We start from the raw sequence: 244,398 nt of genomic DNA on the forward strand, positions 1-244,398 counted from the left end.
TGCTTTGTACAAGGAGATCAGCTCTCTACTGATACAGGCTGTATCATAGGAGCAACAATCTGGCTGCGGGAGGACAGGTAAGAGACCTCCGCCACCATTATAACTAATCGGACCTCTGCAGCACAATCGAGGAATGAGGGAACAACCAACACTTGTCATGTCTTCTTTTAGATGTTGTGATTTACCCTGATGCCATCTAAAGAGGAATCACCAATGCCTGTCATTAGCAGTGAGTGCCCAGCTATTGATAGTACCCTTCACTTACTGCCTAAGAAGTGAGCGTTGCTCCTGCGCTTGCTTCATATGCAGTGAACACTGCAGGCATACAGATAGACCCTGATGCGATAAGTCCCAGATGGCAAGGGTATACAGGTATACTCTTTGTCGTCTAAAGGTAAACAATGTAATACAAGTGTTAGACCCCTTTGAGCCAATCTTTACAAGCATGGTGTAGTTTTCCCCTTACTGTAGCTGATACATTACCAATCACAGTATGACAATATTAGGTTGGGTTCATACCACATTGCCTTCCTTCCATTTGGCCTATACATCAGCAAATTTGTCAAAAAGGGATGCCGACGTATACTGCAGTGTTAGGACAGTGGGCTCATTAAGTGTTTAGCCCCTTTACCAGACGTATACCTTTTTTTGTGTGGGACAAAAAAAGCACAGACAGAAGCATCAGTGCAGCCCTATATACCAGATGGTAATACAGATCAGGAACTGCTTCACAGATTCCATTAAAAAATCGGAAAATTCAATGCATATATGAACACAGTATTCTACATCACCACTACGTTTAATGGGAATAAAAGAAGACACCTTATACACTTATGCATAGAATTTTAGATTGAGCACTCGGTCAGTTCAAGTGTTATGGCTTGGTTGTAGAGGTCATAGGTGTGGAAAAAACAGTTGTCTAATAAATAAAAAAATAAATAAATTCTATTGTAGTTAAGTACTGTAGGAATAATGTATAAAGTTAGTACTTTGAGCCTAATTTTAGATAATCATATACAATAGAGGAATCCCCAATATACTAACTGACCCAACGTGAAAGTAAGTCAATTTAACAAAAAAAAAAAAAAAACACATACGTTAACGGATCAAAGGATATTTTATTTTATTAGTACAAAAACAAGCATAAAAGCTGCAAAACATGTCAAAATGAGAGCAATCTATATATATATATATAAAACTCAACGTGTATGTGTGTGTGTGTGTGCATGTATGTGTGTATGTATGTATGTGTATGTTCCAGCATCACGTCCAAACCGCTAAAGATATTAACATGAAACTTGGCACACGTTACTTATATGTCAACACCAAACATAGGATAGGTGATTTAACCCTTACTCACCCCCATTTGCAAGGGGCGGGGTTTATGTTTAAAGTCCCATACAAGTCAATGGGAAATATATGTTACTGCATAACTTCCAAACGGCTGGAGATATTTTGATAATACTTGGTCACATGTTACTTATATGTCCAATATAGGATGTTAAAATATAGGATAGTTTATTTAACCCTTAAATACCCCCATTTGTGAGGGTCAGGGTTGTTGTTTAAAGTTCCATGCAAATCAATGGGTAATGTATGTTCCCACATAACTTCTGTACGGCTGGAGATATTTCAATACCTGTTACACATATTACGGGTCGGGATAGGAGGTCGGGATGGGAGGACGGGATAGGAGGACGGGATAGGAGGACTGGGATAGGAGGACGGGATAGGAGGACGGGATAGGAGGACGGGATAGGAGGACGGGATAGGAGGTCGGGATAGGAGGTCGGGATAGGAGGATGGGATGGTCGGGATAGGAGGTCGAGTTAGGAGGTCGGGATATGAGGACGGGATAGGAGGTGGAGATAGGAGGACGGGATGGTCGGGATAGGAGGACGGGATAGGAGGTCGGGATAGGAGGTTGAGATAGGAGGACGGGATAGGGGGTTGAGATAGGAGGACAGGATAGGAGGTAGGGATAGGAGGTAGGGATAGGAGGTAGGGATGGGAGGTAGGGATAGGAGGTCGAGATAGGAGGTCGAGATAGGAGGACGGGATAGGAGGTCGAGATAGGAGGACGGGATAGAAGGACGGGATAGGAGGTCGAGATAGGAGGACTGGATAGGAGGACGGGATAGGAGGACGGGATAGGAGGTCGGGATAGGAGGTCGAGATAGGAGGTCGAGATAGGAGGACAGGATATGGGTTTGGGATATGACAAAAATATATGAGGATGGGATATGAAGTCAAAAGCTTCCTCCCTTGTTGATTTTACTCCCCAACAAGGAATAGGAAGACAAAAACGGCAAAGCTGGGTATTCAGCTAGTAGTAGATAAAGATAATGTCAACAGTGGACAGGAACTACAGGCAGTGGCTAAAAGATTCACATAACACAGTGGTGTGTATAGGAAGTCATGTTATGATCCCCACACAGGTAATCTATCAAGACAAAAAGGTAACTGCAAGTGCTTAAAGGAAAACTGTCACTAACCCCCCCCCCCAATAACCAGTGGTACTGGCTGGTAGTGCGGGGGACACTGATCAGTATGATGCCTACCATGCCTGGAACTGTCCAGCCGTTCGCCCGTTATCTTCATTTTTCAATATATGCAAAACATCTTCTAACTGGAACGGGCGGGGTTACTGCCTTCATCTGGCACTGTGACGTAGCACTGCCCGGCTTCTGCATATTCATGCCCTCCCTCCACATCTCCCTCTCCTCCCTGCTCTGCATGTGACTCCACTGCCTATGTGCCGGCTTACTGCACCTTGACTTACTGCACCCTTACTGCTGTCAGGATCCGGGCTGGTAAGCGGGGAGGACACGGATGGTGGATCCTCTGTGTCATTGAGGTGATGACGTGGGCCATACCAGGGGAACGGAATCTAAGGGGTTACTGGTTTTCACCAGAGCCCGCCGCAAAGCGGGATGGACTTGCAGTGGCAGGTAACCCCCAGGTCGTTCCACCCGATAGCGACTCAACCTCACTGACAGCTGAGACAGGCGCGGTACAGAAGGACAAGGCAAGAGCAAGGTCAGACGTAGCAAAAGGTCTGGGCAGGCAGCAACGGTTTGTAGTCAGGGGCAACGGCAAGGGTCTGGATACACAGGCAATGGAACACACAGAAACGCGTTCTCAGGGCACAAGGCAACAAGATCCGGCAAGAACAGGAAGGGGAAGTGGGTTTAAATAGTGTAGGGAGTGCTTGGAACTAATTGGGCCAGGCACCAATTAATGGTGCACTGGCCCTTTAAATCTGAGAGACCCGGCACGCGCCTGCCCTGGAGAGCGGGGCCGCACGAGCCGGGACTGAGCAGAAGGAAGGGGCCGGTGAGTGATACGGGATGCGATCTGCGGGCGGGCACGTCCCGCCACGGGGATCGCATCCCCGCCGAGGGACACAGAGCAGCGCTCCCGGTCAGCGAGTCTGACCGGGGCGCTGCAGACAAGAGAGTAACGTCGTGAGCGCTCCGGAAGGGAAGCGGGGCCCGGAGCGCTCGGCGTTACAGTACCTCCCCCCTTTGTCGAGGATATTGTCCTCGGGCTCCCAAGACCTCTCTTTGGGGCCACAATTCTCCCAATCAATGAGAATTTTTTTTTTACCTCTGGACCCAGTGACAGGAGCAGGAACAGAACACAGAAACGCGTTCTCAGGGCACAAGGCAACAAGATCCGGCAAGAACAGGAAGGGGAAGTGGGTTTAAATAGTGTAGGGAGTGCTTGGAACTAATTGGGAAAAGTGGTTAAGAATGAGAGGTTTGAGAAGGGATACATGAAAGGAGTTAGGAATACGAAGAGAAGGAGGAAGATGGAGCTTGTAGGAGACAGAGTTGATTTGACTTTTGACTCTATATGGTCCGAGGTAACGAGGATCCAACTTGTAGCTAGGGACACGAAACCGAATATATTTGGCAGAGAGCCATACTTTGTCACCAGGGGCAAAGACAGGAGGAGTTCTTCTCTTCTTATCCACATGTTTCTTCATGCGAGAAGAGGCCAGTGAGAGCGATTTTTGAGTTTCCTTCCAGATAGAAGAGAAGTCCAGGGTCAAATCATCTACGGCAGGAACTCCAGATGAAGTGGGGATGGGGAGGGGGGAAGAGGGTGACGGCCGTACACCACAAAGAACGGAGACTTGGCGGATGACTCAGAGTTTTTGAAATTGTACGAGAATTCAGCCCAGGGTAACAGGTCGACCCAATCATCTTGGCGGGAGGAAACAAAATGTCGCAGGTAGTCACCAAGTATCTGGTTCACTCTCTCCACTTGTCCGTTGGACTGCGGGTGGTAGAAGGACGAGAAATTAAATTTGATCTTTAATTGATTGCAGAGAGCTCTCCAAAATTTTGACACAAATTGAACGCCACTATCCGAGACGATATGCAAGGCAAGCCCGTGAAGAGGAAAGATCTGCAGAAAAAATTGTTTCGACAACTGTAGCGCAGAAGGAAGGCCTGGAATCGGAGTAAAGTGAGCCATTTTGGAAAAACGATCAACGACCACCCAGATGACAGTGTTGCCATGGGATACAGGAAGATCAGTGATGAAGTCCATGGCTATGTGGGACCAAGGCTATGTGGCACCGGCAGCGGATGGAGAAGACTTGAAGGTTTCTGACGAGGGGTCTTGTGCACATACTGTACAGGCTTGTACGAAATCGGTCACATCTTTTTCCAAGGAGGACCACCAATAGTGTCTGGCAATCAACTGTAAAGTCTTTTTTATTCCAGCGTGACCAAGCCAGAAGGGAGGAATGGCCCCATTTGAGGATCCGGAGGCGAAGACGGGGAGGAACATAGGTCTTTCCTGGAGGGACAGGTACCAGAGAAGCAAGAGCAGAAGAGATTAGGCACTCAGGGGGAATGATGTGCTGAGGAAGGGTCTTGGCTTCAGAGGCATCGGTGGTACGAGATAGAGCATCCGCTCTGACATTCTTGTCTGCGGGACAAAAATGGATCTGAAAGTTGAAACGGGCAAAAAACAACGACCACCTAGCCTGGCGAGGATTTAGCCGCTGGGCGGATTGGAGATAAGACAAATTTTTGTGATCAGTATAAATGGTGATGGGGTGAAGGGATCCTTCCAGAAGATGTCTCCTCTCCTCAAGGGCCAACAGTTCACGGTCTCCGATGGAATAATTTTTTTCTGGAGGTGAAAAGGTTTTGGAGAAAAATCCGCAAGTGACATTTTTTCCTTTAGCGGATTTTTGTAGGAGAACAGCTCCGGCTCCAACAGAGGAGGCGTCAACCTCGAGGAAGAAGGGCTTCTGAGGATCAGGTCTGGACAAGACTGGTGCAGAGGAGAAGGCGGCTTTGTGATGGCTAAAGGCTTCCTCCGCCTGTGGCGGCCAGGATTTCGGATTAGCATTTTTCTTAGTCAGTGCTACAATAGGAGCAACGATGGTGGAGAAGTGGGGAATGAATTGACGATAGTAATTTGCAAATCCGAGAAATCTTTGGATTGCTCGCAGGCCAGTGGTACGAGGCCAATCCATTACCGCAGAAAGTTTATCAGGGTCCATTTGAAGACCTTGTCCGGACACAATGTAACCCAAGAATTGAAGACTGCTGCGTTCGAATAGACACTTCTCAATTTTGGCGTAAAGTTGATTTTGGCGTAGTCGCTGGAGCACTTGACGAACATGAAGGCGATGTTCCTCTAGGTTGGAGGAAAAAATGAGGATGTCGTCAAGATAGACTACCACACAAGAGTACAGCATATCCCGAAAAATGTCATTAACAAAATCCTTAAAGACTGCTGGGGCGTTGCATAGACAAAAAGGCATGACTAGGTATTCGAAGTGACCACCTCTGGTATTGAAGGCAGTCTTCCATTCATCACCTGCTCGAATACGGATGAGGTTATATGCGCCCCTTAGATCTAGTTTGGTGAAAATCTTAGCACCTCGCAGTCAGTCGAAGAGTTCGGAGATGAGAGGCAGAGGATGGCGATTTTTTACAGTAATTTTATTGAGACCGCGGTAATCAATACAAGGGCGGAGAGATCCATCTTTTTTAGCGACAAAGAAAAATCCAGCTCCAGCAGGGGAAGAAGACTTCCGGATAAAACCTCTTTTGAGGTTTTCTTGTATGTACTCAGACATAGCTTGGGTTTCCGTGGCAGAAAATGGATAAATCCTACCACGGGGCGGTGTGGTACCAGAGAGCAGGTCGATAGGACAGTCATAGGGTCTATGTGGTGATAAGACCGCTGCCTGCTTTTTACAAAAGACGTCCGAAAAGTCCTGATAGGCCTTAGGAAGACCTGGCAAAGGAGTAGCCATGGAGACTTGGCAGGAAGAAACTGGGTGAAGACATCGCTTGTGGCAAGAAGATCCCCAGCTCTTAATATCCCCGGTAACCCAGTCGAGGCTAGGCGAATGATGTTGGAGCCAGGCCAAGCCCAGAAGAATTTCAGAAGTGCAGTTGGGTAGCACAAAAAATTCAATATGTTCATGATGGTGAACTACAACAGTCATGAGTAGCGGTTGAGTGCGGTAACGCACGGTGCAGACCAGCCTCTCTCCATTGAATAAAGATGAAATAAATAGTGTTGCTCGCGAATTTTCGCAAAGGGAATTTTATTCGCGAATATCGCATATTCGTGAATTCGAGAATATTCGCGAATATAGCACTATATATTCGTAATATTCGTTTTTTTTTTTTTTTCACAGTACACATCACAGTAATCATCCCTCTCTCCTTCCAGCTTGTGTGGTGTAAAGAAGGCTCTAATTGTGTGAAACGGGCGTGCAAATTTTCGCATATGCAAAAATTTGCAAATGCGAAATTTCGCATATGCGAATTTTCGTTTATGCTAATTTTTATCAAATTTTCGCATACGCATGCGAAAATAAAATGAGGATATTACGAATATGCGAATATTCGCGAATATATGACGAATATTCGTCCATATATTCGCGAATATTCGCGAATTCGAATATGGCCTATGCTGCTCAACACTAGAAATTAAGAGAGGCTTGACAAGACGGGTAACTGGAATGTTGAATCTATTTACTAGGGAGGCTTCAATGAAACTTCCTGCTGAACCTGAGTCCAAGAAGGCCACAACGGAGAAAGAAGTAGCATTAGCGGGTATAGCAATCCGCACAGGTAAAGTCAATCGTGGAGAGGTAGAATTCACTCCTAGCAACGACTCTCCTACGTTAACTAGGTGAGTGGATGCGTTTCTCAGACACGGAGGGCGGATAGGACATTCTAATAGGAAATGTTTGGTGCTTGCACAGTATAGGCAAAGGTTTTCATTCCTACGGCGAGTCCTCTCTTGTTGGGTCAGGCGAGACCGATCCACTTGCATAACCTCCTCGGCAGGAGGCACTGGAACAGATTGCAAAGGACGTTGAAAGAGAGGAGCCTGGGAGGGAAGCCGTCTGGTGTGAACAAGATCCTTTTCCTGACTAAGCTCCTGGCGTCTTTCTGTGAAACGCATATCGAAGCGGGTGGCCAAATGGATGAGTTCAGACAGGTTAGCAGGAATTTCTCGTGCGGCCAGGACATCTTTGATGTGACTGGATAAGCCTTTCTTAAAGGTCGCGCAGAGGACCTCTTTATTCCAGGATAGCTCAGAGGTGAGGGTGCGGAACTGGATGGTGTATTTGCCCGCTGAAGAACTCCCTTGGACAAGATTCAGCAAAGCAGTCTCGGCTGAGGAAGCCCGGGCTGGCTCCTCAAAGACACTACGTACTTCTGAGAAGAAGGAGTGGACTGTAGCAGTGGCAGGATTGTTGCGGTCCCAAAGCGGAGTGGCCCATGACAAGGCCTTTCCAGACAGCAGGCTGACCACAAACGCCACCTTAGACCGTTCTGTAGGAAATTGGTCAGACATCATCTCCAGGTGTAGGGAACGCTGGGACAGGAACCCACGGCACTGTTTAGAGTCCCCATCAAATTTGTCTGGAAGAGACAGGCGGAATCTGGGAGCAGCCACTCGCTGTGGAGGAGATGCAGGAGCTGGCGGAGGAGATGGTTGCTGTTGTTGCGGCAGAAGCTGTTGCAGTATAGTGGTCAACTGAGTCAAGTGCTGTCCTTGTAGCGAGATCTGCTGTGATTGCTGGGTGACCACGGAGGTTAGGTCAGCGACACTGGGCAGCAGGACCTCAGCGGGATCCATGGCCGGATCTACTGTCAGGATCCGGGCTGGTAAGCGGGGAGGACACGGATGGTGGATCCTCTGTGTCAGTGAGGTGATGACGTGGGCCGTACCAGGTGAACGGAATCTAAGGGGATACTGGTTTTCACCAGAGCCCGCCGCAAAGCGGGATGGACTTGCAGCGGCAGGTAACCCCCAGGTCGTTCCACCCGATAGCGACTCAACCTCACTGACAGCTGAGACAGGCGCGGTACACAAGGACAAGGCAAGAGCAAGGTCGGACGTAGCAGAAGGTCTGGGCAGGAAGCAACAGTTCGTAGTCAGGGGCAACGGCAAGGGTCTGGATACACAGGCAATGGAACACACAGAAACGCTTTCTCAGGGCACAAGGCAACAAGATCCGGCAAGGACAGGAAGGGGAAGGGGGTTTAAATAGTGTAGGGAGTGCTTGGAACTAATTGGGCCAGGCACCAATTAATGGTGCACCGGCCCTTTAAATCTGAGAGACCCGGCGCGTGTGCGCCCTAGAGAGCGGGGCCGCGCGGGCCGGGACTGAGCAGAAGGACGGGGCCGGTGAGTGATACGGGATGCGATCCGCGGGCGGGCACATCCCGCCACGGGGATCGCATCCGTGCCGAGGGACACAGAGCAGCGCTTCCGGTCAGCGAGTCTGACCGGGGCGCTGCAGGCAAGAGAGTAACGCCGCGAGCGCTCCGGAGGGGAAGCTTCGCTGTAATGAAGCTGCGCTGAAGCCGCTTCCGGGTGTACATAGGAAGCCAGCACATGCGCAATGAAGATATCACTGTGTTATATAAATCTTTTAGCCACCGCCTGTAGTTCCTGTCCACTGTTGACATTATCTTTATCTACTATTGCTCTGATTTTAACATGTTGTGCAGCTTTTATGCTTATTTTTGTACTAATAAAATCAAATATCCTTTGATCTGTTAACGTATGTGTTTTTTTGTTTAATTAATTAAAATTTTTGAGTTTTTCCCCAATACACATATACATCAATGACCTGCTATAAATGTTTTTTTTTATAAAACATGGAATTAAAAATCTAATTTTCTGTCATTTCATAGTGCGTATTCTTCAGCTTTTGACACTGACAGAGCCGTTCAATAGATAAAACTGGTTTACTATGTATGCCTGTGACTGCAAGAAGTTATGTGTATTAAATGGGCACTGTCACCAACTTAATTATTTGATATGTCGTAGTACTTATGTACTACAACATATCTCTAATATACTTTTATTATTTTTTTTTTCATTAAAAAGGTTTAATTTACATTTAAAAACCGGCCACTGAAAAAGGACAGATTTTGGAGTGGCAATCAGTCCTTTTTCAGTTAGGCTGCACTTGCTCCCTGCCTGTCAATCAGACAGGCGGGAGCGAGTGCATTGGCCACTCCTCCCGCACATCACCGCCGCCTCGTTGCCGCCGCTGTCCCTGCACGCCCGCTGCCGGACTCTGCAGTAACTGCAAATGTAATGAGGGAGCGGGGTTTGCGAGGTGGGGTTGGGAGGAGGGAACGGGCTAGTGCCGTAGCGGGGGGGGGGGGGGGGGGGGGAGGAACGGGCTAGCAAAAAAAAAAGATAGGATGGTGGGAGCTACCCTTTAAGCTTATTAAAAAGAAAATACCCAGTTTACCATTTTTACTTGTATAAAAGTGTAACATTATTTTGAGGAGTATTCAGGCTGGAAACATTTCCACTGACAAGTTTAACTGAATTGCTGTGGTTGTGGGGTGAAAAATAGGGGGGAGTAGATCAATGTCTCTACCTAGCCCAACCTTTTAGGGCTAGCACAATGCCATTTTTGCTTGGAATGTAGCTAGATACTAGATGTAGTCGAGCATGGACCAAAACTAAGTGTAGATAAATAACCATTCACTGTGAGTTACACCAGCTGCAATTAAGAAGAGGGAGCATAGTCTGGGGGACCAGCAGTAGTGCAGTAAGCCTGTGCCACATTTAACTATAAACCTGTCTTAATGAAATTCTAATAGGTAAATGTGGCACTATCAATCATTCGTGTGGCTACCTGCAGCATTATATGAACAGCGACCAGAGGCCAAATGTCACTTCCCCTGCATGCGGGCACAGATGAATGATGTCATCTGTGCCTGCAGAGCAGAGGAGGAGAGGCCATGCTGTGGACTGCACAGGAACTGGAAGGGTAGATGAGTATGGATGTTTTTTTTAATCTTGACAATGGGACAACTTTCTAAAGGGGAGTTGCTACTTACAGGGGGATACTTCCTACAGGAGACCATCCTAAAGGGGTAAACAATCTGTGGTGTCGGACGGGGTAATCAGGCCCGGCGGAACCACCAGATGGACCAAGCGGCCGCTTAGGGGCGGGCAGGTCCGCAGCTGGGGGTGGGGCGGAAAAATGAACCTCTTTTTTTTTTTTGGACATCCCTGCAGGCTGCTGAGTTGCGGATCGGGGCCCCCCAATAGCCCGGCCGCAGCCACTTTAAAACAGTGACCAGCAGCAGCTCCTATGGGCCCGGACTGCTCCTGCTTTTTCTATTTTTCATATTTCCCTACCTGGCCGTTGCTCGGCAAGCTCAGGTGATGCTTCGGGTCTTGTGGGCTGTGACGAGTGACGTCTCCTGCGGCTCCTCTGCTCGGCGTCAGGGACGTCACTCGTCATTTCCTGCAGGGCACAGTTTTCTTCATTACACCCCAGCGCTGCAGGAAATGATGAGTGACACCCCTGATGCCGTGCAGAGGAGCCGCAGGAGACGTCACTCGTCAAAAGCCCAAAAGACCCGACGCATCACCTGAGCCTGCCGAGCGCGGCCAGGTAAGGAAATATGAAAAATAGAAAAAAGCAGGAGGAGGGGGAAGCAATGAGCAGGGGGGTAATAATGAGCAGGGGGGGGGGTAATGATGAGAAGGGGGGGTAATGATGAGCAGGGGAGTAATTATTGAGCAGGGGGGGTAATGATGAGCAGGGGGTAATAATGAGCAGGGGGGGTAATAATGAGCAGGGGGGTAATAATGAGCAGGGGGGGGTAATGATGAGAAGGGGGGGGTAATGATGAGGCAGGGGAGTAATTATGAGCAGGGGGGGGTAATGATGAGCAGGGGGTAATAATGAGCAGGGGGGTAATAATGAGCAGGGGGTAATAATGAGCAGGGGGGGTAATGATGAGCAGGGGAGTAATTATGAGCAAGGGGGGGGTAATGATGAGCAGGGGGTAATAATGAGCAGGGGGGGGTAATGATGAGCAGGGGGGTAATAATGAGCAGGGGAGTAATGATGAGCAGGGGGGGTAATGATGAGCAGGGGGGAGAATGATGAGCGGGGGGGGGGGGGTAATGATGAGTGGGGGGGTAATGATGAGCAGGAGGGAGAATGATGAGCAGCGGGGAGAATGAATAGCAGGGGGGTAATAATGAGCAGGGGGGGTAATGTTGAGCAGGGGGGGTAATGGTGTGCAGGGGGGAATGATGAGCAGGGGGGAGAATGATGAGCAGGGGGTGGGATGATGAGCAGGGGGGAATGATGAGCAGGGGGGAATGATGAGCAGGGGGGATGATGAGCAGGGGGGAATGATGAGCAGGGGGGAATGATGAGCAGGGGGGGTAATGATGAGCAGGGGGTAATGATGAGATGGGGGGGTAGTGATGAGCAGGGGGGTAATGATGAGCAGGGGGGGAATGATGAGCAGGGGGAGAATGATGAGCAGGGGGAGAATGATGAGCAGGGGGGAATGATGAGCAGGGGGGAATGATGAGGGGGGTAATGATGAGCAGGGGGGTAGTGATGAGTGGGGGGGGGGTAATGATGAGCAGGAGGGAGAATGATGAGTAGGGGGGAGAATAATGAGCAGGGGGAAGAATGATGAGCAGGGGGGTAATGATGAGCAGGGGGGGGTAATGATGTGCAGGGGGGGATGATGAGCAGGGGGGAGAATGATGAGCAGGGGGAATGATGAGCAGGGGGGGAATGATGAGCAGGAGGGGAATGATGAGCAGGGGGGGATGATGAGCAGGGGGGAATGATGAGCAGGGGGAGTAATGATGAGCAGGGGGGGTAATGATGAGCAGGGGGGAGAATGATGAGCAGGGGGGGGGTAATGATGAAGAGGGGGGTAGTGATGAGTGGGGGGGGTAATGATGAGTGGGGGGGGGTAATGATGAGCAGAAGGGAGAATGATGAGCAGGGGGGAGAATGATGAGCAGGGCGGAGAATGATGAGCAGGGGGGGTAATAATGAGCAGGGGGGTAATGATGAGCAGGGGGGTAATGATGTGCAGGGGGGAATGATGAGCAGGGGGAGAATGATGAGCAGGGGGGGGAGAATGATGAGCAGGGGGGGGATGATGAGCAGGGGGGAATGATGAGCAGGGGGGGGATGATGAGCAGGGGGGAATGATGAGCAGGGGGAGAATGATGAGCAGGGGGGATGATGAGCAGGGGGGGTAATGATGAGCAGGGGGGTAATGATGAGCAGGGGGGGTAATGATGAGCAGGGGGTAATGATGAGCAGGGGGTAATGATGAGCAGGGGGGAGAATGATGAGCAGGGGGGGAATGATGAGCAGGGGGAGAATGATAAGCAGGGGGAGAATGATGAGCAGGGGGGGAATGAGGAGCAGGGGGGAATGATGAGGGGGGTAATGATGAGCAGGGGGGTAGTGATGAGTGGGGGGGTAATGATGAGCAGGAGGGAGAATGATGAGCAGGGGGGAGAATAATGAGCAGGGGGGAGAATGATGAGCAGGGGGGGTAATAATGAGCAGGGGGGTAATGATGAGAAGGGGGGGTAATGATGTGCAGGGGGGAATGATGAGCAGGGGGAGAATGATGAGCAGGGGGGAATGATGAGCAGGGGGATGATGAGCAGGGGGGAATGATGAGCAGGGGGGGGGTGATGAGCAGGGGGGAATGATGAGCAGGGGGAGAATGATGAGCAGGGGGGAATGATGAGGAGGGGGGTAATGATGAGCAGGGGGAGAATGATGAGCGGGGGGGAATGATGAGCAGGGGGGTAATGATGAGCAGGGGGGTAATGATGAGCAGGGGGGGTAATGATGAGCAGGGGGGAGAATGATGAGCAGGGGGGGGAATGATGAGCAGGGGGAGAATGATGAGCAGGGGGGAGAATGATGAGCAGGGGGGAGAATGATGAGCAGGGGGGGGAATGATGAGCAGGGGGGAATGATGAGGGGGGAATGATGCGGGGGGAATGATGAGCGGGGAATGATGAGCAGGGGGGGGATGATGAGCAGGGGGGAATGATGAGGGGGGGAATGATGAGCAGGGGGGAGAATGATGAGCGGGGGGGGGGGGACAATGAGCAGGGGGGGAATGATGAGCAGAGGGAGAATGATGAGGGGGGGGGGGAATGATGAGCAGGGGGGGAGAATGATGAGCAGGGGAAAACACGGGAAAGGAGGCGGGGGGGGGGTAAATATGGCACAGGGGCTGATAAAAGGGGGAGGAAGAAGGGGGGGGGGGAAATGAGGATTAAGGGGAATCAAAGTGTGGGGGGATGATGAGGCATATAGTTCAGAGCTATAGTCATTTATTTTACATTTATTTTTTTCCCCTCAAATTTTCCTGTGAAAATGAGGGTGCGTGTTATATGCCAGTGTGTGTTATACGCAGATAAATACTGTAATTCCCCCCCCCCCCTCACATTCAGCAGGACATCCCTGTGTCCTGAAAGATCTTTTTGGGACACAAGGATGTCTCAGTTACCTTTCTGTGGCCACCCCCCCCCCCTCTCCCCCCAGTGCAATAAAAAAAAGTGTAAATAAACATGTGGTATTGCCACGTGTGGCAATGTCCAAATTATAAAAATAATATCTCTAATTAAACCGCACGGTCAATGGCATATGCACAAAAAAATTCCAAAGTACATAATAGCGTAATTTTGGTCACTTTTTATATCATGAAAAAATGATGACAAAATCGAGCTTCGCTTGTGTAGGCAGAAATCCTTGCACTGGCCCTGGGGTTAATGTATAATTACCTTTGCCTGACGCCAGGGCATGGTTGACCTATACACCACCCCAGGTAGGCCAGCTTCCCCTGTGCCAGGCACGGGGCAAATAGTCACTCCGATGCAAGGTTACGGTTAACTGGCTTGCTTTACTGAGGTTGGAAAGATGGTACAATCAGTTGCAGCTCATATTACTGTGAAGGAGTTGCAGGGTAAACTTAGGGAAGCTTATCAGCTTGTTGGGATTTATAGTTGATTGTGCTGTATTTGACTGACTTGAATTGTATGCAGCCCACGCTATACTGGAGTTGCTTGGACTTGACTAACTTGCTGGACTTGTACAATATACCCAAGTCTGTAGGCTTACCGCAAGGCTTTGACTTTCACCTGGGTAGTGGGGCCAACTAGTAGTAGATGCGTGGTTGCTGGACTAGGCCTCAGGCCTCCTTTCAGATCAACCTCACAGACTTCACTCCTCACCAAACTGTACCTTAGCATAGAACTGAACTCGGAACTCTAGCTACAGTATATAAAGGGACAATTTAGAGCCTTCCATTGACCGGATAAGTCACATGTTCACCTCTGCATACTCCCCTAACAACAAGGTTCATAGCAACAGGATTCTTAAGGTAACAGTGCATAGAAAACACAAATACATTACCATTGCATAATATTGCATTATATTGTGAATTATAGAGAGTTCTGAGGAGAGTGGACCCATGACAAACATTGAACAGCATCTGCCACACAGGATGGGCAGGAGTACAGAAGAACATGAGATTCTGCACTGGGTCACAACAAACTCCCCCTCTAGAGAAAAGCCGTCTCCAGCGTAATGTCCTGGAGGGCAGGTGTTGAGAAATTGCCTAATGGGCCAGGGTTAGAACAACAAAATAGTTCCTGGGGCATTAATGAAAGCGTCCTGCATAGGTCTATATAAATTTTTCCTTGGGCATTGGATGGAATGTCCTTCACAGGGATGCAAACAGTGGTAAGAGTTAATGTGGCATTTTTACGAATGTCCTTACATACTCGCATGAATAGAACAAAGTCAAGAAGGAAGTAATGGTTGTTGTAACGGCTTGTTGGATTGGGTCATTGATGAAACCATATACACACTAGACATATTTCAGATCGGTCTGCCAGAGGCTTTCTACCCAGATGCCTGTGCTACAGGGCCCATTGGCTTTTTGCTACTTCTCCCCGAAACATAGAAATTGTTGAGTATATGGATGTACGTGTAACGCCGAGTGCTCCGGGCCCCGCTTCCCCTCCGGAGCGCTCACGGCGTCACTTCCCTGCTTGCACCCCGGTCAGCGGGTTTGACCGGGAGCGCTGCTCTGTGTCCCTCGGCGGGGATGCGATCCCTGTGGTGGGACGTGCCCGCCCGCGGGTCGCATTCCGTGTCACTCACCGGCCCCGTCCTTCTGCTCAGTCCCGGCGTGCGCGGCCCCGCTCTCTAGGGCGCGCGCGCCGGGTCTCTCAGATTTAAAGGGCCAGTGCACCATTAATTGGTGCCTGGCCCAATTAGTTCCTAACACTATATAAACCCACTTCCCCTTCCTGTCCTTGCCGGATCTTGTTGCCTTGTGCCCAGTAAAAGCGTTTCTGTGTGTTCCATTGCCTGTGTACCCAGACCCTTGCCGTTGCCCCTGACTACGAACCGTTGCTGCCTGCCCAGACCTTCTGCTATGTCCGACCTTGCTCTTGCCTTGTCCTTGTGTACCGCGCCTGTCTCAGCTGTCAGTGAGGTTGAGTTGCTATCGGGTGGAACGACCTGGAGGTTACCTGCCGCTGCAAGTCCATCCCGCTTTGCGGCGGGCTCTGGTGAAAACCAGTAACCCCTTAGATTCCGTTCCCCTGGTACGGCCCACGCCATCTAATTGTCCCTAGACTAATTGTGCCTATTGCCCCTATAGTTCCTGATGTCACCCGACTGTTGTCATCAATCCCAGCACAGGCAACTCATTTTTCTGTCCTCGATCTAAAGAATGCTTTCTTCTCGATCCCAGTGGACAAAAAGACCAGACTCCTTTTTGCTTTTTCCTTTGAGGGACTACAGTTAACCTGGTGTAGAATGCCCCAGGGGTATGCTGATTCACCAGTTGTGTTCAGCATTGTCCTCCAAGCCTTTTTAAAATCATGGCACGCCCCCCAGGGTTCTGTTCTCCTCCAACATGTTGATGATCTGTTACTGTGTAGTTTCTCTGAGGAGGCCTGCCTTGAGGATGGTGTTGTGAACAGGTTGAATATCTGCTGCCAAAAGGGAAAAGGGAGTTGAGCACGTCTAGAGTTCAGTCTGTAGCGGGCCTGGTCACCCCGCATGCCCAGAAGGAAATGCAATCTTTCTTGGGTATGATTAACTACTGCAGGCAGTGGATTCCCGACTGCTGATATTATGACAAAATCTTGAGAGATGCTACCCTGTCGGACAAACCAGATCTAATCAAATGGTCCTCATAAATGTACAAAGCTTTTAATGACAAGTCCAGATTACAATTTGCCTTTCCACATGCATGCACGAGGCAATTGTAAAATCATGGCGGGTGTGCTTACAGTTTCACGGAGGTAAACTACGTCCTTGTGCCTTTTTTCTCAAAGGTGATGCCCGTCTCCATACAGGGGATGCCGGCATGTCTGCGAGCTCTTTCTACCTGTGCTGTGATTGTTGAACAAGCTACCATCCTCACTTTAGGACATGACACTACCTTGAACACTTCTCATGATGTTATCTCTCTCCTTAAAGGCCTACATACACAACACATGTCAGCACAACGGCTCTCTGGATATGAGGCAATTCTCCTCAGTAATCCATCCTTGAAAATGGTGTATACCTCCCCCACATCTTGCCCTGCTCCAATACTCAATGCACTAGTTGGCCTGAAAATTCCCGATGATGTAATGCCAGACATACATGACTGCTTCCAAGTCATCCACACTGACGCCTCACCCAGACCCGACCTCTCTTCAGTGCCCATACCAGATGCTCCAGAAGTCTTTGTAGATGGGTCATGCACCCGCCCCAATGACAATGTTTACCATGCCGGTTATGCTATTGTCCAATTAATTACCTGACATTGTCCTCAAGGCCCAGTCCATCCCCTATAAGTACGCACAAGCTGCAGAACTCATCGCCCTCACACGAGCCAGTACACTTTTTGCTAATAAACCTGTCATCATTTACATGCACTTACCCCACCATCACAATTAGTCATCATTCACTGCAGGACACACACACGTGGGACTGATCACATTTCAAAGGGCAATGCTCTAGCAGACCGCACCGCCAAACTGGCTGCTACACAACAACCTGCCTCACTGATGTTACCAGTTCTTACACCTCCTTCCCTCGAAGACACAAAACCTTCTTCTCTCTCTCCAGTCCTCTGTTCCCAAACAAGAGGAATATGATTGGTGTTATCCGGTATTGCAGAAAAATCCTGTAACAGGATTGATCTACAAAGAGGGGAAACCATACATACCCCAACACAGTGCCCCAGTCTTTATTGCTCATTTCCACGTAGTAGGCCACAACAGCATCTTCACCACACACACTCCTCTCCCAACATTTTTACATCATGAATTCAAAACAACTGGTAGCCGACTACATCAAACGTTGCCTCGTATGTCTCAGGAACAACCCCAATACACACCACTGTGTACAACACCATCACCTGCAGTACCCCACAACACCTTTCACTCACCTACAAATTGACTACATCCACATAACAAAAGGCAAAGGGAAACAAGAATATGCCCTGGTCATCGTAGACATGTTCTCCAGATGACCTCAAGTATTCCCTACCAGGAGAGAAGATGCAAAAACCACTACAGACATACTCACACAACACATCATCCCCCCATGGGGATTTTTACTTGTAATTGAGTCTGATCAGGGTCCAGCTTTCACCTCCAAACTAATTAGGGAAACCTCAAAGTTATTGAGAATAGACTGGAAGTTCCATGTCCCATATCATCCACAATCCTCAGGGATAGTAGAAAGAATGAATAGAACAGTCAAGGGCAAAATAAGAAAGGCCACAGGGGGCACCTTTGAGAAGTGGAAACAAGTCCTTCCCATCATACTCGCAGAAATTAGAATGACTCCCCCATAAGACTTTAAAACTCTCCCCTTTTGAGATTCTCATGGGTAGGCCTTTCCCGACTTCATGGGCCCAACGACCATTTATAACAGAAGAAAGGGACCTCAACCAGATAAGGGAACAATATGTCACAGACCTCATCCAAACCCTTGATAAAGTAGAACAAAAAGTTGTCTGTAATTCTCCTTCTCTCCCACAGGAACCAACACACCAGTTCCAGGAAGGCGACACTGTCCTGGTTAAGACACTGTCGAAAGGAAAGAAGCCCAGAGACTTCACTTTTGGACCCCTAACCACAGTTGTTGCCGTGACAAGGATGGCGGTCCTCACGGAAGACAGCCCTTCTTGGATCCACGCCTCTCGGATCAAACTCGTCCAAAATCACCCAAAGGAGGTGATAACGGGGGCAGACAGCCCTGACCTTGAAAGCCTACCGAAAGATATACCCGCTGATGCCCTGGCCTTGTTCTGGCAGATGGTCTAAGAAACTAATTCTCATGATGTTTGCATTAATGACTTTATTGACTTTGATTCACCCCACGGTGACTCTGCATAATGAATTAGGGAGACACCCAAACAATAAGTTCCTGAAACACCATATAATGTTAGCACAAAACCTCACTGCGAAGGATTGTTGGATATGCACCCATGCCCCTGTGTCTGCCCAAAGCATGCCCTACTTTGCTATCCCTGTGCCCTCATATGAATTATTTCAGGGAGACTGTTTTGACATGCTTGCTGACAACGAGACACGATATGCAAAGAACTGGAACACCTCAGTGGGAATTCCTATAGTAGGATGGGTGGGGCAGACATGGTGGCAGGGAAACTTAAGCAGCCCAGGCCTAGGACCACAACAAATATTGGCTTTCAAGGGGGGTTCCTGGGTAACTCGAGTAGTCACACATATACTAGACCTAGGAGCGATCCCCACAGAAGGAATAAAAGTTAGTTTTAACAGGATATCCGCAAGTACTGATCTTTTTAAACCCAGCCAGATAGAAAGGTACTTACATGACCCAAGGTGGCCAAATAACACCCTCTTTCCTCTGGCTACTCAAGACGAAGACTGCTATAATATAACAGGACACCAACCATGTAATGACACGTTAGAATACCATCTTACTGATCCAACATGTAATAACCCAGATGTGGGCTACTGCGGTAGATTAGGCCTCTTTTTGGGAGCTCCCATGAGACATCTATTGGGTATGTGGTAGACAAGCCTACAAGTGGTTGTCGGTAGGGGTCAAAGGCACATGCACCCTAGCTAGACTTACCCCCTCGACCTTTGTCATATCCAATGACGACATTGACATAAGAGCAGCTCCTAAACACATGTTATACCGAAGAGCAGCAGATAACAAAGAAAGGGAAAACAGTAGGCCACATGTTGTACAAATGGGAATAACCAACAAGCTTTTTAGCACCATTGTTATATGCCCAATGGTGATGCAAATGTGGGATAAGTTAGTCAAAGCCACTGACTACCTCGATGACCAAATATATGACATTTTAGAAATTACTAATACCTCTGTGTCCGTGCAAAACCAACTGATGATAGTGACTAACCAACACGCAATAGTCCTGGACTATCTCACAGCAGCCCAAGGAGGGATGTGTCAAATCATAGGTCCTACTTGTTGTCATTACATAGACACTTCAGGAACAATTCAGATGCACCACCAGCTTGAGAACATACAAAAATTGAGGGACAAATATGCCAAAGACAATGAAATCAACAAGGATAAGTGGTGGAGGGATACCTTTTCAATATTGAATCCTGCTACCTGGCTCAAGGGCATAGGAGGATGGATAGGGGGCGTTCTGCAGCTCATAATACACATTATTGTTATTGCCCTCATAGTATATGTATCAATAAAACGTATTTTCTTATGTATGAAACGCTGCAAGCCAAGACCTGCTGCAGATACTAAAATCCTCCTCTCCACCTCATCAGACACCCAATTCCCTCTACTTCACCGTCACTCAGCAGAGGGCTATACTGCCCACATAAAGACTTCTCAAAAGAAAATGGAAAACAAGAAAAACCAAGTTGTCTAAGTGACAACTGGTTTTAAGAGGGGATTGAAGGATGCAAGGATCCTGATAAATTTGTATTATTTATATACAGATCTTTAATTCCTTGTATGACATATAATAGTTCTGCTTTCTAGTAACCGCAAGGCATAAGTTACACCAATCCATATAAGGGTACAGACCTTAAGTCATGTACATCCTGTTATTCTGCATCGCTTGACTGCTGACGTATAACTATTGTACAATTTTGTTGTTTCCTCATGATATATAAATAAGAATTGGTAAAAGTAAAGCATATTGATCTTAGACGGTATCCTGTGTGCATGTATTCTTTCCACACCCGACAAGACGCTCTCCTGGCGCCAGTACAAGCCTTAAACCAAATTGGACCTGGTACCAGGGGTACTGAGTAGACAGAGAACCTTTCAGGGCCTACAACTATATGGGGGGCAATTATTAGCTACAAAAGGCCTACAAAAGCTAAATGGGGGCAACTTGTGCCCATATAGTTGTTGTAGGCCCCTCTCTGCTGCTAACTGTTCCCCCCATATAGTTGTAGGCCTTAGTCCTTGCCCCCCAGACTGCAGGCCCAACAACATAGTTCTGCCCCAGCTCCATAAAAATATTTTTTTCTCCTTTTTTTTTTCTTTACCTCTGCTCTGTGCCGGCCCGCTGTCCTCCTCAGGGCATGCTCATCCTTTGCGCTCTGTAGCCGGCAGTCAGACTGATGCTACACACCGCTGGCCTCCTCTTCCCGACTCTGCCACAACGCTACTGCGGTCAAGTGACATCGGGGCCGGCGTCAGCGTGCAGAGCGCAGCAGCGGACGTACCTCCCGGCGACCACTGCTGCTTTTTTAAAGAGACAGCGGCTGCCAGCCCGGAGGTACGAGGCACTGCCACTGCCGTGTGTGATCTGTGACTGATTGATTGACTGTACAGAGTACAGCCAGTCAGTCAGTCAGTCAGTGTACAAAAAAATTTGACGGAACCAGATGCACCCCCTGTGGGTCTGGGCCCCTTGCAGGGGTATCGGTTGTACCCCCCTGATGGCGGCCCTGCGGATAAGTCACATGTTCACCTCTGCATACTCCCCTACCAACAAGGTTCATAGCAACAGGATTTTTAAGGTAACAGTGCATAGAAAACACAAATACATTAACCATTGCATAACATTGCATTATACTGTGAATTATAACGAGTTCTGAGGAGAATGGACCCATGACGGACATTGAACAGCATCTGCCACACAGGATGGGCATGAGATTCTGTACTGAAATTCTATAGGGAACCCACCTACAGGAGACAACTATGTATACAGTAAACTACATATATAGGGGTAACTATGTACAAAGGGACCTACCTACAGGGAGTAACTCTACTATTTATAGAGGGCAACTATCTACAGTGGTATCTACCTACAGGGGGCTGGTAGCGGCTTCCAGTTTATGAGGTTCATTCAGCAGACCAGACTATGGGAATTTCCTTTCTTCTTTTCTCTATTTTTCTCTTATAGTATTGATGCCTGTTGAGATATTTGGTAACTACCGTACATTATTTATCTAGCAGTATATGTTACTACCGATAAATGCAGCTAAACATTACCTATGTTAAGGTTTAATGATATATTTACACCCACACTCTATTTGTGCAAGATAAGTTGTTCAGTGCTGTGTGCTTGCCCTCCCCTGGCTGCTACAATGACACAATAGCACTGCACTGAGCAAAGTGATGTAAGTAATGCAGTAACCCGCAAAGCCAGCAGATGGTGCTGTTTCTATGGAGGATACCAAGGAAAACAATGCAGACAGGACTGTAGATACAATTTGATGTAGATTCTTTTTTTATACTACAGCTCCTGTGTCTATATTAACAATTAAAGCTGTATCTGTGTATATTAAGCTCCATTCAAATACATTGCAAAGTGCTATATGTGCAGATTTTTTGTTAGTGGAATTTTTTGAACTATTACACTATTCAGTTTGTATGGGCTGTATGGGACTTCTACATACAAGAGGTCATTAATCAACTGTAATTTCAAATAACCTTCACAAGCAATAAAATCACCTTGACCACTCTGAATGGTAAATGTGTCAAAGTTGACATGCTGAATATTTTGACAAGTTGATTAAAATGATTCTGATTGCCAATCAATATATATTAATACTTATATATTTATATGCCATTTCTAATGCTGAAAAAAGATATTTACTATTTGCTTGTGTGGTGTCTAGGAGAGTAGCGGTAACTGGGGTGTTGCAGTGGTATTGCAGGGTCTGGTGGTATTAACCCTGCGGTTTCCTTAGTGTTAATAATCTGACCGCCAACCGTCCCACAAACGGCAGGGAGAATAAATGGAATGTCCACAGCAGATTTTATGAATAAACTGAAGAAACTTTACTTGCAGAGTGAACCGGGATACAGGTTCTTCACAGGTTTGCTGGGACTTGGAAGCAATGAGCTTTTGATGCTAGCCACTGTGCTACTAATTATAATATTTGAGCTTGTAGTAGTCCCACAGGATTTGATAGATGGAGCTTTTGGTAACTCACGGTTTAGTGGCTGCAGATGCTTAGGCTTTGGCCTAGCTGACTTGAATTGATGCTGATGAGATGCTTGTGCTTGCTTTGTAGTGCAGGAACTAAGAGAGTTGCTTGCTTTGTAGCCAGGAAATAAGAGAGGGAATTGATTGACTACAGCCCTTTATATAATAAGGGGCTGGACTAAGCTCATTGGCTGGCAAACCTGTAAGTCCTGACCCAGTGAACCCTGGGTAAATCACATGACCCTGTAAGGTCCTTAACCCCTTAAGGACGGCGGGCGTATCCATACGCCCCCGTTTTAAAGTCCTTAAGGACTGAGGGCGATAAATCGCCGTCATCAGGAGGTGTGGCAGATGACGGCGATTTATCGCTGAAACATGTAGAGGTGGCATTTAATGTTTTTAAGCACATGTACATATGACCTTTTTGTGGGTTCTTATACATAGATCCCAATATTAGGATACATAGAGAGTGGTGTTCCACCAATTAATATTGAATCTATGGGCACATAGTACATGAATTTTTAAATTCACTTCGAGCACTAATCGTTCTGGTTACATATTAACGTATACCAATAAAAGTTATGTTTTAAGGAATCCCCTTCTAATAGGGATATCTGTACCCCAGGCTATGTGCTCTGGGGTAATTGTGTCTAATTTAGTTCAGATCTCGGACTTCCTTTTTTTGGGGACGTTTGTGATCTCTTTGCAACAGCTAGAGACACATTGGTTGTGAAACCGAGTTTGTTACCTAACTCAGTGTTTTGCAACCAGTGTGCCTCCAGCTGTTGCAAAAATACAACTCCCAGCATGCACTGAGAGCCTGTACGTGCTGGGAGTTCTAGATTTGCAACAGCTGGAGGCACACTGGTTGCGAAACACTAAGTTCAGTAACAAACTCTGTGTTTTGCAACCAATGTGCCTCCAGCTGTTCTTGCATAACTACAACTCCCAGCATTTATGGTCTGTCAGTGCATGCTGGGAGTTGTAGCTTTGCAACAGCTGGAGGTTTGCCCCCCCCCCCCCATGTGAATGTACAGGAGAGAATAGGAAAAAAGCCCCCCAAAATGTGTAGCCCCATTTCTTCTGAGTAAGAACATACCCCATATGTGGATGTAAAGTGCTCTGGGGGTGAACTACAATGCTCAGAAGAGAAGGAATGCCATTGGGCTTCTGGAGAGAGAATGTGTCCAAAATGGAAGGCCTTGTGTGTTTACAAAGCCCCCATAGTGCCAGAACAGTGCCCCCCCCCATGTGGCCCCATTTTCGAAACTACACCCCTCAGGTATTGTAATAAGGGGTACAGTGAGCATTTACACCTTACAGGTGTCTGACAGATTTTTGGAACAGTGGTCCGTGAAAATGAAATATTTAATTTTTGATTTGCACAGCCCACTGTTCCAAAGATCTGTCAAACGCCAGTGGGGTGTGAATGTTCACTGCACCCCTTATTAAATTCTGTTAGGGGTGTAATTTCCAAAATAGGGTCACATGTGGGGGGGGGGGGGGTCCACTGTTCTGGCACCACTGGGGGCTTTGTAAACGCACATGGCCCCTCACTTCCATTCCAAACAAATTCTCTCGCCATAAGCTCAATGGCGCTCCTTCTCTTCTGAGCATTGTAGTCCGCCCGCAGAGCACTTTACATCCATATATGGGGTATTTCCATACTCAGAAGAAATGAGGTTACAAATTTTGGGAGGCTTTTTCTCCAATTACCCCTTGTGAAAATGAAAAATTTGGGGTAAAACCAGCATTTTAGTGAAAAAAATCTAATTTTTCATTTTCATGTCCAACTTTAGCGGAAATTTGTCAAGCACCTGTGGGGTGTTAAGGCTCACTGTACCCCTTGTTACGTTCCTTGAGGGGAGTAGTTTCCAAAATAGAATGCCATGTGTATGCCATTTTCTGTTCTGGCACCATAGGGGCTTCCTAAATGCGACATGCCCCCAAAAACCATTTCAGCAAAATTTGCTTTCCAAAAGCCAAATGTGACTACTTCTCTTCTGAGCATTGTAGTGCGCCCGCAGCGCACTTGACGTCCACACATGGGGTATTTCCATACTCAGAAGAGATGGGGTTACAAATTTTGGTGGGCATTTTCTCCAATAACCCCTTGTAAAAATGTAAAAGTTGGGGGAAAACCAGCATTTTAGTGTAAAAAAATAAAAATTCACTTACACATCCAACTTTAACAAAAAGTCGTCAAATACCTGTGGGGTGTTAAGGCTCACTGGACCCCTTGTTATGTGCCTTGCGGGGTGTAGTTACCAAAATGGTATGCCATGTGGGGTTTTCTGCTGTTCTGGCACCATAGGGGCTTCCCAAATGTTACATGCCCCCCCAAAACCATTTCAGCAAAATTCACTCTCCAAAATCCCATTGTTGATCCTTCCCTTCTGAGCCCTCTACTGCGCCCTCCGAACACTTGACATACACATATGAGGTATTTTTGTGAAACACCTAAAGGGTTAATACACTTTCTGAATGTCATTTTGAATACTTGGGGGTGCAGTTTTTATAATGGGGTCATTTATGGGGTATTTCTAATATGAAGAGCCCTCAAATCCACTTCGAAAATGAACTGGTCCCTGAAAAATTCAGATTTTGAAAACTTTGTGAAAAATTGGAAAATTGCTGCTGAACTTTGAACCCCTTTGATGTCTTCCAAAAGTAAAAACATGTCAACTTTATGATTCCAACATAAAGTAGACATACTGTATATGTGAATCAATATATTATTTATTTGGAATATCCATTTTCCTTACAAGCAGAGAGCTTCAAAGTTAGAAAAATGCAACATTTTCAAAATTTTGGGATTTTTCACCAAGAAAGGATGCAAGTAACGACGAAAATTTACCACTGTGTTAAAGTAGAATATGTCACAGAAAAACAATCTCGGGATCAGAATAATCGGTAAAAGCATCCCAGAATTATTAATGCATAAAGTGACATTGGTCAGTTTGTTTTTTCAATAGGAAGAGGGTCATGTGACACATCAAACTTATTGGAAATTTCACAAGAAAAACAATGATGTGCTTGGTTTTAACATAACTTTATTCTTTCATGAGTTATTTACAAGTTTCTGACCACTTTTAAAATGTGTTCAATGTGCTGCCCATTGTGTTGGATTGTCAATGCAACCCTCTGCTCCCACTCTTCACACACTGATAACACCGCAGGAGAAATGCTAGCACAGGCTTCCAGTATCCGTAGTTTCAGGTTCTGCAGAATGGGCAAAACAAAAATTGGAACAGGATGCTCAGTTTAAACAGAAGATTTTGTTCAGTGAAGAGGCAAACTTTTATGTGAATGGTGAAGTTAACAAACAAAACCACCGCTATTGGTCTGACACTAACCCACATTGGATAGATCCCTCCAAGACTGTTGGAACACAAAAATTGATGGTATGGTGTGGTATATGGGGTACAAAGATAGTGGGGCCATTCTTCATCAATGGAGATCTCAAAGCCACTGGATATGCGAAATTGCTACATGATGATGTGTTTCCCTCTTCATGCACTGGAGCTTGCACGTTCCCTTGGAGTTGGAGTTTATCCAGCAAGATGGTGCACCACCACATTATGGGTGTCAGGTCCGAGCATTCCTAGATGAACAATTTCCTGGAAAGTGGATTGTTCATCGTGGGCCAGTTGAATGGCCCCCAAGGTCTCCCAATCTGACCCCCTTAGACTTTTATCTTTGGGGTCATCTGAAGGCAATTGTCTATGCTGTGAAGATACGAGATGTGCAGCACCCGAAACTACGGATACTGGAAGCCTGTGCTAGCATTTCTCCTGCGGTGTTGCTATCAGTGTGTGAAGAGTGGGAGAAGAGGGTTGCATTGATAATCCAACACAATGGGCAGCACATTGAACACATTTTATAAGTGGTCAGAAACTTGTAAATAACTCTTGAAAGAATAAAGTTATGTTAAAACCAAGACCAACATCATTGTTTTTCTTGTGAAATTCCCAATAAGTTTGATGTGTCACATGACCCTCTTCCCATTGAAAAAACAAAAGTTGCATTCAAAATGGCCGACTTCAAAATGGCCACCATGGTCACCACCCGTCTTGAAAAGTTTCCCCCCTCATATATACTAATGTGCCACAAACAGGAAGTTAATATCACATACCATTCCCATTTTATTAAGGTGTAAACATATAAATGGCCCACCCTGTACATTAAATAACACATTTATATGAGGCGACTAGGGGTAAGCCCTACAGGAGAGCCCTATGAGAATGGAGGGACCCTGGCTGAGGGGACTTTAGACGGGGACAGGACCAAGTCCTGTACTGGGACACTACACTTGCAACTAAGGTGAAGACCTTCAAATGACGCCAGGAGGCCCAAGATGAGACGTCAGAAGACAAAAACATTTGAAGAAGATACAGATTGTATGGAAGGACAAAGATCTGGGTTTTTGCAGTTTCAGAGTAAAAGAGCTGCATAAGTGAACTTTGGCCAAGAAATAAATAAATGCTTAAATATACTAATATATACAGAGATAAAGCTCAAATAACCAATCAGAATATAACATGATGGTTTTGACATCATAACTAAACCTCCTTTTTTTTCAAATGTAAAAACACTGTACTTTCGTGCAATAAAGAGAACTCCTTGGGGCAGCTCCTTGGTCAGTATGCTGACGAGATATTATACCAACATTCTGTCTGGTGTGTATTCTTTGCGCCGGCACTCAGCAGAATACACCAGCAGTCACTCACATTTTAAGGCCTCATCCACACCCGTCCTTGACAATTTTATAGTATAAATGATGTGTGTAGCACACTATACAGATACACTTATTGGTAAACACCTCTTAACCATTAAATGCAGGTGTTTCTTTCTATTCTATTGCCACAGGTGTATAAAATACAGCACCTACCAATGCAGCGTGCCTTTACAAACATCTGTGAAATAAAGGGTAATTTTAAAGAGTTCACTTAACCCCTTAAGGACTTAGGACGTATGAGTACGTCCTAAGTCTGGTCCCTGTCTATAACACGGGGTCCCGGCCGCCGCGTGCGGAAATGTCCGAATTATAAAATATATCGTTATTTAAACCGGACGGTCAATGGCGTGCGCGCAAAAAAATTCAAAAGTCCAAAATAGTGTATTTTTGGTCACTATTTATATCAACAAGTCCAATCAATACAAAAAGGGTACTGCTAAAAACTTCAGATCACGGTGCAAAACATGAGCCCTAATACCGCCCCATACGTGGTAAAATAAAAAAGTTATAGGGGTCAGAAAATGACAATTTTAAACGTATAAATTTTCCTGCATGTAGTTATGATTTTTTTTCAGAAGTCCGACAAAATCAAACCTATATAAGTAGGGTATCATTTTAACCGTATGGACCTACAGAATAAAGAGAATGGCCTTGATTTACTAAGAGTGGAGTGTAGGTTTCTTTGTGGGTTTTAATTCCCAACAATGCTTTTTCCACGGTATTCAGTAAGGTTTTCCTACATTTTCCACTTTTCCTACATTTTGCTTTTCTTTGCACATGTTCAGATCTGTGGGGTTTTCATCAACTGAAATCCACCACATTTTCTGTGGAAGCCTTGGAAAATATGTTGTTTTTTTTTTTTAAATGTCGGAAACAAGCCCCACTTCGGTCACCATGCCCCCTTTTCCCGACAATCACTCCCCTTTTTCGGGTTTCTTAGTAAAATGTCGGGCTTTTTCTATTCTGGCACAAATTCTGGCACAGACAGAATTTCTGGCGCACAACACGACAAAACATGTCGGGTTTGCAATAGTAAATATGGGCCAATGTGTCATTTTTACTGAAATATGTACTGCGTAGAAACAGAAGCCCCCAAAACTTGTCTCAAAATGATTTTTTTCCCCATTTCGCCGTAGATTTTTGGGTAAAATGACTGATGTCATTACAAAGTAGAATTGGTGACGCAAAAAATAAGCCATCATATGGATTTTTAGGTGCAAAATTGAAAGGGTTATGATTTTTTAAAGGCAAGGAGGAAAAAACGAAAATGCAAAAACGTGAAATCGCTCAGTCCTTAAGGGGTTAAAGGAGTAGTCCAGTGGTGAACAACTTATCCCCTATCCTAAGGATAGGGGATAAGTTGCAGATTGCGGGCGGTCCGACCGCTGGGGCCCCTCGCGATCTCCTTCGGCAATCTCCGGCTCTGCCATAGCGTTGTATTGAGGGGGCGTGTTGGCCGCCACTTTGTGCGGTGTTCGACACCCGCTATCTGGCCGGAGAGCCTGGCCCCGTGACAGAGAGATCGCAGGGGCCCCAGTGGTCGGACCCCCCCTCCCCCCCCCCCCCCCCTGTGATCTCAAACTTATCCCCTATCCTTAGGATAGGGGATAAGTTTTTCACCACTGGACTACCCCTCAAATGTCTTCTCTCCTAGATATTTCATGATGAACTGTTAGTGGTATTATTGGAAAGTGGAAACTGTGAGATAGGAGCTTTATGGCATGAGTATCCATAGCTGAGCAGCTGCATGCAAGCAATACATGACAAAGCACAATGGAGCAGTGGAAACCTTTAATCGACAAGTCTGGGGAATACCATGATAACACACATTGGCCCTTATTTACTAAGAGTGTTGTGTAGGTTTCTTTGTGGGTTTTAATTCCCTACAAGTTTTTTCCACAGTATTTACTAAAGTTTCCCTACAGTTTCCACTTTCCCTACACTTTGCTTTATTTACACATGCTCTGACCTGTAGGGTTTTCCTCAGCTGAAATCCACCACATTTTCTGTGGAAACTTTAGTAAATATGTTGGGATTTTGTGAAAATGTCGGAAACACGCACCTTTTATATGACCACGCCCCTTCCCCCAACAGCCACGCCCCTTTTTGGGGTTTTCTTAGCAAAATGGAGAGTTAGTTGGGGTTTTTCAATTCAGGCACAATTTCAGGGAACATTCAGGCGCAGACAGAATTTCAGGTGCAAATTCTGGCGCAGACAGAATTTCAGGCGCAATGCGCTCAAAACTGGCGCACAACCCGACAAAACATGTTGGGTTGGCAATAGTAAATGAGGGCCAATCTCGAAGAAAAAGACAGGAACAGCCAGCACTGCTGCTCTATGCATCCAACACTTAAATTCAGCTTGGGAACTCAGGAACAGGTGTAGATGGCTGGGTGGCGCTACATGCAAGAAAGTCACAACATTCAGCACAATATCACACAACAAGAAGAGTAGCGGAGGGCTCACAGTTCGCGTAATGGCGGATCAACTGTGTACATTCATCTATGGACTTTAATCGGTCCTTGCAGGGAGGCGGCAGGTGGAACCGGGGGAAGCTCAGACCTGAACCCCCAGAATGTCTCCCCAGTCTGGGTGTTAGCGGGAAACTCGTTTGGGACCTTGTGAACCCATTGCTGGATAAGGGTTTCAACGTATACATGGATAACTTTTATACCAGCATCCCTCTGTTCAAATCCCTTTCCGCCAGATCCACGTCCGCTTGTGGGACCGTGCGGAAAAAAAAGAGAGGCTTCCCTCTAAATTTGGTCAAGACGCCTATTCCCAAGGGTGAGTCCTGTGCCCTGACCCATGATCACCTGTTGTTGGTGAAGTATAAGGATAATAGGGATATCCTTATACTCACCACTATTCATTGGAATGGCAGCACCCCTGTCCCTGTGCGAGGTACCGTGGGACTGGTCCTCAAACCCAATTGTATTCTGGACTACAATCTGTATATGGGGGGAGTTGATCTCTCAGATCAAGTCCTCAAGCCATACAACGCCATGCGGAAAACACGGGCATGGTACAAAAAAGTTGCGGTCTACTTGGTACAGGTTGCCATGTACAACGCTTTTGTACTATCCCAGTACGCTGGCAACACAGGGACATTCCTCCAGTACCAAGAAGAAGTCCTAAGGTTCCTGATCTTTGGCGACCGGGAAAGATCAGACCGGACTTCCCAAGGGTCTGGAGTTATAGGCGCCAGGATCTTCCTCGGCAAGCACTTTCCAGGTGTGATCCCCCCCCACTGGAAAGAAGGGACGAACCCAGAAAAAATGCAGAGTGTGTTTCAGGAAGGGGATGCGCAAGGACACCACATATCAATGCGACACTTACCCAGATAATCCGGGCCTCTGCATAGGCTGCTTCAGGGAGTATCACACTTCCATGGAGCACTAAATTTTCCCTTTTCATTTGAATTTTCCATAATTTGCCAATGAACAAAGTCCAGAGTACATTCCAAAATTTAACCCCCATAAAATCATAAAATTGCTCAAAAAAACCTGAAAAAAAATAATAATAATCTGATAAGACCTCTGGGGTGTTTTTTCAAAAATGGGTCATAGGTCACTGAGTCACTATCATCGGGGACTTTTTATGTTGCCTCAAATGCGCAGCGCTCTCTCTCCACCTGAGCGGGTGCGCTTTTGAGGCAACAGGTTAGGGACGGCCACACACATCCCATTCCCAGAATGATGATTCAGAGCATAGGGTTTGGGGCGGGCATATTTTTTTTTAGTTTTGGCTATGCTCCGGGTCATCATTCTGGGAGCATATCCTGTTTTATTATGTTTTATAATTTTCTGGCCCACTGTACCCCATGTTACGGGCCTCTGTACCCCACCTGTCTACCCCAGTTACGGCCCGTTGTCCCCCATAGTGTTCCCCTATTTTAGGGCTCAGTACTCCCCCCATTAGCGCACCTTGAGGAGGGGTCCCACATCCTGGCTCCATATCAAGCTCAAGGTCCCTGACTGCATTCCCACTCAAGCAAGACCTGCTGTGCACCCGCCAAGCCTAAATCATCAAAAAATAAGGTATGTCCTTACTCCAAAGAAATGTATTTACAAATTGTGGGGTGTCTTTTCTGCTATTAACCCTTGTAAAAATGTAAAATTTGGGGGGAAACACACACTTTAGTGGAAAAAAATATTTTTTTTTTACATATGCAAAAGTGGTGAAACCCCTGTGGGGTATTAAGGCTTACTTTACCCCTTGTTACATTCCTTAAGGGGGTCTAGTTTGCAAAATGGTATGGCATGTGGGGGGTATTTTGCTGTCCTGGCACCATAGGGGCTTCCTAAATGCGACATGTCCCCCCCATTTCAGCAAAGTTTGTAAATGTGACTCCTTCTCTTCTGAGCATTGTGGCGCTCCTGCAGTGCACTTCACGTCCACTTATGGGGTACCTCCATACTCAGAAGAGATGGGGTTACACATTTTTGGGGGTCTTTTCTACTATTAACTCTTGCAAAAATTTGAAATTTGTGGGGAAACCCACATTTTAGTGAATTATTTTTTTTTTTTTTACACATGCAAAAATCGTGAAATCCCTGTGGGGTATTAAGGTTCACTTTACCCCTTGTTACGTTCCCCAACGGGTCTAGTTTTCAGAATATAATGCCATGTGTTTTTTTTTTTTTGCTGTCCTGGCACCATAGGGGCTTCCTAAATACGGCATGCCCCCAGAGCAAAATTTGCTTCCAAAAAGCCAAATGTGACTACTCCTCTTCTGAGACCTGTAGTGCGCCAGCAGAGCACTTTTCACCCCCACATGGGGTGTTTTCTGAATCGGGAGAAATTGGGCTTCAAATTTCGGGGGGTATTTTCTGCTTTAACCCTTTGTAAAAATGTAACATTTTTGGGAACACAAGCATTTTAGGTAAATTATTATTTTTTTTTACATATGCAAAAGTCGTGAAACCCCTGTGGAGTATTAAGGTTCACTTTACCCCTTGTTACATTCCCTAAGGGGTCTAGTTTCCAAAATATAATGCCATGTGTTTTTTTTTTGCTGTCCTGGCACCATAGGGGCTTCCTAAATGCGGCATGCCCCCAGAGCAAAATTTGATTCCAAAAAGCCAAATGTGACTACTCCCCTTCTGAGACCTGTAGTGCACCAGCAGAGCACTTTTCACCCCCATATGGGATGTTTTCTGAATTGGGAGAAAATGGGCTTCAAATTTCGGGGGGTATTTTCTGCCTTAACCCTTTGTAAAAATGTAAAATTTTTGGGAAACCAAGCATTTTCAGTAAATTTTGTTTTTTTACATACGCAAAAGTCGTGAAACCCCTGTGGGGTATTAAGGTTCACTTTACCCCTTGTTAAGTTCCCCAAGGGGTCTAGTTTCCAAAATATAATGCCATGTGTTTTTGTTTTTGCTGTCCTGGCACCATAGGGGCTTCCTAAATGCGGCATGCCCCCAGAGCAAAATTTGCTTCCAAAAAGCCAAATGTGACTACTCCTCTTCTGAGACCTGTAGTGCGCCAGCAGAGCACTTTTCACCCCCACATGGGGTGTTTTCTGAATCGGGAGAAATTGGGCTTCACATTTTGGGTGGTATTTTCTGCTTTAACCCTTTGTAAAAATGTAACATTTTTGGGAAAACAAGCATTTTATGTAAAAAAAAAATTTTTTTACATTTGCAAAAGTCGTGAAACACCTGTGGGGTATTAAGGCTCACTTAATTCCTTGTTACGTTCCCCGAGGGGTCTAGTTTCCAAAATGGTATGCTATGTGTTTTGTTTTTTTTGCTGTTTTGGCACCCTAGGAGCTTCCTAAAGGTGACATGCCCCCCCAAAACCATTTCAGAAAAATGTTCTCTCCAAAATCCCCTTGTCGCTCCTTCCCTTCTGAGCCCTCTACTGCGCCCGCTGAACAATTTACAGAGACATATGAGGTATGTGCTTACTCGAGAGAAATTGGGCTACAAATACCAGTAAAAATTTTCTCCTTTTACCCCTTGCAAAAATTAAAAAATTGGGTCTACAAGAACATGCGAGTGTAAAAAAATGAAGATTTTGAATTTTCTCCTTCACTTTGCTGCTATTCCTGTGAAACACCTAAAGGGTTAAAACACTTACTGAATGTCATTTTGAATACTTTGGGGGGTGTAGTATTTATAATGGGGTCATTTATGGGGTATTTCTAATATGAAGACCCTTCAAATCCACTTCAAAACTGAACTGGTCACTGAAAAATAGTGAGTTTGAAAAATAGATGTTGTGAAAAATTTGAAAATTTCTGCTGAACTTTGAAGCCCTCTGGTGTCTTCCAAAAGTAAAAATTCATCAATTTTATGATGCAAACATTAAGTAGACATATTGTATATGTGATCCCAAATTTTTTTATTTTGAATATCCATATTCCTTACAAGCAGAGAGCTTCAAAGTTAGAAAAATGCAAAATTTTCATTTTCTTCATCAAATTTTGGGATTTTTCACCATGAAAGGATGCAAGTTGCCACAAAATTTTACCACTATGTTAAAGTAGAATATGTCACAAAAAAACTATCTCGGAATCAGAATGATAACTAAAAGCATTCCAGAGTTATTAATGTTTAAAGTGACAGTGGTCAGATGTGCAAAAAATGCTCTGGTCCTAAGGTGTAAAATGGCCTGGTCCTTAAGGGGTTAAAGAGTACCTGTCACCAAATAAACTTTTCTAAACTAACTCAAGCTATGTTCCTTAACTACTTCTAACACCCCTCCCACTGTAAAAAAAAAAATTATGAGCTTTAAAAAGCTGTTTATCTTACCGTTCTTCTTGCTCCCAGTTGGAGAAAGTGGATGTTTCCCAGCAGGCATGACATCACTGAAGCCTGCTGGGGGACCACTTCCACCCTCATATAGCTCTGTTCAGCTTTCAGTCTGTGCTTCTTTCAGTGAGGCTCTTTGCAGCTGTCAGTGAGGCTCTGTGCAGCTGTCAGTGAGGCTCTGTGCAGCTTTCAGTCTGTGCAGCTTTTAGTCTGTGCAGCTGCTTTCAGTGAGGCTCTTTGCAGTTGTCAATCAAGCTCAGTGCAGAGAAACTTTTCCTGAGTTTTAGAGATTTAGATCAGACAGAATGTGTTCTGGCCAAGAAGGGAGACCCCTGGTGGCCAGAAGTAATACAGCAGAAAAACTAACATAAAATGTTTTTTTTTTTTTTTTTTTTTTTTTTTGTAAGCCAATTACAAAAGTTATTTATTTGGCATAAGGAATCAGATATTAAAAATCATGTTTAATGACAGTGCCCATTTAAAGTGGATAAGCTTGTCTGTGGATTGTTGGATACTAATACACTGCACCAAAAAAAGAATAACTTTGAGACTAAACATGTCAAGTATTGGGTGAAAATCTCAGAAGCTTATGTTTATGTAAAGAACCTGATGTGAACAATGTTTATGTTTTTGTTATACTGCATGCTGGCTGGCAAAACTGTTTGAAGGGTCCTTTTCTACCACATACATTGGCATATGTTGGCCATTAATTCCTATTGAAAAAAAAAAGTATAATGTGTGCTATTTGTGACCCTCTGCATAGGAAAATGTAGCCCACTGTGCTTTCATAAATGGTTGAAAAAGACATGCCTATGAATACTGGCCCAGTGTGTACCAAAAGAGACCCTCAGTTTTCCAGCACACCTACCAAATGTGCAAAACACGATGTAAACTAAGTTTTAAAGGGAATCAGTTGAATTTGATGCTAAGCTGCAGGCATCATTAGATTTCTGTTAGGGATTAAAAACAAACCGTACCCTTCCTGGATGGGTGGTGGGGGTTGCCAAACCTTTAAAAATGCCTTTTTCTTTCTCAGCCAAGTGTCAGAAGCGGGGCCGACCTTCATTGACTGAAATGGTAGTCAGAGTGTGTATCTAATAAACCGCAACATACAAAACAGTTAGCAGCTACTGAAAGTATGGCTACAGTGATGGCGGACGGAATAAGTTAAATGTATGTATAGTATTTTTTCAACTTTTTTGTCTTTTTGGTACAATATTTTTAAATGAATTTAGAAAAAGTGAAGTTTTAGACTCTTATTGTGTATTCAGTGCCAAATATTTTAAACTTTGAGATTTATTGTTAGCAACAGTAAGGATACTATACGTGCAATATGACACATCAGTGCAGTATTACACAGAAAACAGCACAGACAGCATATGATCAGTGTAACTGCTCTCCACCAGTACTGTACAGTCAGAAGAGTTATTAGAAAATGGCAAGTACTTGCAGTGTTTAGAGAAGCTGAAATCATTTACTAACATCTTCTGAACATAATGGCATATTATGTGTGCTAGGAAATAACAAGTCCCTGCTGGGGAGGGAAACGTCTAAGTCATTTCCAATATAAGGGGAGGGTTCATGGGAAAGGAGAAATACATAGGAATCCTAGTTGTGAGACCGTGTTTATGTGAAGGAGAGAGGCTGGGAGCTTCCTTTTGTAGTACAAATACCATTTTCACATCTCCACTAACATCTGGAGTTCTGGCTGAACTTAGAAAAGGACATGAAGTTTGTGTGAAGCCTCCAGGATGCGGCTGCAGAACTGGTAAATCTGATTTTCTGTGACTTTTATGTTTTTGTGCACATTAGTTACGTTAGATTTCCCACTGTTTGCAGTTGTTTATATTCACATCTATGTTTCCTAACAGGTTCAGAATTCCAGTATTAATACTGGTCTTGGACTTATTACACGATCGAGCAATTGGTCAGGTGAGATGTGGTTAAAACCAAGATCTCATATATCCTTAGAACAAATAGAGGGAGCAACTCACACAGGTATTGAATGGCATATAGTGTAAGGTAATGGTCCCTGCAAGAAAAACCCTCCTGATCATCTATGCAGTAATGGATGAAAGAGGGAAAAAGAAATGGGTAGTGAGGAATGGGCTAAAGTTTGTTGGATCTAGAGTGTTACTTTTGGAAACACCAAAAGAAAATCATACCCTGTATATCCCCTGACTTGCAGGAAGGCAGTCTTGTTTTCTTCTTCAGAGCTTTGCATATTGGACCGGTACTTTTACATTATCCAGGAGTCATATAGTCATATGGTTATATATTTCATTTCTTCACATTTTATGTAGCCCTAAAGCAAACTGAAGTTCTACATCTCTTTACTCCGGGTCTAATATTTACTACTTCATACCTCTGAAATTTACACAGTTTAAAAGCAATTTAATAGAAAGCCAATTAACTAGAGCAAATGTTTAGATATACAGTGTATAAACTAGAAAAGAAGAAGAAGAAGAGAGCATGGACTTCTAGTGCAATTCCTGCCCTGAATGGATTTTAGTTCAGTAGACCCCAAGAAGTGTTGTCAATCGAACCCTATTACACTGGTCTCTATACATACTATACAATATTAAATGGTTCTGGTATGACCATAGTATGTTAAAACCAATATTAGTCAGGTCTAATACTGATGGTTTGGAAGTCCCTGAAATGTCAACCCAAAGTAATAAAAAGCACAGTATATACTGTATATATTGTGCTGTTTAATAGAACCCAATTAGTAAAAATATGCTGTTTTTGGCTTTTTTTTTGCCATTTTACATGTCAGGCCATGCTGGGACTTGTAGATTTCCAACACAGGGGAAGAGTGGATTGGTTGTATTGAATATATGTGAGATATGCTAAACTGTACAGTACCTATTTTAGACACGGTCATATTCTGCTACAAGTTACACTGCTGGGACACTAGCAGACTGTAGGGCTGTGCTGCATTGCTGGAACATAAGCAGCCTCTAGTGACTGTGACTTTTGTCACTAGGAAGTGAGCGGGTGGCTTAGCAGGACACAGCAAATGGATGCCTGCAACAGACGCGAAGCCCAGAGACACAGTGAGTAACTGTTGTTCCCTGTGTCTCCATTACACATTGGGGGGAGATTTATCAAAACCTTTGGAGAGGCAAAGTTGCCCAGTTGCCCATAGCAACCAATCAGGTCGCTTCTTTCATTTTTCATAGGCCTTGTTAAGAATATAAGAAGCAATCTCATTGGTTGCTATGGACAAATGGGCAACTTTGCCTCTCCACAGGTTTTGATAAATCTCCCCCATTATGTGCCGTAGCACATGACAATAGGGCACTCAAGCAGTATGTTGGGGGCATCATATGTTGGGGGTCAATTGTACAGCAAAGTAATATAGGTCTTGTAATCTGTATTCATCTACAGGGACAAGTTGAACTAATGTAAACTGGTCATACACATTAGATTATTGTTGGCTGAACAATTCCAACAGTACTGGCCAACCACTTACTATTCAACTGTCCCCTGACAGATGGGGTCACAAAAGAGAAGCATCAGACAGTTGGATTTCAACATGCCTAATCCTTACATTCACAGAGGAGAGACAGCTCTTTTGGGGATGTTTCAGATGAATGTAAAATGTATTAATGTGCTTGTCACTGTGAACATGCTTCTGTACCTGCAGGGTGCATGTTATAGAACAGGAGAAGATAAGCTGATTGATGTATGACTCTGTACAGAAATATTCAGTAACCAAGAATTTATCAACTTAAATCACTGGGCTACATTTCAGGTCTTCTCTGTGTGAGTGGACAAACAGCAATTACTGTCAATAACACAGTGAGACCACTCACTAAACCCATAAGCCATGCTTAAAGGGGTTGTGGTGTCCCGGTACTGCATCCTATACGGTACCTGTATATAGGTCCCCATAGCCAGAGTCCCTAGGACGTCGGGGTCCTTCTATAAATGTAATTGTACAAATGTATATAAGTGGTCAATTACCTGTACGGAGCGTAGCCAAGGTCCGCAACAACTGCCAGTCACTGAAGTGTATAGAGACTGTATTAATGAGACTGTTACTGTTCATTGGATGTACCGCAAGCCTTTAAGTAAAGTTTATCCAAGTTCAAGTTCAGCTACCTTGTGGACCTTCAGTCATTATTTGCATGCACCTATCGTTACTGGGAAGGGCGGCGATAGGCCGGAGAATTACCTCAGCATACTAGCCCTTAGCCTGGCGTCACAAACTATAGGGTTAACCTTAACCCCTGATATAATAAAGCAAAACCCTGACTACACTACCACTACCCCAGAGGCCTACCACAGGGTATTCCGGCTTTATACATCTTATCCCCTATCCAAAGGATAGGGAATAAGATGTATGATCGCACATCCCCTCCCATAGACATGAATGGAGGGGGCATGGTGTCACTAGGGGCCGGGCATTGACGTCACATCCCCGTCTCGGAGGCAGCGCCAGGCACAGAATGCCGGGGACTGCACTGAGATTGCGGGGTATAAGGCATAAGATGTATATAGCCAGAATACCCTTTTAAGCAAGAATTAAATAACATAACATTTTTTTAAAGAGTGTAGGTTTTGTCACTAGCAGTTGATCACACCACTTGCTCGCCCTTGAACGCCTTCTGTTTAATAAAATCATTTCTACAAACAAGATGGCATGTTTAACCCCTTAACAACACAGGACGTAAATGTACGTCCTGGTGCGGTGGTACTTAACACACAAGGACGTACATTTACGTCCTATACTTGACAGTGAGCATCGGAACAATGCTCGGGTCATGCGCGGCAGGTCCCAGCTGCTGATAGCAGCCAGGGACCCGCTCGTAATGGCCAACATCCGTAATGGTGAGTGCGCGGATATCCGCCATTAACCCCTTAGATGCCGTGATTGATACAGATCACGGCATCTGCGGCAGTGCGTTCACTAAAATGGATGATAGGATTGCCCACAGCGCTGCCCCGGCGAACGCGATCCTCCAGAATGGCAGACGGAGGTCCCCTGCCTTCCACGGGTCTTCTGCTCTGGTCTGAGCTCGTGCAGACCAGAGCAGAAGATGGCCGATAATACTGATCAGTGCTATGTCCTATGCATAGCACTGAACATTATTAGCAATCAAATGATTGCTATAGATAGTCCCCTATGGTGTAAAAATAAAAGTAAAAAAAGTAAAAAATAAAAGTAAAAAATCCCTTCCCCCAATAAAAATTTTAATTGTCCGTTTTTCCCCATTTTACCACCAAAAAGGGTTAAAAAGAAATTCAATAACCATATTTGGTATCGCCGCATGCCTAAATATTCAAACTATTAAAACATAATGTTAATTATCCCGTTCGGTGAACGGAGTAAACGTAAAAAAAAAAAGTCCAAAATTGCTGTTTTTTTATAACATTTTATTCCAAATAAAATTGATAAAAAATGCATTAAAAGTTTTATATATGCAAATGTGATATAAAAAAAATTACAGATCACAGCGCAAAAATTTTGCCCTCATACCACCGCTTATATGGAAAAATGAAAAAGTTATAGGTCAGCAAAATAGAAGGATTTTAAACGCACTAATTTGGTAAAAAAGTTTGCGATTTTTTTAAAGCGGTATAATAATAGAAAAGTATGTAATCATGGGTATCATTTTATTCACAGAATAAAGAAAACAGATCTATTGTACCGTAAAGTTTACAGCATGAAAATGAAACCTTCCCAAATTAGCAAAATTGCGGTTTTCTTATCAATTTCCCCACACAAATGGTAGTTTTTGGGTTGTGCCATACATTTTATGGTAAAGTGGGTGATGGCATTACAACGGACAACTGGTCGCGCAAAAAACAAGCCCTCATACTAGTCGGTGGATGAAAATATAAAAGAGTTATGATTTTTTGAAGGCGAGGAGGAAAAAACGAAAACGTAAAAATAAAATTGTCTGAGTCCTTAAGGGGTTAATATGAAAAGTTTTCTCTAAATTTACTTGAAATTTATAACCAACATATAAGGATTTGGCTGCATTTAAAATCTCAGCAACATCCACAGTTGTTGTATGTTGTACATTGGGGAAATATGGAGCAGAATCAGCCCTATATTCAGCAGGTGCCAGCTCTGGTACCGGCAAGGACAGCTTAACCCCCTAGATGTTGAATCATCTGGACAGTTGGACAAATAAGGGGTTCTTCCATCACCCAACTGCCACCCAAGATACAGTTGTCATGGCCAGAGACAGCATGTAATAAGAAACTGCTTGTACAGTACTCTGCTATACTAATGTAGCCACAGTACACTGTTTGCAAATCACTGATATATGGAACATAAATCCAATTTAGCTAATTACTAACTCAAGACCAACCAAAATAGCTAAAATTTAACAACTTTTATTAAATCCAGTTAAAACCTATAGTTACTATAAAATGGATACAGAGTCATCGGTCTACAATACATAAAGACTCAAAACAGGGTAGATTCCCTCCAGGGTCGATCCCTTATTTAACACCCTTATCAAACCCGACGCGTTTCCCCGTGGGTTAGATATGTCCACGGTTCATCAGGGGTTATACTTAAACCCCGGACACACAGTGGAGATGTATATCTTATAACTTATTCTATTCAATGTATAACAGGCAGGAAGAACACATAGAACACACAGCAAGCAGGGTTAATAAATGTACGATATAGTTTCTGTGGGATTCCTCTTCATGGATAGTCTCCAATAGTGTCCTTGATAACCAATAGACCCAAGGTCCTTGATATGACCTCCAGGTTTAGTTCCACTTCCTGAAAAGCAAAAAGCAAACAGGCAGGAAAGCGACAAAAAGACATATAGCCGTTAATAAATAAACAAACTCAGAGCAGACAGACTAAAAATAAAAAATAATAAATAATAATTAATAATAAATAGTAAACAAACATGTGGCTCAGGCACATTAAGCACATACAGCAAAAGAAACCAGATAGCAGAATGCAAATACAAAGACCATTACACACAGAGAATAGAATAATTTTGAAAAGTACCTGAATGTCAGAGTACATCAAAGAGCGCCCATATGATATGAAATAGGCTAATAAATACAATTATTTTCTTCCTCAGCAATGGCCCCTATTAGCTTAAGAAAATACAATAATATAATTTGATGAACTATAATTTATTAATTCAAATCGCATATAAACTCAAATGTGCCTTTACGTTCAAATTACCTCCGTGTGTGTATACTGATGATAACCAGGGTACTGTTGTAGCTCCCACAGAATCCACACTAGAGATAGATGGACCCCTCGTCAGTAAGACCCCATAATAATATACAATTAAGTACCAAGTAAAGTGACAATACAACATTACCTTTAAAGATAGGTTTCCTCCATGTGAGGGACTATGTAGCCAATAATAATTCCCACACTTCCTATCCTTCACTGCAGAGAGGCTAATGAAAAAAAAGGGGGGGGATACACAAACTGTATTATTACTAGGGATCTATAAAAAGAACCACAACATGGTGCCACAGAGATAGGCAAAGCTCACTCTTACCTCAATATATCCCTGACTGCCACAAATCCACACAGGTAAAACTCCCCTGCTTGGCAAGCTTTCTCACGGGGTCCGTAGATTTTAAAAAATGGACAGCGGATGCTGTGGACGTATTCTCTGAACAAGAGACAGATAATGAGGATGGCTCTGTTATATCATTGAAGGCCTTATTTAAAGAATTATATGAGGCCTACAAAGATAGCTTGAAGTCTTTTTGGGAGGTTCAATCCCTTGAGAATTATTTGAAAAATAACATAATACCTAAGGGTCTTAGAATCAATATTCTACCTGCTGAGAGGTCCCGGTCAGCGAATTTGCTTACAAAGTGGGAACAGGAGTCTATGATAGGCTCTTTTAGGTTTATGAATCTTCTGTTAGAAGAGGAAAAAATCACATTGGAAAAAAACAGTAAACGTCTGAGTGACCTGATTGAGGAGACTATTAAACATAAGTCAGATTCTGATTATATAAGGAGGGAGGCGATATTAGAATCATCAGTAGACAGATTCTACACTTCCTTAAAAATCCGTAAGCATAAACAATTTGTACGGGACCTAGCGGAGTTTAGGGAGAAAAGGGCCTTTCACTTCCAAGACAAACCAGTCAGAGAGGGAACAGCGGGGGAGGTCTCCACCTCGGACATTGAATCTTCGGATTCAGACAGAAGGGATCTCGGTCATCCATCTGTATCCCCACGGGACAGAAGGAACCGCGGTCGAGGTAGGGGCCGAGGAAGATGGGCAAATCGAAGGGGGAGGGGAGGTTATTCCTCCTTGCCCTCTTCTTCTTCAGTCCCGTCATCCTCTACATCTTTTTTAGAGGGGAGAGGAACCCCATACGGTTTACGGGAGAAACCGGATCCCACGGTCACACAGAAAACCAAGTCTTAAATCTATCTTCAAAGATTCTATCTTCCTCAGAGCTATCAGTCCTTACTAAAGGACTAGGATTTGTGCCTACCACACAATACAAAGCATTCGAGTGGATTAAGGATATCAACTTGTTCATTCGGAAGCTTAAATGGAAAAAGTTCCTCAGAAAGAATGATCGAGAAAAATGTGAGGAATATGGTATCTCTGAGGAAAATATGACGGAAGTGATGACATTGGTTGATTTATTAGAGGAAGGTGAGAGGGTGAGTGGACAAGGCCCGTTCACTGATTTAAAAGTTAAAAGTACAAGGACTCCACCTCAGATGGATACATCCAATTTGGATGTATTCCTTGACACAGTGACGAGTGAGCTGGAAAAAATACCCCCTTGGAATCACAAGGTGAAATCCAATCTGACAGAAGTTGAAATGCTTGCTTTACAAACCCTGGAAAAGGATTCTAGCATAACCATCAAGCCCTCCGACAAAGGAGGGAACTTGGTGGTTATGGATACATTAAGATATCGGGAGATGACTCTCTCCCTACTCAAGGATCGAGCCTCCTATAGGATTATTCCAAGAGACCCTACAGAGATATTTAAATCTAAATTGGTACATCTACTTGATTGGGGTCAAGACGAGGGACTGATCTCTTGTCACGAGCATAAATTTATGCTCCCAGTGGAACCACAAATTCCTACCTTCTACTCTCTGCCCACAAGTCCACAAGTGCATTTTTGGTCACTTTTTATATCATTTAAAAATGAATAAAAAGTGATCAATAAGTCCTATCAATGCAAAAATGGTACCGTTAAAAACTTCAGATCACGGCGCAAAAAAAAGAGTGCTCATACCGCCCCATACACGGAAAAATAAAAAAGTTATAGGGGTCAGAAGATGACAATTTTAAACGTATTAATTTTCCTGCATGTAGTTATGATTTTTTCCAGAAGTACGACAAAATCAAACCTATATAAGTAGGGTATCATTTTAATCGTATGGACCTACAGTATACATATCAGGTGTCATTTTTACCGAAAAATGTACTACGTAGAAACGGAAGCCCCCAAAAGTTACAAAACAGCGTTTTTTTTTCAATTTTGTCGCACAATGATTTTTTTTCCCGCTTCACCATAGATTTTTGGGCAAAATGACTGACGTCATTACAAAGTAGAATTGGTGGCGCAAAAAATAAGCCATCATATGGATTTTTAGGTGTAAATTTGAAAGAGTTATGATTTTTTAAAGGCAAGGAGCAAAAAACGAAAATGCAAAAACGGAAAAACCTCCGGTCCTTAAGGGGTTAAAAATACAAAAATGACAAGAATTTAAAACCTTTTTTTTCTTCCAATTTTTAAAATAAAAAGATACAAACCACAAAATAAATAAACATAATTAGTATAACTATGCCCAGAAATGTCTGGTTTCTGAAAATATAACTTTATTCAAGTGAACCTGTCTGAAAACACAAGATGGTAGAATTGTAGTTTTTTGTCACCTTCCCAAAAAACAAGGTTTAGAAAGCAATAATATTCCAAATGGTCACAGTTCATAGAAGAAAAGAAAATGAGGAGGCACTCACGTACAGGTTCGTGGGGATCGGTTTTCTTTATCATCGGTGCAGTATAAGACAGCAAGCGTGGGACGCCAGAGCGATGGACAGCGGACCGTGATGATTGTTTCACGCCCCTCTGGGCGTTTCTTCAGACAAGTCCACCTCCGGATCTTTCGTACAGGTAAGTACTCTCACCTTGCCTGACCTCACGGAGGGGAGGTAACTATTACATACATAAACAAATTAAAAACAAGATACCGCAGGTACGGACTAACTTCAATACATGGAATAAAACATGTTGTTATAGAAAAACACTAAGGTCTAGTCGGTCATTGAGCCCCAGGTTACCTTGGGCGTTCATTTCTAAAATAATCTTGGCTTCTCGTTGCAAGAGGGCTTTTTGACGGTTTATCCCCTCTCTGTGGTTAACCCTTTCTAAGCCTAAAAATGTTAAACAGGTTGCATCACCCTGGTGTTCTTCTATAAATATGGCTTATCAATTTGGGGCTTCCATGACCGGTTCTTAAAATGCTCCCTGAATCTGATGTTTAAGGCTCGTTTAGTACAGCCCACATAAAATCTTTTGCATGGACACAAAATAGCATAGATCACGAAACTGGTCCTACAACACATAGTATCTTTAAATTGTATACATTTCCCTCCAATATTGATGCCCTTATCTATACATAGGTAACAGCACCAATTACAAGTGTTGCATTTATAATTTCCTGGTAAAAGGGTCTTACTTAACCAGTTGCTGTTAGTTTTAGTTTCAAACTTACTTTGAACCAGCTCATCTTTAAGGCTTTTTGACTTCCTAAATGTTATAAGAGGTTTATTTTTAGTAAATTCCCTCAAACCAACATCATTCTGTACTAAAAACCAATTATCATGGATTACTTTTTTTTAATCCTATCTGCCATTGGGCTAAAACGGAATGAAAAGGCAAAAGATGGGGTCTCTTTTTTTGTTAAATTTTTTTTGTAAAAACTTCTTCCTTTTAGCGAATCTCCCCCTTTTTGTTTAGAGGCTCTGTCTAGAGCCTGATCCAGAACGTGTTCTGGATAGCGTCTAATAACCAGCCGCCTTTTTAAATCCAGTGCCTGCAACTTGAAATCCTCCTCATTGCTGTTTACTCTTCTTAACTGTAAGAGGAGGAGGGAGTAGCAGGCAGTGGGTTTCCTATACCCTTTAGTTTTCATACTATCTCCCTCCAGGCGGACAAGAACGTCAAGAAACTCTAGTTCTCTACCTCCGATTTTATGGGTGAACTTCAAATTCATATCATTCGTGTCATTTAGGTCAGACACGAAGTCCTCAAAGGAGGACTCCGTGTCTGTCCACACAATGAACACGTCATCAACAAAGCGTCTATAGCATGCTATTTACTTCAGATGCTTATTTTTCCCTGAAAAAATTAACCTTTTTTCAAATAACGCTACATACAGGATAGCCAGTGTACACGCCCCTGGCGTCCCCATAGCAACTCCTCCGATTTGGCTATACCATTGATCACCGAATTTAAAGGAGTTGTTAGTCAGGATCAGTTCCAGGGAATCGCAAATGAAGTCAATATAGGCCTCGCTTTTACCGGATGGTGTCAATAACTCACGCACTGCTCTCACAGCTTCCATCTGTAGGATACTGGTGTAAAGACTCTCGATGTCCACAGATGCCAAAATGCAATTTGCGGGCAGCGAGAGTCCCTCCAGTGTAACTAAAAACTCATTGGTATCCTTCACCAATGATGGGATTTCTCCCAACAGCGGGTGAAGGAGCCAGTCTACAAATTTGGAGATCGGCTCCGTTAGAGTCCCCACACCGGACACAATAGGGCGTCCGGGTGGGGACTCCAACTTTTTTGGACTTTCGGGAGAAAGTACCACTGGGCAGCTTTTGAAGTCTTGGGCAACAATTTTTCGGCCATTTTTTTTAGAAAGTATGTTCTTTTCCATATATGATCTTAAGAGGGACTGCAGTTTATTTTTAGTTTTTTTGGAGGGGGTTGGTGGTAACTTTTTGATAGAACCTACTGTCAGTGAGCTGTCTATTGGCTTCTGATTCATAATAGCTCTTTTCCATCAGGACAATGTTGCCCCTTTTGTCCGATTTCTTAATTACTATGTCTTCCCTTTTCTTAAATTTTTCTAAGGCAAGTTTTTCATTTCTATCAATATTCTCACCCACCTCTGGATAGTGGAGGGCTTTGATGTTCTCAAATACCAGGAAATTATAAATGCAACACTTGTAATTGGTGCCGTTACCTATGTATAGATAAGGGCATCAATATTGGAGGGAAATGTATACAATTTAAAGATACTATGTGTTGTAGGACCAGTTTCGTGATCTATGCTATTTTATGTCCATGCAAAAGATTTTATGTGGGCTGTACTAAACGAGCCTTAAACATCAGATTCAGGGAGCATCTGATGGGAGCATCAGAACTGGTCATGGAAGCCCACGATTGATAAGCCATATTTTAGAAGAACATCAGGGTGATGCAACCTGTTTAACATTTTTAGGCTTAGAAAGGGTTAACCACAGAGAGGGGATAGATCGTCAAAAAGCCCTCTTGCAACGGGAAGCCAAGATTATTTTAGAAATGAACGCCCAAGGTAACCTGGGGCTCAATGACTGACTAGACCTTAGTGTTTTTCTATAATAACATGTTTTATTCCATGTATTGAAGTTAGTCCGTACCTGCGGTATCTTTTTTTAAATTTGTTTATGTATGTAATAGTTACCTCCCCTCCGTGACGTCAGGCAAGGTGAGAGTACTTACCTGTAGGAAAGATCTGGAGGTGGACTTGTCTGAAGAAACGCCCAGAGGGGCGTGAAACAATTGTCACGGTCCGCTGTCCATCGCTCTGGCGTCCCACGCTTGCTGTCTTATGCTGCACAGATAATGAAGAAAAACGATCCCCACGAACCTGTACATGAGTGCATCTTCATTTTCTTTTCTTCTATGAACTGTGTTTATGCAATGCTGGGAGGATTGAGCCCCGCTTAAGGAGGTGGATGTTTTCGGGTGTCTGAATGCCGCACAGCCCTATAGCAGAGGTACACGTCTGACTCACCGACATAGCTATACACACAGCAGCAGTGCCGGTACTGTGTCTATTTGCTGGATTATATTCCAAATGGTATTTATAAAAACTACAGCTCACCCAACAAAAAATGAGCCCAGACACATCTGTTTATGGAAGAATAAAAAAGTTAATTCCTGTAGGTCAGAATACAAAAACATTTTATAAAAATAGTAAAACATAAAACAAGCACTATATACATTTGGTATCTCTGACTCACAGAATGATGCATATGTTATTAGAGCAAAATACTTCTTTCTCTGCATATGAAGCTACTCCCCACTATCTCAAACATTATTTCACCCTGAGAAAAACAGCTCCATTCCTTCTTACAAGATGGACCACCAGCATAAGGAGGTATTTGGTTTCACACTGCCCATACAAGCCTATGGAGAGCAGAAGGGTGAGGAAGGTAATGAAAGGGGGAGTAAATCAGAGCCAGAATAAAACTGCAAATATACTAGAGAAGAGCATATTGTACTATTAGATCTCACCCAGCACATGATTCACAGCTTAGACTGCTCAGTACTGTTCTATAATGGTATCCATGCAGATACTCCTGCTGATTTATGGGGTGTACTATGGAGATTGCCTCTGTGTGTGCACAGTGTATGAAAGATATCATAGACATTAGACTCCACCCACTAGCTGAGGGACAGCTGAAAATCACATACATTTCAAAAAATGTTGTGAAAAATGCCATATAAAAGTTAGAAAAATGGTCAAAAATATTGCTTAAATGTAAACATATGACAGGTATCATAAGTCGGAAGAAAAACAAGACATATCCGCACTCACCACCGGGTTTGGCGTAAAACGTTCCTACGTGGAGACCACCACGGGATCAGAGAGACAGCATCGCTTTGTGCGCTCAGAAGCGATAACCGGCTATTTTGCACACTTGCCCTTCATCCGGCCTAGGAACGTAAAATGTAGGAACGTTTTACGCCGAACCCGGTGGTGAGTGCGGATATGTCTTGTTTCTCTTCCGACTTATCATATTGCTAGCTATCCTTTCCATTTATCCTAGCACCTCTGCCCGGCGAGTTTCTGTTCAAATGACTCAGCTGTGTCTGTTACTTCGCTGGACACTTGTTCTCTAAGACTCGGTCATATTTGTTTGGTGCCGTCCACATTCCTTCTACCTACACGTATATATGGCAACAAGTACATTTCAACATGTCAATTAGAGATGAGAGAATTTACAGTAAATTCGATTCGTCACGAACTTCTCGGCTCGGCAGTTGATGACTTATCCTGCATAAATGAGTTCAGCTTTCAGGTGCTCCGGTGGCTGGAAAAGGTGGATACAGGCCAAGGAGACTCCTTCCGAGGACTGTATCCACCTTTTCCAGCCCACCGGAGCACCTGAAAGCTGAACTAATTTATGAGAAGTTCGTGACAAATCGAATTTAGTGCAAATTTGCTTATCTCTAATGTCAATATTACCACAAATTAAAGTTTTTATCCAACAATAAAAAAACAGAGCTAATTCCTTTCAAAAACAGCACCACCACTGGAACTGAGCTGCAAAACCACACTCAATCTGTAGACACATGTGGTGCAGTTTTTTTTTGTTTGTGTGAAGAAATTAGCTCTTTTTTTTTTTCTAATGCTGGTTAACCCCTTTAAATTCCATAAAAATGAAACATATAACATATCACAGAAATGTATTCTTTTCTCCTTCACCCCTCAAACAATTGTTGGTTTCTCAATTCACTATGTGGTAAAATGAAAGGTTCCATGAAAATTTTGCATAAATAACCTTTGAAAGGTACAACCTTTGCAAAATAACAGGCCCTCATACAGCTGTGTTGGTGAAAAATAAAAATAATTATGGCTCATAAAATTGTGTCTCCAAAGTGGTTAAATAGGTTTTCCGATTTGAGCAACCCAGGTCCGGATTAAGAGCATCATGGGCCTGGTGCTGAAGATTTTGATGGGCCTTTTTATCGTAATATATAAAATGAAAATGCAACACAAAGTAATTTTTCTTAACACAAATAAAGCGCATCTGTCACATGTTTTATGCACATTAAATTACCAGGATAGCTGAATACATGTTAGTTTCCAGAGGAAAAATTGCTGAGTTGACCATAGCAACCTTTTCAAAAATGAAAGAAGTGATCTGATTGGTTGCTATGGGCAACTCAGCAATTTTTATACTGGAAGAAAGGAGATTTTGTCTAAGGCAAAGGAAAGTTTTTTTTACACTATGAACAATAAGGATGTGGAATCCTCTGCCTGCAGATATGATCTTATTAGAGTTTGTAAAGACATTTAAACAGCAACTGGATGAATATTTGCAAAAGCATAACATTAAGGGATATAGGCCCTAATTTTTTTAGCATGTTGTGATGCCCGCGCTGTAGCATGTTGTGATGCCTGCGCTGTAGAATGTTGCAGAAAATTATTTTCAGTATAATAATCAAATATACCAATTGCCACAGAATGGGAAAGTGCTAAAAAAGTTGTTACCATTTAAAACTACAGCTCCCAGTATGACCTAAGCAGTGGTGAGGGTGATGCTGGGAGTTGTTGTTTCACCCATCATTACTGCAGAACTTACAAGTGACTACAGCTCTGACAGGACATAGTGAGGAGAATACACAATGATATCAGTAACTACAGGTGACGTCTTCTCTATAGTGAGGAGAATACACAATGATATCAGTGATTACAGGTGACGTCTTCTCTATAGTGAGGAGAATACACAATGATATCAGTGATTACAGGTGACGTCTTCTCTATAGTGAGGAGGATACACAGTGATATCAGTGATTACAGGTGACGTCTTCTCTATAGGGAGGAGAATACACAATGATATCAGTGACTACAGGTGACGTCTTCTCTATAGTGAGGAGAATGCACAATGATATCAGTGACTACAGGTGACGTCTTCTCTATAGTGAGGAGAATACACAATAATATCAGTGACTACAGGTGACGTCTTCTCTATAGTGAGGAGAATACACAATGATATCAGTGATTACAGGTGACGTCTTCTCTATAGTGAGGAGAATACACAATGATATCAGTGATTACAGGTGACAGCTTCTCTATAGTGAGGACAATACACAATAATATCAGTGACTACAGGTGACGTCTTCTCTATAGTGAGGAGAATACACAATGATATCAGTGATTACAGGTGACGTCTTCTCTATAGTGAGGAGAATACACAATGATATCAGTGATTACAGGTGACAGCTTCTCTATAGTGAGGACAATACACAATAATATCAGTGACTACAGGTGACGTCTTCTCTATAGTGAGGAGAATACACAATGATATCAGTGATTACAGGTGACGTCTTCTCTATAGTGAGGAGAATACACAATGATATCAGTGACTACAGGTGACGTCTTCTCTATAGTGAGGAGGATACACAGTGATATCAGTGATTACAGGTGACGTCTTCTCTATAGGGAGGAGAATACACAATGATATCAGTGACTACAGGTGACGTCTTCTCTATAGTGAGGAGAATGCACAATGATATCAGTGACTACAGGTGACGTCTTCTCTATAGTGAGGAGAATGCACAATGATATCAGTGATTACAGGTGACGTCTTCTCTATAGTCTTTTCTTATCTAATTCAGATGGTACATACCGCCAGGACTTGTTCCAGCTAAATGTTCACTCAGCAGAACTTGATACCCAGATGGCTCCTCACTATGTCAGCGGATTCTGATCCTCTATATGAAAACAATAATTATTATAATACTGCCAAACACCATATCCTTTGAATATAATGCTGGCACACACCGTACCCTCTGAATATGATACTACTACACACTGTACCCTCTGAATATAAAACCGCCACACACCGTAACCTCTGAATATATTACTACAACACACTGAACCCTTTGAATATAATACTGGCACACACTGTACCCTCTGAATATAATACTACTACACACTGTACCTTCTGAATATATATTATATGTGGGGGGCAAATGACAGGGGGGCATTATATGTGGGGACACATGACAGGGGGGCATTATATATGAGGGGCACAGGACAGGGGGTATTATAAGTAAGCTGCAAATGTCAGGGGGGCATTATATGTGCATTATATTGGCACATGACAGGGGGGCCCCTGTCATGTGCCCCCACATATAATGCCCCCCTGACATGTGTCCCTCACATATAATGCTCCCTGGATATGGGGTATTATATATGAGGGGCCTTATATATGAGGGGCACAGGACATGGGGTATTATATATGAGGGGCACAGGACATGGGGTATTATATATAAGGGGCACATAACAGGGGGCATTATATGGACACATGACAGGGGGGGGGTCCTGTCATGTGCCCCCACATATAATGTCCCCCTGTCATGTGCCCCTCATATATAATACCCCATGTCTTGTGCCACTCACATATAATGTCCCCCTGTCATGTTCCCCCTCATATATAATACCCCATGTCCTTTGCCCCTCACATATAATGCCCCCCTGACATGTGCCCCTCACATATAATGCCCCTGAGGGGGCAGGACAGCCAGGGGCATTATATGTGAGGGGCACATGTCAGGGGGGCATTATATGTGAGGGGCATATGTCAGGGGGGCATTATATGTGAGGGGCACATGTCAGGGGGGCATTATATGTGAGGGGCACAGGACATGGGGTATTATATATGAGGGGCACATGACAGGGGGCATTATATGGGCACATGACAGGGGGGCATTATTTGGGCACATGACAGGGGGGTTCTGTCATGTGCCCCCACATATAATGTCCCCCTCATATATAATACCCCATGTCTTGCAACCCATAATGCGGTTGCTGCCCCCCTGACATGTTAAATTGTGCCCCTCACAGTGCCTTACATTATAAATGGCCCCAAGGGCTGTCACCTTTCTCTCTGGGACCTGGTGACTCAGACTGACACGCTGCGGCAGCTGCTGCTCAGTCCTTGTGTCAGTGGGAGCCGCGGGGACGTGACTTCCTGGCGCCGCCGTGAAGTGGATGACGTCACTGCAGCTTTCACTGACAGCTGCCGCAGCGCGTGTGACTGACGGAGGTGACGACGGCCCGGGTGTTGTTAGATACAGGGGAGCAGGGGGGGGGGGTTGTGTCGGTGTTAGGTTAGGTGTTGGCGGCAGAACGGGAGGTGGGTCACCGATCTGGGCCGCCTATGCGGGCCGCCTGTGCAGGCCACTGGGCCTATTTTAATGTAAGGGTCTGGAGCGGCAGCTCCATCCGCCCCTACATTAATCCGGCCCTGGAGCAACCCCTGTCCATACACTCTTTTATGCTATATGGCCATAGTACAAATGCTTAGAGTTGTAGTATATGGTTGCCCATTCATTTTTGTATAACATTGTGGCCACTGCAGGAATATATGATAGTTATCAGAATTAGTATTGTTGTAAAGGGGTCCCATCTGCTCCATTACAGTATTACCTATCTCAGGGCTACATGCAGTTTTGCTAGAGATGCTGACTTCAGCCTTGAGTCATGGATGTGAAATGTGACATATTTTGGTAAAACAGTTCATTTCCATCCAGCACAATGCAAGGGCTGTAAAATGGGAGTCTATCGCATTTAAAGGGGTACTCCCGTGGAAAACTTTTTTTTTTAAATCAACTGGTGCCAGTAAGTTAAACAGATTTGTAAATTACTTCTATTTAAAAATCTTATTTCTTCCAGTACTTTTTAGGGGCTGTATACTACAGAGGAAATGCTTTACTTTTTGGATTTCTCTGGTGTCACGACCACAGTGCTCTCTGCTGACCTCTGCTGTCCATTTTAGGAACTGGACAGCAGAGGTCAGCAGAGAGCACTGTGGTCGTGACATCAGAGGAATCTAAAAAGTAAAGCATTTCCTCTGTAGTATACAGGCCATAAAAAGTACTGGAAAGATTAAGATTTTTTAATAGAAGTCATTTACAAATCTGTTTAACTTTCTGGCACCAGTTTATTTAAAAAAAAAAAAAGTTTTCCACGGGAGTACCCCTTTATTAAGGACTCAGGGTTTTTCAGTTTTTGCACTTTCGTTTTTTCCTCCTTACCTTTGAAAAATCATAACCCTTTCAATTTACCACCTAAAAATCCATATTATGGCTTATTTTTTTGCAGTGACATTAGTCATTTTACCCAAAAATGCACGGCAAAACGGGAAAAAAAATCATTGTGCGACAAAATCGAAGAAAAAATGCCATTTTGTAACTTTTGGGGGCTTCCGTTTCTACACAGTGCATATTTCGGTAAAAATTACACCTTATCACTATTCTGTATGTCCATACGGTTAAAATGATACCCTACTTATATAGGTTTGATTTTGTCGCACTGATTTTGTCGCACTTCTATACGCAATTTATACGTTTAAAAATGTAATCTTCTGACCCCTATAACTTTTTTATTTTTCCACGTACAGGGCGGTATGAGGACTCATTTTTTGCGCCGTGATCTGAAGTTTTTGTCGATATGATTTTTGTTTTGATCGGACTTTTTGATCACTTTTTATTCATTTTTTAATGGTATAAAAAGTGACCAAAAATGCGCTTTTTTTGACTTTGGAATTTTTTTGCGCGTACGCCACTATATTTTTATAGTTCGGACATTTACGCACGCGGCGATACCACATATGTTTATTTTTATTTTTTTACACTGCTTTATTTTTTTTATGGGAAAAGGGGGGTGATTCAAACTTTTATTAGGGAAGGGGTTAAATGACCTTTATTAACACTTTTTTTTTTTACTTTTTTTTTGCAGTGTTATAGGTCCCATAGGGACCTATAACACTGCACACACTGATCTTTTACACAGATCACAGGCGTGTATTAACACGCCTGTGATCAGTGTTATCGGCGCTTGACTGCTCCTGCCTGGATCTCAGGCATGGAGCAGTTATTCGCCAATCGGACACCGAGAAGGGAGGTAGGGGCCCTCCCGGTGTCCTGCAAGCTGTTCGGGACGCCGCGATTTCACCGCGGCGGTCCCGAACAGCCCGACTGAGCAGCCGGGTCACTTTCACTTTCACTTTAGAAGCGGCAGTCAGCTTTGACCGCCGCTTCTAAAGGGTTAATACCGCACATCGCAGCGATCGGCGATGTGTGGTATTAGCCGCGGGTCCCGGCCATTGATGAGCGCCGGGACCGACGCGATATGATGCGGGATCGCGGCGCGATCCCGCTTCATATCGCGGGAGCCGGCGCAGGATGTAAATATACGTCCTGCGTTGTTAAGGGGTTAAAGGGGTTGTGCGCTGCCCTGGCTTTCGGAGCTCCGCACGCAGCGTCCGGAAGTTCATTACTCCGAACGCTGTGTGCGGGCTTCGTGACATCACGCCTGCCCCCTCTACCAAAGTCTATGGGAAGGGGGCGTGACAGCGGTCGCGCCCCCTTCCCATAGAGTTTCGTTGAGGGGGCGGGCGTGACGTCACGAGGGGGCTGGGCGTGACATCACGCCCGGCGGCCGCGAACACGAAGCCCGCACACAGCGTTCGGAGTAATGAACTTCCGGATGCTGCGTGCGGAGCTCCGAAAGCCAGGGCAGCGCACAACCCCTTTAACAGCTGTGGGCTTCCCTTGCCCTTCTACATTTTCCTGGACACAGTAAGACTAGGTTTCCACACAGGTTTTTTTCTGGCGTTTTTTGGAGAACTTTTTGAGCCAAAGCCAGAAGTGTATTCAAAAGAAATGGGAAATATAAAGGAAGGACTTACACTTCTCCTTCCTATTGGATATACTTCTGATTTTGGCTTAAAAATTGCAGAGGTAGTTTTCAAAACAATGCCAGAAAAAAACCTGTGTGGACACCTAACATAATAGGGAGAATACTGTTAATCATCAGCATGAGGACTGTGTCAGGACACCTGTCAGGAAACAAGGAACCAATCTAATGCCTAATAATTCACTACTAGATTATATGTAAAGATTTCTAAAGATGACCCCTTTTACACATACTACACTAAACCATGTAGAACAAAAAGAACTTTGAGCAATTAACCTTTTATTGCTTTACCCTTTCACAACTCTTCTGCTAAAACAAACTGATCTCTCCATAACAGCATGCAGAAATAGAGAACTGCTCTTATCTGTTATATATTTATCCAAAGTGTCAATAGTGTACTTGACATATGGAAAATGGTCTAAGTACTTGCAACTTTCATCCCTGGTCTTATCATAGGAGAAAGGATATTCTCTGAAATTCCACTTATCCTTCCACTGTTCCTTGTCACCAGCTCCTAAGAGAGGGCCTGTCAGGGCACCTTTCAATACTCTAAGTACTGCCACTGTTCCCAGCTGCAGCAGATCATGAGGGAACATGTATTCAAAGGCATGTGAGCTATGACAACAATGTGTTTTCAACAAGCGTTGCTATTTTTCAGTTAGGTTTAATACTCTCAGATTATGCATACTTGGAACATTTGGTCTTTTAATATAATGCAATACACAGTTACAGTAAACAGACACTGTAAAAATGTTGCCATATTTCAGTAGTGCAAGCAGACTGAAACTCGGGGTTTACATCACATTTTTGCCATACTGTTTACAATCAGTTTTTCTAAAGAAAGCCGTATGGCAAAAAAAAAACGAATGTAACCGCATGGGGAAAAAGTAAACTGTATGGGTTTTTAAACCGTATACTGTTTTTAAAAGTGCATAAGGTTCCGTCCGTTTTTATAAAAACAAAAAAAAAAACAACATACATTTTTGAAAACTGTGCTCAACCATGGTTTTGACTCCGGTTTAAAAACCGTACTGCAAGCGCACACGTTTTTTTTTTTTTTTACATGGATGTCAATGGGAAAAGCACATGTATACGGTTCCATACAGGAAACCGTATACAGTTTTTACTTTGCACATGCGCATTTGCATCTTAAAGTCCCCACCCAATACCCCTCCCATTAAAAATTGACAACATTTTCAAAAAGGTATGTTTTTTTTTTTTATAAAAACGGACGGAACCTTATGAACTTTTAAAAACAGTATATACGGTTTAAAAAGGCATTCAGTTTACTTTTTCCCATACGGTTCCATCCGTTTTTTTGCCATACGGTTTTCTTTAGAAAAACTGATTGAAAACAGTATGGCAAAAACGTAGTGTGAACCCAGCCTATGGTTTATTAGGGCAACATTTTTCTTGCTTTACTTCTAGTATAAGCCACTTTTCCTCCCTCCTGGCTTCTGAAAAAGGCAACGTGTAGTAGTCCAATAATAATAGCGCAACTTACTACAACACAGAAGTATTGTATTGTGTAAAAAAAGACATGTTATGAAGTGATCAAATCAAAATCAAAGTCGTACAATATATTATGTGATACATTAAATTGTGTCACAAACAAATACAACTCTTCACACAAACAACAAGCCCTAACATGGCTTTGTCAAAGTGGAGGTGAGAGGGGAGGATGAAAACACAGAAAAAAAGGGGTTAATGTAATTTTTAATGTAAAGTGAAAAACCCATCAGATTAATACTGGTCATTTCTTTTTCTTTTTTTGGTAGGAGTCTTATCCACTTAACCCCTTAAGGACCAGGCCATTTTATACCTTAAGGACCGGAGCGTTTTTTGCAATTCTGACCACTGTCACTTTAAACATTAATAACTCTGGAATACTTTTAGTTATCATTCTGATTCCGAGATTGTTTTTTCGTGACATATTCTACTTTAACTTAGTGGTAAAATTTTATGGTAACTTGCATCCTTTCTTGGTGAAAAATCCCAAAATTTGATGAAAAAAATGAAAATTTAGCATTTTTCTAACTTTGAAGCTCTCTGCTTGTAAGGAAAATGGATATTCAAAATATATTTTTTTTGGGTTCACATATACAATATGTCTACTTTATGTTTGCATCATAAAATTTATGAGTTTTTACTTTTGGAAGACACCATAGGGCTTCAAAGTTCAGTAGCAATTTTGAAATTTTTCACAAAATTTTCAAACTCACTATTTTTCAGGGACCAGTTCAGTTTTGAAGTGGATTTGAAGGGTCTTCATATTAGAAATACCCCATAAAAGACCCCATTATAAAAACTACACCCCCTAAAGTATTCAAAAAAACATTCAGTAAGTGTATTAACCCTTTAGGTGTTTCACAGGAATAGCAGCAAAGTGAAGGAGAAAATTCAAAATCTTCATTTTTTACACTCGCATGTTCTTGTAGACCCAATTTTTGAATTTTTGCAAGGGATAAAAAGGAGAAAATTTTTACTTGTATTTGAAACCCAATTTCTCTCGAGTAAGCACATACCTCATATGTCTATGTTAATTGTTCGGCGGGCGCAGTAGAGGGCTCAGAAGGGAAGGAGCGACAAATGGTTTTTGGGGGGCATGCCGCATTTAGGAAGCCCCTATGGTGCCAGGACAGCAAAAAAAAAACACATGGCATACCATTTTGGAAACTAGACCCCTCAGGGAACGTAACAAGGGGTAAAGAGAACCTTAATACCCTACAGGTGATTCACGACTTTTGCATATGTAAAAAATATATATATTTTTTTTACCTAAAATGCTTGGTTTCCCAAAAATTTTACATTATTAAAAAGGGTAATAGCAGAAAATACCCCCCAAAATTTTAAGTCCAATTTCTCACGATACAGAAAACACCTCGCATGGGGGTGAAAAGTGCTCTGCTGGCGCACTACAGGTCTCAGAAGAGAAGGAGTCACATTTGGCTTTTTGAAAGCAAATTTTGCTCTGGGGGCATGCCGCATTTAGGAAGCCCCTATGGTGCCAGAACAGCAAAAAAAAAACACATGGCATACCATTTTGGAAACTAGACCCCTCGGGGAACGTAACAAGGGGTAATGTGAACCTTAATACCCTACAGGTGTTTCCCGACTTTTGCATATGTAAAAAAAAAAAATTATTTTTTACCTAAAATGCTTGTTTTCCCAAAATGTTTACATTTTTTAAAAGGGTAATAGCGGAAAATACCCCCCAAAATTTGAAGCCCAATTTCTCCCGATTCAGAAAACACCCCATATGGGGGTGAAAAGTGCTCTGCTGGCGCACTACAGGTCTCAGAAGAGAAGGAGTAACATTTGGCTTTTTGAAAGCAAATTTTGCTCTGGGGGCATGCCGCATTTAGGAAGCCCCTATGGTGCCAGAACAGCAAAAAAAAAACACATGGCATACCATTTTGGAAACTAGACCCCTCGGGGAACGTAACAAGGGGTAATGTGAACCTTAATACCGTACAGGTGTTTCACGACTTTTGCATATGTAAAAAAATATATATTTTTTTTACCTAAAATGCTTGGTTTCCCAAAATTTTTACAATTTTAAAAAGGGTAATAGCAGAAAATACCCCCCAAAATTTGAAGCCCAATTTCTCCCGATTCAGAAAACACCCCATATGGGTGTGAAAAGTGCTCTGCTGGCGCACTACAGGTCTCAGAAGAGAAGGAGTCACATTTGGCTTTTTGAAAGCGAATTTTGCTCTGGGGGCATGCCGCATTTAGGAAGCCCCTATGGTGCCAGGACAGCAAAAAAAAAACCACATGGCATACCATTTTGGAAACTAGACCCCTCGGGGAACGTAACAAGGGGTAATTTGAACCTTAATACCCTACAGGTGTTTCACGACTTTTGCATATGTAAAAAAATATATATTTTTTTTACCTAAAATGCTTGTTTTCCCAAAAATTTTACATTTTTTAAAAGGGTAATAGCAGAAAATACCCCCCAAAATTTGAAGCCCAATTTCTCCCGAGTACGGCGATACCCCATATGTGGCCCTTAACTGTTGCCTTGAAATACGACAGGGCTCCAAAGTGAGAGCGCCATGCGCATTTGAGGCCTAAATTAGGGACTTGCATAGGGGTGGACATAGGGGTATTCTACGCCAGTGATTCCCAAACAGGGTGCCTCCAGCTGTTGTAAAACTCCCAGCATGCCTGGACAGTCAACGGCTATCTGGCAATACTGGGAGTAGTTGTTTTGCAACAGCTGGAGGCTCCGTTTTGGAAACAGTGGCGTACCAGACGTTTTTCATTTTTATTGGGGAGGGGGGTTGTATAGGGGTATGTGTATATGTAGTGTTTTTTACTTTTTATTTTATTTTGTGTTAGTGTAGTGTAGTGTTTTTAGGGTACAGTCGCACGGGCGGGGGTTCACAGTAGTTTCTCGCTGGCAGTTTGAGCTACGGCAGAAAATTTGACGCAGCTCAAACTTGCAGCCGGATACTTACTGTAATCCTCCGCCCATGTGAGTGTACCCTGTACGTTCACATTGGGGGGGGGGGGGGGGAACATCCAGCTGTTGCAAAACTACAACTTCCAGCATGTACGGTCTATCAGTGCATGCTGGGAGTTGTAGTTTTGCAACCGCTGGAGGCTCCGTTTTGGAAACAGTGGCGTACCAGACGTTTTTCATTTTTATTGGGGAGGGGGCTGTGTAGGGGTATGTGTATATGTAGTGTTTTTTACTTTTTATTTTATTTTGTGGTAGTGTAGTGTAGTGTTTTTAGGGTACAGTCGCACGGGCGGGGGTTCACAGTAGTTTCTCGCTGGCAGTTTGAGCTGCGGCAGAAATTTTGCCGCACCTCAAACTTGCAGCCGGATACTAACTGTAATCCTCCGCCCATGTGAGTGTACCCTGTACGTTCACATTGGGGGGGGGAACATCCAGCTGTTGCAAAACTACAACTCCCAGCATGTACGGTCTATCAGTGCATGCTGGGAGTTGTAGTTTTGCAACAGCTGGAGGCACACTGGTTGTGAAACACCGAGTTTGGTAACAAACTCAGTGTTTTGCAACCAGTGTGCCTTCAGCTGTTGCAAAAGCTACAACCCCCAGCATGTACGGACAGCGGAAGGGCATGCTGGGTGTTGTAGTTATGCAACAGCTGGAGGCATACTACTTTGGCTGGGGATGCTGGGGATTGTAGTTATGCAACAGCTGGAGACACACTGGTTTGCTACTTAACTCAGTGTGCCTTCAGCTGTTGCAAAACTACAACTCTCAGCAGTCACCGACAGCCAACGGGCATGCTGGGAGTTGTAGTTATGCAACCACCAGATGCACCACTACAACTCCCAGCATGCACTTTAGCTGATTGTGCAAGCTGGGAGTTGTAGTTACACAACAGCTGAAGGTACACTTTTCCATAGAAAGAATGTGCCTCCAGCTGTTGCAAAACTACAAGTCCCAGCATGCCCATAAGGGCATGCTGGGAGTTGTGGTGGTCTGCCTCCTGCTGTTGCATAACTACAGCTCCCAGCATGCCCTTTTTGCATGCTGGGAGCTGTTGCTAAGCAACAGCAGGAGGCTGTCACTCACCTCCAACGATCCTCGCCGCACAGGTCAGTCCCTCGTCGTCTCCGCCGCGGCCGTCGCTCCTGGGGCCCCGATCCCAACAGGGGCGCCGGGGATCAGGGTCCCCAGCACCCGGGGTGCACGTCCCGCACCCGCTCACGTCCTCCGGAAGAGGGGCGGAGCGGGTTGCGGGAGTGACACCCGCAGCAGGCGCCCTGATTGGTCGGCCGGTAATCCGGCCGACGAATCAGGGCGATCGTGAGGTGGCACCAGTGCCACCTCACCCCTGCAGACTCTGGCTGTTCGGGGCCGTCTCTGACTGGAGACCCGACTGTCACTGGAGACCCGATTGACCCGGAATCCGCCGCAGATCGCTGGACTGAATTGTCCAGCGATCTGCGGCCATCGCCGACATGGGGGGTCATAATGACCCCCCTGGGCGATATGCCCCGATGCCTGCTGAACGATTTCAGCAGGCATCGGGGACCGGCTCCGCTCCAGATGGTTGCGGGGGGCCGGTAAAAGACATGACGTTCTCATACGTCATGTGTCCTTAAGGACTCGGAAATGGAGACGTATGAGAACGTCATGTGTCCTTAAGGGGTTAAGGGCATGGAAAACTTTTTTTTTTTTTTTTTAAATCATTGGAGCTAAAAAGTTAAGCAGATTTGTAAATTACTTCTATTAAAATTTTTTTTATTTTTTTCGGTACTTATCAGCTGCTGTATGCTCTAGAGGAAGTTGTATATTTCTTTTCTGTCTGTCCACAGTGCTCTCTGCTGACACCTTGGTCCATGTCAGGAACTGTCCAAAGTAGGAACAAATCCCCATAGTCATTTACAAATCTGTTTTACTTTCTTGCACTAGTTGATTAGAAAAAATAGCTTTTTACTGGAGTACCCCTTTACAGACATATATGCGTTTTCGTTTTTCCTCCTCCCTTTTAAAATCCATAACTTTTTTTCCCCACCTACAGATCCCTATAAGGGCTTGTTTTTTTATGCAACTAATTGTACTTTCTAATAAGGTCTTTCATTCTACCATAAAAATGTACTGCAGAACCCAAATTTTTTTTTATTTGTGAGCCGAAAATTGGTATGCATAAAATTGTAATTTTCTGACCCCATAACTTTATTTTTCCGGCATACAGGGATGTTTTGTACCGTGATCTGTATTTTTTTCGGTGCCATTTCTGTTTAAGTGGGACTTTTGAATCGTTTTTCATAAATTTTTTCTGATATATGATGTGATAAAAAAAATCTGTATTTTTGGAGTTTGGTATTTTTAACATTAACGCCGTATACTGTTCAGGCTCATAAACATAATATTTTAGTAGTTTGGACAATTATGCATATGATGATACCAAATATGTTTCTTTTTTAATTATTTTACTTTTTTGTCAAATCGGATAATAAGGGTAATTTGACTTTTTATTAGGGGAGGGAGTTTTAAATAATTTTACAAACTTTACACTTTTTAAATCCCCATCTGGGACTTTTATATGCAATCATTAGATTGCATTCACTGTATAATGGCATAGCATTACACAGTATGATCGGCGTGGCTGGCTAAGCCCAAGCTATATCATTGGATCAGCGATCGGTGGCAGGTAAGGGGACCCTCCTCCCATATTGGTGGGCTTCACTAAAGTACCGGCAACTTTCATTTTCACTATAGACGCTGTAGTGGCTGCAGGCAGCGTCAATAGAGGCTAAGAGCCCCTAGTGACTTTATATCTTAGTAGGTGTAAGGACACCTGCGGTGGTGCTAAGCCACAGGTGTTCTAGTGCGTCCTGTCAGCAACTTTCACAGTAGAGTGCACCCTGGTAGGAAACCACTTGTCTATGGACTTGGTGGGCCAGATCAGATGATATTGAAGGCCTTATATGGCCCTTGGGTTTCCCACCCCTAGTATAAAACAAAAAAAGTTACATATATATAAAAACATGTTGACATAGGTAAGGTTATTTTCCATGCATTATATAATCTACTTCTAAATAAGTACGTTTCTAAATAACACCATTAGATAAAGAGCAAGTATAATCACCATGCATATGAAGTATACCAAGGCCAATCTTAGTAATATTACCATTATGCAAGGAAAAAATAATACCATAACAACTCAGAACTAATAACAACTCAGAATTGATGGAAGTCTTCCTACAAATATTGGGCTTATTCAGCACCCGTCACTACATTTACTGCACTACAGAACTGTCTACTTTTTATGACAGTTTATGGGAGAAAACAACTGGTTGAAAACGCGTCACACCTACAGCATGCTAGATTACTGTCACAGTCTGGGAGGCAGAGCATAACATTGTTTTAGGGACCCTGCGGCTCCTGTTCACTACTGGCCAGTGTGAATTCCATGGTAAGCATGTCCTATGGATCTCTTTACAATTTAACACAGACACTTAGACAGGAAACTGGCATGGAGTGATTAGGGTGACCATGTACATCCTCCATCTGAAGGAGGCATCAAAAGGGCAGAAGCTTAAGTATTTAAGAAAACAGTCATGTCTGGGAGCAGACAAGATGGAGGTTAAATATCTCACACAAGCGTGTACACCCCTCACATTTTTACACTTGTGTAAATATTTAATTCTATCTTTTCATGTGGCACACTGAAGAATTACATTCTACTACAGTGTAAAGTAGTAAGTGCAAATCCTGTATAACAGTGTTTAATGTTGTTTCCTCTCAAAATAACTCAACACGCAGCCAATAATGTCTAAACCTTGGCAACAAAAGTGAGTACTGTACACCCCTAAGTGGAAATGTACATATTGGGCCCAATAAGCTATTTTCCTTCTCCAGTGTCATGTGACTCATTAGTGTTACAAGGTCTCAGGTATGTATAGTGTTATCACTCTCAAAGTCTCTAATACTGGTCACTGGAAGTTCAACATGACACCTCATGGCAAAGAATTCTGTGGAAAAAAAAAAGAATTGGTACTTTACATAAAGACAGCCTAGGCTATAAGAGGATTGTCAAGACCCTGAAACTGGTGGGAAGACCATACAGCAGGTTCACAAGGTAGGTTCCACTAAGAACAGGCCTCGCCATGATCGACAAAAGAAGTTGAATGTATGTGCTCAGTGTTATATTCAGAGGTTGTCTTTGGGAAATAGACTAATGAGTGCTGCCAGCATTGCTTCAGAGGTTGAAGGGGTGGGGTGGGGGTGGGGGTTTAGTCTGTCAGTGCTCAGACCATATGCCGCACACTGTATTAACTTGTTCTGCATGGCTATTGTCCCGGAAGAAAGCCTCTTCTTAAGATGATGCACAAGAACCTGTGGTCCTGTAGTTCAACGAGACCCAGATAAACTTATTTGGTTTATGTTAATGGTGGATTGTCATGTTCTGGGACTACATGAGTGCTGCTGGCATTGAGGAGTTACAGTTCATTGAGGGAACCTAGAAAACTAGCATGTACTGTGACATACTGAAGCAGAGCACAATCCCCTCCCTTTGAAGACTGGGATGCACGGCAGTATCCAAAATGATAGCGGCCGAACACACCTCCAAGATCACCTCTTCATCTCCAAGATGAAGCTGAGGGTACAGGTAAGGACTGGCCAAGCATGTCTCCAGACTTAAACCCTATCTGTGGGGCATCCTCATATGAAAGGTGGGGGAAAGTACAGGTCTCTAACATCCACCAGCTCTGTGATGTTGTCATGGAGGGGTGGAAGAGGACTCCAATGGCAACCTGTGGATCTCCAAGGCTAAAGGGGTACACCAGTGCTAAACATCTTATCCCCATGATCTTTCCTGCTGTCACGCCCCCTCTCATAGACTTGCATTAAGGGGGCGGGGTGTGATGTCACAAGGGGGTAGAGCCGTGATGTCACGATACTCCGTCCCCTGCATAGCCCGTCATCAGCCACAGAGCCATCCTTGCTCTGTGCAGCTGAAAAATGGGGGTGGCGGTAGGAGAGATTGCAGGGGTCTCCAGCGGTGGGATCCCCACAATCTAACATCTTATCCTCTATCCTTTTGATGGGGATAAGATATTTAGCACCGGAGTACCCCTTTAACTCCACTTTAGGTTAACAGTTTCCCCACATTAAGTAGCATAGTTTCCCCACATTAGGTAGCACAGTTTCTCCACATTAGGTTAACAGTTTCCCCACATTAAGTAGCATAGTTTCCCCACATTAGGTAGCACAGTTTCTTCACATTAAGTAGCATAGTTTCCCTACATTAGGTAGCAGTTTCCCCACATAAGGTATTAGGTAGCGCAGTTTGCCAACATCAGATAGCAGTTTCCCCTCATTAGGTAGTGCAGTTTTCCCACATTAGGTAGCATAATTCCCCCACATTAGGTAGCACAGTTTTCCCACATTAGGTAGCATAGTTTCCCCACATTAGGTAGCAGTTTCCCCACATTAAGTAGCAGTTTCCCCAACTTAGGTAGTATAGTTTCCCCACATTAGGTAGCAGTTTTCCCACATTAGGTAGCAGTTTCCTCACATTAGGTAACATAGATTCCCCACATGAGGTAGCCATTTCCCCACATTAGGCATCAGTTTCCCCACATATGGTAGCATAGTTTCCCCACATTAGGTAGCAGTTTCCCCACATTAGGTAGCAGTTTCCCAACATTAGGTAGCATAGTTTCCCCACATTAGGAAGCAGTTTTCCCACATTAGGCAGCAGTTTCCTCACATTAGGTAGCATAGATTCCACACATGAGGTAGCCGTTTCCCCACATTAGGTGGCAGTTTCCCCACATTTGGTAGCATAGTTTCCCCACATTAGGTAGCAGTTTCCCTACATTAGGTTGCATAGTTTCCCCAACTTAGGTAGCAGTTTCCTCAATTAGGAAGCATAGTTTCCCCCATTAGGTAGCATAGTTTCCCCACATTAGGTAGCAGTTTTCCCACATTAGGCAGCAGTTTCCTCACATTAGTTAGCATAGATTCCCCACATGAGGTAGCCGTTTCCCCACATTAGGCAGCAGTTTCCCCACAGTTGGTAGCATAGTTTCTCCCCATTAGGTAGCATAGTTTTGCCCTATTAGGTAGCATAGTTTCCCCCCATTAGGTAGCAGTTTCGACACATTAGGTAGCAGTTTCCCAACATTAGGTAGCACTGATTCCCCACATTAGGTAGCAGTTTCCCCACATTAGACAGCAGTTTCCAGTTTCCTCACATTAGGTAGCATAGATTCCCCACATGAGGTAGCAGTTTCCCCACATTAGGTAGCAAAGTCCCCCCCCCCCGACACAGACAGACACACACACACAGACAGGCAGGAACACTCACAGACACAGTCACCTGGTAGTGCTTCTTTCCTTCGTTGACGGCCTGACGAGTGATGTCACTGATGTCATTGCGCGGATCGGTGGAGAAACATCACTTGTGCGACATCCCTCGGCAGACCCGGGTCGGTCGGCAGGCTCACTGTCTTAAAGTGGCCACTTTACAACAGTGAGCAGTGGTGGCGCCGAGACCTGGGGCTATTGGGGTTACACCCGGGGCTATAGCCTTGTTAGCCCCCCCTGGTTAAGCCCATGCTAACAGCACCCTGCTGTGTGTTTCCTGCAAGGATCCTTCCCTCTCCCTCACAGCCACCCTGCTGTCTTTTGGGGAGAGTTCAGTCAGTGCTTCCTGGTCTAGCTAAATAAGCTCCCTCCCTGCTAATCAGCGACCAGGTGAGGGATTCTGCTAGTCCAGCTAAAGAACAGCACCCTTTACTGCCTCAGTGTCATATATATATATATATATATATATATATATATAGTGGTTGAATTGCTTATGTGTACCCTCAAATAGTTTTATAAAGAATATGACAAAAAAAACAAACCAACCCACATATGGCTCTTTCATCAGGAAATGTTAAGTAAATTTGCAATGAAATGTGCTATTATGTGCCAAATGTGCAAAGGTAGTAAAACAAAAATAAATATACATATTTGATATTGTCATAGTCGTACTGCAATTTACATTCAAGTAAAGTTTAATGTTGCTTGATCTTTTTATAAAAGTAGGTAACAGAAAACAGGATTCTCCAATTGACCTCTGGAGTTTGGGCAGCTTGGGGTCCTTGGACTAGCTGCTCCAGTTCATGTGGAGAGGGAGTGACACTAAGAACCCGCAATTGCCAAAGGTAAACAGAAATTTCTTTTAAACCTCTTCATGACCCAGCATTTTTTTTTTTTTGGCTCACATTTTTTTTTTTGCCTCCTCACATTTTAAGACACATATCTTTTTAATGTTTCCACTGACAATGTTGTATTATGGCTCATCTTTTGCCAGCACACACTTTATTTTATCATATAATGTATTATAGAGCCAGAAAAAAATATATATGTGAGGCAAAATTTAATTAAAATATGGAATTGTGCCATTTTTCGGAGTTCACAATACAGTAAATCTGACATGCTAACTTTATTCTATGGGTCAGTACAGTGGTGGCCCAGTACGGGATGGTGTTTCCCCGTACCTTCCTGCCCTGTCAGGCAGTGTCCCTCCGTGTCCCCAGGGCCCCATACAGTTGTATCCCCCATGTATATAAGTTGTATATTTTATTGTGTATTGTAGCTTTAATAAATTTACCATGTGATTGTTACCCAGGTGGTACTAGTGACCGGCTGACCCCAAAGGTGACCGATGGGCTCCCTGCTGGTGTCCCCCTTATAAGCCCTGGGTGGAGCTAGCTTCTTGCTCTTGCTCCTGAGATCCAGTGCAGTCAAGGCAACACAGAGTGTGTGTCCAGAGCATTGTAGGCCTCAAGTCAAGTGCTGCAGCCACAAGTCAAGTGTACAATAAGCTAAAGTTTTAGCCCTGTCAGTCAAGTCAAGTATGTTGTCTATCCAGTGTGGCCTGCACTAAATTTTCCTGTCCACTACAAGTCCCAGCAATCCTGAGAGGTCTCTGTGTCACTGGTCACCTCCTTGGGCCCTGGCTGTACTGCATAGACTGTAACAACTGTCTACCCTCAGTAAAGCTACCATTGTTCCATAACTTGGCATCGGTGTCTTCATTTCCCCCGTGCCTAGCCCAGGATCCAGTGGTATACCTTTGTGTGGTTAAGGCTAAACCACGTCCTGGCGTCAAGAACACAAGGGGTTAATACAATCTGCCCATAGGGCAACAACATTTGCCCTGCACCACACACCCTGCCATTACCACAGTACAATTCCAATAATACCAACCTTGTATGATTTTTTTGTTCCTTGTTTTATGGTAAAAAAAAATAGAAAACTTGAAAAAGAAATAAAAAGTTTGTTCAATGCCATGTTCTGACCTTTATAACTTTTTTTATTTTTACACCTACAGAGCTGTGTTAGTGTTTATTTCTTGCACAATGAGCTGTAGTTTTTAACAGTACCATATGTCATTTAATGTTTAAATGCTGTAATCTGTATAGATCATATAATTTAACCAATTAAATGACAGACATTGGAGCAATATTCGATGTCCGTCATTACCGGCAGATATCAGCTGCTGATAGCAGTGGGCATCTCCTCGTTATAGCTCGGACCATAGTCGCTGGGCTGCGTCATGTCCACTCACTGGACCCATGGAGTACATGTATGTCATGGGTTGGAAAGGGGTTAAAACAACAGTTACACTCCTAACAGTGCTTGTAAATGCTAGCATGAAAGTGATCACCACAAATTTAGACCTGTTTAGATTATACCCTTAAAGGGGTACTCTAGTGGAAAAAATTTTTGGGAAACTGTCCAGAGCAGGAGAAGTTTGCTATGGGGATTTGCTTCTACTCCGGACAGTTCCTGACATGGTTAGAGGTGTCAGCAGAGAGCACTGTGATCAGACTGGAAAGAACTACACAACTGTGTGAGCTGTGAACTGACAGCAGCAACAAAGAGAGGTAATCAGGGAAGATGAGACAACCCCTTTCATATTCATATCATTTGCATCATCATTCAATCATCCTTTTGATGGCCATTGTCTAGTTTAATTTCCCTGTTAGGCATTGTGTATTGCTGTCTCCACCTGGTCCTGATTGGAGTGGTATTTGTGCAATACTGTTCAACTTTTGGGGACTTCGAACTTCAGAAATCACTGTGAAACTTTTCGCACCCTGATAACCATGACCAAAACACTACCCACTGTTTTTGCCAGTGAAAAATCCATTTACGCTGGTGAAAGTCGCTTCATAAATGGATTTACCATTGTGTGCCTCAACTTCGGGAAAAAATACACCTACTGGCACATTCATAAATGACTCCCACAATGTATAATCAGACCACACCTGTAATTATTTACATAAGTGCTTGCTGAGTTTTGTAGCAATTTAACATTTCTATCTGGATGCATTTTTCTTGTCAATGAGTGAGAAATTTTGAAAATATATAAGACATTTATCTTAAGATTGATACTGATTTCTTCTTTAACAGGGATAATATAGCGGTAGCATGTGCAGGAGTACAGCGGCAGTATAAGTCATGCCAGCCTAAGGTAGGTTTCGGGGTTACAGGTTTCATAATTTCACCCTAAATGCCATATATACAGTGGGGATCAAAAGTTTGGGCACCCCAGGTAAAAATTTGTATTAATGTGCATAAAGAAGCCAAGGAAAGATGGAAAAATCTCCAAAAGGCATCAAATTACAGATTAGACATTCTTATAATATGTCAACAAAAGTTAGATTTTATTTCCATCATTTACACTTTCAAAATAACAGAAAACAAAAAAATGGTGTCTGCAAAAGTTTGGGCACCCTGCAGAGTTAACCCCTTAAGGACGCTGGGTTTTTCAGTTTTTAAACTTTTGTTTTTTCTTCCTCACCTTTTAAAAATCATAACCCTTTCATATTATGGCTTATTTTTTTGCATCACCAATTCTACTTTGCAGTGACATCAGTCATATTACCCAAACATTCACGGCAAAACGAAAAAAAAAATCATTGTGCGACAAAATCGAAGAAAAAAAACCATTTTGTAAATTTGAGTGCTTCTGTTTCTACGCAGTTCATATTTCAGTAAAAATGACACCTTCTCATTATTCTGTAGGTCCATACGGTTAAAATGATACCCTACTTATATAGGTTTGATTTTGTTGTACTTCTGGAAAAAATCATAACTACATACAGGAAAATTTATACGTTTAAAAATGTCCTTTTCTGACCCCTATAACTTTTTTATTTTTCCACGCACAGGGCGGTATGAGGAGGCATTTTTTGCGCCGTGATCTGAAGTTTTTATTGGTACCATTTTTGTTTTGATCAGACTTTTTGATCACTTTTTATTCATTTTTTAATGGTATAAAAAGTGACCACAAATACGCTTTTTTGGACTTTGGAATTTTTTTACGTGTATGCCATTGACCTTTATTAACCTTTTTTTAAACTTTTTTTTTGCAGTGTTATAGGTCCCATAGGGACCTATAACTCTGCACACACTGATCTCTCATGCTGATCACTGGCGTGTATTAACACGCCTGTGATCAGTGTTATCGGCGCTTGACTGCTCCTGCCTGGATCTCAGGCACGAAGCAGTCATTCGTCGATCGGACACCGAGGAGGCAGGTAAGGGCCCTCCCAGTGTCCTGTAAGCTGTCGGGCAGCCGGGTTACTTTCAATTTCACTTCAGACACGGCGGTCAGCTTTGATCGCCGCGTCTGAAGGGTTAATACAGGGCATCACCGCGATCGGTGATGTCCTGTATTAGCCATGGGTCCCGGCCGTTGATAGCCGCCAGCATCGACCTGATATTCCCCAGGGACACCGCGTGACCCCGCGGCATATCGCGGGAGCCGGCGGAGGACATACATATACGTTGTCACGATGCCGGCTGGCAGGAGGTGGATCCTCTGTGCCAGAGAGGGATGGCGAGGACCGTGCTAGTGGACCGGTTCTAAGACACTACTGGTTTTCACCAGAGCCCGCCGCAAAGCGGGATGGTCTTGCTGCGGCGGTAGTGACCAGGTCGTATCCACTAGCAACGGCTCACCTCTCTGGCTGCTGAAGATAGGCGAGGTACAAGGGAGTAGGCAGAAGCAAGGTCGGACGTAGCAGAAGGTCGGGGGCAGGCGGCAAGGTTCGTAGTCAGGGGAGATAGCAGAAGTTCAGGTACACAGGCTTTACACACACAAAACGCTTTCACTAGGCACAAGGGCAACAAGATCCGGCAAGGAAGTGCATGGGAGGAGGTTAGATATAGTCAGGGACCAGGTGGAAGCCAATTAAGCTAATTGGGCCAGGCACCAATCATTGGTGCACTGGCCCTTTAAGTCTCAGGGAGCTGGCGCGCGCGCGCCCTAGAGAGCGGAGCCGCGCGCGCCAGCACATGACAGCAGGGGACGGGAACGGGTAAGTGACCTGGGATGCGATTCGCGAGCGGGCGCGTCCCGCTGTGCGAATCGCATCCCCAACGGCCATGACAGAGCAGCGCTCCCGGTCAGCGGGACTGACCGGGGAGCTGCAGGGAGAAAGACGCCGTGAGCGCTCCGGGGAGGAGCGGGGGCCCGGAGCGCTAGGCGTAACAGTACCCCCCCCCTTAGGTCTCCCCTTCTCTTTGTCCGGTGACTGCCTCCCCTGGGATGAGGACACCGGGAAAGGATGGAGGGATTCCTCAACGGCAGGCAGAACAGCAGGAGTAGGAATGGGGAGAGAGGGCAGAGGGCGAGACCTGGCACGGGGCAGTGTGACACCAGGACGAGGGTCATGAGGGGACACAGAGGCTTGCCTGATGGGACTGGGAGGGGGGGAGAGGCATTTCCTGTGGCAGGCAGAGACCTTAATGACCTTAAGGGGACCGGATACAGGAGGAACCACAGGATCACGGCAGGGAGTACTGGGAACCGGTTGAAGGCAGTCCTTGGAACAAGAGGGACCCCAACTCTTGATCTCCCCAGTGGACCAATCCAGGGTTGGGGAATGGTGTTGAAGCCAGGGTAGTCCAAGGAGAACTTCAGAAGTGCAATTAGGAAGGACAAAAAATACAATTTCCTCGTGATGAGGTCCGATGCACATTAGGAGGGGTTCCGTGCGGTAACGCACGGTGCAATCCAACCTGGCTCCGTTGACCGCGGAAATGTGGAGTGGCTTGGCAAGACGGGTCACCGGAATGCGGAATTTATTCACTAAGGACTCCCGAATAAAATTCCCAGAAGCTCCAGAGTCCAGGCAGGCCACGGCTGAGAGGGGAGAGCTGGCTGAAGTAGAAATCCGAACAGGCACCGTGAGACGTGGAGAAGCCGACTTAGCATCAAGAGACGCCACACCCACGAGAGCTGGGTGCGAGCGTGCGTTTCCCAGACGTGGAGGACGGATTGGGCAATCCACCAAAAAATGTTCAGTACTGGCACAGTACAGACAAAGATTCTCTTCCTTACGGCGATTCCTCTCTTCCAGGGTCAGGCGAGACCGATCCACTTGCATGGCCTCCTCGGCGGGAGGCCTAGGCGCAGATTGCAGTGGAGACTGTGGGAGAGGTGTCCAGAGATCAAAGTCTTTTTCCTGGCGGAGTTCTTGATGCCTCTCAGAAAAACGCATGTCAATGCGAGTGGCTAGATGAATGAGTTCATGCAGGTTAGCAGGAGTCTCTCGTGCGGCCAGAACATCTTTAATGTTGCTGGATAGGCCTTTTTTAAAGGTCGCGCAGAGAGCCTCATTATTCCAGGATAGTTCAGAAGCAAGAGTACGGAATTGTATGGCGTACTCGCCAACGGAAGAATTACCCTGGACCAGGTTCAGCAGGGCAGTCTCAGCAGAAGAGGCTCGGGCAGGTTCCTCAAAGACACTTCGAATTTCCGAGAAGAAGGAGTGTACAGAGGCAGTGACGGGGTCATTGCGGTCCCAGAGCGGTGTGGCCCATGACAGAGCTTTTCCAGACAGAAGGCTGACTACGAAAGCCACCTTAGACCTTTCAGTAGGAAACTGGTCCGACATCATCTCCAAGTGCAGAGAACATTGCGAAAGGAAGCCACGGCAAAACTTAGAGTCCCCATTAAATTTGTCCGGCAAGGACAGGCGGAGGCTAGGAGGGGCCACTCGCTGCGGAAGGGGTGCAGGAGCTGGCGGAGGAGATGATTGCTGCTGAAGTTGCGACACAATGGTGAATACTTCCGACAGCTGGTGGGTTAGATGGGCGATCTGTCGGGATTGCTGGGCGACCACCGTGGTGATATCAGAGATGTAAGGCAGAGGGACGTCAGCGGGATCCATGGCCGGATCTACTGTCACGATGCCGGCTGGCAGGAGGTGGATCCTCTGTGCCAGAGAGGGATGGCGAGGACCGTGCTAGTGGACCGGTTCTAAGACACTACTGGTTTTCACCAGAGCCCGCCGCAAAGCGGGATGGTCTTGCTGCGGCGGTAGTGACCAGGTCGTATCCACTAGCAACGGCTCACCTCTCTGGCTGCTGAAGATAGGCGAGGTACAAGGGAGTAGGCAGAAGCAAGGTCGGACGTAGCAGAAGGTCGGGGGCAGGCGGCAAGGTTCGTAGTCAGGGGAGATAGCAGAAGTTCAGGTACACAGGCTTTACACACACAAAACGCTTTCACTAGGCACAAGGGCAACAAGATCCGGCAAGGAAGTGCATGGGAGGAGGTTAGATATAGTCAGGGACCAGGTGGAAGCCAATTAAGCTAATTGGGCCAGGCACCAATCATTGGTGCACTGGCCCTTTAAGTCTCAGGGAGCTGGCGCGCGCGCGCCCTAGAGAGCGGAGCCGCGCGCGCCAGCACATGACAGCAGGGGACGGGAACGGGTAAGTGACCTGGGATGCGATTCGCGAGCGGGCGCGTCCCGCTGTGCGAATCGCATCCCCAACGGCCATGACAGAGCAGCGCTCCCGGTCAGCGGGACTGACCGGGGAGCTGCAGGGAGAAAGACGCCGTGAGCGCTCCGGGGAGGAGCGGGGGCCCGGAGCGCTAGGCGTAACATACGTCCTTTGTCGTTAAGGGGTTAATATCTTGTACTGCCCGTCTTTGGCAAGTATCACAGTTTGTAAACGCTTTTTGTAGCCAGCCAAGAGTCTTTCAATTCTTGTCTGAGGTATCTTTGCCCATTCTTCCTCACAAAAGTCTTCCAGTTCTTTGAGATTTCTGGGCTGTCTGTCAAGCACTGCTCTTTTAAGGTCTATCCATAGATTTTCAATTATGTTGAGGTCAGAAGATTGTGAAGGCCATGGCAAAACCTTCAGTTTACGCCTCTTGATGTAATCTCCTGTGGATTTCGAGATGTGTTTAGGTTCATTATCCATTTGTAGAAGCCATCCTCTCTTTAACTTCAGCTTTTTCACAGATGGCATCAAGTTTGCATCCAAAATTTGCTGAAATGTTATTGAATCCATTTTTCCTTCTACTCGTGAGATGTTCCCTGTGCCACTGGCTGCAATACAACCCCAATGCATGATTGATCAACCCCCATGCTTAACAGTTGGACAGAGGTTCTTTTCATTAAATTCTCCAAACGTACCTTTGCTCATTCCGGCCAAAAACTTCAAGTTTAACCTCATTGGTCCACAGAACTTGTTTCTAAAATGCATCAGGCTTGTCTATATGTTCATTTGCAAAGTTCAAATGCTGATTTTTGTGGTGAGGACGTAGAAGAAGTTTTCTTCTGATGACTCTTGCATGAAGACCATATTTGTACAAGTATCTCTTTATAGTGGAATAGTGTACCACAACTCCAGTGTCTACCAGATCTTTCTGGAGGGATTGTGCAGTCAAACGTGGGTTTTTAATTGTTTTTCTAACAATCCTGCGAGCTGATATTTTTCTTGGTCTTCCAGATCTTGCTTTAACTTCCACTGTTCCTGATAACTGCCATTTCTTAATTACAGTCCGAACAGAGGATATTGAAAACATTTTGCTATCTTCTTATAGCCTTCTCCAGCTTTGTGAGCATCAACTATTTTCAGTTTCAGATTTCTAGACAACTGCTTAGAAGAACCCATGGTGCTGATTGTTGGGGCAAGGTCAGATGAGTCTGGGCATTTAAAACCTTTGAGATTGACATCACCTGGTCTTCCCAGATGATGACTGAGAACAATCCATGACACTGGCAGGTCTCAGCTTTGCAAAGGGGGCAGTGCATGCTATAAATTCTGCAGGGTGCCCAAACTTTTGCAGACGCCATGTTTTTGTTTTCTGTTATCTTGAAAGTGTAAATGATGGAAATAAAATCTAACTTTTATTAACATATTATAAGAATATCTAATCTGTAATTTGATGCCTTTTGGAGATTTTTCCATCTTTCCTTGGCTTTTTTATGCACATTAATACAAATTTTTACCTGGGGTGCCCAAACTTTTGATCCCCACTCTAAGTCATTGAAGATATAAATGTGAACAAGCCATAAGAGGTGCATGAGTGGTATTCGCAGTTAGACCCTGATGCCATGGTACACAAGCATTATAAATAGCACATAATAGATGGGTAATCAGTTACAGGATTTGCACTGGGGCTCAAGAGTTGTCTACAGTAAAGTAAAAGAAAATGTACTACACAATGGAAGAGATTTATGAAAACCTGTGTGGAGGAAGAGTGGTGCAGTTGCCAATAGCAAAAAGTCTGATTGCCTATTTCACGTTTCAGAGGCCTATGTAAAAATAAAAGAAGCACTATGGTTGCTATTGGTAACTACACCACTCTTTCTCTACAGATAGCTTCTATATTGCAACCATAATATTGTGGATATCTGGGTGACCATGGTGTTTTATTTGGGTGCTCTTTGGAAAAACGTACAAACAAACATACAGGTAATAAGACTGCTAGAGGCCATATACAACATAATATATTGCCACATACACTACAAAGAGAGAAATAGTACTTTTCAGTTGTTTGAACATCTCTATGTAATTTAACAGCTGTGTCCAGCAGATTCAGTGCCTTTTAGGAATATACAGTGTACCCTCTACAACAACAAACCCATCCCTGGCTCATCTCATCAAACATACATCTGGGTGCCATTTTATGGAGGTTAGTATAAAGACAAAAACGTTGCATACTGTTACGCCGAGCGCTCCGGGTCCCCGCTCCTCCCCGGAGCGCTCGCTACACTTCCCTCACTGCAGCGCCCCGGTCGGTTCCACGGACCCGGGGCGCTGCGTTACCACCTCCGGCCGGGATGCGATTCGCGATGCGGGTAGCGCCCGCTCGCGATGCGCACCCCGGCTCCCGTACCTTACTCGCTCCCCGTCAGTTCTGTCCCGGCGCGCGCGGCCCCGCTCCCTAGGGCGCGCGCGCGCCGGGTCTTTGCGATTTAAAGGGCCACTGCACCGCTGATTGGTGCAGTGGTTCCAATTAGTGTTTACACCTGTGCACTTCCCTATATCACCTCACTTCCCCTTCACTCCCTCGCCGGATCTTGTTGCCCTAGTGCCAGTGAAAGCGTTCCTTGTGTGTTCCTTGCCTGTGATTCCAGACCTTCTGCCGTTGCCCCTGACTACGATCCTTGCTGCCTGCCCCGACCTTCTGCTACGTCCGACCTTGCTTCTGTCTACTCCCTTGTACCGCGCCTATCTTCAGCAGCCAGAGAGGTTGAGCCGTTGCTAGGGGATACGACCTGGTCACTACCGCCGCAGCAAGACCATCCCGCTTTGCGGCGGGCTCTGGTGAAAACCAGTAGTGACTTAGAACCGATCCTCTAGCACGGTCCACGCCAATCCCTCTCTGGCACAGAGGATCCACTACCTGCCAGCCGGCATCGTGACACATACTATCGCATGATCCCAACTGTTTTGTGTACAGAACATTTAATGAACAGTTATTTATAGCTATATGTGACTTTATAAAAACGATCTCAATTGTTTGCATATTTTCAGGTCCCATTCCCTGTGATCTGAACTGCTTGGCTGTTGGATTCAACTTTTATTACAGTTTTGGAAGAGTGTTAGATGGAACTAGCTGTGGACCAGACTCTGATGGTACTTGCATCAATGGTCAATGTCAGGTAATTACTAAAGAAGGCCAGTAAGTAGAACACTGGAAGAATCAAATCTCTACAGGATCACTGACAATACACTGTACTTTCAAATGCTACAGAGTTTCAGAGAGAAAAACAGAGGGGGAACCGTCTAGGAGGTGGTTCTCCTGCTTGATTGACAGGTTTCTACTAGAGTTGAGTGAACTTCAGTTTGGTATTTTTTTTTTTATTTCACTAAAGAGATGGGTTCTCAGTGAATACATTCTTCCAGAACATGTAAATCAGCAATAGAAATAGAGCAAACCGAACCCATAGAACAAAAGTTTGGTAAGAATTTTGCTCAAAGTTTTGTTTGGCTATGATTTGAAATTGTAGTTTAGCAGAACCTTCTAAAATCATCTTCCACATGGCAGAAAGGAGAAAGAGGAAGGATCGCATGACCTCAGGGAATCCCATAATACCTTTCAAACTGTTTTCCCAGCCAATCAGGAGGAGGTTTAGGGGTAATGTCAAAGCCACTTTAACCCCTTAAGGACCAGGCCCATTTTGGCCTTATGGACCAGACCAATTTTATTTTTGCATTTTTGTTTTTTCCTCCTCGCCTTCTAAAAATCATAACTCTTTTATATTTCCATCCACAGACAGCTTGTTTTTTGTGTCACCATTTGTACTTTGTGATTACATCACTTATTTTACCATAAAATGTACGGCGCAACCAAACAAATATTATTTATGTGGGAAAGTTAATTTTGTGGGAAAGTAATGTGGGAAAGTTAAAAGCAAATTTTGGAAGGCTTTGTTTTCATGCTGTACACTTTCCGGTAAAAATGACATGTTTTCTTTATTCTGTGGGTCAATACGATTAAAATGATACCCATGTTATATGCTTTTCTATAATTGTTCCGCTTAAAAAATATCTCAAACCATTTTAACAAAATGAGTATGTTTGAAATTGCCCTATTTTGACCACATATAACTTTCTAATTTTTCCGTATATAGGGTGATAAGATGGCTCATTTTTTGCGCCATGATTTGTAGTTTTTATCAGTACCCCTTTTGCTTAGGTTTTACTTTTTATAAATTTTTTATAAATTTTTTGGGGAATAAAATGTGAAAAAAGCAGCAATTTTTTAAAACTTTTACGCCATTCACCGTACGGGATAATTAACAATATTCTTTAACAGTTCAGACTTTTACGCATGCGGCGATACCAAATATGTGTATTAATTATTTTTTTCACACTTTTTGGGGGGTACAATGGGAAAAACTGATGTTTTACTTTTTTTGGGGGGGGGGATTTTTCCAATTTTTTTACTTTTTTATTTAACATTTTTATACTTTTTTTTACACTTTAATAGTCCCCATAGGGGACTATTTGTAGCAATCATTTGATTGCTAATACTGTTCAGTGCTATGTATAGGACATAGCACTGATCAGTATTATCGGTGATCTTCTGCTCTGGTCTGCTCGATCTCAGACCAGAGCAGAAGACCCCGGGAGACAGCCGGAGCAAGGTGAGGGGATCTCCGGCTGCCATGCTGGGCACTCCGATCATCCATTCAAAGTACCGCACTGCCGCACATGCTGTGATCTGTATTGATCACGGCATCTGAGGGGTTAATGGCAGACATCCGCACGATCAAGGACATCCGCACGATCAAGAATACAAGGGGTTAATGCCATCTGCCCCTAGGGTAGCAACATCTGCCCTCATCACAACCCGCTACCAAAATAGGTGACCTAACAGTGTTTTAAATTACTTTAAGGGCTCTTTGACAGTGTTAAACGCACATTTTAGGCTATTGGTGAAGATCAGAACTAGTTTGGTAAGAACAAAAAGTGAACAGGCAGAACTGGACTTTAAGTGGTACTCCCCAGCAATAACCCTTTAAGCGGTACTCCCCTGGAAAATATATTTTTTAAATCAACTGGTGCCAGAAAATTAAACAAATTTGTAAATTACTTCTATTAAAAAAATCTTAATTCTTTCAGTACTTATTAGCTGCTATATGCTCCATAGGAAGGTCTTCTCTTTTTAATTTCCTTTCTGTCTGACCACAGTGATCCCCATAGCAAACCTTTCCTGCTCTGGACAGTTCCTGATATGACAGCAGAGAGCACTGTGAAACAGAAAGGAAATTTAAAAAGAAAATAACTTCTTGTGGAGCATACAGCAGCTGATAAGTACTGAAAGGATTAAGATTTTTAAATAGAAGTAATTTACAAATCTGTTTTGTTTTCTGGCATCAGTTGAATTAAAAAAAAATGTTTTCCAGTGGAGTACCCCTTTAACCCCTTAAGGACGCAGGGCGTAAATGTACGTCCTGGTGCGGTGGTACTTAGCGCACCAGGACGTACATTTACTTCCTGTGCATAACCGCAGGCATCGGAGCGATGCCCGTGTCATGCGCGGCTGATCCCGGCTGCTGATCTCGCGGGCGTCCGCCATTAACCCCTCAGGTGCCGGGATCAATACAGATCCCGGCATCTGCGGCAGTGCGCGATTTCAATGAATTCCGGCTCCCGGTGTCTCCTGCTCTGGTCTGAGATCGAGCAGACCAGAGCAGAAGATCGACGATAACACTGATCTGTTCTATGTCCTATACATAGAACAGATCAGTATTAGCAATCATGGTAATGCTATGAATAGTCCCCTATGGGGACTATTCAAGTGTAAAAAAAAATGTAAAAAAATTTAAAAGTTAAAGTAAAAAAACAGTGAAAAATCCCCTCCCCCAATAAAAAAGTAAAACGTCCGTTTTTTCCTATTTTACCCCCAAAAAGCGTAAAAAATTTATTTTATAGACATATTTGGTATCGCCGCGTGCGTAAATGTCCGAACTATTAAAATAAAATGTTAATGATCCCGTACGGTGAACTGCGTGAACGAAAAAAAAAAAGTCCAAAATTGCTACTTTTTTAATACATATTATTAAAAAAAATTATAAAAAATGTATTAAAAGTTTTATATATGCAAATGTGGTATCAAAAAAAAGTACAGATCATGGCACAAAAAATGAGCCCCCATACCGCCGCATATACGGAAAAATAAAAAAGTTAGAGGTCCTCAAAATAAAGGGATTATAAACGTACTAATTTGGTTAAAAAGTTTGTGATTTTTTTTAAGCACAACAATAATAGAAAAGTATGTAATAATGGGTATAATTTTAATCGTATTGACCCTCAGAATAAAGAACACATGTCATTTTTACCATAAATTTTACGGCGTGAAAACGAAACCTTCCAAAATAAGCAAAATTGCGTTTTTCTTTTTAATTTCCCCACAAAAATAGTGTTTTTTGGTTGCGCCATACATTTTATGATATAATGAGTTATGTCATTACAAAGGACAACTGGTTGCGCAAAAAACAAGCCCTCACACTAGTCTGTGGATGAAAATATAAAAGAGTTATGAATTTTAGAAGGCGAGGAGGAAAAAATGAAAACGTAAAAATTAAATTGTCTGAGTCCTTAAAGAATACCTGTCATCAACAAAAACTTTTAATATGTTGTTCATAATCATTAATGAAGAGATATTGTAATATATCTTCATTAAAAAATATTAATATTTATACCAGTTTTTTTCATTTTATACTTTTGGCCACTAGGGGTCTCTCTTCTATGCCTGGTCTGCAGGTAGCTTCCTATGCTTTTCATAGTAAGTGTACAGCTTTTAGGACTAATGCTGAAAGGGTTCTGGTCCTTCCACCGGAAGTTCAGTACTCTCAGCTCACTGTGAGCTACAAGCCTGCGAGCTGAGAGTACTGAACTTCCGGTGGAAGGACCAGAACCCTTTCAGCATTAGTCCTAACAGCTGTACACTTACTATGAAAAGCATAGGAAGCTACCTGCAGACCAGGCATAGAAGAGAGGCCCCTAGTGGCCAAAAGTATAAAATGAAAAAACTGGTATAAATATTAATATTTTTTAATGAAGATATATTACAATATCTCTTCATTAATGATTATGAACAACATATTAAAAGTTTTTGTTGATGACAGGTACTCTTTAAGGCCAAAATGGGCTGAGTCCTTAAGGGGTTAAACTCATGTATATCCCTATCTAAGAGTCCTAAAGCCCTGTATTACACTGCTAGGTCACCTCGGAGTGTATCCAAGTAATTTTTAAATGGTTGTTAAGTTAATATAAAAGGTAACAGCAACATGTGGTAACCTGTGGTAACTAACAGCTTGTTTAAAAAATAATTTCTTTATGTGGTTGGCTGCTGGTGTTAAAACACAAACGGAGGTATCAGAACAAGCAATGGCTTTTTCAAAGTGGTGCATAAATAATGCCTTTTTGGGAGTTGCAACAGGTTTTTTTGAAGAAGAAATGGCTTTTTTTGGGATCATCTGATTGTGTAGGCCTGGTAGTAGCAGCAGGGGTGGTGGTAGAAGAAGCTTCAGAAACAGCAGTACAGTGAAAAACAAAGTACTTGAATCTGTGCTTACGTAGGTCTGGTAGTAGTGAGCAGCAGCAGTGGTGGACCTGTGGAAGTAGTAGTCAGTAGACAGCAGGCGTAGTAGTAGTACAAGTGAGTCGACAGCAGGGGTGGTGGTTGTAGTAGCCTGTTGACAACAGCAGTGGCTTATCTTATCAGTGGCATCAGGCACAGCCATTTTCATTTCCTCATTGATCTATGCCTGATTTATTTTAACAAATGTAAGTTTTTTCATGTTGTTGGCAGATATCTTGTTCACTAAGGGGTGATGACACCTTCTGCGGCATGGAATACTCACTCTGATGCTGCACTGGAGGGTGGACAAGACAGAACAACAAACTGAGCAAGTTCTGTCTACAAGTCTAATCTGGTGACATGAGAGTCCATGGGGACATTTAAGATATCCTGCATAAGGAGGAGGATAGCAGATGTCAGAAGATTAACCAGATCGGCATCACCATTGAGGTGCCTGTCTTTGGTTCAGTGGAGCATCGTGCTGCAAGCTGTTGGGCCAGTGTACCATAAAACACAAGTATTGGCCCTGGCCATAACTACTATTCCAAGAATCTACTGTGCTGCACACTGACAACTGCATGTAGTAGCCCACATTCTACTCCACATGATTGTGCAAGGCCGGGAAAGGTCTATTTAGAGTTCTAATGACGCCTGAGTATGCTCCACCTTGGGTGGGCACACCCCCATTAGTTTCCTAATGGTGGTTGATTTAACCGGATGGTACGGTAGTTGCTGAACACCAACACATTGGCCAGGTGTGAATTTAGATACACGACAAGTGGAAAACTGAGTGCATACTATTGTTTACAGGATACAGATTTGGTTATGGATAACTGATTGAATGAAGGAGGAGGAACACTAGATGACAACACAGAGACTGTACTGTTTGTGGATGTGGCCTAGCTACTAGACAAATAACAATTATTTGACACAGAAACAGCAACAGAAAGGTTTTGTTCACATTGTGGGGCGTTTCGATTGTCCCATGTAGTCTTGTGATGCCGATCCATATGGTCAAAGTCCCTAAACTTTGGCCCAGGCCATGCTTTACTTTCTGCTTACAGATCTGGCATTGAGCCTTGTTTTCTTCCTCTGGGAAGGTACAGAAGAATTTCCAAACAGTCTGTTGCCGTGACCTGCTCCTGAGCTGACCATACCAGCAGTCCTACATCTGGGAAGTTTTGCAGGTCTTTATTGCTGACAGTGCCACCACTACCCTGTTGCTCCAATGATGTCGCCACCTTGTCAGCTGGTTCCCATGTCTAAATCCATTTATTCTTAGTACTCTGTATTGTCACAGCTATTATTCTCAGTCTGTTATTATGTATCATGGGCTTCTTTCCCTCACACATCATATCCACCTCTATGACTGACACTATCACTATGCTTTACAAAATTTCCACTAACACACCTATGCGCAGCCATTGCTTCCACCTCCACTTGCTTCTTCCTCCACCACTTCTGCAACACACTCTAAAAGCTGACTGTGCCATGTAACCGAAAAGGAATTGACTTACACCTGGTTCAACGTTATAGCATCTGGCTTGTTCTTAATTGTGGTGGACCACCCGGTGTAATGGCGGGACCATGGGTGTAGTGGTGTAGGTTGGTGGGATCAGAAGGTATTAACCCCGGGGGCTGGATGGTATTAACCCTTAGTGTTTGTGACGCCAGTGTGGTTTTCGGGTTCCGGAACACCACACGTCCGGATTCTCCGCTATCCCAATTGCTAGAAGTGAAATTAGAGTCCACAACCAGTTCTGGTAAAACGAAGGCTTTACCGAGTAGAAGACAGGTGTAATTATCTTCACAGCTAAGGCCAGAATTCCCAGAGAGGTTGCCAGGACCGAGAGGACCTTGCAGCTTGCTGGACCAATGTACTTGTAGTTAACTTGACTTGTAATTAGATTTGCCTTGACTATGTGAAGGACTTGACTAGTTTCAGTGACAGCAGACATAGACTTGAGACTGTAGCTTTTGTGGCCTTCCAGATGCTGATCACTTACACTGAGTTCTCTGGTGGTTGCTGTACTCAGCAAAGACTTGTTCTCAAAGAGAGTGAACTGTAACCTGACAGGGCCTAAATGTAGTACAGGACCATGTCATATCCTACAAAACAACAAATCCCCTGAAGGAGATAGATATCTCTGGCTTGTTGATGCTGCTACTACTAGCAGGCACATGGCAGCTGCTACTTATACCGGGCTTGCGCACATGGCTGCTTCTACTTGTAGTAGGCCTAGGCACATGGCTGCCTTCTAGTGGTCCTGGACCTTGGCACATGGCTGGTGCCCAGAGTGCTAGTACTGCCACCAACATGCTTACTGGCGTAGGACATGGCAAGGTTGTTCTTTCCTCCACCTGGTCTTTACCCAACCATTCCTTTACTGAACATATTTTATTGGAATTTCAGTATTGTTTGATACAAAATAAAAATGTAAAGGGATACATTTGAAACTTCTTTTATGCACTAGTACTTTATTGTTAATCTTGTACAGGAATCCTGAATATTGGCGTATCAATGCATAATGAGCATTATGGAATGAGACGCTTTTAGATGTGTATTGATTTGGTTGCCTAACTAACTATAACTCTTATGGTAGATATACCATTTAGGCTTGCTCTGTAATGTTGGTTCGGGAAAAGTGCAACCCTGAGCTCACCAGACCACTGTCCCTGCCTTTTGGGGGCCACCTCCTTAATAGGATGGCCCCAATCACAGTGCCGAATCCTACTCTACTACAGTGCAAGACAAATACAATAAATGTATAAAATGTATAGCACAGTAAAATAAAACACAGACACACAGTAAACAGTAATCAGACAGGCCGAAATCAAACCTAGAGAGCTCTCAGTACAAATACAGACGACAGAAGAATTCTTTGGTGATTTAGCAAGGGTCAAAATACACAGAATAGAGGAAGCAACTAGCAAGGAGTAATACAAGAGCTAGTTCAGAAAGAACTCAAACACAGGCAAAGTAACAGGCTAGTTGAATATTTATATCCCCCTTGAGAAGGGAATGGACACTGAGACCAGTTTTAATTGGCCTGTTGTCCAAGCCCCCTGATTGGCCTATACATTGTCACAGCAATGCAGGCTGCATTAGCCAATTAACACTTCTTTTAGAACCAGATCTACCCAAAAATAAGATTTTACTTTATTTTTTTGTTGTTGTTTTACTGTAGATTTTGTGGTACAATAAGTGATGTCATTACAAAGTACAATTGGTGGTGCACAAACCAAGTCTTAATATTGGTCTGTAGATGGAAAATTGAAAGTGTTATGGTTATTAGAAGGTGAGGAGGAAAAAACTAAAGTGCAAAAATAAAAATAAAACATCTGATGTCCTTTATGGGCTACAATTTGGGGGAGATTTTACAAAACCTGTGTGGGGAAAAAGTGGAGCAGTTGCCCATAGCAACCAGTTAGATGGTTTTTTTCATTTTACAATTTATTTTAAAAATAAAAAATCAATCTGATTGGTTGCTGTGGGCAAACTGCATCATGCTTCCTCCACAGAGGTTTGGATAAACCTCCCCCTATGTTATGTTTAGATTAATCTTATGGTAAATCATGCATTTTGTGCCTTCATTCTACAGACAACAGGCTGTGATGGCATTTTGGGCTCTGGGATGAAGAACGATTCATGTGGAAATTGTGGTGGCAAAAATGACTCTTGCGTTCACATTAAGGATGTATATCGGCTTCATTATCCATCTACAGGTTATTTTCAGCTGTCTATTCAATATGGGTAGATGTTAATTTATATCTTGCAGGTCATTGTAATACATTATCATTAATGGGTAGGGTCACACACAGCGCATCCACAACGTATTTGACGTTGCGGATGGGCTGCCGGCAGTCACAAAGCGTAGCATGGAGCTAGCTTTGCAGTTGCTCTGTGACTGCCGGCAGCGCATCCACAGCATTAAAGGGGTTTTCCAGGAAAAACGTTTTTTTTTATATATCAACTGGCTCCAGAAAGTTAAACAGATTTGTAAATTACTTCTATTAAAACATCTTCATTCCTTCAGTACTTATGAGCTTCTGAAGTTAAGTTGTTCTTTTCTGTGCTCTCTGATGACATGTGTCTCGGGAACCGCCCAGTTTAGAAGCAAATCCCCATAGCAAACCTATTCTTCTCTGTGCAGTTCCCGAGACAAACAGAGATGTCAGCAGAGAGCACTGTTGCCAGACAGAAAACAACTCAACTTCAGCAGCTGATAATTATAGAAAGGATTAAGATTTTTTAATAGAAGTAATTTACAAATCTGTTTAACTTTCTGGAGCCAGTTGATATAAAAATAAAAGTTTTTTTTTCCTGGAATACCCCTTTAAATAGGTGAATGTGTTTTTACTCCATTGATTTGTGTGGTGGAAACTGTGTACCTGCACCTAATTTATTACATCGTGCAGGGCATGTGATAAATCTGGTGCTGATTGCATTTCTTACTTCAGTACTCCACTTTGTATGATACTTCCTCTGCAACTTTTTAAGCAAATTTCACATGCAACAAATGTGCAACTTTTTATAATGCTGTCAGTCAGCACAGTTGCTTCAAATTATACAACAAACTGAAATGTCGCACATAATAAATTCCTGACCACTGCATGATTTCACTTAAAATCGTGACTTACAACGTCACTTTACAAACAATGGGGGACATGTATCATTGCATTTAGACCATTTTTCACGTCTACAAATTTTGCGCAATTGCGCTTTTTTTGCATAGAGCTGCGTTTTTTTTGGTGGACAGTTTTCTAAAGTTGTCACCAGTTTGGTCTACCGTACACAACCTAATCCAGTGGACTGGTATTTATCAATTGCGCAAAAAAAAGTAGATGGTTTTTTTTGCGCAATTGCGCTTTTTTGCAAGAAAAGTAGTCTAAACCTAAGAGTGCTAGCAAGGACTCGTAGAAAATGGCAGACGGTGGAAGATGCAGGTGGAGGATGCAGGAGCTGTCTCTCAGCACTGCAGTACTACAACTACTCCCATCTTGGGACAGAATCTGTCCCATAATGGGAGTAGTTGTAGTACCGGAGCGCTGAGAGACGCACATCCCCCATCTGCGGGACTCTATTGTGACTGTTAGGACTACTACTCCCATCATGGACAGACTCTGTCCATGATGGAAGTTGTAGTCCTGGGGCTGAAGGACAGATCGCAGCAGGTCATTCTCCAGAGACCCGCTGCGATCTGCATTTATTAACTTAAAAAGCCGGCGGTATATGCGGCTCCACTGCGCTGTCGCCGGCTCCCGTATGCAGATGTCACGATTCATAATCCCCGCCTTCGGGAGAGGGGAGCTCTGATTGGTGGAAAGCTATTCACCACTATTAGCCAATCAGAGCTCCTGTCTTCTGGTGGGGATTATGAATTGTGACAGGTCTATACAGGGGAGCGAGTGGAGCCGCTTCTACAGTATATAATTGTTATGTGTACTGTACCCCCCCCCCCACCCCAGACTAATACTGACCCCTTCTATAGTGAGCGCTGGGACCGCTGTGTGATTGACAGGTCCCCAGCGCAAGTGTCCGGCCCCACTGACCTTTATATGTTATAAATCTTTATGATACACACTGCCCGTCCTCCTCTTCATACTTCTGATACCGGAGTCGCGCGGCTTCTGCTTTCACTATAGTCAGAGCGCCCCCTGCCGTTGTCTGACCCCAGCCCTGTGCAGTGTGGAGGCAGGGAAGGGGCGCTCTGTCTATAGACTATGAAACAATCCGCTCGTCTCCGGCATCAGAAGAATGAAGAGGAGGACGGGCAGTGCGTATCATAAAGATTTATAACATATAAAGGTCAGTGGGGCCGGACACTTGCGCTGGGGATCTGTCAATCACACAGCGGTCCCAGCGCTCACTATAGAAGGGGTCAGTATTAGTCTGGGCGGGGGGGGGGGGGGGGGTACAGTACACATAACAATTATTTACTGTAGAAGCGGCTCCACTCGCTCCCCTGTATAGACCTGTCACAATTCATAATCCCCACCAGAAGACAGGAGCTCTGATTGGTGTATAGTGGTGAATAGCTTTCCACCAATCAGAGCTCCCCTCTCCCGGAGGCGGGGATTATGAATCGTGACATCTGTATACAGGAGGAGGGGGGGGAGGGGAGTGCAGTGTTGCCACTGGCTTTTTAAGTTAATAAATGCTGATCGCAGCTGGTCTCTGGAGAATGACCTGCTGCGATCTGTCCTTCAGCCCGAGGACTACAACTCCCATCATGGACAGAGTCTGTCCATGATGGGAGTAGTAGTCCTAACAGTCACAATAAAGTTTTGCAGTTGGGGGATGTGTAAGAGCCATTCCTCAGCACTGCGGTACTACAACTACTCCCATCATGGGACACAAAATTTCCCATGATGGGAGTAGTAGTCCAAGGGCAGACTGACGGATCTCAGGGGTCTCACTATTGAGACCCCTTGCAACTTCTCCGCCCCTGCCCCCTAGTGATGACATCATTAGGGGGCGGAGCTTCACAGTCCAGGCCTGAAGCCAGGGTGGTAAGTATGGCTCTGTTCTCATTATGCGTTTTTGTGTGTTCCCAAACAGGGAAACTCCAGCTGTTGTTTACCTACAGCCCCCATGATGGGAGTTGTAGTTTAGCAACAATTGGAGGCTCCCTCTTTAGGAACACACTGCATTATGTGCGCTCTACCCAGGGGAGAGCGCCAAAAATGTACTGACCCATTTTTCGTGTTTTTATTTTATTGTCATTTCAGATAAGTGAATGCAGAGGACTACCTGAGATTCGGTGGAGTGTGACGATGACTAGCATTTTTTTAATGTCAATAAAAGGGTTAACGAGGGCTGTGGGGGAGTGTTTTTTTAAATCCATTTTTTATTTCATGTGTTGTGTTTTTTATAATTGAAATTTCAGGCTTAGTAGTGGAAGCTGTCTTGTAGACGTAATCTATTACTAAGCTGGGCTTAGCGTTAGCCCCAAAAACAGCTAGCGCTAACCCCCAATTATTACCCCGGTACTCACCGCCACAGGGGTGCCGGGAAGAGCCGTTACCAACAGGCCCGGAGCATCAAAAATAGCGCTCCTTGGCCCAGGCGGTAACAGGCTGGGGTTATTTAGGCTGGGGAGGGCCAGTAACAATGGTCCTTGCCCATCCTGGTAATGTCAGGCTGTTGCTGATTGGTTGGTGTCTGATTGACACTGAAAATATGGGGAAGCCTATGTGTTGTTTTTTTTTGTAATAAAAAAAAGTGTGTGGTTCCCCATATTTTCAGTGTCAGTCAGATACCAACCAATCAGCAACAGCCTGACGTTACCAGGGTGGGCGAGGACCATTGTTACTGGCTCTCCCCAACCTAAATAACCCCAGCCAGGAGCGCTATTTTTGACACTCCCGGCCTGTTGGTACTGGCTCTTCCCGGCAACCCTGTGGCGGTGGGTAACGGGGTAATAATTGGGGGTTAGCGCTAGCTGTTTTTGTGGCTAACGCTAAGCCCGGCATTGAAAAAAAAAATTTATTTAAAAAAAAAAAAAAACACTCCCCACACAGCCCTCATTAAACCTTTTATTGACATTAAAAAAAAGCTGGTCATCATCGCAATACACTGAATCTGATGTAGTCCTCCCCATTCACGTATCTGAAATGAGAAAAAAAAAAGGTTAGGACATCATTTGCGATCTCACCTGGTGAGTGCGCCCATACTGCAGTGTGTAACAGGGAGCCTCCAATTGTTCTTGTCTGCCTACTGTATCCTGTATATACAGTCATCTATAGATGGCTGTATATACAGGAGAGCGCACAACTGCAGAGCTGCAGTGTGGGTTAACTCTTTCCTTGCTGGGCTCCTGTATAGTATACATGGATACACTATGCCCCCTGTATACTATACAGCGGGCGGAGGTAAGTGGTGATGCTCTGCACCCTGTATATGTATATGCTATACATCACTCCTTACCTCCTTACACTCCGTGGGGCGGGTGCTCTGCATCCGACCCATGGAGTAGTACTTGCAGTGAAAAAAATGCACACAGGGTACAAAAACGTTTGTTTCCGCACACCAGCAAAAATGCAAGAAAAAACACAAGGGGAGAGATTAATCAAAACCTATGTAGAGGAAGAGTGGTGCAGTTGCCCATAGCAACCTATCAGATTGCTCCTTTCATTTTTGTAAAGAAGCAATCTGATTGGTTGCTATGGGCAACTGCACTACTATTCCTCTGTACAGTTTTTGATAAATCTCCCCCAAGAAAAATTACCAAAATGCAGGAAAAGCTGGGACCGTTTTTCAGGCGTTTTTGCTGGTGGACAAAAAAAACCCTCAGTGGAATCCTGAAAAACAATAGAACAAAAGCCCAGCGTCCAGGATACACCACTATTCCTGTGAGGTGTAGAACAGGTCTACAAATAGAACTTTGTGGAGATTTAGACCATTGCACGAAATTTATCATGGGGCTTGCACAAGTTTGATAAATTTGGAGAAATTGCTCCAAATTTAGACCAACCAAAATGATCTACAAAAAACGTCTACCAACAACAACATTGATACATCTCCCCCAATGTTCTTTTTTGAATTATCGCTGAACTTTGTTGCAAAAAAACAACTGTTGCATAAAAAGCGACAAAACACAACCGAAATAATGGAGCAAAAAGGTTTTATAAATACCCCTCAATACCCCTGTAAATGTAGGTCCTGATGGGCTGGTGCTTAATGCACCAGGACATATAATTATGTCCTACACATGAAGCGAGTATAGGAGTTGCGCTCGATTCTTGCATGGCAGGTCTTGAATGCTATCATCAGCCAGAGACCTGGCAGTAATGACGGACATTAGCGATCGCGCTGATCTCTGCTATTAACCTCTCAGATGCCATGATTAATACTGATCACTGCATCTGCTGCATTAGCATTGTTGAGAGTGACTGATGGAACCACCCACAGTGAAATTGCAGATTCGATAAGTCAGTATAGCCGCGGGAGGTCCCCTTATCTGACTTCTGGCGGCCCCGGCGATCTGCTGCTCTGGTTTGACTTCTAGCAGACTACAGCAATAGATTGACAATATTACTGATCAGTATTATGCCTATGCATATCACCGAACAGTAATAGCAATCAAAGTATTGCTACTGTATGTATAGTCTCCTATGGGGACATAAAAAAAAGTAAAGTAAGACCCTCCCCCAATAAAATTAAAATCCCCCTTGTTTCCATTTTACAGAAAAAAAGTGTAAAAAATAAATTAAATAAGTATACTGTATGTGGTATCGTCTTGTGCGTAAATGTTCAAACTATTAAAATATAATGTAAATGATCCCGTGCGGTGAATGGAATAAACAAATTGCTGCATTTTGGTCACATCACTTCCCTGACAAATTAAATAAAAAGTGATCAAAAAGTCACATATATGCAAAAGTGGTTCCGATAAAAACTGCAGATCACGCCCTGTATATGAAAACATGAAAAAGTTAAAGGGGTCAGAATAGAGCCAATTTAAACATACACATTTTGTTTAAAAAAATGTTCATTTTTTTTTTTTAACAATCGTTTTTTTTTTAACAATTTTTTCCTCTTTACATTTTAAAATTCATAACCCTTGCCATTCTGCACCTAAACATATGATGGCTTATTTTTTGCACCACCATTCTACTTTGCAGTGACATCAGTCATTTTACCCAAAAATCTACGGCGAAACAAAAAAAAATCACTGCGCGACAAAATTGAAGAAAAAGCCCATTTTCTAACTTTTGGGGGCTTCCGTTTCTACACAGTAAATTTTTCGGAAAAATTACACCTCCTCTTTATTCTGTTGGTCCATACTATTAAAATGATACCCTACTTATATAGGTTTGATTTTGTCTTACTTCTGGAAAAAATCACAACTACATGCACGAAAATGTATATGTTTAAAATTGTCATCTTCTGACCTCTATAACTTTTTTATTTTTATGTGTACGGGATGGTATGAGGGCTAATTTTTTGCACCGCGATCTGCAGTTTTTAGCAGTACCATTTCTCTATTGATTGGACTTTTTGATCGCTTTTTATTCATTTTTTCATGATATAAAAAGTGACCAAAAATACGCTATATTGGACGTTGGAATTTTTTTGCGCATACGCCATTAACTGTGTGTTTTAATTAATGATATATTTTTAATAGTTTGGACATTTACGCACGCGGCGATACCACATATGTTTATTTTTATTATGGTTACATATTTTTTATATGGAATTTGGGAAAAGAGGACTTTTAGGAGAAATCATTAGATTCCTCATACAGATCAATGTGGTTTCATAGAACCACATTGATCTGTGTGGTAAAGCAGACGACAATGGTGGAGAGGTAAGCCCTCCGGCTACCTCAGAAGTTTCAAGCATGTGATGCTCCTTTAAACTCACCTGGGATTGCACTGCTGTGAACAAAGCAGGCTGGCAGCTCTGAGTGTTTAGGACTCCAGCATGAGTCAGAAATGCTTGCTGACAGGACTGATCGGGAAAAATACAATAGAAAGAAGCATATTTTTCATTTACATGCTATTGGAAAGTTTTTCAACATTCATTAATCTAAAATATATCAAAAGTTTATTTGATGAGAGGTACCCTTTAAGAGGTTAAAAAAGGGGTCACTTAGATCAGTCTGAGCAGTAGTTGCAAAGTTATTGCTCTTTAATGTTCTAACTGCATTGCGCATCTCTGCACAATAGAGGCGGGTACCTGTCTCGCCGTGCTTTCCTGCCTCCTCCATATTTTCCGCTCTGCCTGCCCCTGTCATGAATATGTAAATGCCTGCCAGGGTGGGTGCTCAGAGAGCAGAGTGGGGATTCTGAAGGAGGCAGGGGAGCGTGGGGTGCCAGCTCACTAATCTAATTGCGCAGAACTGTGCAATGCAACTGGAACATTAGTAGTGTTGAGCGGCATAGGCCATATTCGAATTCGCGAATATTCGCGAATATATGGACGAATATTCGTCATATATTCGCGAATATTCGCATATTCGTAATATTCTCGTTTTATTTTCGCATATGCGAATATTCTTGTATGCGAAAATTACCAGATGCGAAAATTAGCATATACAAAAATTTGCATATGCGAAAAGTAGCATATGCAAATTTTTGCATAGGCGAAAATTCGCACACTGGTCTCACACAGTAGTATTAGAGCCTTCTTTACACCACACAAGCTGGAAGCAGAGAGGGGTGATCACTGTGATGTTTACTGTGAAGAAAAACAAACAAACAAACAAACAAAAAACTAATATTCGTAATTACGAATATATAGTGCTATATTCGCGAATATTCGCGAATTCGCGAATATGCGATATTCGCGAATAAAATTCGCATTGCGAATATTCGCGAGCAACACTAAACATTAGAAAGCAATAACTCTGCAACAACGGCTCAGATGCAGTTGTTACAGATACAGTAGCATTTACATATTGCTCCTAATTTCTACAATACTCTGTTCATATAATGTTTCTCGGAAATTAATATGTTATCTGTTTTTTCAGTTGAAGCTTCCAGATGGAAACAGATGCCAGCATGACAATTGTGTTTGTTGATACAAATGCCAGAAGAAAACTCATTCAACATTTGTTAAACAGAGAGCAGAAAAAAAAACTGTCCAGTCTTAGGGTGCATTTACACCACGTTTTTGCAATACAGTTCCCGTATGCGTTTCAATGTGAAAACCGTATGGAACCGTATTGAAAACCATATGCATTGACTCTCCATTGAAAACCGTATGCCAAAAGATGCATCAGGTTGTGTCCGTTTTGTATCGTGTACGGTTTTGTCAGTTTTTTTTCCCGTACCCAAAACCGTATTCTACCATGGTTTTTGGTCCGGTGAAAAACTGTATTAAACCGTATATGTTTTTTTTTTTACATGGGAGTCAATGGGAACCGTACAGAACTGTATGTGCATACAGTTCCATCCGGTTTTCACCATACGTTTTTTTACTTTGCACAGTTTTTTTTCTTGGAATTTCAATCAAACAAGTGAATCTTTATTCATAATGGAGTGAAAAGTTAAAAACGTATACATTTTTTCTTAAAAAACTGATGCAACCGGACATTATTTTTCAAACCGTATACGGTTTTTAACTGTATACGGGTTGAAAGTTGTACACACGTTTTGATACAGTTTAGTCAGGTTTTGAGGAATCCGTTTTTTCATCAAAAACCTGACACGGGATCTGTATTGCAAAAACGTGGTGTGAATGCACCCTTAGGCTGCTTTCACACTATAAAGTTCTTCCATTTTAAAAAGCTGTTATAATGTTAAAAATGTTAAAGTGAATGTTAAACAAACTTGTTAATCACAGTCCCCTGCCCTATAAGCCCATTTAACCCAGACGGGTTAAATTCTTCTAGCCTGCTGACAGTTTCCAATGCTGCTTTCACACTATAAAGTTCTTCCATTTTAAAGAGCCGATATAATGTTCCGTTATGAAAACGCTTAAAAACGGCCACTAAACAGCCGTTACAAAATCCCATTAAAGTCTATGGGATTTTTACATTATCCGTTTTAACCCGTCATAGCCCGTTATTAATAACAAATGCACGTTATTTGTGATGGGAGAAAAAACGGTACATGCAGTATTTTTCTCCCATCACAAAATAACATCAGTTATTAATAACGGGCTATGACGGGTTAAAACAGATAATGTAAAAATCCCATAGACTGCAATGGGATTTTGTAACGGCCGTATGGGATTTTGTAACGGCTGTTTGGTGGCCCTTTTTAAGCATTTTCATAACGGAACATTATAACGGCTCTTTAAAACGCAAGAACTTTATAGTGTGAAAGCAGCCTTAAATGGAAACTGTCAGCAGGCTAGAAGAATTTAACCCGTCTGGGTTAAATGGGCTTATAGGGCAGGGGACTGTGATTAACAACGTACCTTTAGCAGCATCATTTTTGTTTGTTTAACACTCACTTTTATTGATATGCTAATGAGGGTGCTCAGTGCATTGGGGGTGTTCCTTTACCCATAGGTCCACCTGATCACTGCTGTAACAGTGCCTCCTTACGAATATTTATCCGCCCCTTTGCAGGGATTTAACTGCTCGCCACTTCAAAGGGCCAGATGAATATTCATGAGGAGGCGCTGTTACGAGGGTACTAGACTATTTTGTGCCCCAGGCAAGACCAGCTACTTGAAAACCGACAACCAATTCCCCCGCAAACAGACACTCCAATAGATATTGTCATCATACTGATACTGACCAAATCCTGTGCACTGGGAACAATACTGGGAACATAAGAGATGGAAATATTCCCCTTTCATAAAGTGACCAACATAATAGAAGATTTCAGCTCCACACAGGCTCTGCAGACCAGATAGGTTATAAACAATGCAGTTACATTTGGTGACTCACAGGTGACATCTTCTCTGATTCACTTTACTTGTTCTTCTCTATCCAGCCCATGACGATTTCTTCCAGCCATGAGTCATTTCTACAGAAGGTGCCAGACAATTAGTGAAATGAGACACTGCCAGAGAAAAACATTTTAGTCTCTGCACTTCTCAAGCACCTTTAGTGCCCCAAACAGTTCTGCCCACCTTGGTGTCACACAAAGTAGGGTTGGTAGAAAGGTAGGTTGAGGAAGAGAAGGTAGGTCCCTCCCCTTAGGTAGTTACATCACTTAAGTAGTTGACTTGTCCCTTCACTTATTTTCCCCAGTTATGTAGGTAGTAGGTAGGTGCCACCTGTAGGTAGGTCCTTTTGTAAATAGTTGTCCCCTGTAGGTGGGTATCCCTGTAAATAGTTTATGTAGGTAATTCGCTTATAGATAATAGCCTTCTGTAGGTAGCTACACCCTGTAGATAGTTTCTCCCTCTAGGTAAAAACTCCCCACATACTGCCCCTTCTGGCTCCTGTGCAGTCTGAAGCATGGCCGTTACTCATCCTACTCTGATCTGTAGTCATTGATGATGTCATTTATCTGTGTTGGAGCACAGAGGAAGAGACAATTAGCCTCTTGTGGCTGCACACATAATGCTGCGCGCGGTCACAAGCGTGATTGAGAGGCCAATGAACCAATAGCTCTTTGCTCTGTCAGTCTTACAACTGAGCTCATTTAACTATAAGTGCACTAAGAGGCATTTATGGTGAAACTAGGTACTGGCAGCCACAGCAGCGCTGCACTCCTCGGGGGACACCCTCCTGCCAAGCCAAACCCTGCTGGTGGAATCTAGGAAAGCCTAGTTTGCTTAGCAGCAGTGCCAGCCTTGGCTGTTACAGCAGCAGGCAGGCGGATCAGTGCACCTAGGGGTAAAGTAACACTTCCAGTGCACCGAAGACCCTCATTGCCATGGTAATAAAAATTTATGTTACACAAAAACAGGGGAGAGGGAAAATAATAATATTTGTTTAATCAGTGCCCCTTGCCCTATTAATCCACACCTGACAGTTTCCCTTAAAGGGGTACTCCGGTGCTTCAGCGTTCACGCTCGGGGTCATGATCGTTACGTAACGCCACGCCCCCCTCCATTCATGTCTATTTGATGTCATGACCACTGCCACAGAAACCCAGTCTTTGTTTAAAACTCCGGGTTTTGTGAGAGATTGCAGGAGGGCCCAGCAGCAGGACCCCCCACAATCAGACATCTTATCCCCTATCCTTTGGATGGGGATAAGATGTCTTCCAGCGGAGTACCCCTTTAACTACATGTTGTGGCTAACTACTGAATAATAAAAATTTCCAGAAATGTTTAAGGCTGTGTTGACAAGTTACGTCAACGTGTAGTGGTACCGCTGCATTTTTGCGAATGGCACAATTGCAGTAAAAATGCAAAAAAAACGATAGGATTGTGGAACATCTAAAATCCCATGGATTGCAAGATGAAAAACATCATGGGTTTACTTCAGGGAGATCATGTCAAACAAATCTTATTGATTTTTTGACTGGGTGACTTAAATAATAGATGGCGGAGGGGCAGTAAACATCGCATATCTAGATTTTGGTAAGGCTTTTGACACTGTCCTACATAGAAGACTTATAAATAAACTACAGTCATTGAGCTTGGACTCCCATATTGTTGAGTGGATTAGGCAGTGGCTGAGTAACAGACAACAGAGGGTTGTAGTCAATGGAGTATATTCAGAGCAAGGTCTTGTTACCAGTGGGGTACCTCAGGGATCTGTACTGAGACCAATTTTGTTTAATATCTTCATTAGTGATATTACAGAAGGTCTCGATGGTAAGGTATTGGTCTTTTTGCTGATTACACAAAGAAATGTAACAGGGTTGATGTTCCTGGAGGGATATGTGTCACGATGCCGGCTGGCAGGAGGTGGATCCTCTGTGCCAGAGAGGGATTGGCGTGGACCGTGCTAGTGGACCGGTTCTAAGTCACTACTGGTTTTCACCAGAGCCCGCCGCAAAGCGGGATGGTCTTGCTGCGGCGGTAGTGACCAGGTCGTATCCACTAGCAACGGCTCAACCTCTCTGACTGCTGAAGATAGGCGCGGTACAAGGGAGTAGACAGAAGCAAGGTCGGACGTAGCAGAAGGTCGGGGCAGGCAGCAAGGATCGTAGTCAGGGGCAACGGCAGGAGGTCTGGAACACAGGCTAGGAACACACAAGGAAACGCTTTCACTGGCACAATGGCAACAAGATCCGGCGAGGGAGTGCAGGGGAAGTGAGGTATACATAGGGAGTGCACAGGTGAACACACTAATTAGAACCACTTGCGCCAATCAGCGGCGCAGTGGCCCTTTAAATCGCAGAGACCCGGCGCGCGCGCGCCCTAGGGAGCGGGGCCGCGCGCGCCGGGACAGGACCGACGGAGAGCGAGTCAGGTACGGGAGCCGGGGTGCGCATCGCGAGCGGGCGCCACCCGCATCGCGAATCGCATCCCGGCTGGAGGCGGTATCGCAGCGCACCGGGTCAGTGGATCTGACCGGAGCGCTGCAGTAGCGAGAGTGTAGCGAGCGCTCCGGGGAGGAGCGGGGACCCGGAGCGCTCGGCGTAACAGTACCCCCCCCTTGGGTCTCCCCCTCTTCTTAGAGCCTGAGAACCTGAGGAGCAGACTTTTGTCTAGGATATTGTCCTCAGGTTCCCAGGATCTCTCTTCAGGACCACAACCCTCCCAATCGACCAAAAAAAAAGTTTTCCCTCTGACCTTCTTGGAGGCCAGTATCTCCTTTACGGAGAAGATGTCCGAGGAGCCGGAAACAGGAGTGGGAGAAACAAGTTTGGGAGAGAAACGGTTGATGATGAGTGGTTTAAGAAGAGAAACGTGAAAGGCATTAGGAATACGAAGAGAAGGAGGAAGAAGAAGTTTGTAAGAGACAGGATTAATCTGGCACAAAATTTTGAAAGGACCAAGATAGCGTGGTCCCAATTTGTAGCTAGGGACACGGAAGCGGACATATTTAGCGGAGAGCCATACCTTGTCTCCAGGAGAAAAAATGGGGGGAGCTCTTCTTTTCTTATCAGCAAACTTCTTCATGCGTGATGAAGCCTGTAAGAGAGAATTTTGGGTCTCTTTCCATATGGTGGAAAGATCACGAGATATTTCATCCACAGCGGGCAAACCAGAGGGCAAGGGAGTACTGGGAACCGGTTTAAGGCAGTCCTTGAAACAAGAGGAACCCCAACTCTTGATCTCCCCAGTGGACCAATCCAGGGTTGGGGAATGGTGTTGAAGCCAGGGTAGTCCGAGGAGAATTTCGGAAGTGCAATTGGGGAGGACCAAAAACTCAATTTTCTCGTGATGAGGTCCGATGCACATTAGGAGGGGCTCCGTGCGGAAACGTATGGTACAGTCCAATCTTTCATTGTTAACACAATTGATGTAGAGGGGTCTGGCGAGACTGGTCACCGGGATGTTGAACCTGTTGATGAGAGAGGCCAAAATAAAATTTCCTGCAGATCCGGAATCCAAGAAGGCCATAGTAGAGAAGGAGAAGGTAGAGGCAGATATCCGCACAGGCACAGTAAGACGTGGAGAAGCAGAGTTGACATCAAGGACTGTCTCACCTTTGTGCGGAGTCAGCGTACGTCTTTCCAGGCGGGGAGGACGGATAGGACAATCCTTCAGGAAGTGTTCGGTACCGGCACAGTACAGGCAGAGATTCTCCATGCGGCGTCGTGTCCTCTCTTGAGGTGTCAGGCGAGACCGGTCGACCTGCATAGCCTCCACGGCGGGAGGCACAGGAACGGATTGCAGGGGACCAGAGGAGAGAGGAGCCGGGGAGAAAAAACGCCTCGTGCGAACAAAGTCCATATCCTGGCGGAGCTCCTGACGCCTTTCGGAAAAACGCATGTCAATGCGAGTGGCTAGATGAATGAGTTCATGTAGGTTAGCAGGGATTTCTCGTGCGGCCAGAACATCTTTAATGTTGCTGGATAGGCCTTTTTTAAAGGTCACGCAGAGGGCCTCATTATTCCAGGATAGTTCAGAAGCAAGAGTACGGAATTGTACGGCGTACTCGCCAACGGAAGAATTACCCTGGACCAGGTTCAACAGGGCAGTCTCAGCAGAAGAGGCTCGGGCAGGTTCCTCAAAGACACTTCGAATTTCCGAGAAGAAGGAGTGTACAGAGGCAGTGACGGGGTCATTGCGGTCCCAGAGCGGTGTGGCCCATGACAGAGCTTTTCCAGACAGAAGGCTGACTACGAAAGCCACCTTAGACCTTTCAGTAGGAAACTGGTCCGACATCATCTCCAAGTGCAGGGAACATTGAGAAAGAAAGCCACGGCAAAATTTAGAGTCCCCATCAAATTTATCCGGCAAGGATAGTCGTAGGCCTGAAGCGGCCACTCGCTGCGGAGGAGGTGCAGGAGCTGGCGGAGGAGATGATTGCTGAAGCTGTGGTAGTAGCTGCTGTAGCATCACGGTCAGTTGAGACAGCTGGTGGCCTTGTTGCGCTATCTGTTGTGACTGCTGGGCGACCACCGTGGTGAGGTCGGCGACAACTGGCAGAGGGACTTCAGCGGGATCCATGGCCGGATCTACTGTCACGATGCCGGCTGGCAGGAGGTGGATCCTCTGTGCCAGAGAGGGATTGGCGTGGACCGTGCTAGTGGACCGGTTCTAAGTCACTACTGGTTTTCACCAGAGCCCGCCGCAAAGCGGGATGGTCTTGCTGCGGCGGTAGTGACCAGGTCGTATCCACTAGCAACGGCTCAACCTCTCTGACTGCTGAAGATAGGCGCGGTACAAGGGAGTAGACAGAAGCAAGGTCGGACGTAGCAGAAGGTCGGGGCAGGCAGCAAGGATCGTAGTCAGGGGCAACGGCAGGAGGTCTGGAACACAGGCTAGGAACACACAAGGAAACGCTTTCACTGGCACAATGGCAACAAGATCCGGCGAGGGAGTGCAGGGGAAGTGAGGTATACATAGGGAGTGCACAGGTGAACACACTAATTAGAACCACTTGCGCCAATCAGCGGCGCAGTGGCCCTTTAAATCGCAGAGACCCGGCGCGCGCGCGCCCTAGGGAGCGGGGCCGCGCGCGCCGGGACAGGACCGACGGAGAGCGAGTCAGGTACGGGAGCCGGGGTGCGCATCGCGAGCGGGCGCCACCCGCATCGCGAATCGCATCCCGGCTGGAGGCGGTATCGCAGCGCACCGGGTCAGTGGATCTGACCGGAGCGCTGCAGTAGCGAGAGTGTAGCGAGCGCTCCGGGGAGGAGCGGGGACCCGGAGCGCTCGGCGTAACAGTATGCCAAATGGAAAAGGATTAAGGCAAACTAGAAGAATGGTCAGAACTCTGGCAACTGAAATGTAATGTGGATATGTGCAAGATAATGCACATGGGACGTAAAAACCCTCGGGCAGAATATAGAATATTTGACACAGTCCTGACCTCAGTATCTGAGGAGAGGGATTTAGGAGTAATTATTTCAGAAGACTTAAAGGTAGGAAGACAATGCAATAGAGCAGCGGGAAACACTAGCAGAATGCTTGGATGAATAGGGAGAGGTATAAGCAGTAGAAAGAGAGGAGTGCTCATGCCCCTGTACAGGACACTGGTGAGACCTCACTTAGAAAATTGTACTGGAGACCGTATCTCCAGAAGGATATAGATACTCTAGAGCAGAGGTCTCAAACTCAAATTATCTGGGGGCCATTGGAGGTAGCGGCTAGGTACGGCTGGGTCGTATGCGCCCCTCATATATAATGCCCCCTTCATGCGCCCCTCATATATAATGCCCCCTTCATGCGCCCCTCACATATAATGCCCCCATAATACGCCCCTCACATATAATGCCACATCATACGCCCCTCACATGTAGTGCTCCAATCATGCGCCCCTCACATATAATGCCCCATCATGTGCCCCTCACATATAATGCCCCAATCATGCACCCCTCACATGTAATGCCCCATCATACGCCCCTCACATATAATGCCCCATCATACGCCCCTCACAAATAATCCCCCCATCACGCGCTCCTCACATATAATGCCCCCATCATGCACCCCTCATCATCCACCAGCAGTAGCACCCCCATAGTCCACCAGAAACCCCCCTCCCCATTCCCCCATTGGTAATAGCATGAGCTGATGGATGATGATGGGGGTGCAGTTTCCCCACATTAGGAAGGTAGCAGTTTCCCCGCATTAGGAAGGTAGCGGTTTCCCCACATAAGGTAGGTAGCAGTTTCCCCACATTAGGAAGGTAGCATTTTCTCCACATTAGTAAGGTAGCAGTTTTCCCACATTAGGAAGGTAGCGGTTTCTCCACATTAGGAAGGTAGCAGTTTCTCCACATTAGGAATGTAGCAGTTTCTCCACATTAGGAAGGTAGCAGTTTCCCCACATTAGGAAGGTAGCAGTTTCCCCACATTAGGAAGGTAGCATGTTCCCCACATTAGGAAGGTAACATGTTCCCCACATTAGGAAGGTAGCATATTCCCCACATTAAGAAGGTAGCATGTTCCCCACATTAGGAAGGTAGCATGTTCCCCACATTAGGAAGGTAGCAGTTTCCCTACATTAGGAAGGTAGCAGTTTCCCCACATTAGCAAGGTAGCAGTTTCCCCACATTAGGAAGGTAACAGTGTTCCCACATTAGGAAGGTAGCAGTTTCCCCACATTAGGAAGGTAGCAGTTTCCCCACATTAGGAACCTAGCAGTTTCCCCACATTAGGAAGGTAGCAGTTTCTCCACATTAGGAAGGTAGCAGTTTCCCCACATTAGGAAGGTAGCATGTTACCCACATTAGGAAGGTAGCAGTTTCCCCACATTAGGAAGGTAGCAGTTTCTGCACATTAGGAAGGTAGCAGTTTCTCCACATTAGGAAGGTAGCATGTTCCCCACATTAGGAAGGTAACATGTTCCCCACATTAGGAAGATAGCATGTTCCCCACATTAGGTAGCATTGTGTGTCCCCCCCTGACACAAACACACACAGGCACACACACAGAGACAGACAGACACACACACATACACATAGACAAACTTACCTGTCCTGTGCTGTGCTTCTCCTCTCCGGTGGCATCCTGATGAGTGACATCCCTGACGTCCTCCTGCGCGGGTCTGCGGAGGGACGTCACATGCGCGACGTCCATCATCAGACTCGGGCTGGCCGGCCAACCGGAGATGGGGGGGGGGAGGCAGGGTAAGTGAAGGTAATGGGCTCTATTGGGCGGGGTGGGGGTGAAGTCTTCCGGCATTTAGCGCTGCTTGCCCGAAGCAGGGCTGAATGCCTGAAGAAGTCACCTGCCCGGCGCCTGGAACTGCCCGGGCGTCGGGCAATACAAATTACACATCCCTGGTGTGGGCCGCAAAATTTTGTTCTGCGGGCCAGGAGTTTGAGACCCCTGCTCTAGAGAGAGTTCAGAGAAGAGCTACCAAACTAGTACATGGATTGCAGGATAAGGCTAAAAGGACCTTAACATGTATAGCTTGGAAGAAAGAAGAAACGGGATATGATAGAGACTTTTAAATACATAAAGGGAATTAACATGGTAAAGGAGGAGAGCATATTTAAAAAAATAAAAACTACCACAAGAGGACATAGTTTTAAATTAGAGGGGCAAAGAAGTATTTACAGAGCAGGAGGATGGGGGCTGCTGTCAGAGAAGGAGTTAGCTAACAGTAAGAACAGAGTTGCATTTGCTGCCTGAAAATGTAGTATTCATGCTGATGTTGGAGGGAAGGATGGCAAAGAATATCAAGCAGCCAGAGAAGACAACAGAGACCACAGGAGCCACATCCAGGTAGTGTGGTAGCTTTGGAGATTTCAAAAAACTATATATATATATATATATATATATATTTTTTTTTTTTTTTTTTTTTTTTTTTCCCTTGAGTATCCCTGGGGTGCTCTGGGGAAGTTAAGAAAAATAAAAATGCCCCAAAGCCACAGCCACCACAATACCTGTTCTGTGTCTCCTGTATTTTTCCATGTGGTTTTGTTAGCTCCTTTGGCCCCTGCTGTCTACTAAATATTATTTTTCCTTGTTTGCAGCACAGACTACAACTCCCAGAAGTGCAGCTCTGTGTAATGGCTGATTGCTTTCAATATCTGTGTGCATGCTGTAAACACACTGTACAGGTCTTTCAGACTATCTCCAGCAATAAATCATGCTATGCTCCAAATTGTAGCAGTCAGTGATTATATCTATACAGTAAAAGAGCATTTATGCTGAGGAAACTTAGAATCTTCACTGAGCTTTTCTCTCACGCAAACACAGGGAAAGGAGGGGTAGGGAGAGGGTGTGTGTGGCTGTGAAGCCAGAGCTCTAGACCAGACAGAAATCATCACGTGGTGTTGTCTTAAAGGGTGGGGCTAGTCTCAGTAAGGGGTTTACTCCAAGACAAAGTGGATCAGATAATGTGACAGCTGAAAGAGGGAAACTGCTCTATATAGCAAATGAATGATATTTAGACAATTACATAGGTTGGTGAGAGGGAAAGGATGGGCTATGGGTTTAGTTCCTCAGAGTACCCCTTTAATGGAAGCATTAAGAAAGCCCCAACCCACACACGCTGTGCATTGTAGAAAGCTGGGGCCAAGTTCTGTAGACGAGCAGGTTTTTTTTTTTTTTTTGCCCTTTGGGAGGTTGTTCACACAGTCCGTTTTGGAAAATCACTAAGGCAAAGTTTCCACTTGCCCCCATGGCATTTTTTCATTGAAAAACACTGGCCAGATGTTAGCTATAAATCAATAAAAAAATACAACTTTTTTTTTCCACTTTGCGTTTTTCAGTTTGGCGTTTTTTAATTTTTTTAAAATCCTTTTGGTCACTCTTTTTGGGCATTTTTCAGCTCCTTGGCGGTTTAGCAAAGTCGCAGCATGTTGAGCCCATGGCATTGTTTTTCCCCTGAAATCGTGGCATTTTTCTCCCATAAGAAAAATGCCATGTGGGTTTTAACTTTGTTGGACTTTAGCGATCCAAAAAGAGATACCTTTTTTAATAAAATTCCGTAGGGTACCATAAAAAAACTTTATGGTAATAAATAATAATAACAAGATAACGTAGTGATGGAAAAAATGTTATTTAACGAAAATTATATTTTTATAACAGAATTTATATAAATTTTTAAACAGGGATCAATTTATGTGTGCGGGCAGGGCACTAAAAATGTTTGATGGGAGTAGTAGTACCTGTACTAATTGACAGATCGCCCCGGGTTCTGTTGCGATCCTTCTGTATAATTTATCGATGCGGCCGGCTGCTCTTCTATGGTCCCCTGCACTGCCGTATATATACACCTATTCATATTCCCCGCAGAGAGCTGTGATTGGCCAGATGGTTACAGCCAATCACAGCTCTCTGCGGGAAATATGAATAGGTGTATATATACGGCAGTGCAGGGGACCATAGAAGAGCGGCTGCCCCCCCCCCCCCCCCCGCATCCATACATTATACAGGAGAATCACAGTGACTCTGCTTCATGCTGGGAGCTGTAGTACCTGCATTAATAGACAGATTGCAACAGGTGTCAGAAGTTACACTTGCTGCGATCTGTCTATTAATGCAGGTACTACAGCTCCCAGCATGGAGCAGAGTGTGCTCCATGTTGGGAGTAGTAGTACCTGCAGTTAAGGACAGATCACAGCGGGTGTCGCTCCTGACACCCGATGCGATCGTCCTATCTATTGCAGAGTTACGGAGCGGCTTTCTTCTGCGCTTCACATCTCTGCACTATACTCCGGCTGGCCACTCAATCATTCATATTTCCCTCTGAGAGCGGTGATTGGCTGCAACCATCCGGCCAATCCCCACTCTGGGTGGAAAATATGAATGAGTGATGTGAATTTCTATTCACATCACTGGCCGGCCCGGAGTATAGTGCAGAGATGCGAGCGCTGTACAGAGCCACTCCACATCTCCGCTATATTTTGGACGATCGCATCGAGTGTCAGGAGTGACACCTGGGGCGATCTGTCTAGTAGTACTACCCAAAAAATTTAAAAAATAGAGAAAAAAATGTTGTTACAAAAAATTTAAATTTTGTTAAAGGAATTTTTTCCCATACCTACTGCATCCTTTTATTTATTTATTTTTTTTTTTTTTTTACCCAACAAATTTTGAAAAAAATGCAAAAGGGGCCAAAAGGAGCCAAAAACGTCAGATGCAGGAAATTGCACTGGCTTTTTTCTGGTGGTTTTTTTCATTGAAAACAAGTGGAAACTTAGCATAAGGCAGGTTTTGATGCAGATCTTTTAGACAAAGCCAGGAGTTGATTTAATAGAAATGAGCCAAATAAAATAAGGATTTACTTCTTCCCTTTTTAGCCACTGCATTAAAAACTACAGTGGCCTTCTTTTAAACAATGGTACGTGTGACACCTGCTTTATGAATCTATTTCATGTAAAACACATAACACATTCATTCATACATACAACATATATTGTCTCAATATTCAATTTTTATTTTATTTTATAGAAATCTTTGGCTATAAAAATGTGACACGTATTCCAGCTGGTGCAATGCATATTAAGGTGGTTGATCAAAGTCGAAACATATTAGGTATGTAAAAGAACATTGCTTGTCTTATTGAAAATACCAATGTTTTTAAAATAAAAATATTTTCATATTTTACAACTGTTGTTCTTCACCTACTTTTTTTGTATTTTTGCTTGCAGAAATATAGATAGCAATGTACAATAAAAGATCATTAGATCTCCATCCGCACTATGTTTTGTTTGCTTCAGTTGTCTCCCAGAATTGTCAAGGCTCCCTTTAAGCATGTTGCATTTTTGTGTTTGCGACTCCATACAACAATACAGTCTGTATGGTTTTATAGGAGAGAGATATATGGACTTTTTGTGCTGTTGTGGAAGGCTTTAAAGAGTACCTGTCATCAAACTAAACTTAATATATTGTTCCACTATACACAGTACTATTTACTTGCTCTTAAAATTCTCAACCTTTATATGTTTTTAATGTGATTGAAAAAATGGCCACTAGGTGGCTCTGTTCTGTTCCCGGCCCCAAGTCAAACAGTTAGTTTGCTCTCCTTCCGACCTGACAGGAAACTCAGGAAGTGCGTGCGAGACATGGCGAGGCACAGCTCTCGCAGGCTTCAGTGACGTCGCCCCTGCTGGGGAACACCCACTTTTTCCTGCCGGGAGCTCACACAATGTGAACAAGGGGAAAGGTACAAAAATTTTGTAAGGGCAGGAGGGTTGTTAGTAGTAGTTAGGGAATATAATCTGAGTTAGTTTAGAAAATATGGTTAGATAAGGGGAATTTATTATTGGTCATTGTTTGTAGTTGCTTTTCTTTATGTTTTTGTTTTTTTAGGAGTTGAGCAACATTTACTGAAAGTTTTTAAAATGTGTAGTAACATTTGGCTATTGCGGTATTTGGGTGGTATCAACGTTTATGTGAACCAAATTTATTATTAAATGGTCCCATCGCATGTGTGGTCCCATCGCATGGGCTCTTCCCGAAGCCCTTGTGACGGTGGGTACCGAGGTAATAATCGGGGGTTAGCGCTAACTCTTTTTGGGGCTAATGCTAAGCCCCGGCTTAGTAATGGATTCCATCAATAAGACGGCTTCCATTACTAAGTCTGAAAATTCAATAATAAAAAAAAAACACAACACATTGGAAAAATTATTTAAAAAAAACACTTGCCCACAGCCCTCATTAGTCATTTTATTAAATGGGGAAAAAATCCAGTTCATCCGCAGTATTCGACCAAATCTTCCATAATCCTCTGCATACACGAATCTTAAATGAAAAGAGAAAAAAAAACCACAAAAAAATTGCTTAGGACATTTTTTAGCACTCTGCTGGGGAGAGCGCTCATATTGCAATGTCTTCCCAAACAAAGAGCCTTAAATTGTTGCAAAACTACAACTCCCAGTTGTAGTTTAGCAACAGCTGGAGTCTCAGTGTCTGGGAGGACACTGGCAGAAGGGTCTGTTCCCATTATACAAAACGTACAGCCTCACACCCTTAGTAGCCTTGCTCCCGTCTGTAGCTCCACCCCCTAATGACATCATCACTAAGGGCAGAGCTACACGGACCCAGCCGGGAGGGCGATAAGGGGACTTCTTCATCTTCTGTATACACTATATACAGCTATCTATAGATAGCTGTATACAGCATATACCGCCCAAAGGGTTGACCTACACTGTTCAGCAATGTAAGTTAACTCTGTCCTTGCTGGGCTGACACATAGCGTACAGCTCAGCAAGGGGCTAAGTGAGCCAGCAATGTGTAGACTGTATACACATTGCAGGCTCAATGTAAGTTCTTGCTGGGCAGTAGATATATGACGTATATCTACTGCCCAGCATCAGCTGTTCTCCCGGCTGAGCACAGCTGAGTCCCGATATTCACATCAGGATGATCGCAACAGGTGTCAGGAGTGACATTTGCTGGGATCTGTCCCTTACTGCAGGTAATACTGCTCCCAATATGGAGCACACTCTGCTCCATGCTGGGATCTGTAGTATCTGTACTAATAGACAGATGGCCCTGGTGTCACTTCTGACACCCGTTACGATCTGTCTATTAATGCACGTACTACAGCTCCCAGCATGGGGCATTTTGGGAGCAGTAGTACCTGCAGTTAAAAGGGTTCTCCACTGCACTGCCTTCCAGAGCTCCGCTCGCAGCGTCCGGAAGTTTATTACTCCGAACGCTGTGTGTGGGCTTCCGTGTTCGAGGCCGCCCCCTCGTGACGTCACGAGGTGGCGGCCTTGAAAACGAAAGCCCGCACACAGCGTTTGGAGTAATAAACTTCCGGACGCTGCGAGCGGAGCTCTGGAAGGCAGGGCAGTGGAGAAACCCTTTAAGGTCAGATGACAGTGGATGTCACTCCTGACACCCACTGCGATCCTCTGGTATAGGCTATAGAAGCGGAGGCCGCCGCACTTGTCTGGTCCCCTGGCCGCACTATACTCCGCTGTGATGTGAGGTTATCTTCACATCACAGATTCGTATATGCCGCTGGGAGCTGGGAGTGGCCTACACCATCTGGCCAATCCCAGCTCTCAGCAGGAAATATGAATCTGTGAAGTGAAGAGAACTTCACATCACAGCGGAGTATAATGTCGGGCACTGGAGCATAGAAGTGAGGCTGCCGCCCCCATCTATAGCTCATACCAGAGGATCTCAGTGGGTGTCAGAAGTGACATATGCGGTGATCTGTCTATTAGTACAGGTACTGCTACTCCTATCATGGAACAGTGTGTTCCATGCTGGGAGTAGTAGTACTACCTAAAAAATCTAAAACAAAAAGTTAAAAAAGTTTAAAAAAAAATACACATTTTTTAAAACACATAATAAAATACATTACTAATAAAAAGTTCTACAAAATTAATTATAAAAAATATATTATTTTTAGAATTAAATGGCTCCTTTCTACATAATTTTTATATTGCTGACTAGATTTTTAGTTTTCTGCCCGCCCACATAAATTGATCCCTGTTTAAAAATTAATAAAAAGGTTGTTTTAAAAAATAAAAAATTTTGTTAAATACAATTTTTTTCATCACTACTGTATCTTTTTTGAAATTTTTTAAAATAATACCCAAGAAATTTAACAAAAAAAAGGTATCTCCATCACTTTTTTGGATCGCTAAAGTCCAAAAAAAGAATAAAAGCCGCCTGCAAAAACGCCAAAGTTAAAACCCACATGGTGTTTTTTTTTGGTGTATTTTCACTCCCATACTCCTATGGGAGGAAAACTCCAAGATTTTCCCAAAAAATACGTTACACTCTGAATTTGAGGACGTTTTTGAAAACCAGCCTCTGAGCCCAAAAGAGCTGAAAAACGCCCAAAGGATAAAAAAAAAAACACCAAAATGAAAAACGCCAAGTCGATCTGGCATTTTGCAGTTCACTATTGACTTGCAGCTACCATCTGGCACTGCAAAATGGATGTTTTTATCAGCGTTTTTGCATGAAAAACCTCAGTGGCATTCTAGCCTAAAACTACAATGGGGGGAGATGCACACATATACAGAAGACTTCTTTTCTCACTATAGGAAATCATAAAATGTTGCAGTATCTTGTATTACCTTTTTTATTGGACTAACAGAATTTTGTAGAGACAAGCTTTTGGGATTCCTCCCTTTATCAAGTCCAATAAAAAAGGTATTACAAGATACTGCAACATTTTATGATTTGCATCACTGGACTAATACGGCTAATGAAATTTACCTCACTATAGAAGTAAAAACACCAAATATCAAACATTTATGGCGCTTACTGTTCACAAGCCACAACTGTCTGATATGGGAATATCTCTTACATTTAATTGTGGCCCTTCGGAATAGTTGAATTCTGACATTGTGGTACTTGAACAAAACATCATGAATACGTGGTATACACAGTGCCTGACCTTGGTCGTACACTTGACTGGACAGGTTGAAATTCATCCTATTAGATCCTTTTTAGCATGCAAAATACAGGGGCAAGGTCAGAACTAAGACTAAACAAGCAAATGAACTACAACTGACTTATAGAATACAGCTTGTATATAAATCCTTTATGCATACTTATGTGTTTCAAAAAAACTATAAGACAGTCATCTGTTTATTCCTCCTTTCTACCCCCTCTTCTACATTTTGGAAAAATGTGTGTAGTTTGTGGTCTGTAATAATAAAGACACAATGTTTTTTTTTTTTTTTTTAATCAACAATATTTGCTAAGTGTATTAGACTTTTGACTATGTAATGTTCACTAATGTTCTAATAATATTCACTTATTCCTATCATTAGCCCTGATGAGCTTGAGGACGGGCTACGTGATTAATGGGAACTGGGCAATGTCCAGGTCTGGAGTGTACAAAGTGGCAGCGACAGAAGTACACTATTCCCGTGCCACAGCCAGTCATGAAATCTTGGAGGCATCTGGGCCTACTGATGAGGATTTGTATGTTCTGGTAAGACACCCATTATTATTTCTATCTACTTAAAGGGAAACTGTCATCAGTGTCATCTCAATAATCTGCTGCTACAGACAGTGTGGGTGACACTGATATCCGTGCTCCCGTTCTCTCAGTATCTTCTTCTTTTTCCTCCGTTCGTCCGACAGGCTTGGGGCATGGGTAAAGCTTCATGACGTCACCGCTGCTGTTTCTCTGCTGGGCCCAGCTGCAAGCATGCTTAGGGAAACAGCAGCAATGACGTCACAAAGCTCCGATATGGCAGCTCAGTTTCATTGAAGTAAATGAAGCCAAGTTGTTATACCAAATATAACCTTAAAGGGGTACTCCACTGGCCATCGCTCAAAACATTTAGCTCCGAACACTTACATTGAGGGGGTGGGGCGTGATGTCACAAGGGGGCGTGGCCGACCCCCAAAGTGCAAACACAGCATTTGGAACTAAATGTTCCGAACAGTGGCCAGTGGACAGTGGCCAGTGGAGTACCCCTTTAAGACAGGTGTGTTGTGGTTTTTGAACAAAAATTTGCTCTGTTGTCTACTCCTGAAGTAGAGATCATAGCTTTGACTCCTCCCTGGCCTGGAAATTTTCCACTTTCTGTATGTATGTTTAAAAAGGTTAAATTCTTGCTGCCATTCAAGTATCAAAATATAGGGCAGGGCATGTCAGACATCCATTACCAGGCTCCACAGGGGTCCCACAGGGACATTCCACAAGCAAGAATGTATCTCTGTTCTAAGTTTAATTTTGTCTTTAATTATAATGGACAAAAAAATAATCAATAAATTGCACATTTTTGGAGCAGTTTACAGCCCCAAAAGAATATATTTTGTAAATTATATATTAGCGTTGCTGTAGCCTCAAAAAAGGGCAAAACATTTTTAAAAAATTTAAAATATGGCTTAAAACACGGTCCAAATGCAAAAATTGTCTCAAAATACTTTCTATATGTTGGATTAAATTTCTAAAAGGTTCAAAACTCATTTTGGCTGTAAAAGTGAGCCTGCAAAAACAGCATGTGCACGTAGTCTTATGAAATTCATAAGAATAACATTACATATGCTCAATAATGGACTGTATTCTGTCAGTATTATTGATCTGATCTACGGTGGGACCTAACAAATAATGTCAGTATTATCGGTAGGACCTACCGAAATCTGTCAGTATTATTGATCATACACCATGGTGACCCATGTGCGGACCTCCTTAATGTGTAGGAGGAGATTATGCACAGTGAGACCACTATTCATATGTAAATCATGCCTGTGGGCAACTCCCTGAACATAGGATTAGTTCCCCCGAATGAATGTTGTGTCTATCCCGCTATGACGGGCGGTCATTACATCATTGTGACATCATGACCTGAAGTCACCAGTAATTTAATATATGTGACTTTATGCCTGACTATTTACCCAGAATATTTAAAAGCTCATTGATTTACGCTATGGCGGTATGTTTTGCAATATCATGAAATAACACACAAGTATTATTAACTATGCAGATATTGGTTATGAGTAATAAATAACATGAGTATATAAAAACAAATTTTATACATGTGTGGTGACCCACGGTGTATGGCAGGACCACGGGGTGTAGGTGGAGGGGCAAGATGGTATTAACCCCCGGGGCAAGGTGTTGTTAACCTCTAATGTTCGTGACGCCAGAGTGGTTTTTGGGTACCGGAACCACACAAACGGTATCTCCGCTATTCCAATGGCTAGGCAGTGAAAGGAGAGTCCACAACCAGTTATGGTTTAACGGAGGCTTTACTGAGTTTAGATAGATGGTATTATCTTCACAGCAAGGCCAGATTCCCAGAGAGAAAGGCAGGAACATAGAAGGACCTCGCAGCTTGCTGGGATCAATAAGACTGGTAATAGACTTTAGATAATTATCTTGAGGCTTGACTTTAGTCTGGACTTGACTATGGGTAGTGACAGCAGACAGAGACTTTTGACTTACTGGAATAACTGTAGATTTGAGGCCTTCCAGGTGCTGGTCACTAGCACTGAGATCTCTGGTGTTAACTGTTCCTCAGAAAAATCATAAGAGAGAGAATTGTAATTGCCTCCCCCTTATATAGAGGGGGGCTGAGCCAAAGCCGATTGGTCAAGCTACGGGTCATAGGTTAAGCTGGTGCCCCCTGGGTAACATGTAAAACATAGACATAAAATGTGACATTTCACAGGTCATTTAGACAACTGCTGGAGTCCTCCAAAGGCCTTTTATACTAACTATACATTAGGACACTAACTATCCATAAAATAAAATAGATAACAGTACAGTAACAGCAGGGGAGACACTGCAGGAGAGCCCCCAGGTCACTAAAGGACTCAACCTGACAGGGCCTAAGGGTAGTACACATATATGTATCTTAAATCAAAATGAAACATATTGAACATTATTTAAACTTTTTTTTAATATATAAGCGCAATGACTACATACATGAAGCATGTAAAATAAGAAATGTATAGAACACATATATATAGAAGCACGCTAACCTTATTGTAATGTTGCTGAATGTGGATCCACTGACCTGTGTGGCTGATGATACAGGCCGTATCGGGCAGCAGAGTCTAAGGTGCTGCTGGTCTTCACCAGAGCCCGCCACAAGGCAGGATGGGCTTGATGCGGCAGGCGATACCCAGGTCGCTACCCCTGATACGATTCAACCACACAGGTAGCTGGGGGAGGCGAAGTACAGTAGGATGAGGCTGGGATGTAGTTGGACTTAGCAGAAGGTCAGGGCAGGCAGCAAAGGTGCATAGTCAATAACGTAGCAGAAGGGTCAGAACACTGGCTAGGCAACAGACAAAGGGTACGCTTAATCTCAGGCAAATGGCACTGAAGATCTGGCAGGGAAGAGTGGGAGGTGCAGGGACGATATAGACTAGTGTCAGGTGTTACACATAATTATGGGCATACTGGCCCTTTAAATTTCAGAGTTCTGGTGCACGCGTGCCGGAGCTGAGAGGCAGAGGAAGGGGCAGCGGAGGACTGAGGTAAGTGACGGGCTGGGATTCGCGTGGGGGCACGTCCCGCGATGCGAATCCCAGCCCTGCCGGCAGCAGGGGAGAATGGGACAATGCGCTCATGGCCAGTGCAAGTGGGCGGAGCGTGAAGTGTAACAGTACTCCACCCTTTGGTCTCCCCCTCCTTTTGCGAATCAGAAATTTACTGAGAAGGTTACGGTCCAGGATATTTTCTTCTGGCTCCCAAGATCTCTCCTCCGGAACGAATGCTTCCCAATCCACAAGAAAAAAGCGTTTTCCTCTGATAAACTTGGAGTCCAAAATCTGTTTAACAACATAAACATCAGAGGTACCAGAAATGGGAGTAGGTGAGATGTCTTTTTTAGAAAAGCAGTTGTGGATGACAGGTTTCAAGAGGGAGACATGGAAGAAATTTGGGATCCCGAGAGAGGACGGCAGATGAAGAGAGTAGGCCACAGGATTTAAACGGTTCTTGATTTTATAGGGACCAAGATAGTGAGGGCCCAGTTTATAACTGGGAACTTTGAAGGGTATATATATTTGGCTGACAACCAGACTTTGTCACCAGGAGAGAACTTGGGAGGAGAACATCTTTTCTTTTCTGCTTGAGACTTAATATGAGACGTAGCATGCAAAAGAGAGGAACGTGTTTTCTGCCAGATGATGGAAAGGTTCCGCATTTGCTCATCAACCGCAGGAACTCTGGAAGAAGAGGATAAAGGAAAGGGAAGGACGAGGATGAAGTCCATAAACCACGGAGAAAGGCGAAGTTCCAGTGGATTCAGAATCCTTATGATTGTATGAGAACTCTGCCCAAAGAAGTAAATCGTCCCAGTCGTCTTGATGAGCAGAAATTAAATGCCGAAGATAGTCTCCTAAAACCTGATTCCCCCTCTCGACCTGTCCATTGGATTGGGGGTGGTAGGCTGAAGAAAAATCCAGCTTGACTTGGAGACATGAGCAGAGGGCCCACCAGAATTTAGAGACGAACTGTGTGCAGAGGAGTAGAAGGAGACACCAACTTAGTCGAAAGAGTTTGAATACAGTGACCATTGCAATAAGATCCCCAATGGAGAACTTCTTCAGTTTTCCATTCCAGCTGCGGGGCATGGAGTTGCAATAAAGGAAGGCCAAGCAGGAGAGGGGAGGTACAGTGAGGAAGTACATAGAAGGACAAGTTCTCCTTATGCAAGACTCCGACCTGCACAGATAACGGTTATGTGCAGTATAGCACAGTACAGTACAGATTTTCTCCATTAACTGTAGAGATGTACAAAGGCCTCAACAGACGAGACACCAGCAGATGATACCTATGAACTAACATTTCCCGCAGAACCAGAATCCAGGAAGGCAAGAACGGAAATAATCTCTTTTGAGGGAAGAGAAAGCTGGACTGATAGGTGGTGCGTTTCCCTGAGACTGGGGACGTATAGGACAATCTTTGAGGAAATTATCTGCACTGTCGCAGTAGAGACATAGATTCTCCGCTCGTTGGCGAGTTCTATCCCCTGCAGTCAGGCGAGACGATCCACCTGCATAGCCTCCACTGCGGGAGGCAACATAGAAGGTTGAGGTGGTTGTTGGAAGACAGGTGCAAGGTGGCGAAAGCGCCAAGGTCGTGCAGACTCCCTTTCTTGACGTTGTTCCTCACGTTGCTCAGAGAAACGGATATCAATCTGGGAGGCCAGCTGTATAAGATCATTTAGGGTAGATGGATATTCCCAGGCAGCAAGGACATTCTTAATGTGGCTAGAGAGTCCTCTTTTGAAGGTGGCGTAAAGTGCTTCATTATTCCAGGATAACTCAGAAGCCAGTGTGCGAAAACGGATAGCGTACTCGCCCACAGAGGAATTACCCTGAGAAAGGCTCAACAAAGCTGTTTAAGCAGAAGAAGCTTTTGCAGGTTCTTCAAAAACACTCCGGAATTCCGTCAGGAAAGCTTGAAGGCTGGCTGTGATAGGGTCACTGCGATGCCATAACGAAGTTGCCCAGGCCAGAGCACTTCCAGTTAACAAACTGACGTCAAAGGCCACCTTTGTTCGTTTCGTAGGGAATTGTTCTGCCATAAGCTCTATGTGCATGGAGCACTGTGTCACAAATCCATGGCAGGACTTGGGATCCCTTTCATACTTCTCGGGAAGAGACAAACGGAGCGTGGATCCTGTGGTGACTGCAGGAGCAGGAGGCGTAACCGGAGCAGGAGGAGGCTGAGGCTGCTACAGTTGTTGCTGAGCAGTCAGCAACTGCTGCATCATGGCGGACAACTAATTTAACTGTTGCACCTGCTGGTCCAACTGCTGCGACTGGAGAGCCACTATAGTGGCGAGATCCAGATTCTCGGGCAGAGGTACCCCAGCGAGATCCATGACCGGATCTTGCTGTAGCGTTGCTGAATGTGGATCCACTGACCTGTGTGGCTGATGACACGGGCCATATCGGGGAGCAGAGTCTAAAGGTCTTCACCAGAGCCCGCTGAAAGGCAGGATGGGCTTCATGCGGCAGGCGACATCCAGGTTGCTACCCCTGATACGACTCGACCACACAAGTAGCTGGGCGAAGCGAAGTACAGTAGGATGAGGCTGGGAGGAAGTTGGACTTAGCAGAAGGTCAGGGCAGGTGGCTAAGGTGCGTAGTCAATAATGTAGCAGAAGGGTCAGGACACGGGCTAGGCAGCAGACAAAGGGTACACTTAATCTCAGGCAAATGGCACTGAAGATCTGGCAGGGAAGAGTGGGAGGTGCAGGGACGATATAAACTAGTGTCAGGTGTTACACATAATTATGGGCGTACTGGCCTTTTAGTTCAGAGCTCCGGTGCACGCATGCCGGAGCTGAGAGGCAGAGAAAGGGGCAGGGAAGGACTGAGGTAAGTGACTGGCTGGGATTTGCGCGTGGGTGCGTTCCATGATGCGAATCCCAGTCCTGCCAGCAGCAGGGGAGAACGGGACAACGCACTCACGGCTAGCGCAAATGGCCGGAGCATGAATTGTAACACTAATGCAGATAGTAGCTATATAGAGGCTACAGAATTACAGTAGCTACAAGTGACTGTGTTGTACACACATCAGTCACCACACGTTCAGCAAATCAAATTTATGGCATCACTCCCTGAGAGAATATTATACCAAGATGAATACAGAATGGCCATCCCCCCCTACTCTTTAGATATAGGAAATGCAAGTGACACAATCGTTAACACTATTTGGGGTTATAAGTGACACAAACGTTAACACAAGCCCATCTGTCTAACCACATACAACGGAATAACAATTTATATATATATATATATATATATATATACACACACACACAGACACATATACACAGTCATGGGCGTAAATGTTGGCACCCCTAAAATCTTTCTAGAAAATGAAGTATTTCTCACAGAAAAGGATTGCAGTAACACATGTTTTGCAATACACATGTTTATTCCCTTTGTGTGTATTGGAACTAAACCAAATAGGGAGGGAAAAAAGCAAATTGGACATAATGTAACACCAAACTCCAAAAATGGGCTGGACAAAATTATTGGCACCCTTAACTTAATATTTGGTTGCACATCCTTTGGAAAAAATAACTGAAATCAGTTGCTTCCTATAACCATCAATCAGCTTCTTACACCTCTCTGCCGGAATGTTGGGCCACTCTTCCTTTGCAAACTGCTCCAGGTCTCTCTTATGGGAAGGGTGCCATTTTTGCCAAGGGTGCTAGATGTCCCCTCTACTTATATGCTGTTTTGGTGTATAGGAGCCCCTATAGGATTCTTCTTGTATGGGGATTGAATCCTGTTAACACACACAGAAGGTCTCTCTTTCTAATGACTAACTGTCCCTATTTCCTCTTTCTTTGTAATCTGTATCTCAGTCTCTATATTTCTAAAAAAATAACTGTCCCTATGTCTGGCTCTTTCCCTCTCTCTGTCTACTCTTTGCAGAAGTCCCCAGTGCTCTGAACACTGTGCGCGACGTCGGTGCCCTTTTATCTGTGACCTATTGGCCTTTGTGCTTGATTGACACATTAAGCAGCAAATCACATGATAGACCTGGGTTATCATGTGATCTGCTGCTTTCCCTACATCATCTCACCACCCTCTGCCCGCCCTGCTTCTTCCATCCGCCAAAAAAACATGCTTTTAGGTTTTCCACACTATTTACCGGCTTGCGCAAGCCAAAACGGTTAAAGCTCAAATGTTCGCCGAGCTGGAAAAATCCTAAACCTCTGGTTTGGCCAATAATATTAGCTTCACAATTTATATCTTCACAGGTTCTATTTCAGGAACAGAACCCTGGCATTGAATATGAATACTGGCTACCAAAAGACAGTTACTACAACATACAAAGGGATTCACAAACTCCACAGCATCCAGGCGATTTTGCTTTGGAGACTTTGGTTCGTACACCTGTGTCCACTCATGAAGGAGACATAGCAGAGAAGGAAAAGAAAAATGACCATTTTGGTAACAAAACAGGTGTGTATATGAGGAGCTGTTTGTTAGTTCATTTATGCCATTCATATTAATTTTCCCATTGTCCTTATGCCTCAAAATGTAAACTTCAAGCTAAATATGTTTTCTGATTTGTGCAAATACAACATATTGTTTTATTAAATTCTACGACTTTCTAATACAGTATATAATTTGTGTTATAGTCTCTAAAGCTGCCCATACATGTACAATGGATGTCATTCCTCCCAATTTTCCCATAGACAGGCTTGCTGAGCTTCTCAAAGTTTATGTTTGTTTTTTTAGTGGGCAGAGAGAATTAAGACACTGGCAGACTCCTCTACATACGATGTACAGTGCCTTACATAAGTATTCAGTCCCTTAGACTTATGTACATTTTGTCACCACAGATTCAAAATTACTTTATTGAGATTTTATGGAATTGAGCAGCAAAAAATAGTCTTACAGTTGAAAGGGGGGGATATTACATGGATTTCAAAATTATTTACAAATAAGTGTTGAATGCGTACGTTTTCACCTTATTTACCGTGAAACCCCTAACAAAGATCTGGTGTGACCACTTGCCTTCACAAGTCACATTTGCAGGTCACATATTTGTGAATAGGGTCCACCTGTCCACAATTTCATCTCGGCACAAACATCTCAAGGAACACCAAAAATGCATCATCAGTAAATGGAGCCTACTAAGAAAACTGACAACCCAGGCAAGGGGCAAGGAATAGAACAATCAGAGAAACAACCAAGAGGCCCATGGTAACTCTGGAGGAGCTGCAAATATGAACAGTTTAGGTGGGAGAACCTGTCTAAAGGACAGCTATTAGCCATGTGCTCTACAAATCTGCCCTTTATGGAATGACTGGCAATGATTGGCAAGAAGAAAGCTGTTGTTGAAAGTGAACCACAAGAAATCCCATCTGAAGCCATGTGGGAGGCAAAACAAACATGTGGAAAAAGGTGCTTTGATCAGATGAGACCAAAACTCAACCTTATGGCCTTAGTGCCAAATGCTATGTGAGCATACCATTTCCATAGTGGTAGCATCATGCTGTGGGGATCAAAACAGACAACAAAAAGGCCCTCATTTACTATTCTAAACCCGACTTGTTTTGTCGGGTTTTTTTGGCGCATCTTTGTCTGCGACATGTCGCAGACATCTTGCGCCAGTCTGCGACACGATGCAACATTTTTTCCCAATGGACCCGATGTGGATTCTCCCAAACCCGAAAAAGGGGCGTAACACGACATTTCTGAGCTTTCCCACGTATTTATAAAGGTTTCCAACCTGAATATGTTGAATTGTGGATTTTTTCCCGACAACTCAAAGGAGTTGGAAACCAAAACCAACAAAATCCACGTGCGACAAACAGGATGCGACATATTAATACCATGGGAAAAAAGTAGTCGACCTGATTTTCTAAGTAAATGAGGGACAAAGAGTACAAAAATGTACGCACCAGCCTGTCATCATATCTACAATTGCTTGTATTCCCCACATAATATATATATATATATATATATATATATATATATATATATATATATAAATATATATCTCCAATACTTACCTCCTTGATGATCACATTTTTGTATTCACTAAATGTGTGGATTACAAGCAATTGTAGAAATGATGATAGCCGAGTAGGCTGGTGCGCACATTTTTGTATGGTCTTTATTTTTGATAACCAAAGAAGCGGTTGAAATAAGTACATGGTTTGTAGTCTCAGTAAAAGTCAGTACATTAACAGAAGATAAACAAGGCTCAATATCTTTGTTGGAGTACTAGTCATTGCTACTTATCAGGCTGTTGGGGTGCTTCTCTTCAGCAGATACAGGGAAACGGGTCAGAATTGATGGAAAGATGGATGGAGCCAAATACTGGGAAATCCTTGAGGAAAATCTGAAGCAGTCTGGAAATTACTTGACACTGGGACGGAGGTTTATCTTTTAGAAGAAATATGACCCTAAACATACAGCCAGAGGTACAATGAAATGGTATAGATCACAGCATGTTCATATCCTAAAATCATCCAGTCAATGCCCAGACCTAAGTCCAATTGAGAATCTATGGCAAGACTTGAAAATAGCTGCTTACAGTCTCCATCCAACCTGACTGAACTTCAGTTTTCTTCTCTAGATGTGCAAAGCTGGTAGACACATACCCATGTGCAAAGCTCGTGGAAACATACCCCAAAAGGACTTGCAATTGTAAGAGCTGCAAAAGGTGGTTCTACCAAGTATTGGCTGGTCTTTTCCTATTTCTGTTTATAACAGAAAAAAAATGAGCAAGGGGTAAATACATATGCAAGACACTTATATCTTCCACAAGAACAAATGATAGGCGGATTAAAATCCAACATGTCCCGTTCTTATTTTATGTAACATCTGCCATTGGGAAGGGTCGGCACACCCTCATAGGCTGGGTTTACACACAGAACTTTGGTCAGTAATTTAAAGGGGTACTTCGGTGAGAACCAATTTTTTCTAAATCAACTGGTGCCAGAAAGGTAAACAGATCTGTAAATTAAGGTAAGAGAGTATTGTCTGGCACTTCAATACTGGAATGCTCAACTCATTTGGGACGCCTGTCAGCAGTGTCAACTATGTCAGCAAAGTTGCTAGGCTAGTGGTGCAGATCTGTATACATACAAGTCCATATGCAGCAAAAATGAAAAAATGAAGTGATCGCACTCACCACTCTGTAGCAGCAATATTTATTCAGTCATATACAGCGGGTGCAGTCGTGCAGGGGCGCCTCCAAGGGACAGATCCGTTTCCTGTGAAAGGCACGCTTCATCTATTCAGCACTTGGAGCATTGGCTAGACGAAGCATGCCTGTCACGCGAAACGGATCTGTCCCTTGGAAGCGCCCCTGCACTACTGCACCCGCTGTAAATGACTGAATAAATATTGCTGCTAGAGGGTGGTAAGTGTGATCGCTTAATTTCTTCATTTTGTAAATTACTTCTATTAAAAAATCTTAATCCTTCCAGTACTTATCTACTTCTGCATACTACAGAGAAAGTTCATTTATTTTTTAATTTATTTTCTGTCTGGCCGCAGTGCTCTCTGCTGACACCTCTGTCCATGTCAGGAACTGTCCAGAGCAGGATAGGTTTGCTATGGGGATTTGCTCCTTCTCTGGACAGTTTGTAACGTGGACAGAGGTGTAAGCAGAGAGCACTGTGGTCAGACAGAAACGAAATTCAAAAAGAAAGAACTCCCTCTGGAGAATACAGAAACTGATAAGTACTGGAAGGATTAAGATGTTTATATTAAAGTAATTTACAAATCTGTTTAACTTTTCCAGTTGATTAAAATTTTTTTTTTTCCAACGGAGTACTCCTCCGTAATTTCCAAGGGAGCCCATTCCATACTCCCTGACCACGTATCTGCTTTACAGGTATGGTGAATGCTATCAAGTGGATAGTTGCTCTACAGCATCTCTGTATGCTGTATACATGATACTATATACTATGAAAGGGGAAGGTAGACATCTGACACACAGGGCAGCTGTAAAAATCACATCAGGCTGAGCTAAGCCTGACCACATAGGACAGTTTGGTATCATACACAGAGCCTGTACAGAGCTTCAGTACCAGATTATGGAAATAATATCACATTAATATGATATTCAGGGCCCCATACAGCCATATGTGCGAAGTATTATAGCTCCATAAAATGTACAGATTATACAGCATTGTAATTTAGTGAGGTGCATGAGTCATTTCAGAGAGAAAAATAACATTTGCAAAATGAAGAAACTCTGGCAATACTACATTTAGTATGTATATATATATATATATATATATATATATATATATATATATATATACAGCTGCCTAGGAGTGATAACACAAAGAATATATTCTGGAATTTAATGAACAGCTGTTCCCCAGTGTGAGCCTATTTTTGGAAAGGTTTCCTTTTTCTACATGTATTCCAACAATTTCAAGATGGGTAAACCAAATCCCAGATTACAAGCAATGTATAGCGAATATTGCTAAAAGTGTAAAGAAGGCGGAGAGGGGGTCTTGGTGGCAGAATCATTTATGGAAATGATGCTCATTCTGGGCTAAATAGTCATGTGGGCAGTCCTACTCAGAGGTTGACAGCTGTCTCTTTGTACATAAAGATGTCAATTCGTGAGTGAGTAGGACCGCCTACATGACTAGTTAGCCTAGAATGAGCAGAGGTTTACATGAAAGTAAATATCAATCTTACTCTATAATATGTAAACTGGACTTCATTTTCAGTGTTTTCAGAATTCACTAATAGGGTATTTAAAAATGGGGTTTCTAAACCAAGCAACATCTTTGAATAAATGCCTGAGATGGTATATATCTTTGGATTCTCTAGAAAGTATTGGTTGTATTCATAGACGTGCGCAGCTTATTGCATTAGGGTGTGCACCCTAAAGCACAAACTCACTCCGCGCACGCGTGTGTGTGTTTATGTATGTATATATATATATATATATATTGTGAGACAGTGACAGGCAGAGTTATTGAGGGAATGTATATTTCTCCTAGGATGCTCTCCTATGCTGCTTTAGGCAGCTTGTGGACAGATATGTGTCACCGAAATGCCTGGGTTTCGGTGAAGGAAAACCGAAGTTATGTGTGTCAGTGATACTATGTTACTGGCACATTCTAGTTGTAGTATAGCGGATCCAACCCGCTTAATCCGGGTCGGTTTTCCTGGAGTGACCAAGTGCCGGGTGGGAGGTCACATACCAGGTGAGGCTGATTGCAGGCTCCATAAAACCTGGGTCTGCAGGCCTGAGTGCGGCTACTGGAATGCTAAGAACCATGATGGAAGTGGCCGTGTTCTACTGTTTTGGTTCACGTTCGGGGGCACCTAGTGTGTCTCTAGTATAGTTAGGGTCGTACCTTGTTTAGTCAGAGCTCAGCCGAGCAGGTGTTTATTTTGTATGTTTGGCCTGATGTTAAGGCTGTATTGTTGTGTTGACACTTAAAATAAACCCAGGCACAGCCTGGACTTGGACTTTACCTACAGTGTCCCTGTCTCTACTTGTGAAGCCCAGGCTGCCAAGCGACATTTGATGCTGTCCCTCTCACAATATATATATATATATATATATATATACATACATACATATACACACACACACTCTTGCTTGCATAGTGTAGGAGGATTGGATCCAGGGCCGGTTTTAGACTTAGCGTGGCCCTGGGCAAAATCAGAAGTGGGGTCCCAAAAGTTGTAATAGTGCACTAATCAGATTAGCACATTTTTGGTCACTTCAAATACCATAAAAAATATCTAAAAAGCAAAAAAAAAAATGGTACCGATAAAAACTACAAATTACAGCGCTAAAAATTACCCTCATACATCCCCATATACAGAAAAATAAAAGTGCTATAGGGATCAGAATAGTACAATTTTATATTTTTGTATTCACATTAGGTTGGCAGCATAGTTCCCCCACATTAGGTTGGCAATATAAATCTCCCACATTAGGATGGAAATGTATTTCCCCCACATTAGGTTGGCAGTAAAATTCCCCCACATTAGGTTAGTAGTACAGTTCCCCCACATTAGGTTGGCAGTAAAGTTCCCCCACGTTAGGTTAGTAGTACAGTTCCCCCACATTAGGTTGGCAGTATAATTCCCCCCACATTAGGTTGGCAGTATAGTTCCCCCACTTTAGGTTGGCAGTATAGTTCCCCCACATTAGGTTGGCAGTATAGTTCCCCCACATTAGGTTAGTAGTACAGTTCCCCCACATTAGGTGCAGTATAGTTCCCCACATTAGGTGCAGTATAGTTCCCCCACATTAGGTGCAGTATAGTTCCCCCACATTAGGTTGGCAGTATAGTTCCCCCACATTAGTTGCAGTATAGTTCCCCAAATTAGGTGCAGTATAGTTCCCCCACATTAGGTTGGCAGTATAGTTTGCCCACATTAGGTGCAGTACAGTTCCCCCACATTAGGTGTAATATAGTTCCCCTACATTAGGTGCAGTACAGTTCCCCCACATTAGGTGCAATATAGTACCCCCACATTAGATGCAGTACAGTTCCCCCACATTAGGTGCAATACAGTTCCCCCACATTAGGTGCAATATAGTACCCCCACATTAGATGCAGTACAATTCCCCCACATTAGGTGCAGTACAGTTCCCCCACATTAGGTGCAGTATAGTTCTCCACATTAGGTGCAGAATAGTTATAATTGTAGGGAGGAGGACAAGTCTAGAATTTACCATGAGGCTTACGGGACTAATTCTACCCCTGATCTTATATTTGCCAAGGGGTTCAATGGGCGAAGCCAAAGGGTTGTCAAAATTAGGTTTTGCCTAGAGTGTCAAAAATCCATGCACCAGCCCTGTCTAGACCTCCCACTTGTGTGTATGTTTGCTGGTGTTTATAGGTTGATGTGGATTTGAAAAAAAATGATTTGTAAGTTGAATGGTAAAACTCATGTTTTTCTTTACTTGGCAAACAGAAGAAGGCTTTTACTATAAGATGGGGGCACAGAGGGGGGAATATTCCAAATTGAATTTTTTTTTGCACCAGATTGGTTGAAAAAGTGATGCGGCACCCAGCAAGCTTGGAGCAGCATGCAGGTTGTAGTTTTGGGTCTGCAGCTGACCCAAAACTAGGACTCCCAGCATATTACACCATAATCTAAATTGTACTCCTATATAGTGCAAGATGTGTGGAGTTGTAGTTTTGGTCATCATAGATTGTATCAGGGCATGCTGGGAATTGTAGTTTGCAACTGCACCTCCCAGCATTGCATTCCTTATATGGTGACCAAAACTACAACTCCCATTATGTTGCACTATAGTATAGGTTATATGGTGCTACATGCTGGGGGGAGCTGTAGTTTTGGGTCAGCTGCAGAGATATAGGCTGGAATCTGGATCAAGGAAATTTCTTGATCCAGATTCCAGCCTATATCTCTGCAACTGAACCGAAACTACAGCTCCCCCCAGCATGTAGCACCATATAACCTATACTATAGTATAGTGCAACATAATGGGAGTTGTAGTTTTGGGTCAGCTGCAAAACCATAAGCTGTATCAGGGCATGCTGGGCATTACAGATAGTAACTGCAACTCCCAGCATGCCCTGATACAATCTTGGTCTGCTCTGCAGCTGTCCCAAAATGAATGCTTTGCTTCCCCAGGACTCAGGAGTATAGTGCAACATAATGGGAGTTGTAGTTTTGGGTCAGCTGCAAAACCATACACTGTATCAGGCTGATACAGCCTATGGTTTTGCCTCTGACCCAAAACTAATTTTGGGACAGCTGCAGAGCAGACCGAGATTGTATCAGGGCATGCTGGGCATTACAGTAGTAACTGCAACTCACAGCATGCAACTCCCAGTGTGCCCTGACCATACCACACATGCCCAGGCTCACAGCTCAGGACTACATCCCCATCATGTATGATTGTGACTGTGTATGTAGCCTACATGTAATAGACAATCACACATGATGGGGATGTAGTCCTGAGCTGTGAGCCTACATATAATAGACAGTCGCAATCATACATGATGGGGATGTAGTCCTGAGCTGTGAGCCTACATATAATAGACAGTCGCAATCATACATGATGGGGATGTAGTCCTGAGTTGTGAGCCTACATAATGTAGGCTCATAGTTTAGGACTACATCCCCATCATGTATGGCAGCAGGCCAGCAGCCACTTACCGGCACTTGCTGCTGCTGCAGGCCTGTCTCTCCTTAGCCGCCCTCTCCAGCAGTCCAGACTCCAGAGCTGGGGGCCCGGGCTTCTCCTGTCCTGGAAGCGGGCCTCTTCTGTGCGGGCTCTCCAGACACAGTGCACGCCTGCGGGCTTCAGGCACTGCCATGAGTCACCTAGACGTCATGTGCAGCCGTGCGCACTGACGCCTAACCCATCAGCCCCCGCACTCTTAAAGCGGCCCCGGGCGGCATGTAAGGTCAGTCAGTGTAGGGACCACATTCCATAATGTGTGTACTAGCGGTTGCGGAGCCGACCGGGGGGGTGAGGGGTTCGGGGGATTCTTGGTTGGCGTTTGTCATGTCGGGCGGGTGATGTCGGGGATGTCCGGTGGGGCTGGGGTATAGTATTGAGAAAAAAAAAAAAAAATCCTGCAGGAGCGGACCACGGCCGCGGTGATTAGGGTGTGCCTGTGCACACCCGGCACACCCTGTGCGCACGCCTATGGTTGTATTTAATAAATATAGTCATATGATTCCATATACAGCGCTTCTTTCTGCATAGATTTTCTCTTTGCTTCTTTTACTTCCTGTGGATCTGTACTTTCAGGGTGCGTTCACACGGAGTAATTCAAGAGGAATTTACTCGAGTAATTCCTCTTGAATTCTCCGCTACAAACTATAAATCAATTGAAGCCAATGGTAAAAAAAAATTCCGCCCGACATCGTTTTCGTGTGGAATTTGCACGAAATTCATGGGCAATTTGCGCAGAATTCATGCGCAATTTGTGTGGAAATGGCTGAAAAACCCTTCACTTCTTTCTCCCCCATGTCCGCGCGCAATTCTGCATGCAATTCCGCGCAAATTGCGCGCAAATGTCCCGCAAATTTCGCACGAAAAAAAAAAACTTTTTTCCGCCCGTAAATTTTTCAGTGTGAATTACTCTTCATTTACTCCGCATGAACGCACCCTCAGAAAAAATTCCATATCTCTTGCATCTTATGGGAATTCAGATTTACAGAATTTCCTTTCCTTGTTCACATTCATGTTTTGGTTAAACATTTCTACGGCTTCTATATAATTGTGTGTTCTGTGCTCTATACATGCACCAGTTATCAGTGCACCCTTCACACATTTTCTTTTTAGGTTGCGTTTTTTTGGGCTTAATGGTTCATTTTGGAAATTTTTGGGGCTTTTTCGATTGCATTTTTCCCATTGCAAGTCATATGATCCTTAGATTTCTGTTGAAGATTGTGCAAAAGAAAATCGCAGAAAAAACAACACACATTTGCAAATGCATTTTTAATTTTTATTTTTTTAAACTATAGAGGTTTATGAGAGACAAATTTCATGAGCTGGATGAAAAAACAGACATACATATCATGCTGTGTTTTAGAAAAACTGCCCAGCTAACATCTGGCTACAACATCTTTGCACAAAAAAGCAATGTTTTTTAATTGTATTAGAGTACCCCTTTAAAACATTTAAAGTACCCCTTTAAAACAGGTAATAGGTGTCAGAAGAGGCCAACTTGTTCGTACTAATTTTTGTACAAAAAGTAGGAAAACAAAATAAAACCTTTGTAAATCAGGTATAATTGCAATCGTATGGACCTAAATAATAAAGGGAATGTGCAATTTTTCCCTGAAAAGTACACTTCGTAGAAACTTTTCAATTTTGACCCACAAATATATATTTTTTTGTTTAGCCATAGATTCTGTGGGGAAATGATTGATGTCATAACAAAGTACAATTGGTGGCGCAAAAAACAAACCCTCATTTAGATCTGTAGGAAGAAAACTAAAAGCATTATGAATATTAGAAGGTAAGAAGGAAATAACGAAAATGCAAAAATGAAAAAACCCTGCATCCTTAAAGGGGTACTCTGGTGGAATACTTATTTTTTTTAAAATCAACTGTTGTCAGAAATAGTTTACAGATTTGTAAATGACTTCTATTAAAAAATCTTAATCCTTCCAGTACTTATCAGCTGCTGCATGATCCACAGAAAGTTCTTTTCTTTTTGAATTTACTTTCTGTCTGACCACAGTGATCTTCTGTCTGACCACAGGTTCTTTTCTTTTTGAATTTCATTTCTGCCTGAGCACAGTGCTCTCTGTTGACACCTCTGTCCATGTCAGGAACTTTCCGGTGCGGGATTGGTTTGCTATGGGGATTTGCTGCTACTCTTGACAGTTCCTGACATGGCCAGAGGTGTCAGCAGAGAGCACTGTGGTCAGGCAGAAATGAAATTCAAAAAGAAAAGAACCTCCTGTGGATCAAACAGCAGCTGATAAGTAATTTAAAAATCTGTTTAAAATTCTGGCACCAGTTGATAACATTTTTTTTTTCCAGTGGAGCACCCCTTTAACCCCTTAAGGACATGCACCGTAAATGTACGATGCTGCATAGCATCACTTAGCGCACAGCGCCGTACATTTACGGTGCGGCTGTGATGCGAGTGCAGGAGATGCGCTCGCTTCATTCCCAGTGGGTTCAGGCGGCTGCCAGCAGCCGCGGACCCATCGGTAATGGTGGACATCAGCGATCGCGCTGATGTCTGCCATTAACCCCTCAGATGCCGTGATCAATACAGATCATGGCATCTGCGGCAGTGCGGCACTTATAATGGCTGATCTGACTGCCCACAGCACTGGCGCGGGGATCAGATCAGCCAAAATGGCGGACAGAGGTCCCCTCATCTGCCTACGTCCATCTCCTGGGGTCTTCTGCACTTATCTGCTTTTTAGCAGACCAGAGCTGAAGATCGCCGATAATACTGATCAGTGCTATGCCCTATGCATAGCACTGAACAGTATTGGCAATCTAATGATTGCTATAAATAGTCTCCTATGGGGACTAAAAAAGTGTAATATAAATGTAAAAAAAGTGATTTATTTTTTAAGCCCCTCCCCCAATAAAGTTTTAAATCTCCCTTTTTCCCCATATTAATACAAAAAAGCATACAAAAACGATAAATAATAAACATATTTGGTATCGTTGCATGCGTAAATGTCCGAAATATAAATATATAATATTAATGATCCTGTATGGCGAACGGCGTAAACGTAAAAAAAAAAAAAAAATGTCAGCTTTTTTGTCACATCAAACTGCAAACATTTTTTTTTTTTAAAAGCAGTGCAATAATAGAAATGTATGTAATCATGGGTATCATTTTAATCGTATTGACCAAGAGAATAAAGAAAGCATGTAATTGTTACCGCAAAGTGTACGGCGCGCAAACGAAAGCCCCCCCAATTTGCTAAATTATGATTTTCGCTTAAATTTCCCTACACAATTTTTTTTTTTTTGGGGGGGGGGGGGGGGGTGTTACCATACATTTTATGGTAAAATAAGTGATGTAAAACAAAGATTTTGGAGGGGGGGGGGTTTAACAAACATTTTATGGTAAAATAAGTGATTACAAAGTACATCTGGTCACACAAAAAACAAGCCCTCATATGGGTCTGGGAATGGAAATATAAAAGTTATGAATTTTAGAATGTGAGGAGGAAAAAATTATAACACAAAAATAAAATTGGCTGTATCCTTAAGTCAAAATGGGCTGTTTCCTTAAGGGGTTAAAGGGGTACTCCGGGGGAAAACAAATGTTTTCAAATCAACAGTTTATACAGATTTGTAAATTACTAAATTACTTCTATTAAAAAATCTTAATCCTTTAAGGAGGATTATGACATAGTGTGAGTAACAGAGACTTGGTTGGATGATAGCTGTGACTGGGCGATCAACATACAGGGTTATAGTCTATTCAGGAAGGATCGGGCAAAACGGAAAGGGGGAGGAGTTTGTCTTCATGTAAAGTCAAGTCTGAAGGCCGCACTGCGGGAGGATATATGGGAGGGAAACAATAATGTGGATTCATTATGGGTATAAATATATGGAGATAAAAATTATGATAGGGGTTTGCCATAAGCCACCAAATATAATGGAAGAGGCAGAAGATCAATTACTGAGGCAAATAAACAAGGCAGCAAATCAGAATGAGGTGATAATAATGGGGGACTTTATAACTATCCTGATATAAACTGGGAGACTGAGACCTGTGAATCTCATAAAGTAAACAGGTTTCTGACTAAAGACAATTATCTGTTCCAAATGATGCAGGGCCTGACCAAAGGGGGCGCCCTACTAGACTTAATATTAACCAACAGACCTGACAGAGTAACTAATGTGCAAGTAGAAGGACACCTAGGAAATAGTGATCATAATATAATACATTATAACTTGTTCTTCAATAAGGGAATCTCTTGAGGGGCTACAAAAACAATTAACTTTAGGAAGGCAAAGTTTGATCAACTCAGAGAAACCCTTAACAAGATAAAATGGGATAATGTTCTCATAAACTAGAATACTAACTCTAAATGGGAGACTTTTAAAAATATCTTAAATTCTCACTGTAAGATGTATATACCTTATGGGAATAAAAGGGTCAGGAATAAAAGAAAACCAATATGGATGAATAAAAAGGTTAAGGGGGCAATAAATGACAAAAATAAAGCATTTAAACTACTAAAACAGGACAACAATGAAGAAGCATTAAAAAGCTATAGAGAAAAAAAGTAAAATATGTAAAAAAAAACTGATTAAAGCCGCAAAAATTGAGAGAGAAAGACTCATTGCCCAAGAGAGTAAAACTAACCCCAAAATGTTCTTTAAAGGGGTTCTCCGGTGTTTAGACATCTTATCCCCTATCCAAAGTATAGGGGATAAGATGCCTGATCGCGGGAGTCCCACCGTTGTGGACCCCCGGGATCTTGCAAGCGGCACCCCGTTTGTAATCAGTCCCCGGAGCGTGTTCACTCCGGGTCTGATTACTGTCGATCACGGGGCCCGGCGGCGTGTGACATCACGCCTCTGCCCCCGTGTGATCTCACGCTCCGCCACTCAATGCAAGTCTATGGGAGGGGGCGTGACAGCTATCACGCCCCCTCCCGTAGGCTTGCATTGAGGGGAGGAGCGTGATGTCACACAGGGGCGGAGCCGTGACATCACACGCCGTCAGCCCTGTGATCGCCGGTAATCAGACCCAGAGTGAACACGCTCCGGGGACTGATTACAAACGGGGTGCCGCGTGCAAGTTCCCGGGGGTCCCCAGTAACGGGACTCCCCCGATCAGGCATCTTATCCCCTATCCTTTGGATAGGGGATAAGATGTCTAAGCACCGGAGAATCCCTTTAACTATATAAATAGCAAAAAGGTAAAAAATAAAAGTGTTGGCCCTTTAAAAAATAATGAGGAAGAAATTATAAACGGGGATCAGGAAAAAGCAAATATATTAAACCCTTAAGGACCCAGCCCCTTTTCATCATAAGGACCCGAAAATTTTTTGCACATCTGGCCACTGTCACTTTAAGCATTAATAACTCTAGAATGCTTTTACCTTTCATTCTGATTCTGAGATAGTTTTTTTCGTTACATATTCTACTTTATGTTAGTGGAAAAATTTCATCGATACGTGCATCATTTCTTGGTGAAAAATTCCAAAATTTGATGACATTTTTTTTTTTTTACTTTGAAGCTCTCTGCTTATACGGAAAATGGATATTCCAAATAAATTCTATATTGATTCACATATACAATATGTCTACTTTATGTTTGCATCATAAAGTTGCCATGTTTTTACTTTTGGAAGACCTCAGAGTTCAGCAGCAATTTACCATTTTTTCACAAAATTTTCAAAATCGAAATTTTTGAGTAAGGAAATACCTCATATGTGTGTGTAAAGTGCTCTGTGGACACAGTAGAGGGCTCAGAAGGAAAGGAGCGACAGTGGGACTTTGGAGAGTGAGTTTTTCTGAACTGGTTTTTGGGGTGCATGTCGTCCCATTTAGGAAGCCCCTATGGTGCCAGGACAGCAAAAAAAAAAAAACACATGACATACTATTTTGGAAACTACACCCCTCAAGGAACGTAACAAGGGGTACAGTGAGCTTTAACACCCCACAAGTGTTTGACGACTTTTCGGAAAATTTGGATGTGTAAATAATTTTTATTTTTTTTCACAAAAATCCATTTTTTTTCCCCAAATTTTACATTTTTACAAGGGGTAAAAGGAGAAAATGCCCCCTAAATGTGAACCCCATCTCTTCTGAGTATGGAAATACCCCATGTGTGGACGTCAAGTGCACTGCGGGCACACTACAATGCTCAGAAGAAAAGGAGTCACATTTGCAAATTTTGCTGAAATGGGGGGGGGGGGGGGCATATCGCATTTAGAAAGCCCCTATGGTGCCAGGACATAAAAAAAACACATGGCATAATATTTTGGAAACTACACCCATCAAGGAACGTAACAAGGGGTACAGTGAGCCTTAACACCCCACAGGTGTTTGGCGACTTTGGATGTGTAAATTATTTTTAAAAATTTTTTCACTAAAATGCTAGTTTTTCCCCAAATTGTAAATTTTTACAAGGGGTAATAGGAGAAAATGCCCCCAAAATGTGTAACCCCCATCCCTTCTGAGTATGGAAATACCCCATGTGTGGACATCAAGTGCATTGTGGGCGCAGTACAATGCTCAGAAGAGAAGGAGTCACATTTGCAAATTTTGCTGAAATGGGGGGGGGGGGGGGTATGTCGCATTTAGGAAGCCCCTTTGGTGCCAGAACAGCAAACCCCCCCCCCCACATGGCATACTATTTTGGAAACTACACCCCTCAAGGCAAGTTACAAGGGGTACAGTGAGCCTTAACACCCCACAGGTGTTTGATAAATGTTCATTATAGTGGGATGTGAAAAGGAAAAATAGATTTTTTACACTAAAATGCTGGGGTTACCCCAAATTTTTCATTTTCACAAGTGGTAATAGGAGAAAATGTCACCATAGATTTGTAAATACATTTCTTTGGAGTAAGGCCATACCTAATTTCTGGAGCAGTCAGGGGCCTTGAGCTTCTGCATAGCTGCCTATGGAGCCAGAACAGTGGGACCCCCCCCCCTCAAGGAGCATTACATGGGGTAAATAACTGGGGTACAGTGGGACATAAAATTATAAAACAGGTTATGTTCCCAGAATGATGACCCAGAGAATAGCCAAAATGTGATGTGTGTGGCTGTCCCTAACCTGTTGCCTCAAATGCGCACCCCGCTCAGGTGGAGAGAGAGCGCTGCATATTTGAGGCAACATAAAAAAAGTCCCTGATGATTGTGACTCAGTGACCCATGACCAGTAGAGGTACGTCCTGGGTCCTTAAGTACCAGAAAGCAAGGGGGGAATGGACGCCCTGGGTCCCTAAGTGGTTAAACAATTTCTTCTCCACTGTATTCACAGAGGAAAATGAAATGCCAGGTGAAATACAGCGGTAAATGTGAGAGTAAAAATTTACCAGGTTTTCGGCGCAATCCACCAAGGATGGGTTACGGTTTCTTCAAAAGAATTTTTATTTGCCAAAGAAACGACGCGCTTCAGAGCTTTGGAGCTCCTTCGTCAGGTAAACATTGCAGTATAACAGTACTGAGTGCAAGAGTGCTCTTTATGTTCAAAATTGGTGCCAAAGTGTAGTTAGCCCCGCCCCCTGGGCGTGGCCACCAACTCCAGGCCAGTGATAAACACAAGGGTTTAACATTGTCCTACTTAATAAACATTGAATAAAAACACATAAAAACTTCATGACATCAATATAGTTGAACACATGAATAAACTGAGTATACCTACTATGGGTTTTGAGTTGCGATAGTGGTTCATATAAGCCGCTGAACACTGGGTGTCTAGTGCGCATGTGTCCGCTGGTATAATACAGACACAAGGCGCACGCGTCCACTGGTCTATTGTGGGTGTAGTGAAGGATCATATTATGAATGGCGTGTGTCAGCACACGCGCACTAAGTGCTGGGGCTGCATTGAATGGATCTCGGATTGAGCGGCACCTGTGGACACGTGCGCAGTGAAAGAGGGGGGGGGGCCGGGCTGGTTGACATGTACGGGCGCGTGCATACTTGTTAATGGCCAAACGGTCTTTACTGCACATGCGCTAGCAGCAGCGGAACACAGGATACCAAACTGTCTCACATGGCGCATGCGTAGAAGACTAGTTGATGAAGGGAAACAGCCAAGGCTCTAAGCGGAGAGAATCCATTATTGGTACCACTAATTGATACAATATGTTGGACACTGTAGATTCTTATATTGAAAAAGGGGAACAAATAGTGATCGAGTACAATGATAGTTCTTGCATAAATGGATAAATAAATACATGCCTTGTACATCTAAAACAAGAATTAAATTTAAAATACATAATTAACATATGCTATATATATATTATCAGATATATAGTGAGCGAATTATAGTTGTATCAAAACTAATGAATAATGATAAGTTAGGGTAATTGTGTGAATACTTGGCATATGTCACATGCATGGGGAGCATATGACAGATGACTATAAAATATAAAATATCAATACATCATAAAAACACGTCATCTGACAATAGAAGAAACCTGAATAAATAGTAGGATCACACAGGGATGTATATGGTAGGTAGTGTTTGTGGTAGGTAAAGTATAGATACATGCTATAAGTGATATGCTGTGTATGATGTATATAACTAACGAATGCCGGATGTAGGCTGTTGAGCTTGTAAATCCAATATGATTCACTGCGTTGAAGTTTCTCAAATCTATTGTGAGTGTGACTGGGAATATGCTCGATTGCTAGTAACGAAAATGCTGTAAAATCACTGTTGTGATGTGATGCTGCATGTCTGGAAACACAATGTTGTAGGAATCCTCTAGTGACATTATACCTGTGACTGTTCATGCGGGTTCTAAGTTGTTAAGAGGTTCTGCCCACATACTGGAGTTTACATGAACATTCCAAAAGATAAATGACAAATGATGTTGAACAATCAATTTTGCTCTTGATGAAAAAAGTTTCTCCTGTTGTATTGCTTTTGTACTCTACCTTCCCATGTAAGATGTTAATACAGCATTTGCATGTTTTAACTCCGCATCTGAAGACCCCTTTAATAACTTCTTCCGTAGGTTTGGCTGGGCCTCTTTCTTTCAGGTGGCTGGGTGCTAGGGCATTCTTAAGGGTTCCTGCTCTCCTATATGTGATGGCAGGTTTTTCTGGAATACATTCTCTTAGGAAAGTGTCCTGGGTGAGAATACTCCAGTGTTTCTTTAGTATGGATAGTACTTCTTTGTGGGTGTCAGAATATGTAATGATGAAATTGTATTTGAAACTTTTTTCTGTGTTTCTAACTGATAAATCGGTGGGGTTTTTGTCCAATGCCTTTTTCCCATTTATTTCCAGTAGGGGTGTATTCTTTTTTAAGTTTCTTTGGTTGTGAAGTGCTCTCTGATAGGCTGATTTGATAATGTGAGATGGATAACCTTTCTCTTTTAATCTCTGAGAGATTATCTTGCTCTGTTGTTTATAACCTTGTGTTCTTGTACAATTCCGATGTAAATGATGGAACTGACCAAATGGTAAATTGGTTTTCCACTTTTTATAGTGGCAACTATCAAATGATAGTAGGCTATTGCAGTCTACCATTTTAAAGTAGGTTTTTGTAATGACTGACTCTTGTTTATTGGTTAACAATAAATCCAAATACTCCATTTTAGTTTTTTTGCACTTTCCACTTAGAGAGATGTTATAAGAATTATTATTCAGGTAGTCTGTAAATGCTAGAAAATCTGTCTCTGTGCCATTCCATACAAACAACAGATCGTCTATATAACATTTATACATTACTATATTCTGGGACCATGGGTGGTTGTTATAGATATATTTCTTTTAGTAGGCTCCCATGTAGATGTTAGTAAAAGCTGGGGCAAAATGCGTGCCCATTGCGGTCCCCTGGGTTTGCAGATAGATGGTGTTCCCAAAGCTGAAATAGTTATGTTTTAAAATGTGGTCAATGCATTTGCATATGAATGACTTCTGGGCCAGGGGCATAGTGTCATCTGTGTCCAGAGTTTCTTTAACTGTTTCCAAGCCTTTATTGTGAGGAATGTTTGAATATAAAGAGGAATCATCCAATGTACCCCACTGGTAACGGGATTTCCATGTGAATCCATCTAGTAAATTCATGAGAGAGGGAGTATCCTTTAGGTAGGAGTCCAAGGTTATGACATATTTTTGAAGTATAATGTCTACATATTGTGACATATTGCTTGTGATCGAAATAATGCCTGAAATAATAGCCCTACCTGGTGGGTTGGTTATGCACTTATGCACCTTGGGAAGGTGGTAGAAAAGTGCCATCTTGTTTTTTTTTATTAACATAAATTCTTTCTTATTTTTGTGTATAGTACCTTCTTCAAAAGCTTTAGAAATAAGGTTATGGCATATTTTGGAAAATTCTTCTGTAGGATTATGGGAAAGAATAGTATCGTACTGTTTGTCGCTCAGGATCCTATGTGCCTTTATCCGTTAGCCTGGAGATTCTTCATCTAACGACTGGACACCATCAGAAGTGCAAACCATTATGATGGATCCCTCTCCAATTACCACCTCTTTAAAACCAGTCTCCAATTTTTATTCCTTCCATCATAGGGGACATTTTGTTGAGACCTTTTTTGAAATGGTAGCAGCAGATTTTAGAAAACTTAATGGCAAACCAACTACCAAAACGAATCTCACCAGACAGGAGAAACTAGCCCTAAAGGCTCTATCCTCTAACCGCAATATCGTTATCTGCAATGCGGATAAAGGAGGGGGTATTGTAATCCAGGATTGTGACAAATATATTGAAGAGGCACATAGGATCCTGAGCGACAAACAGTACTATACTATTCTTTCTCATAATCCTACAGAAGAATTTTCCAAAATATGCCATAATCTTATTTCTAAAGCTTTCGAAGAAGGTACTATACACAAAAATGAGAAAGAATTTATGTTAATAAAAAAAACCAAGATGGCACTTTTCTACCACCTTCCCAAGGTGCATAAGTGCATAACCAACCCACCAGGTAGGCCTATTATTCCAGGCATTAATTCTATCACAAGCAATATGTCACAATATGTAGACATTATACTTCAAAAATATGTCATAAACTTGGACTCCTACCTAAAGGATACTCCCTCTCTCATTAATTTACTAGATGGATTCACATGGAAATCCAGTTACCAGTGGGCTACATTGGATGTTTCCTCTTTATATTCAAACATTCCTCATAATAAAGGCTTGGAAACAGTTAAAGAAACTCTGGACACAGATGACACTATGCCCCTGGCCCAGAAGTCATTCATATGCAAATGCATTGACCACATTTTAAAACATAACTATTTCAGCTTTGGGAACACCATCTATCTGCAAACCCAGGGGACCGCAATGGGCACGCATTTTGCCTCAGCTTTTGCTAGCATCTACATGGGAGCCTACGAAAAGAAATACATCTATAGCAACCACTCATGGTCCCAGTATATAGTAATGTATAAACGTTATATAGACGATCTGTTGTTTGTATGGAATGGCACAGAGACAGATTTTCTAGCATTTACAGACTACCTGAATAATAATTCTTATAACATCTCTCTAAGTGGAAAGTGCAAAAAAACAAATATGGAGTATTTGGATTTATTGTTAACCAATAAACAAGAGTCAGTCATTACAAAAACCTACTTTAAAATGGTAGACTGCGATAGCCTACTATCATTTGATACTATAAAAAGTGGAAAACCAATTTACCATTTGGTCAGTTCCATCGTTTATGTCAGAATTGTACAAGAACACAAGATTATAAACAACAGAGCAAGATAATCTCTCAGAGATTAAAAGAGAAAGGTTATCCATCTCACATTATCAAATCAGCCTGTCAGAGAGCACTCCACAACCAAAGAAACTTAAAAAAGAATACACCCCTACTGGAAATAAATGGGGAAAAGGCATTGGACAAAAACCCTACCGATTTATCAGTTAGAAACACAGAAAAAAGTTTCAAATACAATTTCATCACTACATATTCTGACACCCACAAAGAAGTACTATCCATACTAAAGAAACACTGGAGTATTCTCACCCAATGTTACGCCGAGCGCTCCGGGTCTCTCTCTGCAGCGCCCCGGTCAGACCCGCTGACCGGGAGCGCTGCACTGACATTGCCGGTGGCGATGCGATTCGCATAGCGGGACGTGCCCACTCGCGAATCGCATCCCAAGTCACTTACCCGTCCCGGTCCCCGGCTGTCATGTTCTGGCGTGCGCGGCTCCGCTCTCTCTAAGCGTGCGCCGCGCGCCAGCTCTCTGAGATTTAAAGGTCCAGTGCACCAATGATTGGTGCCTGGCCCAATCAGCCTAATTAGCTTCCACCTGCTCCCTGGCTATATTACCTCACTTCCCCTGCACTTCCTTGCCAGATCTTGTTGCCTTGTGCCAGTGAAAGCGTTTAGTGTTGTCCAAAGCCTGTGTTCCAGATCTCCTGCTATCCTTATTGACTACTAGTGTTGAGCGGCATAGGCCATATTCGAATTTGCGAATATTCGCGAATATATGGACGAATATTCGTCATATATTCGCGAATATTCGCATAATCGTTACATTCTCGTTTTATTTTCGCATATGCGAATATTCGCGTATGCGAAAATTAACATATGTGAATATTGACATATGCAAAATTAACATATGCAAATATTCGCATATGCGAACATTAGCATATGCTAATTTTCGCATATGCGAAACTTCGCACGCCAGTCTCACACAGTAGTATTACAGCCTTCTTTACACCACACAAGCTGGAAGTAGAGAGGGCTGATCACTGTGATGTGTACTGTGAAAAAAAAAAAAAAAAAAAAAAAAAAGAATATTCGTAATTACGAATATATAGCGCTATATTCGCGAAATTCGCGAATTCGCGAATATGCGATATTCGCGAATAAAATTCGAATTGCGAATATTCGCGAGCAACACTATTGACTACGAACCTTGCCGCCTGCCCCGACCTTCTGCTACGTCTGACCTTGCCTCTGCCTAGTCCTTCTGTCCCACGCCTTCTCAGCAGTCAGCGAGGTTGAGCCGTTGCGGGTGGATACGACCTGGTTGCTACCGCCGCAGCAAGTCCATCCCGCTTTGCGGCGGGCTCTGGTGAAAACCAGTAGCAACCTCAGAACCGGTCCACCGACACGGTCCACGCCAATCCCTCGCTGACACAGAGGATCCACATCCAGCCTGCCGAATCGTAACAGTAGATCCGGCCATGGATTCCGCTGAGGTGCCGCTGCCAAGTCTCACTGACCTATCCACGGTGGTCGCCCAGCAATCGCAGCAAATTGCCCAACAAGGACAGCAGCTGTCGCAGTTGACCGCCACGTTACAGCAACTTCTGCCACTGCTACAGCAGCAACCATCTCCTCCGCCAGCTCCTGCACCTCCTCCGCAGCGAATGGCCGCTCCTAGCCTCCGCTTGTCCCTGCCGGACAAATTTGATGGGGACTCCCGACTCTGCCTTGGCTTCTTGTCTCAATGTTCCCTACATATGGAGATGTTGTCGGACCAATTTCCTACAGAACGGTCTAAGGTGGCATTCGCAGTGAGTCTTCTTTCTGGAAAGGCCTTGTCTTGGGCCACACCGCTCTGGGACCGCAATGATTCTGCCACAGTCCAGTCCTTCTTCGCTGAAGTCCGTAGTGTCTTCGAAGAACCAGCCCGAGCTTCTTCTGCCGAGACTGCCCTGCTGAACCTGGTCCAGGGTAATTCTTCAGTAGGCGAGTACGCCATCCAATTTCGTACTCTCGCTTCTGAATTATCTTGGAATAACGAGGCTCTCTGCGCGACCTTTAAAAAAGGCCTATCCAGTAACATCAAGGATGTGCTGGCCGCACGAGAGATTCCTGCCAACCTGCAAGAACTTATCCATTTGGCCACCCGCATTGACATGCGTTTTTCTGAGAGACACCAGGAGCTCCGCCAGGAAAAAGACCTTGATCTCTGGGCACCTCTCTCACAGTATCCTTTGCAATCTACCCCTGTGCCTCCCGCCGAGGAGGCTATGCAAGTGGATCGGTCTCGCCTGACCCATGAAGAGAGGACTCGCCGTAGGGAAAAAAATATATATGTCTCTACTGCGCTAGTACCGAACATTTCTTGGTGGATTGCCCTATTCGTCCTCCACGTCTAGGAAACGCACGCACGCACCCAGCTCATGTGGGTGTGGCGTCCCTTGGTACGAAGTCTGCTTCTCCACGTCTCACTGTGCCCGTGCGGATTTCCCCTTCTGCCAACTCCTCCCTCTCAGCCGTGGCCTACTTGGACTCTGGTGCTTCTGGAAATTTTATTCTGGACTCTTTGGTGAATAAGTTCTGCATCCCGGTGACCCGTCTCGTCAAGCCGCTCTACATTTCTTCGGTCAACGGAGTGAAGTTGGACTGTACTGTGCGTTACCGCACAGAACCCCTCTTAATGTGCATTGGACCCCATTACGAAAAGATTGAATTTTTCGTCCTTACCAACTGCACCTCGTAAGTCCTCCTCGGTCTGCCATGGCTCCAGCATCATTCTCCCACCCTTGACTGGACCACCGGGGAGATCAAGAATTGGGGTTCTGCTTGCCGTAAGAAATGCCTCACATCTGCTACTAGTCCCGTCTGTCGGGCCTCAGTGTCTCCTCCTGTGCCTGGTCTCCCCAAGGCCTATCTGGACTGTGCCGTGCCTCCTCATAGCCCCCGTCCTGGTGACACTCTGTCCCGTGACAAGCTTCACCTTCTGCCCCCCTCCCCATTCCCACTTCTTCTGAACTACCTGCCGCTGGTATAGCTACCCAGGGCTTCTTTTTTCAGAAGGAGACTCAAGAGGCGTCCCCTAGGTTCTCGTCTCTTTTGAAGGGACAAGGAGACAAAAAGAGGGGGAGACCTAAGGGGGGGGGGTACTGTTACGCCGAGCGCTCCGGGTCCCTGCTCCTCCCCGGAGCGCTCGCGGCCTCTCTCTCTCTGCAGCGCCCCGGTCAGACCCGCTGACCGGGAGCGCTGCACTGACATTGCCGGCGGGGATGCGATGCGATAGCGGGACGCGCCCACTCGCGAATCGCATCCCAAGTCGCTTACCCGTCCCGGTTCCCCGCATGTCTTGTTCTGGCGCGCGCGGCTCCACTCTCTAGGGCGCACGCGCGCCAGCTCTCTGAGGTTTAAAGGGCCAGTGCACCAATGATTGGTGCCTGGCCCAATCAGCCTAATTAGCTTCCACCTGCTCCCTGGCTATATTACCTCACTTCCCCTGCACTTCCTTGCCGTATCTTGTTGCCTTGTGCCAGTGAAAGCGTTTAGTGTTGTCCAAAGCCTGTGTTCCAGATCTCCTGCTATCCTTATTGACTACGAATCTTGCCGCCTGCCCCGACCTTCTGCTACGTCTGACCTTGCCTCTGCCTAGTCCTTCTGTCCCACGCCTTCTCAGCAGTCAGCGAGGTTGAGCCGTTGCCGGTGGATACGACCTGGTTGCTACCGCCGCAGCAAGACCATCCCGCTTTGCGGCGGGCTCTGGTGAAAACCAGTAGCAACCCTAGAACCGGTCCACCGACACGGTCCACGTCAATCCCTCGCTGACACAGAGGATCCACATCCAGCCTGCCGAATCGTAACACCCAAGACACTTTCCTTAGAGAACGTATTCCATAAAAACCTGCCATCACATATAGGAGAGCAAGAACCCTTAATAATGCCCTAGCACCCAGCCGCCTGAAAGAAAGAGGCCCAACCAAACCTACGGAAGAAGTTATTAAAGGGGTCTTCAGATGCAGAGTTAAAACATGCAAATGCTGTATTAACATCTTACATGGGAAGGTATTGTACAAAAGCAATACAACAGGAGAAACTTTTTTCATCAAGAACAAACTTGATTGTTCAACATCATTTGTCATTTATCTTTTGGAATGTTCATGTAAACTCCAGTATGTGGGCAAAACCTCTCAACAACTTAGGACCCGCATGAACAGTCACAGGTATAATGTCACTAGAGGATTCCTACAACATTGTGTTTCCAGACATGCGGCATCACATCACAACAGTGATTTTACAGCATTTTCGTTACTAGCAATCGAGCATATTCCCAGTCACACTCACAATAGATTTGAGAAACTTCAACGCAGTGAATCATATTGGATTTACAAGCTCAACAGCCTACATCCGGCATTCGTTAGTTATATACATCATACACAGCATATCACTTATAGCATGTATCTATACTTTACCTACCACAAACACTACCTACCATATACATCCCTGTGTGATCCTACTATTTATTCAGGTTTCTTCTATTGTCAGATGACGTGTTTTTATGATGTATTGATATTTTATATTTTATAGTCATCTGTCATATGCTCCCCATGCATGTGACATATGCCAAGTATTCACACAATTACCCTAACTTATCATTATTCATTAGTTTTGATACAACTATAATCCATTCACTATATATCTGATAATATATAGTATATGTTAATTATGTATTTTAAATTTAATTCTTGTTTTTAGATGTACAAGGCATGTATTTATTTATCCATTTATGCAAGAACTATCATTGTACTCAATCACTATTTGTTCCCCTTTTTCAATATAAGAATCTACAGTGTCCAACATATTGTATCAATTAGTGGTACCAATAATGGATTCTCTCCGCTTAGAGCCTTGGCTTTTTCCCTTCATCAACTAGTCTTCTACGCATGCGCCATGTGAGACAGTTTGGTATCCTGTGTTCCTACACACACACATAGTTCTTTACACAGCGCTGCTAGCGCATGCGCAGTAAAGACCGTTTTGCCATTAACAAGTACGCACGCGCCCGTACATGTCAACCAGCCCAGCCCCCCCTCTTTTCACTGCGCACGCGTCCACAGGTGCCGCTCAATCCGAGATCCATTCAATGCAGCCCCAGCACTTAGTGCGCATGCGCCGACACACGCCATTCATAATATGATCCTTCACTACACCCACAATAGACCAGTGGACGCGTGCGCCTTGTGTCCTTATTATTCCAGCGGACACATGCGCACTAGACACCCAGTGTTCAGAGGCTTATATGAACCACTATCGCAACTCAAAACCCATAGTAGGTATACTAAGTTTATTCATGTGTTCAACTATCTTGATGTCATGAAGTTTTTATGGGTTTTTATTCAATGTTTAAGTAGGACAATGTTAAACTCTTGTGTTCATCACTGGCCTGGAGTTGGCGGCCACACCCAGGGGGCAGGGTCAACTACACTTTGGCACCAATTTTGAACATAAAGAGCACTCCTGCACTCAGTACTGTCATACTGGCATGTTTACCTGACGAAGGAGCTCCAAAGCTCTGAAATGCGTTGTTTCTTTGGCAAATAAAAATTCTTTTGAAGAAACCGTGACCCATCCTTGGTGGATTGCGCTGAAAACCGGGTAAATTTTTACTCTCACATTTACTGTACCTCTCATATTTACTGTACCTACCGGCCAGGAGCATTCCAAGATCCGGGACCAGGAGGCTGCACCACCTGCATGATCATCCAAGCGCATTTGTAGTTGTGTCAATATACACAACTAAGCAAGGTGAGTGGTTTACTAACACCCACTGCACATCACTTGCTTGACAACACACTGTGTATCAAACGATACTCGTCCCATGAGGAGCTCTGCTGTTTTTTCCTCTCCAGATTTGCGCCAGGTGAAATACAGCGAGATAAGTAAACTCCCCAGTACAGGTCACCTGTCTAACCCAGGAAGAAGTACAGTGCCACCTACAAAAAATCTAAATAGACAAATCACCAGGTCCAGATTGCATTCACCCCCGTTTTCTAAAGGAATTAAGTAATGTAATAGACAGACCCCTAAAAGGGGTTAAAAAGTGACCCCGGAAATTATAGACCTGTTAGTTTAACCTCTGTTGTATGTAAATTGTTTGAGGGTTTTCTAAGAGATGCTATTTAGGAATATCTTGATAAAATAAATGTATGACTCCATATCAGCATGGGTGTAACACTCACGTTTCAGAAGACAGGAACCCCGGTGGATGTGAATCCGCTGGACATGTGTGGCAGATGACTCAGACCGTACCAGGGAGCGGAGTCTAAGGTGCCGCTGCTTTTCACCAGAGCCCGCCGCAAAACGGGATGGAATCGCTGCGGCAGGTGGCACCCAGGTTGCTGCCCCTGGCACGGCTTGACCACACAGGCGGCTGAGGAGATGCGAGGCACAGGAGGGATAAGGCAGCTCGTAGTCTGGAAAGCAGAAGGTCAGGGCAGGTGGCACGGTTGATTAGTCAGGACGTAGCAGGAGGTCAATAGGCAGGCGGCAGAGAAGCAAGGTCGGGTCACAAAGCAAAGGATCAGATACACAGCAAGGCAGAAACAGGAATGCTTTCTCTCAGGCTCAAGGCAACAAAGATCCGGCAGGGGAGTGAGGAGGGTGGAGGAATATTTAAATGAGCCACAGGTGAATCACACTAATGAGCGCATTGGCCCTTTAAATCTTAAAGCTCCGGCACACGCGCTCTAGGGGACGGGGACACGCACGCCGGAGCAGGGAGGCATAGGCTGGGGCAGGAGAAGCACCAGGTGAGTGACGGACTGGGGCTCACATGCGGGCGTGTCCCGTGTTGCGAGTCCCAGCCCCGCCGGCAGGTAATGGGACCATGCGCTCACAGCCAGTATGTGTGGCCGGAGCGCATAACGTAACAATGGGTTTATGAGGGATCGGTCCTGTCAAACTAACGTGATTATCTTTTATGAGGAGGTCAGCTCCAGACTGGACCAGGGACAATCGCTGGATGTCGTATATCTGGATTTTTCCAAAGCATTTGATACGGTGCCACATAAAAGGTTGGTGCATAAAATGAGAAGGATTGGGCTTGGGGGAGAATGTGTGTAAGTGGGTAAGTAACTGACTCAGTGATAGGAAACAGAGGGTGGCTATTAATGGTACTTATTCTGATTGGGTGACTGTTACTAGTGGGGTACCACAGTGGTCAGTCTTGGGTCCTGTTCTATTTAAAACATTCATTAATGACCTTGTAGAGAAGTTAAATAGTAAAGTAGCTATCTTTGCAGATGATACTAAACTCTGTAAAGCGGTAAACACAGTGTACTGTTACAAATGGATCTGAATTGGTTGGAGGTTTGGGCTGGGAAATGGCAGATGAGGTTCAACACTGATAAATGTAAGGTAATGCACATGGGGAGGAAAATCTGGGCTGGGATTATGTATTAAATGGGAGCACTGTCATACTTATTGTAGGCCCCAAAAATGAATCATTATGTTTCATAGCATAATAGCATGATGTCTGCCATGTTGTATGTTCTAAATAGACCACAGTGTATTCTAAAGTTCTTCTATTCAAGGGCCAGTCTGAGAGAATACTTCTTATCTCTTTAGATATTTATGGCTGTTTATATAAGACTAGACACAGAGAGATTCACACGTCTGTGTGAAAGAGACCTCCATGATATTCTTATCTCTCCAATAAATTTGGATGTCTAGGTAGGCCCCAAGATGTCTATAATAATCCAGTTTTCAATTACTTATATATGTCAAAAATAATCCCTGAATTTTTTATTATGGTTCCATACGTCAAGTGTGGAATGTGGGTTTATGACCAGTTATTGACAGTTAACCCTTAATGGTAATGATGCTAATTGCTTATGCAATAGCACCCCCTAGCGTATGGGTAGTTGACATTATACCGACAGGAAAGGCACTATGGGTGATTTGCTCAATGCATTCTGGGTATTATAGTGATGTCATAGTCATTACCACATGTACTTGCCCAACCTACATTCATTGGGGAATTCCAATTTAGGAGGGTGTGTCTAACTAATTAAAAAGTCTGGCAAACCAGATGTTAGAGGCTGAGTGTAGGCTGTAGAGAGCACACAAAGACACAGGAAAAAGGTCCAACAAGATGGAAAAGCCATGTGAGATCCCAGCAAGACAGACTGATCACACGGTACAAGACCAATGGCTATCCATGACGATGAGATTGATCATTCAGTGTTCCTCAGAGCAGAAGCGAGGTTCTTACATAGACTTGGTAAGAGACACAAAAATGGTATTCCTTTTAATTAAGACTAATTGGGATCATGTGGATGGAATTATACCATTTAGATTGGCGAATAAATTAATTAAATAAAATAATTAATTATCTCCATATTGAGATTATAGTTTTAGGATATTGTGAGACTTCATTCTTCCTGCAGAAGAATTAAGACTCATAATCTATCAAAGCATTAAATAATTGCTTATACATATTGATAGAATTCCTACTCGCCAAACTAAGTGTTATAAGTATATTTCCCACATAGGAAACTTGTTTCAAGTTCTTCTTCCTAAAATATAGTCTAACAAGATCATAAAACTCTGCTGTTTGTCTTAATGTCTTACCAAGATCATGTATAGAAAATAGTCCAGAATTGGGTGGAAGTATATCATAGTTCTTCCATTTTTATATCCTTAGATGGATTTGCCCATTCATGGAGTCATGTGATTTGTAGTTGGTTAGAAGCGGCAGGGAATGTATTTAGCATTCCATATTGATATGTCTATGATTAGATATGCCCATCTTTTTATCATGAGGTTTCCTCTGGAAAGAGTGATATGTAACTTTTTCTTTTACTATATTCCTAACCTAGTAGTTCTTGTTTTATTGTAACAAGTTACTTACTACTCGCATGTATTGTTTTACTATCTGTAGCCAATTAACATGCTTGTAATGTTTACTAATATATCTAACTGATGTTCATTTGCATATATCTGTGTTTATTATTCATTTATGTTTATAATCTTATAACCAATAAATCTGCATACTTTTATAATACCTGTGTATTATTGTGGAACAAAGAAGCAGTAGATCCAGCACTATTCTTTGCAGCTTTATTGTAACACAGCACTCGGATAAAATCAGCCAATACATCAAACGCGTTTCGAGCGCATGCGCTCTTTTTCGGTGATGTCACAGGTAAATCCAGGTGAGGTTAAATACCTTTCCATCTTAGGGAGGGGGAAAGAACTTACTCCTAGCCCCACCTCTCACTGGAAACCTGTGACACAGTTCACATTAGTAAAAACAAACATTGATTTAAGATATATAAAATCTATAAAGAACATACATGCAATAAATATTGCCATATTGTTCATACAATTGTGGGATCAAAGAAATGGGAACAAGAGGTTTATAAGAATACTATAATTATAATTAGTAATGTTTTACCTAGCAATTTATGCTATATATAATGTTTAATATTAAATATTAATAGTGGAACAACAGTTCATGACGGACATTAAGTCCCATCGGGGAACGAGTCCCCAATGTGAACTGCCAATAAGCCTCACAATCTGCAAGTTTTTTTCTAATACAACCACCTCTTGTTCCCATTTTCACATGCTCAATGGCAAAGATTTTGAAAGAATTTAATTTACCAGCGTGTACAGAACGAGACTTCAACATACAGAAAACCGATATCGGGTAATACGGTCCTAAGAGCCAATAGCAATCATCCCAGACATACTGTACAAGCGATTCCAGTAGGAGAATTAACTAGGTTAAAACGGAACTGCACAGATCCCGTAGTGTACAATACTCAAGCTGGTGAGTTAAAACAAAGATTAAAACAGAGAGGATATTCCTCGTACACTATCAAGAAAGCAGAACAGAAAGTGTCTAAAAAAGAAAGAAGTAACTTATTAAATCCAACACGTCAGGCGGTAACCCAAAATAAAACACCCGTACTAGCCATTACCTACTCACCATATTTCGGCCAGATTAAAAACATAGTGCAGAGACACATGCAATATCTAAGGCAGGATGAAACCCTGGCTGAAATATTAGGTGTAGGATGTCAGATAGTTTCTAAGCGGGCACCCACACTTGGTGATAAGTTATCCCCCAGTGTGGTTGTTTCACACAAAATAAATAATCAAAATTGGATAGAGAGAAAAGGTTTTTTCAAATGTGGACATAAAGTATGCCGCACATGTCAGTATGTGAAACAGACCACCCAGTTTGAAAACTTTGATGGCACTAAAAAATATTCTATCTATAATTACATTAACTGTAATTACAGTAATGTGATTAATATGATAGAATGTACAGAGTGTAATTTAAAATATGTAGGATATACCACACGAAAACTGAAAATCAGAGCACTCGAACATCTAAATGATAGTACACTCACTGCGGTGAGACAACGATCTGCGGCATCTGTGCATTTTCGTTCTGTACACGCTGGTAAATTAAATTCTTTCAAAATCTTTGCCATTGAGCATGTGAAAATGGGAACAAGAGGTGGTTGCAGATCGTGAGGCTTATTGGCAGTTCACATTGGGGACTCGTTCCCCGATGGGACTTAATGTCCGTCATGAACTGTTGTTCCACTATTAATATTTAATATTTAACATTATATATATCATAAATTGCTAGGTAAAACATTAGTAATTATAATTATAGTATTCTTATAAACCTCTTGTTCCCATTTCTTTGATCCCACAATTGTATGAACAATATGGCAATATTTATTGCATGCATGTTCTTTATAGATTTTATATATCTTAAATCAATGTTTGTTTTTACTAATGTGAACTGTGTCACAGGTTTCCAGTGAGAGGTGGGGCTAGGAGTAAGTTCTTTCCCCCTCCCTAAGATGGAAAGGTATTTAACCTCACCTGGATTTACCTGTGACATCACCGAAAAAGAGCGCATGCACTCGAAACGTTGTATTGGCTGATTTTATCCGAGTGCTGTGTTACAATAAAGTTGCAAAGAATAGTGCTGGATCTACTGCTTCTTTGTTCCACTATTGGGTGTTGGCTGGACACCGATCCGTGCACATTGGAGGGGTTTTGGTGAGCTGGACAAGTGTCTGTGAATTTTGCTGTGTATTATTGTATATTGCAAAACTATATCCTTAAGAGTTAATGTCATCCCGTCATTAAAAGAACTTGTTGATATCTGAGGAAATAGTCGTACTCGGATGTGAATTGTAGTGATTGGCTCTGTCTACAATTCACTAGGTCATAATTTTGATATTTTTAATCATTTTCATAATTTTACATTTTTCATAATTAATATTTTTTATGATCATAATTGGGTTATTACTGCATAACAACACACTTGGGACGACTGATGTGGAAAAGGACTTGGGAGTCTTAGTTAACAGTAAATTTAGCTGTAGAGACCAGTGTCGGGCAGCTGCTGCCAAGGCAAATAAAATTATGGGGTGCATCAATAGGCGCATAGATGCCCACGACAAGGAAATAATTCTACCACTGTACAAATCACTAGTCAGACCACACATAGAATACTGTGTACAGTACTGGGCACCAGTGTACAAGAAAGATATAGTGGAGCTGAAGAGGGTTCAAAGACGGGCAACCAAGGTAATACGGGGAATGGGAGGACTACAGTACCCAGAAAGATTATCAGAATTAGGGTTATTTAGTTTAGAAAAAAGAAGGCTTAGGGGTGACCTAATAACTATGTATAAATATATCAGGGGGAAGTACAGAGATCTCTCCCATGATCTTTTTATACCCAGGACTGTATCTATAACAAGGGGGCACCCTCTACGTCTAGAGGAAAGAAAGTTTCTACAACAGCACAAACGGGGGTTCTTTACTGTAAGAGCAGTGAGACTGTGAAATTCTCTGCCTGAGGAGATGGTCATGGTGAACTCTGTAAAAGAGTTCAAAAGTGGTTTGGATGCATTTTTGGAGAATAATAACATCACCGCTTATGTATACTAGATTTATAGGGACAGAACATTGATCCAGGGATTTATTCTGACTGCCATATTTGGAGTTGGGAAGGAATTTTTACTTCAAGTATGAGGGTTTTTTGTCTTCCTCTGGATCAACTCAGTAGGGACTCATTAAGGTTATAGGTTGAACTTGATGGACTCTGGTCTTTTTTCAACCTTATGAACTATGTCACTATGTTACTATGTTATCAGCTGCTATATACTACAGAGGAAGTTGTATAGTTCTTTTCAGTCTGACCACAGTGCTCTCTGCTGACACCTCTGTCCATATCAGGAACTGTCCGGAGCAGGAGAAGTTTGCTATGGGGATTTGCGCCTACTCTTGACAGTTCCTGACATGAACAGAGAACACTGTCATGATCCCTAAATTTATACTAACAACCTGTTAGTTTTTGATATTATGCTGATAAGCAATCAGATCATTACACAAGATTGTAGATGTGCACCATGTCTGTTTTCTACCCGAATTCACACTGTGTTTTCTATCCCCCTCCTTTTTTTTTTGTTTGAACATGTGTCTGCACTCTTCTCCACCCCCTCAGCCCAACCCTATATAAGTAGTAGTTAGCTACACAAGGGCCATTTCTTTCCTGGCAGCCTCCCAGTCTGACTGGGAGAGCATGGTAAGTGTGCTATTACACCTTGTTCACACTGGTGTGGTGCTGTGCGGCGTCCGTTGCTGCCGTGGCGCCGTGTCTGTGGGGGGGGTGCGACCCATAGACTGGTTTGAGTGGCATTGGGGCCACTCTGCCAGTGGGTCATTCCCCCCTGTGGGCACTGGTGTCGCGGCGGTGGTGGTCGCCGCCCAGTGCTGCGCCATTTTATGCTAGGGACGTTAGGGACCCACTCTAAATAGGTGGCCTTGACGTGGCGAGTGGGCTTGTACTTTTTGATCAAAAATGTATACTAACAACCTGTTAGTTTTTTATATTATGCTGAGAAGCAATCAGATCATTATACAAGATTGTAGATGTGCACCATGTCTGTTTTCTACCAGAATTCATACATTTTTTTTTACTTTTCTAAATTTCAATGTTTACAAAAGTAATTTCTTCCCTATTTTGATATACTTGCAACGGAAAAAAAAAAGAATTTTAGATTTTTTCAACTTTCCTGTATTTCATTGCTTACAAAAGCAATTTCTTCTTCACTATGTTGAGACACACACCAATCCTGTTGTAACTCCCAACCCTCTTGAAAAAAGCAATTGCGTCTTCTGATACTTCTGTGTGCATTTTAACACCGGCAGGCATCTGTAGTATGTTTTTAAATAACCTGTTAGTTACCATAAGTTAATGCATGTTGCCGTAACTTTTACATTAAAGGGGTACTCCGCCACACCCCTCCCATAGACTTGTTTTAAAGGGGGCGTGGAGTGATGTCACGAGGGGGTGGGGCAGGATGCCACGATACTCCGGCCTCTGTATCGCCCGTCATCAGGCACGGGTGCTGCAGGAGAGATTCTCAGCAGCGGAACCCCTGCGATCAGACATCTTAACCCCTATCCTTTGGATAAGGGATAAGATGTCTAGGGGCGGAGTACCCCTTTAACTTAGCCTTAAAACCACTTTAAAACTACTTGAATTCATTCCTAGGTGACCCTAGCAGTGGTATACAGGGATTTAGAGCTCTTAGGCAGTTATACACATCTTTTGAGGATTATTTCACTGCCGGTTAGCATAAAAACATATTTGCCTTGAACCAAAAAGTTCTGCGAGTCCAACAAACCAAACTTCTGAAAAGCTCGCACAACTCTACTCATAATTAAGTAGACAGTTTTTCACTCTTTGTAAAGTAATTTTAGTCACCGATTTATCTCTGCATACACATCCTTCCTAACCAGCCAATGAGTCTGATATTAAAACATGTACAGTACAGACCAAAAGTTTGGACACACCTTCTCATTCAGAATTTTCTTTATTTTCATGACTATGAAAATTGTAGATTCACACTGAAAGCATCAAAACTATGTATTAACACATGTGGAATTATATACATAACAAAAAAAGTGTGAAACAACTGAAAATATGTCATATTCTAGGTTCTTCAAAGTAGCCACCTTTTGCTTTGATTACTGCTTTGCACACTCATTCTCTTGATGAGCTTCAAGAGGTAGTCACCTGAAATGGTCTTCCAACAGTCTTGAAGGAGTTCCCAGAGATGCTTAGCACTTGTTGGCCCTTTTTGCCTTTACTCTCCGGTCCAGCTCACCCCAAACCATCTCGATTGGGTTCAGGTCCGGTGACTGTGGAGGCCAGGTCATCTGGCACAGCACCCCATCGCTCTCCTTCTTGGTCAAATAGCCCTTACACAGCCTGGAGGTGTGTTTGGGGTCATTGTCCTGTTGAAAAATAAATGATGGTCCAACTAAACGCAAACCGGATGGAATAGCATGCCGCTGCAAGATGCTGTGGTAGCCATGCTGGTTCAGGATGCCTTCAATTTTGAATAAATCCCCAACAGTGTCACCAGCAAAGCACCCCCACACCATGACACCTCCTCCTCCACACCAGCACACCTGTGAAGTGAAAACCATTTCAGGTGACTACCTCTTGAAGCTCAACAAGAGAATGCCAACAAGAGAATGAGAGTGTGCAAAGCAGTAATCAAAGCAAAAGGTGGCTACTTTGAAGAACCTAGAATATGACATATTTTTAGTTGTTTCACACTTTTTTGTTTTGTATATAATTCCACATGTGTTAATTCATAGTTTTGATGCCTTTAGTGTGAATCTACAATTTTCATAGTCATGAAAATAAAGAAAACTCTGAATGAGAAGGTGTGTCCAAAACTTTTGGTCTGTACTGTATATACATACACAGTATTACCAGTCCATCAAACCATTTATTTCACAGCTGCTTAGTTTAAAGGAATCCACATGCAAAATGTGTCTAACTTATTATATCTGGTAATGAACATTCAGTTTCCTTAGAATATTATTGTTATGGATTTTTAAAATTTTTTTCCTTTCTTGGATGAGATTGCCAGAAGTGTATGCAGTTCAAGGGCAAATCCCAGAGGAAGAAACAATATTGTCAGAGTGATTTTGGTAAGCATGAGATTTGTTCAGTATTCTATTAGAAAGTTAAAGCTGCATGATGAGCCGGTCCATAATGTGTCTGAAAAACAACTAAACTCATGATTGTTATAATTATATCATACAACAGAGGTCTTACAATCTTATGTAAATAGAGTTTAATCATTGTATATTGAACGCTTTCTAATATAACATTGTGTTTTTATTTTTCACCATTTTCATGAACTTTGCTTATTGTTAACGAATGAAAACATTTCACATCACATCCTCAGGTTCATAACTTGGTACTTAGCTTAGTCCTAATTACACAAGTAAGGCTATGTTCACACAGCTTAAAATGGGGCCAAGTATTTTATTTTACAATTGCATTCTCAGCCATAGTTGGTAAAAATCCGCTGCAAATGTTTTTTACTGGCCAAAAATGTAAAATAAAATACACGCCCTAATTTAACTCTGTATGAACATAACCTAAAGGTTCAATAGTTAAGTCTTCTTCTTCTAATTACATGCTACTGAGTACATGCAATCCTATGATTGCATATAATAGTCCCCTATGGGGACTAAAAAGTGTAAAATAAATAATAAAAAAACCAACATACTTGGTATTTTCACATGCAGAAATGTCTGAATTATTAAAATATAATTACAATCCTGCACAGTGAATGGCATAATGTAAGTAAATGGAAATGGAAAAACCCTACCTATCATCCCAGACAGGAGTACAGTGAAAGGTAACACCAGTAGATGAATAAGACACCTTTTCCAACAGCTAATGTCAGAGGTCAGCCCCTTTAGAATGACCTCTGCACAGGTCACAGAGCATGCCTAGAAACCTGTTCTATGCAAATGAACAGGGTCCCCTACAGACTATTGTACCTTTCTCTAAATGCTGTTAAAAACAGCACAGGCAAGATGGCTACTCCCATAATTCTGTATAAAAATTAAATAAAAAAAATATATATATTCAGAAAATAGAAACATGTTTTAGTATCTCATTCTGATTAGTAAAAAAATAAAAAATAAAATCTAGGTGGAGATGACCAACCATAACAGAGTTTCGTTTTCTGCAATGTGTGCAGAGTTCTTGAAAACTGTGAAGAGCACAAAATATATTAGAAAGCTGTATAACTTTTACACAAAATTAGACACTTTATTACATGTTGGTTTAACTCTTTCTGTGCAGTAATCCGAGGCAAGATTTGGGGGAAGAAGACAATAGGCCAGGAGACACGCTATGACGTACAAATTAAACATGTTTACAAAAACAAGTTCCCTCTTGTGCATCGAGAATACATTTGGGTATCTAACAAATGTGACTGTCCTAAGCTTCAAGATCGTAAAGAATATATAATGATGCCTTCTAAACATGTGAACTATGAGCGCACTCTGAACAGAATCCTGCTCACCATTAATAGCTATGTCAGACCCTGGTCACAACGTGAGGACTACCAGATGGGAAGACTAAACCGACTGTGCAGAACAACCTCCTGAGACCGTCACACAACAGCCTCCTTGTTATATACATGCAGACGGTGAGGCCCATAGCCATCAAAAATAAGAACAGCAAGCTGAATGCAGAATTGATTCCAAGTAATACTATAACTGAGAGCACCTGTGACATGGGACACATTAAGCCTGGAATGTTTTATTTAATAGTAATATAATTTATAGAGAAGTTAAAATAATGTACTAAAGCACAAAAATGGGTAGGTTCACAATCCATTTTTGCTTCTCATTGTTTTGTGTTTGGGCTTTTATTGATTTTTTTCCCCTGCAAAATTACTATTCTAGGGAGAGAAGGGGCCAAGAAGGGTGAGTGAGGAGAAGAAGTCCAGGGAGAGACCTATGGAATTCAGATTCTGATGAAAGAATGTACACGTTCATTCTTTTGGCGGAAATCTGCTGCAAAATCCCATTTGTTTGATAAGATGTTTTTTCCCGCTGATTATTTCCGGGGTTAAATGCTACTTGAAATAACCACTGATTCCGCTTTTCCAAATGGAATTCCATGGAAATTCCATAGTGTGAACACATCTTAGTGTTTGTTACAGAGAGGTGACACAGAAATGAAGCCTGCAGATGGAGTAACCAAGGTAAACAAAAATGCCATATATAGGTTATATAATGGCCAGAAATAGTTCTATTCCTCATGTGAGCACAAGACAGATTATACTAAAAAGTTATCTAAAATGACAGTTACCCTTTAAAGGTTATATGTCTCCAGGTTGTTATCTGGAAGGTGAGATTAATTATCCCATTCATTTGAACTTCTGGAGACAGATAACCCTTAAGGGAGTACACACACGTACAGTATCCTGCGCATATTTGATGTGCAGAATTTAAAGCTGCAGATGTAATGTGGCCAACTTCAATGTAAACTACATGATTGAACACAGCTTCAAATCTGCAGATTTAAATCCTGCAGATCAAATATGTGCAGGATACTGTACATGTGAATACACCCTAAATGAAAAAATCAAATATTGGAACTTGGAGTTCTGTTGACTTTCTACTTAATATATAAGATATATTGCTACAATATCCTTCAACAAGTAATCACATTATGGAGTCCAGAGTCAAAAGTACATAGGGGGTACTTACTAAGAACATTGTCTTAAACACTGGTCTTAAAGCAAATCTGTGAGCAGTTTGCGGTAGAAAAACTGTTCACAGCCTTCAATAGCAAACTAAAAAGGTAGAGCCCTTGTTTTGGACAGAAGAAGCTGCAATATGAAGAACAAATTTAGACCAAATGTGAACCCAGCCTCTCTTAACAGGATGTAAAATCTACTTCAAATTTGGCTGTAAATTCTCTCACAAATCTGGAAGTCCCTTAACCCCTTAAGGTCCCAGCCAATTTTCACTCTAGGACACGGCTATTTTTTGCACATCTGACCACTGTCACTTAATAACTCTGGGATGCTTTTACCTTTCATCTGATTCCGAGATAGTTTTTTCGTGACATATTCTACTTTCTGTTAGTTGTAAAATTTTGTTGATACTTGCATCAATTCTTGGTGAAAAATTCCAAAATTTTATGAAAAAATAAAAAATTTAGCATTTTTTTAAACTTTGAAGCTCTCTGCTTATAAGGAAAATGAATATTCCAAATACATTATATATTGATTCACATATACAATATATCTACTTTATGTTTCCATCATAAAGTTGACATGTTTTTACTTTTGGAAGACATCAGAGGGCTTCAAATTATAGCAGCAATTTTCCAATTTTTCACAAAAATTTTCAACATCGAAATTTTTCAGGGACAGTTCTGTTTTGAAGTGGATTTGAAGGGCCTTCTTATTAGAAATACCCCACAAATGACCCCATTATAAAAACTGCACCCCTCAAAGTATTCAAAATTACATTCAAAAGGTTTGTTAACCCTTTAGGTGTTTCACAGGAATAGCAGCAAATTGAAGGAGAAAATTCAAAATCTTCATTTTTTACATTGGCATGTTCTTGTAGACCCAGTTATCGAATTTTTACAAGGGGTAAAAGGAGAGAAATCTTCCTAAAATGTGTAATCCAATTTCTCTCGAGTAAGAAAATACCTCATATGTCTATGTCAAGTGTTCGGCAGGTGGAGTAGAGGGCTCAGAAGGGAAGGAGCAACAATGGGATTGTGGAGAGTGAGTTTTTCTGAAATGGTTTTTGGGGGGCATGTCACATTTACGAAGCCCCTATGGTGTCAGAACAGCAAAATATTTTTTGGGGGAAACTACACCCCTCAAGGCACGTGACAAGGGGTCCAGTGAGCCATAACACCCCACAGGTGTTTGACAACTTTTTGTGAAAGTTGGATGTGTAAATGATTTAGTTTTTTTCACGAAAATGCTAGTTTTCCCTCAAATTTAAAATTTTTACAAGGGATAATAGGACAAAATGACCCCCAAAATTTGTAACCCCATCTCTTCTGAGTATGGAAATACCCCATGTGTGGACGTCAAGTGTTCTGCTGGCGCACTACAATGCTCAGAAGAGAAGGAGCGCCATTGAGCTTTTGGGAAAAAAAATTTGGAATGGAAGTCAGGGGCCATGTGCGTTTACAAAGCCCCCCGTGGTTACCCCATGTTAGGACGTAAAATGCTTTGCAGGGCAAACTACAATGCTCAGAAGAGAAGGAGTCACATTTAGCTTTTGAAAAGCAAAATTTGCTGAAATGGTTTTTGGGTGGCATGTTCAATTATGGAAGCCACTATGGTTCCAGGACAGCAAAAAAAATACCCACGTGGCATACTATTTTGGAAACTACACCCCTCAAGGCACGTAACAAGGGGTCCAATGAGCCTTAACACCCCACAAGTGTTTGACGACTTTTTGTGAAAGTTGGATGTGTAAATGATTTCGTTTTTTTCCACTAAAATGCTAGTTTTCCCTCAAATTAACATTTTTTACAAGGGGTAATAGGAAAAAATGCCCCCCAAAATTTGAAACCCCATCTCTTCTGAGTATGGAAATACCCCATGTGTGGACGTCAAGTGTTCTGCTGGCGCACTACAATGCTCAGAAGAGAAGGAGCGGCAATGAGCTTTTGGGAAAAAAAATTTGGAATGGAAGTCAGGGGCCATGTGCGTTTACAAAGCCCCCCGTGGTGCCAGAACAGTGGACCCCCCCCCCCCCACATGTGACCCTATTTTGGAAACTACACCCCTCACAGAATTTAATAAGGGGTGCAGTGAACATTTACACCCCACTGGCGTTTGACAGATCTTTGGAACAGTGGGCTGTGCAAATGAAAAATTACATTTTTCCTTTTCACGGACCACTGTTCCAAAAATCTGCCAGACACCTGTGGGGCGTAAATGCTCACTGTACCCCTTATTACATTACGTGAGGGGTGTAGTTTCCAAAATGGGATCACATGTGGGTATTTATTTTTTTGCGTTTTTTGCCATCGGCTGTCCGGGCTTGCTGGGAGTTGTAGTTTTGAAACCTCTGGAGGTCCGCAGGTTGAAGACCACTGCGGCCTTTGACATCATTCAGCCCCCTCTCACCCCCTTTAGTTCTGTACTCACCTCCGCTCGGCGCTGGTCCGGTGCTGCAGGACTGTCCGGTGGGGAGGTCGTCCAGTGAGATAGTGGTTCCGGGCTGCCATCTTCACCGGGGGGGCCTCTTCTCCGCGCTTCGGGCCCGGAATGGAGGCGTTGCCTTGACAATGACGCAGAGGGACGTTGGTAATGATCGTACCTCTGCGTCGTCGTCAAGGCAACGTGACTATTCCGGGGCCGGGTCCGAAGCGCGGAGAAGAGGCCCTCCGGTGAAGATGGCAGCCCGGAACCACTATCCCACCGGACGACCTCCCCACCGGACAGTCCTGCAGCACCGGACCAGCGCCGAGCGGAGGTGAGTACAGAACTAAAGGGGGTGAGAGGGGGCTGGATGATGTCGAAGGCTGCAGTGGTCTTCAACCTGCGGACCTCCAGAGGTTTCAAAACTACAGCCAATGGCAGCCCGGGCTTGCTGGGAGTTGTAGTTTTGAAACCTCTGGAGGTCCGCAGGTTGAAGACCACTGAGAGTTCACTCGAGTATAAGCCGAGGGGGGTGTTTTCAGCACGAAAAATCGTGCTGAAAAACTCGGCTTATACTCAAGTATATACAGTAAATTAGGGATTGCATAGGGGTGGACCTAGGGGTATTCTACACCAGTGATTCCCAAACAGGGTTCCTCCAGCTGTTGCTAAATTCCCAGCATGCCTGGACAGTCAGTGGCTGTCCGGAAATGCTGGGAGTTGTTGTTTTGCAACAGCTGGAGGCTCCATTTTGGAAACACTGCCATACAATACATTTTTCATTTTTATTGGGGGGGACAGTGTAAAGGGGTGTATATGTAGTGTTTTACTCTTTATTATGTGTTAGTGTAGTGTTTTTAGGGTACATACGCACTGGCGGGTTACGGTGAGTTTCCCGCTAGGAGTTTGCGCTGTGGTGAAAAATTTGCCGCAGCCCAAACTTGAAGCAGGAAACTTACTGTAAACCTGCCCGTGTGAATGTACCCAGTACGTTCCCATGGCGGGGCAAACCTCCAGCTGTTTCAAAACTACAACTCCCAGCATGTTCTGACAGACCGTGCATGCTGGGAGTTGTACTTTTGCAACAGCTGGAGGCACACTAGTTGGAAAACCTTCAGTTAGGTTCTGTTACCTAACTCAGTATTTTCCAACCAGTCTGCCTCCAGCTGTTGCAAAATAACAACTCCCAGCATGTACTTATCGCCGAAGGGCATGCTGGGAAATGTAGTTATGCAATAGGTACACAACTACAACTCCCAGCATGCCGAGACAGCTGTTTGCTGTTTGGGCATGCTGGGATTTGCAGTTTTGCAACATCTGGAGGGCTACAGTTTTAGAGAGCACTGCAAAGTGATCTCAAAACTGTGGTCCTCCAGCTGTCGCAAAACTACAAATCCCAGCATGCCTAGACAGCAAACAGTTGTTTGGGCATGCTAGGAGTTGTAGTTTGCAAGATCTGTAGGGCTACAGTTTAGAGACCACTATATAGAGGTCTCAAACTGTAGCCCTCCAGCTGTTGCAAAACTACATAATCCAGCATGCCCAAACAGCTGTCTGGGCATGCTGGGAGTTGTAGTGGTCTCAAACTGTACCCTCCAGATGTTGCTAGGCAACTCATCGGTTTCCGTCGGATCCAGCCGCACGTCATCGCTGCCCGCCGATCTCCGTCGCCCGCCTATTGTGGGTGGTCAGGACAGGGAAAACGAAAGTTAACCCCCCGTCCCTGATCTGCTATTGGTGGTCGTGTCTAGACCACCAATAGCAGGGATAGGAGGGGTGGCACCCCTGCCACCTCACTCCTATCTCTTCAGGGGGATTGTGGGTGTCTTAGACACCCGCGATCCCCCTTATATTCCGGGTCACTATAGACCCGTAATGACCTGGAATCGTGCAAATCGCAAGTGTGATGACCCCCCTGGGCGCTTGCACAGGAAGCCTGCTGAACGATTTCAGCAGGCATCCTGGTCCGATCCCTGCCCGGCACGCGGCAGGGGCCGGAATTCTCCATGACGTACGCTTACGTACCTGTACCAGGGTGTCATGACGTACGCGTACGTCAAGGGTCCTTTAGGGGTTAATCACACCCTCACCATGCCTGCACATCCAGAATGGAAAAACCCTACTGGCATACTTACCTCCTGCTGTTCTTGTCTTCTGTCTTCTTCCCCTGTCAGCTTCAGTGGCTCCCTCAGCATGGCCTCTTCCTTCCTCTTCCTCTGTGTTCTGGTGTCTGATGACATCACTCATGCGCCAGAGCGTAAAGGAAGGGTCCGGCCTTTTGTGAGTGATTGACAAGGTAAGGAGCCAAAGGCTTCCCATCGAGTGGCACATTTATCTGGTGAAGTCTCGTTAGGAGGCATTTACAGTTAAATGCAGGACTATCACCCTAAAAGCAGGAATGTCCCACTGGGAGGTATGCAGTACCCTTAGTGCATATTCTTTGTTAGAGAAAAATAATGTTAATTTTGTTTAGAGGCCTTCACATGTTCTCATCTCTCATACTATTTGTGTCAAGCCTGCCTGTCTATGTACCTTCCTAAAGGGGCAGGAGATCTAACTACCTAATATGGAGGGTGGAATGGGGAGGGGGGCTAGGATTTACCAATTTAACTAGCTAAGATGGAGGGAATCCTCCTAACCTAATATAAAGATTTATCTAGTTAATACTGCTATATGGGGACACACCAGGGGCCTAAGGGCTCAAAGGGGGCCAAACTACTGTATGGGGGTACAGAGGGGGCCTAACTACTGTATGATGGCAAGGATAGGGCCTAACTACTGTATGGGGACACCTTTACTTTGTGAGGCAATATTGATGGAAAGTTTGTATAGAGGTGTAGATGGTGCTGAGTTGAGGAGCTTAAAATGTGTGTCTGACAGATTCTGCGGTGACAAGTCTTGGCCGGGAGAAGACTTCATGATGACCCAGACAGACTGAGAAGAAAAGTAAAAGTGAACGACTACGATCAAAGAAGAAGTCACCTGTAATTCACTTGGAGAAGATGTCACCTGTGATTTACTAGATGTAACTGTAAGCATTTATCTGGTCGGTAGTGCTTGTTGGTTTCTACCTGTACATGATCACTGGATGGTGTAAATCTCGATATTTGCATAGTGGATTTTTTTTCAGTAGCAGTGTGGGAGTATTAGTCATTCTGTGGGGGTAGTGATGATGGTGTGGTGGTATTATTTGTCCCTTCTATACTAGTATTATTGATAATAGCGATCTCAGTATACAGGATTTTGTCAGTAACAGTATGACGGTAATATGTATTTATTTCTCCTTGTACACTGATATTATGGGTGATATTGATTTCAGCATAAAGGGTTTTCACATGCAATGCTTCAGTTCCTTCATAGAATCTTTTTCAAACATTGCTGCTATTTTTTCCCAATAATGGAGTGTTGCACCATTTTACTTTTTCAATTTGTGGACTGTGATTTGGTCTTAGATGTTCTCTTTGGCTTTCTCACATTTGGCAAAGTAGTGGTGTATTCCATCTGTGTTATATATATATATATATATATATATATATATATATATATATATATATATATATATATCCAACAGCACTCCAGTTTAAAAAAAAAAGTGTATTTGTATTTAATCATATCCAATCAAGCAACATTTCTGCGCTCTATGCAGCCAATTTCAAGCTAAACAATGACTCCATAGAGAGGAGAAATGTTGCATGACTTCATATGATGGAATAAATGGAATAAATATACACATTTTTTGAACTGGAGTGCTGCGCCCTTTTGTTGGACATTTACTTGGAGTAACCCCGATCAAGGTTTTGGATGCTGGCACCCACTAAATATTATCTGGATGTGCTGCATATGTTGGTTTTAAATCTATCTATCTATATATATACAGTATATATATATATATATATATATATATATATATATCAATATATATATATATATATATATATATAGACAGATTTATATTGGTATGCGTGTGAGTGTGTACATATGTATATCTGGCCATGTAAAGTGATACACCTTTGCACATGGCGGGCGCAATGACACAATGCTGTGGGGCTGGAATGCAATAATTTCCAGGGCTGGTTTTTATGCCCAGTCCGGCCCTGGTCACACGTGCAGTATTTTTCTGTGTATTTTGCTATGTATTGGCTGCTGTGTATTTCCCTACCCATTGAAGTCAATGGGAAGCAAAATCAGCTGCAGAAAATATACAGCAAAATACGGCACCCTAAAGGTAATTTATAATGAACTAAAACAGTAAGTTGGCATTTCGGTTTTCCTGCAGCCCATGTTTCATTTTTGCTGTGTAGACTTGAGCAGACTCAGCAGAGTCATCTCAGTTTAATTAGAGGATAGGGTTCGACAGATGACAGCTCTTTTGTAAGGTTGGAGGCAAAGATAAGGCAGGAAAACATATGTAACGATGTAATGTACATTTGTAAATGTGTTTGGGCAAATTTATAACACCTATAGTCACATCTATCCAAACTAATTAATCTAAATTACCAATGCCAGGTATAAAAACTGCACCCAGCTGATAAAATGCTTTACTTCTACTATCTCAACCAATATTTCTCTTATACATTAAATCCATTAAATCCTTATACTTAAATCCATTAAAATAAAAAGCAAGTTAATGAAAGATTTCTTTTCACTTAGATTTGGATCTGACAATCCCATAGATTCACAGATGTAGTTCAGGATACAGCTGGTTTCTTTTTGCAGTTGGACTTGCTTTTAAAAGCAGTTGTTCCCATCTGGATGACAAATCCAACAGTATTTAAACTGGTCCCCAGAGAAGAACTGGATATCCTGGTTCAGCTTGTAGAGGAACAACACAAGCTGTTAGTAGGAATACCATAAGAGAGTCTGATCAAAGTAACCACAGTCTAAGGCTATATTCATACACAGGTTTTTGCACACTGTTAAAAAAAAAAAAAAAAATAACAAAAAAAGAGCAGAAATTATACCAGTACAAAAATCAAGCACTTCAAGACTAGATAAAATACATGTGTGGTTTCTACGGGGTGCATAATGTGAAATTACCCTTTTTGTAATGCCAGGACCCCGTTAGCTAATACACGATCCAAGGTTTAAGACAGATTCTCCTGGGCCAGGCACGGGGCAATAAATAATCTGACAAGGCTACGGATAACTGTCTTTACTGAGGCAGGATAGATGGTAATTCCTTTACAGCATAGATCGGTGCAAAGGGAGGTGAAGAGTAAATCTTGGAAGCCCATAGCCTTGCTGGGACTTGTAGTTGTTTGTGCTGTGCTGAATGGTGACTGACTTGTGATGTATGGCATGTTGACTTTGGTGCTGCTAACTGAATGAAAAGACTATTGCATTTCTTCCCCAGGCTTAGTGCTTAGCGCTAGGCTTTAATGTTCACCTGAGCGTAGGGGATTTTCCTTAGAAGATCAGTGGTTGCAGGATTAGACTTCTAATTAGCTTAAGGGCTCCTCAGATCACCTCACACTTCTATCTGACTTCCCCACACTGTACCTCAGGAGTTCAGCTCACAACTAGCACTGGAGCTAGTCTGGGCAGCTCCTCCCCCCCTACACTACATGCAGGGCAATTTGGAGGACTCCCATTGGGGCAGACAGGTCACCTAATCCACTCTGCACCTTCTCTGCTAACAGACTTAAAGAAGCAGTAACATAGAAAATTCTAGAATAATAACAATGGCATAACAATATAATACCATAGATTGAGTCCTGAGTAGTGTGCCCAAGACGAACACTGAGGGCAACATCTGCCGGCAACATCTGCCTGACAGGATGGGCAGGATATGATATTCCGTACTTGGTTACCACACATGCACACATAAGTATTTATTCCTTTTGCCATAACACATGAGATTTTGCGCTAGGGGCTTCCCATTTCTCTTGGTCATCTTTGAGGTGTTTCTACACCTTGATTGAAGTCACCTGTGGTAAATTGTACATGATTTGTAAAAAAACACCCTGTCTATATAAAGTCTTACAGCTGGCAATGCATATCAGAGCAAAAACCAAGCCATGAGGGTGAAAGAACTGCCTGTAGAGGTAGCATTGTATGGACGCACAGATCTGGAGAAGTGTACAAAATTTCCAGTTTGTGCAACAGACTCTCAGACTGAGAAACAAGATTCTTGGTCAGGTCTGGAGGAAACCCAGCAATGCCCATTACCTGCCCAATACCATCCCTTTAGTGAAGCATAGTGGTGACAACATCATGCTGTGGGGCTGTTTTTCAGTGGATTGGACAGGAAGACTGGTCGGGGTTGAGGGAAAGCTGAATAAAGCCAACTAGATATTCGTAATGAAAACCTCATCTAGAAAGTGCTAGACAGACAGGGCAAAAAATTAATCTTCCAACAAGTCAATGCCCCTAAGCACACAACACAGGAGAGGCTTATGGATAACTCTGGTAATGTCCTTGAGTGGTCCAGCCAGAACCCAGTCAAACATCTATGGAGAGACCTGAAAATGGTCGTTCACTGATGGTCCCCATCTCACCTAATAGCTTAACGGTCTATTCACACGTACAGTATTCTGTGCAGATTTGATGTGCAGGATTTCAAGCTGTGTTTAGTCAATCAGTTTACATTGAAATCTGCAGCAGAAAATCCTGCAGTATCTAAAGAGAAGAAAGGCAAAAATCCCCAAAGCCAGATGAACAAACATTGTGGCATCATACTTAAGAATACTGTAGTAAAGAGTCTGAATACTTATCTCAAGACAATATTTTAGTTTCTCCTTTTCAGTAAATAAGTGCAATTTGTAAAATGTTATTTTAACTTTGTCATTATGGGGTAGAATGATGAAGGAACATGATGTTTTTATTTTAGTACAAGTCTGCAATTTAACAAAATGTGAAAAACTTAAAGGGTCTGAACACTTTCCAAATAAATTGTACATATTAAAAATTACATTTTAAATTGTGACATTCCTGTTAATACCGTATATACTCGAGTATAAGCCGACCCGAATAGAAGCCGAGGCCCCTAATTTCACCCCAAAAACCTGTGAAAACTTATTGACTTGAGTACAAGACCTAGTGTGGGAAATACATCATCCCCCCATCCCTATCATCTAGACCCCCCTGTCAACCCCCCCTGTCATCATCCAGACCCCTACTGTCATCATCCCCCCCTGTCAATATCCCCCCATCATCATCTAGACCCGCCTCCATCATTATACAGACCCCCCCTCCGTCCTCATACAGACTCCCTCTGTCATCATCCAGACCCCCCCTCCATCATCATACACCCCCCCCTCCGTCATCATACATACCCCCCTCCATCATCATACAGACCCCTCCCCCCCTCCGTCATGATACACGGTGAGCCGGTCGGGGCCGTCCTTCTTCCTTGGGAGGCCCTCTTCTCCCCTCTGGGCCGGCCCGGTCTAGTGAGGCTGCATTGACGCCACCGCGCAGGAACATCCGTGATGTCAGGGGCGTCCCTGCGCAGCAAGCATCAATGCAGTGTCACTGGTATGCCTGAAGCATTTTTTTTTTCGCACTCAAGTATTGTGGTGTCGGACAGGGTAATGTGTGTAATAACCTTTTTGTGACGCCAGGGCATGGTTTACCTACACACCACCTGAGGTAGACCAGCTTCACCTGTGCCAGGCACGGGGCAAATAATCACTCAGACGCAAGGTTACGGTTAACTGGTATGCTTTACTGAGGTAGACAAGGTGTTAAAGTCCATACAGCTCAGATTGGCACTAAGGAGATGCAGGGTGAATTTAGGGATGCTTATCGGGTTGCTGGGACTAGTAGTTGCAATTGTATAGACTGATGCAGCCAAGCTTGAATTAAGAAATTGACAGACTTGACTTGACTGACTACTTGGACTGGACTAGACTTCGGAAGAATCCCCAATATGTTTAGGTCCTACCGTTGGCTTTGACTTTCAATCAAGGTGCAGGGGTTAACTTGAAGTAGATGGGTGGTTGCTGGACCAGGCCTTAGGCCTCCAGACAAGAACACCAGACAAGCTCCTTAGACTTCTCTTCACCGTACCTTAGCTAAGACTTAAGAGAGCTGACTAAACCTTGACCTGACTAAATAAGGGGGGCAATTTAGAGAGATCCCATTGGCCAGATAGGTCACCTGTTCACCTTGCATACTCCCCTGACAGCAAAGGTCCTTGGCAACAATACTTTTCTTAAGGCAACAGTGCATAGAAATACATTATATTAACTCTTATGGAACAATACAATCTGTAACAAAATATAGAGATTTCTGAGGAGAGGGGACCCATGATGAACAGTGAGCAGGATCTGCCAGACAGGATGGGCAGAAGTACACAGGAGTACGTGACTTCTGTAATGAGTCACCACAGTAGGGGGGGGTGGGGGGGGGGGGAGATGCGTTTTCAGCACAAAAAATCTTGCTGAAAAACTTGGCTTATACTCAAGAATATACGGTAAGTTGTTTTGACAACATACAGTATTTTGGTCAGGATACATTTGAAGCTTTCTAAAGGTGTAAAGCAATGTAACACTTGTTAGATATAAGATGATGTCAATTTAAGGGATTTATGTCACTCAAACTGTCCAAACTGTGCATAACCATACAAGACAAATATAGGCAATAATATGCAGGTAAAATAAATATTTAAATGTATAGATAAGTGATTAAACTGAGAAGTTGTCTATTCTGTGTAGAGATGAGCGAATCGAATCTTATGAATCCGAATTCGTTTTGAATTTCAGGGGAAAAAGACAAATGCGAATATCGCCGCGATTCAATTGCGTGAATTGCTTCATTAAACTCCATTTAGTGAGGTCCAGGTTCCAGGGCATCTAAAATGACGGATCCACATGTGAGGACAATGGGCAAGGAATCCTGGGAAGGCGGGTAGGAGGGATGACCCTTAATCACATGCAGCATGCAGCCTATCAGCAGCCAGCCACCCCTGTGATCTCACAGCCCTATATAATCGGCAGCCATCTTGCTGCCAATCACTTCAGCCTTTCATTGCAGAGAGAGGGAAAGAAAGAGAGAGAGAGAGCAGTGTGTGTTGCACAGAAAAGCATTTTTATAACAGCGATTCACCTCCCAGTCCCATCAATGTTCTATTGCAGAGAGGGACAGAGAGCAGTGTGTGTGGCACAGAAAAGCATTTTTACAGCAGCGATTCACCTCCCAGTCACATTAGTGTTCTATTGCAGATAGAGAGAGGAACAGAGAGCAGTGTGTTGCTCAGAAAAGCTTTTTTACAGCAGCGATTCACCTCAAGCTCAAATCCAGCCTAGGAGCACTGATAGGGAAGGGAGTGAGATTGAGAGAGAGAGTGCAATTTTTGGTGTAGTAGACAGCGAATGTGTGCTGCAGCATTGGTGTGTACAACAACTGAAAAGCTAAAAGTAGCCAGCCAGTAAGGGTGAGCAGAGCACTAAAAGCGTATTGTCCTCTATTAAGTGTAACCTGTGCATACATCTAAGTGGTGTACCATTTTGTTCCTGTTAAAGTCTTAAGGGCCTAGATATTGTGAAAGGCCAGCCAAAAGTACACACCTGCTGGTGTTGTAGACAAATACTGTTTTAAGTGTACTGGAGCGCATTGTCCTCCCCTCATAAGTGCATACCACATATGTACATCTAAGTGCTGTAACATTTTGTTCCTGTTAAAGTCTTAAGGGCCTGTTATAAGCATACTGGAGCCACTCTGCTTTTCATGGTATTAGGGTAAATTTACACTTGCAGTTTTAAACCACCAAAATCCTGGACAACTTTATAAAGCATGTGTGAGGTGCAGATTAACCCCTTAAGGACCCAGCCCAAATATACCTTAAGGACCCGGCCATTTTTTGAACATCTGACCACTGTCACTTCAAGCATTAATAACTCTGGGATGCTTTTAATTTCATTCTGATTCCGAGATTGTTTTTTCGAGACATATTCTACTTTATGTTAGTGGTAAAATTTTGTCGATACTTATATCATTTCTTGGTGAAAAATTCCCAAATTTTATGAAAAAATTTAAAATGTTGAATTTTTTTAACTTTGAAGCTCTCTGCTTATAAGGAAAATGGATATTCCAAAAAAATTATACATTGATTCACATATACAATATGTCTACTTTATGATTGCATCATAAAGTTGACATGTTTTTACTTTTGGAAGACATCAGAGGGCTTCAAAGTTCAGCAGCAATTTTCAACTTTTTCTCAAAATTTTCAAAATCTGATTTTTTCAGGGACCAGTTCAGTTTTGAAGTGGATTTGAAGGGCCTTCATATTATAAATACCCCACAAATGACCCCATTATAAAAACTGCACCCCTCAAAGTATTCAAAATGACATTCAGTAAGTGTGTTAACCCTTTAGGTGTTTCACAGGAATAGCAGCAAAGTGAAGGAGAAAATTCAAAATCTTAATTTTTTACACTCGCATGTTCTTGTAGACCCAGTTTTTGAATTTTTACAAGTGGTAATAGGAGAAAAAGCCCCCCAAAATTTGTAACCCATTTTCTCTCGAGTAAGGAAATACCTCATATGTGTATGTCAAGGGTTCGGCGGGCGCAGTAGAGGGCTCAAAAGGGAAGGAGCGACAATGGGATTTTGGAGAGTGAATTTTTCTGAAATGGTATTTGGGGGGCATGTCACATTTAGAAAGCCCCTATGGTGCCAGAACAGCAGAAAACCCCACATGGCATACCATTTTGGAAACTACACCCCTCAAGGCACATAACAAGGGGTCCAGTTAGCCTTAACACCCCACAGGTGTTTGACAACTTTTCATTAAATTCGGATGTGTAAATGGAAAAAAAATTCACACTAAAGTGCAGTTTTTCCCCCAAATTTACCATTTTTACAAAGGGTAATGGGAAAAAATGCCCTCCCAAATTTGTAACCCCATCTCTTCTGAGTATGGAAATACCCCATGTTAGGACGTAAAATGCTTTGAGGGCGAACTACAATGCTCAGAAGAGAAGGAGTCACATTTGGCTTTTTGAAAGCAACTTTTGCTGAAATGTTTTTTTGGGGGCATGTCGCATTTAGGAAGCCCCTGTGGTGCCAGAATAGCAAAAAAAAAAAAACACATGGCATACTATTTTGGAAACTACACCCCTCAAGGAACATAACAAGGGGTCCGCTGAGCCTTAACACCTTTACACATCCAACTTTAACACTTTTCATTAAAGTTGGATGTGTAAATGAACATTTTTTTTTTTACTAAAATGCAGTTTTTCCCCAAAATTTTACATTTTTACAAGGCGTAATAGGAGAAAATGACCCCCAAAATTTGTAACCCCATTTCTTCTGAGTATGGAAATACCCCATGTTAGGACGTAAAATGCTCTGCTGGCGAGCTACAATGCTCAGAAGAGGAGGAGCGCCATTGAGCTTTTGGAAAGAGAATTCGTTTGGAATGGTAGTCAGGGGCCATGTGCGTTTACAAAGCCCCCCGTGGTGCCAGAACAGTGGACCCCCCCACATGTGACCCCATTTTGGAAACTACTCCCCTCACAGAATTTCATCAGGGGTGCAGTGAGTATTTACACCCCACTGGCGTTTGACAGATCTTTGGAACAGTGTGCTGTGTAAATTAAAAATTTAATTTTTCATTTTTACGGACCACTGTTCCAAAAATTTGGCAGACACCTGTGGGGCATAAATTCTCACTGTACCCCTTATTACATTACATGAGGAGTGTAGTTTCCAAAATGGGGTCACATGTGTCGGGGGTCCATGGTTCTGGCACTATGGGGGCTTTGTAAACACATGTGGCCTTCAATTCCGGACAAATTTTCTCTTCAAAATCCCAATGGCGCTCCTTCTCTTCTGAGCATTGTAGTTCGCCCGCAGAGCCCTTTACATCCACATATGTGGTATGTTCTTACTCAGAAGAAATGGGGTTACAAATATGGGGGGGCTTTTTTCCTATTTTCCCTTGTGAAAATGAAAAATAATTTTTTTCATTTTCCCATCCAACTTTAATGAAAATTTGTCAAACACCTGTGGGGTGTAAAGGCTCACTATACCCCTTGTCACGTTTCTGGAGGGGTGTAGTTTCCAAAATGGGGTCACATGTGGGCATTTATTTTTTTTGCGTTTGTCAGAACCGCTGTAAAATCAGCCACCCCTGTGCAAATCACCAATTTAGGCCTCAAATGTACATGGTGCGCTCTCATTCCTGAGCCTTGTTGTGCGTCCGCAGAGCATTTTACGCCCACATCTGGGGTATTTCTGTACTCAGGAGAAATTGCGTTACAAATTTTGTGGGTCTTTTTTTCCTTTTACCGCTTGTGAAAATAAAAAGTATGGGGCAACACCAGCATGTTAGTGTAAAGATTTTTATTTTTTTACACTAACAGGCTGGTGTAGCCCCCAACTTTTCCTTTTTACAAGCGGTAAAAGGAAAAAAAGCCCCCCAAAATTTGTAGTGCAATTTCTCCCGAGTACGGTGATACCCCATATGTGGCCCTAAACTGTTTCCTTGAAATACGACAGGGTTCCGAAGTGAGAGAGCGCCATGCGCATTTGAGTACTAAATTAGGGATTGCATAGGGGTGGACATAGGGGTATTCTACACCAGTGATTCCCAAACAGGGTGCCTCCAGCTGTTGCTAAACTCCCAGCATGCCTGGACAGTCAGTGGCTGTCGAGAAATGCTGGGAGTTGTTGTTTTGCAACAGCTGGAGGCTCCATTTTGGAAACACTGCTGTACAAGACGTTTTTAATCTTTATTGGGGGGGACAGTGTAAGGGGGTGTATATGTAGTGTTTTACTCTTTATTATGTGTTAGTGTAGTGTAGTGTAGTGTTTTTAGGGTACTTTCGCACTTTTGGGTTACGGTGAATTTCCCGCTAGGAGTTTGCGCTGCGGCGAAAAATTTGCCGCAGCCCAAACTTGAAGAAGGAAATTTACTGTAAACCTGTCCGTGTGAATGTACCCTGTACAAACCTCCAGCTGTTTAAAAACTACAACTCCCAGCATGTACTGACAGACCGTGCATGCTGGGAGTTGTACTTTTGCAACAGCTGGAGGCACAGTGTTACCTAACTCAGTATTTTCCAACCAGTGTGCCTCCAGCTGTTGCAAAACTACAACTCCCAGCATGTACTAATCACCGAAGGGCATGCTGGGAGATGTAGTTATGCAACAGCTGGAGGTACCCAACTACAACTCCCAGCATGCCGAGACAGCTGTTTGCTTTCTGGGCATGCTGGAGAACTACAGTTTTTAGACCAGTGCACAGTGATCTCCAAACTGTGGACCTCCAGATGTTGCAAAACTACAACTCCCAGCATGCCCAGACAACAAACAGCTATGTGGGCATGCTAGGAGTTGTAATTTTGCAAGATCTGGAGGGATATAGTTTAAAGACCACTGTATAGTGGTCTCAAACTGCAGCCCTCCATCTGTTGTAAAACTACATATTCCAGAATGCCCAAACAGCTGTCTGGGCATGCTGGGAGTTGTAGTTTTGCAACATCTGGAGGGCTACAGTTTAGAGACCACAGTCTCAGACTGTAGCCCTCCAGATCAACTTACCGGCTTCCGTAGGATCCCAGGAGCCGTCCTCTTCTGACGCACGTCACGCGGCCCACCGATAACCGTCGCCGCAGCCTCCGGATCCGTAAGTGGACGTCGGCGACCGGTCCTCTTCGGTTCCCCGTCCTGCCCCGCCTATTGTGGGTGGGCAGGATGGGGAAAACGAAAGTTAAGCCCCCCACCCCCGGTCTGCTATTGGTCGTCGCCTCTGACGATCAATAGCAGATCAATAGCAGGGATAGGAGGGGTGGCACCCCTGCCACCTCACTCCTATGCCTACAGGGGGATCGTGGGTGTCTTAGACAACTGCGATCCCCCTTATATTCCGGATCACCATAGACCCGTATGACCCGGAATCGTCGCAAATCGCAAGTGTGAATTCATTTGCGATTTGCGCCAATAGCCGATGGGGGGGGCTCTGGGGTCTGATGACCCCCCTGGGCATTTTTCGCGGGGTGCCTGCTGATTGATATCAGCAGTCATCCCGGTCCGGGCACCCGCCCGGCGCGCGGCGGGGACCGAAATTCCCACGGGCGTATGGATACACCTGGCGTACCAGGACGTCAAGGCGTATCCATACGCCCTAGGTCCTTAAGTGGTTAAAGAGACCCTGGTTATGCTGCCCCCTGTTGTGGGTTATAGTGAAAAACCTGTCAACTTTCAATGGCTGGGAAGGGGGAGCAGCGACAAATAAATAGCTGGGCTCATCTCTAGCAGCGTACACTGCAGGTTCCTAACTGTAATTCCTACCAAATCACTGTACATATTGTCACAAACACCAGACTGCTGAAAACAATCTACTACTAGCCCTGGGCCGCATAACCAGAGTGAGAGATTCCCTCTAATACCATTCAGTAAAGCCCAGAGCTGCATGGCATAATGTCCCATGTGATTGCAGTTCATGACATCACAATGCCCATGACAGACTGGGGTGCTGCTGCTTGAAGTAAAGAAGCTTCCAGAAGACAAGGTAAGTCCACTTAAAACACAAAAAAGGGGTGAGAGGAATAGACAACAGTGGGACAGACCAAACATACATTAAAAGAGAGAAAAGAGGAAAAGTCAAACATAGGTGCTATAATTATGTATGTGTCACCCATAATGAAAGTAGGCGGGGTGGGTTGCACTGCAGGTGTAGTTCTACTGACATCATGTGACAGATCATGTAACACTCTAATTTATGTGAGTAGTACCAAAGATTAAAAGTGGTTCCACCACCATACAGGATAGGATAGTGGATAAATTTACCATAGATGAAAGACATTAGATTGTTAATGGACATATAATATACCCCAGTTTGACTGCTTGTACATTCAGGGGAGATTTATCAAAACCTGTCAAGAGGAAAAGTCGCTGAGTTGCCCATAGCAACCAATCAGATTGCTACTTTCATTTTTCAGAGGCCTTTTTTTAAAATTGAAGAAGCAATCTGCTTGGTTGCTATGGGCAACTCAGCAACTCTTCCTCTGGACAGGTTTTGATAAATCTCCCCCTATATGTAGAGCTATTTTTTTTATTTACATTAAACCAATGTTTTATTAAGTGCATAAAACAAGAAACACATGGACATAAGGCACATGAAAGCTTTGGCATGAGGGTGAAAAAGCTCATATTTACAAACAGAAGAGCATATGAGAGCAATATCAAAACTATTAGATGATATCAGCAGATCTAGAAGGATACACTGAAAAGTCCATGTTAACTGTAATGAATAGTAAAAATAAAATTTGCAACCAATGAAAATAACGGAAAAGTAGACAATAAAAATAATAGTCCAGTAGGCGAGGAAAACCCTCAAAGAGGGGTAGGGAAAAAAGAGGAGTGGGAGAGATATAGATAAAGGGGAAAGAGGGAGACAAGGGTAGGATAACAAAAGGTACACCAACCTGTGCTCCCCGTGCCACCACCCATCATCAGCACGTGCGTCACCATCATCCGACCAACATGAGCCATCATGGAAAGTCATCTGACAAGGGGGGACTAAGGGAAGGCATTAACCATCCTGAAAGAGGGGTGTCTCAACAAACGCCAGCCAAGGGCTTCAAATCGCAATGAATTCGTCAGCGCGACCCGAAGAGTCGGCCATGAGTTCCTCCATCCGATGGATAAAGAGGATCTCCGTATACCAGTCTGTTAGCGTAGGAGGGTGGACAGTTTTCCATCTCCGAGGTAGGACTGTGCGGGCTGCCATGAGTAGGAAATGAGCAAGTTTTTTCGAAGGTGTTTTCCGAGACTGCGGCAGGATGGTCATCAGAAGGACTTTAGGGTCATTAGGGTACTTTACACCTGCGATGAGTTCTATTCTAGAGATCACAGACTCCCAAAAGGAAGACAGGAGGGGGCAGGACCACCAGATATGCAACACCGACCCACGCTCCATGCCACAACGCCAGCAGAGATCAGAGACCGAGGGATACATTCTATGGAGTGTCACAGGTACTCTGTACCAGCGGGATAAGATCTTATAGTTGGTCTCCTGAGCTCTGCAGGAAATAGACAATTTATGGCATAGAGCATAGTCAGCTGACCAGTCAGTAGGAGAAAAGGAGATCCGCAGTTCCTCCTCCCAGGCCACAACAAAGGTGGTGGAGATTGGGCAGATTCATCCATGAGTAGACCATAAATCTGGGAAACAGCCCTGGTAATCGGAGAGGAGGAAGTGCACATCTGTTCAAAAGGCGTAAGGGGTCTATTTAAGTTTAAGCCGCTAATCTCTGAGTGTAAGAAGTGCTTATGTTGAATATAATTCAAATAATTAGCTGGAGTCCTATGTTGTTCAGAGACCAGAATCTCATATGGGCGGAGCAGTGTTCCCTCTAGGAAATCCCGTATCGGTAGTGAGGCCTGGTGGGAAACGGGTATTCCCCAGGATCGGTATCAAGGGACCGTTGGGAGTAAACAGACTAGTCTTGGAGAGAAATCTCTTGAAAAAAGTCAGTAATTCACCAGACACCCAGGGCAGCAAATAGGTCTTGTCAATGGGCAACGTATTAATGGGTAGCCAGGGGGCCGTCGTGATCCGCACACCCGATCCCACAGTCTCAACCTGTATCCAACACTTCGTGGTGCGACCATGGAAGAAGTCCAAAAATCTTGTTAAAGTGGCTGCGACATAGTATGCCCTGCAGTCCGGGACCGCAAGGCCTCCTGAATGCTTCATCCTAGTGAGGACTGATTTGGAAATGCTCGATGGCCACCCCGCCCAAACAAATGAACGGATCAGACCCTCTAACTTCTTAAAGAATATGGAGGGAAGGGCCAGGGGAACCGCTTGGAAAAGGTAGAGGAGTCTGGGAAGAACATTCATTTTAAGAATGTTGGCTCTTCCCAACCACGAAAAGGTGCCCTTCAACCACCTAGTAAGATCCCCACCAATCGTAGTGAGGAGCGGCAGGAAATTGAGGGAATAACTCGGAGGTCCGAGGGGACCTGTACCCCTAAGTATTTGAAAGATTTGGAGGACCACTTAAATGAGTGAGCATTCTGGACAGCCTCTACCTCAACCGCAGAGAGGGTAGTATTCATCGCCACACTCTTTGACATGTTGACTTTATGTTTGCTAAAATGTGAATATAGCTGTATAGTACGTGTGACCACTGGCAGGGAGGTGACGGGGGACGATAGGAATAGGAGAAGGTCATCCGCGAATGCAGAACAAAGGTGATCACTCTCCCCCACTCGGAAGCCTCCAATAGAAGCAGTATTATGTATTAGTATTAAGAGGCAGGGATGTGCACAGACATTTTGAAGGGCAGGGGCTCAAGTAAAAAAAAGAGGGCACTTTTCATAATTTAAAAAACGTCTGCCAGACTTAATGGGCAGATGTGCTGCGGCTCAGGGACACAGTGGACTCCCGCCGGGCCTCCTCGACATTCCTAGCCCCCATAAAGGTTGGTGTTTTTGTAAAATCGATTCAAGAACAGTTTCTCTGAGGTCTGCCATGTGTATATACACTTTGGCTGTGCTGTCAGTCTTATTTACAGAAAACATGTGACAGCTGCCCTATAATATACTGTATTATAGAGGAGATTAATACAAAACCTGTGCAGAGAAAGAGCGGTGCTGTCGCCTATAGCAACCAATCAAATCTTTTTGCAGAAGGATTTTCCTCTGCAAAGGATTTTCCTCCCCTATATGCCCCACCTGAGCTCTATATGACAGAACCCATCCCCAATCACCCATCACCAATCACCCACCACCCATCCCCAATCACCCATCACCAATCACCCAGCACCCATCCCCAATCACCCATCCCCAATCACCCAGCACCAATCACCTAGCAGCAATCACCCAGCACCAATCACCTAGCAGCAATCACCCAGCACCCATCACCAATCACCCAGCACCAATCACCCATCACCCATCCCCAATCACCTAGCACCAATCACCCAGCACCCATCACCCATCCCCAATCACCCAGCACCAATCACCTAGCACCAATCACCCATCCCCAATCACCCATCCCCAATCACCCAGCACCCATCCCCAATCACCGGGCATCAATCACCCAGCACCAATCACCAATCCCCCATCACCCAGCACCAATCACCCATCCCCAATCACCCATCCCCCAGCACCAATCACCCAGCACCCATCACCCATCCCCCAGCACCAATCACCCATCCCCAATCACCCAGCACCAATCACCTAGCACCAATCACCCATCACCCATCCCCAATCACCCATCCCCAATTACCCAGCACCAATCACCCATCACCCAGCACCCATCACCCAGCACCCATCACCCAGCACCCATCACCCATCCCCAATAACCCAGCACCCACCTTATGCAGGAATCTCCACACAGCTCTGGTTCTTACACTGAAGAGATGGACACCACACTAATATATGCTTACAGTCTACAATATACAAGAGTTGGCAAAAAAAAATTATATAAATATACAAAGACGGCCGGGCATAGCACAGCATACAGGATGGAGGCAGGGAAGCTCCGTCTCCATTGTGCACAAGACTGACTTCGAATACTAGCAATGTGGGGCAATACCTAGAAAATGGAAAGACCAATTTTTGTATACATGCACTGTAACCTAGTGTATTGGGTTTAGTGCGAGTAAACAGCCTGTCAGTTTCCCTTTAATTATATACCATACCCCCCTTAATTCCCTATATACTGTGCCACCATTCATCTATTAATACCCTATATACAGTACTGTGCCACCATTCATCTATTAATTCCCTATATACTGTGCCACCATTCATCTATTAATTCCCTATATACTGTGCCACCATTCATCTATTAATTCCCGATATACTGTGCCACCATTCATCTATTAATTCCCTATATACTGTGCCACCATTCATCTATTAATTCCCTATATACTGTGTCACCATTAATGAACTACATACTGTGCCACCATTCATCTATTAATTCCCTATATACTGTGCCACTATTAATTAACTATATACTGTGCCACTATTAATTCCCTAAATACTGTGCCACCATTCATCTATTAATTCCCTATATACTGTGCCACCATTCATCTATTAATTCCCTATATACTGTGCCACCATTCATCTATTAATTCCCTATATACTGTGCCACCATTCATCTATTAATTCCCTATATATTGTGCCACCATTCATCTATTAATTCACTATATACTGTGCCACCATTCATCTATTAATTCCCTATATACTGTGCCACCATTCATTTATTAATTCCCTATATACTGTGCCACCATTCATCTATTAATTACCTATATACTGTGCCACCATTCATCTATTAATTCCTTATATACTGTGTCACCATTCATCTATTAATTCCCTATATACTGTACTGTGCCACCATTCATCTATTAATTCCCTATATACTGTGCCACCATTCATCTATTAATTCCCTATATACTGTGCCACCATTCATCTATTAATTCCCTATATACTGTGCCACCATTCATCTATTAATTCCCTATATACTGTGCCACCATTCATCTATTAATTCCCTATATACTGTGCCACCATTAATGAACTATATACTGTGCCACCATTCATCTATAAATTCCCTATATACTGTGCCACCATTAATGAACTATATACTGTGCCACTATTATTTAACTATACTGTGCCACCACTAAGGGTGCGTTCACACGTGCGTATTTTCTGCTGCAAATATGCTGCAGATTTGCTTTATCAGATTTCTCTTCCCATTGTCAATAGGAAGCAAAATCTGCAGCAAAAATAGGCACATGTGAATGCACCCTAAGGATCTATACACAGGGACAGCATACATAAAAAATATAATGTTCCAATATAATAAAATATATTCTGTGCTTCCATAAATTCCCTATATATATATGCACTTACATCCCTCCAATAATTCCCTAATAATGTGCTTCATACAACAAATACAAGCACATAACATAAAGGCACATACAGTACATAGGTCATATACACACATACAGTACATAGGTAATATACACACATACAGTACATAGGTCATATACACACATACAAAAAGACACTTTGACACATAGATACAGGTACAAATATACATTAAGAAACATAAATACACAGACACACATATAACATGGAATATATACTAAAAGATATAGCCAATAAGCACATCATACATACAGGTACAAACATACAATCACTCACAGATATATACACACACACACATAGATTCACTTGCTCGTATATATATATACACACATACATCACCCAGCACCAATCACCTAGCACCAATCACCCATCACCCATCCCCAATCACCCATCCACAATCACCCAGCACCAATCACCCATCACCCAGCACCCATCACCCAGCACCCATCACCCATCCCCAATAACCCAGCACCCACCTTATGCAGGAATCTCCACACAGCTCTGGTTCTTACACTGAAGAGATGGACACCACACTAATATATGCTTACAGTCTACAATATACAAGAGTTGGCAAAATTTTTTTTTATAAATATACAAAGACGGCCGGGCATAGCACAGCATACAGGATGGAGGCAGGGAAGCTCCGTCTCCATTGTGCACAAGACTGACTTCGCATACTAGCAATGTGGGGCAATACCTAGAAAATGGAAAGACCAATTTTTGTATACATGCACTGTAACCTAGTGTATTGGGTTTAGTGCGAGTAAACAGCCAGTCAGTTTCCCTTTAATTATATACCATACCCCCATAAATTCCCTATTTACTGTGCCACCATTCATCTATTAATTCCCTATATACTGTGCCACCATTCATCTATTAATTGCCTATATACTGTGCCACCATTCATCTATTAATTCCCTATATACTGTGCCACCATTCATCTATTAATTCCCGATATACTGTGCCACCATTCATCTATTAATTCCCTATATACTGTGCCACCATTCATCTATTAATTCCCTATATACTGTGTCACCATTAATGAACTACATACTGTGCCACCATTCATCTATTAATTCCCTATATACTGTGCCACTATTAATTAACTATATACTGTGCCACTATTAATTCCCTATATACTGTGCCACCATTCATCTATTAATTCCCTATATACTGTGCCACCATTCATCTATTAATTCCCTATATACTGTGCCACCATTCATTTATTAATTCCCTATATACTGTGCCACCATTCATCTATTAATTCCCTATATATTGTGCCACCATTCATCTATTAATTCACTATATACTGTGCCACCATTCATCTATTAATTCCCTATATACTGTGCCACCATTCATTTATTAATTCCCTATATACTGTGCCACCATTCATCTATTAATTACCTATATACTGTGCCACCATTCATCTATTAATTCCTTATATACTGTGTCACCATTCATCTATTAATTCCCTATATACTGTACTGTGCCACCATTCATCTATTAATTCCCTATATACTGTGCCACCATTCATCTATTAATTCCCTATATACTGTGCCACCATTCATCTATTAATTCCCTATATACTGTGCCACCATTCATCTATTAATTCCTTATATACTGTGTCACCATTCATCTATTAATTCCCTATATACTTTGCCACTATTCATCTATTAATTCCCTATATACTGTGCCACCATTCATCTATTAATTCCCTATATACTGTGCCACCATTCATCTATTAATTCCCTATATACTGTGCCACCATTCATCTATAAATTCCCTATATACTGTGCCACCATTAATGAACTATATACTGTGCCACTATTATTTAACTATACTGTGCCACCACTAAGGGTGCGTTCACACGTGCGTATTTTCTGCTGCAAATATGCTGCAGATTTGCTTTATCAGATTTCTCTTCCCATTGTCAATAGGAAGCAAAATCTGCAGCAAAAATAGGCACATGTGAATGCACCCTAAGGATCTATACACAGTGCCAGCATACATAAAAATATAATGTTCCAATATAATAAAATATATTCTGTGCTTCCATAAATTCCCTATATATATGCACTTACATCCCTCCAATAATTCCCTAATAATGTGCTTCATACAATAAATACAAGCACATAACATAAAGGCACATACAGTACATAGGTAATATACACACATACAGTACATAGGTCATATACACACATACAAAAAGACACTTTGACACATAGATACAGGTACAAATATACATTAAGAAACATAAATACACAGACACACATATAACATGGAATATATACTAAAAGATATAGCCAATAAGCACATCATACATACAGGTACAAACATACAATCACTCACAGATATATACACACACACATAGATTCACTTGCTCGTATATATACATACACACATACATACACATACATATATACATGCATACACATACATACACATATATACATACATACACACATACATACATATATACACACAGACACATATATACACACATACATACATACATTCACTTGCTCACATATATAGGCATATACAGAGATAGACAGACACACACACACACACACACACACACACACACATATATATACATACACACACTGACATACAATATATATACAATATATATATATTTACAGTTACTTACAGTAAGGCCCCAGCCATCCCTCTCTGCACATACATAGAGATAGACACACACACACATATATACACATAGCACACACATATACACACATACACACACACACTGACATACAATCACTCACATATATTTACAGTTACTTACAGTAAGTCCCCAGCCATCCCTCTCTGCAAATACATAGAGATACACACACACACACTGACATACAATCACTCACATATATTTACAGTTACTTACAGTAAGGGCTGCATAGACTGGTTTGTGGGCGGGCAGACTGTGGGCGGGGCTTCTCTCTGCCTCCGCTGCTCCTGTCTCCTCCGTGTGGAGAGAAGCTTAGAAATAGCAGATAATGACAGGGTGAGTGGCGCCCCCTTGCTGCAGGGAGGGCACAGCACCCTCCATTAAACCACATACAAATCTCCCCAGCAATGGATCCTTTTTACTTCACCTGTCACCCTAAGTCTGCAGCTCCTTTTGTGAGGGCACTAGAGGGGCAGGTGAGGAAAAGGGCAGGGGCTCCAGCCCCCTTTTACCCCTATCTGTGCACGTCCCTGTTAAGAGGTGTTCCATGCATAAGACGTAAAGAATGGGGGAGAGCGGACACCCCTGCCTTGTACCATTGCGGATAGGGAAAGTCGATGACAAGGACCCGTTTACTCTCACCTGTGCACTTGGACAGCTATAGAGAGCCATTATCCGGCGCAACATGTCGGGACCCAACCCAATCTGCCGCAGGGAGGCCTCCATGAACCCCCAGTGCACCTGATCAAATGCTTTCTCAGCGTCAAGGGAGAGGAGCATGAGCGGCTGCTTACGGGCTATGGCCCGATGTACTATAGAAAATGCTCTAACCATATTGTCTCTCGCAGTGTATGAATCCAGATTGATCGGGGTGAACCAGGGGCCCAAGGACAGCCGCCAGACGATCAGCCACTAGTTTTGCAAATAGTTTAGTGTCTACGTTAAGTAACAAAATTGGGTGGTAACTGGAACATAGGTTAGGGTCCCTACCCGCCTTAGGTATTGCCGTGATTAGGGCGCGCAATGCTGATGGGGAGAAACCAGAGGAGGGGATACTGTTAAAAGAATCACACAGCAGGGCCAGTAGTTCAGTTTTAAGGGATTTGTAGAATTTACCAGTGAAGCCATCGGGACCTGGACTCTTGCCCGAAGGTAGATTAGTTATAGCCTCCGCTATCTCCTCCGTAGTAAACGGAGCCTCTAACGCCTCCCTAGATTCCACGGTCAGGACGGGGAGCGCTGTGGATTGGATATACGACGCGAGTGAGTGCTGAGCAGTTCCCGATGGAGGAGGTATAGTGGGCGTGGGCAGGTTATAAAGGTCTGAATAATAGTGTTCAAAGGCTTTCAGTATATCTTTAGTGAGGAAGCTCTTATGACCATCCCGAGTTATGATAGAAGGGACATATAGGGCAGCACGACTCTCCCTCAGTGCCCTGGCCAGAAACCTCCCCGGTTTATTGCCCCATTCATAGAAGGAGCATGAACAACGCTGTTTTAAATACCGGTATGAGTCATTGAGCAGGGAAGTGATCTCATGGCGAACCTTAACCAGGTCCCACACAGATTCCTGCAGGGACTGTTTATGTAGGGCCTCGAGCCTGTTCAACGTCTCAAAGAGGCCTTTTAACTTGGCCGCTTTCTCTCGCTTGAGACGGGAGCCATGCTTGATCAGTACCCCTCTCAATACACATTTCAAGGCTTCCCATTGAACTGGGGGCGGGGTATGGTCGGTGGCATGGTCACTGACGAAGTGAGCTACGGTATTCTTGAGATCCGAGAGGCAAGATGTGTCTAGCAGAAGTGATTCATTGAGACGCCACATGAATTTGGGTGCACTGAGAGATGGAAGGATGAGGGAGCAGAATACAGGTGCATGATCGGATAGGAATATGTTCCCAACGTGCGTGCCGGTGAGACGAGGGAGATAATAGTGCGGGACAAAGAGATAGTCAATCCTGCTATAGGTGTTGTGGGGTCTGGAAAAGAAAGTATAGTCCCTGTCTGAGGGGTGTTGAAGTCGCCATATGTCACAGAGCTGCATCGAGTGTAGTAGCTGCCGCAGCCTACTTAATTGCCGGTACGGGATGGTGGACCTACATGAGGATGTATCTAGTAGAGGTTGTAGGGGAACGTTAAAGTCACCACCGAGAAGCAACATTCCCTGCGTGAAGGAGGACAGGGCTTCGAGTGTAGCAGTAAGGAACGAGACCTGTGCACTGTTGGGGGCATAGATCGTCGCCACTGTCACCACCTGGTCCAGTATGTGGCCCCTTAGGAAGAGGAATCTAGCCTCTGGGTCCTCTGTTTGTACTACAAGGGGGAGCGAGCGGTGAATGCCGATCGAAACCCCTTTCGTCCTGGCATCTGGGTTAGAGCTATGGTACCAGGTGGGGTAGTATCGACTGATCCTGTCAGGTATATGGCCAGTTTTAAAATGAGTCTCCTGGAGACAGACTTTTCCCTATTTTCTGTTTGTGCATCTGGTAGAGAATTTTGGCCCTCTTCTGGGTCGGACTTAGTTGGACGATGCAAGATGGGAAAGCGGCTACCAGGAAACCCCAGAAGCTGCACCTAAATGGAGGAAAAAAGAGAAAACAAAAAGAAAAGGGGGTGAGCAAAGAGAAAAAAGATACAGAAACAGGGGAGTAACAAAACAACTCGTAAATCAAACAGCAATCAAGATATGCAAGGGTAGTACTAGTTGCAGAGCGTACGTCTGAGCAACGGGTGTGCAAAATACACACCCTCCCTATGGGGGGGGGAGGAATCGGAACCATGTGGATGCTATGTGGGAGTGAGTTACAAAGAGGTGTGGGCGTAGGGTATGTGTCAGGGGTATAGAGACCCGTCCACGGCCAAACAGAAATAACAACATGACCTAGAATAAGCCGTCTATGATGTGTAAATGAAGAGGGGGGGGGGGGAAATGGAGTTATAAGCTGTGGGGACCAGTAGGTGAGGAGAAACTCGTAAGTGGCAAAGGCATCACAAGTCTCGCACAGGGTCAACTGTATTATAGGTACAACTCTCTAAGACAACAATAATCAGTGTGAGAATGCAATCAGGGTTCCGCAGCAGGGCCCTCAGAGCGGGGGCGGGGGCGATGCTGGCGTTGGGGAAGCTGCCAGTCAGGATGGGGACGTCGAGTAGCAAGCCTTTGGGAGGCGCCAGCAGGTGGGCCCGACTTGTACGGGTCTAACAGGAAGGAGGACCAGTCTGGTAGAGTCATAGGTGGTAGGTGGAGAGCGTCCAAGAATCCCGGGAGGTCATTAGGAACCTGAAGGGTAGCAGAGGAGTCGCCAGCAGTGACTTGCAGAGCAAAGGGAAAACCCCATTTATAGGGGACATGTCTGTCCTGGAGGACCTTGAGCAGGGCCCTTTGGCGGAGAGTCCTTCTAGAGAGATCGGGGTAAATCTGTATAGATGCTCCATCAAAATCCAGGTCACCCTGCTGCCGAACTTTTTGCATTAGCTGTTCTTTAAGGGTGTAGCGGTGTATACGGCAGATGACATCACGTGGGCGCGCCAAGTCCGTACTGGGCGCTCTCAGGGCCCTGTGAACTCGGTCAATCTCTATATGCATGTCAGGCAGACGGCCCAGGAACATATTAAAAATTCCCGTAACAGTAGGGAGCAAATCTTGTGAGCGGGTGGCTTCAGGGAGTCCCCGGATGTGGACATTATTGCGGCGACTCCTATTTTCTATGTCATCTAAATGGTCCGCCAGAGCTTGTTGAGTATGAGTAAAGGTGCTCACAGACGTTCTGAGATCCCTCACGGAGTCAAGCACAGAAGTTTGGAAGTTCTCCAGGGCATCTACCCGTAGCTGGAGGTCATTAACATCTTTCTGAACAGGTTGAAGGTCTTTCCTCCAGGTCTCTCTCAAGTTTAAGGCCAAAGCAGACATATCCGCCTTTGTAGGCAGGAGGGCCAGCAGCGCCTGAAGTTCAGGGTGGCCTTGTAAAAGAGCAACAGCTTGGTCAGGGGGAGGCAGTGCAGGAAATAGAGGGTTAACTTGTCCCTGACTAGTGTGGCGAGCGCCCTGCAAGACCGCAGGCGGGCTAGGGAACGCAGGTGAGAAGTCCCTTGCAACAGCTGGAGGGCACCCTGCAGGGCCTACAGTCCCATCTTGAGAATTCAATGGCAGATCTACGCCACTTGCCGCATACCAGGGCAGGGCAGAGGGGGGGATTCTGGTAGAAGGGGGAGCAGAGGGGTCCATCACAGCTAGTTCCCCCTCAGAGGAGGAGAGGTGCAGGCCCGGTGGCGAGTCAGGTGACCTAAAGATGGCCGGTATGCTCTGGGATAGGGAGGGGGAGGCAGCCCCCTCCCTGGACTGGGAACACCCAGTGGCGGGCTCCAGAGAGTCCTGTGCAGCAATGGGGGCCTCAGATCCTGCACCCCCCACCATACCTTGTCCTCCAGGCGGTGACCGATGTACACGCTCACCCTCCGCAGTCATCGAGGAGGGGAGCGGAGCAGCGAGCTCTGAGGACAGCCGTCCCAGGTTCTCCTCCGTCAGCGCCTCAGAGGGAGCGGAAGTGCGCAGCTCAGGGCTCCGTCTCTCGTGCATCGCTCGTCCCACCGCAGCCTCCGCATCCCTCACTTGTACTGGAGCGGTCCTCCTCTGAGGGGTCCTCGTCGGGAGCTCCAGCAGGGCAGGTAAGTGGGTCCAGGTAACACCAGGGCACGGTCCGACACCATTCTGCATCGCAGCACTCACACGCGCTTTGGAGGTCCGCGTTGTTTCCGGCGCGCGCACCATTTTAGACTGCCCAGGCCCGGCCCGGCATCCTCAAACTCTCTCAGGGGCCCAAAAAAGTTTGAAATCGGTACCGTGGGCTGCCCAGTTGTGCCCTGAGACCGGCGATGCCTCTGAGACCTCCTGGTGCCCATAAATACAGTCAGAGTCCCCCTGAAATGTGGCCGTGGAAGCGGAGCTCAAGCACCCAACGTCTTCTTTAGTCCATAGCTAGCCACGCCCCCCGCTATTCTTTTTTTTTTTAACTATTGAAAGACAGCTGCATACAAATTAACGGCCCATATTTATGGATCTGCCTGAAATCAAAACTGTCTGGTTTTGCCCATAGCAACCAAGCACAACTCAACTTTTATATCCTAACAAGTTCTGGTAAAATGAAACCAAACCTGAACAGTGATATGGGAAAAACAGACAGTTTTTGTTTTAGTCAGATAAATCTGGGCCAAAATATTGCTGTGGACTCAAGCTGTAGCTTTACTAATGTAATGTAGCTCTAGGCTTTATTAAACTAACACAGAATATGACAATGGTACCCCCCTGCACTAAGGCCATCTTTTCACACAGCAGTAGTGTGCACTGAAAAATGATGCCAACTAGAAGTAAGTCTGCATATACACTATGGCCCTTATTTACTAAAAGTGTTCTGTAGGTTTCTTTGTGGGTTTTAATTCCCTAAAATTTATTTTCCACTGTATTTACTAAGGTTTCCCTACATTTTCCACTTTCCCTACACTTTGCTTTTTTTACACATGTTCTGATCTGTAGGGTTTTCCTCAGTTCAAACCACCACATTTTATGTGGAAACCCTAGTAAATATGTTGGGGTTTTGTGAAATTTCGGGAACACGCCCCTTTTCGGAGACCACGCCCCCTTTACGTGGTGGCCATGCCCCTTTTTTTTGGTTTTCTTAGCAAAATGGAGAGTTAGTCAGGGTTTTTTCAATTCTGGCGCAGAATCTGGCGCAGACAGAATTCCTGGCACATTGCCACAGAATCTGGCGCAAAACATGTCGGTTTGCAATAGTAAATGAGGGCGTATGTTTTACTAAAGTAAGGAAATACCTCATATGTGTATGTCAAGTGTTCGGCAGGCGTAGTAGAGGGCTCAGAAGGGAAGGAGTGACACATTTGGAGAGTGAATTTTGCTGAAATGTTTTTTGGGGGTCAGGTCACATTTAGGAAGCCCCTATTGTGCCAGAACAGAAAAAAAAAACAAGGCACGTAACAAGGGATCCAGTGAGCCTTAACACCCCACAGGTGTTTGACTACTTTTTGTTAAAGTCGGATGTGTAAATGAAAAAAAATTGCAGTTTTTTTCCAAAATTTTCAATTTTTTACTAAGGGTAATGGGAGAAAATGCCCCCCCCCCCCCAAATTTGTAACCTAATCTCTTCTGAGTATGGAAATACCCCATGTTTAGACGTAAAATGCTCTGCGGGCGAACTACAATGCTTAGAAGAGAAGGAGCCACATTTGGCTTTTGGAAAGCAAATTTTGCTGAAATGGTTTTTTGGGCGCATGTCGCATTTAAGAAGCCCCTATGGTGCCAGAACAGAAAAAGAAACCCCACATTACCATTTTGGAAACTAAACCCCTCAAGGAACGTAACAAGGGGTACAGTGAGCCTTAACACCCCACAGGTGTTTGACAACTTTTTGTTAAATTCGGATGTGTAAATGAAAAAAAAAATATTTTCACTAAAATGCAGTTACAGAACTACAACTCCCAGCATGCCTGGACTGTCTGGGCATGCTGAGAGTTGTAGTTTTACAACATCTGGAAGAGCACAGATTGGAGACCACTGCACAGTGGTCTCCAAACTGTGGCCCTCAAGATGTTGCAAAACTACAACTCCCAGCTTGCCAGGACAGCCAAAGGATGTCTTGGCATGCTGGGAGTTGTGGTTTTGAAACTCCTAGAAGCAGCAGTGAAGATCACTCACTTTACAGCGATCTTTACTGCTGCCTCTGATGCCGACGCCACCGCTGCCTTCTCCACTTGCCTGCCGCCACTGCCTCTTACACTTGTGCTTGCTGCCAGTCCCCGGTTCCCACTGCCGCGCCGGTCCCAGGTATGCAGCTCTCGGGATCCTAGAAGTCGGGCAGAGCGGGGGAAATGAACTTTAACCCCCCAGTCAGCTGAGACACTGTGATTGGTCCACAGGGACCAATCACAGTGATCGCTGACCAGGACCATCCACAGATGGTCCTGGGGGGGCTTGCAGAAGTTGTCTCACGCTGGTAACAGCGGGACTTCTGCCGGTTAACTGACTTACTTATATAAACATCATGATGTGTGAACTGCAAGCATAACATAACGGGGGGCAATAATGACTCAGACGCCAAGTTACGGACAACGGTAGCTTTACTGAGTGACAGATGGTACAGTCTATACAGTTCTCCCAGGCCCACGGAGGTGTCCAGTGACTTCAGAGACCTTAAGGGGTTGCTGGGTCTTGCAGTAGATTTGGACAATTTTAGTGCAGGCCACTCTGACTTGACAATGGATAACTGTGAGACTGACAATGCTGTGGTTGTAGCTTAAAGGGGTATTCCGGGCAAAAAATCTTATACCCTATCGAAAGGATAGAGGATAAGATGTCTGATTGCGGGGGGCCCACCGGTGGGACCCCCCGTGATCTCCCTGCAGCAGCCCGCATTCTATGCGTAGCTGAGTCTGAAGTTTCGGAAACCTCCAGGCTTCCGAGACAGGGACGTGACGTCATGCCACGCCCCCTCCATTCATTTCTATGGGAGGGGGCGTAATGGCGGCAACGCCCCCTTCCATAGACATGGAGGTGGCATGTTGAGGTATACCTATGATGATAATTACTCTCTCATCTTTTTAAGTGGGAGAACTTTCACAATTGGTGACTGACTAAATACTTTTTTCCCACTGTATATAGGAAAGACCATGGCTTGGATAACACTACTTTAGTGCCCAGGTAAGGCTGGGTTCACACTACTTTTTAAAGATACCGGAACTGGATCTGGCTGGGGGGAGTGAAAACCCATATCCCAGCTGGACCCGATCCATATCTCATTCATTTCAATGAGCCGACCTGAGTCATATAGTGACTCCAGTTCACAAATTTTTGCCCTATTTCTGGTTTTCTGACCAGACCCAAAACAGTGGTATGTCAGAAAACTGGATACAGGCAATAATGAGCCGACCGGAGTCACTATAAGATTCCGGTCAGCTCATTGAAATTAAAAAGTTAAGGGTCGGATCCTGTATTGTTAAAACATACTGTGAACCCAGCCTAAGTCATCGCCATCTTGAAATACTGTTAAAAGGGAGTAGTAGACCGCATTGATTTCTATGTCCAAACAGATTTAACTAGCGAACTTATGGACTTAACCGCAATTTTAACCCCTTCCCGCAAGTGGACGTATATATATGTCCATTCATGATCACGGCCGCATTCATGATAAATATGACTGCAGCACCGATCACCAGTGACAGAGGAAGGGAGCTCCCTCTGTTCTTCAATGACACTCCGCGATTGAGACCCCTGAACAGCCCCTGGTTATCTGGTTACGGATGCCGATCAGTCTCTGCCCGAGGCAGAGTCTGATCTACTATGCGTGTCAGTAAAACACTGATGTGTGTCAGTGAAAGTACAGATCTGTACTGCAGTGTATTATAAGTGTCAAGTCCCCTAGAGGGACAGTAAAAAAAAAAAAAAAAAGTCAAAATAAAGTGAAAAATTTTATAAATAAGTAAATGTAAAGTGAACAATAAATATAAATAAAAAAATTAAGCAAATAAATAAACACAATACCCCTTTCCCCCATTATAACCCCCCCCCCCCAAAAAAAAATAATTATACACATATTTGGTATCACCCTGTCCATAATAACCAAAGCAATAAAACAATCATATTATTTAACCCATACGATGTACGCCGTACAAAAATAAACAATAAAAAATTTGCCAAAGTTATTGCTTTATGTTAATTCAGCATCTGTAAAACTAAAATAAAAAGTGATCAAAATATTGCATGTACTTCTAAATGGTACCACGCCAACTCATCCCGAAAATAATGTGCCTTCATACGTTTTCTGTTTAAAAACAAAAAAAATTATGGCTCCCAGAAAATGGCAACATGAAAACATGACATCAACAAAAGTTTTTATTGTATAAATATGATAAACCATAAAATAAAGTACATAAATGAGGTATTGCCATAATCATACCGACCTTCAGAATCAAATTATCATGTCATTTATATCGCATGCTGAGCACCAAAAGGAAGAAGAAGGAATAATCTTGCTAAAATTACTGCTTTTTAATGCTGCTTAACTAAAAATGTTATAAAAAGTGATCAAAATGTCAAATATATTCCAAAATAGTACCATTGAAAACTGGAACTTGTCCCCTAAAAAACAAGCTCTGACAAAGCTCCATTAGTGAAAAAATAAAAATGTTACAGATCTCAGAATAGGGTCACACTCAAAAAAAAAATTCATGTCTGAGGCCTGTGTGTGAGACATGGAGCGCTGTAGGGCCACATATAGGACATTCCTAAATACATCAGACGCCCAGAAATAGCCATTTTAATAGCAATTCATATATTTTTATGGACCAGTTCAGTTCTGAAGTAAATTTGATGGGCCTGTATGTTTAGGGGCCTACAGGCCCCTAAACATACAGGCCCCTCGAATTTATTTCAGAACTAAACTTGTCCATAAAAATATATGATTTTGAACTTTTCTCTAAAAGCTCCATAACGTCCTAATTAGAGATGAGCAAATTTTTTGAAAAATTCGGTTCGGCCGATTTGGTTCGGTTAAAATTTATTTGCCTCGAATTGCTATTAAAAACAGCTATTTCTGGGCTACAGAGAGCTGGTGAGCATCAAGCTGGCGGTCGACCGTGAGGGGTGCTGCCATCTGTTCCAGCCCCTGCCTCTCAGTGCCCCCCCCCCCCCCCCCCTGACTGTCTTACTCTGTGTGGAACTGCAAATGTTTCATTTAATCAGTTACGGTTCCTTGTTATCGCTCCCACCTGTTTCATTGGAGTCTTATGGTAATTCAACAGGTAATATATGACGTCGACAACCATAGGGTCTCATTCTTGAAAAGATTTCCTCTATTTATTTTAACCCCTTAAGGACCGGGGGGGTTTCCGTTTTTGCATTTTCGTTTTTTGCTCCTTGCCTTTAAAAAATCATAACTCTTTCAATTTTGCACCTAAAAATCCATATGATGGCTTATTTTTTGCGCCACCAATTCTACTTTGTAATCAAAAATCTATGGTGAAACGGGAAAAAAATCATTGTGCGACAAAATTGAAAAAAAAAAAACGCTGTTTTGTAACTTTTGGGGGCTTCCGTTTCTACGTAGTACATTTTTCGGTAAAAATGACAGCTGATATTTATTCTGTAGGTCCATACGATTAAAATGATACCCTACTTACATAGGTTTGATTTTGTCGGACTTCTGGAAAAAATCATAACTACATCTTCTGACCCCTATAACTTTTTTATTATTCCGTGTATGGGGCGGTATGAGGGCTCATTTTTTGCGCCGTGATCTGAAGTTTTTAACGGTACCATTTTTGCATTGATAGGACTTATTGATAGCTTTTTTATTCATTTTTAAATGATATAAAAAGTGACCAAAAATGCACTATTTTGGACTTTGGAATTTTTTTGTGCGCACGCCATTGACCGAGCGGTTTAATTAATGATATATTTTTATAATTCGGACATTTCCACACGCGGTGATACCATATATGTTTATTTTTATTTTTATTTACACTGTGTATTTTTTTTTATTGGAAAAGGGGGGTGATTCAAACTTTTAATAGGGGAGGAGTTAAATGATCTTTATTCACTTTTTTTTTCCACTTTTTTTTTGCAGTGTTATAGGTCCCATAGGGACCTATAACACTTCACACACTGACCTCCTATGCTGATCACTGGTTTCTCATAAGAAACCAGTGATCAACGATTCTGCCGCATGACTGCTCAGGCCTGGATCTCAGGCACTGAGCAGTCATTCGGCGATCGGACAGCGAGGAGGCAGGAAGGGGCCCTCCCGCTGTCCTGTCAGCTGTTCGGGATGCCGCGATTAGCCGCGCCTATCCCGAACAGCCCGACTGAGCTAGCCGGGAACTTTCACTTTCACTTTTAGCCGCGCGGCTCAGGTCTGAGCGCGCGGCTAAAGGGTTAATAGCGCGCGGCGCCGCGATCGGCGCTGCGCGCTATTAGAGATGGGTCCTGGCTTCACTATGACGCCGGGCCCGCCGTGATATGACGCGGGGTTACTGTGTAACCCCGCGTTATATCGGGAGAGCAGGACCAAGGACGTACCGGTACGTCCTTGGTCCTTAAGGGGTTAATAAAAATGTAAGATTTTGATTAGATTCACAAGTTTAATGTCCCGGGTGCCCGAAGCGTTTACATTCAACTAATACTGTATGACCACAAAAATCAATATAACAAGGAGTCACATGGTGGCACAATGACAGAGTCTAGAGGTGGCAGCTGCCCGATGAGACCATAGGGCCTCACAATAGAAAAGATTAAAGATATTTTGTAAAATTTCAATTGAAGATTTAAAATAGATTAAAATTTTAAAAGTTTATGAAAGTTTCAGGGTCATCCTGCCTACCCGTGTTCTTGCTTTCCCAGAGTTCCTTGCCCCATGTCCTGACATTTGGAGCCACCATCTTAGATGCCCTGGACCGCACTAAATGGAGTTTAATGAAGCGATTTGTGTGGTCGAATCGCGGCGATATTCGGATTCCTTGTAATGCAAATTTTTCATGAAATTAATAACGAATTTGGATTTGTCAGATTCAATTCGCTCATCCCTAGTCCTAATAAAGTAGAAGGACATTTAACAAATTATGTCAACATAAAGTAGACATATTGGTAATGTGAATTAAAAACTAATTTATGTGACATGAATATCTTTCTTACTAGTAGAGAATCTGGAATTCAGAAAAACCTCTATACACAAAAATGCAGAATCTATGGACCAAAATTTACCACTAACAAAATGCAGAATCTATGGGCAAAAATTAAACACTAACATTAAGTACAATATCACTTATGTTAGTGGTAAATCGCCGGTCAATTCAGACTGGCGATTTTTGGCGATTCCGGGTCATATGGGTCTCCGGTGACCCGGTGACCTGAAAAATAAGGGGGATCGGGGGTTTCCAAGACACCCCCGGTCCCCCTAAAGGGATAGGAGTTAGGTGGCAGGGGTGCCACCCCCTCCTATCCCTGCTATTGGTCGGTCAGAACACTGTCCAATAGCAGATCGGGGGCGGAGGGGTTAAAGTTTGGTTCCCCCCGTTCTGCCCACCGACGGTAATCCGGGCAAAACGGGGGAAATGTAGCGTTACCATCGGTGGCGGCGGCGGGCAGCGATGACATGCGGCTCCCTGGTGCGGCTCCCTGGTACAGACCACGGAAGCCGGTGAGTAGTTGCCTAGCAACATCTGGAGGGCTACAGTTTGGAGACCACTATACAGTGGTCTATAAACTGTAGCCCTCCAGATGTTGCAAAACTACAACTCCCAGCATGCCCAGACAGCCGTTTGGGCATGCTGGGATTTGTAGTTTTGCAAGATTTAAAGAGGTACAGTTTGGAGATCACTGTGCAGTGGTCTCTAAACTGTGGCCCTCTAGATCTTGCAAAACTACAACTCCCAGCATGCCCACACAGCAGTTTGCTGTCTGGGTATGCTGGGATTTGTAGTTATGCAACAACTGGAGGGCCACAGTTTGGAGATCACTGTGCAGTGGTCTCTTAACTGTGGCCCTTCAGATCTTGCAAAACTACAACTCCCAGCATGCCCAAACAAAAAACAGCTGTCTCAGCATGCTGGGAGTTATAGTTGCGTACCTCCAGCTGTTGCATAACTACATCTCCCAGCATGCCCTTCGGCGATCAGTACATGCTGGGAGTTGTAGTTTTGCAACAGCTGCAGGCACACTGGTTGAAAAATACTGAGTTAGGTAACAGAACCTAACTGAAGGTTTTCCAACCAGGGTGCCTCCAGCTGTTGCAAAAGTACAACTCCCAGCATGCACGGTCTGTCAGTACATGCTGGGAGTTCTAGTTTTGCAACAGCTGGAGGTTTGCCCCCCTCCCCCCATGTGAATGTACAGGGTACATTCACATGGGCGGGTTTACAGAGAGTTTCCTGCTTCAGCGCAAACTCCTAGCGGGAAACTCACCGTAAACCTGCGCCTGTGTGAATGTACCCTAAAAACACTACACTAACACATAAGGGTAAAACACACCATATGCACCCCCTTACACTGTCCCCCCCGCCCCAATGAAAATAAAAAACATATCGTACAGCAGTGTTTCCAAAACGGAGCCTCCAGCTGTTGCAACACAACAACTCTCAGCATTTCCGACTGACTGTCCAGGCATGCTGAGAGTTTAGCAACAGCTGGAGGCACCCTGTTTGGGAATCACTGGCGTAGAATACCCCTATGTCCACCCCTATGCAATCCTTAATTTAGTCCTCAAATGCGCATGGTGCTCTCTCACTTCAGAGCCCTGTCGTATTTCAAGGAAACAGTTTAGGGCCACATATGGGGTATTTCCATACTTGGGAGCAATTGCGTTACAAATTTTGGGGGGCTTTTTCTCCTTTTACCCCTTATGAAAAGGAAAAGTTGGGGTCTACACCAGCCTGTTAGTGTAAAAAAAGAAAAAAAAATTACACTAACATGCTGGTGTTGCTTCATATTTTTTAAAGGGAAGGGAGGTAAAGGGAAAAAAAGACCCCCAAAATTTGTAATACAATTTCTCCTGAGTACGGAAATACCCCATATGTGGGCGTAAAATGCCCTGCGGACACATAACAAGGCTCAGGAGTGAGAGCTCACCATGTACATTTGAGGTCTAAATTGGTGATTTGCACAGGGGTGGCTGATTTTACAGCAGTTCTGACATAAACACAAAAAAATAAATACCCACATGTGACCCCATTTTGTAAACTACACCCCTCACAGAACGTAACAAGGGGTATAGTGAGCCTTAACACCCCACAGGTGTTTTACGAATTTTCATTAAATTTGGATGGGAAAATGAAAAAAAAAAATCTTTTTTTACTAAAATGCTGGTGTTACCCTAAATGTGGAAAAATAGGAAAAAATCCCCCCAATAATTTGTAACCCCATTTCTTCTGAGTAAGAAAATACCCCATATGTGGACGTAAAGGGCTCTGTGGGAAAACTACAATGCTAAGAAGAGAAGGAGCGCCATTGGGCTTTTGAAGAGAAAATTTGTCCGGAATTGAAAGCCACGTGTGTTTACAAAGCCCCCATAGTGCCAGAACAATGGACCCCCCCCCACATGTGATCCCATTTTGGAAACTACACCCCTCACGTATTGTAATAAGGGGTGCAATGAGCATTTATGCCCCACAGGTGTCTGACAGATTTTTGGAACAGTGGTCCGTGAAAATGAAAAATTTTGGGGGTATAAATGCTCACTGCACCCCTTTTACAATACATGAGGGGTGTAGTTTCCAAAATGGGGTCACATGTGGGGGGACGTCCACTGTTCTGGCACCACGGGGGGCTTTGTAAATGCACAAGGCCCCGACTTCTGTTCCAACCAAATTCTCTCTCCAAAAGCTCAATGGCGCTCCTTCTCTTCTGAGCATTGTAGTGCGCCAGCAGAACACTTGACGTCCACACATGGGGTATTTCCATACTGGGGAAAACAGTATTTTAGTGAAAAATAATTATTTTCATTTACACATCCGACTTTAACGAAAGTTTAGTGAGCCTTAACACCTGTGGGGTGTTAAGGCTCACTAAACCCCTTGTTACGCTCCTTGAGGGGTATAGTTTGCTGTTCTGGCACCATAGGGACTTCCTAAACAACCATTTCAGCAAAATTTGCTTTCCAAAAGCCAAATGTGACTCCTTCTCTTTTGAGCATTGTAGTGCGCCCGCAGAGCATTTTACGTCCTAACATGGGGTATTTCCATACTAAGAAGAGATGGGGTTACACATTTTGGGGGGCATTTTCTCCTATTACCACTTGTAAACATGTAAGATTTGGGGAAAATCCAGCATTTTAGTGAAATTTTTTTTACATTTTATTTACCCATGCGACTTTAACGAAAAGTCGTCAAAAACCTGTGGGGTGTTAAGGCTCAATTGACCCCTTGTTACGTTTCTTGAGGGGTATAGTTTCCAAAATAGTATGCCAAGTGGTCTCTTTTTTGCTGTTCAGGCACCATATGGCCTTCCTAAATGTGACATGCCCCCCAAAAACCATTTCAGAAAAACTCACCCTCCAAAATCCCATTGTCGCTCTTCCCCTTCTGAGCCGTCTACTGCACACACAGAGAACTTGACATACACATATGAGGTATTTCCTTACTCGAAAGAAATTGGGTTACAAATTTTAGTGTGATTTCTCTTAGTTTACCCTTGTAAAAATTCAAAAACTGGGTCTACAAGAACATGTAAGTGTAAAAAATGAAGATTATGAATTTTCTTCTTCACTTTACTGCTATTCTTGTGAAACACCTAAAGGGTTAGCACACTTACTGAATATAATTTTGAATACTTTGAGGGGTGCAGTTTTTATAATGGGGTAATCCACTTCAAAATTGAACTGGTCCCTGAAAAATTCCGATTTTGAAAATTTTGTGAAAAATTGAAAATTGCTGCTGAACTTTGAAGCCCTCTGATGTCTTCCAAAAGTAAAAACATGTCAACTTTATGATGCCAACATAAAGAAGACATATTGTATATGTGAATCAATATATAATTTATTTGGAACATCCATTTTCCTTACAAGCAGAGAGTTTCAAAGTTAGAAAAATGCTAAATTTTCAAAATTTTCATGAAATTTTGGGATTTTTCACCAAGAAAGGATGCAAGTAACAATGAAAATGTACCACTACCATAAAGTAGAATATGTCACGAAAAAACTATCTCGGAATCAGAATAATCGGTAAAAGCATCCCAGAGTTATTAATGCATAAAGTAACTGTGGTCAGAATTGCAAAAAAGGGCTCAGTCCTTAAGGTGAAAAAGGGCTCAGTCCTTAAGGGGTTAAAAATCCTGCTGCTATATACTACAGAGGAAGTTGATCTTTTCTGTCTGTCCACAGAGCTCTCTGCTGACACCTCTGTCCGTGTCAGAAACTGTCCACAGCAGGATAAGTTTTCTATGGGGATTTACTTCTACTCTGGACAGTTCCTGACATGGACAGAGGTGTCAGCAGAGAGCACTGTGGTCAGACAGAAAAGAAATTCAAAAAGAAAAGAACTTCCTCTGTAGTATACAGCAGCTGATAAGTACAGAAAGGATTAAGATTTTTTAATAGAAGTAATTTACAAATCTGTTTACCTTTTTGAAGCCAGTTGATATAAAATAAAATTTCCACCGGATTACCCCTTTAAGGGGTTAAATATTTATTTATTATTACTGTATTATTTATTTATTTATTTTAATTGGGGAAAAGGGAAAATTTTTATTTTTATTGGGGTAGGGGCCTTTTCACATTTCAAATTTTTTTCACATTCATTTGACACTTTTTATGTCCCTATAGGAGACTATTTATAGCAACCATGAGTCAGCGATTACTATTCAGTGCTATGCATAGGCATAGCTACGATCATTATTATCGGCGATCTACTTCCCTGGTTTGCTGGAAGGCAGACTAGAGAAGAAGAGCCTAGGACGATGGCCGGAGTTGGTGAGGGGACCTCTGTCCGGTGATCAGATTAGCCATTAAGGGTGCCTTCCCACCTGGCGTTTATGCAGCATATTTCACGCTGCGCAAAATTTGCAGCAGCAGGAAATACGCTGTGCATTCCTGGCTCACTATACACACAGGGCTTTCTGGCGGCAGCCCTATGTGTGCAGTGAGTTTTGGAGGCGGAGCCGCGTGTCCCAGGCCCAGCCTCCAAAACTCACTACACACATAGGGCTGCCGCCGAATTTTGCGCAGCATGAAATATACTGCGTATATGCCAGGTGGGAACGCACCCTAAAAGCGCTACACTGCCAAAGATGCCATGATCAGTAATGATCATGGCATCTGAGGGGTTAATGGCAGACATCATCCCATTCGCTGATGTCCGCCATTACTTGCAGGCCCCTGGTTCCTGATAGCAGTCGGGACCAGCTGTGCACGATGCGAGGACCACTCCAGTGCTTGTGTCATGTACAGGACGTAACTGTACATCCTGGTGTGCTAAGTAACAGCACATCCGGACATATTTTTATATCATTTTTATACATGCCTGTGACATATACAAGATGTAATCTGATCGGTTGCTATGGGCAACTGCTCCACTTTTCCTTTGCACAGGTTTTGAGAAATCTCCCCTCTCTGCTTTCTAATCCTTTTCTGGCTTTCTAGCCAATAATCAAAAACCTGAACATGTGAACATAACCTCAAGGAAGCCTTAAAAAAATGCTAACAAGAGTCTAATCAGCGGACACTGGTGAGAGTGATTAGTAATGTTTGCTGCATGGAGTAAAAAGAAAGAGAAAACATTCCTCCTTCTGCTGAAAGTGCTACATGTGGTGTCCAGGTTTAATTTTGTGGTAAGAAATTGATAGTTTGCATTACAGAGACGTACTTATGATTTTTAATATCATAGTAGAAATATACCATATTTACACATTCTTAGTTTTGCAATTCCTCGTCCTCTGCTCTGTCCAGGTTCCCTAATAGTATCCTGTTTATGCAGGAACATGTTAATGTTTTGTGCATACAGGCATGATCCATGACCATGGTTGGTAATAGCCCTTTAAAATGGACAACACATAACATGGCTAGATAATGATGTATCTGAATTGAAATGTTAAATATACTGAGACCTATTTTAGCACTGAAGACGCATTTACATTGTGATCACAGCTTAAAAATTTCTAAAATTGACTTCACTGCTGGGACATTCTTGTTTAGGATGTTGTGCGGGTTCTATGGAGCTTCAGGTATTTAAACTGTCTGGCCATGTCCACACAACAGGATTTCAATGTGGTAAAGTCTTGTTGAATTTAACAGAATTTTGCTGCACTGTGTACACTGCAGAATTTCCGTGCCAGATGTTTCCTGCATAGAAATTACAATTTCTGTATCTGCAGAAAGAGTGAACCATGAGGACTCCTCATGGAATGAATAGCTGTCTATGACTGCTTATTCCCGTGCGGTCCTAGAGCCGGCATCAGGGCTGCTGTCAGGGGTTCAGCCCGGTAATATGTATGGTGATAATATTCCTCCTTTCTCATTGAACTAAAAAGGGTCTTGGTTTTTCTTGTCCTGTGTTTCAAAATATTATTTTTCATAGACAATGGGTAAGAGAGCAGACGGGCTCTGTGAGTATACTTGATAGTGAATCCAGGTAGAGAAAACCGACATGGTCGCACATCTACAATCTGTATTTTTATCTACTTGCTTCTCAGCATAAATTAAAAAATTCACACTGGTGTGGTGCTGTGCGGCGTCCATTGCTGTTGCGGCGCCGTGTCTGCGGGGAGGTGCGTCCCATGGACTGGTTTGAGTGTCATTTGGGCTGCTCTGCAAGTGGGTCGTTCCCCCTGTGGGCACTGGGGTCGCGGCGGTGGTGGTTGCCGCCCAGTGCTGCGCCATTTTATGCTAGGGACGTTAGGGACCCACTCTTAATAGGTGGCCTTGACATGACGAGTGGGCTTGTACCTTTTGATCACAATGTATACTAACAACCTGTTAGTTTTTGAATTTATGCTGAGAAGCAATTAGATCAAAATACAAAATTGTGGGTGTGGCCATGTCTTGAGCTGTGTAAGGGGCCCCAAAATTTCTGATGGCAGCCCTGGCCGGCATGACGGTGCCTGCGGATTGTTCGCACGGAGAGTTTCCATACGAACATTCCGAGGTGTGAACATAGGTCACACGTGCTGTATTTTGCTGCATATTTGATGCAGCTGATTCTTCTACATACTACACCCTACTCTAAAGTTACATTCACACACAGCAGATTTGGTTACAGAAATCAGTGCCTGAGTTTTCAAGTATGGAATAGATTTTTGAGTCATATAAATATCCCTCATATTTGCATACCCTTGGCACATTTACATATTGTGGTGCGGTTCATCACCACATTAAAAAGTGCAGGTATTTATTGAAGATTGCCTTGGTTTTGAGATTTTCTGCACAAAGTTCCTTCCAGTCAAACATTACCATGTTCAAACTGTAAACTGTATTTTGACTTCTCTCTTGGGAAATCTGCAACAAATCTTCAGCATTTTAGTCTTGTGTGAACATACACTAAAAAGAACTTTAAAGTTGTATTCATTACTATGTCCCATCTGTGGCACATTTAAGGCTACAAAATCTGCATCAAAATGCACCTATAATGGTATGTTTACACGAGGGAATTCTGCACACTGCACAGAATTTCCATCATGTGAACATGACCTTATAGGTGATTTACCACCCCCCCCCCCCCCCCCCTGTTGATTTCAATAGGATTCCGCTGCACTGTGAACACGGCACACAAAATCCCGATTCTGGAGTCCGCAGACATGTCTATTCTTTCTGTGGAGTCTGCATGGAATATAAGACTGCGCATTTTCGAGCGGTATTAATGCCGGCATGTTCTGCCGGCACTCCACTGTCGGGGCAATGTCAGCACGGAAATTTCCCCCACCCCCACTGTGAAAATACACAGCGGATTCACCCAGGGACAAAAGGATAGGGGAAAGTTTGAGATCGCGGGGGGTCTGACCGCTGGGGCCCCCTGCAATCTCTCTATACGGGGGCCAGGCTCTCCGGCCAGATAGCGAGTGTCGACCTCTGCACGAAGCGGCGGCCGACACGCCCCCTCAATACATCTCTATGGCAGAGCCGGAGATTGCCGAAGGCAGCGCTTCGGCTCTGCCATAGAGTTGTATTGAGGATTCACCTATCCTAAGGATAGGGGATAAGTTGTTCACCACTGGGTTCACCACTGGACTACTCCTTTAAGGGCTTGTTCACATGAGCATATTTTCTTTCCAACGCGCGGCTTGTTTCCCGCTGTGAGCTTGAAAGGGTTAAGCTGTCCGCATCAAATTTTCAGCAGCAGAATCTCCACTGCATACCCCATTAAAGTCTGTGGCAGATTTTCAACAGCAGGAAACACGCTGTGGATTTAAAAGAAAATACTCTTGTGTGAAGGCACACTAAGTTGGTTATTTTTGGCTAAAACACAAAGAAAAACACCAAATCTGCTGCATGGCGTTTTTTGGTCAAAAAACATTGCGGCCAGATGTTAGCTGTAAATCCATAAGAAATTGCTAAATTTCTTTTCCACTTTGCGTTGTTCAGTTTGCGGTTTTTTTTTTATCCTTTTGGTGTTTTTTTCCCTTTCTTTCTTTTTTTTTTTTTCTTTTTTGGTGTCTTTCAGCTCCTTGGCAGTTTTTCAAAATCGCTGCATATTGAGCCTATGACTTTTTTTCACTGAAATCAAGGCATTTTTCTCTCACAGGAGTCTACGGGAGTGAAAAAACGCCAAGTAAAATGCCATGCGGGTTTTAACTTTGGAGTTTTTGCAAGCGTTTTTTATTCTTATTTGGAATTTAGCGATTTTTTTTTTTTTTATTATATATATATATTTTTTTTATTTTGTAGGAAACTAATTTATGTGGGTGGGCAGGTACCTAAAAAATGGAGCTGGCAATATAAAAAATTTAGAAAGGGGCCATTTAACACCTTAAGGACGCACTTTCATTTTTTTTTCATCACCTTCTAAAAATCATGACGCATTAAATTTTGCACATAAAATTCCATATGATGGCTTATTTTTGTGCCACCAATTCTACTTTGCTGTGACATTAGTCATTTTACCCAAAAATCCACGGCGAAACAGAAAAAAAATTCATTGTGCGACAAAAGTGAAGAAAAAATTTCATTTTTTAACTTTTTGGGGCTTCCGTTTCTACGCAGTGCATTTTTCGGTAAAAATAACACCTTATCTTTATTCTGTTGGTCCATATGGTTAAAATGATACCCTACTTATTATATAGGTTGGATATTGTCGTACTTCGGAAAAAAAATCATAACTACATGCCAGAAAATTTATATGTTAAAAATTCTCATCTTCTAACCCCTATAACTTTTTTATTTTTCTGCGTACGGGCCGGTATGAGGACTCATATTTTGCTCCGTGATTTGAAGTTTTTATTGTATTGATCGGAATTTTTGATCGCTTCTTTTATAAATTTTTTCATGATATAAAAAGTGACCAAAAATATGCTATTTTAGACTTTGTAATTTTTTTGCGCGTACACCATTGACCATGCGATTTAATTAACTATATATTTTTATGGTTCGGACATTTCCGCACGCGGTGATACCACATTTTTATTTTTATATACACAGTTTTTTTTGTTTTATGGGAAAAGGGGGGTGATTCAAACTTTTATTAGGGAAGGGGTTAAATTATCTTTTTGTTAACTTTTTTATTTTTTTGCAGTGTTATAGCTCCCATAGGGAACTATAGCACTGCACACACTGATCTCTTATGCTGATCACTGCAAAGCCATAGCTTTGCATGGATCAGCGAGATAGGGGCTCAATTGCTCAAGCCTGTAGCTCAGGCTTGGAGCAATCAAATCAGATCGCACACGGCGGAGACAGGTGATTGGGACATCGCAATTTTATCGCGATGTCCCGATCAGCTCGACTGAGCTGCCGGGAAGCATTTACTTTCACTTTCAGACACGGCGGTCAACTTTGATCGCTGCATCTAAAGGGGTAATAGCGTGCGGCACAACGATCGGTGCTGCGCACTGTTAGCCCAGGGTCCCGGCTATGAATAGCAGCCGGGACCGACCAAGTGTGATGCGGGGTCATGGCGTGACCCTGTTTTAAACACCGGGCGTAGGGCGTACAAGTACGTCCTACGTCCTTAAGAGGTTAATTGTAAAAATAATATATATTTTTTTAATTAATTTTGTGAAACTTATTAGTAATGTATTTGTTTAATAAAGTGTGCATTTTTATTTTTGTCATTTTTTTATTTATTTTTTAGGTAGTGCTGCTACTCCCAGCATGGAACAGACTGTTCCATGCTGGAAGTAGTAGTACCTGTACTTAAAGACAAATTACCTGGGGTGTCACTTCTGACATCCGTTGCGATCCTCCTATATAATCTATAGAAGCGGGCAGCGCGGCCACTTCTCCGCTCCCCTGCACTGTACTGCACTTTGATGTGAAGTTCTCTTCACATGACAGATTCATATTTCCCGCTGAGAGCTGTGATTGGCCAGATGGTTCCAGCCAATCACAACTCTCAGCAGCATATACGAATCTGTGATGTGAAGATAACTTCACATCACAGAAGGCAGGGTCCCAGAGAAGTGCGGCCCCACATCTATAGCTTACACAGGAGGATCGAAGTGGGTGTCAGGAGTGACACCCACTGTGATCTGTCTTTAACTGCAGGTACTACTGCTCCCAATATGGGGCACACTCTGCTCAATACTGGGAGCTGTAGTACCTACATTTATAGACAGATCGCAACGGGTGTCAGACACACCTGCTGCGATCTGTCTATTAATGCAGGTACTACAGCTTCCAGCATGGAGCAGAGTGTGCTCCATGTTGGGAGCAATAGTACATGCAATTAAGGACAGATCACCGCAGGCGTCACTCCTGACATCCGCTGCGATCATCCTTCATCTCTGAGATGCGGAGCGGCTTTTTCCTGCGCTCCACATCTCTGCACTACACTCTGGGCCGGCCAGTGATGTGAATATAAATTCACATCACTGATTCATATTTCCCACTGAGTGGTGATTGGCTGGCACTATCAAGCCAATCACCACTCTGGGCGGCAAATATGAATCAGTGATGTGAATTTCTATTCACATTACTGGCCGGCCCGGAGTTCAAAGCAGAGATGCGGAGCGCTGTAGAAAGCAACTCCACATCTCTGCAATATAAAGGACGATCGCATTGAGTGTCAGGAATGACACCCGCTGTAATCTGAACTTAACTGCAGGTACTTCTGCTCCCAAAATGGAGCACACTCTGCTCCATGCTGGAAGCTGTAGTACCTGCATTAATAGACAGATCGCAGCAGGTGTCAGAAGTGACACCGCTGCAATCAGTCTATTAAAATTCTTTAAAGGGGTACTCCGGTGGAAAACTTTTTCTTATTTTTTTTTTTATTTTTTTTTTTCAAATCAACTGGTGCCAGAAAGTTCAACAGATTTGTAAACTACTTCTATTAAAAAATGTTAATCCTTCCAGTATTAGCTGCTGAATACTACAGAAGAAATTATTTTCTTTTTGGAACACAGTGCTCTCTGCTGACATCATGAGCACAGTGCTCTCTGCTGACATCTCTGTCCATTTTAGGAACTGTCCAGAGCAGCATATGTTTGCTAGGGGATTTTCTCCTACTCTGGACAGTTCTTAAAATGGACAGAGATGTCAGCAGAGAGCACTGTGCTCATGATGTCAGCAGAGAGCTCTTTGTTCCAAAAAGAAGAAAATTTCCTCTGTAGTATTCAGCAGCTAATAAGTACTTGAAGGATTAAGATTTTTTGCAATTCTGTTTAAGTAATTTGCAAATCTGTTTAACTTTCTGGTACCAGTTGATTTAAAAAATAAAAAATATTTTGCAATTTACCCTCAAAGGCAAAAATGGCAGAAAAAAAATGCCAAACGCAGGAAAATGCAATGGCATTATTCTCAGGCTTTTTTTTTTTTTTTTGGCCCAGAAAGAAAACCAAGTCAAACTAAGCCTTTAATGTGGATTTTATTTGCAGTTGTAATTGTAACTATGGTCTAAGCTAATATACTACTATATCTACTAACTTTTAAATTATTTTTTTTGCTTTTCTGTGCACTATGCTTGGCTCTTGTATTGTATCTATGCAGTAAGCTTTGTTTAGGATCTGTGCATCAAGCTTGTATGTATTAACCCTATGAATTACAGCATGTGGTAAAAGACTGCAGCATAAGCTACACGTGCCTATTAATACAGTTTTAGAACCCATAGTGGTGATAGCTGCTGTAATGCAGGCTAGCTAAGAGCAGGGCTCAAGTCCAGCAGGAATGCATGGGAACTAAATTTCAGTACTTATACTTCAGTAGGAACACTGTTCTTATTAGCAGGAGTCCTGCAGGACCAGCCCTTGAGTGGAAATCTTGGATGAGTTCCCACACTTTTGTTCCCAAGACTTGACCCCTGGCTAAGAGTAGTAGTTCCATGGGGATGTAGATAGTGATGCCACTTGGCACGGTAGTGTAGCTAACCAGATGTTCCCCCTGTGAGCCCAACATTCATTTTGCTAAATGTCGCTGTAGTATGAAGTGCGGGAATGAGACACTTGGATAACGTGGAAACAACTCAAACTTTACTGAACCTTCTGTGCAAATCCAGAAAGAACACAGTTTCTTTCAGCACAGTAGAGTATTAACACTTTTAAGCAGAGTAGTTAGTCACTGTCCCTTTTAAGAATCTCTCCGTTAACAAATGCTGACTGAAGTCTCTGAAATAGTTTTTTTTCTTCTTTTAATGTATGTTTTAGTGGCAATGTAGTTGCAACAGGATACAGTCCAATTTGTTTAGAGTACTTGTCATATCCCCCCCAAAAAACATTTTGTTACCCAGTGCCTAATCCTGATCAAGCGTATATAATTTATTGTCTATAATTATGTGTCTAGCACCTATTTATCACTCACAAATACCTTCTTTCTTTTGCTCACTTGGTTTTTCATCCGGTGCTTTGGAGGGTGTGTGTCTGTCTCTTGCCCTCACTCTGCATGACTCGTCTTCCGCATGAGTCTGCTGTGTTGTGCTTGGTCTCCTCATCCAATTACTGTAGACTGCTCTGTAACCCCCTCCTCTCTGTTTTCATGCTTCAGTCTGATAGACCGGACAGGAGTGAGCACAGAGGAGTACTAGTCCCGCCGTTACTTACTGGACTTTTTCCATCCTGTGCAAAGATTTTGCTTTTTTTTTTTTCACTGTGCCTTTTAAGAGACATAACTCTTAGGCTATGTTCACACTTTGGAATATCCGCACGGAAAATCTCTGTGTGGACATTCGGCAGACTGTGGGCGCTGGCATAACATGGACTTCATCTCATAGACAGCTAAGTATTCTGCATGGAGTCCACAGAAAGAATGAACAGGTTCATTATTTCTTTGGACACGGAAATCTCAATTTCCGTGCCAGAAACATCTGGCGTGGAAATTCTGACGTGCAGAATCCCGTTGAATTCAAGGTGTGAACATAGCCTTATATTTTTTTAATCAACAGAGTCAATATTATTTGTGGGGATAAATTGAAAAGAAGACCACAATTTAGCAAATTTTGTCATTTTTTTTAATTACGGATGGCACTTTATGGTAAAAAGGACATCTATTATTTATTCTGTGGGTCAAATATGATTAGAATTATACTCATGTTTACATGCTTTTCTATTATTGCACTGCTTTAAAAATTGTCCTCTTCCGATCTCTTCTACTTTACTTATTTTCTCTATATGGGGCTGTATGAGGGCTCATTTCTTGCACTGTGTGCTGTGGTTTTTGTTGGTACCACTTTTGCGTAAATGTGACTTTTAAAATATTTTTTATTCCACTTTTTCTGGGATGTGATGTTATCAAAAAATAAACCACTGAAGAGATTAGTTTAACCTCTTAAGGACCCAGGACGTATGAGTACGTCCTGGGTCCCGGTCCTGCGATATAAGGCGGGGTCACACGGTGACCCCGCATCATATCGCGGCGAGCCCGGCATCATAGTGAAGCCGGGACCCGCCTCTAATAGCGCGCGGCACTGATCGCAGTGCCGCACGCTATTAACCCTTTAGCCGCGCGCTCAAAGCTTAGCCACGCGGCTAAAAGTGAAAGTAAAAAGTGCCGGTTAGCTCAGGGAGCTGTTCGGGATCGCCGCGGTATAATCTGTAGCACAGGAGAAAGGTCTCTTACCTTCCTTCCTGCAGTCCGATTGCCGATTGAATGCTTCAAGCCTGAGATCCAGGCTTGAGCATTCAATCGACGAAAACACTGATTGATTCATCTCCATAGGAAGGGATCAATCAGTGTTAAAGATCAGTTAATGCAATGTTATAGCCCCCTATAGGAGCTATAGTATTGCATTAAAAAAGTGTAAAAAAAATCATTAACCCTTTCAATTATCCCTTCCCCTAATAAAAGTTTGAATCACCCGGCATTTCCAAGAATAAAAAAAACAGTGTAAATAAAAATATATGTGGTATTGCCACGTGCGGAAATGTCCGAATTATAAAAATATACCGCTTTTTAAACCGCATGTTCAATGGCGTACGCGCAAAAAAAATCCAAAGTCCAAAATAGCGCATTTTTTATCACTTTTTATACCACAAAAAAGTGAATAAAAAGTGATCAAAAAGTCTGATCAGAACAAAAATGGTACCGCTAAAAACTTCAGATCACGGCGCAAAAAATGAGCCCTCACAGTGCCCTGAACACAGAAAAATAAAAAAATTATAGGGGTCAGAAGATGACCATTTTGAACGTATACATTTTCCTGCATATATTCATGATTTTTTTCTGAAGTGATACAAAATGAAACCTATACAAGAAGGGTATCATTTTAACCGTATGGACCTACAGAATAAAGATATGGTATCATTTTTGCCGGAAAATGTACTGCGTAAAAACAGAAGCCCCCCAAAACTTACAATATAGTGTTTTTTCATCAATTTTGTCGCACATTGATTTTTTTTTTCCCGTTTCGCCGTAGATTTTTGGGTAAAATGTCTAATGTCATTACAAAGTAGATTTAGTGACGCAAAAAATAAGCCATCATATAGAATTTTAGGTGAAAATTTTAAAGAGTTATGATTTTTTAAAGTTAAGGAGGAAAAATTGAAAATGAAAAAATGGAAAAAGCCCGGGTCCTTAACCCCTTCCCGCAGAATGTCATATATAAACGCCGGGTTGTGCAGTGCGTTCGCGCATCCCGGCGTTTATAAATGACATGCAGTTAACCCGGCGATGCGCAGCATCGCACGGGTTAACTGGCAGAAGTCCCGCTGTTTCCAGCAGGGGACAACTTCTGCTTCACCCCCAGGACCATCAATTGATGGTCCTGGTCAGCGATCACTGTGATTGGTCCCTGTGGACCAATCACAGTGATCTGGGGTGAAAGTTCAGATCCCCCGCACTGCCTGCCCCTGGAAGTCGGGCAGAACGGGGGACGAAGGCTGCAGGGACTCGCGGGGACCTGCGGCATTCGGGGGGAACACGTGGGGACCGGCGGACTTACCTGATCAAGCGGCGGGACCGAGGAGCAGCGCGGGACCGACCACGTGGACGAGCAGCGACGGGTAAGTATGAGGTCCTCAGAAGATCTTCACTGCTGCTTCTAGGACTCTGAAAACTACAACTCCCAGCATGCCTAGACAGCCTTTGGCTGTCTGGGCATGCTGGGAGTTGTAGTTTTGCAACATCTGGAGGGCCTCAGTTTGGAGACCATTGTATAATGGTCTCCAATCTGTGCTCTTCCAGCTGTTGCAAAACTACAACTCCCAGCATGCACTGACTGTCCAGGCATGCTGGGAGTTTTAGTTCAGCAACATCTGGCCCTTCAGATGTTGCCGTACTACAACTCCCAGCATGCCCTTCAGCTGTCTGGGCATGCTGGGAGTTGTAGTTTTGCAACAACTGGAGACACACTGGTTGGGAAACATTGTCTGTTTCTAACTCAGTGTTTCCTAACCTGTGTGCCTCCAGCTGTTGCAAAACTATGACTCCCAGCATGCACTAACAGACCATGCATGCTGGGAGTTGTGGTTTTGCAACAGCTGATGCAAGCCCCCCCCCCGCCCCGCCACCCCCGTGAATGTACAGGGTACATTCACATGGGCGAGGCTTTTACAGTGGGTTTCTCGCATCTTGAGATGCAGCAAATTTTGCGCTGGGAAACTCGCTGTAATCCCCCGCCCATGTGACTGTACCCTAAAAAAACACTACACTACACTAACACAAAATAAAATAAAAAGTTAAAAACACTACATATACACATACCCTTACACAGCCCCCCCTCCCCCAATAAGAACGTCCGGTACACCACTGTTTCCAAAGCAGAGCCTCCAGCTGTTGAAAAACAACAACTCCCAGTATTGTCGGACAGCCGTTGACTGTCCAGGCATGCTGGGAGTTTTGCAACAGCTGGAGGCACCCTGTTTGGGAATCACTGGCGTAGAATACCCCTATGTCCACCCCTATGCAAATCCCTAATTTAGGCCTCAAATGCACATGGCGCTCTCACTTTGGAGCCCTGTCGTATTTCAGGGCAACAGTTTAGGGCGACATATGGGGTATCGCCGTACTCGGGAGAAATTGCGTTACAAGGTTTGGGGGGCTTTTTCTTCTTTAACCCTTCATGAAAAGGAAATGTTGGGGTCTACACCAGAATGTTAGTGTAAACATTTTTTATTTTTTACACTAACATGCTGATGTTGCCCTATACTTTACATTTTCACAAGAGGTAAAAGGGAAAAAAGCCCCCCAAAATTTGTAACGCAATTTCTCCCAACTACAGAGATACCACATATGTGAGCGCAAAGTGCTCTGGGGGCGCACAACAAGGCCCAGAAGGGAGAGCGCACCATGTACATTTGAGGTGATTTGCACAGGGGTGGCTGATTGTTACAGCGGTTTTGACAAACGCAAAAAAAAAAAAACCCCACATGTGACCCCATTTCGGAAACGACACCCCTCACGGAATGTAATGAGGGGTGCAGTGAGAATTTACCCCCCACAGGTGTCTGACGGATCTTTGGAACAGTGGTCCATGAAAATGAAAACTTGTACAGCCCACTGTTCCAAAGATCTGTCAGACACCAGTGGGGGGCAAATGCTCACTGTACCCCTTGTTACGTTCCTCAAGGGGTCTAGTTTCCAAAATAGTATGCAATGTGTGTTTTTTTTTGCTGTTCTGGCACCTTAGGGGCTTCCTAAATGCGACATGCTCCCCGAGCAAAATTTGCTCTCAAAAAGCCAAATATGACTCCTTCTCTTCTGAGCATTGTAGTTCGCCCATAGTGCACTTCAGGTCAACTTATGGGGTACCTACATACTCACAAGAGATGGGGTTACAAATTTTGGGGAGTATTTTCTGCTATTAACCCTTGCAAAAAGGTGAAATTAGGGGGGAAACACACATTTTAGTGGAAATTTTTTTTTTTTTTTTTACATATGCAAAAGTCATGAAAACACCTGTGGGGTAATAAGGCTCACTTTATTCCTTATTACATTCCTCAAGGGGTCTAGTTTCCAAAATGGTATGCCATGTGGGTATTTTTTGCTGTTCTAGCACCATAGGGGCTTCCTAAATGCGACATGCCCCCCGAGCAAAATTTGCTCTCAAAAAGCCAAATATGACTCCTTCTCTTCTGAGCATTATAGTTCACCCATAGTGCACTTCAGGTCAACTTATGGGGTACCTCCATACTCAGAAGAGAAGGGGTTACAAATATTGGGGGGTATTTCCTGCTATTAACCCTTGGAAAATGTGAAATTTAGGGGGAAACACACATTTTAGTGAAAAAAAATAAAACATTTTTACATATGCAAAAGTCGTGAAACACCTGTGGGGTATTAAGGCTCACTTTATTCCTTGTTACGTACCTCAAGGGGTCTAGTTTCCAAAATGGTATGCCATGTGAGGGTTTTTTGCTGTTCTGGCACCATAAGGGCTTCCTAAATGCAACATGCCCCCCAAAAACCATTTCAGAAAAACGTACTCTCCAAAATCCCCTTATCGCTCTTTCCCTTCGGAGCCCTCTACTGCGCCCGCCGAACACTTTACATAGACATATGAGGTATGTGCTTACTCGAGAGAAATTGAGCTACAAATATAAGTATACATTTTCTCCTTTTACCCCTTGTAAAAATGTAAAAATTGGGTCTACAAGAACATGCGAGTGTAAAAAATAAAGATTGTGAATTTTCTCCTTCACTTTGCTTCTATTCCTGTGAAACACCTAAAGGGTTAAAATGATGACTGAATGTCATTTTGAATACTTTGGGGGGTGCAGTTTTTATAATGGGGTCTTTTGTGGGGTATTTCTAATAAGAAGATCCTTCAAATCCACTTCAAACCTGAACTGGTCCCTGAAAAATAGTGAGTTTGAAAATTTTGTGAAAAATTGGAAAATTGCTGCTGAACTTTGAAGCCCTCTGGTGTCTTCCAAAAGTAAAAACTCGTCACTTTTATGATGCAAATATAAAGTAGACATATTGTATATGTGAATAAAAAAATTTTTTATTTGTAATATACATTTTCCTTACAAGCAGAGAGCTTCAAAGTTAGAAAAATGCAAAATTTTCAAATTTTTCATCAAATTTTAGGATTTTTCACAAGGAAAGGATGCAAGTTACCACAAAAATTTACCACCATGTTAAAGTAGAATATGTCACGAAAAAACAATCTCGGAATCAGAATGATAACTAAAAGCATTCCAGAGTTATTAATGTTTAAAGTGACAGTGGTCAGATGTGCAAAAAACGCTCTGGTCCTTAAGGCCAAAATGGGCTTGGTCCTGAAGGGGTTAAGGGGTTAAAGGGTTATTCCGGTGAAAAACCCAATTTTTTTTTTTTTTCAGATCAACAGGCTCCAGAAAGTTAAACAGATTTGTAAATTACTGTAAAAAATCTTAATCCTTTCTCAGGAACTGTCCAGAGTAGGAGCAAATCCCCATAGCAAACATCTCCTGCTCTGGACAGTTCCTGAGACAGAGATGTCAGCAGAGAGCATTGTTGTCAGACAGAAAAGAACAACTCAACTTCAGCAGCTGATAAGTACTGGAAGGATTAAGTTTTTTTAATAGAAGTAATTTACGGAATACCCCTTTAACCCCTTAACGACGGAGGACGTAAATGTACGTCCTGATGAGGTGGTACTTAACGCACCAGGACGTACATTTACGTCCTAAGCATAACCGCGAGCATCGGAGCGATGCCCGGATTATGCTCGGCAGGTCCCGGCTGCTGATTGCAGGCAGGGACCCGCCCGTAATGGCGGACAATCGCGATCCCGTGGATGTCCGCCATTAACCCCTCAGATGCCGTGATCAATACAGATCACAGCATCTGCAGCATCGCGGTAACTAAAATGGATGATCGGATCGCCCGCAGCGCTGCCACGGCGATCTGATCATCCAGCACGGCAGACTGAGTTCCCCTCACCTGCCTCCGCTGCCTTCCCGGCATCTTCTGCTCTGATCTGCCTTCCCGCAGACCAGAGCAGAAGATGACAGATAATGCTGATCAGTGCTGTGTCCTATACATAGCACTGAACAGTATTGGCAATCGAGTGATTGCTATAAATAGTCCCCTTTGGGGACTATTAAAGTGTAAAAATAAAAGTAAAAAATTTAAAAAAAAATAAAGTAAAAAAAAATTAGAAAATCCCCTCCCCCAATAAATGTAAATTGTCCCATTTTTCCTATTTCCCCCCAAAAAAGTGTTAAAAAAAATATTTTATATACATATTTGGTATCGCCGCGTGCATAAATATCTGAACTATTAAAATAAAATGTTAATGATACCGTACGGTGAACGGCGTGAATGTAAGAATAAAAAATTTCAAAATAGATGCTTTTTTATAACATTTTATTCCCCCAAAAATTTATAAAAAATTGATTCAAAGTTCTATATAAGCAAATATGGGATCAATAAAAAGTACAGATCATAAATGAGCCCTCATACCGCTGCTTATACGGAAAAATTAGAAAGTTATAGGTCTTCAAAATAGGGGGATTTTAAACGTACTAATTTGGTTAAAAAGTTAGCGGTTTATTTTTTTTAAACGCAACAGTAATGGAAAAGTATATTATCATGGTATCATTTTAATCGTATTGACACAAAGAATAAAAAACACATCATTTTTACCGTAAATTGTACGGCGTGAATACGAAACCTTCCAAAATTAGCAAAATTGCGGTTTTCTTTTTAATTTCACCACACAAATAGTATTTTTTTGGGTTGCACCATACATTTTATGGTAAAGTGAGTGATGGCATTACAACGGACAACTGGTCGCGCAAAAAACAAGCCCTCATACTAGTCTGTGGATGAAAATATAAGAGTTATGATTTTTTGAAGGCGAGGAGGAAAAAACGAAAACTTAAAAATTAAATTGTCTGCGTCCTTAAGGTCCAAATGGGCTGAGTCCTTAAGGGGTTAAGTAGAGGTATCTATTCTTACCTGATCCATACAGAACCTAGGAGGAACACTCTAGACTAGGCACAGATGCTTTTCTCTGACTAAAGTGACTAATTTACCTGGCAGGAGCAGAGCTGGGAGACATCCCCGTGCTTTGTTGGCATAAGCTATACTATATGGTTTGAGTCCAACACTTTACACAAGTTTTGATAAATCTACGCCTCTTCCTAAAGGAAGAGTGGTGCTGTTGTTCATAGCAACCAATCAAATAGCTTCTTTCATTTTTCACAGTGATTTTTGAAAATGAAATAAGCAATCTGGTTTCTACAGGCAACTTCTCCACGAGTTTTGATAAATCTCCCCTTAACATCCCAAAGCCTTCTAGAAGTTTCTGCATAGAAATTAACTGGAAAGCATTAGGTGCCCAATGCATCATTCTTCTTTACACAACAGTAAAGAAATATACAAATATGTAACCTTAACACTCCTGGAATACCACAGTGGATGCTAGTAATGCAATGCACAAAACAGTTGTTTTGTGCATTGCAATTTAAGTAAAAAAGGGTTTTTCTTCAGTTAACTTACACTACAGCATACACAAATTTAAGTAAAAAAGGGTTATTCATCAGCCACACAACTTCTGATACATGGAAGCTGGAGCACTGGTACTGGGACACTGCACAGTAGTGGTCAGTCAGCCATTGTTGATTTCTTCTATGATTGTATCTGTTCATTTTCTCCTTATTTTTCATTATTAATACTTGGCGGTACACTGTTCCTCTACTTTCTGTTGAATTTATGTGTAAATTGTGGCCAGCATACCTTTATTTAATTTTTTTTATTTATTTCTAGTATAAAGATTCTGCTGAAACATTTCAGTTGTGATTGTCTTTTCTGAATGAAGCCTGGAAATGATTCTGAGGTCACGTAAAATTCCAGCCCGGTCTTCAAAAGAACCTAATACTCCGAGGAAAAGGGCAGAAAGTATCAAAATATTGACCCCACAGTCCACTAGCAGAGGACAGAGAAGGGTGAGCATTGAAGGAGTTCAGTTGCATGTTTAGTTAGGCGGATAATTGGTGTAGGGAAAATCTTTTCACTAGGGAAATAAGGTGATATATATAATAGGTTCCAGTGAGGGCAACCAACTGTATTTAAGATATCATTATACAGATCACAAATGCAGTACGAATATACACTCATTGTCAATAATATAATAATCCACCAAGAATAAGTTGTTATATTTGAAACTTTAGAAGTGTGAATGTAATTATGATATAAGTGAATGCAATATTAGAGTGAAAGGATTTTTTTTATTGGGAAAAAACAGTACAACTGAAAGGAGGCTCTAGTACCCAGTTGGGCTGTCAGGATATAAGATGACATACGGTTTGGCATGGAGGCATATAGGTTCCATATGACATCCTGTGGCACACTTGCGCACAGCTGCTGCAACTGGGCCTGTAGATCCTGCTCACTCATTGGTTACAGAAGCTGGTGTCCCAGTAGGTCCCATGAATGCTCGATTGGCAGTAAATCTGGTGACTGGGCAGGCCAAGGAACTGTTGCAATTTGGAGGATACATGTCTGAAAAACCAATGCTGTGTGAGACTGAGCATTATTATGTTGAAAAATGCTGGTTGGAAGTCCTGCGGCTAAAGGCAACATATGTAACCACAGGATTTCCTACACAGATTGCTGAGCTGTTAGTGTCCCTCATGTCACTACTAGGGGTGATTGACTGTTGCATGCATTGGGGGGCAATTTGTCATAACGACCATTCTGCTTCTCTACAATTCTCCAATGAGGCGCACCACCTCTCGTAGTTTGCCAACTGGGCATAATGTCTTTGAGTGCACCAAGAGGTACAAGATCCATAACTAGATAGTCTTTTTTAGGGCAGCAGGGGAAGCACCTCATGTGGCAAGACCCAGTGTCTACCTATTTGCCTTAAACATAACTGCATGCTGAGTTTTGAAACAATCTGACATGTCTATTTAGGTGTCTTATATTTTAGTCAATGAGTGTTATTCTATCAGTCTGTACACCTGTACTTTTGCCTGCCTCCAGTTTTGCATGAAGGTGAAATGAGGTTTACATGGAATCTAGCAGTCTGTGTGGGTCTGAACACCCAGATCCAGACCAATCAAAACTTTGGCCATGTGAACCAGTCTGCAGGTTTTTAGGATATAAGTAAGGACATGGATGTAGACCCTGAATCTGTACATACCTCTCATTAGTTAATTGACCCATCTAGCACATGGTACAGTCTAGTGGCGGTCAATCAGGAGGTGACCAGCGACCTAACTAGTGAAGGTGACCAACTTTGTTAGGCTCCAAAGCCTAACTTGCATTTCTTTTTAATCTCTATTTATTTATTTAATTTTTTTTTGCACTGGAGAGGTCAATTAACTTATGAGATACAAATTCAGGGTAAAAGAAAAAAACCTGATTGGTCTGCTTTTAAAGTGATAGTGCCAATTTAAATTGGTTAGGATTTGGAAAGTACCTTATTATCAATAAGTACCTTATTGATTGTGATTTAATTTATTAGGTGCAGCTGAAGTCGCCCACTGTTCATAATGTAACTGTTTGGAATGATGCAGTGACCTCATCCAGCAAAAAACATACCATCCGGCAAGCCCAACACTTGCACAATTTTATTGAAGATGAAGGTAAATGACTTGCTCACAAAATGTACACAAAAGGCCAACCAATAAGGGAATCACTGTAAAGATCAAGAACAGCAAGGGTACCTCTGACCTCAATAGTTTCTGTAGAAGCAAAAAAATGCACTGGACATACAACTCTTTTCAGTTGCTTTTCATTATAAACTAGCTTTTGCCCGCGGCTTCGCTCTCATTAAATTTGGGGTAACATATATCTACTTTTTACGATCCTATAGTAATCAGGCCACTCAGGGTAAAGTCTACAGGCATCCAAACGACCCGAATTCTTTCAATTTTGATCGCCGCGTCTAAAAAGTTAATGATTGACATCTGCTGGAACGGCGATGTCCGGCATTAGCCACGGGTCCAGCTCCTGAGCTTGCTTCATAACCCTCCTGTGCCGCAGCACCGGGTATGCCCGGCATTCTGCGGCAAGGGGTTAATTCGTACAAACTTTGAACCCCCGTTTCACCCCTTCAGCGGTTGAATTTTAGAAAACGTTAAAACGCATATTTCTTTATCTCTAACTTTTTTTATTTTTATTTAATTTAATTTAATTTTATTTTTTTTAATAGGGTGGTGTGTTTAAAAAAAGATAACTAAATAAATTAAAAATAAATCAATAAAAATTATACTCCCGTCACTGCTGTTTCGACTCTCCAGGTCTCCTCCCATCCCAGCTTCTTCCCGGTTTGTGACATGTTGACCCCACAGAAACTTCTTTGCTCAGCCAATCCCTGGCCACAACAGTGACCCACCTCAATTGGCTGTAATTGAGCAGTTCCTGTCGGGTTAACTCAGGAACCAGGAAGAAGGCAATTTATTTTAAATTTTTTTTTTTTTTTAACAACCCCAGCCATATTAAAATAAAAGAAATAATGAATCCCTGGACAACTTCTTTAATGTCAACCACAACATTGCTTCTAGGTCCAATATTTTATGCCAGTTAGTATTCTAATGTATCTATAGTGATCAAGGTTTACATTTTCTGATACAAGGTTTCAAATCCCCTTTAATAACCCAAGAGGAAAAATATTATAACATTTCAGCTGTGCGCAGTTGTCACTAGGCAGATCTTACTGCATATTGCAGCTCCTATGGCTTTTTAGTAGTGGCAATAGGCATTTTAGAATCTTACCATTTAACAACGTTTATGCAAGGGACCCAGTGCTCTCCATTAGATAAAGGTAGACGGCTATAAAAATATTTAAAGAAATATAATATATGCAAAGCTCCCATCCCTTCCCTCGTTCCCATTCCTCCTGTCAAAGGGGGACAAAACAAGTGATGAGAAGGGGAGGGGGTGCTGGTATTACTGCTTATTAGATTTATGACTCATTAGATAAGGCAGCGGGAAGCTGCCTCTACTGCGGAAATTCCCCATGTGCACAGTACAGCAAAATGCCACTGAAATCAATGTGACCCTGCTGCAGCGGAATGTCCGTGTGAACATAGCCTTAAAGAGAATCTGTCAACAGGGCGCAATGATTTCAGCAGCATGCTATCCATAAATTCACGGTCTAATCATTGCAGTGCCCTGCAGTTCTCTGGGGGCAGGAGTTTGATGTATTCAGGAGATACAGGCTCTTCCCACCATCTTCCCTCCATCTTTTTATAGAGAGAGCTTTAAAACCGCAGCAAAGGGACAGGGGGAGCCCACATCTCATGAATCTATTGGATCGATAGGCAGCATATATGTTGTGACAGATTCCTTGTAAGAAAAATTTAAAGGTTTAGCCAATAGGACACTGCTCTCAGTCCCCCGCTGTTCCCTCATGTGACCAACCAATTCACACTGGGGTTTGTGGGTGGTCCAGAGGTTAATTTCCTTATGTTCCTCTGATACTCACTTCTCATTATTTATGGTCCACACCGCAAGCATTGTGTGTATCCTCAATGCATTTTGATTGCAGTGGGAAATGGTGCTGATGTCTTATTGGGTAAAAAAAGAGCACCCAGTTAGAGGCGGAGCAGGGCAGCCGTGTCTCCCCACCCCCCAAGTTTGGATGCACTAATGCTTCCAATTTAAGCTTCAGGGATAGGAATAAAGAGACAGATAACTGCTAAGTCTGACTCAAGCTTTGCTGAATTAGTTACATTTGAAGTTGCAAATAATAAATGTGATTTTGTAAATTTATTTACACAGACCTTCGAATTCCACATAGACATCGATCAGTTCGAGTTCATTTCCAGCTGGATGAATCTTCCCCAGGAGAGGCTAGTATATCCAGCCAGCTTTGTCTCTACTCTTCTCCGATCAACAGGTCTGGTTAGTATGCAATGTTTCTGCATACAGTAAGTGTGAGTCTTATGTGAGCACACCTATTATGTAACAGCTTATAAATCATCAAAATATTACTGATATAGTTTCAGATTTCAAAATAACAGTAAATAAGCACAAGTTTCTATTTTCTGTATTAAAAACCTACTTTGGTGGGTGCAGTGGTATAAACAACCTGGCACCTGTGTCTCTCACATGACCAGGACAGAAACAACGTATGCAAGTCTTCACTGAGTGACAGCAAGCATGAAAACCATGAGAAATACATTTAAAAGATCTTTGAAAAAACTGAATAGCAATTCTCAGTTGAAGGGCCATAATGCTACCAAGTAGTATGAAGTTTATACCCACTATACCACTTTTGGCCATGTATTCCTCACAATGTGCTATTTTTACATACCATTTAATGTTACAAGCTTAAAGGGGTACTCCAATTTCTGTTAAAACCACATTTGAAGCCATCAAAGTACAGCATACATGTCCTTGTCAGCAATGATGCTCTGGTCGGGGAAATTAATGTTAACTATACTAAAGGATAGGATCGTGGAACATCTAAAATCCCATGGACTGCAAGATGAAAAACATGGGTTTACTTCAGGGAGATCATGTCAAACTTATATTATTGATTATTTTTTTTGATTGGGTGACTAAAATAATAGATGGTGGAGGTACAGTAGACATCACTTATCTGGATTTTAGTAAGGCTGTTGACACTGTCCTACATAGAAGACTTATCAATAAACTGCAGTCATTGAGCTTGGACTCCCATATTGTTAAATGGATTAGGCAGTGACTTAGGGACAGACAACAGACGATTGTAGTTAAAGGAGAACTGCGGCATAAATTTTTAAAGTCCCCCTGTGCCCGGGCTGCAAAAACATAAACAAACTTTTAATCTCCTTCCTATGTTCCCCCATTGTAGATATATCAGCGTCTCGTTCCTCCTGGTGCTGCTGGCTTCTGGCTTCTTAGGCTCAAAACGTCACAGTGCAGGCAGCGTATCGCCGGCGGCAGCGATGTCCCGCCTCGGCCGGTCATATAAGGAGCCCGGTCCCGTCTTCTCCCTACTGCCCGGGTTCCTTACATGACAGAGCCCTCAGTCTATCACTGGCGGAGGTGGTACATCGCTGTGGCTGGCAATACACTGCCTGCACTGTGCCAGCAGGCATGACATCACTGAAGCCTGCTGGGGGACCACTTCTGCCCTCACATCGTTGCAGTGCTGTGATGAATAGAAAATCTCCGGATCGGTGCTGCAGCTTTCAATCTGTGTATCTTTCAGTGAGTGCTCTGTGTAGCTTTCAGTCTGTACAGCTTTCAATGAGGCTCTGTGCAGAGAAACACATCCTGAGGTAGGGCTCCTGCCAGGCTGGGAGGAGACCAAACTCACTGTATTAATTGTGGCATTGAACAGAACAGAGCCACCTAGTGGCCATTTTGTCTATTACATTTTAGCCCTATTTATGTTGATAATTTTAAAAGCAAGTGAATGGGAAAGTGTCTGTCTGCTAATTACACATGGAACTCTATATTTAAAGTTTTATTTGGTGACCGGTACTCTTTAACACAATGATGCGCTCTCCCAATTCTTCTGATGATGTTCTGAACCCACTGCAGCCTTAGTAATTGGCAGTGTTATATTAATTTTAATTGAAATATGCCTTTATTTGTATCAGATGTTTTATATCCCTTATGATTATCCTCTACAGGAAACCTTTTAGATGATTATAGTCCACCAAACCATACAGCAATACATCAAAACAGCATTCCAGACTACCCATATTTCAGCGAGCTTCCTGAAGAAGAGGCCAGAGAGAATTTTAATCCGTGAGTGTTATTCCTTTGTGGTGCTGATACTTATCATTGTAGGAGCAGTCACTGAATTGTTTCTTTTTAGATACAAGTTTATATGCAGCGCCCAAGCTGCATCAGGTAACCTGAGGAAGAGAAAGAGTGACATTCCATTCAAGACTCGCAGCGCTCCTGAGAATACTCTGGTGTTAGATTTGGTGAGACTGATTTTATTTATCAAGCAGCTTGTACTAAAAATGTTTTTTCTATCTATATAACAATTTTTATTAAAAAAAAGATGTGAAACCCTACCTAACATATTCCATATAATGCCGGTGTCTTCTACTAGGACAGAAATGAGGGCCCAGGTGTGACTTCCACTTCTAGGTACCAAATGGCTAAACCCCTCTCTTTAACGCCACTTTCCCTGCTCATAGGCTTTCTTCAAATGTGCAGAAAGATGTCAACAGAGTAACATTCATGCTTAGTTTGCTAGTCTTTACTTAGGAAACCTAAATCAATTTGAAATGAAGTCAGATACACAAAATCTGAATTACTGGGCTGGATTTGTCAGAGCATCTCTCCATTCTGGTTTATAGAGGGGGCTTTCATAAATTAATGTTCATAATCTCTTGGAGGCAAATGGACGAGTTGTCTTTATAAAGGAGCCCCTTTTTAGGTTCCTCTTGACACAGAAGATATTTATTTAGCTTCATACTGTTCATCACCATAGCATTTTTGTCATTTAGTAATTCCAGATAGTGGTACTAAAATGTATCCTTATGCTTCTGTGGTCAACTGTGCACCCAGAAGCACTAGTGTATGCCACATATACAGTGTGTTAGTATAATACCATTAATGCCACCTTGAATACAGCTCACATCAGTACAATAAATGGGGGTATAGGCTTTGCCAATCCAAGGGGACTTAACCAATTAATTTATCATTTTTTTTAGCTTCTCCCCAGCTGCATCCACCAATCTCGTCCATTAACACATTGGTTAATACTGAATTTAGTTGTGGTGTTCTTTCCATGGGGATATTATACTCAGAATGGGCCAATTATTACACAGCGATCAGCCAGCGAATGATGTATTTGTTGGCTGATCACTGTGATTGTGCATCCCTTAATATCATCAATAGTTGGCTGTATGTCTCATTTAAGCAGGTAATTTGCTGCTGAGAGTAATGGAGGTCAACAGCTGCGCAGTCACATAAGTAACTGTTCTTGGGGCCATTCACTTCCAAAATTGGGCCTAGTAAAGGTTCCTTTCAATGTGCACAGATGGTCTTTTATAGAACCATTTGCTGCTCAGATTGGGTACCGATCTGAAATAAGCCTCAGTGTATAGATTCTTTTGTATAGCTATTTACATCATGCTTTAGCCTTTATATCTACTGTTTCTGCAGGAAGTCCTGGTTGAGAGCTCACTTCTTCCACTACCTGATGCAGAGTTTACATTTCTTACGCCTTTTCAGGATACATATTACAAGGTGGGGAAGCTTGTTAATTTGATCTCATGTTATTGTGAAGCATTTACCGCAAAGCCTAAGTTAAAGTTATACTAAGATATAGTTGGTGTCAATTTTAGAAGAGTTATTCATTTCGTAGAGCTTTAAAATGGGTGTCAGCTAGATCATGTGTGTTCATCTCCCTCCTTCTCCGAGAAGTTGTGATCATAGACTCTTAAAAGGAAATTCCATTCTCAAATATTGTTGATCAATGGGTATCCAACAACTCAGAAGGCCCTTAGAGAATGAATAAAGCAAGGTTCATGCACACAAAGTGGGCTCTACTGTGCAAAGGGGGTGCAATTTCCCCTCTGAGGAGCAGCTAGAGTCCCAGTGGTGTACCCCCCCCTCACCCACTGATCAGCATGCTATTAGCAAGTGAGTGATGACACTGCAGAATACGTTGGTCGCTATATAAATAATGGAATTATTTATTATGTAAAGATCTACAGTGGAAGGGTATTGCTGTTTCTGTCTGTAACATTGAGAGGAGAGAGGTTACTTTATTGCTCTCCTTGTACTACATGTTACAATTTACTGCTAAAGTAAAATTTGACAGAATTCTGGATAGTTTTAGAACAGCCCCGTAACAGCTAAAAAACCCACCAAGGGCTGGATTAACAAAGGGGCTGATTGAGCTACATATCCAGGCCCCTACCTTTTTAAAATAGCCTCCTGCTCTTGCTAATGGGGATTCGGGATCATATGACCTCTGCCCTGATGCAGATGCCAGTGATGTCACTTATCAGAGGAGCACTGTGGTGGAGAGAGAACGCTCCCAGGTTGGACGAGGTGAGTGTGTTTATTTTGTTTTGTTTATCCTGGCACAAAGGGGGGATGGACCTGTCTACCTACCCAGCCAGCTGTCTACCTACCTACTTGGCGGTCCACCAAGCTAGCTAGCTACCTATCTTGCTATCTATTTACCTAGCTACCTAACTATGTGGCTACCTATCTAACTGCCTGGCCATCCATCTATCTATCTAGAAGAAGCAAAAAGGCGGCAAAACCATGTAAATAGTGCAGTTGGAGGGTGCAAGCTGGCAATAAAACAGTCCCAGTCGCAGACTGTATAAATACTTCCAAAGAGGCAATCCAGCAGTACATCAAACTGCTTCAAGCAAAGTGGTTTATGTCCAATGTTTAGATAAAACATTTCAACAGCATCACACTGTCTTTCTCAAGCATAAGAAAGCGGGTGTGATTCTGTTGAAACATTGTATCTGAACATGGGACAATAAACCAGTTTGCTTTAAGCCATTTGGTGTGCTGCTAGATTGCCTCTTTGGAAGTATCTATCAACCTAACTATATGGCTACCCACGTAGCTTTCTAACTATCTGGCTCCTGGCTGGTTACCTACCTGACTACCTACTAGGGCTGCATGCTTTGGGGAAAATGTGTGATTGAGATTATGGAGGTAAATATTGTGATTGCGATATAATAAAAAAAATGGTGACATCCCCTTTTTTCACAACCAATCTCCCCCATTTTACATACCCCCCCTTATCTTCCCCATTTCAAGTCTATCTCCCTATTTAATGTCCACACCCCCATTTTATGACTGTCCCCTTTAATATGTTTACGGGGTGCAGGGGAAAAACAAAAGAAACCTGATGCTGGTATAAAATTACGGGGAGCACCCACCAGATTTTCTGTTCTGGGTTCTCCAACAACCATAATCTGGCTCTGTTTACATGTACATGGGTCTCTAACTAAACAAAATATTTTTAATAAAAATACCATAAAAAATGGCCTACATAGCCCCCCTTCTTTTTAATAAATGTAGTAAGCCTTTCATTCATGGAGTCTGTCATTTTCTTCATCTGTTGACAGATCATCTTTTTGTGCAGCAACAATGACTCCCAGACACAGTTTAGAGAGCTATACTGTTTTTCTTCACAGTAGATCTGCTGTTCTAGAAGGGCCCACAAGTTCTCAATATAATTTTGGTCAGGTGAGGAAGGGCACAGTGTGCCCTACCTTCAACTTGCTGCCATCTGAGTCGAAGTGGAGCTTTGTGCTCATTACTGATCCAGCCACGAGCCATCTGGACCATCAAGAGTCACTCGCATCTCATATCTTCTCATCAGTTCATAAAAACTTAGAAACATGGCCAAGATGAGGATGTTTCAGAGCACTGAACACCTTGTACTTCTGCCCCCTCCAGGTAGAGTGCAGTTTTAGATTATGACAGTGTGATGTCCCAGTACAGGATGATGTGGCCCCGTACCGTTCCTCTGCCCTGTCAGGCAGAGTCCCTGCATGTCCCCTGCAGCATACCCCCATTATGTATATAGATTTGCATAATTTAGTGTACTGTTACACTTTAATGTACCACATGATTGTTACCCAGAGGGCTCCAGTGACCAGGTGACTCCCCAAGTGAACTATGGGCGCTTTGCACAGCCCCCCTATATAACAAGGGGAAGGGCTGCAATCTCTCTTTTAGCACATTGCTACTTCTGCTGAGGTCAAGTCCAGTCAAGTTGTTCCAGTGTCTGTGTCCAGAGCATTGGAGGCCTCAAGCCTAAAATCCTGCAGCCACAAGTCAGTCATCAGTAAGTCAAGTCATCTTATTGTCATTCACCATCTCTGTCAAGTCCATCTGTAGTCACCGTGACCTGCACTAAAGTCATTCAAACTACTGCAAGTCCCAGCAAGTCTGCGAGGTCCCCTTGTGTCACTGGTCACCTCCCTGGGATATTTTGGATGTACTGCAAAGACTATATCACCAGTCTTGCCTCAGTAAAGCTGCCGTTATCCTTTAATCTGGTGTTTTGTGTCTTCATTGCCCCTGCCTAACCCAGGATCAGCGGTATTACCTTCGGGTGGTTTAAGGCTAAACCACGCCTTGGCGTCACGACAAGAAGGGGTTAATACCATCTGCCCCTTGGACCATAACATCTGCCCTGCATCTACCCTGCATTGCACCCTGACTCCAAAACTTTTTGGCATCCTACGAACAAGATACAGGTGTGCACCCTTTACCACAAGCCACAAGTCCTCCCCCCTAGTCTGAACTGTGTCCGAGACTGTCTGTAATAGTTGCATGCTGATTTGTGGCAGATAAAGTGTACGGGACTGTTGTCATTGCAAAGCATTTATTAGCGGCGCCTGTGAAATAGAGGGGGAGGTGAAGGAAAGACTGTTAAGTGTCACTGTGCAGTGTGAGAAAATAAGTACCTGATAGAGTTCATCTGGTCTGGTGTTTCCCGCGTGCGCGGTCGCAGCTCCGCCCCGTCAGTCCCCAGTGGTGATGCCTCTTCAATGTTACGAGGAGGAACTAGGGATCCGCCTTGTGTTGCACAGGTGAAGACTTTCCCGACCGGACCAAAACAGGAAGTCCCCTGGACGCAGCCATATTGGAGGTCCCGGCGGCTGCGTCCAGCTCTGCGGTCTATAGTCTAGCACCTGCTGCAGCACAAACTCTGCTTAAACCAACAATCTGCCTCAGCAAGTCTCCGGTACCGGTGGCGAGTCACATTAACCCCCTAGGGCCCAGTAGTGTTGTTGGGTACTTGCCACATAGTAGGGGAACGCCACTCAGAGGGTTCCAGTCAGACCAGATTAAGTCGTTGCAGAATATCGCCAAGCATCTTAAAGTAACAGCGCACTCAAAAAGTCTACAATATGTCACCACCCAGCTCTCCAGATCAAGCAGGCGGCAGTGCCCCCCTCATCTCCAGCAGCTGGATCATCTGTTGCCCCAGCGTCCGGAATGCCACCAGTCCTGCCTGCAATCCACATCAACAACTTGGGTGTTCCAGCGTCGGCACCGGTATTCATGGGGAACCCTGTCCTGTCTACCTATAATGGAGATCCCTTCACCCTGAGGGATTTCAAGGAGAGGATCCAGAGTTTTTGTCTTTTATTCTCTCCCTCCTAATCAATAGGTGCAGTTGCTCACAGGACAACTACAGAGACCAGCACTGGAGGAAGTCCGCACCTGGCCTGCCTCTGAGAAGGCGACTGTAGAGCAGATCTTTGAAAGTCTGTACCAGGTATTTGAGTCATCTTCGCCATCAGAGGTACGTCTCCGGTTGTATGAAAGGCGACAAAAGCCAGGTGAGACTTTAAGAGCTTATGCCGTAGCCCTACAGTATGCCCTAGAGACTGTTCAAAAACTAGATGGCATAACTCCCGAGCAGGGCAACAAGGTATTGATGGATAGATTTATCGATAGGGCTCATAATAAATGGGACAAAGCCCAGTTGAGAATGTTAGCAGTCCAAAACCCCAGTTTGTCCTTCCCCGCTTTTACAGGCTATTCAAGTCATAGAGTCCGGGACTGAGTCAGAGGGCGTTTGCACACCTGTACCAGAGCCACTAGGGGCAGTAGCTAGGCCCATACCATCACCAACCCCATCACCATCCCCGGCCCACGTCCCAATGCCACCGACCTTGCCGGTTACTACAGCCTCAGTGTCAAGTAAGACATGGAACAATTGACTAAGGCTGTGAAGGAGCTTACCACCCAGGCCGCTCCACCTGACCATGAACCGCCCATGCCTAGGAAACCCACTCCTGCTCCCCGCAATTTTAACCCTCAATCCTCCACCTAATAGGCCCTTGGGGACTCAAAGACCCTTTTGTACCTATTGCAATAAACCGGGACATTGGGAAATGCAGTGTTTGGGATTTAAACAGGTTTCCCCTGAGGTCACGTACCGGCCCTCAGGAAAACAGTCATCAGGTCCAAACCCTGAACAACCTAATTCAGGACTCTCCCTTCATGTTGCCTTCTGCCCCTATGTAAAGATTATTGTAGAATGTGTACAGTTGGAGGCGCTGATAGATACAGGGTCGCAGGTGTCAACTAAACCTAAAAATATTTTCTATACGCACTGGAATGACAGTTTATTGTGTGAACCTGATGATGTTGATTTTAGAGTAGTGGCAGGTAATGGAAAACAAATACCCAGGCATGGATATTGGGAGCAAACCATTCAGTTGGGAGAACATGTACTTAGAGGGCAGGGAGTGATTGTAACTAATGTGTCTGACAAAGGGTCTGCTGAGTTTCTACTGGGGATGAATATCATGAAAAACTGTTTCTCTGAAATTGTAGATTCCTTGCATGCCTCTCTACCATACATGTCCCTCTCAGGTCAGCGGGCTGCACAGCACCACTTAAAAGTTCTACTGGCGGAGCAGAAGTTTGCCAACCAACAAGGGGAAATCTGCAGAGTACGAGTCCAAGATATCAGGTCGGTGACCCTACAACCCAATATTGAGACCATCAGGAAGTAAGGAACAAGAACTATCAAGCCCTGCTGGAGCCTATGCAGCTGGAAGATCATCCCCTTATACGAGCTGCAAGAAGCCTTGTCACGATTACCAACAGGAGAGTCCCCGTCCAGTTAGTCAATCTGTCTGATGCCGCTACTGTGTTACCTAAGTACACCCCAGTTGCCCAGCTGTATCTTCTAGAGTCAAGGGACATCCTAACAGAATGCAAGGGGGCCCGACAGCATGCAGCCCAAGTAGCTGAAGGATCCGATGCAAGTACTCCTGAGCCCTAGTGGGCGCAACTCCAAGTAGATGACAAGACTATCCCAAGGGATCAAGTCAAGGGAGTTGTCGACATTGCTAGAAGGTACCACGAGGCCCTGGGCGGCACCCCTCCTGTTGGTCAAGAAAAAAGATGGAACTATTTCCTTTTGTGTCGACTGCAGGAAGTAGAACAATGTTACCCACAAAGATGCTTATCCTCTACTCAGAATTGAAGAGTCACTTACAGCCCTCGGGTCGGCTTCTTACTTTTCCACTCTGGACTTAACCAGCGGATATTGGCAAGTGCCTATGGCCGTGGAGGACCGAGAAAAGACCACCTTTGTGACATCCATGGGACTGTTTGAGTATGCCATTTGGGCTATGTAATGCCCCTACTACATTCCAGTGTATACTGATGCCAGCTTTGAAGGTCTGGGAGCTGTCCTGTCCCTAGTCCAAGAAGGGAAAGAGAAGGGATTGCCTATGCCAGTTGTAACCTGTGAGGAGCATAGAAGAACAATAGAAACTACAGCTCCTTCAAGCTGGAACTCCTGGCCCTTGTATGGGCCATGACTGAGAAGTTTAAGGACTATTTGGCTGCCACGCTATTCACTGTCTACACGGATAATAACCCGTCGGCCCATCTGAAAAACTGCCAAATTGGGTGCCATCAAGCAGCGCTGGGCCTCCAGATTGGCCAACTACAACTTTACCATCAAGTACAGAAGCGGAAAGTCAAATGTCAATGCCGATGTTATGTCTCGGATGATCCCCGGTGAAGAACCACCTGTTGAAGACGAGTGGGAAGACGTGGAGCTGCCCCATTTTACCAGAAGTTCGTGAGAATGTTGTGACCACCTTAGAGAATGGTGAACCCAGGTCCGAGAAGGTCCAAGAAGACCTACAGTGTATACATACCTGGAAGATTCTACAAGACGAAAGTCGAGTCATGGGGGATCTGTTGGACTACCTTCTGATGAAAAAGGTACCAACCTGTTTACGCCGAGCCCAGTGTGACTACAAGTTGAAGCTTCTGTGGCGACAGAGGAGGCAACTGTTGTACCAAAATTCTTTGGATCCGGTCTCTGGTGATCAACTTCATCAGATTCTGGTCCTCAATGCATACCATGATCAGTTGGGACACTTTGGAATCCACAAGACCGAGGCTACTGTCAGATGAAGGTCCTACTGGATTGGGATGCAGAGCGACATCAAGAAATGGTGCAACGTCACCAAGAACGTGCGCAAAGACTCAAGAGCACCCCTCCATTCCATCCAGAGTGAAAGGCCTAACCAGTTGGTCATCCTAGACCATGTCAAGTTGTCTCCTACCCGGTCCGGGTACACTTACGCTACTACTACTCTAGATGGGTTGTCATAGTGCCTGTCAAAGACCTTACAGCCAGAATAGTGGCACAAATGTTCTATTCCAATTGGGTGCAAACCCTTGGCTGCCCGGAGTCTGCCCTGATGGACCGAGGAATGGCCTTCCAGGAGCTGTGTCCGTTCCACACACTGAGTTAAATTACTGTCTAGATAACAAGTGACGTGGTCATAAGTAGAAAGTTTATCCCCAGATTGTATGTCACATGTCATGTATTGTATACTGCTTTGACATTGTATGTTATATTGCAATTGAATGAAAAACAATAAAAAATGTTTGGAAAAAAAAAAAACTCCAGACTACTGCTCACCACCCACAAGGGAATATTGATGAGCTGGGCGGCGCTGCGGCCAGCGACACTGACGTCAGGGTGCCAGTAAGCACCTCATTTGAATATACAGAAAATAGAAGATTAAGGTCGAACGGCACATCGAAGCCGGGCACAGTAAGCATCAAACTGATCAGCTTCCCCCGCACTACCAGCCAGTACTGCTGTTTAGTGCGGGGGGGAGCAAGCTGACAGTTTTCCTTTTTTAAGGTTTATATTTAAAGTAAAAGCATATTTAAATGTTGTTGTGTGTAGATATTGCTGTTACATCGCTTATTATGGTGCCCCATGGTGTTCTTATGACTTCCCTCTCAACAATTCCCCCTAATGGTCAAAAAAGCCCAGAAGCTTAGTCCCACTGTTTTCTTGGCCATGCGCTGCATAGTGAACTGCTATTGCAAACAAGAATCATATAAGCTTCTCACTAGAGAAGGATTCATATTACTAAAAAGGGTTCAGAAATAATTCCAAACAAAAAATAGTTTTGGGTCAAGATTTTTACCATAAAAATACAATTAAATTTTTTTTTTTTAAGATTTTTAATTACTTTGTCAGCTACTATGATTATTTTAGACAACAAATATATACTCTTTTGTTTACAGTTTCAAGGGACAGTATTGAGTAGTCAATTTCTTATATCACTTAAAGTATAAATAAATATAGTAATATATCAATAAGCACAATGTTCTGTAAAGTCACTGTTTGCTGAATAAATTTAAGACTTACTTTTTATTGGTTGCTATTGACAGAAGGTTGTTTCTACTGTTTATTATATGAATCTTATATTTCAGGTGTATCTTAATCTGCGACCTCATGTCAGAGAATTCTTGGATAAACTCTGCAAAATATATGAGGTAAGAACAGAGATTCATTGTTACCTTTAGAATTATGGCCTACTGATGGGTGGAGTGGCCTACCGTCTTACCAGGAAAATTCTCAGTAGGGCAACTGGCCCACTGCCTGCACTTAATGCTTGGCCACGTGATGCCAAATTCCTGGGCTGGACTGCTTACAGGGACATAACAGACCTGCAGTTGCACCCCCTGGGACCAAACACCACTGCACAGCTTTTCAACACTGTGTGCTCCTTTAAGACGCACACAGAGTTGAATTTACAGCTGTGATGGGGCTTTCGTTGTTGGCAGCATCCCTGTATTGCCCTGCCTGCTCAGAAAGTTCAAATAGAAAAAAAAGCCGTGGAAAAGAGGTGCACTGTAGTGGTGTGTTTGCTTTTTCTCTCAAAGGGGCCTGCAGTATGGGGGCCTTATACTGTACTATGTGGGGGCAGTAAGGGTGTGTACTACTATATGGGGGCCTAATAATATTACTATAAAGCCTACCACAGCCTATATACCTATAAACTATTCAGTCTACTATAAACATGGTCTGTGAGCAAAGAAGGTGCCTAACTGACATAATAGCTTACAAGGTCTGCAGGGCACTCGAATACAGCCGGAATCTACTTCTGTATGGCCACTGGATGTAAGAATATTGTAGAGTAGATTTTATTCAGCAAAAGAATGGCAGTAGAAGTCAGTCATTAGTCACCTTAAACCTAAAAAATGTCTTAAGTTTGTGTGTATTAAATAAAATATATGAAAAAAATATATATACACTATGTTCAGGGTTATTACACTACAGAAATTCATCCAGGCCCCTTTTGGATTCCTGTAAGGAGTATGGCAGAAAGTCCCATAGTCATACTGCTCTTACAGTAAAGAATTCTATTCTGGCACAGAATCTTTCTTGTGGTGCATTTAAAAAAAAAATCCCATTTAGTATGTGTACTAATATTTTTAAGAATATTATCCCAGTAAAGGGCATATCTAAGCTGATTGAACTTTCTTAGAGGTTATCCATGGGAACAAAAAATGTTTATTGATGGGGGTGGTGTAAGAATAATTAAAAGCCATACTCTCCTCCTGGTAGGGCCAGAGCAGAAGCTGATCTTTGGTAACATAATGTATCAGGAAAAAATTAAAATAAAGTGATCAAGAAGTCCTATCTAGATAAAAATTCCGCTCGGAAATGCATTGCTGTCCGATAAATTTTCCGTGAGGACATTTAACTGTGTGAACATAGCCGAAATAATGAATACCTTGTAGTTTGCTGCCTCATTTTATTTGCCTTTGTACTAGGTTTTGGTGTACATTTGTAGTTGGATATGTCCTGATACATTTTTTTTAATTGTCCTTTTATATAGATATTTGTCTTTACCACAGCAAAGAAAGAATATGCTGAAAAGATTTTGGAAATCCTGGATCCACAGAAAAAACTAATCAGGTGTTTTAAGTAGTAGCTTATGTAAATGTTTTTGAGATATATAATATCAAAACAATGGCCCAGATCTACTATTGAAAATCCACCAGAATGCTGGCACATTTTGCACCATAAAATTGGTTTGCATGCTGTGCACCACATTTACTTTGTGTTTTTTAAGCACATGGATTGTGTAGTAAAGCAGCCTGAGCCACATTGAAAAATCTGGCGCATGCTTAGACTCTCTGGTCGAAGAAGAATATAAAAGTTTTAGTAAATTTGCACCAGTGTATTTCAGATGCAGATACTGTATATGCTTTTTTTTTTTTTTCTTCTGTTCAGTTTGTTCCAAAATGAAATAATATGCTTGCTTTAAGGTGTTGTGCATATGGACAGTAGTGCTGTCTTATAAAGACAATACAGCCTCCCCCTTGAAGGGCATTTCAGCAAAATACATCTTATCCATATACCCCCCTCAGGTCTCTTCGTCAGAGACCTGAGGGGGGTTGTCAGTTGCATGATCTCCTTTCACATTGCTGGTGGGTCCCAGCAGTCGGAACCCCCCTATGGATAGGGGATAATATGTATTTGTCTGGACTACCCCTTTTAATAATGTGAGCAGAAAGCCAACACTGCTCAGCTGTCTATTACATGGACATTCATTCTTCTGACTATATGACAAGCAATAATACATAGTATTTATTGAACTAAAGTATAACAAGCAGCTGGCAAAAATATTGATTATTAAAGGGGTATTCCAGGCCAAAACTTTTTTTATATATATCAACTGGCTCTGGAAAGTTAAACAGATTTGTAAATTACTTCTATTAAAAAATCTTAATCCTTACAATAGTTATTAGCTTCTGAAGTTGAGTTGTTGTTTTCTGTCTAACTGCTCTGATGACTCATGTCCCGGGAGCTGTGCAGTTCCTATGGGGATATTCTCCCATCATGCACAGCTCCAGGGACATGACATCATCATTGAGCAGTTAGAAAGAAAACTTCAGAAGCTAATAACTATTGGAAGGATTAAGATTTTTTATTAGAAATAATTTACAAATCTGTTTAACTTTCCGGAGCCAGTTGATATATGTAAAAAAAGGTTTAGCCTGGAATACCCCTTTAATAATAATACACATTTAAATTGCACTTTTTAAAAATGTTTATCTGACTACTCTACAGGCACCGGCTTTACCAAGACCACTGTGCTTGTGTCTCAGGTCATTATGTTAAGGACTTAAATGTACTTCATAGGGATCTGGCCAAAACTGTTGCACTGGACACATTGGCTTATACCCTCCCTTTCCATGTAAGTAAATTGTGTCTTCTGGTTGTAAAACGATTAGGCTAGGTTTTCACACAGGTTTTTTTCTGGCATTTTTTGGCCAAAATCAGAAGTGGATCCTTTTGTATCTATTCCTAGTGTTGAGCACGAATATTCGTAATGCAAATTTTTATCGCGACTATTGACACTTCGCAGTTTGGCAAATATTTAGAAAATAGTGCTATATTTTCTTAATGACTAATATATTTTTTTTGTTCACATGCAAATTTTCCATGTGAATTTTTGGTATGGGGAAAAAAAGTTAATGAACATAGCGAATATGGGAATTTCGCGAACATAGGATGAATATTTGTCATTATATTTGCGAAATATTGCGAATTTGAATATGGCCCCTGCCGCTCATCACTATCTATTCCTGGCTTTGGCTCAAAAACTGCTGTGGCAGTTTTCCAAAAAAAGAAAAAGAAAAAAACGTCAGAAAAAAACCTATGTGGAAACCTAGCCTAAACATGTCCTACTTGAATCTTTGATATACCAAAGCCATGCTGTATCTTTTTGTCAGCTTACTAATAGAATTCTGGTAAGGCGTTGGACAGGAAACTATACAGATAAAGAACTTCTGACCTTGCTTCCAATTCTGGAGCAGATGACTCAAATGGTAAGCAACTCGCACTCAACCCGACCATCAATTCTATTTTTTTCTAAACACATTGACCAGGAAGTTATCACCCCCTCCCTGTATATGTCTGTAGTGCATGTCTGTAGTGCATTGCCTTTTTATCCTAAATGTTTTTTTTTTTTGTTTGTTTTGGGTTTTTTCTCTGACAGGAGGATGTGCGACTGGTGATTTCACATCAATTTCGTGCTGATGATTTGGTAGCATCATAAAAATTTCCAAAGTACACGAATGATACCATATTAAGGCGGAATAAATGTAAATTAAACCTGCTATGTCTTGTATATTTTTGATAATGGATTTTTTAAAATAGTTTTATATGTTTTGTATATGTTTTTTATTCAATAAAATCAATTCATCTTGTTATATTCTATTTATATTATAATAATTGTCATGTTTGCTTAAAGAATACATGTCCTCCGCTGATCAGGAGAATGAGCCGGGAGGCATCTGCTCTCCCCACTCCCCTCCTGTGTCACGTGATCGACACGCTCCTAGACTTGCATGGCGAGTCTGTCTCGATCTCGTGAAATGGAGCTGGGAGAGAACGTGCTGAGCACGAACTTCTCCCAACTCTTTCTCCTGTTCAGCGTAGGTCTGAACACTCAGACCCCCTATGATGAAAACTTTTGACATGTAAATAGTTTTTCCCAATGACTGTGGCCATTTAAACAACTCTGACCTGTCGAGGACACTGACGTTGTCTTTTGATAAGTGGCAACAAAACATTAGGTCATTTACATTATGGAAGTTGCTAGGTGGGACCTCCATGTATCCAACGAGAGTTCTGTGGAATGTACTGATCAATTCCTGAACAATTTTGGCTGTCAAGGCATATTGTTTTGATGAAAATGGCCACTGCCATTAGGGAATACTGACAACAGGGGTATATTTGGTCTCCAACAATGTTTAGTCTAGAGGTACATGTCAAAGTAATACATGCCAGGACCCAATATTTCCGGACAGAATATTGCCCAATGTATCTCACACCTTCTCCTGGTTTGCTTCCTTTTTGTTTCTGCATCCTGGTGTCATCTCTTGATCAGGTATGCTGTGCACACGCAAAGATGTCCACAGGATATAAAAAATGTGATTCATCAGACCAGGCCACCATCCTCTATTGCTCCATGGCCCAGTTCTGATGCTCCCATATTCTTGTAGATGATTTGGGAGGGATGGGCAGCTGTGCTCCAACACCTTTCTATCATAGCTTACATTAACCCTTTCCCGGTCCTGGGACGTATATGTACATCATGGGGCTGTTAAGAACATATGAATGCTTAGTCCATCCAGCTCCAAATCCCGCAGCCACCAGTTTTCTGTAGCTGAATGCAGCCACAAAGTTGACTGCAGCATCTAAAAGTCAAGTAAAGCTTTCATTATTGGTAAAGGGATTCAGGTCAGCTCCCCACAGCACGATCGCAGGGAGCTGACTTGTTATGGCAGGCAGAGGCCTTGCCCCCGCCTCTATGGCTTCCTATGATCATTAGTTTATGACAAAAATTATGTATTTGCTGCTTTGCAAGTCTGTCGCTGGAATCCATGCTGGAAGGAGAAGATCCACCTTGAGCTACTACATGACTTGGAGCACCAGTAACTTGATGGACTGTTAGGTAGGCAACCTTTTTAAAAAAAAGAGCGCTCAGATGCATCACCAAATTCCCCATCAGATATCTCTTGCTTTTTTGATAATAACAATAAAGGATATTTCCGGGAGCAACTTATCCATAAATGTTCCCAGCCTGGCTGAAAAAAAAATTGATACTATTTTAACTTTCACGCCCACCTCTCCTCCCATTGTTACAGAGCCATCTTGGTGCACAGCCCTTCCTGTGTTTGGGGTCTGCACATGATGTTGCCTTCTCAATCAGCAACACAGCAGTGTACAGCCTCAGCAACTGGCTAAGTGGGTAATACAACATGCTGACCTGTACTGTGCTGATAACAGCAGCAGTGAGTGGAGCAAGAAAGGGGAGGATGGGGGAGATTTATCAAAACCTGTGCAGAGGAAAACTTGCCCAGTTGCCCATAGCAACCAATCAGATTGCTTCTTTCATTTTTCACAGGCCTTCATAAAAATGAAAGAAGCAAGTTGATTGGTTGCTATGGGCAACTGGGCAAGTTTTCCTCTGCACAGGTTTTGATAAATCTCCCCCTATATGTTGTCTTTATTATTCCACAAGGCTGGGATCAAAAATAGATAAATTACTCACCTGATTACACCTTTTTAACATTTATACTTTGTGAAAAAACAGGCAAAAGAGTGCCCTCTGCTGTTTGAAGGGTGGTGGACTAATTCAGTGCAGGGTGAATAGGTCAGTTTGCGACACCAGGGCACAGTTAATCTTCATGGTCCGAGGTTGAGAGAGCTTCTCCTGGGCAAGTGTGGGAAGAATGATGACACCAATGCAAGGTTACGGATAACTATCTTTGCTGAGGCAGAAATTGTTGTTAACATACTCACAGCACAGACTTAGTGCAGAATGAACCAGGGAAACCTGTCGCCTTGCTGGGACTTGTGGTTGCGAAGACTGCAAATTTTAGATAAATGACAGCACATGCTGAATTTGGAGACTGTGCTCACTGATTCATGACTATTTTGTTCAAGAGCTTTGGGGGAGATTTATCAAAACCTGTCTAGAGGAAGTGGGGCAGTTGCCCATAGCAACCAGATTTGTTCTTTAATTTTTTCCAGGCCTCTTTAAAAATTAAAGAAGCAGTCTAATTGGTTGCTATGGGCAACTGCACCACTATTCCTCTACACAGGTTTTGTTAAATCTCCCACTTTGATGTTCACCTAAGAGTTGGAGTCTTTCTGAGATTGGCATGGCTGCAGATTTGAGAGTAGACTCAGACTACCTAACTCCTCCCCCTCCCCTATAAGCTAATGTTGGTGGGGGGGGGGGTCACATTGGGGCGCTAGGATCACCTGGGTCACTCTGCAGCAATCCTGTTTAAAAAGACAGTTCATCTGTGGTCCTAGTAGCTGTCCTGTGGCTTTGGCCTGCTTCAGGCCGCTTGGTAGCAAACGGTGTTGGACTCACCATTGACTTGTTGTTGAACTAATTTTGTTCGCACTTTATTGCCAGATAATATATTTTTCTAAATTAAATTTCATTATTGTTATATGTATGTTATTTCTGTTAGTGTAACTTTAGAGATTAGTGAACCCCATGTTATTCTGTCTGCCAATGGGAACCCCTAAAGCCTTCCCTATATAGTGTAGTGGGGGGGGGGGGGAAGAGTTGTTCAGTCTAGTGACTCCTGAGCTACAGTTTGGTTTAGGCGTGCTGTGTGGAGAAGGCCAAGCTCAAATTTAAAGGGGTACTCTGGGGAAGTTAAGAAAAATAAAGGAAAAATGCCCCAAAGCCACCACAATACCTGTAGTTATTCATGTGGTTTTTGCATCTCTTGTGGCCCCTGTTGTCTCCTAAATACTATTGTTTTCCTTGTTTGCAGCACAGACTACAACTCCCAGAAGTCAGTGCTGTTCTGTGTAATGGTTGCCAGCCAATTGCTTTCACTATCTATGTGCATGTTCACACTGCACTGTACAGGTCTTTTCATCCTTCCTCCAGCAATAAATCATGTTATGCTTTGAATGGCAGTAGTAAGTGTTAGCTTCTCTCATGGCACACAGAGAGGAGAGGGGAGGGGGGCTGTGAATCCAGGAATCACGTGGTGCTTGTCTCTGTGTAAACCCCTCACTGACCTAGCCCCCACCCTCCTGTCAAGACACAGCAATTGGCTGGATGACTTTTTCCTCATACTTCCTGCATATATGTGACAGCTGAAAGAGGAAAACTGCTGTATATAGCTAATGAATGATATTTAGACAAATACATAGGTTGGTGAGAGGGATAGGATGGGCTATGGGTTTAGTTCCCTGGAGTACCGCTTTACCCTCAACTGGTCATTCTGCAAGGATTATTCGCACCGTGGAAGTTCATGTCCCTGCGGAGAAGGCTTCAGTACCTTGGTTAGCCACAGGGGTGCGATGTGAGGTGTAGGGACAGATGGTGTTAACCCCTTAGTGTTCTTTACACCAGGGTGGGGTTTGCCTATGTAACCACCCGAAGGTAATCCTGTTACTCCTAGGTTAGGCAGGGGAAAATTAATAGTCCAAGACCAGGTTAAAGGTTAACGGTAGCTTTACTGAAGTTGAACAGGTATAACAGTCTTTACAGGGTAGTAAGGTTCCCAGAGAGGTGACCAGTAACGCGAGGGAGCTTGCTGGGACTTCCAGAGACTTGACAGACTCTAGCCCAGCCACACTGACTTGAGTTGACCGACGATTGTGACAGCAGACAAAGATGACTTGACTTACAGATCTGTGGCTGCAATTTAGGCTTGAGGCCTCCAGGTGTACTGGACACTGGCTCTGAGACGTCTAGACTGGATTTGACCTCAGCAGAAAGTGAAACATGAGCAAAAGAGAGAGATTTCTCCTCCCTTCCTTATCAAGAGGGGCTGTGCAAGGAGCCCATAGGCTAGCTGCGGGTCATCTGGTACTCTCTGGGTAACAAAACATATGACTTAAATATATGACAACCCTTATCATGTGACTAAAAATCATGTGACCATATCAAAGGTCCTTTACCCTTAATATATAACTTATAACTCAACCAGACATGACTGTAGGAGCATATCCCATACTGGGACATCACAACTTAAGTAAAGTCGCCCTCGACATCCCTCTTGGAAGGCTTTGAGAAACGAATCAGCCACGGGTCCACATTCAGTCCTGGGGCATTGCAATTAATGTCCATATCCAGGCTGTTTGTTGACAAGAACTGATAATGCAATAGAGTCTCTGTATCAACGTCCATACATGCTCTGTTAGATATGTCACTGAAAATAACCATGGAATTACTGGAGAATAAGGACTATGTATAATAATGACAACATACCTATGACTGTGGTATAAACATGACCTATGACTATGCATTTTATGACATTTGGCTATGCATATTATGACAAGTTGACTATACATTTTACATTTGACTATATATAATAAACACACTATACATGACTAGACATGACACTGGTGGATTGGGTTGCCTGTGGCTCTCTGCCCAATGCCTTGGCTACTGGGGTCCCTGGGCATTACACACTTCTCCCCCAGAACACTATATATATTTAGACATTTATTAGATAACATTTGACATTTGTTACCTCCTGACTTTTGAATTACGTGCGTTTGTGGGAACAGGAATACCTTCTGGCCAGCAAAGTATCCTGAGCACGTGGACACAAGAAATTACATTAGACATGTAAGACATTTGTATTGACTGTGTAGTTGTGAGTGTTACAGCCCTAATATACAGTGGATGTGTACATGACTTTGTGTACCTGTGAACTATGTGTAATACACGACTTTACTCTGCACATGATGCTAGCGATTGGGTTGTTGCTTCTCCTGATTGTTTTAGGATCACCCCTACAAGAAAACAGCCAGACATCAGAAAATATAGTACACTAAGATTTTTATGGTGTGCAACAATTTACATACATTTTTATTATACTATAGCAATTATAGTACAGGACCGAAAATATTTCCCTTGTGCATAATGGTGAGCAAAAATATATTACTATGGCAGTATTTACACAGATGTCCATGTATCGCTTAGTAGTCCAGATATACTATAGAGTTCAAGTTCTAAGAGCTCAGGCTCTGTCAGGTCCCTGAGGAGTCTATCGGGCGTAGCCGGGCACAACACTTACGAAATTGGTTACCACAAAACCTTCTTGACTAGATCGTCAGGCACTGTGCTTAACCGTTGCTTGTAAACCTGGAACAACAAAAGATTGTGCTTGCACACAGAAGTCAGTCTCACGACCAAGTTTGGCAAAGTTACTGTACACCAGTACACAAATAGAACATTTCTTTTACATATGTACTCTTCCATTTCAACCTAGTCGATCAGACTGCTTTCTAGGCTGTGACATATACCTAGCACCACGAGACTGGGCCCCCTTCATGGGGTTGATGAGTGGGACAAACGGGATTCAGTGATGGACTGGCTCACAGTGACCACCACTTGTACAGCAGCAGCTTGTGCCACTGGTGGAATGACAGTTGGTGCCTGTTGGGCAAGCCACACCTCTTGAACAGCTGGAATAGGCCGAAGCCCTTTTGTTGGTGCCTGCTGATCAGGCCAAACCTCTGGGGAAACCAGAGTAGGCCTGGGCACTTCCGTTGGTGCCCGATAGTCAGGCCAAACCCCTTCAACAGCAGGAGTAGGCCTGGGCACATCTGTAGAAGACTCTTGACACAGATACTTGGGGTCCCTAGCAGGTGGCTCCAGATATTCTTTCTGAACAACTGCTCCCTTGAAGCTTGGTGGCAGGAGACCAAATGGATCTGAGTCCCAATCTTCAGAGGGGAAATAGGTGAAGGGGATTTGTGTGGGATTCTTAGGTCTAGTGACAGCTGCTGCCCATTCCCCTCACAGACTCTGTTCAGGCGTGTACTCCACAATCTCTCCGTTCTTCAGAGAATGCATAGCAGCTGGGAGATGGTCTCTTTGTACTGCCCTCATGTTCACTAGGAGGATGCCCCCCGTGTCGGCGGCCCATAAGGGTGCAAAACCCCCTCACTTTGTCAAACATGATTACTGTTGCACGATGGCGCTCTAGGGGTGGCTCACCCTCCTGGGGGTGCTCTAGTTTCTAATTTACAGGGCCTCCAACTTTTTGGTATCTTGCTGCTGCTCCTGTCGCATCTTGAATGGCAGCCCCTTCAGTCCATACCTCTCCATCCTTTGCACCCTCAGTTCCTCTATGATAGCTGCAACCTCAGCGTCTCTTTTAGCCCTTTCGGACTGGGCCGGAGGAACTGGGGGAAGGGACTTCCCTGGCAGGGGAAGAAGATGCTCCCTCATGTACTGGATCAAGTCAGGCTCGTTGCGAAATAGTCACTTAGGTAGCGGTGGTGACTGGGGACGTGCTGGAGGCTGCTAGACCTGGGAAGCTGGCCCTGGACTGAGGGTAGATAGAGGAGTACTTACTTCTGAGTCCTCCGTGTTGATCTTTGCCCAGGATCCCCAGGTCCATTGATGGGGTGACAGCCTCACCTGCCTACTCTCCATCGTCCTCTGGCAATAGCACTTTCAGGTGGACGTCTTCGGCCCTGATGGAGAGCTTATGCAGGTGATCAGCTAACCCCTGGAACACCGGTGCCATCTTGGGACTCTCTGCACATGTGGATAGCCATGCCATCAAGGATGCCATCTTCTTACTCTCAGCCAGCACTTCCGCAAAACTGAAGAGGTCAGGCTCCACATTGCTTCTTATACTAGTCTCCAACAAAATGGCCGCCGGCTGGGAAGACGTCATCAGCTGGGCTTGGGACTGGAAGTGACTCGATGGTGCATCCTCTCCTTGGATCTCTCTGTTTGGATTATATTTCAATAATCACAAACAGTATTTGTAACTAAAAACATTTTAATAAATGACAACATGTAATGATGACAATAATGAAAACAAAAAGCAAAAGTATGACAGCAAAAAAAAAATAACCAATGATAAAATACACTACAGGGACAGTAACAGTCAGTTATAAACAAGATACAGTAAACTTTAAAGGCAAGAAACTGATGTTACAGAGCTAAGTATAACTTAAAGGAGTAGTCCAGTGCTGAAAAACGTATCCCCTATCCTAAGGATAGGGGATAAGTTTCAGATCACAGGGGGCCCGACCACTGGGGCCACCCGTAGTCTCCTGTACAGGGCCCCGGCAGCCCGAGGGAAGGCTCTGCCATAGAGTTGTATTGAGGGGGCGTGTCACCTGCCGCTTTCTGCGGATGTCAACACACTCCCTTCCCTCGGGCTGCCGGGGCCCCGTCCAAGAGATTGTGGGGGGGCCCCAGCGGTCGGACTCCCCGCGATCTGAAACTTATGCCCTATCCTAAGAATAGGGGATACTTTTTTCAGCACTAAAAATAAAATAAGCAATAAAAGCTATAAAGAGGGGTTTTTAAGGGTATGTGTTTCATATAGTTGGGGTAGGCCCCTTTGTTAGTAGTCTTACTCCCAACTATTAAAGGAGTTGTCTGGTAAAAAAAAATAACTTATCCCCTATCCAAGGATAGGGGATAAGTTATAGATTGCGGGGGGGTCCGAATACTGGGGCCCCCCGCTATCTTCTGCATGTCCTAGCAGTCGGCTGGAAGGGGGGCATGCCGTACCCCGCACAGAGCACCGGACGACACGCCCCTCCATATACCCCATAGAGATACATGGAGGGCGTGTGCCGGCAGCGGCTTCATGCAGGGCACACACATGTACGCTTCAGGCAAACTGCCGGGGCCCCGTGCAGGAGATTGCGGTGGGCCCAGCGCTTGGACCCCTGCGATGTATAACTTATCCCCTATCCTTGGATAGGGGATAAGTTATTTTTCACCAGACTACCCTTTTAACAGAGGGGCCTACCCAAACTATATGGAAGCAACTATTAACAGAGGGGCCTCCCCAAACTATATAGGGGGCTCCATATAATTTGGTTTGGCCCCTCTGTTAATAGTTTCCCCTATAGTTGTGGTAGGCCCAGGCCCCTCTCAGAGAGGCCTACAACTATATGGGGAAGAAACTATTAGCAAAGAGGGGCCTACAACGACTATATGGGCAGGGGCACAACTTGCCACTCTATAGTTGTTGCATGCTCCTTTTTGCTGCTAATTGTTGCCCCCATATAGTTTATGCCTGAATGCCTCAGTCAAATCTTTTTCCCAGGCAGCAGGCACCAGCTCAGCTGCCTGCCACAGTGCCAACGGCGCTATATAGTTTTCATGACACAGAGAAAGTCACCAACGCTGTATCGCCTGCCAAGGATGTGGATGGACTGATCAGCATTAATGCAGGAAAGCTGGCTAGGGGAGATATTGGAGATTGCTTCATCCCATGAACACCAAAAGGATGCTTGGAACTCATCCGTCAATCAGGAGTGAAGATTGCAGGGAAAGGAGCTGTAGTTATCGGGCGCAGTAAGATTGTGGGGGCACCTATGCATGACCTGTTGCTGTGGAATCACGCTACAGTCACCACCTGTCACTCAAAGACAGAGCAGCTTAGTGAAGAGGTGAGCAGAGCAAACATTCTTGCTGTGGGTGCTGGTAAACCGGAGATGGTTAAGGGTGACTGGATCAAGCAAGGTGCCATTGTGATTGACTGCGGCATTAACCATGTACCAGATGACACTAAGCAGTCTGGTAAGAGAGTCACTGGAGATGTCGCATATGAAGAAGCAAAGGAGAAGGCGTCCTATATAACTCCAGTCCCAGGTGGGGTTGGCCCCATGACCATAGCAATGCTCATGGAGAACACAGTGGAGAGTGCAAAACGTTACCTGGAAAAGTTCCAGCCAAACTCATGTAATATAGAATACACTAAACTTCAGGTGCAGACGCCTGTACCCAGGTAGCGCTGATGTTTTACAATGAAGACCTCATGTTTACTGCCATATTGTATCTTCAGACTGTTCATGTTCACTTTGAATTACTGGAGCTGTGGGTCCATATTGTCTTAAATTTTATTTTTGTAAAAGCCATGGTTTCTGCTTCACTTTTCTTGCTCTAGGCTTTGCAAATAAATGTTAGGATAATGAAAACCAATAGTTAGGAAGCATTATGCTATCTTGACTTATCTTTTTGACAGAATTCTATGCCTAGTACACTGTTGGGCACAAAGTCTAGGACATTGCATTAGTTACAATAAATAGGATTCACCTTTTTTTTAATACACTTTTTTTTTTGTAATCTAAGTGATGGTATGGTCACATGTACTTAATCCAACACAGGTTTCCTGTAGTGGAATTGCTGCTTACTACCCACTGACTTAATGGGTTTGCAGCAATTCTGCTTGCGGTGGTTTGTGCACATATGATGGTATCCTGGGTGAATACTTAACACAACTTTATAGAAAGTTATTTAGCACATGTTCTGATTGTGCAGTTCTTGGGTTTCTGTTACATGCTCTCTACTACAATATAATAATCGTTGTGTTATCCTGAGAATAAACAGTGTCTAATTTGGAAAATGCACATAACCCTACAGCTGTATAATATAAAAAATAAAAAAAAAAGAACAAAAAGCAAAATTCAAGGGAACCGCTGTCAGAAATGTTCACATTAATATCATGGATTTTAAAATATTGATATGAAGGGGAAGAGAAGGAATGTCTGACTAATTTGGTGACCCTAGGAAACTGTGTTAACCACTGAGCTATTAAGCTTTTAATACTACAATATTTGAATGGAGTTTTGTTTTTAAACCCACTCATTTGCATTGTACTGTACTAAGTTGAAGATTTGTAGTGAAAAATCTGCTGAAAATTTTCATTTAATTCACCACACTGTGTATATAGTCAGGGACATTTATCATCATTGCTTTGGTAATCGAGTTCTGTAGACATTTCTTTTGTTTTAGTATAGCTTATGTTTAACGTACTTATAGATACAGTTCATAAGAAAGAACAATCAGGGCACTCAACACTGTTGCAGAAGTGTATTTTATTCACGATCCAGGTGACACAAAAACAGGAGCGGTACAAACGAACAAGCAGGGGTGCCTCTGGGTCAACAGTGCTGTTTCACGCAATCCTGCACTTCGACTAGCCCACACATCATCACGTCTTACATGTAAGTATAAATAATCCCTATATAAATAATGGCAATTCTGACCATTGTCGCTTTACGAATTAATAACGCAAAAACGCTTTTACCAAATATTCTGATTCTGAGATTGTTTTTTCGTGACATATTCTGCTTTATTTTGGTGGTAAATTTTCGGCGTTACTTGCATTCTTTTTGGTGAAAAATCCCAAAATTTCATGAAAATTTTGAAAAATTTGCATTTTTCTAACTTTGAAGCTCTCTACTTGTAAGGAAAATGGATATTCACAATAAATTTTATTTTTATTCACAAATACAATATGTCCACTTGATGTTGGTATCATAAAATGGGCATATTTTTGCTTTTTGAAAAAATTAGAGGGCTTCAAAGTAGAGCAGCAATTTTCAAAAAATTCAGTCCAGGCATGCTGAGAGTTGTAGTTTGGCAACATCTGGAGGGCTACTGTTTGGGCACCACTGTAACAGTGGTCTCCAAACTGTGACTCTCCAGATGTTGCAAAACTACAACTCCCAGCATGCCCAGACAGCCTTTGGCTGTATGGGCATGCTGGGAGTTGCAGTTTGGCCTTCCTAGTGGTTGCCACAGTAAAGATCGATTTACTTTCACTTTCAATTCCCGTCCCCCCCCCCACCATCGCTTCCCTACCTGATCCAGTATCCAGCAGTCTCCAGCGAAGATCCGGGGTCCCCAGGCATCTTCTCCTGCAGGTACCGGCCTCCATCTTCTTCCCACGGTCCCCTCGACAACCCACTGTCCTGCTCTGCCATTGGTCAGAATCAGTTCTGACCAATGGCAGGGGATAGGAGGAGATCGCAGCTCTGCAACCTCACTCCTAGCCCTCAAGATGATCGGGGCTGTCCCTGACAGCTCCGATCATCGCTATTTTCCGGGTGATTGGGTCACCAGAGACCCCATCAGCCCGGAATAGCAGAAAATCGCATGTCTGAATTGACATGCGATTTTCTGCGATCGCTGACATGGGGGGGGGGGGGGTCTCAAGATCCCCTGGGCGATGTGCCGGCATCCCGATCCGGTCCCTAACCGGCTAGCGGCGGGGACCGGAATTCCCACGGCTGTATCCATACACCCTCAGTCCTTAAAGGGGTATTCCAGGCCAAAACTTTTTTATATATATCACAACTGGCTCCGGAAAGTTAAACAGATTTGTAAATTACTTCTATTAAAAAATCTTAATCCTTCCAATAGTTATTAGCTTCTGAAGTTGAGTTGTTGTTTTCTGTTTAACTGCTCTCTGATGACTCACGTCCCGGGAGTTGTGCAGTTCCTATGGGGATATTCTCCCATCATGCACAGCTCCCGGGACGTGACATCATCATTGAGCAGTTAGACAGAAAACTTCAGAAGCTAATAACTATTGGAAGGATTAAGATTTTTTAATAGAAGTAATTTACAAATCTGTTTAACTTTCCGGAGCTAGTTGATATATATATAAAAAAAGGTTTTGCCTGGAATACCCCTTTAACCCCTTAAGGACTCAGCCCATTTTGGCCTTAAGGACTCAGACAATTTAATTTTTACGTTTTCATTTTTTCCTCCTCGCCTTCTAAAAATCATAACTCTTTTATATTTTCATCCACAGACTAGTATGAGTGCTTGTTTTTTGCGCGACCAGTTGTCCTTTGTAATGACATAACTCATTATACCATAAAATGTATGGCGCAACCAAAAAACACTATTTTTGTGGGGAAATTAAAACGAAAAACGCAATTTTGCTAATTTTGGAAGGTTTCGTTTTCACGCCGTACAATTTATGGTAAAAATGACATGTGTTCTTTATTCTGAGGGTCAATGCGATTAAAATGATACCCATTATTACATACTTTTATATTATTGTTGCGCTTAAAAAAAAAATCACAAACTTTTTAACCTAATTAGTACGTTTATAATCCCTTTATTTTGATGACCTCTAACTTTTTTATTTTTCCGTATAAGCGGCTGTATGGGGTCTCATTTTTTGCGCCATGATCTGTACTTTTTTTTTTATATCACATTTGCGTATAAAAAACTTTTAATACATTCTTTATAATTTTTTTTTTAATAAAATGTATTAAAAAAGTAGGAATTTTGGACTTTTTTTTTTTTTTCGTTCACGCCGTTCACGGGATCATTAACATTTTATTTTAATAGTTCGGACATTTACGCACACGGCGATACCAAATATGTCTATAAGAAAAAAAATTTACGCTTTTTGGGGGTAAAATAGGTTAAAACGGACGTTTTACTTTTTTATTGGGGGAGGGGATTTTTCACTTTTTTTTTACTTTTACTTTTACATTTTTTTACATTTTTTTTTACACTTGAATAGTCCCCATAGGGGACTATTCATAGCAATACCATGATTGCTAATACTGATCTGTTCTATGTATAGGACATAGAACAGATCAGTGTTTTCGGTGATTTTCTGCTCTGGTCTGCTCGATCACAGACCAGAGCAGGAGACGCCGGGAGCCGGACGGAGGAAGGAGAGGGGACCTCCGTGCGGCGTTATGAATGATCAGATCCCCGCACTGCCGCAGATGCCGGGATCTGTATTGATCCCGGCACCTGAGGGGTTAATGGCGGACGCCCGTGAGATCGCAGGCGTCGGCCATTGCCGGCGGGTCCCTGGCTGCGATCAGCAGCCGGGATCAGCCGCGCATGACACGGGCATCGCTCCGATGCCCGCGGTTATGCACAGGACGTAAATGTACGTCCTGGTGCGTTAAGTACCACCTCACCAGGACGTACATTTACGTCCTGCGTCCTTAAGGGGTTAAGGACTCGGGATGCAGGGCGTATGGATACACCCGGTGTCCTGAACAGGTTAAAGAACATTTTGGGGTTAGTTTTACTCTCTTTGGCAATGAGTCTTTCTGTCTCTATTTTTGCGGCTTTTATCTGATTTTTTACATATTTTACATTTTTCTCTATAGCTTTTTAATACTTCCTCACTGCTGTCCTCTTTTAGTAGTTTAAATGCTTTATTTTTGCCCCCATAACATTTTTATTTATACATATTGGTTTTCTTTGATTTCTGACCCATTTATTCCCATAAGGTATATACATCTTACAGTGAGAGTTTAAGATATTTTTAAAAGTCTCCCATTTAGTGTCAGTATTCTTGTTTTTGAGGACATTATCCCATTTTATATTGTTAAGGGTTTCTCTGAGTTGGTCAATCTTTACCTTCCTAAAGTTCATTGCTTTTGTGGCCCCTCGAGAGATTCCCTTATTAAAGAACAAGTTATAATGTATTATATTATGATCACTATTTACTAGGTGTCCTTCTACTTGCACATTAGTTAATCTGTCAGGTCTGTTGGTTAATATTAAGTCTAGTAGGGTTCCCCCTCTGGTCGGGCCCTGCATCATTTGGAACAGATAATTAGCTATAGTCAGAAACCTGTTTACTTTATGAGATTCACAGGTCTCTGTCTCCCAGTTTATATCAGGATAGTTAAAGTCCCCCATTATTATCACCTCATTCTGATTTGCTGCCTTGTTTATTTGTCTCAGTAATTGATCTTCTGCCTCTTCCATTATATTTGGTGGCTTATGGCAAACCCCTATCAGAATTTTTTAATTTTTATCTCCATATATTTGTACCCATATTGACTCCACATTATCATTTTCCTCCCATATATCCTCCCGCAGTGCGGCCTTCAGACTGGACTTTGCATAAAGACAGACTACTTCCCATTTCTGTTTTGTCCGATCCTCC

The 244,398-nt window shown here is 43.3% G+C and overlaps 3 protein-coding genes across 12 annotated transcripts; all 3 read left to right on the top strand.

Moving 5' to 3' along the window:
- Positions 1–35,912: 35,912 nt before the first annotated feature.
- ADAMTSL5 (ADAMTS like 5) lies at positions 35,913–158,977 on the top strand. 5 transcript variants are annotated; one of them, XM_056516561.1, is made up of 14 exons: positions 35,913–36,034; positions 36,138–36,198; positions 66,506–66,624; positions 68,882–68,942; positions 75,299–75,410; positions 76,256–76,383; positions 84,416–84,539; positions 104,640–104,723; positions 105,229–105,354; positions 108,935–109,098; positions 116,357–116,561; positions 150,884–150,952; positions 152,124–152,472; positions 158,836–158,977. In XM_056516561.1, exons 1-13 carry the CDS (start codon positions 36,018–36,020, stop codon positions 152,429–152,431), a joined length of 1,578 nt encoding a protein of 525 aa, XP_056372536.1. In that variant the 5' UTR covers positions 35,913–36,017; the 3' UTR covers positions 152,432–152,472; positions 158,836–158,977. The 5 variants fall into 5 exon arrangements, with proteins under 5 accessions (XP_056372536.1, XP_056372527.1, XP_056372555.1 ...); XM_056516552.1 differs by lacking the exon at positions 158,836–158,977 and having other exon boundaries at positions 152,124–152,714; XM_056516580.1 differs by lacking the exon at positions 158,836–158,977 and having other exon boundaries at positions 150,892–150,952; positions 152,124–152,258.
- Positions 158,978–170,235: 11,258 nt separating this feature from the next.
- Positions 170,236–230,356, top strand: LOC130267202 (CTD small phosphatase-like protein 2-A). Of its 6 annotated transcripts, none has more exons than XM_056516623.1 (12): positions 170,236–170,416; positions 211,219–211,397; positions 212,921–213,041; positions 215,182–215,304; positions 217,026–217,143; positions 217,214–217,325; positions 218,518–218,601; positions 226,618–226,680; positions 228,030–228,109; positions 229,268–229,394; positions 229,944–230,028; positions 230,199–230,356. In XM_056516623.1, exons 2-11 carry the CDS (start codon positions 211,278–211,280, stop codon positions 229,980–229,982), a joined length of 987 nt encoding a protein of 328 aa, XP_056372598.1. In that variant the 5' UTR covers positions 170,236–170,416; positions 211,219–211,277; the 3' UTR covers positions 229,983–230,028; positions 230,199–230,356. The 6 variants fall into 6 exon arrangements, with proteins under 6 accessions (XP_056372598.1, XP_056372575.1, XP_056372578.1 ...); XM_056516600.1 differs by having other exon boundaries at positions 170,245–170,416; positions 229,933–230,028; XM_056516603.1 differs by lacking the exon at positions 170,236–170,416 and adding an exon at positions 178,734–178,789 and having other exon boundaries at positions 229,933–230,028.
- Positions 230,357–237,515: 7,159 nt separating this feature from the next.
- Positions 237,516–239,549, top strand: LOC130358702 (C-1-tetrahydrofolate synthase, cytoplasmic-like). The gene is made up of 2 exons (XM_056562360.1): positions 237,516–237,543; positions 238,962–239,549. The coding sequence occupies exons 1-2, from the start codon at positions 237,516–237,518 to the stop codon at positions 239,465–239,467; spliced, it is 534 nt and encodes a 177-aa protein (XP_056418335.1). The 3' UTR covers positions 239,468–239,549.
- Positions 239,550–244,398: the final 4,849 nt, after the last annotated feature.

Source organism: Hyla sarda, chromosome 1, assembly GCF_029499605.1.
Source record: "Hyla sarda isolate aHylSar1 chromosome 1, aHylSar1.hap1, whole genome shotgun sequence".
NCBI lineage: Eukaryota > Metazoa > Chordata > Amphibia > Anura > Hylidae > Hyla > Hyla sarda.

Excerpts from the sequence above, each read along its gene's own strand:
- LOC130267202 (XM_056516600.1), top strand. The coding sequence starts at position 211,278 with ATGATTCTGAGGTCACGTAAAATTCCAGCCCGGTCTTCAAAAGAACCT. Across the intron at positions 217,326-218,517 it reads ATACTCTGGTGTTAGATTTG|GAAGTCCTGGTTGAGAGCTC; the intron begins GTGAGACTGATT and ends CTGTTTCTGCAG. Across the intron at positions 230,029-230,198 it reads TGGAGCAGATGACTCAAATG|GAGGATGTGCGACTGGTGAT; the intron begins GTAAGCAACTCG and ends TTTCTCTGACAG.
- ADAMTSL5 (XM_056516561.1), top strand. Across the intron at positions 76,384-84,415 it reads GCATCAATGGTCAATGTCAG|ACAACAGGCTGTGATGGCAT; the intron begins GTAATTACTAAA and ends TTCATTCTACAG. Across the intron at positions 109,099-116,356 it reads ATGAGGATTTGTATGTTCTG|GTTCTATTTCAGGAACAGAA; the intron begins GTAAGACACCCA and ends ATATCTTCACAG.
- LOC130358702 (XM_056562360.1), top strand. The coding sequence starts at position 237,516 with ATGACAATAATGAAAACAAAAAGCAAAA. Across the intron at positions 237,544-238,961 it reads AATGAAAACAAAAAGCAAAA|GATGCTTGGAACTCATCCGT; the intron begins GTATGACAGCAA and ends GAACACCAAAAG.